Source organism: Callospermophilus lateralis, chromosome 3 (genome assembly GCF_048772815.1).
Source record: "Callospermophilus lateralis isolate mCalLat2 chromosome 3, mCalLat2.hap1, whole genome shotgun sequence".
Lineage (NCBI taxonomy): Eukaryota > Metazoa > Chordata > Mammalia > Rodentia > Sciuridae > Callospermophilus > Callospermophilus lateralis.
In genome coordinates this window covers 111,549,422-111,836,379 of record NC_135307.1, presented here as the reverse complement: position 1 = coordinate 111,836,379, position 286,958 = coordinate 111,549,422, and the positions used below count along the sequence as shown (strand labels likewise).

At 47.6% G+C, this 286,958-nt stretch overlaps 4 protein-coding genes, 1 long non-coding RNA gene, 1 other non-coding gene and 2 pseudogenes across 7 annotated transcripts; 6 read left to right on the top strand and 2 right to left on the bottom strand.

Annotated features, from left to right (window-relative positions):
- Window positions 1–33,659: 33,659 nt before the first annotated feature.
- Window positions 33,660–39,011, top strand: LOC143394779 (cytochrome c oxidase subunit NDUFA4 pseudogene; annotated as a pseudogene).
- A 49,656-nt stretch (window positions 39,012–88,667) lies between these two features.
- On the top strand, window positions 88,668–203,543 carry Itga11 (integrin subunit alpha 11). Its single transcript, XM_076851002.2, has 30 exons — window positions 88,668–88,794; window positions 114,630–114,741; window positions 140,996–141,096; window positions 145,734–145,825; window positions 148,460–148,574; window positions 151,130–151,257; window positions 152,514–152,662; window positions 160,916–161,060; window positions 161,494–161,659; window positions 163,186–163,256; window positions 170,777–170,921; window positions 171,402–171,550; window positions 177,678–177,818; window positions 178,091–178,294; window positions 178,937–179,067; window positions 181,670–181,836; window positions 183,100–183,242; window positions 184,301–184,411; window positions 187,071–187,156; window positions 188,142–188,349; window positions 191,172–191,270; window positions 191,839–191,915; window positions 193,543–193,632; window positions 194,615–194,705; window positions 196,122–196,235; window positions 196,467–196,553; window positions 197,549–197,659; window positions 197,800–197,895; window positions 200,763–200,876; window positions 201,546–203,543. The coding sequence occupies exons 1-30, from the start codon at window positions 88,743–88,745 to the stop codon at window positions 201,615–201,617; spliced, it is 3,567 nt and encodes a 1,188-aa protein (XP_076707117.2). The 5' UTR covers window positions 88,668–88,742; the 3' UTR covers window positions 201,618–203,543.
- Window positions 153,770–153,875, top strand: LOC143395979 (U6 spliceosomal RNA). The gene has a single exon (XR_013090883.2). It is a non-coding gene; the product is annotated as a U6 spliceosomal RNA (small nuclear RNA).
- On the top strand, window positions 174,037–176,864 carry LOC143393491 (nucleolin-like; annotated as a pseudogene).
- A 7,078-nt stretch (window positions 203,544–210,621) lies between the features above and the next one.
- On the bottom strand, window positions 210,622–229,012 carry Fem1b (fem-1 homolog B). Its single transcript, XM_076851001.2, has 2 exons — window positions 228,274–229,012; window positions 210,622–214,650 (listed from the first exon to the last, which is right to left on the bottom strand). Exons 1-2 carry the CDS (start codon window positions 228,519–228,521, stop codon window positions 213,015–213,017), a joined length of 1,884 nt encoding a protein of 627 aa, XP_076707116.1. The 5' UTR covers window positions 228,522–229,012; the 3' UTR covers window positions 210,622–213,014.
- A 21,669-nt stretch (window positions 229,013–250,681) lies between these two features.
- LOC143395510 (uncharacterized) lies at window positions 250,682–260,369 on the bottom strand. The gene is made up of 3 exons (XR_013090775.1): window positions 260,295–260,369; window positions 253,505–253,606; window positions 250,682–250,763 (listed from the first exon to the last, which is right to left on the bottom strand). It is a non-coding gene; the product is annotated as an uncharacterized LOC143395510 (long non-coding RNA).
- Window positions 260,370–260,527: 158 nt separating this feature from the next.
- On the top strand, window positions 260,528–275,928 carry Cln6 (CLN6 transmembrane ER protein). Its single transcript, XM_076851000.2, has 7 exons — window positions 260,528–260,725; window positions 266,306–266,420; window positions 267,317–267,415; window positions 269,048–269,236; window positions 269,573–269,628; window positions 271,049–271,171; window positions 272,700–275,928. Exons 1-7 carry the CDS (start codon window positions 260,634–260,636, stop codon window positions 272,968–272,970), a joined length of 945 nt encoding a protein of 314 aa, XP_076707115.1. The 5' UTR covers window positions 260,528–260,633; the 3' UTR covers window positions 272,971–275,928.
- A 1,620-nt stretch (window positions 275,929–277,548) lies between these two features.
- Calml4 (calmodulin like 4) lies at window positions 277,549–286,707 on the top strand. 2 transcript variants are annotated; one of them, XM_076848661.1, is made up of 5 exons: window positions 277,549–277,611; window positions 277,695–277,725; window positions 281,745–281,885; window positions 283,483–283,671; window positions 286,467–286,707. In XM_076848661.1, exons 1-5 carry the CDS (start codon window positions 277,609–277,611, stop codon window positions 286,562–286,564), a joined length of 462 nt encoding a protein of 153 aa, XP_076704776.1. In that variant the 5' UTR covers window positions 277,549–277,608; the 3' UTR covers window positions 286,565–286,707. The 2 variants fall into 2 exon arrangements, with proteins under 2 accessions (XP_076704776.1, XP_076704777.1); XM_076848662.1 differs by having other exon boundaries at window positions 277,570–277,611; window positions 281,780–281,885.
- Window positions 286,708–286,958: the final 251 nt, after the last annotated feature.

Sequence of the window (286,958 nt, the reverse complement as noted above, 5' to 3'; positions counted from 1 at the left end):
ATAACATAAAACCCAATTAAAAATATGTTGGTGTAGCTCAGTGGTAAAGCACTTGCTTAGCACAACAAAAACTAAAAATATTCAATGTTCGATAGATTCAGAGAGACACTTCACACAAAAAAGATGTAAACAGGCGAAAAGATGCTCAACATTGTTAGTTATTATGAAAAGAAAAATTTAATAGCACACTGTGTTATAACTGGATACCCATTAGAATGGTTAATATTTAAAAACCGACAACCAAGAATTGGAAGGATGTGGAACATTGCTGGTGATAGTGAAGCCAGATTTAAAGTTAGGTAGCCAGTGTAGTTAGATAAATCCGGTCTAATACCAAGTGAAATCTAAAATGGAGGCCATGCTGAGAATGATTCCAGGAAACGCAGGACAACTCATGGAATGTTAATGAAGTCCAGGAAAAAGCCCAAGGCCAGAGCCCATCCCAAAGAAGTGTTAATGAACAGCCCCCAGCAAACTTGAAGGTGCTGACTCAGAAGTCCTTCCTGCCCAGATTACTTGTTTGTCCCACCTGTGTCCCACCCCTCGGGCCTTCCAACCTACATTCCATCACCAAAACTATAAAAAGGGGAGGCAACCGCACTTCCACGGATTCCACCTCTTGGGTCCCCTTCTTCCTCCGGGAGAAGTCTGTTCTGCTGTCCTTTAATAAACTTCTAATTTCTACTCTGACCTTGCCTCAGTGTGCTTCTTTGGTGTTATTCTTCAACATCGGGGAAGCAAGGACTCGTCACCGGTCAACAGCGGTATCAATAGTATAAAATTATGTAACCTCTTTTGAAAATTTTAACAGGGCTGGGGTTGTGGCTCAGTGGCAGAGCACTTGCCTAACATGTGTGAGTCCCTGGGTTCGATCCTCAGCACCACATAAAAATAAATAAGCAAACTAAAGATATTGTGTCCAACTACAACTAAAAAATAAATGTTAAAAAAGAAAATTTTAACAGTTTCTTATGAAATTAATAAACATTTATCGTGTGAGCCTGTAATTTCTTCCTCTGTGAATTTACCCAAGAGATTTGAAAACATATGCCTACATGAAGACCCATACATACACATTCATAGCAGCTTACTAAAGACTATAAATTATCCAAATGTGCATAAACTAGCAAATTGTGATGCTCCATAAAAGAAGTTGGGTACATGGGGTTGGGGTTGTGGCTCAGTGGTAGAGCACTTGCTTAGCACACGCTAAAATAAATAAATAAATAATAACAAATAATAATAATAAATAAATAAATAATAATAAATAATAATAATTGCTGTTATTAATAATAATTTCGGTAATAATAAATGATAATAATTAATTAATAATAATTGTTATTATAATAATTATTTAATAATTATTATAATATAATATTATAATAATAATATAATAATAATTATTATTAATTATTATTAATAATAATTGCTGTTATTAATAATAATTGCTGTAATAATAATAATTAATAATTAATAAATAAATGAAGGTATTGTGTCCAACTACAACTAAAAAAAAAATCACAAAAAAGAAGTTGGGTACAAAAGAGAATATACTTGTGTTTCCATTCATTTCAAACTCTAGAAACTCTGGAAATAATATATCTATGCCGTAGTGACAAAAACACTGATGAGCACTTGTCTAGAGCTGTTCTAAGAGTGACTGGGATGGAGCACAAGCAAGTTTGGAGATGAAGACGGGTTCTGTGAGATTTGAGCCATTTTGTTGAAAGGGCTTCAATTCACATTTGTCAAAACTCGTTGCACTGTACACTTCAGATGGGGGCACTTTTACTTGCCCCCCCCCCACACACACACACACACTATATCTCAGCAAAGTTGATAGAGGTGATTAGAACACTTTTTAAAAGAATCCAGCAAATCAAGTTTGACTCTGCCCAGAAGCCCATTCTATAAACAAAGTTGGCAATTTTAACTATCTTGTAGGGGTCTTGGTTTCTGATCGAGAGACAGATATGAACTTGAGACAGGAGTTTAGATGTTTGTATTGAGTTAGAAAGTAACAGAAATTCTGTTTCTACTTTTTAACAAATGAAAAATATTTTCCCTGAACCTTGCAAAAATCTGTGTCAAGAACTGAGTTAGTCTTAGCTGGAAGCCCTGTTGAATCCTCCCATGACCCGGATGAGGGGAAGCTCTCTTTTTCCAAAATTTGACAAATTCTCCAATAATTTGCTTCAAAACATCTGTAGTCCATCCTGTTTCAGCAATGTTTCAAAAAGACAACTCTGTACAAAATGCTTCAGAATTTACTTTGAAAAGGAAGGTTGTATTCATCTTACCCCTGGAATTTTGAGAGACTTATTTCAGAAAAGGCTTCAATTTACATGCCTATCATTTTAGAACATAATGGGTCCCATTAACTGTTACATGATGTCAGTTTGCTTTTTTTTTTTTTTTTCTGTTTTCTGGGGTTTTGTGAGGGTGGGAGGAGCAAGGGTTAGTTAAGCTGCTTGTCTGACAGGGGCAGATGAGTCTGATTTAGTTAGACCCAGATGTACCTAAATATAAGACAGACGAGAATAAATACTGAATAAGAGTTTTAGTGAATTTATGGTGTATTTCTCATCAATTCCTGTGGGTTCCTTTTGGCCCCAGAATTTGATTTATAATTCTCCATTCCTTTTTAAATAACTTCTGATGCAACAGTTCAGAGCCAGTGCCAGGCTGGGAGCCTCAGCCTGCTGTCAGCTGCTGCAGTGCAGCATAATTAAGTTCAGCAAATGTTCCGAGAGCACCTACTGTATACCTAGACCTCTGGTGGGTCCTGTGGAGTAGTCAGGAGAAGGTTCTGGCTCAGGGAGACTAGGATCAAAAAGAAGCATGAATGGAAGCTTCTTCTGGTTTCTTGAGCCAGAAGATCTAAGTTTTAATTAGGATTCCTCTACTTAATTAGCAGCATTAGAAGAATTCATTTAATTTCTTTATTTAATACATTTTAATGAGCTTCACTATCTTCATGTGCAAAATGGAAAAAAATGATACCTATTTACACCCCTGGGCTTGGTTGAAATTCAAAGATAATGCTTAGGATGGCACTTTTAAAAATAAAAGTGCAATAACATGTTAAGTTGATCATTAGGATGTGATGGGGAGATAAGCCTAATCACCTCAGCAAAAAGTGCACAAAAAGTACTTATGATTTATTTGTTTATTCCTTCATAGAACAGCAGAAGGATTTAGGGGAAATAATAGGTTCTATTATCTTGAAAATCACTAAAGGAAGATTTTAAATGATAAAGAGTTATGCTTTCACTCTGGCTATGATAGCTTGTGTGAGATCAAAAAAATCCACTTAAAAAAACTAAATAAACTGTTTTTTAAAATATCTTTCAAGAGGCTTTAGTGCTCCCATGGCAACCACTATTCAACAGGGCCAAGATTTGGGGGGCGGAAAAAAGAGAGAGAAAGTTCTTGGAAAAATCCTAGTCCTTGGACGTCACTTTTCCCCATGGGACATTTTGTGTGGGGTGAGGGCTGAGACCCTAGCAGAGGTTACCTAGGAGGAGGCAGAAAAACTGCAGAGCTCTGGACTGTCACTCAGAGCAGGGACAGAGGAGCCAAGTCCAGGCTTCCAAGGCAGCCACGGCTGCCGGAGCCAAGATGCAGGGGACAACCAGCTCAGAAGTGAGCCTGGCCTTGGCATTCTCCTCCTCGGGGAATTTGCCCATTCTTAGCTGTAAGGTGAGAAGCTAAGAACTTTTTAAAAAGGCGACTGAAAAACATTCATGTTCCCTGTGTTGCCATCTAGGGGTGCTGGGTTCCTTGTCTCCATTCAGCAAAGAATTGAAGAACAGGACCCAGAGAAACCAAGCAATAGACAGACCTCTCTGAAGAGAAGGGCCCCAGAGCTAGGAATCCCGTGGGGGAGTCCTGGCCTGTTCTTTTCATAGTCTCTGGAGTTTCCTCCTCTCCTTTTCTCCTCCCCTGTCCACACACTCCTCACTATTATTTTTTGGTGCCCCCTCTGCCCACATGTCTGCTTTAGTTTTTCTATTGGGTCCCCTGCTTAGGAACATGAGTACGAAAATGTCTGTCTGATTGGGTCCCCTGCTTGTGTCCACAGCCCTTTCCTCAACCAGGGAGTTGGCCTCATCAGAAGACCCTCTTAGCTGGAAGCCCTTTGTTCAGGCCCTGCCCACAACCTCCTCACTCACCATCTTGCCTTAGCTGCCTAAGCCCCTCTATATCTCCCTCACCTGGGAGACAGAAATTTAAATTTAGCATTTTCTAAGGATGAAAGATCTGAAAAAAATCCCTGAATCTGGGACCACTAAAGTGCTGCACCCTCATAGGCAAGAACCATATGACAAATGTCAAGACTGAAACCAAATTCAAGTTGATTCAGCCTTGGATTGAATTGAGATGGACAGACAGCCTCCACTCTAGCTGCTTGCTAAAGATAAGGTCCTCTATAGGAGAAGACAACATCATCAAAACCTTCCACAAGTTTTCATTTAGTCAAAAATACTAACATATTGAGTTACAGGACCAAGAGAAAAAAATAGGAAAAACAAACACACAAGTAACCTAGGTATTAGGGTTATCAGACATTAACATAATCGTGACTAATGTGTTCATAAAAAAGATAAAATAAGATGCATACTTTTACTTGAGAACTCTATTTATAAAACAATCAAATTCTAAAATGGAAAAATAAAGTCATTCATGAAATTAAGAATTGAATATATGAGGGGGTGGGGTTGTATCTCAGTGGTAGAAAGCTTGCATAGCATGCATGAGGCACTGGTTGCATATAAATGAATAAATAAAAAATAAAGGTCCATCAACAACTTAAAAATTTTTTTAAAAAAGGAATTGAGGGCTGGGGATGTGGCTCAAGCGGTAGCGCCCTCGCCTGGCATGCATGCGGCCAGGGTTCGATCCTCAGCACCACATACAAACAAAGATGTGTCCGCTGAAAACTAAAAAATAAAAAAATATTTTAAAAATTCTCTCTCTCTCTCTCTCTCTCTTAAAAAAAAGGAATTGAATATATGGCTCAACAGCAGATTGGCATGGCTGGAGAAGATTACTTATATTGTATTTTTTAAAACATATTAAAAACATAAGAAAATGGTAGAAAGTCTAAATATATGTGCAATTGTAGACCCAGAAGAAGAAAAAAATGGAGAAGTAATATTTAAACAAATACAGAAACTATCACCAAGAATTTCCCACAGTGATAAGACATAAGGGCAGAGATGCCAGAAGTGCTATGAAGTCCAAGTAGGATAAAGAGAAAGAAAACCATACTCAGAGTATCATAACAAACTGAACACCAGAGATAAAGAGAGCATTCATAAAAGGAGTCCAGGGTAGAAAAACACATACTAAATAAATAAATAAATAAAAAGATGAAAAGCCAGAAGACAATGGGGTGATATATTCAAGTTTCTAAAACAAAAACAATTGGCAACCTAGAATTCTACACCCAGAAAAAAATATCTTTCAAAACCATGGGCAAAATAAAATTATTTCCAAGTTGGATGTGGTAGTGCACACCTATAATCCCAGCAGCTCAGGAGGCTGAGGCAGGAGGATCACAAGTTCAAAGCCAACCTCAGGGGCTGGGGATGTGGTTCAAGCGGTAGCGCGCTCGCCTGGCATGCATGCGGCCCAGGTTTGATCCTCAGCACCATTTACAAAGATGTTGTGTCCTCTGAAAACTAAAAAATAAATATTAAAATTCTCTCTCTCTCTCTTAAAAAAAAAAAAAAAGCCAACCTCAGCAATTTATCAAACTGGTGAGACCCTGTTTCAAAATAAAATAAAGAAGGGTCAGGATTTAGCTTAGTGACTGATCATATTTGGATTCAATCCCCGGTACAAAAAAAAAAAAAAAAAGAAGAAGAAGAAGAAAATTATTTCCAGACAGATAAGAATCAAGAGATTTCAACACCAGTAGACCTGCACTAACAGAAAAGGTAAGTATGTGGGCAATTAAGTGAATATCAGTATCATAAGACATTAATTAATGTTAACTTAAAATATATAAATAAAATTAAAATGCATGCAAATAATAACCCCCCCCAAAGATGACTAGATGGGAGTAAAAATGTTCTAGCATTGTCTAAGAATTTATAAACTTAATAACTTATAATAAGTTGAATAATCTAGGGCAAGCTCTAAAATAATAGTAAAAAAACATAAAACTGACAAGCTAATGGCGGAGATGGAATAATGAAAATTATTTTATTAATTCAAAAGAAAGCAAGAAAAAGGAACATGAAATAGGTAGGAAAAATAAAAAATAGTTAAGATGGTAGAGATAAAAGCAAACATGACAGCCAAAGAAATAAATTAAATATCAATGGACCAAATATTTCATCTAAAAGACAAAGATTTTCAAACTAGATGTAGAAAAGTATGCTGCCTACAAGAGACTGGCTTTAAATGAAGTTAAATATTATAAAAGAACCCTGAATCAATATTCCATCCCTGTTTACTTCCAAAAATAGTAGTTTCTGCCAGGCCTGGTGATGCACACCTGTATATAAGAGGCTGAGGCAGGAAGATTATGAGTTCAAAGCCAGCCTTAGGAAATTAGAAAGGCTCTAAACAACTTAGTGTGACCCTGTCACAAAAAAAAAAAGTACTGAGGATGTGGCTCAGTGATTAAGTGCCCTTGGGCTCAATCCCTAGTACCTACTACCACTACTACTACTACTAATGACGATAATAACAGCAGCTCCACATGGTTCAGTCTAAAATGAGGGCATAGTGAAGCTAAAAGTAAAGGGATGGAACAAATATCCTGTGTCAACAGTAAGCAAGAGAAAGTAGAGGTAAGGCAAGAAGCATTTTTAGAATCCAAGAGAGACATTTCATACTGACTACCGTGTTCATCTATCAGGAAGTTATAACTCTTCTAATTTTTTATGTATCTAATGCCATACCTTCAAATTATATAAAGCAAAAATTAACAGAATAGGAGAAGCAAACAAAAATTACAATTATAATTACAGGTTCTAATATGCCTCTTTCAATAACTGATGGAACAAGAAAAAAAAATTAAAAAAAAACTCAAATAGATCTGAACAGTGTAACAAACCCACTGAATTGCATATGCAGAACCTGTATCTAACATCAGTAGAGAGCACTTTCAAGTGCACATGAAGCCCATCAACACTAGCCACACACTACGCCATAAAGTACTTCTCAACAAATTTCAAATAGCAGAAATGATTTAAAGTATGTGCTTTGGCCACTTTGGAATGGACCAATAAATAACTAAAATCTAGGCACTAACAAAGACAAAATAACTAAAATATTCCAAAATATTTGAAAATTTAAAAATGATGCTTCATATAATACATGGATTTTTAAAAGCCACAATAGAAATTAGAAACCAGTTGAACTGATAGCCCTGATGTATAGAGAAACTTATGTAGCTAAATCTGTGCTTGGTGGGAAATTTAGAACATTATGTGCTTATGTTAGAAAAGAAAAAAAGGCTGAAATCAAAATTTCTATTACTCATCTCAAGTGTGTCAGCAAAAGCTATATTTAGAAACATATGTATGGCCTTAAATTCATGTATTAGAAAAAAACCTGAAAATCCATAAGTATCTATCTCAAGAAATTAGTGCAAAGAATAGTAACCACATCCCTCAAAAAATAATAAGAAAGAAGAGCAGATACTAATGAAATAGAATATAAATAAGAAAGAAAAATTAATAGAGTCAAAAGTTGGTTGTTTGAAAAACTCATAAAACTGGTAAACTTCTAGAAAGATTATCAATGTTAGTTATGAAAAGATAAATACTCAATAATGAATTTAGCATTTAATAAGCCATATAGCAGCACAGTAAGAGTGAAGTCTCTGAAATCAGACCACCTAGGGTGTTAGGATTTAAGAATTAATAATGTAGAATTAATCTGCCTGCCAGTTTGGGCAAATTCTTGGCCATTGTCTTTTCAAACATGACTTCTGCTTCATTTTCTCTTTTCTCTCTGGGACTCCACAAACACACGTGCGAACGTGTTCACTAGTGCACTTTCTGAAGAGTCATGTCTCCTTAGAGCCTGTCTGTCTGGGCCACATTCTCTGCAGGCTACTGACTGGGTTTCTCCTGAGGTTCCCTGCAGGATATTGCAGTCATGAGGTGTGGCTTGGCTACAGCAGGTCAGCTCTGCAGTGATGGGCCCTTTGCACACATGCACATACACACCTTCAGGTCAGAGAGTCCCTGCGAGGCGCTCCCCAGTGTCCTGCATGCTCTCCCTTTGCTCCTTGTATGAAGGCTTGGACCTAGAGCAGAGCAGCTGGGGCATGTTGCTAAAATCAGTGGCCCAGGCTCTCCTCAGCTGGAGGCCCAGCATTGGGAGGCTCAAGCACTGCACACATGCTTATTGTCTTGCTCAGTGATTATATAAAGAAGCTTTCCTCCAGCTACCTTTGCTTCACAGAAAGAAACAGAGAGGTCATCACAGGGTGACCAGGGAACCCCAGGGGAACCCTAGGGGGGAAATCAGCCTGAAGCACATGCCCAGATGGCCCCAGTTCTAGCAGCAAGACTGCAATGCCGTGGACTGGACCCACTTAGAAGAAAGAGAATAGCTGTTTCCTGGGGAGCAAGGAAAGCCCAAAGGGAGAGGAGGCTAAGGAGAAGAGAGAAAGGCTGAGGAGAAAATGAGAGGGAGCAGGCAAGACAGAGCAGGAGGGATGCGGACAGAGGAGGGGAGGAGAGAGTGGAGGGGAGTCAGAGGAGGGCAGAGAGGAGAGGGAAACAGAAAGAGAAAAGATGGTTCTCCGTCACTGCCACCCACATGTTCCAAGTACCAGCTAAAAATGATTTGCATTTCACCAGGAATGGTGCCTAGCATCTTAAAGCATGAAGTGCTAATGGCAGAAATTTTTAGGTTCAGGGCTCTCAAATGCAGGAGACTCCATTCACATCTTGGAAACTTTTAGTTTCTCTGCCTGAAGTCAGGATTCATTCCAGGAAGCCTGAGCCTGTACCCTGGCAGCTGAGATCTGGAAAGGAGAGAAACTTTTCTTGTGTGTGTGTGTGTGTGTGTGTGTGTGTGTGTGTGTGTGGTTTTATTTTATTTTTTTAAACTGATCTTTGAAAACAACTTCTTTTCAATGAGGAACTTTAAAACCAAAATCAACCCCTAAACTAAGACTGCCTCCCCCAAATTCTAGATCATAAAATCGTCTCTCTCACCCTGGAGTCTTAGGCTCACCCTTCCCATGTCCTTATGAGGACTTCTGCAGTTTGAGAAATGTTATTTCAAAGTCGAGACAGCCAGATTGATAATAAATCACCATCCAACATGTATGGTTTGGCCCCTTGGCCATGCTGGGAATGAGGATTCAGGGCAAAGGAATCCACCTTAATGGTTTTTCCAATGGTTCCAGTCCTGTCTTCGTGATGCTGGCCTTCAGAGGCCCCATTTCTCCCCCTCAATCTTGCCAGACCTGTAACCAGGACCCTCTTCTTCTCCTTGGGCCCTTAAACTCTGGCGTAGAAGACAGTCTGTGGCCTGAGAGGCCGGCCCTCAGCTGTCCGAGCCATGGATGGAGGAGGCAGTCCATCCTGTCAGGAGGAGGAGCAGTGAGCACTAGCCAGCTGCAGAGCAGAGGCCACCCGGCAGGCAACAAGAAGAGGCTGCCTTCCAAGTGGAAAGCAGCAAGAAATATGTTGGAATCCGCCTCAAGAGTCATGGAATTTTTTTCAATATCCTTTTCAAACACATACTTTGAAAAAAAAATATTTAAAGGCAGGGGAAATTAATTAGGGCCCTTTGTGCTGGAATTGCCTGCCACAGAGTTCCTCCAGCAAGAGAAGTAAAAATAGAACCTGTGAGGGCTTGAAAATGCACTGCAAACAAAGATCATATTTAGGAGCTCAATGAGGCATGACTATCCAAATAGGAAGAATGAAGCTAATCATTTCCATCGCTGCAGAGGGAAACAGTGGCAGTCTTCTCTGGGTCCTTGGAACAGCCTAAAAACTGGAAGAACCCCCAGGAGGCTGGGAGGAGAGGACTTTCCAGGGGACAGACCCCTGCTCGTGCCCCTTGGGATAATCATTACTTTTGTGTGAACTCTGTTACTGATGGGGAGCGAGGAAATTGGGAAGAGGGAGTGGAGAAAAGCAAAAAGTTTTAAGGATATTAAAAATCCCTTCCATTCATGCAACAATTTGATCTTTTTAAATATATTCTTCTAAACATTTTATCCTCAGCTACCCATGGGAAGCAGGCTTGGTAAGATGAGAATGCTAGACAAGTCCAAAGTGACATCAAGGTGTCATCGGCAGGCTGGGTAAGGCCCAGAGGTGAGGTGATTTGAGTCCTCCCAGCACAGACACAATGGTACAATGTGGTCTTTGAAGCAAGAAAAGTCTTAAAAGGATTAAGTCCTGGATGGGCCACACCAGCAAGTCACTCCCACTCCCAGCCTCGGTGCTATCATCTGTAACATTTTATCCTGGAATCTTTAGGCCTAAATAGATCCCACTTTGAAATAAAATGGTATCTAAAGAACAGCATAGTGGCATTGGCAGAAAGTCCTCAGTTGTTATTATCTTTATTGTTGCACTGTAATTTGGACAAGAGCAGGGTTTTTTGTTTATTTGTTTATTTGTTTGTTTGTTTGTTTTTGTTTTCCAGAGAAGGAAACGATGAAGAAACCATCACAAACCCTTCACACGAAGTCACCTGGTGTCATGGCCCAACTTCTAGAACAGGACTCAAAGAAACTCAGATTCATGCAGCTTTGGGTAAATCATATAATCTTTAAATCTCAATATTCTCATATATAAATGGGGATAATGGCATTTTCTTACATTGAGACAAGGCCATGTATTTATCATACCACTTCATCTTCCTGTATTCACAGTGGAACAGCATTTCCCAGCATGTTTCTAAGATTGAGAGCCCTGTTAATAATCACTCTTTGTCATTATTGTCACTATCATCACTGTTCCCTACTATGTTATAGAACTTTATAGTTCCCACAGTGAATTTCAACATTTTATCACATTTCACCCTCACAGAAATTCTGGTTCCATTTTGCTGACCAGAACACTGAAGTTTGGAGAGGGCAAATGACTCACCCGTGATTGTTCACTCCATGGTGAGAGAAACAGAACTTGAACCCATGACCTTTGCTGCCACATAGCAGTGCCAACCAGTTAGCACATCTGGGCAACCTTTGAGCTTGCCCTGCACAGAACATTTTCCTCCATGCCATGCCTCTCTTCCTAGGTGACTCTTTCACTCCTCTGGGGAGGTAGGTAGTGCTGACTCTCAGCACAGATACCTTGCTGTGTTGGGACAGAGAGGTAGGCTGCCCAGATCCCTGAGCAGAGCCCCTGTGAGGGCCAGTGCCAAAGTTTACCATGACCAAGGGTGCCAAAAAAGATCTGGCCAGAGTATGTGCTGTGTAGATGCCCAAGAAGGTAGGCTGTTTGGCAAAAAGCATCATACCTGGGGCTCCCTACCATGTATAGGAGTGATGTGCCTAAAAGCCAGGAGCCTCAAGAACTGGCAGCAATACCAGAAGCCAAGAGAAAGGCATGGAAAAGCTCTTTCCTAGAGCCATCTGAGAGACCAGGCCCTGTGGAGATCTTGGCCTCAGACTGCAGCCTCCATGGCTGTGGGGAGTAGGTTTCTAGTCTTTATCTCCCAACCCCGTGTGGCACAGCAGCCCTGGAAACTATCACAGGCCAAGGCCAGTGTTCTCTGGTTCATATCTCCAATCACACACTGACCCTAAACATGCACTGACTTCAAACGTAGCCATGCAAAGATCCTCGAAGCTCTGCACTAATCAGCTCCAAACCTCTGTCATGGGCTGACCAGGAACCCAGAGTTACCTCACCTAGGGAATGACTCCGAGCATGAAAGACACCTGAATGTTGACACCAGCCTTCAGTGGCTTCCCCAACTGCTATGAACTAACTACTCACTGATGGCAGACTGGCTTCTAAGCCCAGCCCCAGGCAGACTTGCACCAGGCCAGGCTGACCCTAGACCAGGCAGAATGTGAGCCTCTGTAACCGCTCACACAAGCAGGAGGCGCAGGTGGGTTAGTATGGTGCCCCCTCACCTCAGGGCACTCAGAGCCCCTTGAAGCTGGGGAGGGATTCAGGTCATCTCTGTAAACACATCTGTAACTTGGATTGCAGGATTTGCCACTTCAAGTAGAGGAGGAATGGGAAAGAAGAGGAACTGCCAAATGAAATTTACCAAATTGTGCTATAAGCATGCATGAATATATCACCGTGAATTCCACTTTTACGTATAACTACAATGCACCACGAAAACAAACAAATATGTAGAAAGAAGACCAGTAGAGTAGAAGGTGATCAAGGGGAGGGAGGGTAGGTGAGAGGGGTAGCACTGGGGACGGAAATGGAGCAAATTATGCTGTATGCATTTATGAATATGTCAAAATGACCCCCCCATTACGTGTGACTATGTGAAAAATGCCAAAATATGCCACTTCATTTCTGTTTGATCATAATTAGCACCTTCCTTACAGTTCCGTATTTCACCAATTCTAAGAAGCATATTTTAACATCTCTGAAGTCAAAGTGTGTCCATAATCAGTGGATCCTCAGGGGTGGAGAGGCATGGCAAGAGGGTGGCAGATGGCAATTTGATATTAATGGAAGAAGTTGGGAAAATGATCACAATTTTCCTATTTTCTTTCATAGTAACAACCAAATGTTTTATAAGACCCAAGAAGACATCCATGTGTCGTGAAGCTGGGTTGTGTTTCTTTACTGAGCTGGGTGGTGAATCATTGCCTATCTCATGCTAGGCAAAGCGAGCAAGGCAGGAGAAGTCACTACATACCCCAGAATAGATGAGATTGCATAACCAACGCGTATGTGTTGCAGGACTATCATTTGGGCATCATGCCAGCCCCTAAAGGCATTTGGTTCTCAAGAATAATCATCAGTTTGCAATAAAACACACTATTATTAGTTATTATTCATATTAGTCACTAACTCAATCCAGGAAAGCCTGGTTTTTATCGTGACTTGATTTTTAAAAAATTTCCTTTGATCTTTGTATCTTATGCTACCTTTTCCCAAGGAGCTGATCCCCTAATTAATGACAAACATAGCTAGAAAGGACCTCAAATCATCTCTAATCCATTTCATAGACTTTAGAGACACAAGCTCAGAGAGGGACGTGCTTTACCCAAGGTCACACAGGCCTTGAGTGGAGGAACTGAACTCGAAGCCTGATCCTGATGTCTGGCTCTGTGCTGGATTCCTTCTTGCTCAGTTCTGGATTCTGCTCCTCACAGAGGCCTCTCCTGGCCAGCACAGTTGCCTGTTTGGTGACTCACCTCTCCATCTGTCTAGACCCTCATTGGCACCCCTGGTTCCTGGTATTGCCTATGCCCACTCACTCTGACAAACGGAAGACAGGCTCGTACGTCCATGAAAACCCAAATCCCCGAGTAGGAAATTCCTCAAGTGAGGAAAACCCTTCACTTGAGGACATGGTGACATAGTGAGATTGTCAGCTGCCTCTTCCAGGCCAATCCTAATAGTGTGAGAGAAACCTGCCTGACTCTCCCGATGAGGCCATTATATCCTTGCTCTCAACACTTTGTAAGGACAACCATAGAAAAGAAAATTGCAGATGATTTCACTTATTACTCTAGTTGTTATTCTGCATAAAGTATTATTATTTTGAAAATAACATCAGGAATTTCAGAATAGTTCAGTATCATCTATAAAATCTATATGCATTTTCACCACATTTATAGGCTAAGGGATTAAAAAGTCACATGATATTTCAACAGATAAAAATTTGTTTTTGAAAAGTTCAACATCTCTTTGTGATAAAAAATTCTCAGATATCAAAAATAAGAGGACTTGAGAATGGCTACCTTCTAAGATTCTACAGTAAATACAATTCTAGATGCATTCTTCTTAGGTCTAAGACAGGGATGAGGACAGCTATGGTCTAGATGTGGTTGCAGTGTGTCCTTGGGTGAATGTGTTGGAGGCTCACTCTCCAGCGTGACGGTGTTAAGAAGTGGTGGAACTTTCTCGAGGTGGGGCCTAGTGGGAGTTAGACTGTTGGGGGTGCTGCCCTTGGAAGGGCTTAAGGTCATTCTCTTGGGATGCTGAGGTAGTTCCCCAGAGAGCTATTTGTTATGAAGAAGTGAACCTGACCTCTGGCTTCCCTTCTGGACATGTGATCTCTCCCTCTTGCACATACCTCCCACCAGGATGCCACCATCATGATGTGATGCAGCCAAAGTTTGTGCCATGATGTTTGGACTCTCAGCCTCTAGAACCGTGAGCTAAATAAATCTCTTCTCTTTATAAATGCCTGACCTCAGGTATTTTTAAATAACAATGGAAAATTGATTAATACAACTATTATTATTCCACATAGTACTGGAGCGTCTGACCAAAGCAGTAGGACAAGAAAAAGCAATGAGCATTGTGATTATTTCAATTGAAGAGATGAAACTATCAATTGTGGAAAATATGGTTATCTTCATATAAAAGCTATCAGTGCATAAACTAATAGAATTAAAATATATAGTGTTTCAAGGTAGCTGGAACAAGATCGACCAATAAAATTCTCTAAAATAGCAATAAATTAGGAAAAAGAGTAGGAAATAAATTTCTGTTCACAACAGCAACACATTTACAAATCATCTAGAAAAGTGTAAAAATAAGAAGAGATTTGTGGATCAAACTGTACAACTTTATTTTTAAAAAGGTAAATACCAGCTGGATGTAAAAGGTAACTATAAAAAACTTAGAAGAGAAATAATAAGAATAGTAAGACAGTCTAAGAATAACTGTGACTGGAGGACAGGGAATGATTTTGTATGTAAGGCTCCATGTGTACAACACTTAAAAGGGGAAAGTAAAGATTTGTCTGTCAGAATTAACAGATTTTGTTCAATAAATAACACAATGTGCAAAGCTAAATGATACCCTGGGAGAAAATAGTTCCAATGATTAAAACAGACTAGATATAGAAAGAGACATAAGGAACTTCTGCAAATCAACGCCTTAAGACACAACCCTCAACTCATTGGCAAAGGAGACAAATACTGAATTCACAGAAGAAAAATGCAAAATGGCTAAGATGTACGTGAAGAGATATGTGAGCTTATGGCCTTAGGGGAATGAAATTCAGACATATAGACATGCTACCTTATGCCCGTAATACTGGCAAAAATTCAAGTCAGACATCAGACAGTGGAGAAGGGAGGGAGCAGAGCCACCGTCCATTGGGGGAACAGTTGGCAGTGGGGAGCATCAGTTCTGAAGACTGACCTGCCAGTACTCAGTGAATGAATTTGGTGCAGTGCTCACAGGTAACTGCCCACCCGTGGGTATCCCAGCTGGGGAAAGTCTCTCATGCCTCCATGAACATGCTGTATGAGAACGTTCACCCCAGAAATGTTGGTGGCAGCAGAACTTTGGCAGAAACCTTAGTGTTCTAAGCCAATGGTAGTTGATGTGTACCAGGGAATTTTGTGTAATAGATGGGTGCAAGAGAAATAGATTTTTTTAAAGTTAGCTTTGAGAGAAAATGTGAGAAAGTGAAAGAGCTAAGGCACATTAATATTAATGCAATTAAAAAACTTACATAGGAAAGTGCAGCATATATTTCCCCAAGATACAGACATACCTAGATGTGTGTGTGTCATATATACGTATTATACACTAATTACGTATGATTGGGGTCAATGGTAGGGGGGCGTAACCAGAGTAATTTGGGTGAGGACAACATAACACAAAACATGAGATAGGGCTTATGTTAGTTTGCTATTGCTGTCATAACAAATTTCCACAAATTTAATGCCTTAAAACAATACAAATGTGTTATGTTTTGGTGCCAGAGGTGAGAAATCTAAAATCAGTCTCAATGAGGTAAAATTAAGGTGTCATCAGAGCCATGTCCTCCTGGAGCCATGAGGAAGAGCCTACCCCATCACCTCTCTTTCCTTGGAGAGGCCACCTGCATTCCTGGACAGGCAGCCTCTCCCTCCACCTTTGCAGCAGAGTGGGCACGTCTCCTCTGCCTCCTGCCTCCTCTTCCAAGGCCCATATGATGACATTGGCCCTTCAGGTAATCTAGTGTAATTTCCCCATCTTGGAATCCTTGTGTCAGTCACGTGGGCAAAGCCTATTTATCCAAGTAAAATAACACATTCTCGGGTTCCTGGGATGGAGACATGGAGATGCTTGTGGCAGCCATTCTTCTGCTCACCCCAGGGAGAGGTGATGATGAAATCCTGTCAATCAAAGAAAATCAGAGAAAAGGAGAAGGAGAGCGATCTAGGTTTCATGGAGAAGTGCTCCAGGGGGTGGTGAGGGGTACAGGGAGAATGCATATATGTCATGGGCCCGGGTGTCTCTTGTAAAGCTCAGAGTGGCTTTCCTGGGGATGTGTTGGAGTCCATGATCAGGACCCGGAGGCTTCTGGCATGGAGCCTACTTCAAGTCTTCTGTCCTCCCCCAGCCTTCTGTCCTACCCTGGGCTGCTTTGGTGGGATCATTTGCTTTGTGGGTCTGTCCCTACTGATGGGCTGTGGACTCTTCCCAGAAGAGCTGCCTCGCCCACCTCTCCTCTTTCCCTTCTTCTTCCAAGGGCATCCCCTCTCTGCAGGCTCGGCGCCCCAGCCTTCCTACCTTCTCAAGGGCCGTCACTTCTGTCTCTCCCTCTCTTCTGTGTTTTCAGCCTTGTCCTTCTCTTCTGTTCTGTGTGTTACAAGAGGTTCACAGCAGACCATCTCAAGGACAAGCAAGCCAGCTTTCCTCCATCTCTCCTTCTCCCCCATTTCTACACTCTTTTCTCTTCTTCCCTCTCTGGCATAGTTTCTGGGAAGAGTTAGTTGTCACACACACACACACACACACACACACACACACACACACACACACCACTGCAACCTGACACATGACTTTTGCTCTCACCTCTCATGATGAAAATGTTTTTTTTGTTTTTGTTTTAAACTATGATTATCAATGACCTCCATGTCAATAAATTCGAAGGATATGGTATTCCTTTTCTCACTTTGCTTGTCCTGGAGACAAAACTGGACAGCACTGGCCATGTCCACCTTGTCGAACGCTCTGCTTGGCTTCCTGCAGCCTCCTGTGGACTCCCTCCTACCTCTCTAGCCAGGGCCCTCCAGTCTCCCCTGCAAGCTTCTCTTCTCTCTCCAGCCCCGACATGGATGTTCCCCAGGGTTCTGCGAGGACCACTTTCTCATTTCCCCTTTGCTGAAGCCCCCTTGATGGTCTCCATGCCTCCTTCACTCTTTCTAGGTGCAGGACTCCAGGCAGCCCCCGCACTCCCCTCTGACCTCCAGGGCGTGTGTGCAGATGCTCACCAGCCTGTCCACCCCAGTTCCCTCAGCAGCCTGTCCAGGCAGGTGGTCCCTGCCACCCTGCTCACTTCCCCATTGATCTATCATCAACCCCGGGGTCCTTGCTCTGTCCTCTCCTTCTCCCCACACCTGATCAGGCACCGCCTCACCTCCGTTCTTCTCCCTAGGTGTCTCAGGAGCCACCTGCTTCTCTCCACCTCCCTGCGGTGGCATCACCCAGGCCACCACCCACCCTCGAGCAGACTCCTTGATGGCTTCTGGTGCTGCTCTCATGGCTCCCACCTGTGGGCATTCACTAGGTGCCAGGCCTCGCGTGAGGTCCTGCCCCACTCATTCTCCACCTGCAGCTCCTGGATCTTCAGAAAACACAACCTGGCCTAGGTCACCCCTCCCTAGTCTTAGTGCGGTATGATTCTAATTTTGTGAGAAAAGCAGATGAAAAACAAATTAACAAATAAGTCAACACAATGATTGTGGTTGGGCTGTTACACATAAACCAAACAGGACATAAGATGCAGTGATGAAAGACCACTTGGCTAGGGTGGCTACGCAGGCCTCCTGCAGGGTGACTGTGCACCGAGACCAGGGAGTAAGTAAGAAGCTACCTGGGAGCTGGAGAGGAAAAGGAGCACATGGCAGAGAGAAATGTAGAGGTAGAGAGAGAGAGAAGCGAGGCGAGGGAGACCATGCTGCCCCAACCAAGGAAGACCGCAGCCTTGGCCAGAATTCCTACCCCCAGGCTCCAAGGCCATGAGCTCCAGCCACTGTCTCCATTGGCCTCCATGAGCTGCCTAGGTCCGCTGAAGCCCACCTCATTATGGCCTTTCACTGACTTTTTTTAAGGAACTCTGCTCCTATAAATAAAGCAACCCTGACTGAACGCAGCCCCTGGGTCTCAGTTTGCAGGGCTCTTCTTCAGGAAGCGTTTGGACATCTGCTCCGGGTACAGGGCCTGTGATAGTTTCCCCGGGGCCACTGTGCCACACGGGGTTGGGGGATAAAGACCAGAAACCTGCTCCCCACAGCCATGGAGGCTGCAGACTGAGGCCAAGGTCTCCGCAGGGCCTGCTGTCTCAGACGGCTCTAGGAAAGAGCTTCCCCATGCCTTTCTCTTGGCTTCTGGTGTTGCTGCCAGTTCTTGGGGCTCTTGGCTTTTAGGCACATCATTCCTATCCCTGTGTCCCTCACCACACAGCGTTCTTGCCGAGTGTCCCTCTGTCTGTGTCTCTTCTCCTGGTTCTTTAAAGATACCAGTCATAGTGGATCAGGGCCCCTCCTGACAGCCTCATCCTAATGTGTAAATTTGTGAAGATTCTATTTCTAATAAAGTCACACTCGCTCACAGGGCCTGGGGGTTAGGGCTTCAACAAATCTTCTTCATATTCAGCTACAATGTTGCCCTGTCATAGGCTCCGCTCACACGGCCACACTTGTCATGGAAATTCCTCAGCAGCTTCAGAGGTGGGCGGGCAGAGAGGGTGGGAGAGAAGAGTGGGGGAAACAAATCCCCCCTACCTGGTTCATATTTAGAAGCCATGAGTTGTCCTCATGGAAGTCACCTCCAGGGAGTGAAAGAGACATTTATAACAAGAGGAAGCCAGCCTGGCCCCAGGACTTTGAACAGGTTTGCATGAGGACATCTGACTCTTTCATGATACTTCAGATGTGAATGCAAGTACCTACAGGTCACAGTTGTTATTCCTCCAGAAGTATCATTCCCTTTGAACTACTTGGTAGGAGGTGCTGAGGGGGTGGTCCGAACTGAATTTGGCACAAATACTCGTGTCATGTTGTGGGTAACCTTGCACCAATGACACACAAACCTCTACATAGAGTGGGCATATGATGGCTAATGTTCACTCAGCTACACAATCTCATCAACTCATTTTCTTGTGAGGTGAGGAAGGGCAGGGACTGTGCCCAGGGGTCCCCAAGGGCAGAGAGGTGACCCAACTTTCTAGAAGGGACCCACAAGTTGAATGTAGAGTCAAACTCTGATCTCAAGGATCCCGTTTATTTGTCTTCTAACAGCACTGGATTGGGGTTCTCTAGCAAAACGGAACCCATGGAATATGTATGTGGAATTGGCTTACATGATTATGGAAGCTGAAGAATCCCAAGATCTACTGTCTACAAGCCAGAGACCCAGGACAGCCATGGTGTCAATTCCAGTCCACATCAGAAGGAGAGAGAGAGAGAGAGAGAGAGAGAGAGAGAGAGAGAGAGAGAATTTAACTTTTCTCATATTTTTGTTTCTCAATGGACTTGATGATGCTCACCCACCCTGGGAAGGGCCACTACTTTATTTAGTTTATAATTCAAATGCCACGCTTTCCTGGAACCACTCTCACAAACATACCCCAGAAATAATTTTCAATCAGATACCTGGGCATCCCATAGCCCAGTCAAGTTAACACATAAAATCAAGCATCCCTGGTATCAAGGAGGAGAATTTGCTGAGTAGCTTGGCAGGAGAGGAGGCTGGGGTGCACCATCATAGGGACCAGAATGTGAAGGGGGGGTGCTGGCCATGCCTGGAGAGTCAGGCCTGGGGCTTGGCTGTGATGACTTAGAGCTCCAGCCTAGAGCCCTCTACTGCCTCCTGGCTATATTGCCTGGTTTATGGGAGTTGGGTTTTGTCCTATCCAGTCAGACTCCAGGTCCTGGAGGTTTCTAGAAGGGAGGAGAATGCCTCAGGGATATTGGCCTGGGGATTTGGGGACTTGGAGGTGGCAGCTTTGGGAGGCAGAGAGCTTCCATGCACAGGAGCTGGAAAGCAGGCATTAAGGCCTGCAAATGTCATTATCCCAAAGAGACATGTCTGGCTGTCCAGAACTTTCAAATCTTTTGATGAAAACCAACCTGTTCATGCTTCAGGAATTTGCTGGCTGGCTCTGCAGCAGCCCACTTGCTCTGCTCCCTTGGGGATGAAGTTTCCAGCAGAACCAGGCCAGATATGGGGCAGCTGGAGATGAATTTGGGGAGTGGGGCGAGCAGGAGTCTAAAGAAAAGGGGGGTTGGTTCAAAACCTCTGCGGTTTGCACAGGCTCCAGAGCCCAGGATAGACATTCACATCTACCTGAAAAAGATGAGCTGAAATCCCTGCTAGAAATGTGCAGAACCTAGATGTGGTGGTGCAAAATGAGAAGGAAGTGTGCCAGGAGATGGGACAGGAGGACTGTAGCAGGCACCCTGGGGATGGTGTCCCGAAAGCTGCCCACCTGCTGTTTCTCTCTCTCTAAGCACAGGCTTCCATGGTTCCTTCTACTCCAGTGTCCTGGAGGCCTCTGTCTGAACAAAGCCTTCCCTTCCTGCAGCCTCGCCTCCCTCTCCCCACAGCACACCTGCACAGGTCACCATGCTAGCAGACAGACAGGACCTGACAGATGCGTGGCCAGCCCCACTGGGGGTCTCCGGGGCATGACCCCTTCTTTCTCGGGTCTACAGTCTGTTCATCCCCAATGCCCCCACCTGCTCAGAGCAGAGCCATTCTCCTCATCCTACTCCTCTAGGGCTCTGGGCACTCTGTGTCTGATGGGTTATGTGTCCAAGTCTCTTGGGTAAGTGCCTGGTTGGATTGAAGCATGAGTGTCGCCATTCACATTTCTAACTTCTCTCAACTCCAGCTTTCCCTTCCCCATTTCCTGGCTCCAAACCTTCAGCTACCAGCCTCCAACATGGCCCTACCGGCCCCCACCTGCCCTCCTCATGTCCAGCACTGTCTCCTCCTGCTCAGTACCAGGGTTGTTCTGTGTTAATAACACAATAGGGCAGAAGTGAGGGGGTATCACTTCCAAGATTTAATTATCAAGGACATTAATGGTAACTTCCCTCTCTGAGGGAAGCTGCTGCCACATCACAGGGAACCCTACGGAGTGGAGGAGGAGAAACTGCAGATGCAGCCCTGGCAGACAGCCTGACCTCCTGAGAGGTCCCAGATTCCCACCTTGCAGAGCTTCTGAGACAATAACCGCTCGTTGTCTTCAGCTGCTAAGCTGGGGCAATTTGTTAGGCAGCAGTCGGTAGCCAATACAAAGGCTTCAGGTTCATTGTTCAGCTGCGGCTAGCAGCCATCCAGGGGACCAGGGAGGGAGGAGAATTTATGCTCAAGACTGATGTGACTGGAAAGAAAGTACCCCAGATCTGGGCTTGTTTTTGTCCCATGGCAGCAGCTGCTATAGCTGGAAGGCCCTGAATGGCTTGGGGGGCATTTTCCTGGCCAGGCCCCAGCCTCATGTGGTCAAGTAGCCCTGTCCCAGGTTCAGTAAATGGCATTGTAACTATAACTGTGATGTCCTTGGCCTGGGCCCTGCTGGGCATTTCCTTTGGTTGGAAGGTGTCAGGTTTTTGTAGGTTTCAGAGGGTCCAGCTATTTGCAGCAAGCTCAGCCTGCTGGGCAGAGGCCATTGTTGGGCTGCAGCTGCCACGGGATGAGCAGGACAGCTGTTAGCTGCCCAGAGCACCACAAGCCAGCCAGAAAAGGACTCATTGCTTATCTTTCAAGTGAAACTAATGGGTTAGGGAGAAAGAGACTGTGGCAGGGTCAGTGGGCACAAGTGTCCAGCCTCACTGGACTCTGAGTCCTCCAGGGCATCCAGTTCTAGTTCTTTCCTGGTGGGGTTAAGAGTGCCAGAAGGCACGCTGGTCAGAACTGGCCCATCTTATGTGTCTAAGGGGAGGTGACTGGGTAAAGAGGGGACTGGGAACCAGTCTGTGGCCCTGTGGGCAGTTCCATGCAGGCAGGGCCAGGTGCCAGCCTTCCTCCTTGCCAGCCTTGGAAGACATTCCCAGGCAGGACTCTTTCTGTTGCCAGTGAGAGAAACCCAGGTCAGTATGCCCAGGTCAGGAGCCATACTCAGCACTGAGGGTAGCTGACACCTAACGGCTGTGTTGGGGATGGCCTAGACGTAGGTATTCCTATCCACATTTTAAAGACAAGGAACACAAGGAGCAGGTGGACTCATACAACACCCCCAGCTGGCAAGTAAGTGGGAGAGCCACAATCTGACCTGGGCAGCCTGGCCCCAAAGCCCACATCCTTAACTCCCAACAGGAGGCAAATCCAGAATAGAGAGCCAGCTGCAGGTACACTTGCATCCAGAGGCCCAAATACCACACACACATACACCCACATGCACGCACACCCTTCTATGCCACCGACCTCACACAGCTCTATTCTTGCTTGCACCCCCAGGTCTCTTCCTCACACATACATCTTTTGAAGCAGTTTTATGTCAGTACAAGTCTCCTGCCTGTGGGGAAGCCCTGGGGACAGTGCGACAATGTCTTTCATGAAAGACACAGAGGATCTCGTCTCTCTGGGCCTCTGACTGCAACCCCGGGGTGTTTGGGATTTGTCTTCTAATGCTGGGATCCTGCCCTGGTGGCTCGATGACAGTGAGAGTGGCTTATTTCTGGGGTGTTGGGATGGGTGGAATTGGGAGGTGTCAGATGGCAGTACTGGCCCTGACCTCATCCGGCCCCAAGACATAGGCAGACCCTGCCGGAATCCTGGGCAGGGGTGGCTCTTGCATTTGGGAGTCACACAGTGTGACGCTGCCAAGAATTTCCCTGGGAGTGGCACTCAATGCCTGGTCCTCAAGCTGGGGGCTGGGAACATCCTGAGATGGGACGCCCCAGGAGGAGGACAGGCATTGCGCTTGCTTGAGTGCTCTTTATACATGCCAAGTTCTGTGCAAAGACATCTCTCACACATTTTTTTTACTGAATTCTCATTTTGAAGCTGTGACGTAGCTACTATTATTGCCTCTATTTCATACCTGAGGAAACTCGAGCACAAAGACACCAGGTGACACTGTCAAGCTCACACAGGTAGGGAAGGTAGGGCCCTGATTCAAGCCCCAACAGTCCGACCCTGTGTTCCCACCCACTCTGAGACAGGGAGCAGAGGCTAAAGGCAAAAGCTATCCACAGTTAAATCTAGGCTTTGCCACTTACTGTGTGGCTCTGAGCAGTTTGCCTAACATCTCTGTGCCTTAGTTTCCCCACATGAATCAGTGCCCACACTGTACTTTGACTCTGATCAGACACCTAGGAAGTTCTCAATAAACACTAGCTATTAGCTAACTAATATTAGTTTCACCCAGATGGAGTGCTTAAAAGAGAGTGAGTCTACATCAACAGGGCTGAGGACCCTGTTCCTGCAGGATGCTGACCTGGCACTGAGCTGGGGATGCAGGAAGGAGAGGCGGACCCAGAGTTACCCAGGTGGGATAACAAGTATACAGGGAACAGGGGAAACTGCTCAATTCTGACTGGACACCTGGAAGGACTTCAGGAAGAGGCAGTTTTTGGCGAGGAACCTGGCAGAACCGTGGATGTATTTCAGCAGCGGCAAGGGTGGGTAGGGATCCTGCCATGTACCAGATGGTGCTGGCTGTGGAGGGAGGAAGGGGAGGAGCTTGGCAGAGACCCCAGGCAGAGACCCCAGGCCCCGAGCAGTGCTTGCTCAGAGGGGTGGTCTGCCTGGTAGCAGAACCAGGGTGTTTATGATGAAGCCCTTCAGCTGGGGCCATGCTCCCCGCCCCGCCCTGGCTCAGTGCGTGGGGCCCACGGGAGTTCACAGCACCATCCGTTGCCACCCGAGTGGCTGTGCTGCTTGGCACAGGATCACTGGTTCCCCGGCCCAGGCAGAGCCCAGGAGGGAAAGCCGTCACCGTGCTCAGACCTGGTGGCTCTCCAGGCCCCTTCCCTGAACAAAGGCAGCATTTACGGCTCCTGGCTGGGTGGGTGAGGTTCCCAGGCCCTGGAGGACTGGGATAGAGGTTTTCCTGGAGAGCAGAAGCCCCTTTCTGTCCCGTTGGAAAGCCACACGGAGGTTTAGAAAGGGTCTGGGTGATGGCATTTTGCCCTCAAAAATATAGCAAGGACTAGAAGCTGGAAAGAATGTGGATGAAGTCACTCCTTCTCCCCCAGAGTCGCGACAGCCCTGACCGGCTCCCAGGCCTCAGCAATTTGGGGAACCTTCAGAGAGCAGCAAGTTCATGTTAGGGGCAGCTGCCTTCCAGGACAGGGGCATCCCGGTGCCAGGCCAGCCTGCTGGACTCAGGGTGGAGGCCACCAGTGCCTGCTGCCTGTGCCCGGGGCTGGCCTAGGGCCTCTGGGGCCAGGCGCTCCAACTGGGAAGATGAGGCACGTGCGCCAGCCCAGCTCCAAGACCCTCCTGGAACTCCTCGCTGCAGACCAGGGCAGGGGGCGCGGGCAGTTCCAGGTGCTTCCACCCTCCTTCATGCTGTTCCTTTGGCAAAGGCCAGAGCTCTCTTGTTATTTCCCAAACAGTTCGTTCCTCCAAGCCCTGCATGGGCCTACTCTGGGGGCCAGGGATTTCTATGGTCAGGCTCATAACTTGGGGTCCAGGGACTGTGTCTCCAGAAGGCTCCTCTTCCAAGTAGGTATCCCACGCCAGGAAAGGGCAGGGGCGAATTCTAGGCAGCCCGGGAAGACTTGGCAAACTCGGGAAAGAGAAGGGGTTTGAAGAAACTTTTTGACCAGAGTCTAAAGTCTGGCAGAAAGGTGATAAGTGAGGAAGAGAGGGGCAGGACTAGGAAGGCAGCCGGAAGGAGGGACTGGAGAGGTGGAGGGAAGGAGGGAAGAAAGGCAGAGGGGCAGAACCAGGAGAGAGGTGAGAAGGGCAGGGCTCAGTGGGAGGGCTCAGGAGGAGCCAGTGAAGCGGGAGAGGAGGGACAGGACTCCTCCAGGCTGCAGGCTGCCTGCTCTCCTGGGCTCACTATGGTGGGTCCTTGGGCGGCAGCCTCAGTGGGGGCTTCTGACCATAGCCTATGTTTGTCTGTCTGTCTGTTCCGGTGTCCTCCCCTGTATGGAACCCAGGGTAGACGCTGACAAAGCTCAAGTCAGTCTCGGTTCCAAGGCTGGCCCATGACATGGCTATGGCCAGAGAGACGTGAAGGGGCTTCTGTGGGCAGAGGGGCGGGGGCTCCTGGGAAAGCTCTCTCACTTGTTAGTCAGCAGCCACATGGAGCAGGAAAGGCCCCCTTCTCTGAACTCATCCACCTGTGTGAGTCCCCCGAATTGCCACATCCACCCTGTCACTCAGGGACAGCCACACTGAGCCCGAACTCACAAGTCTGAGTCACCGGATAGCTTCTCGTGAGATGTCACGTATTTCCCTCATGGTTCAGTCATGGATTGTTACTTGCAGCCACAAGCATTTTAAGACGTTTAAGTTCTGATTTTTTTATATTTATTTATTGTGGTGGTGAGGATGGAACCCAGGGCCTCTGCTTGCTACGCAAGTGTGGTGCCACTGAGTCACATCCCTAGCCTGATGCTTATGTTTCCAGGAAAGAATTTACCAGCCACTTTCTGAAGGCCAAGAGACAGGGACTGGCCTGGGCACTGAAGGGTAGGTACATTACAGGCAGATGTTGATGTCCCCCACATGGGCCAACTTGGGACTGGGAACAGGCCGAGTTATGACCTAGGCCTGAACTTCCCACCAACCCTCTGTGTGGCTTTGGACAAGTCAGCTATTGTTCCTGAGTGTCGATATTCTCACCTGTGAAGTGGGGTGGATGGTGGGTGTGGCTGAGGCCAGTGGACTCTGGTGGATATTAGTGGTCCCTTTCTCTTGTAGAATGGGCGAGTCATTCTGGTTATCTGATCTATCAAGACCCCACTACGTGGAATGATTGCCCTCACTTCAAACCGGACGTGGAAACCCAGACCCCTTCAGGTTTTGCCCAAGGCCACAGCCATCGAGTTGCAGAGCAAGGATTTAGACATCAAGTCTGTGGCCCGGTCAACATTGGCCTGGGAAGGACTGAGGGGTACTTAGTCACGCTTCAGAGTGGACTAACTTCAGACTCTGCCAATGGATGCTTACAGCCCAAACTCAAGTCCTGAGACGGAGGGTAGGGTTGAGGAAGGGCAGGAGCCGGAGAGGCCAGGAGGCCAAGTGCCACGTAAGAAAAGCAGGCGGGTGAGGTGTGCCTGGGCCACTGCCTCAGAGTCAGGGGCTGGCACTTTCAAAAATGTCTTGTGTTGACACTAGCCAAGACCTTGGAAACCTGGGTTCCATTTCCAACTCCACACCTTCTAGCTGTGTGATCATGGGTAGGTCCCTTAACCTCTCTGAACCTCATTTTCCCCATCTATAAAGTGGAAGCACTACTCCTTGCCCTTCCCATGTTGACATTCCACAGGTGGCATGGTGAGGTGCTCTGTCAACTGTAAAGCATCAGAGAAATCGATACCATTGCTCCAGAGGGGGAAAGAATGTAGAGAAAGATGAGCCACCTATGTTAACAAGATCTTTTGTATGATGGGGCTTGGGTCCTGCTTTGGGGTCACTGGGAACTTACCCCAGTTCTAGGATAAACAGCGATTTGCCTGCAAGATGTTACAAAGAGCCAGAGCACACCAAGGGCAGCTTGTTGAAAACCAAGCTGGCGGGGCGCAGCAGGCCGTTAACGAGGTGTGAGCCTGAAAGTGCAAGACCTGGTGGATTCCGCAGAGAGCCTGCGGGCTTTGATCCCCCTTTTCCTATAAAATGTTATTTCTGCTCTTGGCCCCTCAAATTCCTAGACGGACGACTCAGTCTGGGCTGCCCATGGAATTTGCAGAGAATAAGTTTTTGAAAAACCACACTCGGGAACAATGGTTACCAGAAGTGCCTGAGTCTCAGAGGAAAAACAACCCCCCTCTCTGGCTTGCGGGGGCTTCCCAAGCACCCCGCCACCCAACACCGGGCAGGCTGGAGCGGGGAGCTGTCTCCCTGGGCTTCTGGCCATGAGATAGGCCACCACCAGACCCCCCAGCTGTGGTGGAGCAGATGCCTCAGAGACCCTTCTGCGGAGAAGAAACGTCCCCGGCACCGAGGGCTGGCTCTCCTTGGTCCCTGCCACTCTTCCCCAGGAGGAGCAGGGTAGGGTACAGCAGAGCTTGGCAGGGACAGCCCTTGACACGTCCTTGCCTTATCTTTAAGTTCTTTAAATTTTAATTCTAATCATGGCAATATTGTGCTTAGTCTTAAAAAGTTAAATAACACTGTAAAATTTGTTTTGGTACCAGGGACGGAGCCCAGGGACACTCAACCACAGAGCCACAACCCCAGCCCCTTTTTTATATTTTATTGAGACAGAGTCTCACTGAGTTGCTTAGCACCTCGACTTTTTTGCTGAGGTTGGCTTTGAACTTGCGATCCTCCTGCCTCAGCCTCCTGAGCTGCCAGGATTACAGGTGTGCACTACCATGCCCAGCCACAATACTGTAAAATATACAACAAAAACAAAGTCTCTGAAACAACCTCCCATGAACCAGAAGCATCAATTTTTAGAGTGTATTTACCTGCACGTTTCTACTTAACCAACTTTTCTGGTTTTTTTTTTTAAACTTTCTTTTAATTTATTTTCTGATAAGTAAAAATTGTATATATTGGTGATGCACAACATGACATTTTAGTATAGGAACACATTGTGGACTGGCTAAACCAAGCTGTCGAAAATAGCATTTTCTCACTTAAATTTTTGTGTGTGTGTGTGGTGAGAACACTTTAAGTCTACTCCCTTAGCAATGCTCAAGTATACAGTATGTTGTTATTGATTATGGTGACTATGATGTGCACTAGGTCTCTTGAACTTATTCTTCCTGTCTAACTGAAGTGGTGTGTGTCCTTTGACCAACACCAGTCTCCCAGACCCGGCCTCTTGAGACCACTGTTTTAATCTCTGTTCCTATGAGTTTGACTTTTGTGATTTCGTGCATAAATGAGAGCATGTGACATCTGTCTTTCTGCACCCAGCCGACTTCACTTAGCAGTATGCCATCCAGCTTCCTCCATGTCATCACAGATGATAAGTTTTCTTCTTTTTAGAGAATGAATAATATTCCATTGTTTAAAACCACATTTTCTTCATCTATTCATCAGCTGGTGGGCACTTAGGTTGATTCCATTGCTTGGTCATGGTGAATAGGGTGGCAGTGAACATGGGAGGGCAGATGTGTCTTTTACTTGATTTTTTTTTTTTTTTTTTTTTTGGTACCGGGAACTGAACCCAGGGGTACTGAACCACTGAGCCACATCCCTGATTCTTTTTGTTTTTATGAGACAGGGTCTCACAAAGTTGCTTAGGGCCTTGCTAAATTGTTGAGTCTGGCTTTTGACATTGATTCCTGATTTTTAAAATTTTAGACATTTGCCACTAACTGTCACAGATGACCACATAGCTGTTTTGTACTTCTCCCCCAGTACACACACACACACACACACACACACACACACACACACACACCACACTTCCACCTTTCCATATGATCGAACCACAATATTTGCTCAAGTCTCTAATTCAGCATTACTATGATTATGATTATGTAAATATGAGTCAGGACTGAGCCACCTAGAGCACTAGATGACATTATTTTCTTTGGAATGACTTTTTTTTTTTTTCATGAGCTAATGATTGCCTTTTCTCTTTCATTTGTTTTCTTTCTATGAAGCTATGATCAATCTAGCTCCAAACTTTGGACCAGAACTACCAACATCTCTTTACTAAGTTAAGTACCTGGCATAAACTTAAGTCCCTCTTTTCTGGAGCCATTCCTTGGAAGCCTTGTGTCCCCTGCTACAATCTGCACTGGATGCAGGCTATGCCTACGTAGTCTGTGATCCTGTGCAACAAAAAGAACAGCCCAGGGCTGGGGTTGTGGCTCAGTGGTGGATCGCTCACCTAGCAGGGCCCTGGGTTCAATCCTCAGCACCACATAAAAATAAATAAAATGAAAGTATTGTGTCCAACTACAACTAAAATGTTTTTAAATATTTAAAAAAAAAAAGAATTTAAAGAGAAGATCCCAGGTAAACAGTTTCAAGAGCTGCCTACGGTAGTTAAATTTCTTGTCACTGGACTGGCCAACGGTGCCCAGAAGCCATGTGCTTTGAAGTTGTGCCTGTGAGATGAGCATTTGAATCAGTGGCCTCTGTGGTAGACAGTAGACTGTCTTTCTTAGCCTGGGGTGACATTGTGCCACCTGTTGAGGACCTGGGGAGAACAGAAAGACAAAAGAGGAAGAACACTTCATCTCACCCCCTTTGCCCTTGACCTGGGATGCACCCCATTGGCTCCCAGTTCTCAGGCCATGAGACACTGAATTACAACACTGGCTTTCCTGGGCTTCCAGCTTGCAGGTGACAGATGGTGGGACTTCTCAGCCTCCACAGTGGAGTGGGCCAATCCCACAATGCCCCTGGCTCCGATTCCCAGGAGAACCCTAATTCACGGCCTCCATAAGCAGATTCTACAGCGATGGGAACAGAGGTGCAGCCTCCTCGCAGTGTGTTCTGGAAATGGGAGGTGTCGGCCAGAAGTGAGGCGTCTTCCCCACACGGGGAGCATGTGTACCTCTGACTGCGGAAATCAGACTTCCTGGTGCAGCGGACCTGTGAGCTGGCGGTGGGCAATTAAGATCTCCACATGCAGAGAAATGAAAACCCCTGAATCATGGGGGCAGAGGAGACAGTGGGAGGAAAGGCACAGAGAGCAGAAAGCAAGATCTGATGGGTGGCTGTGTGTGGCCAGAGCACAACGCACGCGGGAACGGTGTGCTGGGATGAGGCCAGGAGGCAGGAGCGGAGGCTGGCGGTAGAGACTGAAGACTGTGAGCCCCCATGGGTGCCACGGAGTGTGTCCAAGTGGTAGCGGGCCTCAGGTGCTCCCACAAGGTGTAATACAGTAGGTGTATGTACTGTATCTCTGCTGTAATGGAGCATATTCCAAACTGAGCTTCAAGGTCTGGACAAGACAGTCCTGCTGTGAAACAGGACAAGCAAGCGGAGGCTGGACCGGGAGGATTCCAGGAAAGGAGGTCTGTGCCGCCAGGAGCTAAGGAATGGCTGTGCTCTCTGAAATGGAGTGGGAAGTGTGTGCTGTGTCACTGTGTCCCCAGAGCCACCACAGTTGTCTGTATCCAGTGGGGCTTTGTGATCATTTGATGAATAGATGAAAGAGCCCTGGAAGAGACCAGGAGCCTCCCAAGACACCAGCGCAGCCTCTGTGTCACCCCGGGGGAGGGTCCCCACAGCTCAGAGACCCACAGAGCCATAGATGTCCAGCCCCTTCACTGAGGGTTGCGGAGTGCTGTGCTGCCTGTGGCCGTCTCACCTGCCCCTTCCTCTGGCACCACCAAGCTTAGGCTTTCTCAGAAACCTGGAAAGGAGCCGAAGATTGCCACCAGCCCCGCCCCTTGGAGCCTTGCGCTCAGGCCTGAGGAGTAGCAGCGCCAGAGCCCACTCTGTCTCAGAGGGAGAGAACTCCGATTCTCCCACGGCACAAGTCACCAATTCATCACCAATTAATATCTCTGCACTCTGTTTTTTATGCTGATATTTTTGCATGTTTCTTTGTTCATTGCAGCACTGGGGATTGAATCTAGGGGCACTCTACCAATGAGTCCGCTTTTTGTTTTTTTGGTACTGGAGATTGAACCTAGGGTGCTTAACTTCTGAGCCACATCCCTCCCTTTTTATTTTTTATTTTGAGATAGGGTATCACTAAGTTTCTTAGGGCACTGCTAAGTTGTTGAGGCTGGCCTCCAACTTGCAATCCTCATGCTTCAGCCTCCCTAGTTGCTAGGATGACAGGTGTGTGCAACCACACCGGGCTATCCCCAGTACTTTTAATTTTTATTTTGAGACAGGCTCTCCCTCAATCGCCCAGGCTGGCTTCAAACTCGTGATCCTCCTGCCTCAGCCTCCCAAGTAGCTGCATTATAGGTGTGTGCCACCATGCTGGGCTCCACTGTCATTTTTAATAGCCACTAAAAATGCTGCCTGGGTTCACTAAAGGGGAGATCCTTAGACAGGACACTGTGTAACCCTCCCTCCCCTCCCAGTCCGTCAGAGGTGGAGACCTGGGAGCAACACCAGTGTCAGGGTCAGTAGTGTTGGCCACTCTCTTGAGGTCGCCTCTGCCCTGATCTCTCTGCCAGCTTTGGCCATGGGGTCCCAGTGAGACAGGCTGTGAGGTCACCCTGTGAGGGCTTTTCCAGGCACGCCCCTCCACATTCTTCTTTTCTTGAACCAGTGCTACCCATAACCTAGCTCCAGTGGGGAGGGCTGGAGAGGAGCTTCCAAACTAACATGAAGGACACAAGGGCAAGAGGTCAGGTGACAGGTTGCCTGTGTGTTGACGGACAGGGTACTGCTTCCAGACAGACTGACCACAGAGGAAATCCCGGCTCTCTGCAACCCTCCAGGTTCATGTGACCTCAGACTACTTATGAACCTCTTTTTTGTTGTTTTTTAAAGAGAGAGAAAGAGAAAGAATTTTTTAATATTTATTTTTCAGTTTTCGGTGGATACAACATCTTTATTTTATTTGGATGTGGTGCTGAGGATCGAACGCAGTGCCCCATGCATGCCAGGCGAGCGCGTTACCGCTTGAGCCACATCCCCAGCCCACTTATGAACCTCTTTGAGTCATGAATTCCTCATCTATAAATTGAGGCCCTCAGCCTCTAATTCTGGGGTAGAAGCAGGGCCAAAGCAGAGCAGTGCTGCACCGTGAACTGTACGGTTACTGGTCGGCAGCGAGATGAAAACAGGAATGGAAGGCAAAGGTTCAGAAACTTTTAGAACATCTTGAAAATGTCTAAAGTCAGCTGGGTGCAGTGGCACACTCCTCTAATCCCAGCAGTTTGCTTGGGAAGCTGAGGCAGGAGGAATGCAATTCCAAGGCCAGCCTCAGCAACTTAGCAAGGTCCTAAGCAACTCAGTGAGACCCTGTCTCTAAATTTAAAAAAAATAATAATAAGGGTTGGGGACATGGCTCAGTGATTAAGCACTCCTGGTTTTCAAGCACACGCTCAGTGCACTTGTCTCATCCAACAGGGTGTAGACCAAATACTGATCTTCGTTGAAGTGGAAATACACTCAAAAATTAAAAACAGGCCTTTTCCACCAATAATTTGGAAAGCACCCTTGGGAAGAATCTAGCTCCTCAATAAATAAGGTCAGGAGCAGAACGTGGTAATGCCCAGAGGTCACTGGGACTGGTGTGTATCCCCTCCCCGCAAACCGCCCAGGCTGGTTGATGGCAACCCAACCCCTTCTTTTGGGAGGTCTCCTCCTCACCTGGCACTGGGCTAGGGACAGAACCTCACCCTGGACTCAAGCGTCCATCTCAGCCCTCACATCCAGTTGCCAAATTCTGTTTGACCGACTCCTGGTCGTTTCTGCCCCCTTCCCTCCGGCTCCTCTGCCACCGGCAGAGCCCTGCTCTCACCGTCACTAGGATGGTGGCAGCTCGTACACCCTCTCACCACATCCTGACCCTCCTAGCTCAGCTCCATCTCCACGCTGCCTGCAGGAGGAGTAACATTTTTAAATTAAATGAGACTTGCATTCGGGAAGCTTTAGATTTACCGGAAAGTTGCAAACATATTCCAGAGTTCCCATACATGGTTCACTCGGCTTCCCTGTTGCTGACAAGCGTCAATCCAACTGTCCCAGTGAAGGAGCCGACATGGGTGTGTTACTATTAACTAAGCTGCAGGCCTATTTGGATGTCACTAGTCTTTTCCTAATGTCCTTTTCCTTTCCAGAATCCCATCTAGGATGCCTCGCTACATCCTGCCTCCTTAGCCCTCTCTGGTCTGTGACAGTTTTTCAGCAGGAGAGTATTTTAAAACAGACCTCGTGGATTTTTCTCTCTCCAATACTTTCAATGGCTCCCCGTCGCCAAATCCTGTGGGTGCCGTCGCCGGGCCCGCGGTCCTCATGATTGCTCCTCTATTCTCCGTGTTCTCCACCCAGCCCCCTCCAAGTGGCTTGACTTCTATAACTTTCTAAACCTGTGGTGCCCTCCTCCCTCCTCAAGATATGAAAATTCTCCTTATCCTTCCAGAATCAAGTGGAACACGCTCTTCCAGGCCTTCCTGATCACCCCCGCATGGCTCCCCACACGGCCCGCGGCTGATGCCTGCCCTCAGCATCTGTCCTGTTCACTGCCCTGACTTTCTCCCCACCGGAGGTGGCTGTAGTGCGGTGGTCATGTGGGCGGGAGACATCAGCTATATCACATTGGGTGAGTGTCTCAGCCTCTCTGACTTAATTTCCCCACCTGTAAAATGAGGCCAAACTTGCATATCCCCCAGGGTTGGGGTAAGGGCCGAAGCAAGGGATGGTGTGCGGTCCGTGTCACATGGCACCTGCTGGACACCCAGTCGTGGTGTCACCGTCAGCCACCACCGCCTCTCCATCTACCCCAGCCCCTCGGTGCCGAGGCTGGTACTCAAGAGATTTCAGGAACTGAATTTTATCCAGATGTTCCATTACTCGGCCAAGATCGGCAGCATTTATCAAGCAGACCCACAAAAGAAAAGGGTAATGCTGACCCCAGTGGAATAAATCACGAACGGTGGAATCCCAGGGACACGCAGAAGAGGAAACTGGGGAAAGGCATTTCTGTCAGTGCTCCTACGGTCACGCCCGTCTGCCTCTGACGCGGACTCTGGCCCCAGAGTCTCAGAACACGGCTTCCCACCAACCCCACAACGAGGCTGCTGGAGCCCAGAGCCATGCTGGCGGAGGGAGCAATCGTCTCTGGGCTGAAACCACCCAGACAATCCAGAAGCCAACTCTGGGGACTGACACATGGTCCTTTGGGGATGACATGGCAAACAGGCTTTCCAACCCCTCAGGCATGCTGCTGTCACATTAGTCATCGCATGTTGAGGGAAGGGGTCCCTAGACATCGGCTCAGTGGACAGATGAGGAAACTGAGGTCCAGAGAGCAGAGGGGCACTGCCCACCACCAGTCTTCATCCATGTGTTCATTTACTCATTAACTCATTCATCTCATAAAACATTGCTGGAACATTCTGAACCAGATCCCATGCTTTTGGAGACTAAATGATGAATGTGTGGAGTTACATTCAAAATTTTTAAAAAATGCAGCCTGGGCTCAGTGGTGCCATGACGTCTCCAAAACCCCTTTTAGAGAGCCCAGCCCTGCTAGGAGGCAGGTGGCTTGGTCTGATGTGGCTCAGGAGTTGTTCTGGCTAATTCACTGTGGAGCCTGGATCCCCACCAGGCACCAGGCCTCCTGGTTAAAACCTTGTCCTTCCCAGTCACTGGTTCCATGATTCTCATCTCGCAGCTCCCAATCTGTTCTCTTTCTTTCCCTGTACCCTGTGCCCAAGCATCAGAACCATTCCCAGCACATGGAGAGTGCTCAGCAAATATTTGCCAAATGAATGGAAATGCTATGTAAACTCAAAATGACTAGAACTAGTAGCAATGTTGGAAAGATTACATGTGATTGGGTTCAATCCTCCAGCCATTGGGGTGGGCTTGGGTTGAAATCTCAGTCCAGCTTCTGACTGGACAACTAGCCAGGGGACTTAGTACAGTGGATTCCCCTCTGGGAGCCTCAGTTTCCTCTCTGCCTCACAAGAGCACATAAGAGCACTTCATAAAACACGTGGATCTTAGTGTGCTACCACACACAGGATAATCAAATCAAGAAATTTGGTGTATTTGTCTATTGTTGTTTAGTTTGTTCTTTCATATTTGGGCAGTAGGGAAGAGGAACAGGGACAAAAACTAGACTCCAATCAATGGTTCTCTGAATATTCATTATTGGTCTCACCCACTGAGAATGGGGGATTGCTTGTTATCACAGCATCACCTGGTCCATCCTGACTAAATCAAGACCCCATCAGGACTCTGATGAAAGCTCAGACCACAAGAAAATGGTAGAATTCATGCAAAAGTCAGAGTTTCTCAACTTTATTGACCTGGAATTCATATGTGTTCCTAAGATCCTTGATGCCCAATGGTGGCCTCCTCTGAGTTCTGGAATCTGAGGGTTCCTGGATTGAATGGTGCTGTGTCAGGGTTCACAGAGGTTCCCAAGGCTGCAATGTGGCAGAAGGGGGCAGACCTGACACCACAAAGCAAGGCCTAGGTTTGTACCAATGAGTCATCACCGGGAAGGAGCTTGAGCCTGACATTTTTTGTTGTTGTTCATTTAAAATTTTTTAAATATTTTCTTGAGACTGAGTTTGTTTTGCAGAGTTTCGATGAACCTAAGATTGTGTTTTGGGTGTTTTGCTGCCAGCTACTTTGCGGCCCCTCCTAGTTGACAGCATCTTGCCTTCAGAGGCTGCAGAAGAGGGGTGCTTGTTGCTATTGTGAACAAAACACTGCAAAAACAATCGGTTCACATGTGTGCCCCGAGAAGATGACCCAGGGCCCGGAGGGGATCAGGCTAAGGGTGGAGAGGGGGTCACTCTGAGGTCAGCTGTAGCCTTGCTCAGAGGCACCTCCATAGGTGGGAACAGGGCCACATGACCCAGGACAGAAGGTCATGACCAAACACAATGAGAACAGCAGAAATCTCACCCAAAGGAGTCCACACGCACAGCTGGGGTCCTACTTGGCCCCACTCTGGGTCACATTTTCCCTTGACTGAAAGACCCAGCTGCTTCAAGGCCAACTGGTGAGGTCAGCTGTCCAGGGATGTCGCCAGTCACTCAAGGGTGGACACTTCATAGTAGACAGTGGTGGGTGAAGAAAGATGCTGGCCTGGGGAGTCAGGATGCTTGGTTCCAACCAAAGGGGAGGAAGGAAATTTGGGTGTGTGGAGTAAGGGAGCAAAAGTGTGTAATAATACTGTCATAGCTACCTGTGCACACCTGGGCCAGGCGCTCATCCAGGCACTGGTTAGACTGAGATGATAGGGAGAGGACAGATAGATAGCTAATGGATCTAATCAACTAATTCTCACGGTAGCCTATGCTGTGGGTGGTGTTACTGTCACTTTTTTAACATGGGGAACGAGGCACAGGAGGTCTTTACCCTCCAGGGACACCTCTCTCCTTCCTGCCCTGAGCTCTGGGGGCTGATCTCTATTCTCAGCCTACTCTGTTCCCCCTCCTGGATTCTGCTTGGATTTGGCCATGGCACCCTGGCAGGAGAACTGAAAGGCCAAAGGGGTGACCCCACTTCCTCCCTACCAGCCCTGGCTTATTGTATTTATTTATTTATTTATCTACCTATCTATCTATTTATTTATTTATTTTTGGTGCCAGGAATTAAACCTAGGTATGCTTAACCAATGAGCCACATCCCCAGCTCTTTTTACATTTTATTTAGAGACAGGACCTCGCTAATTTGTTGAGGCTGGCCTTGAACTTGCAATACTCCTGCCTCAGCCTCCTGAGTTGCTGGGAGTCCTGGTTTAGTAGAGCTTTTCTTTTTCTCCCAGCCACAGCCCTCATCCCTCATCCTCATCCCCTCTCCCAGGCTCAGTTGTCACCCCTTCCCATCACAGGCTTCCACCCCTAAGCCCTTCAGTGTCAAGGGTGGAAGAGCTTTCTCTGTAGGACTCCCTGGGGTTTCCCATTGCTGTGAGTTCCTTGGTCCTCTGTACATTACTGAGAAACAGCCCCTTCTACAAACTCTCAGGTGTTTCCTGCAAGACATTGCTTACTGCTCATTGGATAAGAGGGAGGTGCCCCTGGTGACCACCATGCCACATGCCTCTCCTCAGCAAAGGCCAGCCCCACCAGGGCCTTCCACACCTCTGGGTCTCTGTGCATTGCACTGTAGAACAGAATCAGTGGGGCCTGGGCCCTGAGGTCAGTGTCACTGTGACATTACACACCAGGTGTACTGAGCTCAGTCAGATGGCCTCTCTAGACAAGGTTCATAGGCAGAGGCTGACTGAGGGTGCAGAAGATTCCTGCCACTCCTCCGGCTCTCAGTGCTGACTGAGTGTTCTTTGAGGGACATGAATATGGCTGCCATACTCCTACTGTCCATTGTTGGAGGACGTGTACTTCAATTCTTGGAGCCATGAAGCTTGTCCTTCATAGAGAAAGGGCATGTAGCAAGGTGGTGGGGACACAGCCGTTGGGGGAAGTTGCTACCAAACTTATACCAAAGTCATGGCTGGGACTGGGAACTTGCTGCAGGGTGGCTGCCTTCTAGTCCATCCCCCTGCATCTGGACTCCGTCCCCTGCACCAGCCCAAGCAGCCAACAGAATCAGTATACAGGCTTGGAGGGACCTCCTCAAGAAGCCTCCAGCCTTGTCCTGCCCTTAGAGTCTCTCCTTCCCATTGGCATAGCTAAAACTCCAGCCATCTCTGGATGTGCATGGCTGCCGGGGCTCAGCGTCTCTCTCTAGGCTGCAGACAGAAGAACACACCCCTGCAACACAGCCAACGGTCAGGCACCAGGGGATGGCCATAGCAACCTCTGACGCTTTCCCCACACTGAAGCACAACAAATGATGTCAGCACCCTCAGGGACCTTGAGACCTCACAGGCCAGCACCTCACTTTCCAGAGAGGGGAACTGAGGGCCCAGGAGGGTGTGGCTTGGGCCAGTCTCCTGGCTCCGTGTGCCGGTGGGGACACAGAGCTCTGGGCAGCCAGAGTAACTCTTTCCCTGGAAGGAGCCAAACATAGAGTTGGGAGGAAGGTGAGCTGGGCATCCTCACCACCACTGACATCCCCAGGCTCCTCTGTTTGGAGCCTGAAAACTGGTAACTGGAAGAAGTCAGTGTGACTCACGAACCAAACACTGTTTTTGGTTTTTCCTCTTTCCTAAAAAACTCAGCTATTGGATTTTTTTTTTCTTTTTATTTCAGGGTCAGATTCAATTGAATGGTTTTCTTTCTCCCTTCCTCAGATTCTTTTTTTTCCCTGTTGCCATGGGAACACCCAAGTCCCTTCTCCAGCCGTCATAAAGCTACCTGAATGACAGAGAGAAGATGGAGAGGCTTGCTTGGCCACTGTAGCAGATGCAGCCAGCGTGGGACCGAGTGGCCACACCCCACATCTGACTCACAGCCAGCCTAGGACACCTGCCTCGCTGGCCATGTGGTATTGCTGTCCTTAGATGACCCCACTGGTCCCCAACTTTTGAACCCTCTGAGGATTCAGACCTGCAGTTCCTTACTTAGGAACCTAGTTCCTGTCTCCTCTCTACAAAGAGCTTCCTCCAGAGGCTCTGGCCTGCTGACCCTCCTGCAAGACCACTCCATCCTTCCCTGGTCTCCCTTGGCCTCCCTGCTTCTCATCACCCAGGCTCTTCCTTCCTGTGTTCATCTTTTATTGTTTCATTTTTATGTAATCAAAGTATATGTGCATATTATTTTCAAAAATCTATGAATGCAAAGTAGAAGTAGAAGGAAATTTGCTTAATCAGATAAAAGAATACATACCTACAAAACATCCTACAGCTTAGCCTTGGGCCTGGCAGATTGTTCTTCTCTTCTTTTGAACCAGAGACCTCTGCTAGATCCTCCGTCAGGCCAAGAAGCATCCAAGCCTGATTCCCCTCTTCCCACTTATTGGAGCTGGAGGTGGGGAGCGGCACTGGATTCTTGTATCTGGCACCGTTTAATCCAGGTATCAGTGGGGATAGGAAGAATAACCCAGAACTCTGGGACACTTTAGGTCCCAACGATCAGCACAAGTCCTACTCGGTGACTGTGTATTACAGCAAAACTGAAGCAAGAAGGTCCCGGCTTCCAAATGACCTGCTTCAATATAAAACTGCCTAGAATGAAGTCTTCCAGAAGCCGACCACGAGATTCCCACTCAGCCAGGACACGCTTCTCCTCTGAGTGCTTGAAAGCATGGTGGCTGGTTGGAGTTTATTAAGTTGATTAATAATATCTGACACGAAAAAAATCCATAGCAGACATGATATGGAAAGTGCAATGTTGAACCCTCTCTAAAATCAAGAATGAGACCAGAACGTTTACACCACTAGTTTTCCTTACCAGGACTTGGGAAGTCTTTTATTATTATTATTGTTTTTATTTGACAGCAGAATGCATTTCAATTCATTGTACACAAATGGAGCACAACTTCTCATCTCTCTGGCCGTACACGGGGCAGAGTCACACCATTGGTGCAATCATACATGTACACAGGGTGATAATATCCATCCCATTCCACCATCGTTCCCACCCCCACACCCCCTCCCTTCACTGTCCTTTGCCCAATCCAAAGTTTCCCTCTCCCTTACTGTGGATCAACATCAGAGAAAAGAAAGTCAGAGAAAACATTTGGCCTTTGGTTTTTTGGAATTGGCTTATTTCACTTAGCATGATATCCTCCTACTCCATCCATTTACCTGTAATTTCATTCTATTACCATAATTTCATTCATCTTTATCAGTGACAAACAGAAACAGTCAAAAAATGTAGGTAGGGGGTATGACTGAGGATGTAGCTCAGTGGAAAAGTGTGTGCTTAGCATGATCGAGGCCCTGGGTTCCATCCCCACACCAAGAAAAATGTTCAAAATAGTGCAGGCCAGATCATATTTCCTAAGGTCCTGATTTTAAAGAAACACCTTTAAATATTTTTATCATTTAAAAACAAGTATAAGCTCCTCAAATTTTAAAGAGGAACAAGATAGGTTCAGGAAATTAAAGAAGGACTCCAACTCTTAGCTGCTTCCCCGAGTCTAATTCCTGTCTGCTGGATTCTGGAATACCTGTAGTGACTTGCTTGACTGGAGCAATGCAAATCCCTCAGAAAACTTGGATGGAACCACCATTTGGCCCAGTCATCCCACTCCTAGGTTTATACCCAAAAGACTTATTAAAATCAGCATACTACAGTGATGCAAATTTCACAAGAAATCTGAAGAACGTCTCCATGACCTCTTGGAATGCTGTGTCCGGGACCCTGAATCGCAATGTAAGAAATCCTTGCACCAGAAGTCCCTGAGACCTTCGGTACAGGGAGGTCTTCAGTCAGCCATTCCCGATGAGCCCAGTCTTCACCTCTCCCTGTCAAGGTGCCAGGCACACGTGTGAGTGTGTTTCCATCACCTCCCAATAGTGCCACTACCTTGGGACCAAGCCTTCAACATGTGAGGTTTTAGGGAACATTCCAATCCAGACTAACACTCATCTTTTGGGGAAGCACAGTATGTCAGAGCTCTCTGTTAGGTATTTGGGGCTACAGCAGTGAGCCTGATACCTATTTGGGGGTCAGTAAAGGAGATAAGGCATGCACCCCGAGGGAAGTGCCAGTCGAGTTTCATAGGAGCTCAGAGGTAGGAGAAATCTCTACCAGCTAAAGCAATCAGGGTGGGCTCCTTAGGGGAGAGGACTCGCAGGCTCAGCCTTGAAGGCTGGTGGGCCCTAAATATGGGGAGTTGGAGGGAGCCCGTTTCAGATCAAGGGCTCCTTTCAGTCGACCATAGGAGAGATGGCAGGAGGGGGTGAAATACCTCGCACCGCCCCCCACAAAGCTGCTGTGAGCCCAGCCCAACTGGACAAAAGAAGCTCATACGTGTGTCTGTGTCATTTGGGACCATTAGTGACATTTTCCATGTGTACATTTTCTTCTTTTTTTTCTTTAATAAAGAAAATTTATCGTTCATCCTGAAAACTTCAGAGATACATGGTGATTGGTACATGGAGAGTTGATTGAGAATCCCATGTAATGTGACTTGGACATGGTCTCTTTCTTTCAATTTCTTATAGTTGCTTCATTGATGTTGACTCTGTTTTGGACAAATCTCACCCAATTCATAATCCCTAAATTTCCAAGAGGTCTGAGAGTTATATACATCCTCATTCAAGAAACAGAAAATTCAAACTCAGGAAAAAGGTCTTTAAGAGTTACTGATTGAATCAGTTTAAATAGTTACCATTTCCCAAACTGGTCATTATTATCAACAGAGATGGTGCATTCAGATTGGGTCACCTCTAAGGCAGGTGAGGTTGAGTCCACCTAAATCATAAAGCTGAGAATGGAGGGAGGAGGTAGGTTTTGAAAAGAAATTCAAGCTACTTCTCCAAGCAGGAAGAGAAATGAACGTAGGGCAGTCAATAGCAGGAATTCATTACAGGTGTTTCCGGAGTCCGTTTCCTATTTACTCTCTTAGAAAGAAGTTCAAGACTTTAACCCAAGACTCAGGTGCACATCTTCTATCAACTCAAAAGCAAGCACTTCAAGGGCCAGGACTATTTCTTCGGTGGGATAAATCACTACACAGTAAGTGCTTGCTTGCTTGACTTGTCATCCAATAGATGTTTTTTGTACACCTACTGTGTGTCAGGTAGGCCCTGTTCTGGTCAATGGTATTGACCAATGAACAGACGAGATGGTGTCCATCCCTGGGGACCTGACACTTCAGTGGAAGCTGCAGGCCTGGGCTCCTTTGTGGCTGGCTGGAAAGTCATTCCCTGATTCACCCTGAAGATTGAGAAAACCCACTAGGGTACTAGCTGGGCACCCCCGGGCCTGGTTCTAACCTCAGTTCCTTCCTGAGTGTTTGACTTAGAGAAGAAGCTCTGTTACCTCCAAGAGCTCGTATCCTGTTTATAAAATGGCATCATCAACCCACCCCACAGTGCCATGGAGGGGCTAAAATGGAACCATCTGGAAAAAGTGCCCGGCATGGCGCCTGAGATTGGTTGTGCCTCTGCTTCACAATATTCTTCCCTTTCCCCTCCCCACCTGGAGGCCTCAGGTCCTCATCTTTTTACAATGACCAGTGCAGTCCAGCTGATCTGCTGCTGACGGCCCTTCTCCCAGCTATGACATTTTGTGATTCCAAAACTCCAAAATGGCAGGGGCAGTGGGAGGGCTCGGGAGTCGTTCCTCACCGTGTGAAGTCACCTTGCCTCGCTGGCATCCATCAGGTTTCCCCCTTGTGTGCCAGGAGGTCTGGGGCCTGCCAACTCCCCTAAGCCACACTGGCTGCTCTGCTAAGTGTAAATGGATTTACCATCCGTGAGTGCAGCTTCCCCGTCCCCCAGCAAACCCTGTTATGCAACCCTGTCTGGGGAGACAGACAGCAAATGAGCACAGCTAAAAATACCTCATTTTTGTGTGTGTGGCGGGGGAGGGGTTGTGGGAAGGTGGGTGACATTCCAGAGTGTTCTGGATGTTTGTCTGTGCTTTGCTAGGAATACAGGAAATAAGAACACAGGAGCTGCAGCTCTGGCCACGGTGCCCCTACCCCCACCCCCAAGGCCCTTTCCATCCAGGACTCTGAAATGCCCTTCTGCTCCTTCCTAGGTAATGCACCAACCTCACCGTGCAAACCACGCTTCTGTAGTGGACACTCTGGTCCCCTCCCGGACTCTCAGATCCCATCCTCCAGCTTCTTGGAGTTTTGCTGCTAAAATGGCCAGCACCTGTGACCCTCAGAGCACTGTCATCTGATGCTGCAGGTGGGAGACAGAAAGCCCCACTCACCCTACCCCCTAGCCAATGCCTGCTGGGTGTTGGGTACTAGGAAGCGTTGCTTGCCCTTCAGAGCTGCCAGGAAGAGCTGAGTGGTGGACTTCATGCACCACAGTGCCCTTGGTTGGCTCCTTCTCCTGCACCCTGCCTCTCTCATTTCTGTGGCAGTGTTCAGAAGGTGCTCCATCAACCCGGCACACATGAACTTGCCTTGACTCCAGGTCTGCTTCCAGGAGAACTCCACCTGGGAAGCTGCTGACCAGGAGCCCGTGGTGACCCCACAATAACTTCCTTCCCACACACTCCTGGTGACTGCCTGCGGCCTCTTCTCTGATGGTCAGCAGCGAGCATCACAGTGCCCCCTTTCCACATCTTCTTGCCCTCTCTGTAGTCACTGATTCCCAGAGTGTGGCACTGGAGTGACCTGGGTGTTTATAAAAAGGAAGACATCTGCAATGTAAGTAGTCTGCCCTATTCCTCCTCATATTTTTACTTTTTCTTGTTTTTGAATCAGAGTCCGTCTGTGTTGACCAGGCTGGACTTGAACTCCTAGACTCAAGCAGCCCCCATCTCAGCCTCCTGAGCAGCTGGAGCCAAAGACGTGCACCCCTGCACCAGCTTCCCAAGTGCACTGTATTTTAAGAATATTTGCCTGGAGGATTTAGGACTATTCCTTTCCCTGTCACCAGACCTCAAGCTATTTGTAAAAGAGCTGTTTTCTTACATTTTGTGCAAAATGCTTTGATATGCATCAAGCCATTTGGTTCTCCCAACCACATCATGTATTTTTTTAAGTTGCTATTATATCCACCATAAATAAAAAGACCCAAGAAAGTATTGGATAGGTGGCCTAGGTGACTTTTAAGTCCTCCTCCTTTGCATCTATTCTGTTTTAATCTTCTCCATGACTCTACCCAAGTTAATCACGTGGTTAAGCAGAAGGGAAGGATCAGGTTTACTTGCATGAACTATTTAAGTACAATAATCTGGTGAAATTGGTATTATTATTATTATTACACCTATTTTAGAGGTCATAAAACAGACTAAATGTGGTTAAAGGAAATAATAATCACTACTTTTTCAAGTGCCAGCGACAGATGCCTTATTCCAATCAACAAGTAAAAAAGGATATTTATCACAGTAGCTGACTTCAGGCGGCTGGTCCTTCTTCTTCCAGGTGGTTGGGGAAGAAGATTCCAAGGAGCTCCCAGGCATTCTTAAGATCTGTAGTCCCAGAAGAAGGGGGTGACAATTCTGCTAGCTCTTGGGGAAGATGGAAGAGGAGGAGGAAGAGGAGGAAGGAGGCTGAAGGAAGACCCCCAGGAACCCTGCTTTGATGGCAGCCTGACATCTGAACCAATCATTTTAGCTAGGTTGATGAGCTCCTGAACGGCCAGACGTGGGCCTGTGTGCGCACTGGTTAGCAGGGACAGATCAGCCCCATCGGAGCAGCCGGAGTATAAAGGAACAGGGAGCACCAAGAGACTGCGCCACAAGTGGCTTGCCAAAGGTCAAGGGCTTCATAAGTGGCAAAGCTGAGATCTGAGCCAAGGTCTTCAGCCTGGATGCCAAGGATTGGTTCCATGACAACACAGCTGTGATCCACAGCACCTTGCCCATACCAGAGGTACGTCAAGGTCAACATCGGCAGCCATGCAGCCATATTTAGATTGCTTTAACTGACTCTTCTTCCTCATCCCTAGAAAACTGTAAGACATGTAGAGTAATTGTTGATTCATGTGCAGTTATGGGAAAACATGCTAAGACAACGTATGTACCTTTACCCAGATGGTAACACCTTGTAAAATCAAACACAGAATCACAACCAGGATATCATCGGCATTGATGTAGCTAAGACCCAGGACACCTCCAACCACAAGGAGCTCACGTGATGCTCTTTAATAACCATACCCATTTTTTTTCCTGTTCCTACTTCCTCCTTAACTCCTGGCAGCCATTTAAATAGTTACATGTTCTCTATAATTTTGTTGTTCCAAGGGTGTACTATTAGCAGAACTGTACAGCATGTCACCTTTGAGGACTGGCTTTTTTCACTCAGCATGGTTCTCTGGGGATCCAGCCAGTTGTTTTATATCTCACTAGCCCATTCCTTTTCACTGCTGAGTAGTATTCCAGGATGTGGCTGTACCACAGTTTAACCATTCATCTATTAGAGGATTTGGGGCTGTTACAAATAAAATTACTACAAACATTCACATTTGGTTCTTAAGTGACTAGAAGTTTTCATTTCTCTGGGATAAATACCCAGGAGTGCAATCAAATGCTAGGTCATGTGGTTGTTGCATAGTTAGTTTTTAAAGAAACTATATGTTGTGTTCCAGAACAGCCACACCCTTTTTTATTCTCATCAACTAGGTGAGCCCTGAGAGCCTGTTGGCACTGCCACGGTGTTCTGATTTTAACTGTTCTGATGGTTGTGTAGCACTGAACTTTTAACCTTGCATTGCCTTAATGGCTAATGCTGGTCAACATTTCTTCATGCTAACTTGCCGTCTGTGTGTCCCCCTGGGTGAAATGTCTGTGCCCTTTTTCTAATTGGATGTTTTTGTTATTGCATTTTTTAGCTCTAGATGGTCTAGATTCCAGTCCTTTGCGGGGTATGTGGTATGCTCATAATTTTTCCCAGTCTCAATTTGTTTTGCATCCACTTAAACAGGGAATTTTTCAGAGCAAAAGTTTTCAATTGTGATGAGGTCAAATTCACATCTCCTCCCCGGACCCTTTTTTTTCAGTACTGGGTTGAACCCAGGGGTGCTCTACCACTGATCTATATCCCTAGTCCTTTTTATTTTGTATTTTGAGACAAGATCTTGCTACATGCCCAGGCTGGCCTTGAACTTGCGATCCTCCTGCCTCAGTCTCCCAGGTTGCTGGTATCACGGGAGTGCAGTACCACATTGGGCCACTCCTGTCTTTTTTATGGGTCATGCTTTTGATTTTTTTTTTTTTTTCTTTAAGAGGGCACGTGGTTCAGTGGTAGGACCCTTGCCTGGCATATTCTAGAAAACTCTGCCTGGCACAGCCAAAAAAAAAAAACAGAAAGAAAATAAAAAAAGAAAAAAACTGATTTTGTGTTGACACCCTCCTTGCCTAGCTATAGCTAGTGTGATATTAGCTGTGGGTTTTGTTTTGTTTTGTTTTGTTTTGTTTTGTTTTGTTTTGTTTTGTTTTTGTAGAGGCTCTTTATCAAGTTCAGGGAATTCCTCTCTATTCTGAGATTTGTTTTTTTAATGATGAATGAGGATTGAATTTTTTCTTCATCAAATGATATAATTATGTGTATTTCTTCTGTATCTGTTAATATGGGGATCATATTGATTGATCTTCAAGTATTGAACAAGGCTTACATCCTTGGGGAATAAATCCCATTTGGTATATCATTCTTTTGGTATGCTACTTCATCTTATCTATACTTTGAGGATATTTTTGTCTATATTCATGAGGAATATTGATTTAATTTTTCCTTTTTGTTCTGTCTTTGTCTGGTTTTGGCATCAGGAAAAATTCCTTTCATAAAATGAATTGAGAAGACTTGGTGTTAATTCTTTAAATTTTTTTTTTTTTTTTTTAGAATTCTCCAGTAAAACCATCTGGCCCTGGAGATCACTTCCTGGAAAGTTTTAAAATTATAAATTTAATATTTATACATGATGTCTGAATTATATAGTAATTCATTTAAAAAAAAAAAGAGTGATTTCTAAGTATAGCATTTTAAAATTTCTATTGGGGAATTTATTTGTGAACCCATGAAGCTGAAAACTAATGAGCAGAGTGTCCAACTTTATAACTGAAATAACAACAAAAGAATAAACCCAGAGAAATTAAAAGCAAGGAGATACCAGTAAGAGTGAAAATTCATGACCAGACACAGTGTCCCACGCCTGTGTTCCCAGCAGCTCAGGAGAGTGAGGCAGAGAGTTGCAAGTTCAAAGCTAGCCTTAGAGAGGCCCTGTCTCAAAATAAAACATAAAAAGGACTGGGGATGTGGTTCAGAGATTAAGCTCCCCTAGATGTTCTGGAATCCAAGAAGGCCAAAGTCAATGTTTTAAAATAACTAATAAAATGAAAAATTCTCTAGTCAAAGACAGACAGAGACAGAGACAGAAAGAGGGTAGAGAAGGAGGAGAAAGAGGAGAGGACAAATGAGTGAGGGAAAGGGGGTGTCCGATGCCTCTTCCCCATTAGATCCAAGTTATGCATTTCTGGCTGGAATATCACGTAAGTGATATTGGGTCCCTCTCAGAACCACATCTGGAGATACATGGAGAAAATGATGTCACCTGCCCCTTACTGATGATGCTAATTTTTGATCCTGTTCAAGACACTGTAAAATTCCTGCACTGGAAATTATTAATTTTTCTTGCAACTAATAATAAACCTATGGAGAAATACTGTTGGATGATGAAATATCTTACTGCCATTGATGAAGCTTTTGTGATCCAACCTTTACCCCAGCACTCCCTCCACACAGAATTCAACATGGTGGCAATTGCCCTCCCTTCTTTCCCATGAACATCTGGGTGCATTTACTTGGTTGCCTATTTGTCATAGTTATGGGCTCTAACATTCCTACTTTTTCTTTCTTTCTTTCCTTTTTTTTTTTTTTTTTTTTTTGTACCTGGTGTAAGTTTATGATGCATGAATAATGGAGGTAGAGGCAAGAATCGAACCTCAGATCAGCAAGCTTTCCTTTATTCTGCATGGAAGTCAATCCATCAGGCATGGGAGGGCTCATTTTCTGGGTATGGAAATAGCCCCCTGGGTTACAGAAGGAGGAGTCTGGGTTTATAGTTTACATTGGAGGTGAATTAATCTTTGGCGACTGATGCTGTGCTATTCAGACAGTCAGGGGTCTAGTCGTGCAGGTTAAAATTTAACTCAGGAAGGCAGTTGTAAAAAGTTTTTAAACTCATTGTCCCTGAGAAAAGCTCACAACTTGGTGTTCACTGCTTATCTCCTTTCCTCTGGGATCCATTGTTACCTACAGCTCACTATTTGCTTTTCTCCTTCCAGGACTCATCTGCAATGGGAAAAGGTAAAAGTCCAGGGCCCAGGGTTTCAGTATTTGCCTCCTTCCTTCAGGACCCACTGGGTCCTTTGCTTTTGGTAGAGATGCTGGGGATGAATTCGGGAAGGGATGAAAGTTTGCTTTTTCCCTCAGGGGCCACTGTTACTGGGTAAGGATGTACTGGGAGAGGTTTAATATTTGACTAATTTTCTTTCCCTCCTCCTGAGCCACATTGCCCCTCTGCTTTTCTTGGGGGGCTGTCTTGTAGGAATATTATTTTCCATAGCACTTCTTCCCTGGGGTTGAACTCAGGCGCTGGACCACTGAACCCCGCCCCAGCCCTATGTTGTTTTATTTAGAGACAGGGTCTCTGAATTGCTTAGCGCCTCACTTCTGCTGAGGCTGGCTTTGAACTCGCGATTCTCCTGCATCAGCCTCCGAGCTGCTGGGATTACAGGCGTGCCCCACAGAGCCTGGTTCATTCCTTCTTTTTCCATAGTTTATGGTTGATTGGTATTCCAAAGTACTTCTGTTCAAATATCCTAGGTTTGCCTGTCGGGGGTTCCTGGAGTTGATTTTGTCCTGGCGCCGTGCCCCCACATTTTTCTAGCACTGCTCTCCTTCGTGACACAGCAAGGTGATTCGGGTTTATCTTGTGCCGACCCTGAGCCAGCCCTGGAATGCGTGGTGTCTGTGGTCCTGGTATCGCTGGAGAAAGGTGGCGATGGAGACCTCGCTGGGCTCCCTGCTGCTGCTGGTGTCTTTACTTGGGTGCGTCCAGCAGTCAGGGAGGGAGGTGCGTGCGCATCACCACCCGCAGCGCTGGCACGCAGGTAGGCTCGGAGCCAGGGGCATGTAAATATTTCAGAAATCGTGAGTTCACACTGCCACGTCACCATTCCTGAAACCCTTCCTTCATTCCATGCTTATCTCTCCCTCCCTCCACAGTGGAACCAGCGTTCCCCATAACAGACCACTCCCTCATCGATCAAACCAACAACCCATCCAAAACGGTGTCAGAGTGGCTTCCCCCACCACTGCTAACCTGCCCTTCTCCCCTGCCACATCCTACCCAAGTGTGAGGTCACATAGTCAAATACTGTATTCATAAGCTACTTGCATTTATTATTTTTTTCATTTTCCCCTTCCATGTGGTTATGATACTGATTTGAAATCCAGCTGGGCTTGTTTACTTTAGTAGGTTAAAAAGGATGGGGAAGGGAGATTTTATTTATTTATGTTTTTTGAATATGCAGAAAATGTACATGCCTCCAGAAGTCAAATCTAAAGGAAAATGTGTGCCCATCAATCTGGGCATTCACCTAGCCTTCAGAACCCAGTGACAAGATTCAGGAGAGAGGAGACCCTCTAAGAAAAAAAAATATATATATACAAAATTACAAACACAAAATCAGGTGGAGCAGTGATTATTTATTTAGGATGAAAAGTAACAAATTGTGAATTCTGAGGCCGAGATGTCTGTAATCCCAGCGGCTCAGGATTTGCAAGTTCAAAGCCATCCTCAGAAATTTAGTGAGATCTTAAGCAATTTAGTGAGACCCTCTCTCTAAACAAAATAAGAAAAAAAAAAAAAGAGAGAATGCTGGGGATGGGGCTCGGTGATGAAGTACCCCCCAGTTCAATCGCCAGTACCAAAAAAATTTTGTAAATTCTGAAAGTATCACAAATAACACAAACATCACAAAATCCAGAAGAAATCGTATAATACTTTCTTCTGCAAACAGCATCCTGTGTTATCACCTCTCCACATCGTAATCATTTTATAGAATCATCTTTCCAAAGAGTGGGGAAGGAAGGTGATGCAGCCCTCCCTCTGATGTGAGTTCTCAAAAGTATTTGTGCATATCTCCTGGAAAAGGTGGCCACAGGCCTTGTTACTCATATGTCACCCTGGACCTTCCCTGCAGTTTCCAGCTCAGCCTGTGTCGAATGCACATTTCCCCATCACCCCCACCTGCTGTACCTCAGGAACCAGGTGACCAGGAAGCCTAGATCAAAGAGGTATTGCCCATACTCACCTCCATGGGCTTCAAAATCAGGGCTCATGTTCTCGATGTGTCCCCAAGGGTGGGTGCTAGGGAGCCCCGTGGAGGTGGGTTTGCATCAGTACCACCAGGGCAGGGCTTCCAGCCACCCTGCATGACTGGACTGTGGCTTCCTTACTGCACACACAGCAGAGGCACCTCAGCCTTGGCAGGGTCTGTGCAGGAGGTGGGCTGTGCATGAGCTTTCCTGTTCTCGCCTCTGAAATCAAGACTTGTAATGACCTACAGCCCCTCTGAGGTCACTAATAGTGACATCTTCGTGGATTGCATGGGCGGTGGTTGCTCTGTCTCCCTGGAGCACCCTTGGAAGGGGAAACTACAGCTTGGTCATGTCCCCAAGAGCATGAGAGAAGGGCAGGTCCAGTGAATCCCACCTTGCTTTATTTAGTCACTTATTGAACAGTCGGCCTTGTCTGGCTATTGGGAGCAGATAGCATTAGATTTAGATCTCTGCTAATGACTCACCACCCCAGGGACCTCCCTGGACCCAGCATGGTTACCATGGGGTTCTCCATAAGTGACGATAATGCCAGGCTCTTCAGTGTCTCCTGCAGCGTTACCTGCTCAGGATGCAGCCCCAGCTCTATGGGGCATGCAAAGCCCCTCTGCTCCCCAGGCTTGAACTTACATGCAGGGTCAGACCATGACAGCCGGGCTCTTCTACAGTCCCACTGGGTCCTCAGCATGAAGAACAGTGCCTGGTAGGGAGCCAGTGTGACATAAATATTTCCCTGAGTATGGAAAGGTCACACTGCAGAAATACAACGCACATGCAGTGTCATCATCAAAAATGACACATTGCTGGGCTCATTGCTTGGGTTAAATGACTTCCTGGCTATAGAAAAATCTAGCCTCAAAAATGTGTTTTCTTCCCTTCAGGAGGCCAAATGCCAGTTCAGTGCCATTTGAAGCTCTCTCTCCTTGGCCGGCATGGTTATGACTAGTTCCCAGGGGCAAACTCAACGGCAGGGCAGAGGCAGAGAACTGGGCTGCACAGACTGTCAGATCAGCTCAGATGTCAGCGAGCAGCAGATCTCCTCCCTCCTCCCCTCCCAGCTCCAGAGGTCCCAGCCCACCTTGGCCTTTGTCACCCTGCCCTGACCCTCACACCACACTGAGCAGTCTCAGCGCACAGAAGGAAAGAGCTCAGCTGCGCGTGTGCGTGTAGGTGTGCACCTGTAGGTGTGCACGTGTTGGACTGTGAGTGAAGGTGTGTGTATGTGTGTGTGACATTTCTTCCCAGGAAAGCATGCAGAACCCAGGCTTCTCCTGTGCTACCAGGGAGCCCCAGAGCCAGGTGCTGCACTCTGTCGTGTGCCATTTGTCAGGAAAGGGGCCAGTGTGCATCTTCAGGAACACAGAACTACATAAGGATGAGCCGGACTAACAAATTATCTTCACCCCTGTCCAGGTGGCCTGGACCCACACTGAAACCTCATCTCCCTATACACCCACATTCATAGCTCACTTTTCTATGTATCAGGGTCCTCCTCCTCCTTCTGACTTTCTCTTCTCCTCTAGATTTCCACCTATCTTCCCCAGTGATAGCTACTACCAGTCGATAGCCTGCCAGTCTACTGAACAGGTCCTTGATCCAGCCTCTCCTCAGCACAGTTTTAATCACCTTTAGGGTCTTTTGTATCCCTCACCCCTCCTCCAACCTTGAGTCCTTTATATATATAAATTAGTTGCTGATGGACTTTTATTTCATTTATTTATTTATATGCAGTGCTGAGAATCGAACCCAGTGCCTCACACATGTGAGGCAAGAGCTCTACCACTGAGCCACGACCCCAGCCCTTGAGCCTTCTATTATGACTTTCTCATGAGCCGTCTCTCTCTGTCCTGCCTCAACCCCATAACTCATTGCATTTTACCCCTCTCCAATACCCCCCAGCAAAGAGGGCTAACATCTCTTACCGGCTGGTGTCACCTTTCTTCTTCTTTGTTCCTTTCCTACTAGAAAGTAAGCTCCATGAGGGCAAGATGTTTGTTTTGTTTACTGAAATGTCCCCAGTATCTGGCAAGAGGCAGGCCTTCAATAAAGACTACTTAACAGATGAATGCTTAGTACGGTTGAGCAACTGGCCAGTGGGTTTGGAATTAACCCAGTTCACCAGCATCTGGAGCATTTTTGGAAACCCCGGTAGCGCCAGAAATGATGATACTAAAGCCCTACAAAAGGAACATTCTATTACGTGCTAAACAACTTCCTCTCATCAAAGGGGAAAAATATGAAAATACACTCTTCTACCCACCACCGACCCCAAAAGCATGTCACCCCTGTTTACCCAATTCATCTGGAGAGTAAGAGCAAAGAATGTGCAAGGAGTCCTGACTTTACTAGGTGCAGCTCTGGTTTGAAATTTTAATTGCTTTCTAATTCCTAAGGAGTTTGTTGATTCCTGGCCCTGTCCCCTAGAGGCTTGGTTAGAGGCCAGGGATGAAGCCCAGAATCTACATTTTTAATACTCTCCCAAGGCAAATAAGAAGTAAGAGCCTCTTGCATCTCATTCTGAGAGAGTGGATCTTAAAATCCATAATAACAAATGAAGGACCAGCGGAGTGTGGCCAGATGCCACCTGACCTGGAGGAGATGAAGGGGAGGGGGCTGGTGAAGTCGGTGTGGCATCAGGCCACCACATGAGCCTCAACTGGAAAAATGCAGAGAGGAAAGAGAAAGGACAGAAGGACAGCCAGCCAAGGACAAAGGCAAAGGCATGGATTCTCGAGAAGGCTGAAGCCCAGAATAAACTGAGGGCTGTTTTTAAAAGAAATTGATGTATTTCAGGAGAATATGGCCTCCCTGGGTGTTTCTCTGGGAGGAAGGAGTGACAGTGAGACCGATTTCAGCTCCGTCTCAGAAGAACTTTACCACAGACTCCCCCACCATGGAGCGGGCTTCAGGGTTTGCTGAGCAAGTGGAGGACATCGTATTTGCCATCTTTTCTTCTCCAAGGTAGCCTCCATAGGACCGGAAAGAGTAGTGCTCGACTGCTGGGCCAAGTGGGGAAGGAAGCCCCCACAGGAAATCTTCCAGAACAAAATGGGGCCATCACTGTGAAGTCACTGCGGAGAGAGGGAAGCGTGGAATTGGTGAGCTTTGTTTCCCGGTGGAGAATGGGAACTGGGGCTGGAGCTGAACTGGGGGACGGAGTAGCTCCCAGCTGTGTGGGGAGAGGGGGAGGAAGAATACCACTGGGGCCCCCGATGGAGTGGAGGAGTTGGGAGAGCCCCTGAGGGGGAAGACCCGGGGCTTTTAGGGTTGTGCTGAGGGACGTGAAGAACCCCCCCTTCATCCCACCTCGAAATCCTCGTGAAGCTTTGTGGTCTCACTAATGCTTTGAGGAGTGAATTTGCTTTTCAAGGACTTGATGAAGTTCTGGTTTCTGATCAAGTTGGACCTGACACAAAAATGAAAGGCTGCTCATGGTAGACGAGCCAAGTATGAATTGTAGCAATGTTCATCGCTACTAGCCATTGAACTCTGTGTGCCACACATGGGGACGAAGACATCAGGTGCAATCTTGCATTTAATTTTGCCATAATCCTATGAGGAGGGAAAACTGAGGCTCCAAAGTCGAGCTGTTGATGAAGTTGGGGTTCCAACCCAGATCCATGTAACCTCGGGGTCTGTGTTTTCTAGCCTCCCCAGGAGGTAGCTCCCTGGGCATTCGAATGTCCAGTCTGAGCTGTGACCCGCTGTCTGGTATGTGTCCCAGGGACTTGAGCACTGAGAGGGGTGTGGGGCACAGATGATGCATATGGATAAATGCAGCAGACGTGTTTTGTTTTGGTTTGGTTTTGGTAACAGGAATTGAACACAGGGGTACTTAGCCACTGAGCCACATCCCCACCCTATTTTGTATTTTAATCAGAGACAGAGTCTCACTGAGTTGCTCAGGGCCTTGCCAAGTTGCTGAAGCTGGCTTTAAACTCACGATCCTCTGGCCTCAGCCTACCAGGCCACTGGGATTACAGGTGTACACCACCATGTGTGGCAGTACAGTGGATGTGAACACACAACTGCCCACACACACACACACACACACACACACACACTTCCTCAGGATGTGCACAAAGGCCTTTTACATTCTTCAAAGGGACTGACCATCTACTCCATTAGCCACGGGGTTTGGCCACAGGGAATCTTGGCATTTGCTTCCCCAGGTCTACAGATGTTGGCCGGACACCTGCCCCGTGCCGTGCAGAGTGCTTGGGGGTAGAGGAGCAACCAAAAGCAGACAAGCTCGCTGCCTTCATGGAGGAGACAGACATCAAAGAACCACCCAGAAAAACATGTAATTTCACTGTGACATTGTTGAGATGGGGAGGTTCATGGCGTCATGAGAAAGAACAAAAGACTGGGACTAGGTGGGACCTGGGGACACAGGGGCTAAGGTGTTAGAATGAGCAGGTGTTGGTCAGATAACAGGCGGGGAAGAGCACTCCAGGCAGAGGGACTGCACGCACGGGGTCCTCAGGTGTGTGAGAGGGCAGCCTGGGCACCCATGGGTGCCATGAGCCTGAGAGAAGCTGGAAAGCGTGGGCCGAGCAGGCAGGGCCCTGGAGTGTCATGGTGACCGTGCCAGGTGGGTTGTAACAGGGCACCGAGGAGCTGTGACAAATAGACATTTCAGAAGGGAAGCTCCGGCTTCTGTGTGGGAGAGATGGAGGAGGACTGGGAGGAGGGGGCGAGTCCTGCAGGGAGGCAAAGGTATTTTCCAGAACCATCACCACTGAGTAGACGATGGCAGAGGCCCAGGTCCTCTGAGAGTGGACACCAGGCTTCCCTTCCCATCCTATATAAGTCCTCAGCTTCTTCTACAGGGTCCTGGGGTCTAGAAAGGGATGTTCAACTTATTGGTAAGATAGACCCCTGGAGGTAGGAAGAAGTCCCTGCCTTGTCCCCCTGAAAACCGTCTCCCTTTAGCTTTGTCATTTGGGAAATGATGAGGGATTAGGGGGAGGGGGAGGAAAGAGGCAAGTTCTCTAATTTCTGGGCCATTTTCCCATTTTTTTTTTTTTTGTGGGAAAGTGCCCTGCAGTTATCTGTATAGATTGTCAGATTGTCTGGCAGAAACCCCAGCCAGAGCCCTTTGGGGAGAAGAAATGCATGATTCAGCCAGTGGGATGGAGCCAGCAGGGTTAGCAGTTGATGGGGAGGCCAAGGAGGCTGGAGGGGAAAGGATGGGGAGCCAGGGGACAGATCCCTCCAGGCAGGAGAGCTCTAGGGAGCATGGCAGAGGGAAGAGGCCCCAGGCATGTGGAGCAAAAGGCAGGCTCCTGAGCTCTGTGTCCTGGAGGAGAAGTTGCCAGCCAGGGAACCAAGAAATAATAAGATAGGACCAACCGAGCGACTGATTCAGCAATGGGGTTGCTCTTGATCCAGGCCCAGCCTGGAAATTACAGGCCTGGGTTGCAGCTTCCGGGACAGCTACTGGAATCAGGGGCCTGCTGGTGACTGTGGTCAACAGCCACATGGCCCTGCCTCGCCTTCCTGGGCCACGGTCATCTCTGGTTGGGGGAAGGGCTCACACTCAGGACTGGGATGGGCAAGCTGCTCCGTGGAGGCCCCAGCAGAACAGATGCTAGAATATTCCATCCACTCCCCTCTGCAAAAATCCGCCTGGCCTCACCTGGCCTACAAAACAAGGAGGGTGAGTTCAGAGCCTCTGTTGCCAGCACTGTGAAAACACAAGTTTGTGTGGGTGCTGTCGGGGTGCAGAGGAGAGCCCAGGGCCTTGCGTTTGCAAGCGCTCTACCTCTGAGTCCCAGCCCCAGCCCCAGCCTCAGGAAGTGGCTTTCTAATCCTAGTTCTGCCAATGCTGTGTGGCTTTGGAAAATTGGTTTCCCCTTTCTTAGTGTCATTTTCCCATCCTGGAAATGGAGGCATTAATATCTGCTCTGGCTACAGGATTCATAATGGCCAAAGTTCAACAGGGAACAAGAACAAGGACCGAATGACTAACTTCCACAGGCACGTGCCCACATGGCACTTCTACCTTATAAGGAAAGGACCTTCTGCCTATGTTAGAGACCAGAAAGCTGAGGCTCCCCAAGGTTAAGTCTCTTGATTAAGATCCAGCGGCGACTAGCTGAGCCAGGGGTCTGTCCCCATCGCCGGACCCCAGGGCCAAAGTTTCCCCCATAGCCCCACAGCTGCCTGTGGGTCAGTCTGGAGTCAAATTACATTTAAAGAGGATTTTTAAAAATATCAGTGCTGAAATCCAGAACCAGAAACAACAGTGGCCTTGTTAATTTTTAGACCTTAAAGTAAGCAAGACTGAGGGTCAGGTCGCAGCAACCTCTCCGTGAACCCCAACCAAAGAAGATACCTGGAGTGTTGCCCACCAGCATCTTTGAAATAGGAGTGGGAAGTTTAGAGCTGGGTGGGTTTCACGGTTCACAGCTCACAGAGAAGCAGGAACTTTAGAGATCAGGTACTCCTTCCTCCCATTTTACAGATAAGAAAACTGGGGTTCCTAGAAGGGAGTAAGCAGCAGAGGGTCACACGTCCAGTTAGAGGGCAGCGTGGGAGGAGACCTAGGGTCTTCCTTATTCTCCGCATGCTGCTCTTTCCAAGATGGCAGTGGCCTCACATACCCACCGCACATGGCTGGGTGATCTCAGGAGGCAAGAGCGGGACACCTTTCAGAAGTCCTTGAGCAGGCAGCAGGCGTTCTCTTAGATTGCCCTTTTAGGTGGATGTTTCAACCCCACCCTCTTGCCTTTCTGGTTCCCCATCCCTCAATCTCCCCAGCTTGAATTTTGTGCTTCATCCCAGAGAGCTCCTCACCAGTCAGCCACCACCTCCACCCTTCTCCCTGTCCCTTGCCTCCGTCTCCTCCCTGCTACCATCTTTCTATAGAACCTGTTCTCACCCTGCTTTTAAGGGCACCTCTCTCCTGCTCCCTGTTTCTCCAGCCCTCTCTTCCTTCTCTGAAGCAGAGTGCCGTTATTTCTAATCCCCATTTGCAGTTGATGAGGATACAAACCTCTAAAGAAGTGAAGTAACTTGCCCAAGGTCACATAGCCTGTCAGTGCTGAGCTGGGACTTAAGCCCCAGACTGACTGTGTGAGACAGAGCCTGAATCCAAGCATCAGGCACCTGGGGTCTGCAGTCCGTCCAGTCACTGTGGCCCATCCTGGCCTGGCCTGTCTCGTTAGTGCCATTTCTCCTGGTTAGTCTCTTCGGAGAAGAAGTTCTGTGACTTCTCAAGGTAAGAACAGGTAAACACCTCCTCCCTTCCACTCTCCTGGACAATTGGGCAAAGCTGGTTCTCAAAAAGGTCATTCTTACCTCATTTTTCAGAGAGGGGCTGTGGGCCACTGAGAAACATTAACAGACTTAGTGTCCCTAGCACAAACTGCATGGCTTTCAGCCAGGCCCCTCCACTAGACAGTGTCCAGCATTCCCCCAAAATAAGGGTCTCGGCTGGGTGCACGGCGACTGCTTGTAATCCCAGTGGCTTGAGAGGCTGAGGCAGGAAGATCTCAAGTTCAAGGCCAGCCTCAGCAACTTACCGAGGCCCTAAGCAACTTAGGGAGAACCTGTCTCAAAATAAAAAATAAAAATAGGACTGTGGGTATAACTTAGTGTTTAAGTGCCCCTGGGTTCAATCCCTGGTCCAGGGTGCGGGGGGGGGGGAGGAACAGAAAGAAAGAAAACAAGGTCTCTTCATAGTAGCAGCAGAAGAAGGCTCCTTTCACCTGGCGCTGTACAAGCAAGTTTCTGTGGTCAGCTGCAGCGGCCTGCTTACTCTGATCATCTCTGAGTATTTCCACCTCTGAGTATTTCATTCCTGCCATCTTCTTTGCAGAGTGAAGCTCCTCACTCTTCTTTGGCCCAGAACTTCATTCCTGCCTGCCACATCCAGACAGACTCGGGCCCCGCGACGTAAAGGAATCAACATCTCCCAGCTCCCTGGGCATTTTTATTTCCAGGCCAGAATATTTGCCCCTGATGGGGTGTGACCTCATCTCACCATGAAGCTCCTCTAATGACACCCTGAGCTGCACTGTGATGGTCACATAAGTTGTCGGCACTGGCAGCTTCAGGGATGTGGTCCCCTGAGAACTTAGAGAAGGACCGTAATAAGCAGAGTTGCTTCCAGAGACAGACTGGCCCCCGTGGCAGCAAGATTGAATCATATCCTGATGGAAAGATCCAAATAGAGAAAGTGTAGGTTAGACGGGGAAGGCTGGCCAATGGCAGAAGAGCGGAGAAGGGCCATGTGCCCAGAACAACACCGTCAGTGCCCTGAGCACAGGGGAGAGGCCGCCCCTGCCCGTGGATGGGCATTTTACTTTTCAGAACAAATCCATTTCATTCGATCGCTTGTCGTTCATTTATTCCTGGAACACACCTGTGCCAGCCACCACATGCATAACTGTTTTTCGCTCTGTGGGTTACAAGTTGTATCTGGCCTCCTTCATGTAAAGCAGACTTTCATCCCTGTATTTCTCGATGCTGTATCCCAGCATGGGACCTTGCTCACGGTTACACTGGACAGGTGAGCACTACTTCATATATCTGAGAGAGAGATTCAGGAAATCACTAGACAGACAATGAAGACACCAGCCCCCTGCACGGCCACCCACATATGAGAAGGGAGGTCCCCTGTTCTTACTCTGAGCTCACTGGGCCACTTGGTGATAAAGATTCCCATTCAGTCCCCCTTCAGGTAGAGAATGTGGACACCCCAACATGGCTACTCATTTTCCTTGCAAGTTAATAATATAGTAAACCCCCTCAATATCCAAAGGGGATTTGTTCCAGGGGCCCCCTCTGGATGCTGAAATCCACAGATGCTCAATCCCTCATATAAAAAGGTGTGGTATTTACATTTAAGCAATGCACATCCTGCAGTATACTTTAAATCATCCCAAATCACTAATTTTTTTTAACCTTTATTGTATTTATTTAGTTTTATGTGGTGCTGAGGATCAAACCCAGGGCCTCACATGTACCATGCAAGCGCTCTACCGCTGAGCCACAGCTCCAGGCCCCCCAAATTACTTATGTTACTTAATATAATCTAAGTGCAGTGGAAATACTGTTGATACTGTATTGCTTGGGGAATGATGACTACTAACACAATTTGGCTTTTAAAATATTTTGCATCCAATATTTTGCATTTTGTTGGTTGAATCCATGGATGTGTAACCTGCAGATATAAAGGGCCAACTGTATCAAGGTATATCCACCAGATACCTAGGCTAGATTCATAAGAATGGAAACACACACACACACACACACACACACACACACACACACACACACACTCAGTGGAGTCTCTGGGTGAGCTGGGGATAGGGCTGGCAGTGGCAGGTGCCTGAGTGTGCCTGGGTGAGAGTCAATGTGATGAGCCTTCTGGGAGTCAGCTACCAGCCAGGAAGCCCCAGAGGCCACCTTCAGGGTCAGCTGGGCAAGACTCCTTTACTGGAGTGTTGGCACCAAGGACAGGCACATCATGGCTCAATCCTGGAGCCCCGTTGCCTCTGTGTTCCAGAAGTGCTTCTCGTCCTTGACTAATTCCAGAGTTGGAGACCATCCAGGCAAAGACGACTCTGGGGGATCATTGTACCAAATCCCTACTTCATGATTATTATTTTTTCCTTTTTAAAAAATTTAAAAATGTATTCTAATTAGTTATACAGGACAGTAGAATGCCTTTTGACACATTGTACACAAATGGAGCACAACTTCCCATTCCTCTGTCTGTCCATGGTGCAGAGGCCCTCCAGCAGTGTAATCATACATGTACATAGAGTGACAGTGTCTGTCTCACTCCACCGTCCTTCTCACCCTCACCCCTCCCCTCCCCTCACTCCCCTCTGTCCAATCTAAAGTTCCTCCATTCTTCCCTACACCCCCCCATTATGGATCAGCATCTGCTTATCAGAAAAAACATTTGGCCTTTGGTTTTCTGGGTTGGGCTTATTTTATTTAGCATGATATTCTCCAGTTCCACCCATTTACCTATATATATATATCACATTTTCTTTATCCATTCATCTGTTAAAGGGCATCTATGTTGGTTCCCTAGTTTAACTATTGTGAATTCAGCTATCTTGGGCAAAGAAAGGGTTCCACAGCTCCATGTCCTCACCAGCAGTCGGTATAGCCACACTTTTAAACTTTTTTTTAGGGTGTAATTGTGTCTCATTGTAATTTTAATTTGTATTTCCTGGATTACTAACAAAATGAGTCTCTTTCCTGCACTTTAAATCCTTAACATTTCTTCTTCTATAGAATTCCCTTTTTACCTCTTCTATGAAATCCCTGTTTACATCTTTTTCCTGTTTTTCAATTGTCATTTTCTTATCATTCATATTTATGCATTCTGGCTGCTAATCAACCCTTTGTTAGGTTTATGGGTGTGATTATCATCTTCCAGTTTGTGACTTTTCTTTTTGTTCTCTTTATGGTCTTTTAAATAAAAATTCTTAATGTCAGCATACTGAAGTTTACCAGTCTTTAAGATTTGTACTTTTTGTGCTTTATGTAAGAAACCTTTCTCTATGCCAGGGTCATAAATCAATTCTCTTATATTCCAATAGTTTTATAGTTTTTCCTTTAATATTTAAGCCTTTATCCCATCTGTAGTTGTTTTTTGTGCATCATGTAAGGTCAGGATTTAATTTCGCTTTTTTCCATGTGGATAATGGATTGGGCCAGCATTACTCATCTGCAATATCTGGTCTGTCCTAAATCAAGTTTCCACATATATGTGGTTTTATTTCTGGGCTTTCTCTTTTGTTTCATCACTGCCATAATTACCATATTGTTATGATAAATCCTGACATCTGGCATGGTAAATTCACCACCTGGTTTGTTGGTGGTTTTAAATTTTTTTTAAATATCAGCATCTTGGCTATTCTTGATCATTTTGCTATTTTATACCAATTTAAGAATTAGTTTGTTACATGAAAAAAATTACTGTTGGAACCTTAATTGGAATTGTGTTTAATTTACATACCAACTTAGGGAGTACTGATATCATGATGATATTTAGTCTATTCAAGAACATAGTCTGTCTCTCCATTTATTTAGGTCTTCTTTAATATCTTGTATATATTTTGATAAGGTTTCATAATTTTATCCATAAAGGGATAGTACATGTCTGCTAAATTTACTCATAGATTATATATATAACTTTATATTTGACATTTTGTCATTGATGTACATTAGAAAAGTACATATATCCTAAGTTAAACACCCACTGAGTTATCACAAACTGGGCACACACAATTATATGACACCCAGATCAAGAAGTGAAACATGAATCACATCCCCAAAGCCCTCATGCACCCTGCCTGTCACTACCCTCCTGGGCCAAGAACCCAACTTCTTCTTGTGTAAGTACGATTTAATTCCATCTGCTTTTGAACTTCATTTAAATGAAATCATGTCACGTAAGCTCTTCACTCAGCGTTGCTGATGGAATTTATCCATATTGCCTCGTGTGACTGTAGGTCACTCATTCTCCTTGCAACATAATGTTTTTTGTGTGAAGATACCACTTTGATTTCCAATCTCCTGTCCATGAGCATTTGGTAGTCTCTAGTTTGGGGTTATGATGGGTAATGTAGTTAAAAACGTTCTAGTAGATGTCTTTGGGGATGTAGCGTGGAGTGGAATTGCTATGTCATAGGGTGTCAACATGTGCAGCTTTAGAAGATATTGCTCAACAAGTTCCCAAAGCCTATGTATCAATTTGCATTCCTATCAGCAATATGAGAAAGTTCTAGATGCTCCCTATCTTTGCCACCAAGAGGTACTTTCTGAGTTTTTTAATAATAATATTCTAGCAGGAATCGAGCTATATTTCATTGTGTTTTAAAGAGCTTTATTGAGATATGATCTGCTTTCAATAAAGTTCACTCTTTTAAACTATATGATTCAATGGATTTTAGTATATTTGCAGTTTTGCAACCATCCCCATAATCTAATTTCAGAACATTTAATCATCACCAAAAGAAATCTGAACCTTTTAGCAATCTCTCCCCATTTTTACCTTACTTGGAGTAGAACTGCCGGATGATGTGGTAATTCCATGAGGAATTGCCCAAGTCTTTCACACAGAGCCTGGACCGTTTCATTTTATGTTCCCGCTGGTGATGTATAAAAATCCCAATTTCTCCAAATTCTTGTCAATATTTATTATTATTATCTTTCTTATTATTCTGGTGAGCATGAAAAAGTATTCAATTGTGACCTTGGATTTGCATTTTCCTAATGACTAGCAGTGTTGAGCAGCTTTTCTTGTGCTTGTTATTTGTAAATCTTCTTTGGAGGGATGCTATTCAAATCCTTTGCCTATTTTTTTAGATTGGGCCATTTGTCTTGTTATTGTTGTTAAGATAATTTTTATCAATTCTGGAACAGGCCCTGTATAAGTTTGTAATCAGCAAAATTTTATCCCATTCTGTGAATTGTCTTTTGCTCTGTTGATGGTCCCTTTGAAGTTTAAACCTTTAAATCTTTATGAAGTCAAACTTATCAGTTTTCTGTTTCATCCTCTGTGCTCTCAATATCATTTCTAAGAAGTACTTGCCTGACCCAAGGTCCTAAAGATTCATGCCCAAGTTTTCTTCTGAGAAAGAGCTTCAACTAGTTTTAGTTCTGGCATTTAGGGTATGTTAAGTTTTGAGTTAATTTATGTGTGAGATAGGGATCCAAATTTATTCTCTTTGTGATTTCAGTTTGTATTTCAGTGATGACTAATGAAGTAGAACCCCCTTTATTAATTGTGATTTGTGATTTGGATATATACATTTTTTGTACTGGGAATTGAACCTGGGATGTTTAACCACTGAGCCCCATCCCCCATCTCACTAAGATGCTTATTCCTCTCTAAAATGCTAAGGCTGATCTCAAATTTATGATCCTCCTGCTCAACCTCCTGAGTTGCTGGATTACAAGCATATGCCATGACACCTGGTTCGGACATCCTTTTTTTTTTTTTTTAAGTATCTGTTCATTAAGTATTTTACCCATTTAGTAATTAAGATTTTTGGGTTCTCCTAGTGATTTTTAGGCATTTTTATAAGGATATGAGTTCTTCAAGGAAAAATCATTTTGTGCATTTCATTTTTACTCTCCTAATAGTACATTTGGATGAACATAAGTTCTAATTTTAACATGGTTTGACTTACCATTTTTTTCTCTATTGTGAGTGCCCTGTTTGAGAAGTCATGACCTACTCCAAGCTCATGAAAGCATTCTCTAATATTTTACTCTAATTAAAAAATTGTTTTGCCACCCACCTTTAGATGAGCAATCCCTCTGGACTTGTTTATTACGTGCATTTGAAGTAGTGAAACAAATGCATTTTTTAAACATGTGGGCAGTCAACCTAGTACCAATTATTGAAGTGACAATCCATCCTCAGATTATGCTATAGTCTCACCTTATCATAAATCAGGTGACAGAATATGTATGAATCTCTTAAGGGACTCTCATCTATTCCATTAGTCTGTGTATCTACCACACTCTTAACTACTATTGCTTTACCATACTTCTTGTCACTTGGTAGTTGAAAGTCCTCCAGCTTAGTTGTTCTTAAAGATTATTCTAAATATTTTAGATATTTTGTACTTTTATATGAATTTCAGAAGCAACTTACCTATGTTCACACCACACACACACACACCAATTTTGATTATGATTACATTAAATTTACAAGTCAATTTTGGGGAATTGACATTTTTATTGTAATGAATCTTTCAATCCTTGAACATGGTATATATTTCATCCTTTATTTAAGACTTAAAGTTTTATAAATATATCCATCACAGTCACAGTCGTCAGTTGTTTGGAGTGTGTTGGCAGGGAGGTGTTAAGGACACTTAAGATCAGCTCTTGGCAAATATCAAGTACAAATTCTCCTCAACTTACAATGGGATTACATTCTATTAAACCCATCACAAGCTGCATATGCCCTAACCTACCAAGCCCCCTAGCTTAGCAACACAGTACTGTGGAGTATTAGCTGGGGACCCTCACGAACACCTGGGTGACTCAAGCTGTGCTGTGCGTCTGCTGCCAGAATCAGGAGATAGTGTCAAGGTGAATATCACTAGCCCAGGAAAAGGCCACTTGCATCCTCTATGATATCTTTTATAATAAATGGGTAATTGCAAATGGGAACTCAAATGGGGAAAACAAGTGAATAATGTAAAATTAAAATTTGAGAATCATTTAGTTTTAAATAAAGGATCAAGAAATATTTCAATCAAAATTTTAAAATGGGTAATCGTTAATAGTGTTTTCCTGGGTTCCATGAGCCACTTTAGCAAATTAATCAGAGCTAAGGAATGGAATTGTGGTAACCCCTGATTTACAGTTCGTCAGTCAGAAGTATAAAGGACAACCTACAATTGCAACTGCATCTGAAGTACAGGCCAGACTCCTAGGATGGAGTTCTCAATCTGTAGAACTGTTGCTCTCTCCAGGTAGTTAGTGTCAGAACTGAGTTAAGTTGTAGGATGCCTTCCAATATCCTCTGGAGAATTTCTTGGTGTGTGGGGAATCCACAGATATTCTCATAACCAGAAGTGAAGAAGCATGAGAAGAGTGTCACTTGTGCCTTGGAGGAGAAAACATTTTCATCAGAAATTTTATTTTCTATTTTATTACTTCTTGCTTTCTACCTTTATTCCTTCTTTCTATTTTTCTGGGGTTGTTTGGCTAGGTTTTAAAAATATCTATATTAGACACTTAGTCTGTTAAATTTGAGTCCTTCTTCTTTTCCAGGGGTATAATTTAAAGCTTTCAATTTTAAATACTTTAACTTCTTAGGAAAATTTTTCTAAAAGTTTTTATACATAACAGTTTCATCATCATTCTAAGTCCTTTAATTAATTTTGATTTCCTTTTTGACCAATAAATTGTTTAATGGCATCAGATTCCCCCATTTATTAAGATATAATTAAGAAATACAAATTATAAATACTTAGAGCATACGACATGATATTTTGATACATGTATACATTTTAAGATTAAATCAAGACAATTAACAAGAAATCTTGGATATTTAAAAATGTTTTTGAGATGTCTGTCTTTTTTTGATCTTTTTGCTATTTATTTATGACACTGCATTGTGTATACAGAACATAATCGGTACAATACCAATTCTTTGAAACAAGGGGTTGAGTTTTGTGAGCTGGCTGACAGAATTCATAAATGTTCGCCACATAAGCTTGAAAGTTTATTTTCTAATATTGATGCACTCTTGTATATATGTCCATCAGATCATAACTTGTATATTTGTGTTTTACTATTTTTTTTTAAAGCAAAGTTTTCTTGCTCTACGGATGCTAAAAGAGGTATGGTTTTAAAACTTCACGGTGAGGTTGATTTGTTTATTCCATCCTCACCAAGCCGGTCTTCACGTTCTGGTTCACAGGAGGATGTCATGTGACCCAATGGGAGGACAAGGTCGGTTGCATTCGGAGGGTATCACGCGCTTCTCCCCAGTTCCCATCCACAGCAGAAAATGCTCTTGGCCCTTTACACACCATCCGTTAGCACTTCTGGGTTTTGACTGGCATGTCTCAGCCCCTGACCTCAAACTCAGCAGCAGCCACCATTTGTCTGACCCTTACCCCTTAATGGCCAGTCAGTGGACCGGGCGTGTAGAGAGAAATACCAGGCTTGGGGAAGGAGGAGCAACCCCTGGGTCCTGCATTTATTTTCTGATCTCTGGCTCAGGGAGAGCAGATCGAACTCGCTCATTATGTCCATCATTTTGAGAGCTCATCACTTACTTTAGGCCTGGTGACAGGCAGCAACTCATCTACTTCTCAGGCCACCCTTGAAGGTAAGAGAGGTTGACTCACTTACTCCAGGTCCCACTCCTGGTAAGTGGTGCTGGGATTCGAACGAGGTCTGCCTCCCTCCAGACACCACGATCCTGGCCCACTCACAGTACTCCATTAGCCAAAGCCACCTTTTGGATAATCTGAGACAAAACAACCAGCCCAAGTAGTTGGTGGCAGTGCCAGACTTGCGTGATTTTCCTCCTGATGCCCTGAAGCAATGGGTAAGTGAGGAAGCTGTCCCCACACCTTCCAAGGGCCTGGCCCTTGATGTCCTGGAGAGTTGGTTTTCCCCTCTCTAGAATTCAGTGCAGTCACTGATGAAAAGAGCCTGAATTTTCCCCCAGAGAAAAGGGAGCTGAGGCCAGAGGAAAACCCCACATCAGATCCCCGTGACACTCTGACCCCAGCCAGACTCCAGACACAGAGGAGCAAGGGAGGCCAGGTCAAGTTCTCCTTGGCTCTTTCCACACACCCAGTTGGAAGAGGGAGCAAATACCCTGTGTCCTTCTCTATGCCGCCCCCCAGCTGCCAGCCCTGCTGTCTGCCTGCTGCCACCCATGGGAAGCGCTGTGTGCTGCTGGATTTCCATCTACTCCTGTGTGGGAGACGCCCTCCCAGATCCTAGGGCAACATGTGGACTTGGAGAAAACTGCAGAGTTGACTCTTCTTTCTGAAAAGCCATAGCGCTGCCAGCCTGGCATTGAGAAAACTGGAACTCCAGGCCGTGGCACGGTCTCAGTGAAAGATGAATCCCATTCAGGAAGAAGTCAGGCTGTCCTGATGTGCCAACGTTTGGGCACATGGGGACAGGCACTGGCCTTTTCTTTCTACTGGGTTTTGTGTTTTTGTGGCTGTTGTCTCAGTTCACTTTCCTCCTGGAAGCAATTATCTGAGAAAGCTGGTCCCTGCCCGGGAGAGTGTAGGACAGGAGGAGGTGTGGGGAAGTTGATGGGGAGGGAGGGGGAGACAGGGGGCCCCTTCGAGGAACAGCAGGGGCTCCATGGAGTAAGGATCTCACAGACACAGCATTTAAGAGTGCATCCTCAGGTAGACCCGGCAAGAGCCTCTCAGACCCAAGCCCCTCCTTCAACCTACAAGAGAAGAAGCTGAGACCCCGTGAGGGGAAGGGGCCTGCTTGGAGCGACCAGCCAGGGGCAGCTGCAGTTCAAGACCCAGAGTCTCCTCGTGCTCAGGGAAAGTCTCGTTTTATTCAAAGTCTATTGATTGTCAGGAATCTCAATGAGAAATTCCCTTTTAGTGACAGAGGGGTCATTAGATCAAACTGCCTGGGGGAGGGAATTGAAGATTCTCTGATGGGCTTCTTTGCAGCACATCCTCAGGGTCTCTACAGTCTGTTTCTTACCCCCAGGGGCTCCTCCTTTGGCCCATCTTCACTCTGGACTCTTAAGGTACAGCACCCACCACACTGCCCTGCTCTTATATCCTGTCTCCGCCAGACTCCACCAGACTGCAAACTTGAAAAAGCCATCTTTACACTGCCATCAAAGCACACAGTAGGCACTCAATAAATGCTGAACAAATAAGGAGATAGATGCATTCGTGTTTAGAGGGATATACAGATAAACAAACCAGTACTTTCTCAATGAGAAAGATCTCAATCTGATGTAGTAAAAAGTTCCCAGCATCTGGAAACAAAAGATGAATATCTAAATCTGAGTGCAATATAACCCTTATGCGAGTCACTGAGCCCATGTTGGCACTTGGCCACAGCTACACTCCCCATGTGCCAGTCCCTGTAATAGATGCTTCACCCACAGTGCCTCATTTAAAACTCACAACCACTAGATGAGGCAACATTGTTCCCATTTTTCAGATGAAGAAACAAAGGTGAAACAAAGTTGCAAAACAAAGTTAAGAAACAGTGGTGTAGACCTGAAATCGAAGTTCAGTATTTTGTGCAGCCTTGACATTCAGTGAAATCAGGAAGGTGCCTAATGGTCTGACTCTAAGTTCCCCTCCCCACTCCACCTCATAATGGAGCATTTCCCAGTTAAGTAGCTCTCCTTATCAGGAAGGCCAGGTGAAGTTTCTGCTTATCCTTTCTGCCAGCCTGTGTGGAATTATTCAAACAAGCCAATCACACCCTTCTTGGGAGCCAGGGGACCCCTCACTCCTGATACTGCAAAGCCCCCTCCCATGGCCTGGCTTGTTCACCTTTCTGAGTGCAGCCCGCACAGACAGGGGTTGGGAATTGCCCTCCTCCAGTCTTTGAACCTGTGACTTATCAACTGCTGGGACTCTCCTCTGTCCAGCATAGTGTCCCATGTTCAGCTATCCCTATAATCCCACTAGTGGGGCCAAGAGGAAGTGCTCGGAACAGAACTTGCCCAAGTCACTCAGCTAGTGAGCCATGAGGCTGAGACTTGAACCCAAGCATCTGATGCCTGCGCCCACCAGCTACTCTTGTGCCAAATTGCTCAAAGTAGTCATTCTGTAATTCTACTAGTCTCTGGCCCCACGAGGCCAGTGGCAGTATCTTGTTAACAAATCTCTCCTAGAGTCAAGCACGCATCTGGAGTGCTAAAGGGAAGATTTCCTGAATGAATAAGCAGGTGAGTGAACTTTACAATTCTGAGCTTCAGTTTCCTCATCTGAAAAATCAGGCTAATAGTCTCCATTGACCTTGCCAGAGACAGTTTATCAAAGAGGATAAAAATCATTAACTTTGGAGCCAGACAACCTGGGCTTAAATCCAGGCTCCATCCACCATATAACCTTGGACAAGCCCCTTAACACTCCATGACTCAGTTTTGTCATTATAAAACGAGGGCAGTAATAGGATCTGCTTCGCTGGGCTCTCATAAGGTCTGAATGCGTTATCCTGTATAAACACTCAATAACCCTAGCTTATTTTGGTTTATGGGGTTATTGAGAAAAACATGCTAGAATGCATGCATAAAAGACTAGGGGAATTGTAGAACAGGTGGCTGGTCCTTGGTGGCATCTCATCTCTGTCATCAACTCCCTGAGATGGGCACTGCTGGCTGCCTGCCTGACAATCATTGTGCTCCTTCCTTCTTCCTTCCTAACAGAATCCCAACTCTCCCCCACAGATGACTCAAAGAAATACAGCCATCCCCAGCCAGGAGCAGACTGCAACCAGTCTAAGCCCATCGTGTTCTATTTACCAGCGATTGCCACAAGAGTGGGCATGGCCAGGGAGAAGTGAGGAGATTGTGCTTGGGATTCTGGGGAGCCTTCCTCTTTTCCCTCTGGGTGTTGCTGTGGCTGGGCTGAAGGGCATAATGGATTTCAGTTGCCATTCAGAACCAGCCTGATGACAGTGACAGAAGAGGAGCTAGAGTCGTGATGACCTCTGTTGGAGGTTCCTCCAGCTCTGGACTTCTCATTCTGTGAAGGATAATGCACTCACTCATTATTTAAGACCATTTGATTCTGTTTTCTGGTGCTTGCAGACGCAGCATCACAGTGGATGTAGTCCTTGGCACCTGCAAGTACTTCCTATTGCAATCGATTGTCCTCAGTCTCCCTCTCCATTCTCATCACATTGAATGTTGCCTTTTTGTTGTTGTTGTTGGGGGCAGGGATCTCCTCTCTTTCTAAACTTGAAACATTCTGAGAGAAAGGAGGGTTCCCTGGTTCACCAAAACCAGTGCCTGGGACACAGCACACAGCCAATAAATATTTGTTGGAGAAATGAATGAATCAATATCCTAGTCCTCAAGTTATTATTCACATACAACTGCATGAAATCACTGTCCCAGCAGTAGGTGATTTTTTAAGTGGAAATTCTAGAAGGTTCCTGCTCAGTTTTATAAGATATTATTAAAAGCCATAGCAAGAAAATGACATTGTCATATTTTGGATTACATTTCCATTTTTGGCAGCTTTGGTAATCTAGACAAATTCTTCCTCTAAGAAGATTGGAAAAACTGGACAAAATATTTTCCAAAAGTCAGATTGAAAGTATGGGAAAGCTATCAAGGTAGTTAAAAAAAAAATTACTGGGCTGAGATCTGAAAGAGAAAGTAAGCCCAAAGAGGTGAGCCTGGCATTTGAGGCTGCTTTTACTCTGAAGGCATTTGCAAATTCAGAAGATGCAGCACAGAGACCAGGAAACACTTTTTACAATATTTGTGGATAGAGCAAAAGTTGTAATTCAAGGTCTAACAAATTGGGAATCACATAATTCCCTAACACTTCAGATCCTGAAGGGCTATGACCTAAGACTGAACATGACCTATCAATAAATCGGCCCTCACAAGGACACTAGCCCACCTTCCAGTCATCTGGGTACCCAAGAGAGTCTTAACTCCAGAACATTATTAAGCATTAAGGCAATTTTAAGGATTAATATTATGGTTAAGGTGAGTAACCTCAGGAATCTAGTAAAAACAAATAATCCTCTGTGGAACAAAATTCAGATTCTCTATTTGTTTTCACAATTCTCAAATACAATGACCTATGCACAAAGATAACTAGTCATAGGAGGAGACAATATATTCAAGCATCACAAGAAACAGAATACAATAAAAACAGAATGGAATGATTCTAAGTTTATTGATACAGACTTGAATATAAAGGAACTATAAAGAACCAAATATAAATTCTCAAACTAAAAAATTAAGTAGCCAAAATTAAGAACTTAAAAACTGGGATTTGGCTTAGCTGACTTAATAAACTGAAAGAAAGCATAAAATATCCAAAATAAAACATAAGAAGGAAAATCTGAGAAATGCTAACAGAGGGTAAGAAACATGGCGGGTTCAGTTAGAAATTCTAACAAATGCTTAAATGGATTCCCACTGCTACACAGATGAGAGAGAATGGATGGAGGTAGTGTTTGAAGAGGCAGTGACTGGAGAATTTCCAAACTGACAAAAGACTTGAATCCAAAAGTGAATGAAGTCCAACAAATTATAGAAGAACAAGTAAGAAGAAGTCTACAACATAGTAAAGTCAAAATCAAAAAGAAAAACCTTAAAGGCAGGTATAGAAAGAAAAGGCATTTTATGTCCAAAAGAGCAATGATTAAATGGACAACTAAATTCTCCAAACAAGAATCAGAAGACAATGGAATGAATATTTCAAGGTGCTAAGAGAAAAAAAAAAAATAACGCCAATCAGAATCTCTATACCCAGAGAAAACATCCTTGAGGAATAAAAGAGAAATAATGACATTTCATACACATAAGAATTGAGAGAATTTGACACCATTAAATGCAGTCCTAAAGGAAATAACTAAATGGCATTCTTTGGGCAGAAGGAAAATGATCCCATACAGAAAGTCAACGCTGCAGGAAAAAACAATAAAAATGGCAAATTTGTGAATAAATGTAAATATTGATGGGCTGCAAAAGAAAAACTTTCTTGATGTTTAAAATAGAGAGAAAATAGATAAAAACGATTGTGTATGAACTATAACACAAGTATTTTGAAGCCCCTGTATTGTCTAAGAGGAGGATAAAAAACACATAATATTAGAGCTTCACAAATCAAAGATGAATGCTGGAATGTCTAGGATATTGTTCAAGAACAGCAAATGCATTCATCACTTCCAACCTAACAGAGGAGAAAAAGGATATTATAATCTATCCAAAAGAAATAAGGAAAAAGAGAAAAAAGGCACATAAATCAGGCAGGACAAATAGAAAACATTTATAAGACAGTAAAACTAAACTCAAGTATAGAGGCAATTAAATAAAATGTAAATTATCTAAGTACTCCAATGGAAAAAAATTTTTCAACAGATCAGATTTTAAAATAGCTATATACTAGTTACATGAGTAAGTCACAAGAATAGAAAAAGGTTGAATTAAAAAAAAAAAAAAGGAAGATGAGAGCCCAGGTAAACACTAACCAAAAGAAAGCCAAACTATGTTAATATACAATAAAGCAGATTTTAAGGCATAAAGCATTACTAAAGAAAATAAAAGGTTCCAGTCACTAAGAAGATATGACAATCCTAAATTTATATGTACCTAAAAATTTAGCCTCAAAATCTATAAAGCAAAAATATATAGAACTCTAAGGAGAGAAACAATTCTACAATCTTTGTGAGAGATCATTTTAATTTCCCATAAGCAAACAGCATGTAGTAACTATGTACAGGCACTTTTCCAAAAACTTGATGTTGGCTCATTTAATCTTCACAATAGTCACATGAGGAAGATACTCTCACTTACTAGGTAAGAACCCTGAAACACCAAAAACAAGTGTCTTGGCCAAAGTCACAGAATTACTAAGTATCAAAGCTAAGATTCAAAACCAAGCATTCCTTCCAGAAATAATGCTATCTGGCCATTCCTCATTTCAGTCAAGTTGATATCTAAAATTAACCACCACAGATATATGAGGCAGAGTCTAGGAGAGGTCCAAAACGTGGAGTTAAAAAAAAAAAAAAACAAGGAAACCAACATTCTAAATCCTTCTAGATCCACAGTTGAAACATACTGGGAGTTATTAACATTACTCTCTTAGCAACTGAAAAAAGCATTCAGGTAAAACTCAACAGGGGAAGGAGTTTGGGCAGAGTCATATTATTACAAATATGACTCTGCTCAAACTCCTAAACTCAAACTTTATATCACAATTGTGTCCAATAGAGGACTGTCGTGAGGTTAAAAAGAGATCACACTTGTTTGTACACTGGAAATTGTTATTCAAATATCAGGTTCTATTATTTAATGCTTGTTCTTCTATTTTTATTTTTTATTTTTAGATATTGTATGAATTTGTGGATCTGCTTCCATTGCAATCCCTTCAGATTGCTGTTACAAAAAGATCAAGTACGAACAATTAGTAAGTTGTATCGTAGTTTATACAGTTGAGTATTAAAATGCTTGTGTAAATAGGGTCTGTGTTAAACATACTAATAGGTCACCTATTGGTGGTCCTTCGGCACTTTTTCCAGCCCCTGTGGTGTGTAATTCTGGGTCTGGGGTGTCAACGCAGACTTGCTGAGGAATGGAATGATCAGAGGGCCAGTGTGGGACCTTATGCGAGTCACCGACCTTCTCGTGCCATTTGAAGCTGCCCCACTGCCTTCATGGGGCTTCGGGGAAAGAGGAGACATGAATTGGGAAAGCCCTTTGACTTATATACACAGCTAACAAATGTCAGGGATCGTTAAGAATCTCAAATGATGTGGGCAGCTTGACTAGACTGTTTAGCGCTGTTGTGTATGTTGTTAATAATAAAAGCTAACATTTATTGAGCGCTTGCCATGTGGCAGGCACTCCGCCAAGCCCTTGACAGGCTGCGGTTCATCTACTGCTCACAGCAACCGTGAAGACAGGGCGGTGGAGGGTGCTGCAGCCAGATTCCAGGCTCCACAATGCATAGTTGAGAGTCGTTGAGCAAGTGTTGGGCCCTTTTAAACCTTGGTTTCCTCATCTGTAAAATGGGAGTAGTGACAGCACGAACTTCATAGAGTTGTGATCATTCAAAGAGCTAATAAATGTCAGATGCTGAGAGCAGAGTCTGGGTAAGTGCTCCATAAGAGCTTGCTGCCTAATCATTCTCATTTTACAGGTGATGGCAAAATACTTGTAAGAGGCAGGTTATCCAGCTGTTGAGGGGTCAGGCTAGGAATTTAGCCCAGGCATCTCTGACCCCAGAGCTTAAGTTTAACCACTACACTCCCTACCCCCACAGTCCCAGAGCAACTTGAGGGGCCACCAGACATTTGCAGTCTGTTTGGAGACAAAGACAATGCTATCTCCATTTCCCTTGTAAAATCTTCCTAATGATGCTTGATTTGGGGTCATCACAAAGGAGGAAGTTCTCAAGAGGCCTTAGGCCCAACACTTAAACCCATCTTTTTCTCACTAACACTCAGCATAGAAAAAATGCTCACAGAAGCATTTGTTACCCAAACATCAACTAAAACACCCCCACTTACCATGGCTTCTTCCCCCACCACCACTTGGCTGCTGCTCCCAGCTGCAGATCGCTTAGGAGATGTTTATTTCAGGCCAGGCTGAGCTTCAGCAGCTGGAGCAGCCTGGGCTAACCCCCCCCACCCACCCCAGGAGAGCCAGAAACAGTCCTCTTTGCAGAAATCAGTGTGGACAAGCCATCTCCAAGCAGGTGCCCACTGGTGGCTGCCCCAGCCTGGCAGGCATTTGTTCACAGGGACAATGCCAGGTCCTAGACCCTACGGTAGAAGGGGAGATAGACTCTTTTTCCATTCTGCCACTAGGATTGGCAAGGTTGGCCAGTGAGCCTGGCTGGAGGCAGAGATTAGATAGGAGGTTTTGTTACTGGTCCTGCTGTCACGAACTTTTTTTATGGTTTTTCTTGGGCCGTGCTCTCCTCTCTTCTCCTCCTCCACTTCCAAGATCAGTTATGCAACTTGGGATGTTCAGAAATCTCTGCACACCCTTCCAGGCTGACGACAGTGACCCAGAGGGTAGGATCAGCTCTCAGCTAAGTGAAGAAACAAGGCCCATGAATTTTCATACCCCTCTCAGCTGGTTCTTTGAGGGGCTGCTTTCTCCTTCTGGGCCCTCCAAATGCACAAGGCCTGGTGCTCCTGCCCCACATTCCCTGCAAACTCATGTCCCTTCTTCTTCCCTATGTAAGTTCCTACTCCATTCAGAGACCTTGGGGAAGAAAAAGATACGATCAGTAAGTTCACACTATCAGAGAATGGCCGATATCGGTTGCATTGGTAAATCTGCTTCTAAAGGGGAATTTTCTTTTTCAAAGAGTGAATCCAATGTCAAATGGCCACATTTCCAGCATCCCAAGACATTCTAGGTCTGGCCCAGGAGTGAGCAAGGGTGGAGACAGTGGCATTAGAGTGGCATGGAAGCTGTTTTGTGCTGCACCCATATCACTGGGGACAAGTCCTGACTGCCACTTTCTAGCTGTGAAACTTGGAACAAGTTGCTTCATGTCTCTGAACCACTTGCCTTGCTTGGGCTGAGTTTCCCTGGAAGTAGACACAAGGATTTAAGTTTTGTGGGGGGACGTGATCCCAGGAGGCACTTTCAAGGGAACAAGGGATTAAGGTGAAGAAGAAGGCAGACAAGGCAGAGTGCAGGACACAGCTGGGGGTTACTGGGGCATCCCAGGAGACCATGCAGGACACACTGCAGTCATTCAGAGCTGGTGGGTTCTCACCTACCAGCTCCCTCATTCATGGACCATAGTCAGTGCTGTTTCCGTGACGGGTTGTTGGTCCTGCTCTTCATGTTCTGGGGATGCCAAGTATGAGCGGGGGGGGGGGGGGGGGGGGGGCGGGGGGGGCGGGGAGTATGTGGTTTAGTTCAGAGTGAGGTAGGAAATAAATTAAGGAAGGCAAGAGAAATCCCCATTGTTCAGGACCTTGAAGGACAGACAAGGCACAGACTTGGCTAAGCCAGCAGCAGGGCTGGGAGTGCAGGGCCTCTTGGGCACAGAGGGAACAGCATCTGCCGAGCTCAGGTGGGAGGAGGATGGCATCTTCAGAGAAGCTCCAGCAATGTCCATAGAAGCACACAATGTCCTGGGGCAGTGAGGAGAGGGTGTCCGGAGATGAGCCATGAGGTGGTGGCATGTCCTCCACAGAGCCTTCCTGAATGGAAGCCACAGTTCTGTCCTCCTGACTCATCGGGGGTTGGACTGCCCCTCTCCTCCCATCACTCAGACCTTCAGTTTCTCCTTGCCTGTCAAGTGAAGGCCATCTCCTTACTACAGCATTAAAAGTCCCCTATAACTCAACCCAGAGCTATCTCCCATGCTTCATCACCTCTCCTCCTCCCCAAAACTTAGGGCTTGCCTCCCTGGAATTTGATCTGCCTCAAAGTGAAGAAAAGGATGAAAATGTAAAAAGCTTTATCTGGGAGTCTGTGTACAGCTAAAGGGTGTCCTTTAAGGGCCCTGTTCCTGTCATTTCAGACGCTGCCACAATGGCTTAAAACCCTGAAGCGTGGTCATCTGAAAGCGGGAGAGAGAACTGCAAGGAGCCTGTGATCCTCCGAGAAATCACAGAGGACACTATCATCAGGACGCCAAGGGTGGTCTGCACATTGGAGGCCTACCTAGGGAACCGCTCCTCTTCTCTATCACACTTTGGATTGTGCTGGATCTAAGGAGTGAATGCCTGCACAGATGGGTGTGGGTGTGTCCATCACGGCTGCTGAACGGCCACAGATGCGGGGAGATCTGCACTGTCGTCTTCTACCACTGGAGAAGATAATCAGGCTCAATCTAAAGAACTAGCTCACAAAGGGCTAACTCAGGAGTCGGCAACACTCTCCCCAAATATAGCAGAGGGGGTGCATCTTCACAGGGATAGGGCCCTGAAACTCCGGTTTGCTCTGTTCCTGTGGGTTGCTCACCTCTGAGGGCTCTCCATTCCTTGGCACACCTTGAACTTTTGCTCCTTTGCAGACTCTGGTCCATCTGCAGTTTCCTCTTCTTGGAACACCCCCTTCCCCTCTGAAAAACTACAACTTGTAAGGCCTGTCAGATGGACCTCTTTCTTTCTTTCTTTTTTTTTTTTTTCAGAGTAGAAATTATAAGTTTATTAAAGGACAGCAGAAAAGACTTCTCCAGGAGGAAAAAGGGGACCCAAGAGGTGGAATCCGTGGAAGTGCAGTTGTTTCCCCTTTTTACAGTTCTTTCAGTGATGGAATGTAGGTTGGAAGGCCCGAGAGGTGGAACACAGGTGGACCAAAGAAGTAATCTGGGCAGGAAGGACCTTCATTAACATTTCTTTGAGATGGACCTCTTTCTCTGGCTCTCCTTGGTGCTCCCCTAGGATTTTGGTCCCTCTTCCATGAAGGCCCTCAGCACAGCCCCATGTACCCTCCAAAAATGTCCTCCAGTGGAGGAGCTCAGAATCTGGAGTTAGGCAACACCAAGTTCAAGTCCTGGGTCTGCCTTTATAAGTTCTGAGCCCTTATCTGTGTGAGCTTCAAGTTCTTCGTCGGCAAAAGGAGGCAGAGGTCATACTGCTTTGTATGATTGCTATGAGCATGAAAGGAAATGACATCAGGAAAGCATCCAGCTCAGTAAGTGGCCAGTCTAGGGGAGCTGTTGTTTTGATTTAGATTTAGATTTTACATTTCTGCATCCTCTCCTAAATGTGGAGCTTTGAGAGGAGCCAAGAGCCACATCTGGTTTGTCACTGCCTCACAGCACGGTGCTCAGTAAACACATTTATAGAGTGGCTGGGCTCCTCATCCCTTGGCCCTGAACCCTATAGACCATGGGAATTCCTTACTCCACCCCATGTCTTGTTAATGTCATGGCTCCGCTTCCTGAAAATCCTCAGTAAGCCTCTCTTTACCCCTGAGCACTGCAGCCAGACTCTAATTTTCATGGCTTCTCCCTGATACCTCAGCCCTGCCTTTGGCCGGGATGGAAGTCCCAAAGAACCCCCAGGAGGCCCAGGGCTGAAGGAGATGAAGCAGAGTCACACTTAGCCCATGATAAGGGCACAGCTAAGGCAGCTCTTCTCCGCAGTGCTGTCACTGCTGTGATGTTTGCCTCTGGTCTGGTCTGACGTCAAGAGTTTAGCCCACCTAAGCCCCCTCAGAAATGGCCTCTCTAGGGTCCTGACACCTTTAGACTTTTCACTTTGTATTCTCCCATATCCTTTGCCATAGTTCTTCTTCAAAGAGGTCTTTGCCTCTCTATCCTGCGTGTCTGTCTGTGCTGAGGTCTTAACTTCTTTCCTTTGATATCTTTACTGCAAATGCTGGTCATACTTGTGGCTTCAGAAATGGAGATCACAAAATAACTTCCCGGATTCAGTTTAGGTTATACACAGGGTTGGTCCCAGTAGAAATACCAGTCACAGGCCCTCAGCAATGGAAATAAGATTGGGGCTCAGGCCCAGGATGAGGGGGAATGGCAGCACCCACGTGCCTGCAAGAGGGAAGGGGAAACCCACTGCTGGGATAAACACATTTCTTCAGAGTTAAGCTCTTTCACTTTGTTGGTAGGATGAGACCTGGTGTGACAAACAGAGAACAAGGGACATCCTCTCAGCCTGCTGTTGCATGGTAAAATGCAGTCACCTTCCATCTGGATTGGTCCAGAACAGCAGCACACATCATTCAAACTGCAGATAGCGAAAGCAATCTGGGTGGTTTTCTTTCCTTTTTTTTTTTTTCTTTTTGGCTTTGGAATTTGTTGTATCATTTTTTTTTTGGCATAAAATGTGCCTTCCCAGAAACTGTAAGTTGTTTAAGTTTATCTTTAAGAAAGAGTTAGCATTTCCTAAGCACAGATCCCTGATGGTGCAGGGAGAAGGCCAGATCCATGCAGTGGGTCTGCGGTTGCAAAGGGGCCTGGAAACCAGGGAGAGCTTTGAGGTGACGTGCCCCCATATTGGTATGGAAAGTGGCTGCATTTGGAGGCACCCAGGGGCAGAGGAAAGGGGGTAGAAAGAAAATAACCAGATGGTGGGAGAGAGAAAGACACATGTGGAGTAAAGAAAGAGCAAGTGTTAAGAGAAAGTAAGGCAGAGGGTTCAAGATAGACAGAGAAGACCAATCCATCCCAGTTTATCGGAAAGTGGTTCCAGTTTTGACACTATTAAGTCCAGCAACCTGGGAAATCTTTCAGACCCAGGCCATCCAAGCATAGAGTTCTGAAAAATGCAGAGAAAGAGTAGAAAGCAAGAGTCATCTCTCCAAAATGAATGCAGACCAGGCCACTCAAGTATTCTGCTGTTAGAAGATGCACAGGTCCTAGAAGAGCCCAGGCCTCAGTTAGCAGCTTCCCACCCACTGCTAGGTTCTTCAGAGGACATGGCATCTCTCCTATCTCCTTTCCCAGAGGAGCCAGGGTTCCATCAGAGGAGGTGCCAGATTGCAAGCTGTGAGCCACAGGAGCACACGCAGGACCTCCCTCTGGGCTGACCATGCCCACGTAGTCCTGGTCTGGCTTAGCTCTCCCTCCATCCAGCTGGGGTGTGTATTCTGCTGTTCAAAATACATGGATTCTCATCACAGTTCTGTCATTGTAGGTTCTATGGACTCCTGAGTAAAGCTATTGCTGTTTTGAGCTTGGATCTTTGAAGTGGACTTAGCAATTATGGGTCTGTCTCTCTAGTATACTTGGCCATCCCCCTTTTCCTGGCATCTTTAGGAACATCCTCTCCTATAATATGTGGTCTTGGTGGGGCTGTCAATCATGATGCCCTTCTCCTCCCAACCCCTCAGGGATGGGTGTGTGTCCCAGACTGGCCCAATTATAATTCCATAACCTCCAGACACTGTGATTTGTCCAGGGAGGGCATGAGCCGAAGCCCTGAACTTCTCTGCTGGATTGAGGAAGGCAGGCCATTTCTTTCCTTTTGGTATCTAGAAAGTATAAACTTGTGATTGCTGTCTGTTATTTTTCTAGACAGACAGACAAACACTGTCTGATGCAGGAAAGAATAGGGTAACACAAAACTAAGAAATTACAGAGAGGGTAGTAACATTCATCTGAGACCCTTGATCTAGCCATGCCTGCAGTTAGATCACCTTTGCACTTCCTAGTCACGGAAGCTGTTAGACTCCCTTTTCTGCTTCAGTCGATTTGTGTTGAGTTTCTGTCACTTGCAACTTAAAGAATCCTCATCTGTACAATCCCTTTACCTGTAAGAAATGAATATAATTATTTGCAGGGTTATTATGAGGATTAAAAGAAGTCATGGGTATGAAAGGAACTTTTAAAAAAGTCAAGTACTACACACAGCAGTCAGAAATTGCTAGTAGGGATGTAAAACAGCACATCAACTGTGGAAACAGTGGGAGTTCCTCAGACGATTCAGCATAAAATTACTATGTGACTCAGCAATGCCACCACTAGATAGAGTCCTGCGTCACCTAAAGACAGGGCTACATCCTGAGAAGTGCATTACTGGGCGATTTCCTTGTAATGTGAACATCGTATCATAGAGTGCATTTACACAGACCTGGATGACATGGTCTACTACATACCTGGCTATACAGGTCCATCATTTTATGTGCAGTCCTGGTCACATGATGAATTCTCTTGGGTGTACCCAAGGGAACATCTGGAAACAGATGTTAACACAGAAACTTGTACATAAATGTTCCTGACAGCATTGCCCATAATAGTTCTGAGTGGAAACACCCAAATAAGCATTACCTGATGAACAAAATGTGATACATTCATACAGTGGAATGATATGTGGTAAGAAAAAGAAACATAATGCTGATCCCACTGTTCGAACTTGGAAACACTGTGCTAAGTGAAAGAAGCCAGACACAAAAGGCCATGTGCTGTGTCACTCCATTTACATTCCATTTAAATGTCCAGAATGGGCAGATGGATAGAGACAAAAAGCAGATTAGTGGTTGCCAGGGGCTGGGCTGAAGGAACAGGGAGTGGCCAGTCATAGGTACAGGGTTTCTCTCAGGATGACAAAAATGTTGTGAGATTAGTGATAATGGTTATGCAGCCTTGTGAATATGCTAAGAACTATAGAGTGATGTGGTGAATTTTATAGCATGTGAATTGTATCTCAATCAAAATTGTCAACTCAAGGGATTCCACCTCTTGGGTCCCCTTCTTCCTCCGGGAGAAGTCTTTTCTGCTGTCCTTTAATGAACTTCTCATTTCTACTCTGACCTTGCCTCGGCGTGCTTCTCTGGTGTTATTCTTTAACACTGGGGAAGCAAGGACTCGACACCTGTCAACAGCGGTAACATATTGGAGGTTCCCAACCAAGATTCTACACGGAGGTAAGCGCCTCTCCACACACCCCACGTCTGAGGTGCATCTTTCTCTCTCTTTCTTTCTGGAGGGTAAGGTGGGCACCCGACGGCTACTTAAACGCAATTAGTGCAGCTGCCACTCTTCAAGACTCCGGTGAGAGGTTTCCCGGCCTAGGCAGCTCTCAATCACCTGTTCAATACAGAGCAGGCATGTTGGGTTTTGCCAAAGCCGCTTCCAACTTTTCTGTCTGGGCCCAGAGAGCAATTGGTGTGAGTACACGGTGTCCCAAAATCCCGATCTGCCTTGGATGCATGGAGGTGGAGGAAGGAGTTTGGAACAACTGCGGAATTCCGGTCTGGGCTACTCTCAGATATATTCCTAAGGTTCCTTTCTCTTGAGCCCCCTCCCGACAGCCTTAGGGGTATCTAGGTGATCAGTAGATGAATGGCACTGAGGGAAAGCCCCAGTTACATTTGCTTCCGAATGGGCTACGCAACACTCCCAACCCCGCATCCATTCCCTCCTGGATGCTCCCCTTCCTTCGCAGGTCAGAAATGTTAGCAATTCAGGTTGTAGGACTGAGAGAAAGGCATGAGAGAATTAGTAAAATCTGCCCAGGTTCCCTAAGGTGCATAGGTAACTTTCACTAGTCTGTTTTATCGCCCCAAAGTTTAAAATGTGCTGTGTTCTTTAAGCTGCTAGAGAGGCATTTTTAGAATCAACTCCTCTGGTAATCTCTCTGATAGAAAGCGCTACCTTACAACCAGTAGATTTCCCTTACCCTTAGGTGGTTCCTTTAGTCTACAGAGCAAAGGCAACAAAAGAGTGCATGATTCTCTTTTGCAATGGGTTTTTAGTGGCCAGGAGGATAAGCAGTAATGCCCTTAAGTCTGAATCCTCCCAGGGTCTCTGGCATAGGGCAAACTGAGACCCTAGCACTTTGCCAAAGGGGACCAGAAACACCCTTGGCAAAGCAAGGTGAGAGACGGGTTTTCTGAACCGTTTAGGAAGCTCAAGCTTAGGGAGCCATCCCTAATGAGAACAGTTTTCTCCGGCGCAGGCGCCTGAGTCCTGTTTTCTTCTCACTCAGATGGGAGCTTCTCTCTCCAATACACCAGGTGCACCACTAACCTGCGTATTGAAAAATTGGGATAGATTTGACCCTCAGACGCTCAAGAAAATGTGCCTCATTTTCTTGGCCTGGCTTCAATACAAACTCTCTGATGGAGAAACCTGGCCACCAAAGGGAAATATCAATTTTAATACAACTTAGCTATGATACCTGCCATGAAGAAAGGAAAATCTTAGGAGACCCACTGAGGAAAAAGAATCAGAAGGACCCACAAAATCTCCATCTGCTGGCCTCTCTGCATTTGCCGCAACAGGCAAACCAAATATATTACCTCTCCAGGAGATGCCAGAATTTGGGCCGATCAAAGTACATACCCCCTTCTCCCTTTAAGACCTAAGGCAGATAAAAACTAACTACTGGAAAGTTAGGAGATATGCCAGCGTACCTGGGATTAGACCTAACCAAAGGAGCTAATCCTATAAGTAAAAGGAGAGACTGAGGGACTCTCAGCAGCTGCCAAAGCCTCTTGTGCTTCGGGGAACCTCCCTCATTTCTTCCCTGCACTGTAAGGATTGCTCCATCTCTGTCTACTTAAAAAGAAGGGGACACTGAGTGCAGTAAAGTTGCCACACCGAGACCCTTGATTTTACACCTATAGTTGCCCCCATGTGAGAACATCTGGTCCACTCGTGGGGAAATCTATGGTGCCACTGATGTAGAAGTCATAATTAAATGGGAGTTAGAAACCTGGGGAGATTTTTCCTTTATCTGGTCTGTTTTAAAGGTTATTATAAATTGTTTCTTGGGGATAATCTAGGCTAAATGTGTGTCTAAAAGACGATTTTTTATTGTAACAATCTGGTATCTAAATGAGTTTTTGAAGCATTGCATAATCTTGCAGTTAAAAGTTGGGTTTAGATAATTGTTTAGCTTATTATTTCAGATAGTTCATGCTAGAGAACTTAAATACTTAGGATGGAAAATTAAAAAACTCTACTTCCAAGTTGGCAAGTAACTCCCAATCATTTAGTTTTATTTTTTTCATCAATTTTTAAACTGGGTAGCCTGGGAAGATTTCACTAGGTGTACCAGTGCATTAATTTGGGCAAGGATAATAAATTATGATTTGGTATCTGTTCCCCTCTGTGTGTAGGATTTAGGAAAGAAAAGTGTTGGATTGGGACCTTGATCTGGCTTATTGAAATGACATTGAATAGCAACAGTCTTGGAAATTTTTAAAGCTTAATTTTGGATGTACATGGTAGTATGTGGTTCTCTTTTGAAATTTTTTTTCAGGTGATTTAATGTAACTTAATTCTACTTTAGGAACTTCAAAACAAAGGAAGTGGCTTAATGATCCTGAAGAAATTTCTTCTGATGGTAGCTTTTATATTATCAAGTGAGATCCTATTTTCAGTTTTGTGTGAGCAAGTTTTTCTAGTGTAGGAAGATTTAGAGGTATAAAATTTTATGAATTGAATCTTAAACTTGTATCATAATTTTCAACATCCAAACCTGAAAATTGTGACTTATGGTTAAAATGCCTTAGGCATGAGGTTTCTGCTCAAAATTCCAGTTTTCCCAGTTCCTTCTAGACCTCAGCCAGGACTTAAGTTGAAATGCAAATAGAATAAGCCTAAGAGCTCAACAGGAGACTGATCTGAGGCCCAAAGAAAAAAAAAAGAGTAAAAGTGTCTTTTTACCAGAACTCAAACTAGACCAAACCAAAAAGTAAATTGTATGGTATTTACTAATTACTGGCCAGTCATTTTTTCTAGGACTCTTGCTTTTTCTTAGATTCTGTATTTTTTTTTTTTTTTTTTGAGCTCATGATTTTGATCCTACAGACCTAAGTTAATGTTTTTCTGATCAGTTCTATTTTTGACCAACTGTGGAGTTCTTTGAACATTGCAATGGAGATTTCACCTGAGAAAAGCTACAAGGCCTTTACTATTGTGTTATGTGTTACACTTGTGTTATGTGTTGTATGTCTGTATGTGTGTATGTCCATATATCATGCAGTGATATATGAGGAGCGCTCATGAAAATTTTTTTAAAAATGGATCTAAATATCTTTGATTCACGTGATTCAAATGGTTCAATTTAAATTGGATAAACAGATAAAAGTAAAGATGTCTTTAAAATTAAGCTTATAACTTTTTCCTAGGTGATAAAAAAAACTAATAAATGTTGATGTCTATGAAATAATCTTCCTAAATTCAAAAATTTACAAGGATTGTTTCAAAATGTAAACAGAAAAAGAGGTTAACAGATGGAAAAGAGAAATTAAAAGGTTCTAGATATGTATTTAATAGAAGGAAAATGTGTTTCTGGATAAGAGAGTCTATGTGATTAAGTAAATAAAAAGGTTTTAGTAAGCGATAGAGAAGGTCTGTGTAAGTTGGTTATATGTGTAAGTTTTTTGAGCAAGTAATCTTAAAAAAATTAAACAGCTGGTTAAACAAGTACTGTTGTTTTTAGAGAATAGTGCTATGTTATTTCTTTAAAAGCTAAACTTGGTTAATATAAAAACATCAATATAATTGTGGTGCTATTAATGTGTTTGTATCTTCCAGGTATACAAGTCTGTAAGGTAGAAGCTTTAAAAGAGCATTATATCAAGCTGGTGTTCTAAAGTTGTATGGTAATTTTAGGCTTAAAAGAAAAACATATTGGAGGTGTATTTATGTCATTTGTGTTCTATAATTGGACTTGTTATCAATAAGATATGTAAAGTTCTATGTTACTTTTTACACTAAGATACAATTTAAATGTATTTTTAAGTTAATGAGAGCCTAATCTATGTAAAGGTTTTATTGCAAAACACAAAAGTACTTTGCTACTTTTCTACAAAAGGTTAAAATCTTTCAGTCTTTCTTTAATTCATGTTTTAGATGTGATATTATATTGTGTTAGTTAATATTTTTTGTAAACTTGAGCAACAATTTATGTAGGTGTTATAAAATAATGTCTAAAAAGCAAAGATCAGCTTCAGAACTATAGTACTTAAGATTTATGAAGAGCTCCGCCTTTCCCGAGAAAAGGTTCTGTGTCCCATCTCACTACATGTGAAAATGACTATGAAAGAAGTAGGCCAGATTTCAGTACATTTAAAGTTGTGTCCGAAAGTTGGTTTTTGTCAAGATTACTTGGATCTCAAATAGGGGATATAATGTATAACGCTGCCAAAATTCAAGGTAGCTATTACATGAACTAAATATGTTTTTACTCTTGATAATTTTATTTTGTAGTTTTCTTATAAATGGTCTAAAGATTGCCTGTTAATGTTTTGCAGAGATTTAAGAACACTGATTTAAGAACACACAACCTGGGTTGATTTAAGATAATGAGTTATCACCTACAGGATAGAGAGATAGACATTAAAGCCAAGTACTCTTAATATAAGGCTGTTGAAATTTATTTACTGGATGTTTAAGATTTACTCTTAATATAAGGCTGTTGAAATTTATTTACTGGATGTTTAAGATTAAGTTTTAAAATTAAAGTTAAATTAAAAGGGTCAAGAAAACCAATATTTGGCTCTTGCCCTCTGAGTCAGTCTAAATCCAGGGAGCAGGGGACTTCTCCAAAGAGCTTTGCAACTCTGGGCCACATAACCTCCGATCGGGGAGATTAATGAGACCACTGGAGAACAGAAAGCCAATCTGTGCTTTTGCTATGAAGAGGAGGGTCATCAGAGAAAGGAGACATCCCTGATGCTTCCCAGGGAAGCCACATGGTCAAGCAAGACCTGGACCCATCCTAGCGCAAATGGCACTAGTAGAACTGAGAAGCCGCTCTCAAATTTCCCCAGGAATGACTCCCATAAAAACTCAGCTGTTGACAATAGATAGAAACAAAAGTCAGTTTGACTGTTTCATCTTAAACACTTAGCAAAGACAGTTAAAACCAAAACACAGCCATTCCTGGACATTTTAAATAACCTTAAAATATTATTATTATTATTATTATTATTATTATTATTATTACTATTTTAAGGTATACACTTTATGTTAGCCTCCCAAAATAAGTAAGACTGGAGGCTACAAAGAAGGATTCTCAACAGAAATGCCTGATAACTATCAAAAGGAACTGCCAGAGTAGTTTTTAGTTTAAGGCCTACAGCTATTTCTAACCTACACAGGTAGGCTTGGTGTTTGCTAGTATGATTATCCAGCCCTGAGTAACAAGATTAAAGGTTTTTCTATTAGACACAGAGGTCATACTAGAAAAAAGATTTTGCAAAATCAGATGACATTCAATTATTAAACTGTATCTTAAGGGGAAGGACATCTATAACCCTAAAAGTTAAATGTTGTGTTTACATCCCTGACAATTCTGGCAATGTGACACATATCCTTAAAGATTTACATGCTCAGATAGAAGCCATGTCCTCACCAACTTTGTCATGGGAACAACATCTTAGCTCCTGGTTCTCTGTTACTTCCTGGTGGAAAATATTGTTAATCTCTGTCATTGTCACCATACTCATTGGCATATTCCTGTGCTGTGGCATTTATTGCTGCATCAATCTGGTTCCAGTACTAATAAATTCTTGTTTCTCTTATAGACCACCCATCACTCAAATGGCCCTCCAGCCTATTACTTCTCAATCGGACTTTTATCATGGGCCACTCCATAGACTCGATTTTTAAAGGGGACTCCAAACTGCTTGCCCAACATCATCCCCTTTCAGCCTGAAGAAGCCAGAACGATCTTCGCTCCCTTTCCTTACAACAGTAAGGAGTTCCCAAAATTAGAGGGGGGAATGAAGCCAGATTTAAAATTAGGCAGTCAGTGTAGTTAGGTAAATCAGGTCTAATATCCAGTGAAATCTAAAATGGAGGCCATGTTGAGAATGAATTTCCGGAAAAGTTGAGCAACTCTTGAAATGTTAATGAAGTCCCAAGAAAAGCCCTAGGCCCAAAGTCCATCCCAAAGAAAAGTTAATGAAGAGCCCCATCAGATTTAAAGTTAGCCCATCCCAAAGAAGTGTTAATGAAGTCCTTCCTGCCCAGATTACTTCCTTGTCCCACCTGTTTCCCAATTCTTCGGGCCTTCCCACCTATATTCCATCACCAAAAACTATAAAACGGAGAGACAACCGTACTTCCACAGATTCCACCTCTTGGATCCCCTTCTTCCTCCGGGAGAAGTCTTTTCTGCTGTCCTTTAATAAACTTCTAATTTCTACTCTGAAAAAAAAAAAATTGTCAACTCAAATCCCAGCTTCAAATCCCACATGGTGCTTATATTTATTTAGCTTCAATTTTCTGTCAACTCAAATCCCAGCTTCTAGAATGCCCTTCGTACATTTCTCTGAGCTTCCCCAGCCTTAGAATCAGAATCATAGGCATTTGTCACCCATATCATGCTGCCTTGTGTGATTTAAATAATGTCTAACAATGATTAAATAAGAAATGACTTCAAGTAAATTAAGAATAAATTATAATTAAATAAATAAATACAAGCTCACTCTCACCTTCTGGGCTCCCTCAGTAGCTCCTCTTACACAAGCTTCTCCTGCTATATCTTGCAGAGCAGTGGGGGGACAGCTGGCACCCAAATATTTGCTGAAAGAACAAATGAGGGCACACCTCTCTCCCAACAGTCCTGTGTTATGCAGAAGCACACACACTGTATTCAGGACTCCCACACCATGATGAAAGTTAATGAAGGGTAGAATTGTTACCAGCAAGACTCGTGGTGCCACCCAGAGCACCCCTTCAACAGGCAGTGTGCAGATTCTCCCCCTTCTGAAGGGCCTGGGGTACCCTCCCCAACTCCCCGATCCTCAGATAATTTGCAGCTTTCACAAGTGCTCTGGGTAATTCCAAGGCACCATAGTTGGAGCACCACTAGGCGGAGCATGAACTTGGGCAAGGCTGGGAAGGGGTCACAGCCTATTGGATGGCAGGTACTGGTAAGAGTGCTCTAGGCTCCAAGCATCCTGACTCAATCCTTAAGCCATGGTCACTGTCACATAACTAGGAAGTCTTGAGAGGAGTGGGCTCACAGGGTAGCTTGAGTAAGGGGTTCTGCAAGGTCCTCTTGCACTTGGTTTCTTCTCCATTGTGTCATCAAATGTCTGCCTCATCCCAAGGCCACAACCCCCTTCCCCACCCTGACCTCTGTTAATTTCTCAGCACTTCCTCTGTCCTTTACCCAGCCTGAAAGAGGAGGCCAGGGTAGGAAAGCACAGGAGAGAGTTAAGTAGCAGAGGTGAATATATTAAGTAAATGCCACCATACTACCAAGAAAAGAGCGATGTTGAAGAGGCCAACACAAGCCCACCATTCCATTCATGGGAACACAGGCCTGCTCAAAACCCAGCTCATCCTCAGGAACCCTGCCATCTCTTCCAGGAAGCCCTTCCAATCTCTCCTAGCCTGAAAACCCCACCTCCTGTACTCATCCATTCATCCACCCTCCTCCTGTGTTTCTGGTGTCTAGGGACTGAGTGCTCATAGAGATTTCAGGGAGAGAGAACTTAATCAAATTATTCTGTTAATCAGAGTCTAGTTTCTCTTTTAAGTACAATAAAGATGAGAGAGAGAGAGAGAGAGAGAAGATGAGCATGTGTCTGAGGACCTGAATAGTGGGGACAGGGGACAGGAAGGGCACAGGAAGACCCTCCTAAGAAAGTGACAGGTCCTCTGCTCCATCTTCCCCACCCATTGCCCTCTGCCTCTGCTCCTCCCCTGCTGGGAAGGCCAGCCACCGCACTCACAGTTGTGGCCCATGGCTTGATTAAAAGCTTTTTCAACAAATAAGCTTTGAAGTTGATTGTCTGTTATTACAAGGGCTGGGGAGGAAGGTGTCTGGGTGCCAAAGAAAAGCATCTTGATTTGTTACCGTGGTTCAGGTCCTCCTAGGTGCCTCAACATGGCTCAGGTGTGGAGGGTGAGGAGGAGGTCAGGAGAGTGGAGGAGGGCGGATCTGCATTGATTCCAGGGTCACAGGATCTCTGGCCTTTACATTTCATGACCCAGGATGCAGAAAGACAAAGGATGTCTTGGAATGGACGATGAAGGGACGTCCACTATGCTGGTCTAAGGGAGACCTGAGTCACACAGGGTATCGCTGGATCACCTCCAGTATCCGTCTGGGCTTTGTGGAGCTCTTTTCTCTGGGAGATGGGACTATTGAACCACTTTCCTGAGCAGACCCTGATTTGGTGGTGGTCACAGAGAGGCAGGTGGCACACCGCCTAAGTAGCTGGCTCCTAGGAGTGGTTGTGGGGCGGGGGGGAGAAGACCAGATGTGGAGAGGACGTCGTGGCCGCTGCACGCCTCCTGCCCAGGTGGCAGAGGGGCCGAGACTGGCCTGAAGCCAGAGCCCATGTGGTGGCCTTGCGCCCCTCCCCGCCGCTCGAGCCCTCCCACTTCCTCCGAAAGGGCCGCGGCTGTCAGGGAACCGGCGCTGAGCGCAGTGCTGGCTCCAGGCGCCGAGAAGAGGAGGCTGCTACTCTGGCTCGCCGCCCCAGCTGCCGCTCTGCGCCCGCAACCCGCCGCAGCACTGCGGGCCATGGACCTGCCCAGGGGCCTCGTGGTGGCCTGGGCGCTCAGCCTGTGGCCAGGTACGTGTCCCTCCTTGCCTTCCTTAGTCTCTGGAAGTCCCTCCCTGGCCCGCTGGGACCACGGATCCAGATGTTAGGAGAGGGAGCCCCATACGCTTCCTAGGGTCGGAACTTGGCTGCTCTTGGGGTCGTGGGTCCCCTGGGACTGACTGCAATTTAAAGGTTCCAAGTTCAGCAAAAGATCGAGGTGCGCGGAAGCATCTTAAGAGTCCGCAGTTTGGTGTGTTGGGAAAAGTTGAGGAGGTTTAAGTTGAAAAAGCGCTGAGGGCTGGTGGCACCGCTGGGTGCCTTGGGTCCCCGAGGGCCGTGCTGCGGTTCCCACACAGAGGCCGGGGTAGTCAGGCATCCCAGGAGTGTGAAAGGCGAGTGGCCCCGACTGGGAAAGGGGATGGACACATGGAGCGAGCGTGCCTCGGTGCCTGTGCTTGGATCTGGGGGCGCACCCCGGAGTTTGGAGAGTCAGGCGCCGCAGCCCCAGAGGCTGGAGAGGGAGACGCCGGAGCGAAAAGCTGCCCAGAGTTCATCTCACCGGGTACTAAAGGAAGCCCTAAGGCGTTTGGCCCCTAGGCTGTGGCAAATCCTCATCTGCCCGGTCACAGGCGGCTGCACACTGTCCCGCAGTCCAGGACCTCTGGAAAAGTTACCTGATACCCGGAGTCGGAATAGGACAGCGCCCCCACAACCCGCGCTTGGAATTATGCAATTATTCAATAATCCGGGGGGAAGCCGCGGTCGCCAAGACGCACGTAGCTGCCTAATGTACTCCAGGTGTGGGGGCGCAGCTGGCAACCCGAGTCCCGCAGAAGTCAGACCTGGGCTGTCTGCACCGGGAACCTAGTCACAGGTCTTGGCACAGCTCTAGCCACACGGGGCGGCCGCCAGCAGTGCTGTTTTATGGCGGGAGGAAATTTTGGGGGTTCCTATTCTGCGTGCGGAATGTCCAGCAAGGTCCAATCCGGAGCACGGGCTGGGTGTGGGCGCCAGGATTCTCCTCCCCTTCTGCGTGCCTCCTGGCCTGAGCTGGAGCCAGTAGTTGGGATCTGATGGTGTGGCAGCCGGAGAGGGGCCTTCCGGGAGCGCAGGTGGAGACCCTCCAGCCCTCTCTCCAGTCTGCAGACACCACAGGAAACATGTGAGCCCTCCTGTCTTTGTATACCAAACTTCTGGGAGGTCCCAGCTCGGGGGTTCAGTTTAGGTCCTAGAGTGACAGTTTAAAACAAACAGTGGTGTGTGAAGTTTGGATTTGGGAGAAAAGGAAGAGCTGCCACCAGGCCCCACAAACGTCTAGAAATTAGCTACAGGGGGCAGAGCCCACTCCAGCTTCATTTAGATGGGAGAAGGGTGACTTCAGGAACTGTCCTTAAATCACTGAAATCCAGTCACAGTAAAAAGAATCTTCTCTTGTGTGCCAGATATGTTGCCCCATAATCTAAGGTGGAATGATTGCCTTCCAAGCTGGGGGACAGTCGCAACCTCAGCAAGCTAAGAGCAAAAAGGCTTTGGAATCAGACCTGGCTTTCAGTTCCGGCTCCAGAACCCATGTCTGTCCAGCCCTGCACTGGTTCTGTGACCTCTCCAACAGGAGCACAGTCAGTGGTTGTTAATGGTGTTGTCATTCAAGAAAGAGAGGTGGTAAAGGACAGTGACATTAAAGGACCTCTAAAGACGCAGGATTTGTGACTCAGAGCTCCCTGTATATGGAGAAAACCACTTCTGCGTTATGTCTGGCCAGTTTGGGTTCTTGAAATATGGGATTTATTAAACATATCAATCAATGTTGAAAAAAGGACATCTGCTTGCAGGGAGCTGGGGGAAGGGCCTAAGCATGTGTGCAGTCTGAGCCTTGCCCATAGCAGAGGACAAAGCGAGACCAGGGAGAGCTAAACAGAGGTGCCAGGGAGTCAATGGAGCAGAGAAACTAGGAGCTGTTCAGATGAGAGAAGTTCAATGTCATTTGAATAAGCAAGGGTGACTTCCTGAAGGAGGAGATAAATTTGAACAGGACTCTGGAAGAGTATGTAGAGTCAGTGTGACTTAAGTGAGACTCTTCAGATTTTAGGATGCTAAAGAAAAAAAAAAGGTGTATTTTTTAAATCCACAAAGGTGATGTTGGTCAGCCTAGACTTTACAGACTGGAAGGATCTCAGGGGTCATTGGGTCCATTCCCAAGGACCTAGGGCAGAATTGATGTTGATCTGTCACCCGTGTGTCACATGGATGCAATGTAAAGAATTCCCAAGAAGCTTGCCTACTGGTGGTGGCACAGTTTGGTTCAACCAGAGATTTACTAGAGGCCAGGTTGGGAGTGAGTGGTCCCTAAGATAATTTGAGTTCAGAGCTTCTACGTTTTCAGAGCCCTGGCTGCAGAATGGCTAAGCTGATGGGGTAGACAAAGCTATCAGGAAAGCCTTAAAAAAAAAGAAAAAAGAAATAACAAATCTGAAGACATTTATGGCTGACGTTCAGACAGAGTAGGTCCATTGACCAGAACTTCCCATCACAATCCATCCATAGTAAGAGCGATGATTCTTTTAAAAATGCACCTGAGCCCCTGTTACCTGCCAAGCCCCGTAAAGACACAAAGCACAACCAGACACAGAGTGGGGCAAAGGCTAAAGAGTCTCACTGCTGCAAAAGGTCTGGCTCTGCCAGTTAGTGCTCTGTGCCCTCAGCAAGGCACTACATGGTTCTTCTGTGCCTTAATTTCCTGCAAAGTGGGGATAATAATAGAATGTATAAAGTTGTCATGAAGATCAAATAAGCACATTTACATACTGTACTGGGAAAGTGCCAGACATATATTAAGCACTCGCTGAGGCTATCTTTCTTCTCCATCATCGTCTTCCTGTCTGTAAGGATCTAAAGATGGACAGATATATACCTTTCAAACTCAAGCCCATAAGAGAAATCTAAGGGAAATCTGTTGGAGACTCAGAGGAGTCATATAGGCCAGTGCCCTAAATAAACCAAGCCTCTTTAGCTTGGAAGATGCAGTTTGTCATTGTCACTTTCCCTCCCCTTTGTCCACTTTGCTGGGAGCTTATGGGCCAAGACCCTCAGCCACTGTGAGCTGAGAAGCCTCTGAACCCCTCCACACCACATGCAGGCTCTGGGGTCCTAAGGAGATGAGGTGGAGCCTCACCCTCTTTCTCTTTTTTTGCCAGGAGTCTAAATAAACCAAGACTTCCCCAGCCCCTCCCTCCAAAGACCTGGCCTATGGTTTTAATCACAGTGAGAACTCACTCCACCATGGACCCCCAAAGATGGGATGCAAATCTTGTCCTTCCCATGATTCCCAGGCCACCCACACAGGTCTGTGGGCCCTGGAGGGACTCAGTGTCTCACCTCACCCTTGCTCTCTCTGCATCTCCCTCTCTCCCCTCCGGGAGTGGAAGCTTCCTCACTCTTCTCTCCACATCAGGGAACTTCCTTTCATCCCCAGCCCCCACACCCTGCCTCAACCCCTAAGCTTAGGAGAAAACTGTGTTCTGAGCTGACTTGGCTCTTATATGTAGAAGGGAGTTCATCTGAAGAATTTAAGAAATTCATTTTCCTCTCCACAAGGCCCGATTTGGGATACTATCATCTCACCACAGACTTCAATCTTCCTTTTGGAATTAAATCCGGTCACTGTTGGAGTGCGCCTGCCTGGCAATTGTCATGATCCTCCCCAGACAGTGGCCTTTGGCCGACTCCAGGAGGGTCTGCTACAAAACAAGCTTTAAAAATGCTCCAGTGCACTTCAAAAAACTGACATCTCTGCCACTCACTGCATGCCCCGTGCCCCTCCTACCCCCAAATCTAGGGCTCTCACCAAGGATCCATAGTCATTGGAAACTCTTTTCCCCGAAGCAATTGTGAGCTCAAGACACCCACACTCCTTAGCATGGAGAGCTTCCCATAGTGAGCCATGGTGCAGGTGGGACTGTCCCCAGCTTCACTGTGTCTATCCTGTCAATCCTAATGCCACTGAAATCCTAGGAGTTTGTCCCCAGTGAGGGGAGGAGGGGATGGGGGGAGACTAGAATAGGTCATCTTGTAAACCCAAAAGAAATGAGCTTCAAAAAACTTCAGTGGAGAGTTTTCACACTGAGTACTTAAGACCAAGATGAGTAGAATCTCACTCGGAAGGAAAAATCAGAGTGGCCCAGTCCCCTCCCCGTGCTCTCAATTCTTCCTTCACCTGAACACTGACCTGGCAGCAGTGGTAATAATCAGCACAAGCAGGGGTCAGGAGCTAGGTCACCTGCATTCCACTCCCTTCTAGTTGGGCGGCCCTAGATAAGCCCCTTCGAGGCTTAGTATTCTCAACTGTAAAATGGGTAGAATAACTTCATAAGCTGATGCTCGGGTTAACCATCCATATGTGATTCATTCATGTCACGTGATCAGAGCGCATCTGGCTCCCAGCAAGCCCTCAGATCACAGAGCAGTTTTTATCCTTTCTGTCACTTAGTATTTGCTGTGCACACACTTCCGTGCATCTCCGCTAGACCTTGCAACCGCATCATGAAATCACTACTGTGATCCCCAGGCTACACGAGGGAAGAGAAATGAACAGTGCAAGATCATGTCCATAAAGTAAGAGGCAGCATCAGGATTTGCCTGACCCAAAGCCACGGCTCTAAATCCATGCGTGATTTTCTTTGGAAAATGGGACTGGAAAGCATAGAAAGACAATAGGGGGCCCTGGCAAAGGAGCTGACTTCAGGGAAAATGAAATTAGGGTGCAAACAATCACTCTCCCTGACCAGGAGTGGGGCACCTGCCCCTTCAGACTCAGCTAGACTCCAACTCCTCCATGCAAGATGCTGGCTTGGTGAAATGGGGTCCTCACGGGTGCCTCGCAGGCTGAAATCCTCTTTTCCTCACTATCCCAGATCAGACTCCACAAGCGCTCAACCACCTGTCCCCAAAGGCCTTGATATCCTGGGACACTGACTGCCCGAGGGTTCCCGCTCAGCCCATTCTCCTCCCCAGCCTGCCCATTCCATTCCCCTAATCAAAACCTGCTCGGAGCTTCAGGCCTATTAAGTTCATTCATGCTCATCAGCGCTAAAGAGTGAGGACAACTCAGTGTGTCCCACCCAAAGGGATTTGCACTGTAATTGGGCTGTGCCTTAAACCAAAGGAATAAAGAGCAAACCGGGGCATTTTAGGCACCAGGACTGGCCAGCAGAGGAAACAGGGGAGGCTGGGGGCCTGCTTGGCTTGGTCCAGCCAATCAGAGCCCTACCCTAACCCTGCCCCTGACAGCCAGCCTCTTCCTATAAGGTAGAAGAACCCAGCCTGTGGCTTGGATGGTGAAGCTCTAAAGCGGGCAGAGGTTTTTCTACGTGGCATGTGGGTGAGTTAGGGAAGTTACTATAGCAACATGCTCCAGGATTCCAAACAGGATGACACAGAGAAGGGGTTCATGCCTCTGAAGCTGGGGCTGACAGCTTTCTTCCCCAAGCAGCTTCACCAGCTGAGCCAGACTACCAAAAATCCTGACCCTGCAGATTTCCAGGGCCCATTTCTTCTCTATAGATCAGAGAGCTGGGCTCAGGAAAGCCATGGAAAAACCATGAAATGGGCTAGTAGGTGCAGCTCCCACCCACAGTCTGCAAAGAGTGTGCCTTCCTCTGTCAGGAAAGGATGTCCCCTTTAGATGGATGGGGAGGCTGAGGCTCTTAAGGGTTAAATGATTTCCGTGATTTTCCCCAAGATCACATGGGGACTCAGGGCCAGGTCTTCTGACCAAGGGTGAGGTTTAGATCCTAATTTGCTACACCCAGAGGGGAACTTAAGGAGTAAATAATACTTCCATCGGGGAAATGATGTTCTAATGGTAGATTTTTCTATACTAGTGGCAGTCAAGTCATGAAAGATCATTGGAATCATTCTGGAATATCCCTAATCTCCACCATCCTCCTTGTCAGCCTAGCCCATTCCCAGGCTCTCACCCTCTCTTCCTTCAAGGAAGAAGGCCAAAAAACAGTTTTCATTTCCTCTCCTTGTGCTGGGGGTGCTCTTTTCCTGGAGCTCATGGCCCTTAGAGTTAATGATCGGTGGTGATCGTCAGTCCCTTAGCAGACGTAGTTCCTCTCCAAGTTCCTTCATACGACTTGTAGGATGAGCTACATAATCTGCAGGACCCACTGCAAAATAGCCCTACTCACATGGTCCTGCCTACAGGTCTGTCATTTGGCAAGAAAGACACACAATCCCACTTTACGGATGAGGACCTGAGTGACTTGTCCAGTTCATCAGCATGTACTGAGCCCCCATGAAGCCCAAGCGACTAGGGTGTGGAGACTCCAAATTATAGACAAGGCACCGACTCGGCCTTGGGGAATGTGGGAGTGGGGAGCATTCTGCAGACCCCTCAGGTACAGGCTCATGCAAAGTGCTGGTATGCATGGAAGGCGGGGTATCCATGGAGCAACTCTAAAGGCCCACAGATGGTTTTTAAGTTCTGAAGTCCCACAAACATTTCTGTCTCCGGTGACTTTGAGAATCTTTTGGGGAGGACCTCTGAGAATTTGACGCTGGGCTCTGGAGCAGCTACCTTGGTGTGTTGCAAAGCTAAGTCTTGCAGAACTGGCCTTCCCACAGCCCCAGGGATGTGCAGTGGCATGGGTTCAGTCTTGATCTTTAACAAACACAGCCCGCCAAATCCTGACCAGCGGGCCCTCGTCTCCATCAGGACTCACCTGTCAGCAAGACCACATACACGGAGGCCTGCTTGGCCCTACAGCACCCCATCCAACTGAGCTTCTCTGACTTGTCCAAATACAAGAGCTGCTTCCAGCCTGCACTCACACTGTCCCCTGTATCCCCCTTGATCCTGTCCCTCTTTTCTCCTGGCTACCACCCACTGATCCTTCAGGTCTCCATTTGGCCTCCTAAAAGCCTGCCTGGTCCTTTAGTCAGAGCCTGGGCCCCCTCACATGATCTCAAGGTATCCTGTTCCTGCCCACCCAGTGGTACTTCCACTGCCTAGACACCTTCCCCGTTGTGCTGGGAGACCACGAGAACAGATGCCAGGACTCGGATCCACCACTGCAGACACAGGTCTTGCGTAGTGCTAGATGCAGTAGGTGCTTCATAGCGAATGAGTGGAAGAGCCATCTGTCCAGAGACGCAGAGAGATATTTAAGGGCAGGACAGATGTCTGAAATCTCTTTGTACTCATACTTGATAAATGATGATAGTACAAGGGAAGAAGTAATACCGGTTATAATATAGCAACAGATGGAGGAATCTGAGGTTTGAGGGGTAGGAGACAGATTTTTTTTTTTTTTTGAAAGAAGGATTTACTTGGCAGCAAAAGAGGTGAGTAGAGTATATTGATGCAAACCACCTGATGTTGGGTGAGCAAGATGCTGGAGTATGGACTGTGAGGAACTGCAAGAACCGAACAGTGGGCTAGAGCCACTGAGAAAGAAGCCAAATGCCAATGAGAGCATTTGGATTGGCAGATGGGAGCCATTGAAGAGTTTTGAGGGAGGGTAGGGACATTTGCATTAGGACATTCTAATCTACATTTGCAGAAGCTTCCTGAGGAGGTAGGGAAGAGGTTACATGTGACAGAATGACAGTGGCGAGCAGGTGGAATGACAGGAAACATCCAGCACTCCACCACTGGACTGAATCCCCAGCCCAAATGACAGGCAAGCGGTGCCCCTGGCTGAGGAAATGCGAGGTTCAAGGTGGGGAAATTTAGTCAGTTCTGTACATGTGCCCTGATGGGGTTTGTGGGGCAGGCGGGGGCCGTCGGTATGCTGCCTGGGAGCTTGGAAGCCAGTCTGACGCTGAGCCTTTCGAATGACTGGTAGCTGTCACACAGACAGGCCTGAGTGAGAGCAAGCGTTCATAGCATGGAGACTCTGTCCCTCCATCCCCTTTTCAGGCCCAGAAGCAGTGATTCATGCCCCAAACTTAAGACGAGCTCAGATTCTGCTTTTGAAAGCCATTTAGAGCAGAAGAAACCATCGAGAGAGCCAGGCCAGACCACAAGCCAAACATCAGCTGTGGAATGTGCTTGCTGCTGACGGCGAGGCCAGCCAGGGGCAGCAGCCCTGGCAGGCTGCACGAGAGGCCCCGCCGGCAGGCCTGACTGTGGTCAATTGTCCCCAAGATGGTCTCTGCTCTTTCCTCTCTTCTCAGTGTGGATCTGCCTGCATCCCATCGGGCACATCGTAAACCCACCCCCAACACACACCCCTGCCCCCCAGCCCGGCCCCCCACCACCCTTGGTTTGACACAGTAGAAACCTAGGCAAGAAGTGAGGGTGGAGCAGAAGTTTCAAAAGCCTCGTTTCCCACACAACGTAGTGATTCAGACATCAACCATACTCTGCAGAACGTAGCCATGTTATTTGGTGCCCAAGAAGGAGCTGGGAGTGCCTGGAGAAGATGGCAGGGGCTGAACATAGACCGAGAGCCATCCATGGTGCATTAGGCTATGACATGAACCCCCACTGCACAGACGGAAACACAGGGTCTGAGCCCCAACCCGTCATATTGACACAGGCTTTCAACATGGGCCTTGATGCTTATTACGTGTGGGACTTTGGACAAGTGACTTTTCTCTTTGGATCGTGTCATGAAAATCACAGTGCTATCTTGTAACCCTGCCTTGTAGGGTTAGTATGAAAAACTGGAAATACCACCCAATAACAGAATGTCTGGCGGCAATGGAATGCTCAACCAATGTTAATAGCAACATTGGCTGACCCAGAAGTGCAGTCGCTGAGCGAGATCTCCCAGGTGGTAGAGTCACAGCTTTGGATGCAAACCAGGCCGTCGGACTCCAGAGACTGTGGTTCTGAGAGGTCAGATGACGGCTGCTAATCAAGACAGCCAGAATCCAGAACTCAGAGCTTATTATCTCAAAGGCCATCTTCTTTCATGATATTTTGTTGTTGCTTATTTGGGTTTTGTTTGTTGTTGTTGTTTTGTTCTGTTTCATATTTTTTAGTTGTCAATGGACTTTTATTATTTTTATTTCTTTACATGTGGTGCTGAGAATCGAACCCAGTGCCTCACATGTGCCAGGCAAGTGCTCTAGCACTCTCCAGCCCAAAGCCGACTTCTGCCTGCACACAACTCTGGCTCTACCTGTGGAGCCCGTGGTGCTTTCATTTAATGGTTTTCTTTAAGTGAACCTTAAATCAACTCAAGATCTTCACAGAACCTCATCCTAAGCAATAATTGCTGGAAAAACCCAGGATTTGATTTGCTTATAATTTTAAAACTCCTGTGTAATCAAGTTTTCATGTTCACACTTAATCAACCTCTCTCCATGGGGACACGTGGTTCCTTGTGCCTCCCAGGAAGGACAAATTCCCTGCGGCTCCTAGCGCCCAGAAGGGAAGTACTATGGAGATCAGATGTGACTGGGGGACTCCTTAGGAGACAGACCTGGTTCGGTCGGTCGAGGTCTCCTCAAGGGCCAGCTGCTCCCTGGGAACCCACTGAGGAGCCCTCAGGGAAGCTGGCAGGTGTCCAGGCAGAGGAGGGTCCCTCTTCTCCTGCGCTGGGCCCAGGTGAGGGTAAGGCCCAGGAGCATTTCCCCACCACCAAGCAGCCAGGTCCCTGGCTGTTTCTGGCAGCTGCCTGGGTGGGCAGTGGCCCCACTAGACTGGTCTCCACTGCTGGGCGTAGGCAGGGAAGGGGAGCCTTCCCAGGGTGCCCACTCGTGAAGGCAAAGGGGGATTTTACATGGAACCTGAGGGGCGTCCAAATCTGTTGCTCTTACAAAAGACAAAGAAACCCCCAACCCCCTCCCTAACGAATATTTTGAAGTGAGTGGAAGTGGGGAGGAACTTGCTGCCTTTCTTCTCTCTGGCAACTATAGAAAGGAAAGCCCTCCTGGACCGCTGCCAGAAGCTCTGTCATGTGTCATGTGTCATGTGACTTCTCTCTCTCCCCTCATCAGCAGCACCCCTACTCTTCACAAGGCTGCCTGCCTGGATCCCTTGGATAGGGGGAACCGTTCCCTTCCTTCTCTCCTATTTTCTCTTCCCCTGGGAACCATCGAACCTCCGTGCCCTACACACCCCTCGTAAGCACTTAGTTCATGCCAGTTTGTGCCCCCTCTTCAGGCTGGGCTCGGCTCAGCCTGCTGGGCATGAAAACCACTGCAAACTAACTCATACAGAGGAGTTCCCCACTTGCCCTCTATCCCCGCCCCACAGCCTAGTGATTATCACTAGAGGCTGCTTGAAAGCAGCCGTAACTCAGCCCAGGTGACCAATCCAGGCCAACCCTGAATATTACCAGTGTAGAGACCAAAGCCTGGGGCTGGCCTCCACCTCTCAAGCCTAAGGCAGTGGCAGAGCCCTGGAGTCAAGATGAGGACCCCGGGTCAAGCTTGGAGACTGAACTAGAGTGAGCTTCATTCAGTCACTTCTCAAAGAAATGTTTGGCCTTTGTGTTTCCAAAGGCCCTTTGGGGGCTATGCGTCCATGCTTCCATGAACATTCCCTGAGCCAGAACTTTGCCTTTCGTAGGTGAACAAGAAGTTAACCATGGGGACTCTGTTTTAAAACAGTTTGCTCTGGTGCACGGGTGGACACAGTGCATGCTTGACCCCTGCTCGTCCACCCATCTGAGAGGAGTCTTGGGCCTCGGGGGTCCCTGAGAGATCCAGCACCAAGCATCTGAACATCCCAGACAGTGACCATCCATGGCTTGCAACCCTCCAATGACAGGAAACTCACCACCTCACAATGCAGTCCATTTTCTAGCAAAGGCAGATGAACTCATGGTCCTTGACATATTTAAGGACCTAACGAGGCAGTAGGCAATTGAGTCGGCTTTGCAACCATGAAAGGCTGACCTATACTGAAGACTGGAAGGACCTGTATATCCATCAGGGAACAGAACCCTGCACTCCCTCATGCCCCATCCACACCAAGCCGGGCAATGGCACCTGGTGCATCTGTGTTGAGCCCTGAGCAACTAGAAAACTCTTCCGGTGGGTGGGGTGTACCACTGTAGGGCGAGCCCCACAGACTTGGAAGGGAAGGGCCCCCGCGATTCCTTTTTTTAGTTTACATTCAAAGAGCAGGGTCAGACTGGCCTGGCACTTCTCTGGGTCCTCATTATCCTACTTCCTCTCCTCCAAGGGAAAGCCCTGCCACAAATTGCATATCTTGAGCTTTGTCTTGCTCTTATTTTGTCCAAACACTTGCTGGCTTAGAACTAATCTTAGATGCCCAGGGCTCTTGATCCATACACCCATGACAAGTGGGACACATGCTTAGGAACTGGAAAACCAAAACCAAACTGTCAGAGCTCTTTGAGCTGGTTAGTATATCAGATAGCCAATTCAGTTCTCCTTGAAATGCCTGTAGCCAGGATCAGAGTAGGCAGGGCTGCCACGTACCGCTATACAGGTTGTGCACTGCATACCTTACATCACTACAACATAAACAGCACCCTCTGCAGTTGGTGTAATACAGAGACCCCAGCAGTGAGAGAGTAAAGTTTTAAAGATGATAAAAGTGTACATATATGGACTTCTTGGAAACGTACAACAGGACTTAGGGATAGGGCAACTAGTTTAATGTATGCCTTTTCAGATAAGGAAACTGAGGGCCAGGAAGAGGAAGAAACTTGCTGAAAGTTGCAAAGCAAGTTAGAAGCCATGCTGGAATTAGAACTAGGGCTTCTGAAGCCAAATTCAGTCCCTCTCTGAGACTCTAAGTATCACACTCCCCTTCAACCCTTAGTTGTCAGGTTAAGAGTCTTAAAGGTCTGAACACTCATATTCATTTTTTGCTGTCTCTTTTACAAATGTATATTGATCACTTACGGTGTGTTAAGCACGGTTCCACGTGCTGAGGATAAAGTGGGAACCCAGAAACAGTCCCTTCCAGGGGAGCACTGGTAAATGCTTAACAACAGATTCTGGCTCTTGGGATAGAGTGGAAAGAGTTCTTATTTATAGCATTTGCCAGTTTCCCTGGTGTATCCTCTCCTCAGGGTCAATTTCAAGCTACCAGTGTGACCCCATGAGCTCCCGTGAGCAGGCCTTAGCACATGCTGGTCCTCTCCCTCCTGTGACTTAAACCCCACTGAGAGAGGAGACAGAGTTCAAGTGAGCAAACAGGTCTCACAACCACCTGTGGCTATTTTAAATTGTAAAAATAAAAAAGAAGATGCTGTGAGGAGGAAAAGTGGGTTCTCCATCCTGGCTAGGACATCAACACTGGAGGGTGAGGGGAAACCAGCTGAGCCAAGACCTTGGGGAAGACTGTCCCGGGCAAAGGGAGCAGCAGTGCAGAGGTCTGAGGTGGGAAGAGAGCTTGGTGTGCCTGAGCTGCGGAGAGGAGGGTAGCAATGTGACACTCGTGGGGTAGAGGAGAAGGCAGGTCTTGCAGCACTGGGCGAGCCTGGGGAAGGATCCAGGATCTACTCAAAATGCCATGAGGACACCAGAGGTGATAAGCAAGAAAATGTCACCATCTGAGGGGCCTTTTTAAAAAATCATTCTGGCTGCTGCAAAGCGCAGAGCGAAATTAGAATTGAGCACCCGTGTAGAAGATTTGCCAAAATCTAGGTCCAAAATGACAAGATTGACTGGGTCTAAGGGATGACAAAGGAGATAGAGGAGAGTGGCCACGCTGGAGAGGACCTGAGGGGTGAAACCTGCAGGATTTGCTGGTGGGAAGTTGAGTCACAGGAAGACTCTGAGCCTCTGACTTGCCAGTGGGGAGGTGGGAACCCCACTTCCCAGCATGGGGAGGCTGGCAGAGAGACAAGTTTGGAAAAGAAAACCCAGGGCTCCTTCCTGGACAAGTGAAAATGCCCCCACAGGCAGCTGGACAATGGCTACTGGGGCTCCCAAAGCAAGCCTGAGTTAGCCTGGGGCAGAAAGGGGGGTCTCAAGAATCTGGGCCACTTTGACGTTGGAGGGGGCTGAGGGGAGGTGGGAGGCACCAGCCCAAGGTCCAGCACGTTGGCCAGAGCCTGCTGCAGGGGTATATCTGTGGTCACAACTCTTGAGACCAGTTTTCCATCCAACCTGGGGTGCGTGTGTGTGTGTGTACATAGGTGTGTTTTAGTTGATCAAGACGTGATTGTACTTTGAATGAGTATAATGCAGAGATTCCTAAGGTTGATTTGGGTACTTTGATATCCTTCGTAGCAGTTCTTGAAAGCTTGAGGAAGAAGTCCCATCCCTACGGAGAGAAAAGGATGAATGATATAAGACAGAAAAGTACACTAGCCTTCATAAAACTGTGACTTTAGTCCTGAAGGAGGTGATTCATGTGTCCTCTGAAGGCATGAGATGGCTCTCCAGGACTGGGAGGAAAACTATGTTAATTATAGCCAATTTCAGTTTGCTGTTTTCAATTTTCAGGCCTGTTTTCCATGGTCTTGACATCTGCTTAACCAGCACTTTGGCCAACTACCGATTTCTCAAAAAAAATGAGAAGGGCCTCCATGGCTCTCACCAGCACTTGCTATTTCTCTCTGGATGCTTCCATGAGTGCCTCCCTTTCAGCCTGCATACCACTGGCCCTCAAAGGGGTTTGGTCTCCTCCGCGGCCCAGTGAAGGTGTCCCCACTGTCACATAGGTTGATTGTTTCTGACTTAGAGAATTCTTCCTTATCTAGAGCTTCCAGTGCTTTGGAGATTGGAGGAAGGCCATCGTGATAATAGTAGCAAACATAGTTTCTTTAGCACAGCGGATGACATGGAGGGAATGGTACAGGGAACGGAGGTTTCTGTTGAGATGACTGTCTTAGAGGAGAGAGGTAGGCAGGCAAGGCAGGGTCCTCCAAGGTCACACCAGGGCCTGGCAGGAGAGGAAGGGGGCTGCACTGATGGAAGGCAGTGGGTGAAGGGCAGGCCGCCCTGTGTCTCTCCACTCAAGTCCTTCCTGGATGAAGAAGAGGTGAACTTGGTGAGCTCGTGCCAGGCAGCACACCCTTTACCAATTTCAAAATGCCATTAAGGCCACTGGAGTCTTCAGAACTCTTGGCTAAAGTGGACCTAGCAATCATCCAGTGAGGATGCTCAGCCCCCTCATCACCCCCAGGAGAGAGCTTTCTGATTCCTGATGGGTTCTTTTTTCACACACTTAACATTCAAGAGGCCGTGCCAATGCATCTAGACCCAGGGCCCTTCCTCCTGGGGAAGGCAGACACTGTGGCCACAGCCTCCCATGAAGCAGACCTTGCTTCTAACCGCTGGCGCACGCAGAGCCACTTGCTGCCAGAAGCAGCAGTGGGTGTGGACTGGGGACCTGCTGTTTCCCCAATGAGCTAATCTCCCTGAGAATCAAGGGTGTGCGAGGTGACGCCTCTCCGTGGGGCGTCCTTACTGCCTCCCCCTTCTCCCTTCCTTCCCTGGCCAGGCCTAGTGAGTCTCCCATGGAAGCCACCCTCTGCCCCTTGACGGGGACTGTCAGGAGAAATCAGTGCTGCTGCTCTCCTCTCTGCGGGTCTCCTCCACACTGCGCAATCCCTGGGCTCTGTGCCTGTGTGCGCACTCGGCCCAGTGTCTCCTGGGGCAGAGTTCCGACCTGCCCTGCATGAAGGCCAGAAAGCCAGGGGCCTGAGACAAGGCTCTAGCTGCTTCTTCACCAGCTGCCACAGCGGGAAGAGGAGGAAGGACGGTGGTTGGCTGGTGACGTCAGTGGTGGGGGAATGGGAAGCGGGATGGACTCCATGGTTTTCCTTCAGAAGACGCAGCAGGATGAAGCCCATGAGCAGAGAAGCAGGAGGTCCCACCCGGAGGGCAGTCACTGGGTCAAGAAGTCAGACACTTCTGTGTGAGTGACAGAAGTGAGAACACAGAGGGGCTTTTACGAGAGTGAAGGGGGCGCATCCCCTTCCTTGGAAGACCCAAGAGTGGGCAAATTTGCTCTCCAGTAAAAGAGGGCATCTGGGCCAGATGTGAGAAGTGGCTGGTGTCACCAGGCCGGCTCCCCTAAACACAGCCTCTGATTCTAACAGAAGGGCCGGGCAGGCTGGTGCTAAATCACTGTGGGACTGGGGGACAGCCTACCTTCAGAAGTGGCTTGAAGCTGAGGACACATGTGTTGGACCAACTGCTGGCGGGAGCCGGGGGATGTTCTCAGTCCTGGAGGCAATCGGATGGAGTCTCGCTGGGGAAGCACCACCTGCTCACCCACGGTCTACAAGCCCCTCCCCTCAGAAGGAGATGGATTTGGAAATGAATCCAGAGGAAAAAGAGAACACAGACTTAGGACATCTGAACTGTGAACATTTTTAGGCCACCAGGGAGACTGGTGACCAGAAAGGGGAAGTATCTTGTTCAAGGTCACACAGCCAGTAAGCGGCAGAACCCAGGAGAAAAACCCAGTTTCCTGATGCCCAGCCTAGTTCTTACCACAGCAGTCTTAGCATCTAAGAGGTGGGTACCATATATCCATGTCCCCGTTTCTGAGTCCTAGAACCAGCTGTCTTAAAGTCGGGAGTCCACCCTTTGGCCTTTGACAGCCATATTTCCCCATCTCCCCTAGGTTCTCCCATTCCTAGAAGACCCCAGGGAGACAGATCCTTGGTCATTCCAATGCCACATAGTCCTGCCATCAAGGAGTCAGAGTATACAGCCTGGGGTCCACAAATTTTTTTAACTAAGAGGGTCTAAGGGAAGCCAGGAGGACCTGCTGTCCATTGCCCTAAATCTCATTGAGATTTTAGCAGCACAGTCCAGCCCCAGGGCTGGGCAGGGCTTTCTGTGGAAAGGTGATCACATTCCTGGACACTCACCAAGGTCTCTCTCTTCCTGACATCTGATGTGTCCAGAAGCCCCAACCAGAGACAGAAGGCCCCACAGCCAAGTCCCCAGGGTGCAAATGAGGGGCGGGGAGCTGAGGCCTGGAGGGGGCCGAGCATTAGAAGATGATTTTCTCTAATTCTTTCCTTTGGCTCCGGAATGCAAAATATTATCATTTTTGCCTGGAGATTTCCCTTCCCAAATATACTTGGCTCTGGCCAGCATCGAGATGAGTTTGCATTCTTCCCCGCTGCCTGGGCTCCAATTCTAAATTGTTTGCGGAGACTCAAGACAGATGCTCTTGTGCTGACAACTGGAAGTCAGCTGTGTGTTTGTCCAGAAGAACCTACTGATGTGTGCCAGGGCTGCACCTTGGGTGTCAGAGGCCGAATCTCTCATTTTCCAGATGGGAATATGGGGCCCCCGAGAGGCCCAGGGACTCCCCAGACGCACAAGTCAAGCTGATGGCACGGCCGACGTTAGAACTGAGATCACCCCGTCCCAACTTCTCTTGGCTTTGCTTCAGACTCCGCTGACTTCACCACCTGTCTGTTGGCCCCAGCACGGCTGCAGACTCTGAAGACCACAAGTCATATCGTACCCCGTGGGGTGGCCCCACCACCCAGCATGCAACCTGGAGCACCCAGACCCAAAAGACGATGACGGGAGTGAGGTCCTGCCACAGGACTGATGGGGAAGACGGAGGGTCATGAGGAACCACTGGCGACCTTGGACAACTCCCACCTTTCTCTGGGCCCTAGTTTTCCCCCTTAGGGTACCGAGGTCTTCGACTCAATAGAGCGGTTCTCAAACTGTATTCCAGGGACCCCTAAATTTCCAAGGAAAGTGTCCTAGATTTGCTCCTGGGGCTGGGAACCTGCTACTCGTTCCTGCTTCCCCTCTCAGCATCAACCTTTTGTGTCTACTTGGGATTCGCTGAGAAAAACAAAGTTTAGGGACAAATAAATGATTTGATCTCTAAGACCTTTGCTTACTCATAAAAGTAAAATCTAATAAGTTCCCTGATAATATCTGCTGTGTGCTGCCTTCGACCCAGTGGTAACGTGTCCTGCTCCTGTCCCATGGTGACTAGAAAGGAAGAAAATGAGGTGGAGGAAGCCCTGGTGCTGTGCTCCAGAGCCCAGTGTCCACAGAGGGCGGTTAGGTCTGGCGGTTTGGGTCGGCATCTTCCTGGATGGAGAAGGACAGCTCAGTTATTGGGCGTGGTGCAGAGCTGAGGTAGGGACAAGCTATGAGTGGTGCTGGGCCACACTGCTCCCTGACAGGTTGGGGGCAGGCCCAGTGGGGCCTAAAGTCAAGTCTCCTCAAGGAGATCCTGAAAAAGGAATGTCTGGGCTACTCCCCAGAAATTGTGAGTCCCCAGATTCCCCAGCATTCCTTCTCCCCGTATCTTTGTCCAGATACTGTGAAACCGCTCCTCCTCCTCCCTTCTAGTCCAGCATTGAAGAGCTAGGCTGCATCGGTTAACAATTGCTGTGGTCATGCCCAGCCCTTTGGGTTTTTTTTATCTTGCGTCAGCGTCTCTCTGCGTTGCAGAGGCTGGCCTTGGACTTGCCATCCTCCTGCCTCAGCCTTCCAAGTGGCTGGGATTACTAGCATGCACCACCGAGCACAGTCCTTACCCTGCCTCTTCAGTGGCAAAAACTGTAGTGACGTGGCAAAGGGTGCAGAGAGAAAAGTGAGGAATTGGAACTCATGGTGCAACCTGGGGCAGACCACGTGGCTCTGACACCTACTAGATGTGTGACTTGGGGCAAGTGATGGAATCTCTGTGCCTCACTTTGAAAACAGGGGTCATGATAATATCTGCCTCTTAGGACTGTTGTAAAGACAAATGAGTTAATACTTCTATCTCCCTTGTAGGGGTGTGCAGAGGGTTTATTGGTGGTGGTTGTTTAGCAGAGCTGCATTTTCTACTCTAATTCAGCACATTTTACTGAGGACCTTCTGTGCCTGGGCCCTGGGGTGGAAATAAAGAGAGAAATAAAATCCAGTCGCTGTTCTCACTCTGCTCAGAGTCCTGGGATAGATGGATAAGTTTAGTGTGGTCACTTACCAGGATCCACTAAACACGCTCAGGTGGACATAGAGGCAGAGCTGCTGCCCCTGAGAGGCCCACAGTCCACTGCCATTTCCCCATCAGCCAAGGAGCTAGCTGTGGGGAAGAACTATATATTCCTCACCCACCTGGGGCTTCCAAGATCAGGGTCAGATGCCCACCAGCCTGCAGGCCTCCCGGAGCCAGTGCCAGATCCCAGGGTCTCCTCGGAGGAGAAGTCTGCTTCTCCCCAGAGTTGGAGAGCTCCCTGAGCTACTGTACCTCCTCTCTGGGGGAGTCCTCTTCTCTCAACTGGCTAGAAGCTTCCCAGCTTAGAGGACCTGGTTCCCCCGTCCTTTCTGCAAAATCTCACTAGTGCTGATTAAAGGAGCCCAGACTAGGGCCTCGGCCTCCAGCCATGCCCCCCACCCCCACCCCAAGGCTTGGCTTTGCTTCCTCAGGCGCCCATCTTTGAGACAGTGCCTCCTGGGTAAAGAGAAGCCTGGCTGGCAACAGGGCAAGGACCATCAGGTTTTCGTTATTTGCTTGGGCAAAAGGGCAGCAGTGCAGATGGTGCAGATCAGCCGGGCATCTAAAGCTCATCTCTTTCTTGCTTTGGAATGCACTGTGTGTTTCCAGAGCTGCAGGAAGTCCACTGCGCCCATCTTTTTGCTTAGGGTGTGTCTGAATCCTTTCTCCCTACCCCCCTTCTGTCTGTGATTCACATTCAGATGTGGAGATTCTTGAGGCCCAAGTAAAATTGGGAAGAGGGAGATAGTACCAGGGAATTTTGGTGAAATTTCCAGCCTCCTCCACCTACCCCTGCTCCTAGCATACCAGAAAATGGAAGCTCAGGGTGACCCAGACTGTACAGGGGAGGGCCCAGAGATCCAGGTGAGGTCTTGGCTGTGGAGACTGAGATGCCCACAGCTAGGGGTCACCCAGTGACTTCCTCTTGCTGTCAACTCAAAGCCTGTGCTTCATCCTGACATCCAGGGCCCAGGGGACTCTGGCTCCATCCTGCTTCACCTGGTCTTCCTGTTCCACCTCTTGTAATCAGGGATTCGCCTGATTCTACCAAGCAGGGGCTGAGGAACCCAAGTAAATTGGGAAGAGGGAGATAGTACCAGAGACCTAGGGTGGGTGGGTTCTCAAGGATGCTCAGCTTGGAGGAGGACCGTCCTGTGTGAGGCCGCTGAGGTGAAGATTCAGGAACTGGGGTGGGGTGAGTGGCTCCCCGGGAAAGGGAGGCTCATCAGTGGGGTACTTCATGGCTCAGGACAGACGAGGACTTGGGGTGCACACTGACACTTCCTAGCCACGCAGCCCTGGGAGGGGGTCCCACCCTGGCAGAGGTGTCATCAGCCTTGAAGTGTGAGGAGGAAAGGAAGACCTGCGGGCATGGTGAACAGCCGGGCAAAGACACTGAGGTGGCCGAGGACAGGGCTCAGGTGTGATCACATCAGCACACAGGCTGCAGACCCTTACCAGCTGTGATAGAGAGAGGACACCAGTTACCTGCTGGTGATGAGACCGTCATACAAGATCCCATGCCACCAAGGTGTCAGGAAGGCCTCCCAGAGCAGGCGGGAGGATGCGACATTTGTGCTTAGGTTTGGCGACAAAAGTTCTTCAGAGGTTCACACAGGAGGGCATGTGCAAAGGCCCCAAGGCAGAAGAGGCAGGGTGCATCTGGGACACAGACCTGTGACCTTGCGACTGGGCTGCAGAAGTCAGAAGGAAATGCAAGGCCTCGGGACCTTGTGGAAGATTCTGGACTTTCTCCCAAGATCCCTAGAGAGTTATTTAGGAGGAAGAGGAGGGGAGGAGTGTGGATGGACTGTCACAGGGCAGGCATTTGGCAGACACTTCTGCAGCTAGGCCTGGAGCCACCAGGTAACGGGGCTGTGGTCCCATGCTGGCGCTCCCTCACTCTTGGGCCCGTGACCGCCCGGATGCTGGGAGCTGGTGACCCCACCTTCACCTGCCACCAGTGCTTTTCAGAATTCTGAGCCCCCAGTGATGTTCAAGCCCAAGGCTATGGCTCCAGGCCCCTCTTGGGATGAACTGATGCTTTATTTAAAAACCCAGATAAGATTCTGAGAAAGGGAGCAGCAGCTGATGTAACTTTGGCCACCGTCCGCCCGAGAGCAGCCCAGGAATTGTGGTTTTTCCCCTCTGTCATCAATCTCGGGGGCAGAGAAGTGGCAAGCAGCCCAGCCAGGCTCCTAGCGCCTCTGCAATTGGCCTGTTGATTCCCATCAAAAACAACTTTGTTTTGTTTTGTTGGCATTCGGGGGGCCATAAATCTCTGAGAAGAGTACATTCCCCAAGTATGAAAACCACGGCCATCAGAGAAGGCCAGAGATCTTGTCGGGAGCCGGGGTCAGAGACGGACTTGACGTCATTTTGAGGAAATCCGTCCTCTGGTTGGTTTGGTTTGGTGAGAGGCACATGCTCACTGGAGTCTGGGGAGGAAGCCAGCACTTTGTGACTTCATGCTCTTCCTGTGGCCAGATTTCACTAATCCTGTCCCCAGGGAGGTAGAGGTAGGGACACAGGGGTGTGGCGGGACCAGTCCTAGACAGAGCCCCTAGTGAAGGTACCCAGCTCCCACCAAGGGATGTATCACAAGAAACCCCGCTGGGCGCTGAGGCAGGAAGGGGGGGCCTCATCACTGAAAAGAATCTTCTCTCCCCCGCCCCCCAGGGTCTTTCCTACAAATAGCTGAGCTCCCAAGAGGGCGGCCCAGCACCCTGACACCCCATGCTATTTAATGGTGTTCCCAGCTGACCTGTTCCCTACTGAGCGATTGATGAGATTTAATTGATTTAAAATTAGTGGTTAGGCACCTAGAAGAAGATGTGGGTGACGTCAGTGCTCATATCCATTCTTTCCCTGTCCCTTTTCCTTGATGGCAGGAGACAGTGTTCCAGCCAATGAAGATCCTGGTCTCTAATTATTCAATGAACCCAAGAATGGGAGCTGAGATACCTCAGTGAGAATGCAGCAGTCTGGTGGCCCTTAGAGGACAGAAAATGTTATAAAATATCAGCCTTGTGGCTGGGCGCAGTGTCACACACCTGTAATCTCAGCAGCTCAGGAGGCTGAGGCAGGAGGATCTCGAGTTCAAAGCCAGCCTCAGCAATGGTGAGGTGCTAAGCAACTCAGTGAGACCCTGTCTCTAAATAAAACACAAAATAAGGGCTGGGATGTGGCTCAGTGGTCGAGTGCCCAGAGTTCAATTTCTGTACTCCCCCCCAAAAAAAATCAGCTGTGTGACAATAAACAAATAAACGATTTGTTAAAAAATAAACATGCAGCATGTCTGAGGACAAGTACAGCAGAGCCAGGGGACAGAGGGTAGGGTGGCCTGGTGACGGATAGGCTGGCATGGAAACAGAGACCCTAATAACTGGATGGAGGGCGTGTGGATCATGGGAGGAAGAGTGTTGCAGACAGGGGAACAGAACAAAGGCTGGACAGAGAATGGGTCTGACACAGTCGAGGGACAGCAAGAGCGGCTATGTGGCTGGAGCTAAGGGATAGAGGGGACAGGGTAGGAAAAGAGTGGGAGGGGGAGTGAGGAGGGCCTTGCAGAAAGAAGTTTGGCTTTAGCTGTGAGGGGGGTGGGATATGGATGGATGAAGGGGGTGGAGCTGGGGAGTGACAGTTTCTGACAGGTCTTGGAAGGGTCCCTCTGGCCTTGGTTGCACAAGAAGCACTAATAGAGGACACAGGATGGAGAAGTCCCCAAAGATGCAATGCATGACTTCACCTTCACCGGCCCCCACTCTGCAGTCCTAAAGGGACAGGTGGTCTGGCTTTCCTGATGGCCACATCTGCCTCCCTCTTTTTCTGCTCCACCTCTGCCTCCTGGGCTCAGAAGCAGGAAGGGAAAGGCCTAGTCTCCAGGGGGCTCCAGAGAGCCAGATGAAGTGTTGCCCCACAACCAGGCCTGTGTACATGTGGGCATGGGTTGTGTGTGTGTGTGTGTGTGTGTGTGTGTGTGTGGTGTCATGCGTGTGTGTATCTGTTCATCCCTGGAACGAAATTTGAGAGAGGGTGAGTTTCTCTCTGGAACCTCAATTCAACTTCCTTGACCCCTACATGCCCATCAGTCTCCCAGGTTGGCATAGGTGACCCTGGTGTCTCTCTCCTCTGTGCCGTGCTCTCACAGGTTAGAGACCTGTGCTCCTTCACCTCTGACCCTACCCCCACTCCATGCTCACCTGCCCCCAGTCCCCTTTCCCAAGACTGCCGCTGGCCAGACCGAGAAGTCCATGCATGGCACGGCTTCCTAAAGAAGGCACCAATGGACCAGCATGATCCTCTTCCCTCCCACTTTGAGGTGAGGATCCTCTCCCACTCCAGGGCCATAACACTAAATCCATGCGTCGTGTCAGATTAGGAATCGTGAAGTCAAGGTTGACAGATACATGATGGCACTGTCATCTCCTGTATCTGCAGGAGGTACTACCTATGAATCACACCACTCTTGCCCCTGAGCCCAGACTTAACCTCAGAATCTTTCCCTTTTTTTATGTTTTTATTGGTGCACTACAGTTGTGCATAGCAGCAGGATTCATTTACTCATGCCCCTGATACAACAGTATAATTTGGTCAATTTCATTCCCTAATATTTCCCTTTACCCTCCGCTGCTCCCTTCCCCTGGTCTCTTTCCTCTACTCTACTGATCTCCCTTCAATTCTCATGAGAGCCCCACCTAACTTTTTTCCTTTTTCCTCTCTAAAGAAAACATATGACCCTTAACTTTCTGAGTCTGGCTTATTTTGCTTAACATAGCGCTCTCTAAGTGCCATCCGTTTTCCTCCAAATGACAAAACTTCCTTCTTCTTTATGTCTGAATAAAACTCCAGTGTGTATGTACACCACATTTTCTTTATCTGCTCATCCACTGATAGAAACCTGGGCTGGTTCCATAGTTTGACTATTGTGAATTGTGCTGCTCCAAACACGGGTGTGCAGATATGGTTAGAGTATGCTGACTTGAATTCTTTAGAATGGTCATATGGTAGTTCAGGGCCTAGGCTTTCGAGGAAACTCCACAGTGATTGCACTAATTTACAATCCCACCAACACTGTGAAAGTGCTCCTATTCCCATGTCCTCCTCTCCCTCATCGATTATCACTTGTACTCTTGATGTTTGCCATTCTAATTGGAGATGAAATCTCAGTATAGTTTTGACTTGCATTTTTCTAATTGCTAAGTACGTTGAACATTTTTTCACACATTGGTTGGCCTTCTGTATTTCTTCTGGAAAGTGTCTGTTTAGTTCATTTGCCCATTTATTAATTGGGCTACTTGTTTTCTGGTGCTAAGCTTTTTTAATTCTGTATATATTATGGATGTTAATCCTCTGTCAGAGAATAGCTAGCAAAGATTTTCTCCCCTTCTGTTGGCTCTCTCTTCATTCTTAGTCGTTTCCTTTGCTGTGTAGAAACTCTGTGATTGGGTGCCATTCCATTTATTAATTCTTGGTATTATTTCCTGAGCTTTAGGAGTCCTGATGAAGAAGTCACCTGAGCCTATATCCTGGGGCGCTGACCCCAAGTTTTCTTCAGCAGTTGTGGAGTTTCTGGTCTAATTCCTAGATCTTTGCTCCATTATGAGTTGACTTTTTGCAGGGTGAGAGACAGGGATCTAGTCTCATTCTTCTTCATACAGATAACAAGTTTTCCCAGCACCATTTGTTTAAGCCTGTCAAGAATCAGATGACTGCAGATGTGTGGGTTTTCTGGAATCTTTCTTAACTCCCTGCTCCCAACAGTACTAACGATTGGCCCGGGTAAGTGGGATAACCCGTATCTGACATCCCTACACCAAGGTCTTCCCGTTTCCCCGCTGGGGGACTTTAATTCCATGACTTCAGTGATAGAACTCGGGGCACCTCTATCAGCTTGCTGGGAAGTAAAAGGAAGAGTGGGAGACACCACTTGTTTCCACAGAACAGGCCCTGTTCAAGTGGGCGTCCTAGGCCTTGACCCCGGAGCACCCAGACCAGGGGCCAGTGCCCAGGGAAGGATGCAGGGGGGTGCTCAGCAGGGACCAGCCTCAGCTTCAGAGTCTCCCCGCCCCCATCCTGGCAGGCTGTGGGACTTAGGGCAGGTCAGTTAACCTCCCTCACCCTGGTCTTTCCCTGTGCCGCCCACCCTACTGGGAGATGAATGGGTAATACCTGTGAGTGTTCTTTGAAATTTATAGAGTATTCTACATGTGAAAGGGGTGGAAATGAGAAAAGTCTTATTCTCCAGACTCACTTCACTAATCTAAAAGTCTTGGATGATGGCAAGTTCCCACCCCTTAAGTCCCATGGATCCCCAGTTTGGTGATCCTGGGAATACTACAGCCAGGCAGAGGTGTGGCCTGGATGAGTGGCAGGCCAGCCACATCCTGAAAATGCCTTGTTCAGAAAGGAGTTCCTGAGCAGGCAACCAAGGTCCTAGTTCCACTGTGTTCCTGGATCCACTGTGCCCCTGGCAAACCTTTTGGCCTTTCTGGGGCTATGCCAAGTGCTTCTGCCTGGGTAGATCCCCCTCATTCTCCCAAGGTCCTATGAGGATAAATGATGGCAGATAGGAGGACACTCAGAAAACCAAAGTGCCATCCCAGTTGGTTTTCTGTTTCAAAAGACAAAGTACCTTAGACTAGGTGACTCATAAAGAAAAGAGGTTTATTAGCTCAGAGTTCTAGAGGTCTGAGAGCTTGGTGCCAACACCAGCTTGGCTTCTGCTTAGGGCTCAAGGTGGATGGCAACACAGGGAGCAACACAGGGTGGAAGCTTTGCTAGCCTGGCCAGTGGGCATGTGCAGAAGAGGCAAAACATCAGGCGTAAAGTTGCTTCAGGGCGACTTGCTCTAGAGACAACTAATCCAGTCCTGTGAGACCCAACCCAGTCTTGTGAGACCTATTCCAAAGTCTCAAGAAGGACATGAATCAATTCTGGAGGGCGGGGGCCCCCCCATGACCTAACTCTGTCCTAAAGGTCCCATCACCTCTCAACACTGTTACATTGAGAATCAGTTCTCAGCTTGAGTTTGGTGCAGACAGATGACCTCCCAACCACAGCACAGTCATATTCAGGCTCCACACAGTCTTCCCCCAAGAAAGAATCAATTAAGTCAGCATTGACTGGCCAGGATTGTGGCTCAGTGGTAGAGCGCTTGCCTAGCACATGTAAGGCACTGGGTTCAATACTCAGCACCACATAAAAATAAATAAAATAAAAGTATTGTGTCCATATATATATATAACTAAATATATGAAAAAAGGACTATATCCCTACTCCTTTTGAAATATGATATGACAAGAGCTATGTAATGTTTTGAACAACTAATAATAAAAATTAAAAAAAAAGAAAGAAAAAAAAAGTCAGCATTGACTTAACAATCAAGGAGGACCCTGGAGGCCAAGGCAAAAGGACTGTGGGACTTTCTGTCCACTTTCCCTCCGCTCCCCCAGCCAGGCAGTGGCTCTGCTAAAGCCAGACAGAGCCTTGCACATTGATTCAGAAGGAGGTGGTCAGCCAGCAGAGCTGGACCCAGGCTGGAGCAGGTGGTGGGAAGTCCCTGACTCATTAGCAGGCAGACATGAGAGAAAGGAGAAAGAGAGAGGAGGGAAAGTAGAAGGGGAAGAAGCAAATTTGGAGGATGGAAGGGGTGATGGAGGAGGAAGGGAGCTATCCATGCCCCCATCAGACCAGACGGTCTCTTGAGAGAGAAACTTGGTCTCCCATTCAGTCTTTGTCCCCCCAGAGTAAGACTTAGGCCTCCTCTATCAGTTACAGGCTCCTCCAGTGCAGGTGCTGGGCCTCACCCATCAGATTGGGGGCTCTCTCAGGCGGGGACATTGTCACTACCTCATACAAGGGCTCCTCAAAGACAGGGAGCCCACTGGCTTCACAGCCAAGACCCTCTAAAATAGATGACTCACCGGTGGATCTTGAAACAGCCCTGGGGCCCTGTGTTCACCTGCCTGATGCCCCTGTTCTCTCCCCTTCCCCCACCCAGGGTTCACAGACACCTTCAACATGGACACCAGGAAGCCCCGGGTCATCGCTGGCTCCAGGACTGCTTTCTTTGGCTACACGGTGCAGCAGCATGACATCAGTGGCAAGAAGTGGTGAGTGAGAGCTGCTGCCCGCGCCCAGCCCTGTACCATTCCCCGCCCAGCACCCTCTATCTACTCCAGACCTCAGCGGCTGCCCAGCCTGACCCTCACACGTAGACTCTCTGGGGTCAGTGACTTGACTTCTTGTCCCACCAGGTCAGAGGCTGATCAGCTCTGCCCTGACCATGAGACCTGCAGCAATTCAGTTTCTCAGGTCTCTGTCTTCTAGTCTACGAAATGGGAATGAACAGCTCCTCACATTCTAGGTCATGTGACAAACGGTGGCAGGCACCTGGGGACCAAGAACTAACCCTCTCACATCCTGTCTCAGGGACTCACTCTCATCAGTGGGGGCAGCACCTCTGCTCCTCTCTCCTTGGAGAGCCGTTGGGGGTCTCTGGAGAGATCTCTGTGTGTTCACAACCCAAACAGGGCAACAGTGAAACAGAGAGAAGTAACATGAGACCAAGAGACGGCCGGACAAGAAAGGCCCCAGGATCCCTCAGGCCAGGGGCAATCGGGGGAGGGAAGGATCCACTTCCCAATTTCAGATCACTTTATTGCAGCATATTTTACCATATAATTCACTCATTTTGAGTCTGCAAGTCAATGATTTTTTTTTTTTAGTAAATTTACCAACTTGTACCATAATGACACAAATCAGAATATTTTCATGACCCTAAGAAGATCCTTCATGCACACTTACTGTTAATTGCCCTTCTCCTCCCAGGTTGGTCTGTAGTTGACAGAAGGCAAAGCTTTCCTTCCTTCCTGGGATGGAAAGGGCCAGGCCTTGGTGTTACCCTTTTCGAAGCCTGTATTAGTCCATTTTCTGCTACAATGCTAAAGTACCCGAGGTTGGGGACCTTGTAAAGAAAAGACGCCTGTTGAGCTCATGGCTTTGGAAGCTGAATCCAAGGTCAGGTTGGTCTCCTTGGTTCGGCCTCTGGTGAGGACCTCCTGACTGTTGGCGTCCCAGTGGTGGGAGCATTGCAGAAGGGATCACACAGCATGACAGGAAGCCAGGCTCACTCTTATATTGAACACTCATTCTCTCCAGAACTCACTCACTCTGCAAAGCTACTATTAATCCCTTCCAAGGGGGATGCCCCAGTGACCTAATTACCTTGCACTAGGCTCCCTTCCTTGGAAGTTCCACGTTGCCAACACTGCCACACTGGGACCAAGCTTCCAGCCTGCGAACCTCTGGGGGGTGAACCGCATCCAAACCATATCAAAGCCCCTTCGGGGGGACCACACAAACACTCATGATGAATGTTCTAGATCTGGAACATTTCCTGCACCCCACCCCTAGGCAGTGTCCCTCTGGGTGACCACTCTTCTGACTCCTGTCACCGTAGATTTGCTTTGCTGTCTTGAACTTCACATAGATGATATCGTACCATAGATACCCATTTATATTCGGCCTCTTTTACTCAATATTGCGTCTGTGAGGTTTAACATGTTGCGGAATATATGATATATACTTCACATTCTTTGTTCTTATGTATTCCATTGTTCTGTACCATAATTTATTTATTTACTCTGCTACTGATGGGTATTTGGGTTGTTTCCATTTGGGGTTATTTCTATTGGAGTTGCTATAGCCTTCTCATTAGTGGACATGTGTCCTCATTTTTACTGGATATAGACTCAGGGCTGGATTTGCATAGATAAAGGGTAGGTATATGATCAACTTTAGGAGGATATGCCAGGTACTTTTTTTTTTTTCCAAAGTAGCTTGCCAATTTAAACTCTATCTAGGAAAACAAGAGAGTTCTAGTTGTTCTGCAGCCTCACTAACCCATGGCATTGGCAGTCATTTTAATTTTAGCTAGGCCAATGGTGTGAAATGGTATCTCACCTGGGTTTTGTTTGCATGTCTCTGTTTACTGATGTTGTTGAACAACTTCTTATAGATCTGTTGGCCATTTTGATATTTGCTTTTGTGAAGAGTCTGATGAGGTGTTTTGACCCTCTTTAAAGTTGTGTTATATACATTTTTCTTATTGATTTATAGAAGTTTATATACTCTCTGTACAAATGCTTTGTCAAAGAAAAGCATTGAAAATATCTCTTCCCACTATGAAGCTTGCTTTTCATTTTCTTAATGGTATCTTCAGATGAACAGAAGTTCTTAACTTTACTAAAGTTAAGTCTATCAATCTTTTTATGCTTAGTGTTTTTCATAGATCCCATTTAAAAAAATTTTTTTTGCCTCTCCCCAAAGATATACTGCTCTATTTTCTTCTAGAAGTTTGATTTCACACTTAGGTCAATGATTCATCTCAAATGAATTTTTTGTGGAAGGTGCAAGATAATTTAAGTCAATTGTTTTTGTTCTCCCCATATTGATGTCCAATAGGTCTGGCACCATTTGCTAAAAGATCATTTCCCCCCCTAGATTCTAATGTAGTGTTTGTTTAAAATGAATGACCATGTATATGTGGGTCTATTTTTTTTTATTCCCCTCCATTCTATTTGTCTATTTATCTAAATAGTGCACCAGTGAAAGACCACCTTGTTACTGTAGCTTTAAAATAAGTCTTAAAGCCAGGTATTATGAATTCTCTACACTTGTTTTTCTTTGATAAGATTATTTTATCCATACCAGGTCCAGTATACTCCATAGAATTTTAGAATCAGCATGTCATTTTTTCCCAGTAAAATTTGCTAAGATTTTTATTAGAGTTGCACTGGATTTATAGATAAATAAAATCTTCACAGTACTGAATCTTCTGATCCACAAACCTATATCTCTTCATGTATTCATTTTTTAGAAATTTCTCTCAATAGTGCTTTGAAATTTTCAGCGTGAAAGTCTTGAATATCTTTTGCTTCATTAATTCCTACACATTTTATGCTACTAAAAATGAAACATTCTTATTTTCTAGTACATAAAAATAAAACCACATTTTTATATAATGACATTTTAGCTTATGACTTTACCGAGCCATCTGTCATTTCTGTTAGCTTGCTTGTGAGTTTTTTGGATTTTCTGTGTACACAATCATATCCTATGAAATAATTACAGTTTCATTTTTTCTTTTCTATATACCTTCACTTCCTGCCTAATTGCAATGTCCAGAACCTTCAGAGCAAGGTTGAATAGAAGTGGTGATACTGAACGTTCTTCTCCAGTATTTCATGATTAAATGAAATCTGAACTACAAAGTAATCACTTATTTATTGTAGAAACCTTCAGATTGAAGATGTTTTCTTCTATTCCTGGCTTTCTGAGGTTGGATTTTCAAAAATTGTGAACAGTGTTGACGTGTATCAGATGCTTTTTCTATAACAATTGATATCATCTGGTTCTTTATTCTGTTTATGGTTCATCACATTGGTTGGTTGAGTAGGGGATATTTTGGTTTGGGGGTAAATGTGTGCACGTGTGTATTTTGCTTTGTTTTCGGTGTTAAATCAAATTTGCATTCCTGGGGTAAACTTTGCTTGTTCACCATGTATTTTTCTTATTATTCTTGGGAATTTGTTTCTATGAGACATTTGTTTCTATTTTGTTTCATGAGATATAATGGCCTGTAAAACTTCTTTTCTGTAATGTGTTTATCATGTTTTGGCATTGCAATTATTCAGACTTCATAAAATGTGTTGAAAAGTGTTCTCACTTTCACTATTCCCGGGTAGAACATAAGATTTGTATTATTGCTTCTTTAAAGATTTGGGAAAATCCACCAGTACAGCATCTGGAGTTTTCTTTTGTGAGGAGAGTCGTAATTACAAATTCAACTTCTTAAAGACAATGGACAACTTGGATTTCCTATTGCATTTTATGTTAACTTTAGTAGCTTGTACTTTTTTGTGATTTTTAAAAATTTGTTCTTTTTAAGTATACATGGCAGTGAAGTGTATTTTGACATATTTATACAAACATGGAGTACTTCTTATTCTAATTAGGATCCCAGTCTCGTGGTTGTACATGATGTAGAGATTCACTGTGGTGTATTTACATATGTACGTAGGAAAGTTATGTCAGAATCATCGCACTCTTTTTTATTCCTGTGTCCTCTCTCTTCCCTTCATTCTCCTTTGTCTAATCTACTGAACTTCTATTCTTCCCTGCCCCCACCTTGTTGTGCGTTAGCATCCACATATCAGAGAGAATGTTCGACCTTTGTCTTTTGGGGATTGCCTTAGTTCTTTTAGCATAAGTCTCCAGATCCATCCATCTACTGGCAAATTATCATAAAGTCATTCTTCTTTATGGCTGAGGAGTATTCCATTGTATTTATCTACCACATTTTCTTTATCCATTCATCTGTGGAAGGGCACCTAGGTTGTTTCCATAGCTTAGCTCTTGTGAATTGAGCTGCTGTGAACATTGACATAAACATTACTGTAAATTACATTGGCTGTGTCATGGTAGTATGCTTTGGCTTTATACTGAGGAGTGGGATAACTGGGTCAAATGGTGGTTCCATTCCAAGTTTTTCAAGTAATTTGTCCATTTCACTCAAATTTTATTGTCAAAATATTATTTACGAGCTGGGGTTGTAGCTCAGTGGTAGAGCACTCACCAAGCAAGTGTGAGACCCTGGGTTAGATCCTCAGCACCACATAAAAATAAATAAATAAAATAAAGGTATTTTTCCAACTACAACTAAAAAATAAATATTTTTTTAAAAAATATATTATTTATTAGCTCCTATTATCTTTCAATATCTAAGATCTATAGCAACATCTACTCTACCCACATAATTTATTCTTATTGGTAATTTGTGTTGTCTCTCTCATTCTTAATATACCCATCAGTCTTGCTATGGGTATGTTAATTTTATTAAAGCCTTCTAAGGATCAGTTTGGTTTTTATGATTTTTCTCTATTAGATCTTTATTGTCTCAATGGTTCTTACTCTTTTTAACATATTTCTTTCCATCTTCTGAATCTGTTTTAATTTGACTTTTTCTTGCTTCTTATTTAAATTGTTGATTTTGCAACCCTTTTTTTCTAACATATGAATATAAGGCTATAAATCTCCTCTAAACATTGCTTTAGTTGCATCCCATAAATTTTGATGTTTTCACTATTATTCAGGTTAATATAATTTCTAATTTTCTTCTTTGACCCCTGAGTTATTTCAAAATGTGTTACATAATTTCCAAATATTTGGAGACTTAGGTATTTTACTATTAGAGTTCAAATTTAATTCCAAGTGGTCAGAGAGACACTCGATATTTTAAATCCTTTAGTATTTGTTTTGTGACTGAAAAAACGTCTATTTTAGTAAATTCTCAGTGCACTTGAAAAGACATCTATCCTTAGTTTCTTAAGTACATATATATATATATATATATATATATATATATATATATATATATATCAGTTAGGTCAATATAGTTGGGTTTTTTGTTTTTGTTTTTGTTTTATTTTGATTTGTTTTGGTACTGGGGATTGAACTCAGAGGCACTTAACCACTGAACCACATCCCAAGTCTTTTTGTATTTTATTTAGAGACAGGGTCTCACTGAGTTGCCTAGGGCCTCGCTAAGTTGCTGAAGCTGGCTTTGAACTTGTGATCCTTTTACCTCCCAAGTCACTGGAATTACAGGTGTACACCACCATGCCTGGCTCAAATCATCTGCATCCTTACTGACTTTTTTTTTTTTTTTGGTCTGCTTATTCATTCTATCACTTTCTGATAGAGATACATTAATATTCACATCTACTGTACCCACATAATTACCCTTTTTGGTGCTCTTAGTTTTTTTCATACACTTCTGTTCCCCTTTTATTACAATTTTATTTAGCCAAAAAAAAAAATCCATTTAGTATTTCCTACTGTAGTGCATGTCTGCTGAAAATGTTTCTTTCAACTTTGAAAGTTGGGGTTTTGTTTGCCTACCTTTATCTGCCTGCCTGAAAACATCTCTACCTCACTTTAACTTTCTTGCAGTACTGGGGATGAACCCAGCCCCTCCCTACCCCACACACACTAGGAAAGTGCTCTACCAGTGAGCCATATCTCCAGCCCTTTTTAAGTTTTTATTTAGAGACAGGGTCTCCCTAAGCTGCCAAGGCTGTCCTCCAACTTGCCATCCTCCTGCCTCAGCCTTCCAAATAGCTGGGATTATAGGTCACCTCCACACCCAGTTTCTCTTTAATTTTTTAAGTGTCTCGTATCAAGTTATAGAATTCTAGGTTGGCAGATTTCCTTTTAACATTTAAAAATGTCATTTCATTGTCTTCTGACTTAATAATTTCTGTCAAGATGTCAGCCTTCTGTTTTTATCATTCTTCTTTTGAATGAATATGTTATTTTCCTGTGGTTGCTTTTCTATTTGTCTTAAGTTCAGCAGTGTGAATATGCTATATCCAAGTGTAGTTTTGTTCTGTTTTGAATTTGTCTGCTGAGTGTTTTCTTGAATCTGAGGTTGATACATTTCATCAGATTTGGAAAATTTTCTATCTTCATTTCAAATACAACCTCTTTTTTTCTTCTTAGAGTCTAATTGCTGTCTGATAAGCCTTCCTGCCACGGCTCCCTTTCCTTCCAGTTTATTCCATTTCTCTCTTACTTTTTATTTGTTTATTTTTTATTTCAAGACAGAGTCTTGCTAATTTCTTAGGACCTCACTAAGTTGCTGAGGCTGGCTTTGATCTTGCCATCCTCCTGCTTCAGCCTCCCAAGCCATTGGGATTGTAAGTGTATGCCACTGCACCCAGCCCATTTGATTATTTTTAAGAGATTCTTATTTTGTTAAAATGATCTCTCTTTATGCCATTTGTCCATTTTTTATTCTATTTGTTTTAACATATTAATCTTAACTATTTAGAAGTTCTTATTGATTAAAAATAGTATCAGGTCTGCTTCCAGTGGCTATTTTATCTGATGACCATCAGTCACTTTTTCCTGATTCTACACTTACTTGGTAATTTTTTATCCTATGCTGAACATTGTGGATGACACATTATAGAGAATGTGGGTTCTGTTACCTTCCTTTAAGAATGCCATATTTTGTTCTGATAGGCAGTTAGAGTACTGGTGAAGTCATAAGTCTTGCCACGGCACCGTTTGGGCCTCAGTAAGAGCAGGCCTGGTCTAGCTTTGTTCTACTCCTGGGATATGGTACTTACTCTTAAAGCATGAACATCCCGGGGTTTCGGATGAAAGCCCAGGGTGTTCACCAAGATCTTTTCCTTCTGGCTGGGCACAAACCCCAGCCTCTCCCCAGCACTTAGTGGGTGACTTCTAAAATCTCTCTCTATTTCTAAAATCCCTCCTCCTCCTGGCTGCTTTCTGGTTGACTTTCCATTCTCACACCTCGCAGACCCCGCTTGGGATACACCCCAGGCTCTGAGGGAGACATTTAACTGTTTGGGGGCTGTGGCTTTCTCTTTTCGGATACCTGCCCCTCCCAGATTCTAGTTGCCTTTGCAGCCCCAACTTCAGTGGGTTTCCTTTGTCCAGCAAGATGGCTGCTCTCTGTACTCTGTTTTTCTGGAATCAATAAGGAATTTGCCCTTGGAGAAAGAGCTGGGGCAAATGTGGGCTCAGGCCCTGTTCCTTCCTTCTCTCACATATCAAACTCTGCTTTTTTTTTTTTTAATGATTCTTTGTTGTTGTTGTTGTTGTTGTAATTAGTTATACGTAGCAGCAGAATGGGCTTTGACACATCATATGTGAATAGAGTATAATTTCTTATTCTTCTGGTTGTACATGATATAGAATCACACTGGTCATGAGGTCATCTCTGTACATAGGATAATAATGTCAGATTCATTCTACTTTCCTTCCTATCCCCATACCCTTCTCCTCCTTTCACTCCCCTCTACCTAATCCAAAGTAACTCTATTCTTCCCAAACCCCCCACTACCACTTGTTGTGAATTAGCATCACATATCAGAGAAAACATTGGGCCTTTGATTTTAGGGGATTGGCTTATTTCACTTAGTGTAATATTCTCCAGCTTCATCCATTTACAAGTAAACACCATAATTCCATTCTTCTTTAAGGCTGAGTAATATTCCGTTTTACATATATATATATCACATTTTCTTTATTCATTCATCTGTTGAATAACAAATAGGTGGGTTTCATAGTTAGTTTAGTTATTGTGAGTTGAGCTGCTATAAACATTGATGTGGCTAGTATGCTGATTTTAAGTCCTTTGGATATAAACCAAGAAGTGGAATAACTGCGTAATTGGTGGTTCCATTCCAAGTTTTCTGCGGAATCTCCATACTGCTTTCCATAGTGGCTGCATCAATTTGCCATTCCTCCAGCAGTGTATGAGTGTGCCTTTTTCCCCACATCCTTGCCAACATTTATTGTTGCTTGTATTTCTGATGATTGCCATTCTGGCTGGAGTGAGATGGAATCTTAGAGCTCTGCTTTGTTTCCTATCCAGCGCCTGAAAATACCTGCTCCATGTATTTGGTCCAGATTTTGTGGCTATTTATGACTGGAACTGAAAATCCTTCTTCATATTATTTTACAAATTTAACTAGCACTTTTCTGAGAAACCTTCATGGCCCCTCCTTTCTCATGGCTAGATTAGCTGCCCCTGCAGAATTCCATATTTCCCTTTTCATAGCATTTTTCAAACAAACAGGATAACAATTGTATTCAATTGTCTTTCTTCCTGAAGTCGGGGCATAATCCCTGGCCTTTACTAGGTGCTCAAAAACATACCTGAAAAGGCTGAATTCATGGCGTAATCCTCCTCATCTAACCCAAACATAAATCCCACCCATATTTTTATGTGGTTTGATGGTTTGAACAGTAAGTTGAACAACCTTTTCTAAGATTGAATTTATTTTGATCAATATTTGTTTATTAAACATCTACTAATAAATTTCACTAGAATCTGCAAAATATGGGAATGAGCAAGGCATGGTTTCACTCTCAACTAAGGCACAGACCGGTTGAGCAGGTAATGCTAATATCCTTGAAATAATTTAAAAGCAATACGAGACAAAAATATGACCTGGTATTAATTATATTCATCTTTGTGAGGTCACTTTCTCCATGAAGGCTTTCTGGGTTCTTCTCCTAGCCTAAAATGACCTTTCCCTCCCTAGCCTTCTCTCTAACAGCACATATCATTTGCAGTGCTGAACTGGCGTCACTTAGGCTCACAGTTATGTCCCTTATTAGCCCCCAACTTCATTTCCCTGCAGCCTGAGAGCCTCCAGCCAAACTCTAGCCAGAGTTTGACAAGAGAAATTCTTGGCCTGAGTCTCTGGGAGTGCTTCATAGAAGAGGGGCATTTGAACAGGGTCTTTGAGGTTGGGCTTAAATGAGCAGAAAAAAATATGGTAGAATCCACTCCTGGTTGCTTTCATTGATCTACATGCAACCAAGAGCACTGTGGGAAAGATGCAGGGCCACACCCGCCACAGAGAGTGACCTGAGCATGTGTCCTGCCACAAGTGACTGAGAGACACGGAAAGCAGCCGTGGTGCAGAACTGACAGGAGCACCCCGGGCCTTTCAGGAATCCCTGTTGCATGGACCTCGTGCACATCCAGCCTGGCTGCTCCCCTCCCTGCTCCCTCTATGGCCCCCACTCCCCCTGGTCTGCAGGCAGATTTCTGAAAGTTGTATCAGACAGAGGACCCGGCGGGTGTTGGTCATTAGGAGGAGAGGTCGATGGCAGTGTCATTCGGGGGAGAGCGGCTGACCATTATGCATGGCTCCTGCGGGGATGTTGGCTCAGCTCCTTGCTGGGGTGCCTCAAAAGATGGACAAGAGCAAGGGCTTGGAGCACGCGGCTCAGCCACGTAGGCAAAGGCTCAGGGCAAGCTCTCGACCCTCCTGAACCTCAAGTATCAAGTGGGACTGACCCCTCTGTCTCAGGGAACGGGGCAAGATCAAAAATCCCAAAGTGTAATCAGCAAATCAGGGAATGACGGCTGAGCTCTCTGCAGCTGGAAGCAGCAGAACCCGAAGCCAGGCGCTGGCCGTGGTTGAGGGCTCCCCAACCCAAGCTCTCCCTGCTCCTGGTGCAGACCCGGCTGCCAGCCCCTTGCTCACACCTGGGCCGCATCCCTGGAGGCTAACACACCCCCTGGCAGGCTCCAGCAGGGAGATGGCACCTCTGAAGGCCCACCACCTCCTCCAAGGGGTCAGACAGGGACTTGCCGGTGGGGAAGAACCTAACTCTACAGCTCCTGCCCCCACATCCAGGCCCTAGCATTGCCCAGAGAGGAGCCCACCACCTGTCACCCACCACGGGAAATAGGCCCCGTTTTCCAGGTGTGAGCCTCATTTTGTGTCAAGAGCACAGGACTGTGAGCAAGAAGCTGGAGGATGAGGGGATGGGCCTGGGGAGGCGGCCACGTTCTGTTCTCCCCCCTTCCCCTCCTACCCACGACACCCCCAACTCACAGCTCAAACTAGGCAAAGCGGGCTGGGCCCCAGGGCTCCCGACGTCTTGAACAGCTTCCCACACGCTTTGGTTTTAGCAACAATGACCACGCTCACAGACATACCAAAAGGAAAGAGAAAACAAATTCCTCAGGGGCTGAGTGTTCTCTGCGCCTTTGTAAACCCTTGTGTATGTTCAGAGAAATTTGATCCACATGACTCTACTGCATTTACACTGGAGTTATCAAGCCAGCGCCTTTTAAGACCATCTGATGCCCCAGAAGCTCTGGTGCCGGGTTGGCAGAGGCTTCTCTGAGCCTTTGGCCCTCAGGAGCAGGAAGCTTCCTGGTGCTGAGAAGAAACAGAGTTGGGTCCCCAAGTCCTCAGTTTCTCCTTGAAGCTTTCACCCCTGGAGGCAGATGAAACCTCAGCTCTCTGAAAGGCAGATCATTCTGACTCCTTCCCTCTGGGGTGTTGGGGACAGGGACCGGATGGTCCAGTGACATCCCAGGGAGACACCATTAGTACTTGATGGGCTTTAAAAACAAGAGTCCACAGCAAACGCCCTGAGTATAGATTCAGAGACTCGGCAACTCCTAAGGAAAGCAGGGGTGCTCCCGTTTTACAGATGAGGCAACTGAGACACCAAAGGAGGACACAGTGAGTGTCAGAGCCAAGTCTGAAGCCCAGCTCTTCTGAGCACAGGGACCTGGTTAGGCCCCAGGGGCACAGAGCAGAAGCAGTCCCCACCCAGGATGGTGTCCTCAGGGCCCAAAGCTAAGCAGTGTGTGGGAAGGACAGGCGCTGAGCCCCCCCAGGAAGAGAGGCCTGTTTTCAAAGAACCCTAAGCCCAGCTGACAGACACCCAGAGAGGGATACACAAAAGGATCTCGGGTTCACTGAGCGGGAGGCCATTTTCAACATGGCAGGAGAGAGTGGCAGAGGGGGTCGAGAGAGGATTGAGAGGGTGGGCTTCCTCCTGTGCAGAGCAGAAGGGAGTGGAGCAGTGTGGGGCGTGGATAGGGGGTGAAGAGGAAGGAACCACCTTTAGAGAAAGAACCCTTCCTTGAGGGTGGAGGAGAAGGTGCAGAACACAGCCCTGAGGCCCAGAGCTGGGCTGTGTGGGCAGGTGCTGGAGGGGCCGAGGGGCGGATGCCCTGTGGATGCACATGAGGTAGAGGAGAGGGAGACTCAGAAACCCAAGACTCAGAGCAAGTCATCCACCAAGGCCAAGTGCAGGCGCCGCCACCACCTCTTCCAAAGGCCTCTCAACCTGGTCCACCTACCCTCCTGCGTTCTGGGTCTCAAAATTCACTAGTTGGTGTCCACCTAGACCAAACTCTAATTTGGCTAACGCGTTGATCTTTTATAATGGCTTTATGCACTGGCCTTCCTAGAAAGCAGGTTGACATTTCACTAAGGTCTTCCAGAGGGCCACCAATAGTGGACTTTCAGGTTCATCATAAAGAGAACCCATGAGGAATCAACCCACAAAATCTGCTGTCAAGCCTAGGCCCAGGGGTGATGCCCCGTCCTCCACTCCCAGCCCCAAGGCAAGCCGACTCTCCTCTGTGGTTCTTATCCATGAGCCTAGAGCGGGGTCGGAGGGTGAGCACCGGCCGTCCACCTCCGCAGATAAACGAAAGCACATCTGAGAGGCTCCTCGCTCCAGGAAATGTCTAGATTTAAAAATCACACAAATTGGGTTTCCTTCCCACTCAGCCACTTTCCAAACCATGGGAGCTTGAGCACATCACATCCAGGTCCTGGATCAGGGTTTCCTCATTTGTAAAATGGGCATCGTGATGCAAACCCCAAAAGGGTTCTCACAAGGAGAAATAGGAGATGATGTGTAGAGTGTATTCTGGGAGGAAGCCGCAAGAGCTGTGTCCCTCCCTCCCTCCAGAAGGGAGGTGGTGTCCAGAGAGACGTTTCAAGGAAAGAGCCCCAGTTTCTGTTGTTAGAGCAGAAAGCTCCATCATGTCCAAGCCTGTCCCCTCTCCACAGTGACGGTCAGGCCTGGGGCAGCCTTAGCCTTGACTGCTGCAGAAATCTCACCGAAATCTCCTGACTCTGGCCCCAGAGCAGGCTCCTGACACCACAGCATATAAATGTCCTCCGCTATTTTCCTTTGGAACAGATAAAATGCACACCATGACTCACTCTGGTTAAAGTCTAAATCACTACAGAAGCAAAGCCCAGGATCGGATGTCACCACCCCCCACGAAAGCCAGAGAGAGAAGGCTACCTCCTGGGGAACGCTGGCCCAGGGCCCCGGCCGCACCACCCAGCAGACCCCGGCAGGCACACAGGAGAGAAGAGGGGGAGCTCAGAGGGCTGGGATTGTCCTCGCTGGGACCTCCAGGCCCTCAGAAGCACGAAGAAGCCCAGAGAGGAGCCAGGGAGGGCCCTGGGTCCCAGAAGCCAGCACCAACTCTGGGGTCTGTGGAACATTCCAGATGCAGCCTGCAGATGGTGTCCAGGGCTCCTTGAGTCTCTGGATTTCTTTGTTCTCCTTTTTCTTTTCATTTCTTCACTCTTTTCTTTTTTTTCTTTCTTTCTTTTCTTTAATGCCAAACCTACACCGGCAGTCCCAGGACTTGAGGCATGTTGGTGAAGCCCAGGTTACCTCTGGCACCCACCCACTGCACGAGCAGAGGAGGGGACAAGGCCAGTCCTCGCGGCTGCCCACCCTCCTTGGAGCTCAACTCCAAGGCAGGAGCCAACCGCTGCGTGCTTTATGGGTAGGAAGATACACAATCTCAGGAGTGGAAACATTGAAAAGAAAATCTCCTGGTTACTAACCTCCGAGAAAGAAAATAAATTTAATGTGGGCAGTTCAGGGGAGCCAGAAAGACCTGCCAACTCAGCATCTTCTCCACCGGCCTCTTCCCACCCCCACCCGCAGCCTGCGGGCCCTCGGGGCTCCCATCCTTTTCTGAAAGCCATCATTCATTCTGTGACCCCAACATCCTTCCTAAGTCCAGTGCAGGAGAGAGAGGAGGAGCCCCTCACATGAGGGGGAGAGTACGCTAATGCTGAAATGCACTCCGTCGTGAGAGTGGAGGTACCTCATTTCCCAGATTTGCCTTTGGAAGCCTGACGTATCTGACCCTCCATGTCCTGTGAGTTCTGCACACACGGATTCTACCAACTGCAGATTTTTTTTAAATTCTGGAGAAAAAAAAAATGTGTGTACTGAACATGCACAGACTCTCCCTTGTCATTATTCTCTAAGCAAGACATTATATCGCCCATTTACATAGAGTTTACATTATATTAGAAATTATAAGTAATATAAAAATGGTTTAAAGCATATGGAATGATGTTTGTAAGTTATGTGCAAACACCGTGCCATTTTACACAGGGACTTGGGCATCTGTGGCTGTTAGTCCCTGCAGAGGTCTTGGAACCCATGCCCTGCAGGTACCAATGGATGACTTCATTCATGGCTCCTTAGCCATTAAGGTGCCATTATCTGCAATTATCTTAAGTGTCACTAGAGGGCACAAGAGGGCCCAGGAATGAGCACCAATCATGTAGGCTTCCCACAGATGTCACCCACAGGGCGGCCTGCACTTCCACTCAGTTAGGCCATACAACGAAAAGCCACACAGGGCAATATGTGTGTTTAAGTTTACACACAATTAAAAAACAAATCTCTGGGCTATAAAGGCCTTTCTCACTAGTCTTAACTGTACTCAATCCCAGTTAACCTAGCCCTGGTTTTCCCCAGGCTTGGATAGAATGCCTCCCTCTAACTTTCCTGACTCCTTCTGAAGAATTGTGGGTGTTTGGGATCTCGAATGCTTTCAGGGAGCCTTCCTCCCCTATCTGAGCTCTCTCTTCCTGGGACACTCAGAGCCAAAGGCAAGATGCTTGTCACTAACTTGAGACCGTCTGGACACGGTCTCTGTGGTTTTCTGTTGAATTCCCAAACCCTCCCCACTTTCGTTCTTGGTTATTCCTGTTTTAGCTGTGATGAGTCACCCTGAGCCAGTGATGCAGAGACACATGGAGGGGGGATGTGGGATAAGCCAACTAGGAGAAATGGAAAACGAGATGGGGAAAGGAAAGACAGAAAGAGAAGACAAGACGGAAAATAGGGAGCTACGAGGGAAGTACAGAGAAGGGAGGCCGGGAGCCCCCCAAGGTGGTCTTGGCCTCTATTCAGTTTTGCATCTTTGGTGTGTGGCTCGGGCCCACAGGAGAAGAGGAAGAAAGGAAGAGGATGATTCTAGAAGTCTAGATGGGACTTACGCTGGTCTCAGGGAAGTCCAAATCTGGACACCCTTACATAGGGTCTGAGGTCCATGGAGAGGCTGAGCCAAGATGAGGCCAGACAGGCAGGGAGGGGGGTGGCGGGTAGTGGCCTGTCCCCAGACAGCTCGCTCTGTGTCCACTGCACCTCCCCACTGCTGAGCCAATGGCTCTAACCCAGGAGAAGGACATTTCCCAAAATGCCAGATCACACTCTCCAGTGGCTGAAGCCCTTCTGTTTCCATATGGCTTCTCAAAATAAGAGCAATCCTGGGAGAATAACGATTGTCATAATCCAGGGGGAGAAGGAGAAAGGAAATCTGAGCTTTAAACCAGATGGAGAGGGCTTTGAAGGTGTCTGCATGACCGGGATTCCCTGGTGCAGTATGGAGCTGGCTTCCGTGTTCTCTGCCCTCCTGCAGCCCGGCTGTCCCCCAGGGGGAGGAGCAGGGAGGAAGGGAAGGCCCAGAAGCTGCCCCTCGGCCAGCCAGGGAGTCAGCCTTGAAATGGGAATGCCATCTCCCTGTGGTGGGGATGTTTGAGGAGTAAGTACTTTAACATCAGGGGAAGCCCCTAACACCTGGAATGAAATCAACTTCCTCTAAATATTCATTTATGCATCCATTTATTTGCTTACTCCTATAAAGTGTTTTGAAACTATGAATGCATGTCCCCGTGATCATTAGCTTTTCTCTTTTTTGGTGCTGAGGATCAAACCCAGGGCCTCACACATGTTAGGCTCTACCCCTGGGCTAACCCATCCCTATTTCTTGAGGGAGCATCCTGACCCCATCCCCAGACAGCCAGGTTCTCCATTATTCCAAAGTCTAGTCATCACCTAACACAATCCAGGGGATCCCAAAGCTGGCTGCAGGACAGAGTGACCTGTGCAAACTGGTACAGAAGAAAGGTATCTCCATCCAGCCTAAGAATGACCACGGCAGCTAGGTGTGGTGATGCACACCTGGAACCCGTGTGACTTGGGAGGCTGAGGCAGGAAGATCAAGTTCAAGGCCAGCAACTGAGTGGGATCCTGAGGTCTCGAAATAAAAATAAAACGGGCTGGGGATGTGGCTCCAGGGTAAAGTGCCCCGGGTTTAAACCCCAGTACTGAAGAAAAGGAATCAAAGCAGAATATCCAGAGGTGTTCCCCGGGATCTGTTTTTAAACATTCCCTGCTAAGTCTAACGCCCAGCCCAGTCTGGAACCACTGGCCTCATCCTTTGTGAGAGGTCTGTAAGCACTCACGGATTTGCAGCTCAGCTCCTCCTGTCCTTGAAAGGGACCTTCAAGTGCCTAAGTCTAAAGGAGTGACCAGTGGCAGGAGGCCCTAGCAAGCAGGTCAGGGTGATGCAGGGGAGCGGCATGATACTTGTCAACACATGTAGGTCCCTTACCTTCAGACTCATCTCTGGACAAGTGAGGGGCCAGGGAAAGGATGTGGGCTGGGGAGAGGGCCTGGGAGGAGTGGCACAGGATGCGCTGCCACACTCTGTGGAGGCAGGGACTTGTCCAACCCTCTGGGCCCGCCCAGGAACAGCCTTCACCTTCAAAATGACACACACACAGGCCCTGGCACCCTCTGGACTCAGAGCCGCCTCCCTCCCTGGGCCCAGCCCTTCTTCCCCGGCATCGTGCAGACCTCCCTGGTGGCTGAGCCAGGGCCTCTCCTCCTGGACCCCTCTGCACTGTCACAGCACCAGGCACACAGGAAGCCCTGGTGGCCATTGCTTGGCAGTGATTCTGTCCAAGTCCTTCATTTTAGAGAAGCAGAAATTGAGGTCCAGAGAGGGCAGGTGACTCAGCCCAGGTCATTCACCTCATCTGGAATAGATCAGAGTCAACCACAAACACCTCAAAAGGCCGGGAACCAAGGAGTGTCCCTTTTGGTCTCCGGGCCTTCTCCTCCTTCTGCACAACCCAGGTGCATGCGGTTGGTGGGAAGAGCCCCGACACAGTGGGGACAAGGAGGATCCTGGGTGTGCCTCAGCTGAGGGTGCAGTCTGGGGAAATCCTGGCATTCCCGGGCCCCGCTGTCTCCCTCCGTCCAGTGGGGATGGCCCTCGCTGCCCAGCCACCCTGGTGGTGGGATGATGGAGGGAGCATGGTGTGCACCCCAGTCACACGCTCTCCAGGAACCCAAGGCAACACCTGCCTGGGGCGGAGGGCAGGGGAGCTGAGGCCCTTTCCCCACTACCAGGCAACAGCTAGGGAGCCATAGACCCCCACCCTCCAAGAAGTTAAACTGCACATTCCACTGAGGAACATCTGTGCCAACTGCTGCGTTTCCCTTCCATTTTCAGAGGGGAGGGCTGTTATAACACTGAAAGAAAAAACCCTCTGAGCGTGACTTGGAAAGTCCAGGCAGCATTTATTGGGCATATCAAAAAGAGAAGGGGGGAGGTTACCCTGCTCGCTCAGCCCCTTTGGGAGAAGGGACCAAGGACACCTCCCTGGGAGAGTGGTCCCAGAGTACACCAAGGACAGGGGCCATCTGCGAAGGCGACCCAGAGTGCTCACCCGAGCTCTGCTCCTGGCTGCGCCCCAAGAAGCAAAGCGAAGACATGCTTGTCACTGCAGAGGGAACAGCGTGGCCATCCATGCGCTCACTTATTCACTCAACAAACAACCATTGAGCCTTGACTGTGTCCAAAGTGCCTTGACCAACACTGAGGCAGAGTCAATGTGGGTCAAGGTCTTGCTGCTCCCTGGAAGCAAATTATCAACAGGAGAGAAGAAAAGACACGAGAGAGAAAAGACACGAGAGGCTCAAACAAAGCATCATCGGGGGAACTGAGGGAGCTTTTGGAGGAGATATCAAGGAAAGCTTCCTGGAGGAAGAGGCTCCGAGGGGCAGGTTCCGTCAGAAAGCTTGGGATGAGGGGACTCATGCCCAGAGGCCAGCGGGGGCCTGTTGAGAATGGATACAAGCCTGGCATGGGGAGAGGCACAGAGTGGGTGACGCCCTTTGACGAGATGGCACAAGATGGCGCCTTCCGTTCCCCACAGCAGAGGGTCAGGTGCTTCTCTCCACCTGGGCGAGGACGGGCTGTGCGGTGACCCCCTCACTCTTCCCTCTTCTGTCCTAAGTACTTCTGCAGTTTAGGGGAAATGGCTGTAAGCTGAGGGGGACCCCAAAGCTGCCAGGAGCAAACCAGAGAGCCAGGCTTGTGAAATCAATGTCAGTGACATCGACGACGCTGTCCACAGGGGTGTACCCGAGACACAAGGCCCAGCCCTCAGAGTACCCACTGTGCGTGGGCTCTGTACCCGCGAGTCTTGGGCTGCACACAGCTAATGGTGCCGGGGAGCGTTTCCACTGACCTGCGTTGATGAAAGACTTGTGTTACAGAAGGATGTCTTGAGGTCCCTTAGACAGCTGTCAATAGGAAAAGACCAAAGCCATCAGAGTTGGGCACCTCTCTGAAGCAGGCGGGGCTGTGTGATGTCTCAGACCGGCCCCTCCTGATACCTGGGGCTGCAAAGGCAGTTCCAGCCCACAAGTCCGATCTGTCCTTCCCTCCCTCTCTCTGACTAAGGGACCTCGCACTGTGGACACTCCAGCCTGCACACCTCGCTCTGTCCTCACCCCTGGCAAATAGCCACCCCTTGGCTGGCACCATCCGTGGTGTGATCTGCCAATAGAAAGACCCCGTGAGGAGGCCTGAGCAGAGCTGGGAAGCAGGCCTGGGCTATTGGGGGTCCTCAATTGTTAGGATCCCTCACCCCCTCAGAAGAGACGCAGCCCCAGAAGGATTGGAGCGGGGTCCACAGCAGGGGCCTTGCCAAAGGGCGTCATTGACATAAACTGATGCGGAAAGGTGTCCTTGTGAAAAATAACCAAGTGGGCCGGGCACGCTGGCACACGCCTGTCATCCCAGCAGCTTGGGAGGCTGAGGCAGGAGGATAGCATGTTCAAAGCCAGCCTCAGCAAAAGTGAGGCTCTGAGCAACTCAGTGAGACCCTGTCTCTAAATAAAATACAAAATAGGGCTGGGGATGTGGCTCAGTGGTCGAGTGCCCCTGAGTTCAATCCCCAGTATCCCCCACCAAAAAAATAGCCAAGTGGGGAAAGTGTGTTTTGGAGCTATGGCTGTAGGGTGACTCCAGATTTCCTGTCCTCCACGACCTCAGGATGATCGTCCCCACGCCGTGCTGCTCGTGGCGGTTTCTGGTGGGCTGGCGGGGAAGGCCAGGGGGAGCCTTTCTGGTTTGACTCCGCACAGATCTGCAGCGTGAATGCTGAACCGCAAACACTGATCACCTTTATAATCGGGAAAAAAATAATTGAATCCTGCTTTTAAAATGTTGGAACCAGTTAATGGATGTAGGTATTTCTCACACGTTTCCTTCTGACCAAGAGAAATGTTGAAAAATGAGTAAATGAAAGCAACGGAGGACCACTTCAGGACCACAGAGGAGGGAGCTGGAGTCAGAGCCCAGAGGGAGTTCAGGAGTGCTCCACCCCCCACCAGAGGGGCTCCTGTCTCCCTCGGTAGCTTCTTCAAACAAGAGCCCCCTTCCTGCCCCTGAAGATTCCTGGGCCCCGTCTCCGACTGGCTGAATCAGAACCCTCTGGAGGCAGGCACGGGAACTTGCATTTGTCACTCTCCGGGGGATCAATTCTGATGACCAGCCAGGCTAGGAACCACTACCCTTCGGAACCCCAGAGGGTAAGCAGCCCCATTTGTCAGAAGAGGACGCTGAGGCCCAGGGCAGTCCCCAGCTTTGTTTCCGGCCTCAGTGTGGCCTCCCTGGTTCCTCCACTAGAGCCTGCTGCACTCTCCCAGCTGGGTCCCCAGGGGTTGGGACCAAAGTGCCCCCTGGTCCCAAACTTCAGACCATGCGGTTACAGTCATCTCTAAGCCAGATGACTGGCTCGTCACACGACAGCTCTACTGAAGGCCCTACTGTGTGCCCGGTGCTGCTGTGGAGTGGGGTGCCTGCAGGAGCAAGCCTGACGGGCAGAGTCCTGGCTCCTTGCAGCCCAGATGAAGAGCATGTGGAGAACCCAGCAGCTGGGCACAGTGCTGAGGTGAGGCGGACAGTGACGTGGGAGTGACAGGAGGTAGGAAAGTCCTCTTTGGGGAGGTGTCCTTGGACCTAAGGGGTGACCGAGAAGGCCCCGTCTGGGCGCAGGGTGAAAGTGGGACGGAGAAGCGCTCAGCAGTGCGGTGCTAAGGGCCTCAGAAGCATGGAGAGAGGTGGGAATTCAGGGCCTTGGGCCCAGCATGGGCCACCGTGGCCGCGTCCCCGAGTGCACCCGCCCACGCTGCTCAGGCTCAAGTATGCCTCAGCGTCTCTGGAGGGCAGCAGGAACAGAGACGCTGGGCCCGCCTCCAGGTCCGGGTTCCATGGTGGTCTGGGCTGGAGCCCAGGCTGGGGCCTGTCCACAGCCTCCCAGGGGCTGATGCCTCTGGTCTGGGAGCCTCTGTGACCTCCACTGCTCGTTGTAATTACCGGCTGCCCGTCTGTCCCTATATCAACCCGGAGGCCCCCTGAAGCCAGGGAGGGTGTCCTGGTCACCATCCTGCCAGTGCTGGGTGCATTACTGGGGACTCATTATATGTTCAGGAATCAACAAATGAAGGAGGGTGGGAATTGTGAGCCACACAAAATGATTCATAGAAAACCCTTGGAATATAAGACTACAATGTGTATTTCCTAAGAGCAATCCAGAGAAACTGTGTAAGTGTCTGGGAAGAGATTTACTATAAGGAATCGGTTCATGTGAATACAGAGGCTGGCAAGACCATCATCTGTGGATGGTGGAGTCCACTCCAAAGACTGACAGCCTTGAGATCCAGGAAAGCTGTTTCGATTCAAGTGCGAAGGCAGGGAAAGTCTGACCTCCCGGTTCAGCTGCAGTCAGGTGGACAGAATCCCTTTCAGTCTAGCGCGACTTCAACTGACTGGGCAAGGCGCACCCACCTTGGAGCAGGCCATCTGCCTGACTCAGTCTACAGATTTAAATGTTAGTACCAAAGACTTTCATGGAAATTCCCGATGATGTTTGACCCGGGTACCCTATGGCCTAGTCAAGTTGACATACAATTAACCATCACGTATGTTTGTTTAAAACACTCACACAGGATTTCCATCGCGATGAGGGTTTTACAGAAGCAGGGAGAGTAGTGCTGACAGACGGAGGGTCCCCTTTTCTCTGACACCGGCACTCCAGGCCTTGCCAGGTGTCTGAGCCAAGGCCTGCAGAAGCCCTGCTTCCAGCCCAGCAAGGCCCTCGGTCCCCGGCAGGCTCCCCCTGCACACGGGAGCCCCAGCCAGTGCCCGCAAGCCCCCGTGCGCAGGCCCCGGCTTGCTGTGCTCAGCGCTGCCCGGCCCCATCTTGAACGCATTAGCCACCGGCTCCCACTGGCTGGAGGAGATTACATTTTCCATGGAGAGAGTGGGAGAGAGCAAGGAATAGTCTCTCCTTTGTTCCCTGGAGCTCCTGCCTGAGCAAAACCCCCTCCCCAATGCCCCTATCTGATTTCAGAAAAGGAGAAATGAAGCCAGGAGAGACACGGGACAAAAGGCCTGGTGTGGGTTTGAGAGGCTGGGGAGGGGCTGGGCGAGGCACAGGTGATGGGAGAGGAGAAGAGCCAGGCCCCGAGGACGCCCAGCTGGCTTGGCAGAGGGCAGTGTCCCCAGGCTGGGCCCCTGAGCCTCCAGGTTGTTCCCTAGGGTGAAAGAGCAGGAGCCCAGCTCTGGATGGGTCCTCCGCAGGCTGGTTACAGCCCCGTCCTGAGCCTCAGGCACAATCCCCCTGCCAGCCTCACAGCTGTTCTGGTCATTAAAACCCATGGCTTCTGAGCTGCGCAGAACGTGAGTCATTAAAGTGAAATGGATCATCAGTGATCCCTGAATTTCCCGGAATGTGAGAGCCAGGCCTTTTAGGGACGGACCACGAGACTATCCAGGCAGGGGGCTAAGCCCACGTCCTTGCCCTTCCTAGGCAGCCCCCTGCCAACCCCCCAGCTCAGGACCAACTGCAGAGGCAGGTGGTCTTTCCCCAACACCCCGTGCCCTTCAGTGCTTACGGCCTCAGGTGTCTGCGGTCTGCTGGGGAAAGACCGGGCTCACACCTGCCTCACCAGACACGACCAATGAAGGGCCCGGCGGGGCCTGGAGCTCCAGCCCCACCTCGGCTCTCCACCCTATGTGGCTGGAGGAAGCACCCCTTGAGAGTTAGGACACCATGCAGCAGCACAGCTGTGCCAGCCCGGAGGTCTGGGACCCAGCACTTCCTCGCTCTGGGCCCTCGTTCAAGGTTGGCCCAAGGAAATTTCCCCAGCTCTCAGTCTCCCGGCCAGTTACGGGGTAACTAGAAACATCTGGAGCGCAGGGTACCCTGTCCAAGTGGCTGTTGTAAGTGGGATGCTCACAGAACAAAGGGGCTTCTGTTCCCCTGAGGCTGGGCGGTGGGCGGGGGACAGTTTTACACATTCAGTTCAACAAAGAGAAATCCCGTACTTGGTGTCAATGATCCCATCACCCGCTGGGTGAACCTAGGGTGGGGTGGGGTGGGGGATGAGCAGCATGGTAATACCTGGGATTTCTAAAGATACTTCTAGCTACGTAGGTTTTCTTTTCCCTTGTCCACTCAAAAGTTAGGAATTTTTAGTTATAATACATGCAAACCCAATCCAAACCCTTACGCAGTTAATGGTAGTTGCTGCCCTTATATCTTTGACATTGAGCAGCAGTGTGAACTTCCAGTGTACTCTGATCCAAGGGGTTACAATCTCAGCAGGTCTCCAGTTCCTTCTCCTCCCACACTCAGTGTCAGCTCACACCCCTCATCCTCACAGGGTGGCTGCCATCAGTCCAGGCCTTGCATCTACCCACCACAGCACCCAGAGAAAAAGACCAACGTGGCCTCTGTGTCCTAAGCACAAGTCCTAAGCTTCACTCTGACCGGGATTACTGGAGTCACATGCCCTCAATGCTACCATCACTCTAGCTGGCAGATAAAACTGGTCCAACCTGAGCTAGGTGCACATTGACATTGTCATATACATTTACACATAGCATGGGAGTGCATGTCACCTCTTTTTTATGACAGAAGATTGTAATTTTAAAAGTTGACGGTCAAACACGCCTGGAAGGATGGCGCTCAGGATAGGAAGAATTCACCTGAGCCGCACAGGCTCAGGGCTCCTTCTCTCAGCCTGTGTCCTGCTGGGAGCCACAGAGCCCAGCTCCTGGCGGGGCCATGTGCAGCCTCCTCAGGTGGCCCCCTCCTCGGTGAGCCTCCTCTCTCGGTCAGGTCCTGCTGCAGAGCCGAAGCTGAAATGCCACTGCCAGTTCCCCATCAGCCAACACCGCCTCCCTGCGCCTTCACAGGAAGCACACAGAGCCCGCAGGCGTGACTCACGCACAGAGTCCGTGGACAGGCCCCCATGCCCACCGCGACCTGCAGGGTTCGCTGCGTTGACTGGTGCCCATGCCAGAAGAGATTGGGTGTGCAGCCGCCAAGAGGCACCACAGGCCCTGGGGCTGCGGTGGCTGCATGAGGCTGAGCCACAGGGGGTAGCAGGGGCTGCCAGACCCCAGGAACCATTTGGCTGGTCTTGGTGGTGACGTGGACATTTTCCCTGCGCTGCAGCAGTTATCCCCTCAAAGTGAGACTGAATCATACCCTCCAAACCTCAAACCCGACAGACACACGTAATGCCCACACCCCTGAATGGGGAGGAGGGCTGACCCCGGCCTCCCTTCACAACAAAGGAACATTTGGGGCAATGCAGGGGAAGCTGCCCCACAGGAGCTCCCGTCTCAGCCTGGCCACAAGTGAACCGAGGGACCTCGGCCGGCTCCCTCTTGGGGCTTCAGTTTCTGCATCCATATGGTGGGTAGAGTAAGCCCTGCCCTGCTCCCCCAGAAAGTGCCAAGGAGCCCCAGAGAAACGAGCCTGGGAGAATGGAGATGGGACTTGGGAGCAGTCTTTGTTCTTTGAGAAGGACAAAGCCCTGTCTTGTTGCAAACTTGGGGTCACAGTGACTTGGTGGATATGCTGCCAGATCGTCCCATCTTGGCCACTGCCGGGTCACGTTTCCTCCAGGAAGCCACCAGTCTTATGTGTAACTTTCCCAGACGTGGCCCTGCTAGCCCCATGCCTCCTAACACCGTGGCTTTCCACAGTCTTCCTGGGAGGATGGCGGGACCGGAATCGCTCACCCAACTTCAGAGCCAGAAAACCAAGGTCAAAAAATTCAGGGATTTCTCAAGACCACTCAGCGAACTAGGAACAGGCTGGGAGGAAGACCCGGCTCCTGGACTCCTAGCCCAAGGACCTCACCCTCTACGGGGTCCCTCCAAGCAGGCCACAGGGGCCTCAGAGGTCCACTTTACAGAGAAGAGCTGTGGGGATCCCTCCCTCGTCAGGCTGGGCCAGAAGGCAGCAGTGGCTTTTCTGATTTAGAACATGAAACGCCAAGGCTCCCAGAGACACCCTGAGGTGCTCCTTGAAGTCACTCTGTTTAGAAAGCACCACCAGCCCGCAGTGTCTTCAAGAGAAGACACCCCTCAGGGGGACTCAGCCACCTGTCAGGGGGACCTTAAAGATGGAAGCAGCTGGAAAAGCTAGCGAGGAGCCCTTGCTTGACTGCTTTTGTGTAAAGTGGAACTGGGGGTTGAACCCAGGGTGCTCTATCACTGAGCCACAACACCATCCATTTTATTTTTTGAAACAGGGGCTGGCTAAGTTGCCCAGGCTGCCCTGGAACTTGCAATCCCCCTGCCTTAGTCTACTGGGAGTATAGCGTGGGCCAACACGTTGCCTCAAGCTTCTTTACTGGCGGATCTCTCTCTCTCTCTCTCTCTCTCTCTCTCCCCCCCCCTTCCCTCCCTCCCCTCCTCTCCCCCCTCCTCTTTCTCTCTCTCTCTCTCCCTACCCCCACACCTCTCTGGAAAGAATGAAGCAGCCTTGACCACACAATCACTCCCAGAAATAAGTAGCCAAAAATCATGTCGTCTAGACAAACAGATTTTATAGGTCCAATTAATTCCTGCCAGTCGAAAATAGGCATGTTTAATAAGGGGCTATATTTAGACTCTGTCATTATCTGGCTGCCCAGGGGAGAAACCTCAGTTCTTATTTCACAGACACTTAATTTCAAACAGAGTTCTGTGGATCTCCCCTTGGGACCAGGCTTCCTTTCCTTGCACCCTGAGCTGAGCTGGGGTCGGGGCACGAGAAGCTACTTACGTCCTGTGCTCCTGAGCCTGTGGGCATCTCCTCTCAACCATCCTAAGCCAGAAAACAGCTGAGGGACTTTTCTTTGGGCCACGTGATGGGTAGCAGGCAACTACCAAGAGAACACTGTTTACAGGGCTCCGGAATGTCTCCCTGGTCCCTCTGTCCCCAACTCCACCTATCTATTCTTCACCCCCTGGAACTAGGAGCCTCCTAGGGCCATCGTGAGTGTGGCAGCCATCCCATCACAGCACTGCTGTCCCCGGGAAAGAGTACCCTCTCCAGTCACTATTGACCATTAAGGCCTGAACAGAGAGCGGGCTGGCACCCGTGTCCTGGAGGGCCCTGGGTGTGCCAGAAGACCCTCATGAGCTGAAGGTTCCCCTTCAGGTCAGACTAGGACTCCTGTGGCCTTCCTGATGGTGCTGCCTTCTGGGGCCTGGAGATGATAGTGGAGGGGGCTGTCCAAGGTGGACATCTCCCTGACCTCAAAGGTGAGCCCACAGCCCAGGATCACAGGCTTCTCCTCCCAGGCCCTGCCTATAGGGCTCAGCCAGGCCAGGAGAAAGTGACTAATCACTATTCCCTAGAAATACGTACAAAGATCATTTGTTTCCTGTGGCTGCTGCAATAAATGTGCACAAATGAAATGGTTTAGAACAACTGAAACGTCTTCTCTCACAGACCTGGAGGTCAAAAACCGGAGCAGTGGCCCTCTGCCCGCCTCCTGAGGCCCCCGGGGAGAATCCTTCCTCAGTTTTTCAGCTTCTAGGGGCTCCAGGCACCCCTTGGCATGTGGCAGCAATCCAGCTATGTCCCTCCACTTCACTTGGCCTTCTCATGTACTTCTATTCTGTGTCCCTCTTAAAGACACCTGTCATTGGATTTAGGGGCCACCTGGATAATCCAGGGTGACCTCAACTCTAGGTCCTTAATTTTGTTCCATCTGCAAACCCCTTTCCTCCCCACAAGTTCACAAAGGTGCAGGCCCAAGCAGAAGCCCCAATTAGCACGCCACCCTGGCCACCCCTTCACCTTCCGGCTGCCCTGTCCACCTGAGCAAAGATACAGTGACCACTGAGCAACGTGCCTGATCTCTCACAGCCCAGCTGACAGATTCCCTGGTGAGATGAATAAGGGCCCTGCTGACAGTGACAGATAGTGACAGATGGGCAGACTCTGGCTCCAAAAGCATCATTCCTCGGCAGCACGACACCCCGACCCACCTCTCCACTTGACAAACTCCTAGTCACCTGTGAACACCGGCCCCACCAGCACCCACTCCTTGGGCAGGGACTTGCCCCTCTTGTTTGTCGCAGGGCCTGTGTGGCCTTCCTCTCTGCATCTCCAGACCTCAGCACCAGACCCCAGGGAAGCTGGACTGCGGTCCAGGCCTGAGGGTTGGCCCATGGCTGCTGCTCCAGGCCTCCTCCCCGCCTTGCCTCCCCAGCACCTCTGCTTGTCTCCCCTTCCTCTGCAGGCTGGTGGTGGGCGCCCCTTTGGAAACCAATGGCCAGCAGAAGACAGGAGATGTGTACAAGTGTCCAGTGATCCAGGGGAACTGCACCAAGCTCAACCTGGGTAAGTGTGGCCGCCGCTCTCTTCTCAAAGAGGCCGCCTCGTCCAGTGTGGAGCAAGCTCTGAGGCATGTCCATGCTCACGGTCCCCCGGCTCCTCTCAGCTGTCCCGTGAGTGGCCCTGGCTGTTCTCACTGCCCCGATATCACAGAGAAAGAAGCCAAAGCCTGGGAGGACGCAAGTCCCCTCAGTCACGTGGCTTATCAGGGCCAGATGGGCTTCGAAGCCAGGCCTCTGGTGTCCGGGGCTGCAGCTCTTTGAGTTTTCTCTCCCAGCAGGAGAAAACCATTTCCTGTCTTCTTTCTGATTTTGAAATACTAACAGCAGTAGCTGACACTCAGGGATCTTAGATAATGTCCACCATGTGCGGGCACTTTTAAGGTATTTTGGTTCACTTAACCCCCTCAACACCCATCTGAGATGGCACTATTGGACAGAAGACAGAACGATAGCACTTGAAGTGAGGGCACCTGTCCCACGTTACCCAGTGAGCACGCAGCAGGGCCTGGACTCCAGTCCACCATCTTTGGCTGTGCTGACCACTGAACCGCACTGCCTTTCTGAACAAAGGCTTTTCCTACTAAAGCGCTCTCAGGCCTATTCTGGAGCAGGAGGACGGGAGATGCCGGGAGCAGCCACAGTCTCCAGAGCCCTCAAAATCCACTGGGGTGCACCATGTGTATCCACTAAAGCACTTCCGTTTTGTCCTAAAGGTCAGACCAGGCAGGCCATGGCTCTGCCCTCAGAAGGGACCCGTCTCCTGTGGGCTGAGAAGCCGCAGCTCTTGGCACCCCCCCGGAGGACTGGCCTTCCCCAGGGCCAGAATGCTGGACCTCCCCATCCTCCTCTTCCAGGAGGTGCCTCTGCCCTAGAGCATCCCATGTCCCTGGGGTGGAGGACAGGAGGGCAGCAGGGCCTGCAGGAGGACCTGCCGGAGACTAGAGAGTTAGCAGATGAACAAGAGGAAAAGCCCAAGAGTCAATCAGATCCCCTGGTGGCCAGCTGCCTGTCACATGGTGCTGGAGGCCCCTGCTGTCCACATCTGGGTCAGCACCATGGGTGGGAAGATCAGAACCCAGCTCTGCAGTGAGTCAGCAGAGGAGGGGAGGGAGCCTGGCTGGTGGCCTCCGGTCTGGTCATCTGAAGGGACCCAGGTGGGCTTTCCCCTGCCAGCTGTCCAAGCTGTTTGCTGTGAGGCCCGGGGAGCTCACAGCCTCTCTCTGAGCCTCGATTTGCTCGTATGTAAAGTGGGCAGGGTGAGTTCAACAACCCTACCGTCTGTTCCAGGTCTACTCTGCCCCTCAACATTTTTTTTTTTTTTTTAGAGCTGGGGATTAAACTCAGGCCCTCAATTACACTAGTCAAGCGCTCCACCCCTGAGCCCCAGCCCCAGCCCCTCTGCCCCTCTACCTTTAATGAGTATTAATAGGTACGAAGCACTGTGCTTGTTAGTTATTGGGATGCAGCAGGGAATGAGGAGCCAAGGGCCCTACTGTGAGGGGACAATGCATAAATAGACAAAGTACAAAGCAGGATAATTTTAGGTGGAATAAGTGCTGTACAATAAGCCAAGAAGTGGTCAGGCAGGGAAGGCCTTTCTCAACAGGTAATATTTAAGCAAAGGCCTGACAGTGAGAAGGAGTAAAATGGCGGTAAAGTATTCCAGACAGAGGGAGAGCAAGTACAAAGACCCTGAGGTAGGAATGAGTTTGCTCCATTGGAGAATGTAAAGAAAGGCCATGTATGTAGATGGCACCGAGGGAACAAAGGAGGCGGTGGGAGAGGTGGACGCTATACTCAGGACTCAGGCCGCTGAGAGAAGCTGCTGGGACGGGCGGGGTATGGGCACAGAACTAATCATTTGTTCTGCCTATTGCTCTGTCTTCCAATGTGAACCCCATTTCCCTCCAGAAGGAGAAAGAGACATAAAACCCTGGAAAACATTTCTGAGCTGGGGCACAAGCCCAGGAGGTAGTGAGGAGCAAAGTGAGTCAGGACGGAGGAAAACTGTCTTCATTTGAAGGATGGTTCTCTCTCTCCCGCTGAGGAAAAAAAAAAAAAAAAATACAGGGCAGGAAGACCATCTGCCAGTTTATCCCACAGTGGAAAACCAAGGCTGGGGCGCCTGAGTCCTGGGTTTCCCCGGCCTCTCCAGGCACTGGGCTGTCCTGTGCCAGGAGTTCTTCTGTCTCCAGGGCAAGCTCAGTGGCTGTCAGTCACTCACACGTCTCCCTTGGCAGCCCTCCCTCCACACCTGGATGAAGTCAGGGTCTTCAGTGAGGGACAGGGTGGAGGAGGTGACGTGATGCTGGAAGGCAGACCCCATGAAGGCAGGGGCTTCTGCCGAGGGACCTTCCCCAGACCTGCAGAAGAGGGCACCCGTCTCTCCATTTGTAGACGCAGGAGGAAGCAGCGCTGGGACCTGAGTCCCCTTCCTCCAGCACAGGGGTCTTTCCCCCGAGCCCTCTGCCCCTGGAAGTGCCACCTCAGCGTGGACTTCAGTCCCAGGGCAGAGGAAGGAGAGAAGGCAGCAGGGAGGGGACGATGCCCCTCCAGAAACCGAGGGCAGACTCCTCCTCCCTGGCTGGGCCGGAGTTTCCCAGGTTAGATCTTGGAGCCTCCTCTGCGGTCCCCACTGCCACTGTGAGGCCGTTAGGTGGGGAATAAACTGAGGGCATGACATCCTGTGGCTGGGCTCAAGTCCCCAATCTATTTACCAGGGAGTGGCCCTGCAGAAGCCCTCGACACTTTCTGTACTTTGACTTCCTTACCTGTAAGATGGCCAGGGTGCCACCGGGACCCCCCAGGACAAGAGGAGGTCCCAGGCAGCAGGTGTGTGCAGAGCTCAGGGGGGACCAGGCCCCTCAGACCCCCAGGGCTGCTCCCCTCACTTCCTCTCTGGCCTGTTTGCACAGACAAAAAAAGAAAACAATCCCAGTCGCTCAGCACAGCCAAGGGGGCTGGATTTGATTTCCTAAGAGCCTCGCTAAAAACCCAGGGAAACCCAAGGAAAGAAATAACAAACTTGCTGCCCCCACCCTCTAGCCACAGGGCAGTCACGTGTCTGCTCCACCCCCAGGGCCTGCCCTGCCAGTCCTTGCTGACCTGTGCCCCTGGGCGCCAGGCCACCTCTTTATACCTCCAGTCACCCACAAAGCAGAACACAAACTGTTCTGAGTGGAGGGTCCCAAAGCCCCCGTGCAGAGAAGACACGAGGTCTCTCCTGGCAGCAGGTCAGGACTGACACACTCCAGCCCCTCCCTCTCTCTTCCTGTCAGTACACACACACACACACACACACACCACTTCTGGGGGATTCAAGCTCATGTTTCTTCCCTTCAGTGGCTTGGTAGAATGATCCAGAAAACCTTAACTGATGTAATTGTTTGTGGTTCTAATCTACAACAGCCAACCCTCTGCCTACACCTGGCAGGATGATAGCCCTGCCCCTGAGTATCCCACTTAGCGGTCAAATACAGACTGCAAGACCTAGAAAGTATAATGCCAGATTCGTGGGACCCCAATAGACCTCCAGGAGCCAAATCCGATGCAATCACACAAGAGTCTTTATTGCAAGCTCAAGCCTGGACTCACAACTGTTCCCAACACAGCAGTCCCAGGGAGTGAGTCCCAGTCCTTTGTTCAGTGAGATTTTATAGGTTTTGGGGAGATACTCTATGCGTCACAACATCACACAGCAAATCATTCCATACCGCGAGAAAATCAAACAACGACTCTTAACATTGATTAGAACATTCACTGGTGGGAACAAGTTGGATAAGGGTGATTGGCTAGTATAAGAGGGGGATTCCTTTGAACTGATTGGTTTAAGCCATGAGGGGAGTACTGCTGAACTACATGGTTTCCCAACTTGTTATCAACCACCATAAACTACTGGAGGGTCATCTGACATCCCAGATATTTCCCTGTCTCATGCTGATTGGTGGTTGCTAGGGGGTTGCTATGGGTCCCCACCTAGCCTGACTCAGGGACACCTGGCTCCACAGATCTCTCCTGTTATTTGTAGATAAACAACTCAGCAGGGTGGGAATGTGCCTAGGAGTGCTCTGTGGGTCTTTCCAAGGACAAGAGTCACACCCCCTTCCTTAGGACAGGCCTTGAGGTAGAAGCTGCTGTTATTTATTTTCAAAAATGGAGTCACATCAGTTTCTCAAAAGCTCCAGAAGTCTCCTGTCCAGTTGTCCTTGTGAGAGGGACTCTCTCCATCACCCTCTGTCACTTTGGCAGATGAGCAGAGAAGGGAGCCTGAAAGAGCAGGACCAGGGTTGGCAAGTGTCGGTGGAAGGGATGCTGCCCAGAGGACGCGGCCTCAGTGGACACCATGGTGTGTTTGGAATGGGCACAGGGGAACGTTGGAGCCCAGTCAGGTGACTGGTAGAGGAGAAGGCCTGGACTGGAGGAAGGCTCTGCCGTGGGTTTACTGTGTGATCTTCAACTATTGCTTGGCCTCTCTGAGACTCAGTTTGCACATCTCCCAGGGACCTGAGAGGAAGGAATGAGATCGTGTCTGGGGAGCAAGGGGACCCAGGCACCTCAGGGACCAGCAGCAGCAGAAGCAGCAGCTCTGGGCGGAGGGTGGGCAGGAGGGGGCTGCAGGCTAAGCATCTCCCTCCTCCCCAGGAAGGGTCACCCTGTCCAACGTGTCTGAGCGGAAGGACAACATGCGCCTCGGCCTGAGCCTCGCCACCAACCCCAGGGACAACAGCTTCCTGGTAAGAGCCACCTGCCCCACTGTGCTGCCCAGCCCTTCCTGCCCACCCAGACCTGCTGCATGGAGTGGGAGAGGTCGGGGACTGAAAGTCCTCATACCCCATCGGCACCTCAGACTCGCTCACCCCACCCAACTCCACCCTCAGTCGCACCACCCCAGGCCCAGCAGGAAGAAGCCCCTCCACAGGCTTCGGCCTTTCCTGGTGTCTGAAGGGTCACCCAAACACCCAGGGAGGTGTCAGTTTGGAGGGGACAGTTCAGGCAGAAAAAAGGATTGAGTCCTTTGTGTGCATACCCAGGGTAGAGGAGCAGCCAGAAAAGGGACAAGGATAAATACAGCCAACGCTGACAGGGACCATCCATTCCTTGGGAAGCCAGTTTCCTGGGGCAGAGGCCAAATCCCACATGCAATAAAAGAAACAAGACATGTCACTCCACCTAAGACTGTAGGGAAACCAGAAATGAAGAGACACAGATGCACTGCCACCCAGGGAAGGGATATGGAATGGCAGGCCATCTGGACATCTGGGATTGAATGTGGCAGGCTGGGAGAAGTTCCTGTTTTGTTTTTACAAACAGGTCCTAGCAAAGAAGAAAGAAAAGAAGGTGTCTGGGCTGCAGTGGCAAAAACGCTCATTTGTTTAAACAACTTTTTGAGCACCCAGAGTGTACTGAGCCCAGGGCAGGCCCCTGGGGACTCCAGCAGTGCCCAGAGCTCCTGCTCCTGGTTCTGGTTGGAAGAGAAGCAAATAAGTAACACATATGATGCTGGGGTTCAGAAAGACATCAGTGGGCCATCTTGGGGGTCTGTCCCCTACCCCAGGAGCACACGCCAGCACTGACTACAGTCTGGGAGCTCAGTGGCATAACTGATGGGCAGCACCGGCTCCCTGCCACAATGGGTGATGCTTGGTGCTCCAAACAGGATCCTTCTGGACCTGACAGTTCCTACATGAGGAGATTTCAGGAAAAAATTACCCCAGAAAGTTCAACACAAGGTACCACCCACTTTTAAATTGGGGGGGGCTTGTGTCACTCTCTGTTTTTGTCCATCAGTCCATTTCTGCTGTCAGATGAGACCTCTGGGGTGCGCAGCACCAGGCATCAGGATGCTTCAATATACGTGCATGGCAGGTCCTCCATTATCCCCAACCACAGGCAAAGCAGGGCCCCAGCCCCGTCCACACACACATCCCTTAGGGCCTTTGTCTCCACTCCCTTTTCTGCCTGAAGCTCCTTGTCACATTCTCACTAACTTGATTTCACTTACTTCACAAGGTGGGATGAGGTCTAAGAGGACTCCTCTTGGAGCTTGGAGCTCCCTGGGAGCAGCTTTTAGCCTAACATGGTAGCCCAATCCTGTAACCCCGGCTACTCAGGAGACTGAGGCAGGAGAATTGCAAGCTCCAGGCCAGCCTGGGTAATGAGACCCCGTCTCAAAATAAAAAGGACTGGGGATGTAGTTCAGTGGAAGAGCATCTTTGGGTTTAATCCCCAGTACCATAAAGAGAAATTAAAATAAATAAATGCCTGATTCTTTGTTAACTCATTCACTCATCCATTCCTCGATTCACTCATCAGTCCCACCCCTGCCAATCGTCCACCTCTCTATTCATGTATCCATCCAATCATTCATCTACACATCTGTCTATACCTCAGTCCAGTTACTCACCCTTCCATTCAGTCATCCATTCTTCCATCCATCATCCACCCATCCACCATCTATATACCCATTCACTCGCCGTCCATCGGTCATCTACCCAGCTATTCATCCATCGTCTTTCTATCTACCCATCCATCCTCCCATTCTTTATTCCCTCCTTTATTCCAAAATAATTGACAGCAATTTCAACAAAAGACACAGATAAATCATAACCTTTAAATGTAGGTTAAAATGAAAGCTAATTAAAGAAATGGTTTGGGAGAACAATTCCTCCCCTAAACCGAAGGAAATTACTGCACAAAACTTAGCCTGGGGTGTCCTGAGAGCAGGACAAAAATGGAGGCATGGAGTGAGTTTCCATTTTTAAGAGCCCTACCTCTGAGAGAGACTCATCACTTCAGTCCCCCAATGAGGGTGTGACATCAATGCTTTCGGTTGCAAATTTTACAGAAATAGCAAAGACCTTTTTTTTTTTTTTTTTTTTCCATCTTTGCCTAGTAAGAGCATGGCATGTTGTTGGGACCCAGTCCTGGAAAATTGCCCAGTAAGGACCATCAGGTGGCCTCTGCAGATAAAGGATCTTGCCTAGTGACCCTTGAAGGGTCCACTCCCATGACTGTAAAGTGTCCCTAGATTTTCCCTAGATCTTATGTGGTGGGTGGGGTGGGCAAGTTGGAGGAAGAAGAGTCATACCCTAAATAACAAAATGGAGAACGAGATCTTGAAATCACAACAAAGGAGGACTCCAAGACTGATAGCTCCCCATTACCCCTGACACAAAGGGAGCAGGTGCACACTGCAGCAAGAGAAAGCGTGGTGAGACTTAACAAAGACCCTCTCATCCCTGGGGACAACGACACTCTGAGAAAGGATGTCTGTCCAGGGTCACGGAGGTTGGGGCTAGACCATGGGTCGTTGGGCCGGGCCCTCTCCGCCTCACCCACTGACCAGGGGCCTGCACTGTACTTCTCAGGCCTGCAGCCCCCTCTGGTCTCATGAGTGTGGAAGCTCCTACTACACCACAGGGATGTGCTCGCGAGTCAACTCCAATTTCCGGTTCTCCAAGACCGTGGCCCCAGCTCTTCAAAGTAAGTGGCTTCAGATCTACAGATGGGCTGAGCTGGGGACAGTCTTGGAAGGCTTGGGGCTCTGGTCACTGTTATCCTGGCTACAGAGCAGCATTTGGTTGGATTGTAGTTCCGCCCTGCCCCAGCCTTTGGGATGACCTAGGATCAAGTCACTTGGTTGGGCCTCTGTGGGATCATGATCCTGGTGCACCCCCCCTACAGTGTGATGGTGGGAGCGAAAGAACTAAGGTTGTGAAGACCAAGGGCGCCTCACTGCGAAGACCCTTTGCATGAGAGGGGTTGCCAGGCCACCACGTGCCACAGACCGTCCCCAGGTGCCATTCACTTAGACTGCAATGCATATAGCGCTCCTGGTGTTGAGTAATACCCAGCAGGAGGAGAGCCATGGGGTAGAGAAAGGTCCTTGGTAAAATTATGCTGGATCCGTTCTCCTGCGCTTCAGGGAGTTCAGCTCAGCTTGCCCAGGGCTTCGTGGAAAACAAACCGTCCCTCATTCCCCTGCCACCAAGAAATCTCGGGGAATTGGTGCTCAGACCTCACCCCAGAAAGCCCAGATGCCTTGGCTCTGAGCCCTACTGTTTCTTCTGTGCTAAACACCCTCACCCAAGCAGCTGTTGCCCGTTTTATGGAGGGTGAGGGGATTAGCACCTCAGGCTTGCAGGCAGCCTCCCTCCAAACAATGGGGCCACTCAGGGGTAGAAAGATGGGGCCTGGGGGAGGGAGGAGGGGGAGGGTCAGTCTAACAGGGGCTGGTGAGTAGTCCTCTTAGGGCCATGAGGAGGACACTAAAGGGCAGGAAAGGCAGTGCCAGAGCACAGGAAGAGGCCCACATCAGGCACAGGGTTTCCACTGGGAACATCATGTCCCTAGAGCCACTGTTCTCTGCAAATGGAAATTTGACCATTCCAGCCTCCCTAAACCTCCTCTAGCAGAGGCCTCATGGCCCAGCCAGCTAGCAGTGTCCAGACAGCTGATCAAATACAGACGGCAGGCCACCCTGTGTAGACTGCAATCCAGTAGGTGTGGGATAGGCCCTGGTGTGCGTGGAGAGAGGAGGGCGGGGGAACTCCCCAAGAGAGTGTTCAGCCAAGTCGTTCAGGAACCGCAGACCAAAAGCCGCATTCTTCCCAAGGTGTCTTTTTTAAAAAATTGAAATTGTAAGAAAGAAATCAGTGATAAAAATGCATTCTAATAATAAAAATAGTTTAAAAAACAAAAGAAACCTAATCCTTCCCAGGAGATCATAAACTCCTCCGAATCAAGTCATTTGGTCTAGTCTCCCTCCGTGGCTGCCAACGCCGGGCAGAGTTCTGGCATATCAGGTGCTCAGTCCAAATGTGTTGAGCTAAACCAAACTGGAAAAAGACAACTCTATGTGGCTCAGTCAGGCCAGAAGTGTCAGGTCACTGCCAGCCGAACACAGCAAGCCAGTGGCAAGGTGTTGAGCCTCCCAGTCACCCAACATTTCCCAAGTGCTCCATCAAACACAAAGCCCCAACAAGCACCTGGGCTGAAAGCCACCAACCTTCCTCTACCTGGGAACACGGAGTTCCACAGGACACTTTCACTATGCAAGGATGCGTGGAATGGCTGACACAGGACAGGCTCCCAGCATGGTTAAGGAAGACCTTCTAACGGTGTGAAAGGTCCACCGTGAAATAAGCAGATGCCCAGATACATCATGTATGCTATCTTCCAAAGTAACCCTGACCATCAGCAAATGTTGCTTAGATTTTAAGTCTTTTTTTTTTAATATTTGTTAAAGTGCCCACGTCTGATTTATTTTCTTTGTTAATTTCTATTATCCCCTTTAACTTGGTATTAATATGAAAAAATATAAAGCAAGCTTTATGTTCAGAGATAGAGTAAAGGCCGAGAGCTTGACCAGATGAGGTCCACTGCCACATTAACTCAGTGATTTACTTTTTAAAAAATAAATAAAAATAGAATCAACTAAGATTTCTTGAGCTTTGTGCCCAACCCTTTAGAAGAATCTTGCTAGTTCCTCGTGGCAACTGCTATTTATTTTTATGCCTCTCTCAGTGCAGAGGAAACTGATGCTGAGAGGTTACATGACTATCCACAGGTCACACAGCTAGTGAGTGGTGAGGCCAGGAGTCAAAATCACCTGGTGTCAGAATCCAGATTCTTAGCTCCTCCCTAAACGTGAAATCCTCTCATTCAGGCTGCCAGTGGTAAAAGCCAGAGGCCTGTTACAGTGAAGCAAATGACAAGAGGCCCGCATGTGGCAGGGCCACCTGCCTTGGAAGCTTTGACCAATTTGCACTGGTCAGTTCCTAATCAAGAGCAGAGGTGGTCAGGCTTCTTTTTTGTTTTGATCAAACAGCCCACAGAGTGGTAGAACAGAGCCAGGAAACCCCAGACTCGTCATTCACGTTCCCCAAACGTGCTGAGCCCAAGGTGCTCCTCAGTCCAGGGAATGACACACAGGTAGCAGTCAATTCTTCTGTCCTCCTCTGAACAATCATCTGGAAAATCAGAGATGTGCAGACACTGGCTCCTTGGCTCGCCATGACCCTGTCCTCACTTCCCAGGGTGCCAGACCTACATGGACATTGTCATTGTCCTGGATGGCTCCAACAGCATCTACCCCTGGGTGGAGGTCCAGCACTTTCTCATTAATATCCTGAAGAAGTTTTACATTGGTCCAGGGCAGATCCAGGTGAGTCTCTGGGGCCCTTTCCTCCTCTCAACAGGATCTCCCCGCTGAGCCCACTGACCCATGCTGCCTGGGGGTGTCAAGGAGCACCTTCACATGCCCTCAGGAAGTGCACAGGAAACCTTGGCCAGCCAGCACTGGGTCCCTGCAGCCTAGGATGCCAATCCCTAGTGAGCACATCAAGGGACAGTTTGGGGAGGCCACACTCATAGGCAAAATACTGACTTCTGGGTAGTCCCCACCTACGAAGACGTTCTGAGCAGGAGGGTTGGAGGGCTGAGCAGGCCCCAGAACCCTGCGGAGCAAGGGCAGGAACATTGGGATTGGTTTTGGAGAGAAGACCAGAAGGAGGTAATAGCCATCACGTCTGGCTCAAGACAGGGTATTCATTCTATTATTTTGACTAAATGAGGATCAATGGATTAAAGTTTCAAGATGGTAGATGGCAAGTCACTCTAAAAAAATTATGTTTTACAAGTAGAGCTGTTGAAGAGGGAGTGGAATTTCTCATGGAGCCAGGGTTCCCTGCCACTGAGAATACAGCTCTTAGGGCATCCGAGAGAACGTCCAGCATTTGAAGGGGACTTATGCCAAGTAAACTCAGTGGGCCATCCAATGGCAACGTTTATCATTTAATCCCTACTATAGGTCATTAAGGGTTTTTTTTTTATTTCTGAGCTCCTAAAGTTGCCTATATTTTATTACCCTTGGGGATGCAAGAGCCTCTTCCCTTCCATTTTTTTTAAATATTTATTTTTTAGTTGTAGTTGGACACAATACCTTTATTTATTTATTTTTATGTGGTGCTGAGGATTGGATCCAGGGCCTTGCACATGCTAGGTGAGCGCTCTACCACTGAGCCACAATCCCAGCCCTTCCTTCCAGTTTTAAAGAATCTTGATTTTAGAGTTTGGAAACAACACCAAGGCCCTCCACCCACACTGCTCCTGCTAACTTAGACATCCATGCTGTGCCGACTGTTTTCTTCCGAAGAAGACGTGTGATCAGTCAGTCAGGCCTCTCCTTAGATCACAAGATGCCCTTACTCTGTTTGTGGCCCCAACTCGTCCCACTGAACCATCTCTTCATTCCTGGAATAATGCAGAAGCTGCTCCCCCTGGGCTGCGGTGACATCTTGGGAAGGGTGATCTCTCACTCCCTAATCATGACAAGGGAAGATCATTCCTGGGGACTCTTGCCACCAGAGGTCTAAGTGTCAGGGGCCAAGACATTCCTTCACGCTCTCCTCTGCCATGCAGGTTGGAGTCGTGCAGTATGGAGAAGATGTGGTCCATGAGTTTCACCTCAATGACTACAGGTCTGTGAAGGATGTAGTGGAAGCTGCCAGCCACATTGAGCAGAGAGGAGGAACAGAGACGCGGACGGCCTTTGGCATTGAATTTGCTCGGTAAGAAAAATCTGTTTTTTTAGATCTCAGATACTGTCCCAGGTATCTATTGCTGTGTAACAAACCACCGCAACGTTTGCTCCCTTGAAGCAATGATTTATTAATTTCCCCAAAGTTCTGGGGAACTTTGACCCAGCTGGTCAGTTCTCCCTGGGTTCCCTCACATGGTTGAGTGTCGTCTAGTGTCCACTGAGATTGTTATCCTCTGAGGTTTGACTGGGCTGGATGTATAGGATGCAGTGCACAGGGAGAGGGCAGTTGTTGCTGGCCTCTGGCTGGGAGGTCAGCGGGAACTGGTGATCTAAACACCCACACATGGCCACGTGGCTTGATTTTCTCGTGTCACGGCATCTGGATTCTGAGAGAAGTGTCCCGAGAGCAAGCTTCCTCAGAAACCCAGACTGCTGACGACCTCGCCTTGAAGTTCCAAAAATGACTTCTGCCACATGCTGTGGGTGGAGCAAGTTCCCAAGGCCAGCCCAGATTCAAGGGGAAGAAATTTGATTCTACCTCTTGATGGAGGAATGGCAAGGTCATGTTGAGGAAGGGCGTTTGGGATGGGGGTATCATTGCCACCAACTTTGCAGAACATGTTCTACCAAAGACACTCTGTAAAAGGATACGGGTTCCATGAAGGCAAAATCTAGTTCCTTAAAATCCCACCATAACTCATTCATCCACATGAATGCTGCCTGTAGACATGTCCACACAGAGGACCACAGGCTTATGCCAGGAAGACATTGCACAAAACATGTGCTTACCCAGTGAAATTAGCCAGTTTTAAAAGCAATCCCACAAGCTCTCTCGAGCCGTGGCTTAGACACTTAAGATGACTACATCTAAGCCACTTAGATTTGAAATGTCTAAATTTTACACCTACGAATGTGAGTTCTGCTACATTTGTTAAGACCACAGTCCCGACTTATAGTCCCACCTCATTTAGGCTTAGTTGATGTGTTTCATAGAATTTCACAACACAAGAGCTACCTAGGCATCTCATGATTTTATGTGGTCAAAAGATTAAGATTTTTCCAACTTCATAACTTCTTACGATTAAGTCACTGCTCAACCATTGCATTTCTGTGTGCTGATAAAACTCGTTCTCAAGTGCTCACTTTGGCAGCACATATCCTAAAATTGGAATGATACAGAGAAGATTAGCATGGCCCCTGTGCAAGATGACATGCTAATTTGTGAAGCGTTCCATATTTCTGTTTATGCCAGAGATGAAACCGAGTTCTACTTGGGCAAAAGATGTTCTTATGTGTACAAAGTAAAAAAACAACACAGTGACTCCTGGTGACCAAACCAAACAAAACCCGGGTGATCTGGGGAAAGGTAACTCGTGCCCATGTCAACAGTGGCATGGTTCAGGCCAAATTCCCAAGCAACCTTCCTGCTAAGGCCATTGGACACAGAATCCATATGATGCTGTGCCCCTCAAGGATTTAAACTAATGGAAAATAAATAAAGATGGGTTTGTGCTCTTGTAAAAAAGAAGAGGAGGAGGAGGAGGAGGAGGAGGAGGAGAAGAAGAAAAGAAAACTCGTTCTAAAGCTTACTTTTTCTTCTTCATGGGAAGATGATGGTTCTTACCCATCTTTACAAGGAATGGGCCATTTTGCTGTTTTGCCGTCACTGGGGTGGGACCAGAGATGCCCAACAGGCCCTGGTGAAAGGGCTGGGCAGCAAAGGGAACCAGTGACCACCGGCTAGTGTGGTGCTTACTGACTCACACGAGAATGAAGCCACTGTTTGGTCATTCCCCTTCTGCAGCCCACCAACCTTGGGTCAATGACATGCATGTGACTCGCCAGGTAGTTTGAAGCATTGGTAACTCGGGATTTGCAACTCCTGGATTGTAATTTCACCTCCACTGAATTTTGAAATTCTGATCTTCCAGTCTGCCAAGTTCAGGTCCCAAATTATAGCTGGTGCCTTTTAAGATGAAAGGTTTTCTCCCCTCACTTGGTTATTCATAATGAGGGTTTTTTTTTTTTCTTTTCTCCCCCATGTACCTACTAAAGGACAAAGACTCCAGCCATGAACTTGAGGGGCTACAAAGATGGTAACCTGTGGCCCTTAGCTTGGCAGCTCCCAGCCCAACATAGGAGCTCTAACCAGTGTCAACCCTGATCCTATCTCGGAATGCAGAGAGACTGTCTCTCAGGGAGGCCCATGAGGGTAGACAGGAAAGGTTTACTGAGAGGTGGCCTTGGGGTGCACATCCACTGAGGGAGCTGGCCAAGAGATAGCCAGGAGGGGGCATTCCAGGCTGAGGGAGCAGCCCACAGACTCAGCATTGCACCTGGCACCCCCCAGATCAGAGAGCAGCTCACAGAGGTCATGGTCCAGGTCACACAGGTCTGGTGGGACTTCATCAGGACCTGGTCTTTTCCTGAGAGAGACAGGAACCAGAGCAGATTCTAAGCAGACCAGAGACATGATATAAGCTAAATTCTGTGGGTCATTCTGGTTTTTAGTTGGGTGGGTCCTGTTGTGACTATAAAGTTCTTACTGCTCTCAAGGAATTTGTAATCTCATTTACAAAGGAACAGATCCAAGTCCCTTTACCCAACACAAAATCACAACTTAAAAATCTGATGATTCATGCTGATATTCATACTATTACAGATTCACAAAGATATTCACACTATTCTGCTATATGGAAATATGATCCTGAAGTTTTTCTTGGCTCTCAATGTAATAAAAACTGCTATTCTCCTGCCATAATTTTCTGCATGAAGTTTTTATTCCCTGGGCCTGGCCCTTCGTGGAGGTCACAGAACCATCTAGAATTTCCTTTGAGGGAAGAGCAGAGTTCTCCCTTCACTAGGTTGGGTTTCAGCCCAAAATCTGCTCTTGTCATGTGGAGTGGGCCTCTGTGCCCTTTGGGTCCACAACTTATACTAAAATTAAACGGGATTTTTTAAGGCAACATGTCCAGAATATCAGAGAGCTACAAAGAGAACAGCAGATGGTTTTCCCTCTTCACTGGCTGCCGCAGTCTGGCTGGGCACAATTCACAAGCCACTTGTCAAGCAGAAACGAACTTTATTTTTAGAACACACACGCCGCACCACACGAGCTCTTCAGGAATTCCCTCAGAGCCCAACTGCCACCACCGGCTTCAGGCGAACCTCTCAATCCCCCCACTCCTCCCGCTCTTGAGGCCGATTGGCTGGGTCACGTGGGCAGAGCCAAAAGAGTCCCCCAATGAGCAGCTCCATGGTCTGAAAGGGCGGGGAAACAGCCCAATGAGCATCACCGCAGAGGAGCCAATCAGCTGGAAGTTTGTGGGGCCGCTTAGGCTGTGGCTCTCAACATTTCCCCCTCTCTGTTTAAACAACAAGCATGTGGCTTAGGGACCATGCCTGTCTTAGGTTGTCCAATACTACATAAGGTCCTTACCTGCCATCAGATGAGCTGACCTCAAGGCGTCAGCCTCCTGTCTTAGGTTGGTACCATTGCAATTGGATCTTACCCATCATTGACTACCGGTCCAGCATACAGCTACACCTGTGGATAGGCCTTTGTACCAGTGGGGGGGTGAGGTTCTTTGCCTCACCTCTGTTGGCCCCCAAATTTTAGCTGAATGACCATCACAAGCAGAAGGGAGGAGGATACAAAATGCCATGACACCAAGCCAATTGATGGCTCCTTTTGGAAAAATTGTACCACCGATGGCACCATCAGCAAAAATACCCTGGCACTACCACAAGTCACTGCACCAAGAGATAGTTCACAATGCATACAAGTGATACATAGTTGAGGCAAGTTCTGCAAGCAGTTCAGTGATAGCTATTGCAGAAGCTATAGTTTGGTTTTGTCTTTGTCTTCACCAGCACTGGGATGAAGATAGGAATTCTGGCAATGATGGCTAAAGAAAAAATTATGTAACATTCCAGCAGGCACTAAAAGAAAACAATTTTCTGAACAATTTACATTATCCTGAACAGAATTATTAAATATAATGAAAAGGAAAGGTGAAAGTAAACAGATCTGTTAACCTCCTTTTTTGTTCACATATTAAAACAATCCTCAACAGCTGTACCCAATTTAAACTAAACCATTTAAATCACGTGAATAAGAAAAAAGAATTTGGATCTATTTTTTCATGAGCGCTAATCATATATGATATATGGACATACGCACATACAAACATACAACACAAAACACAAGTGTGCACACATAATATAATACATACAACACATAACATAATAGTAAAGGCCTTGTAACTTTTTACAGGTGAAATCTCCATTGCAATGTTTAAAAACTCCATAGTCAAAAAAATAGAACTAATCAGCAAAACATTAACCTAGGTCTGTATGAGCTCAAAAAACAAAATAGAACTTCATGATGTGGGAAAGGGCAATAATAAAATAGATATTGAAAAAAAAATCCTGGTTTCATTAGCCTCCAGGTGTGGGAGAACCACTGTCGCAGATGTAAGGATAGCCAAACTGGAGTTCTGGATATCAGCTGTTATGGATTTGAGCCAAATCATCTTCTTTTTGGTCTGTAGAAATCGCTTTAGTTAATCTCTCTGGAATCCAAATTGGCTGCTGTTTTCCCTATGGAAACACACAAACAGACCCCCCGACTCCAGACAATCACTGGGTCAGGACCTTTCCATTGTCCTGTTAGAATATCCTTCCAAAGTACCTTGGGCTTATGTACATTTTTTGGACACATATGCCTTTCCGCAGCACTAAGCCCTGATAAATCCAAATTTTAAAAGTTTCGAGTAAAAAGAGTTATTTTAAGTTTATCTTTGGGGGATATATACCCCTTCCCAATTCCCTCTTTTTGCTTTAATAAGTACATTTTAATAGTTTGATGAGCTCTTTCAACTATGCCTTGTCCCTGTGGATTGTATGGGATTCCTCTTATATGAGTAATGCCAAATGATGAGCAAAATTGTTTAAAAGAGGTAGAAGTATAGCCAGGATCATTATCTGTTTTTAACTGTTTTGGAACACCTACAGTGGCAAAATTTTGTAAGCAATCAGCTATAATATCTTCAATGTTTTCTCCGGTATGAAGGGAGCCCATCAAAAATCCGGAAGAAGTATCAACTGTAACATGCAAATATTTTAATTTTCCAAATTCTGGCAAGTGTGTGACATCCATCTGCCAAATATGGTTAGGTATCAGTCCTCTAGGATTGACTCCAAGATTAACTTGTGGTAAAAAGGTCACACAATTTTGACATTATTTTATTATTTGTCTAGCTTGTTCCTTAGTTATTTTAAAATGCTTTTGTAAAGTATTAGCATTGACATGGAACTTTTTATGCAAATTTGTAGCTTCTTCTAGTGTAGAGAAAATATGTATGCTTCATTGTTTTGAAATCTAAAACATGATGAATTTGCTGCCCTCCTGCCTGTTCAAATACAGGGCATGCTAATCTTTGAGGTCCTGTCTCAGGATCCCATCTATCAACTACGGGGTTGGGGGCCTCCCAGCATATGGAGGTGGAGCTGTTGGTTGGACACTTACGCCCTCTGGTGATAGAAAGGTGTTAGTAACAGCCTCCTGTTGTAACTTCTCCCCTGATGGCTTTTCCTCCTTTAAATTTTCTTCCTCTGACTGACTAGCTCGAGAGACCTTCTCTTTTACTTGATTGATCTAACATGTCTTCTACCATAGTCTGAACTGAAGGCTTTGGACTAGGCAAACAAAATTGTATCATCATCCACAATGGCAATGTGCCAACTGGCAGAGTTCCTGGGTTTTTCTTTTCCCTCTCCCTTAAATCTTCACCATGATGGTTCCATTGTGATATATTTAACATCTCCTCCTTAAAAAGCCATGGGCTACATTTTTGTATTGTATCAACGTATGCCCTGCCTGCTCTTGGTTTTACTGGGGTGCCTCCTTCCTCTAACAATTTACTTAACATTCTTTCAGTTTGTTTTTTACTAATTTCTGATCCCATATTTCTACTATAATACAACCCAACCAGATAACGCCTAACAAAACTGAAACAGAATGAAACAAAAATGGAACAAAAATTCATTATATCAGCCTTTCTATCCTCCTGAAATGTCCATCTGTCCTTTCTCCCTATCTGTTCCTCAGACACAAATAGTTTTTCCTCAGATGTGAGCAGTTTTTCTTCCATCTTACACATCTCCAGGGACAGGCAACTTAAAACAAAAGTGAAACAAACCAAAAGAAGAATCTTAAAATGGCTACCCATCCTCTCGCCCTGCCCTCAGGGGCGAGCAGTTTACCTTATCACTTACCCTCAGTCATTCCCCGTGGGAGCCACCAAATGCCGCAGTCTGGCTGGGCACAATTCACGAGCCACTTGTCAAGCAGAAATGAACTTTATTTTTAGAACACACATGCCGCACCACACGAGCTCTTCAGGAATTCCCTCAGAGCCCAACTGCCACCACTGGCTTCAGGCGAGCCTCTCAACCCCCACTCCTCCCACTCTTGAGGCCGATTGGCTGGGTCACGTGGGCGGAGCCAAACGAGTCCCCCAAAGAGCAGCTCTGTGGTCTGAAAGGGCGGGGAAACAGCCCAATGAGCATCACCGCAGAGGAGCCAATCAGCTGGAAGTTTGCTGGGGCCGCTTCGGCTGTGGCTCTCAACATCTGGCAGCTTGAAGAAGTTCTGAGGCAACTTAGTCCAAGTTTTGTGAATTCCTCAACATCAAAATCACATGCAAAAGCTCATCAGGTAACAAGCTTGTCATGTAACAAGTTACCTCTGCTAACCCAAAGGCCACTGGTCTTCAGTCTGTCCTTACAGAGCTTAAACCTGAGGGCTGTCCTTCCTGCCTGGCAGTGGGTAAGACTCATGGGAATCACTGCCAAGTCCACAAGTGACATTAATTTTTATAGTGGAAAATTCTACCTGCTGGGCCAGTCTTGGCAAGACCATAGGTGTGCTCAGCACACTGTGGTCTAAAGGAGGGTTGATCACAGAGGCACCAAGAGCCAGTTTTTCATGTTTAGTAGACCAATTGCCAACTGTCAGAGCCCCTTTGCCATATTGGGCGTGACTGGGCTAGCCCTGCTGTCCCGGGGCTGGAGGGCCCAACAGGTAAGCCAAGCTCATGCTCCAAGCACTGAAAATCAAAAAGTAAGAGAACTATTTTCCATTTCATTTTTTTAATTTTTTTGTTTTAATTAGTTATACATAACAGTAGAATGCACTTTGATACATCTATCAATGGAGTATAACTTCCCATTCCTGATTGTACGTGATGTAGAATCCCACTAGTCTTATATGTGTACATAGGGTAATAATGAATGTCTGATTCATTCTACTATCCTTCCTGCCCCCAGAGCCCCTCCCTTCCCTTCACTCCCCTCTACCTAATCTAAAGTAATTCTATTCTTCCCTAGCATTGTGAATTAGCTTCTGTATAACAGAGAAAACATTTGGCCTTTGTTTTTTGGGGATTGGCTTATTTCACTTAGCTTGATATTCTCCAGCTCCCTCCATTTTCTGGAAAATGCCATATTTCATTCTTCTTTAAGGCTGAATAATATTCCACCATATATATATATATATATATATATATATATATATATAATGCAATATTATTGGAGTGCAATATATATAAAATTCAATATCATATATATATACACATATATATCACATTAACTTTTTTATTCATGTAATATTTAATATTTCCAAAAATACAATCAAAGTAGTCCTCATGGGAGAAGTCAGAACTCTGGGGCTTCCTCACACATGTTCTCCGGGTCAGTTGTTTAGGTGGTGAACTCCCTGGCACCTCAGCTCTTCAGTCCTTAGGAAAATGGGACACAATGCTGGGTGTTCAGTAGAACTTTTAAAAATTATTGATGGCGGGTGGGGATGTGGCTCAAGCCGGTAGCGCGCTCTCCTGGCATGCGTGCGGCCTGGGTTCGATCCTCAGCACCACATACAGACAGAGATGTTGTGTCCACCGAAAACTAAGAAATAAATATTAAAATTCTCTCTCAAAAAAAAAATCACTGATGGCCAGGCAAGGCCCCAGGAGAGTCTGACCTGATGGGTGTGAGGGGAGCCTGGGCATCGGTATGTTCTTAAACCTCAGCCCCAGAGACTCTTGGGTTCGCTCACCATTACCTCAGCTGTGGTCACCTGGGGGTCACGACCCACCCTCTTCTTTGGTACAAGGTCCAATGGGGTGGGCGTGTTGGGTGGCCCCCGGGGGCCAGCTGTGGCTTCATCTTCCCCATTCCCCACGTCCCTCAGTGACCCGCCCCTGTGCTCGGGTTGCAGATCAGAGGCTTTCCAGAAGGGCGGAAGGAAAGGGGCCAAGAAGGTGATGATCGTCATCACAGACGGGGAGTCCCATGACAGCCCGGACCTGGAGAAGGTCATCCAGCAAAGCGAGAGGGACAACGTGACCAGATACGCCGTGGCCGTGAGTCCCTCCCTGCCCAGGGCTGCTGGCTGCCTCTCAGAGGAACTCCCAGGGGCTATTTTCTGAGAAGCAGCCTGTCGTGTCCAGGCTTTTAAAAGAGCAAGCCCGGAAGCTTCTTGAGCACTGCTCAGGCCTGTCCACAAAGGTCATGGGCTTGGTTTTTCCTTCCTTTGCCAGGAAGCTTCAGAAACCTCAAAAACTAGGAAATGGCTCAAGCCTTTCAGCTCCCAGAATCCTAGCTGAGCACAGGGCCCTTATCTTGCCTCTAAAAGAGGATCAGTCCCCAAACGCAAATGGTCCCTGGAGGAAAACTCAGGGCCACCAAAAGTCCTGGCTCAGCCCACCCTGGAGCCCTGGGGTCAGGGGCCCTGAGGCGTGTGGGAGAGCGTGTGCTATGACCTGGTTTGTCGTCCCTGCCCCTGTTCCCTGGCAGGTCCTGGGCTACTACAACCGCAGGGGGATCAACCCAGAAACTTTTCTAAATGAAATCAAATACATCGCCAGCGACCCCGATGACAAGCACTTCTTCAACGTCACTGACGAGGCAGCGCTGAAGGACATTGTTGACGCCCTGGGGGACAGGATCTTCAGCCTGGAAGGTGAGCCCTGCCACCCAGAGGGGCTACACACACCTGGGTTTAAGTCAGACAAATGCCCCAGAGGGAAATTCAACTGCACAAACGGAATGGAATGGCGTAGCAAGTGACCCTGCTTAATGAAAAAAAAGGAGCAATCGAGTGTCCTTTGTTCTGGATGCAAAGCAATGTGCTTTATGAACAACCTGAAAGGTGGCTTCTCTGGTATTCTCCATACTTGACGGCTGAAGAGACTGAAACTCAGAGCAGTTAAGTAACATGCCAAAGTTCCCGCACTGGGGACAGTGGTGATATGTAGACCAGTGTTGCCAGGTTCAGCAATATGAAATGCAAAACTTGTGACAGACTTACACTAAAATATTATGCATTGTTTATCTGAAGTTCAAATTTAGCTGGGCACCCTATATTTTCTCTGGCACCCCTAGCTGGGACCCTGCCGAGCCTGACTCCTCAGCCTAGAACATTCAGTCTCTCTGTGCCACGGTGTCTTGCTCCATCAAAAGCAGTCTTTGCCGGGTTTCTTCAGATCGCCCCCTCCCAGTGACTTAAACTGCATCTTTTATTTGCACAGACCCCGTTTGCACAGTAAATTGCTCTACTGGGTCCTTCCAACACTGGGCCTTGGGCATGGGGGAGGGTCATAAAAAGAAATAGAAGACAGCGTTCCAGAGCCTGAGACATCTGCAGTGCATTGGAAATGAAGAGCTGCCCAAAGAGAACGAAATGGCCCCAGAACAAAGATGAATGGATAAAAGCACAGACATGGGCTTTTTTTTTTAATATTTATTTTTTAGTTGTAGTTGTAGTTGGACACAACACTTTTATTTTACTTATTTTATGTGGTGCTGAGGATCGAACCCAGGGCCTTGCACATGCTAGGCGAGCGCTCTACCACAACCCCAGCCCCCAGACATGGGCTTTATCACATCCACAGCAGAATTGAAATATCCAAATCAATGTTTTTCTCCTCAAAGCGGTCACCCTGAGTGACAAGCACGGAGTTCCAATGATGTGTTCGGGAAACCCGCTGTGGAGTGGGGTCCTGGGCACCCTGGGCTTTCTTGTGTACCTCTGCAGTGGTGACATGTCTCCCTCCTGGGGGTGGAGATGAGGTGTAAGAACTATCCCAGGGCTTCCAGAAACAAATCCAGTGAATAATAGGAACAAACAAAGCGAGAAATTCCATTTCTTGCCAACCATGTCCACTGTTTCCACAAACTATTTAGTGATCTCCCCCTGTTTTCACAGTCATTTACAGTATGTGGACGCAATACTTGTCCCCAGTCCTTTGCAGAAGTAATGGCTACTCTCCCATGGCCATCTGGAAGGTGCTCAGCGCACCTCAGGGCACAGGGTATTGATGAGGGCTGATGATGCAGACGGCACCGTAGGCCTCAGCCTCGAGCCTTTCTCAAAAGTGAACCCCCAGTTCCTAAGGTGCCCCCTGGGAGGTAGGAACTGTGAACCGAGTGCCATCTGGGGCTAAGCAAAGAGTCATGGCCCTGGCAACCTTCTGTCCTCTGTTTTAGGCACCAACAAGAACGAGACCTCCTTTGGCCTGGAGATGTCACAGACGGGCTTCTCCTCGCATGTGGTGGAGGTATGGGTCACCTCTGGCTCCCCCCATCTCTCCATATCCTTCCCTGCTCTCGAGGTGTGTCTTCCCACCTTTCATGAGCTGCTCAGCCTCTCTTTCCCGGGTTCTGTCTGCCTCCCAGAGTCTTCTGTGGGTGGAAGAGGGAAGTCAAGGTCTTCAACCTACCTCTACTGTCTCAAGCCCTCTTCAGAAGCAAGTGGACTATGACTAATAGTCTACTCACCCACCCGGAAGGTTCTGCAGAGGGTGCTGATGGAGACATCGCCTCCTGCAACAAATGACCCCATTCAATCCTCAGAGCCCTGTGCAAAATCTAGGCCAGGTAGCCAACTGCATATGGGCCCCACTCCATGCAGACTCTGCAGGGATTGCAGAGCTCCCAGGTGGACCTGGCCCCCAAAGAGGGGGGCACAAGATGCCACAAGCAGCATATGGTGCCTGGGGCTGTCTCGGGCCCCCACTCACCCTCTGTATGCTTCACCTGGTTCTGGTTCATAAGATGGGGCTGAAACCACCCTGAATTGCCAGAGAGACAGAGTGTCCATATCTCTGAGATGCTTCATAAACTGTAAAGTCCTGCTTAGGAGCAGCACATGGGGAAACAGACGCCCCGTGTGTTGCTCCATGGGCATGCTTCGAACACGCATGTCCCAGGTGGGGCTGTGCACTCGTGTGCTGTTGGGCAGGCACTGCCTCCCAGTTTGCCAGAAAAGCCTGCTAGTCCCTGTAGTTGTGCACTCATCATCCATCAAATTTTCTTAACTCTTCTATGGGGTAGATGGGGCAGGTTCCTAGAGCCAAGTTTACAGATAAAGACCTTGAGTCTTGGAGAGGTTAAGTGACCCTCTGAAGTGAAAAAAAAAAAAACAGTGAGAATTAGTCACATGGCACCATCTACACCCAGAAGCTGCTCCATGAGCAAACAGGGAATCTCAAGAGTCTGAGTCAGAAATCCCAGATTGGAGGGGAGCGGGCACATACAACACACAGCGGGCAGATGAGCAGAAACACAACTTGAACCTGGATTGTCCTGAGCTGCATCATTCCCACTGCCCTGAATACAGCAAGGTGCATAATAACATATGCACCTCATAATAACAGCCCTGTTACAGGTGACCGCTCTGTAAACTTTTCCAGGGAAGTCCTGCACCTCATTTCATGCTCAGAAGATCCCTATGGGGTCTGCAGGCATTAACAATTCTCCTGTTTAAAGTGGTCGGATCCACCAATCTTCTCAGTGCCTTCTTGCCCTGGGCCCTTTGCTGGATACGGCAGAGGCAGAGGTGGAGCCCTGCTCTTCAGCTTGCAATCCGAGGGTAAATTGCTGGGCACAGTGAGGCAAGAGCATCCATGGGCGCAAGGTCAGGCAGCAAGTCTCATGCTCTGGCAGCACGAGTCCTGGGCTCCTGAGTCTGGGGTCAAGGCTGATCGAAAATACATCAAGGAAATGCAATTCAATTCAATGCAACCAGCATTTGTCAAAAACAATTAAAGAAGAAAAAAATTGGAAGTGATTCTTGCCACCAAAAGTTAACTTCAAATAGTCCAAAACAGCAGTCCTCAGTTTTGAGAACAGGATGAAAGAAACTGCAGATATCTCCTTGGTAAAAGCATAAAACTCCAGGACTTCTGGGCCTCTGTAAAGACCCCTACTCAGTGAGGCAGCCAGACGTGACAGCTAATGCCAACCAGGGCAATGGTCAGGCTCTTACAGAAGGAAAGGCCTGGGCTGGGGCAGGGATGGCCAGGGAAGGATCAGCAAGGGGTCAGCACTTGAATGGGCCTCTGAAAGGACAAGGATCTTAGCAGCCATGGGTGGGGCAGGGGAGCAGAGGATTGTGTGCACAGGACTGGGAGGAACCTGGGCACAGGCTAGGGAATCAAAGACCCAGCGTCTCCTGTATCCCTCTATGGCCATTTCCTGGGGTGGGGCAGGGGGCACTGGGGATAGAGAATAGGGTACCACTTCATTTGGGGACAAAGACTCAAGTTTCACTTAAGGTTCATTCTCAGGCAGGTCACTGTCCAGGTCTCAGGGGCCAGGGAGGCTCAGCTGGGCTTAGGGATTCAGGGAGCTACTCTGAGCCCTGGAAAATGGCCCCAGCAGCTCAGTGTGTCCAACACTTGCAGGACCAGTGGGTTCCCCAACTATTTGGAGGAGGTGGGGCAGGCAGGGAGACTCAGGAGCTTAGAGTCCCAGCTTGTTACTCAGGTTTGCCAAGGTCATGACTGCCCTGTGCAGCTTCTAGATAGCTGCCCAGTTTTCCTATTCCCCCAATCGGAGGGACTCGGTTGCCTCTCCCCACACATCCTAGTTCTTTTACCATCCCTAATACCTGGGTCGTGTTCCTATGTCCCAATCATCTGGAAGGTTTTCTCTGCTAAGACTTTTAAAGAGAATGATTATATTTGGATCTGAGACTTTTCTGATTGAAGGCGGAGTAAGAAAACCTCCAAATCCCAAGGGAATGAGTCCACTGTAACTGGACATTAAGTTGTTCTGTCAGAGCACAGAGGTCTGTGAATGCCAAGCCATTGATGCTGTCATGAATGGCTGTGACCATCCTATCCCTGGGAGCCCAGCGACTCAGTTCTCAGTCAGTTAGCTGCTTTGGGAACTTGGAACAACAGGTCCAGTCTTGACCCTGAGTGGGTCCATGTTCTGGACCAGCCCTAAATTCCCTCTCTCCAGAAGTGGGCCACAGGCTGCTGCCTGAAAACATACTGAGGTGCCTGAGCTTCTCTGAGCCTGTTTAGTTCAGTTAGAAGGAAAGGAAGGGCCCAGCCCTGTGGGAGGAGCCCAGTATCCATCCTCAGTGGGCAGAAGAAAGGCACAGCTCTTCATTGCCTGGCTTGCTGCCTGCTGTCTTATCCAGCAAGGAAACCAGCCTGCAAAGCTAAAGCAACAACAGAAAGCAGGGCCAGAGCCCAGGGTAGAGAGGAGACCTCCAGATATCAGCCAGACACTCACGAGGTCCATGGTCCCAGACCATACGACATTACATCCTAGACTGATGGCAGAAAGCCGGAGCCACAGGAACCCAGGAGCCACAGGAACCCAGGAGCCACAGGAACCCGGGAGCCAGAAACTCTAGTCTTGAATTATAAAAAGGGAAATAATATTCCTAAAATGGACCCTCAGGAAGGCTAGCTATGGATGCCTGGTCAAACTTTAGAATAGATTTTTAAGCCAGTGGTTCATTAACATTGGGAAATGACTGCAAAGGCCACTAAGAGCTGGAGTGGTTCTTGCGTGCTGGCTGCCTCTGGGTGGTGACCTCCTCGGCAAAAGCTGCACCATTCTTCCAGAAAGCTTGTAAAAGGGACTCCTGCCTCCAGCCTGCAGCCTGTACCTTTCCCAGGGCCTTCTGGGGCTATGGTCACTGCTGTTACCAAAGGCTCTTAATGGTTGAAGCCTTAAACAGTGTAATCTTAGATTTAGAGTTTGCATTTGAACTAGCTTTATGGTTTAATTCAATCAAAAATGAGAGAAGCTGGGGCTGGGGTTGTGGCTCAGTGGTAGAGCGCTTGCTGAGCATATGTGAGGCCCTGGGTTCGATTCTCAGCACCACATATAAGTAATGATCCATAATGGTAAACTGACATCTGGAGGTTGGAGACCCTCCATGGCCCTACAAAGTGGACTCCCCCTGCCAGTTTGGGTAGGCGATTAGGACTGTTCCCTTATCTTGGTGTCGGGGAGGAAGACCCAGTGCCCTCTGAGGGTCTCCCATCTGGCCTCCACACAGCCCTCCAGCAGCTACCTCCGCCTGGCTCCACAGCCTCCCCAAAGCCAAGAAAAGCTGGAAGGAAGAGCCGCTGGCATCCGCATCTGGACGCCATCACTGCCTGGCTGTGTGTGCTCAGACAGCACTTCACCTGTCCGAACTTCAGGTTCGAGACGTCTGAGGAGTATCCCTGGAAATGAATCTTGAGGCTTCGAACGGATGTTGAGATTTACAGACAAATGGGTTGGGGTTTTCTTAAAATCCTTTTCTAACTCCTCTCTGGGTCCACCCCCTCTCTTGGTTGGTCACCCTCTCCTGGGATCCCTAAAATTGCCCATCCTTGCCTCCCTGGGGCACTTCTCACCCACCCCACAGTGGCCAACTTGACTATGAGATCAGATTCTTTTCTGGCGTCCGCCTCCCCGGGAGATGCAGTGTGCACCATTAATGAATGAGAAGAGCTTCCAGGTCCCAGTACTTATGGCTGCCAAGCACTGTGCTGAGGGAGACAGAGGCAGACTTGCCCAAGGTCACACAGCTGAAGAGGGGACGCAGGAAGGTCTGACCCCAGAGTTCATCCTCTAACCACTAGGCAGGGAGTCTCAATCTCCACCCAGGAGACTTTCTATGTTGGATAATAAGCAGACACCCCCACCTCAAGCTGTGATAACCAGAAACACCTCCAGACATGGCCAAATGTCACCTGGGGAGGCAATGTCACCTGCCCTAGACCATGCTGGCTCCAGTGCTGGGGTTGTAGTCCAACCACCTTGATTGGAAGGCAAGACTGAGGCAGAGGCCAGGGAGAGGAGCTAAGAGCTGACTGGCAGGATGTGACAGGAATGCCACAGATGCTCCAGTAGGTCCGGCTACAATGGCCTAGGGGCCTCAGGTCTTCCGACAGCCGTCCAACCTGCAACCTGCCCCACAGAGCACCAGCTGTGGGCAAGGTCCACTCAGCTAAGGCCACTAGAGACACCTGGTGTTGTCTCATGGGAGCTCAGGCCATCCCATAAATCTGGGAAGACTGGGAGGCCATAAATCAGAGAATCCGTGCCAGGCCTGCAGAGGATGGGAGGCTGCCCGTCCCTAGAATGCTCTGCCATTTGGTGAGGGCACATGACTGGCTTCCCCCACCAAGGCTCTGGCCCTTTTAATCTTCTTCTTTTTTTTTTTTTTCTTTTGCACTACCTGTCCAGTCTCAAAATGTCTGGGCTTCCCACACTAGGAGAGGAGCTGAGCTTTGACTTCACACTATGTGGAGTAGTCCACACAGTGCCCCTGTCCTCAGTGGGGCTTTCCCTGTCCCCAGTAAACCCACTCTCAGAAAAGAGCTTCCCACTGAGACTTCAAGACCCAGCTACCGCCAGGGTTACAAGGGCACAAGGCAAGAGGCTAAGCGTGACCCACTGGCCAGGGCCGCCAAATCCAGAAGCACTGGTGGAATTCCCAGACTCGACTCTGCGTCGTGTCAAAATGGCCCTGCCAGTACATCTCAGGGGCTCCTTGCCGTCTGTAAAGTCAAAAATTCATCTGCATGTCAGGCGCAGTGGCGCGTCTATAATCCCAGATGCTTGGGAAGCCGAGGCAGGAGGATCGTGAGTTCAAAGCCAGCCTCAGCAATTTCAGCGAGGCCCTAAGCAACTCAGTGAGACCCTGTCTCTAAATAAAATGCAAAATAGGGCTGGGGATGTGGCTCAGTGGTCAAGTGCCCCCGGATTCAATCCCCAATATAAAAAAAAAAAAAAATCATCTTTAAAGCCCTCTCCATACAACAAGAAAGCCTGGTCTGCAGTTAAGATCTTGAGCAGTGGCAGAGAGAGGGGGGAAGAAGGATGGAAGGCAGAGCCCCAACAGTGCTCCAGATGGGGGGTCGGGAGGACAACTGGAAGCAGGACTCCCCCAGGGCTTGGGGGAACACGTGGCTGTTTTTCTCCTCAGCCCAAGCCACCTGTCTGGCCCCAGCCCTGCCTTTCTGACTTGCCATATGACCTTGGGCAAGTTCCTTCCCCCCTTTGAACCTCAGCCTCTGGTTTGTCAAGTGCAGATAATGAATAGTCTGTCCCCTCCCAGAGTCTCTGTGGGCTCAAATTGGTGGTTGGATGAGAAAGCCCTACACAAAGAAGGGAGCACACCCCAGCGTGAAGAATGTTGGCAGTGACTGTGGACAGCGAGTATCTGAGTCCCCAGCCCCGTCCTGGTCCCAGCAGACTGTCACAGCCTCCCAGGCCGAGGCTTGAGCAGAGTGGGAAGAAGAAGGCTAATTAGAAAGTCGAACACCACCAAGCGCCCGACTCACCCGAGACCAGCTTATTTATAGTTGTAAAAACATTCCGTCTGCACAGTCAGTTCCACCTCTAGGAGCTGGCATTTTTTAACCCTTTGATAAGACCCATTTTTCCCTTTAAAGCTAAGGGGGAGCCTTGAGCCCAGCCAACCTGCAGGCTTCCAAGAGGGCTCAGTGGGACAGAAAGGTACATTAGTGCTGTGCTTTAAAAGCCCAAAGCTGGGATACAGGCAAGCTGCTCCCACCCCCGAGTCACCAAGGAAACCCAGGAAAGTGGCCCTCCAACTGCTTTGCCACCCTCCTGGCTCTGCTCAAGTGTCTGGTAACTTTCACCCTCTTTTCAAGTGCACGAGTCTTGTGGATTGTTTATGCTGGGGAGCAGGTAGGGTGCAGGGGCAGCCCAGAGAGTGAGTGGACTCAGTACTCAAGAAATAACCCTGGAGTCAGAAATGTGGAAACTTCCCTTCCAGGAGCCAAATCTTCCTGTCCTCCTGACCAGGCCTTGCAGATTTCAATTGTCCTGCACTGGGTGGGCAGACCAAGACCCTCCAAGCCCTGAAAAATAAGCTTCAGTCTTCAAATCATGGTGTGGTCCTAGCTTATCTGTCCAGCCTCAACCTCTGCCCCCTCACTCAATGCTTCTGCCCCTCACTCAAACAGCTTTCAGTTCTTTGAACTCTCCAGCCTCAGGGCCTTTGTACAAGCTTCTCCTGGCCCTTTCCTTCAGGCTCTTGTACCCTCTTTTCTGACCCTTCTCCTCTTTCAGGTGTTTGGGTAAACATTCCTTCCTCTAAAAGGCTTCCCAACCCCCATCAATCTAAATTAAACTTCACTGTGATTTTCCCTGATTGTACTGGTCTTTAGTATCTTTAGTATCTCTGCCCTCTGCAAGGTCAGGGATGGTGTTCCCAGTACCAAAAAAAAGTGGTTGGCATAAAGTAGATGCTCAGTGAACTTTTACTGAAGAAATGAAGAGAGGGTAGGATTTTTTAAAAATAATTTTTCGTTTTTAATTAGTCATAGAGTAACTGTTCATATTCATGGGTGCAATGTGACATATCAGGTCATGCATACAGTGTGGTGACTGGGCAAGAGAGTTCACAGGAAAGCAATTGCACATTGCAAAGGAACTCTGAAGGAAGTCAGGTGAGGGGAGACACAGCTCCAAGGAGGTCACGAGGAAGAGATTTCCTAGAGGGGTCTTTGAAGCCTGAGGAAGGATGGAAATTTGTCCAGAAATTGGAATTTATTTCTAGAACACTCTCTTTTCTTGACATTCCTTGGGATCAGTTTGACCCACTTTGTTCTAAGGATGGGCTAGGGCAAGACAGTCTCCATGGCTTTTTCAAAAGCTGAGAGTCCAGCTCAATGTTAGATTGCTACATATAAACCCTCAACAAGGTGCCCTGGGAGGCTGCAGGAGGCTGCGCTGGTCACAGGTCCTGGGGGCTTTCAGCAAGAGGTCCCCAGGGAACAGGATCTGACTTGTGTACCCTCCCGGATGCCAGGACGGGATTCTGCTGGGAGCCGTTGGCGCCTATGACTGGAACGGGGCGGTGCTGAAGGAGACGAGCAGCGGCAAGGTCATTCCGCTCCGCGAGTCCTACCTGAAGGAGTTCCCCGACGAGCTCAAGAACCATGGCGCGTACCTGGGTAAGCGCCCTGCAGGGGACGCGGGAGGGCACGCGGCTGCACGGTCCCCCGCACGCCCAGGCCAGGGGCCTCCCCGTGCTGGGTCACGCAGCCACGCTGAGCTGCAGTTCCAGGCCCGAACACCCGGCCCAGGGACCGGCTCTTCTCCATCCGCCACGCCCAGCACCGTGCTGCACCTAAACCGCTGACCACAGCGAGGTAGAACAAATGACAAGCAGCTTCCGCACCTTGAGTGTGTTTCAGTTGGTGCTTTTGGACTCTAGGTCCGAGGGCGGTGGCATTAAGGCTTCCTGGTGCAGCGCGCTGGGTCGGCCTCCCCAGACCAGATGCAAGACCAGCTGAAACTAGCACCTCTTCCATTGTTTCATGTGCCCGAGGGCCGCAGGGGGCGCTGTCCCGCCTGGGGCACTGCTAAACAGGGTCCTAGCAAGGCCTGCCAAAGACAAGGCGCACAGACCAGCCTGTTTCCTCCTGTGGCAGGGTACACAGTGACGTCGGTCGTGTCCTCCAGGCAGGGGCGAGTGTATGTGGCCGGAGCTCCGCGGTTCAACCACACGGGCAAAGTCATCCTGTTCACCATGCACAACAACAGGAGCCTCACCATCCACCAGGCCCTCCGGGGCGAGCAGGTAATAGAGCAGGAGGCTGCAGCAGGGGCTGTCTGCCGGAAGACACGGCAAGCACATCAGATTGGGGGTGGAGGGGCTTCTGGGGCTCACCTCATCCCTGGCAACAAGAAGGCCCCCAGACCCACAGGCATCTTCTTGGAATGGGCACATACCTCATCCATCAGGGTTAAAGTGTCAACCTAAGCTGTCACTTACTGCCCTGAAACGTCCTTGGAGCAGTCCAACCTCTCACCAAGCCAGGCCTAGGCCCTGCTACTAGCTTGGAAAGAACAAGAGACTTCTCCCTGCCGTGTCACTGACCTCTTGTCTGGTGCATCTGGGTGATGGCTTCCCAGCCAGAGTTGTCAAGGCCCCCCAGGAAGAGACAGTCACACTCCTCAAGCCACCTTCATGTTGCCAAAAGTTGTAAGTCCACCCCCAGCAAAGCCCTAGGGGCCCTCAAGATGCAAGCTTCTCCCCTTTTCCTGGAATAGTGACAATGCAGAGTGGAAGGTCAATGCCACTGCCCCAGACTGTGTGGCAGAGTCTCATGTTGGAGGCTCCTGAGGGCAAACAGGAAGGCTATGGTAAGAGTGGCTGGGAACCAGAGTCACTTCAACAGCCGAGGAAATCTGTCCTAGGAGGCAACACGGCTTTGTCAAGATCACATGGCAGATTCCCAGAGGGGTCAAGTTAAGAATCCAGGCTTCTGGGCTGGGGATGTGGCTCAAGCGGTAGCGCGCTCGCCTGGCATGCGTGCGGCCCAGGTTCGATCCTCAGCACCACATACAAAGATGTTGTGTCCGCCAAATACTAAAAAATAAATATTGAAATTCTCTCTCTCTCCCTCTTTCTCACTCTTTCTTTAAAAAAAAAAAAAAAAAGAATCCAGGCTTCTGGAGGGGACCTCTGGCACCTCCTGACCCCCAAAAGCAGGCCTCACTGCTCCCGTCTGGCAGTGTCCAGGCACCCTGGTTCAAGCTGAGCCCTGTCCAGGCTCTTATCTATTATTCTGGGCGATCCCTCAGCACTCCTGGGCCTGGGAACAGCCCTGTCCTGCCTCTTCTGCTGCCCCCATCCCGTCACCATGAGGACACGCTCCTCACTGGGTGGAACCCAAATCCCTCTGGCCGTAGAGCGCTGCCCACCATTCTGCCACTCCTTCAGGTCGCCACCTCTGCCCACCCTGCCTACCTCGTTCGGCCGAGGGCAGGCTCTTTTGGAAGTCAAGGGCTAGACCTTGAGAGCTGGAGGGAGTTCTCTGATGAATTATGACATACTCCTACCCAGTTCCTCCTCCAACATCCGAGTAAGAGACCGCAGTGCCGAAAGCAGCTGAATTAAGTGGATTCCAAATCACTGTGACCCACATAGCTAAGGCCACAGATTTAGACACACTCCTCCTCCCTCCTCCCTTGCTCTGTCTGCCTCTTAATTGCTTTAAGTAGACACATCTCTCCTGCTCCCCAACCCAGGCTTATTATTTCCTCTTTCTCTTGCCTGTATTTTTATCTTTCTCCTCAGTTAAAAGCTTTTAATGCTTGAGAATAGATTTCTTCTGAAAACACCCTGCACCATGATATGGCAGGGGAAGGAGCCAGGGGCTCATGTGTCACACAGCCCCAGCTTAGCAGGGACCAGCCTTCTGACCTTGGGCAAGCAACTGGAACACTCTGAGTTTAGATTCCTTCCCTGTAAGATGAGACGACTGAGCTGGGGATGTGGTTGGGTGGTAGAGCACTTGCCTAACGTTTGTGAGGCCCTGAGTTTGATCCCCAGCACTGCCCAAAACTATAAATAAATAAAATGAGCCGGGCTCGGTGACATATGCCTGTAATCCCAGTGGCTCTGGAGGCTGAGGCAGGAGAATCAAAGCCAGCCTCAGCAACAGCGAGGCGCTAAGCAACTCAGTGAGACCCTGTCTCTAAATAAAATACAAAATAGGGCTGGGGATGTGGCTCAGTGGTTGAGTATCCCTGAGTTCAATCCCTGGTACCTCCCCCGAAAAAATAAAATGAAATGAAATAAGATGACTATGTCTCCCAAGCAGCTCACACAAGCTAACCCAAGGCTATAAATCGATCACACAGGACCTACCTGTGGGCAGGGTGCCTTCCCTTCCCTAAGGAAACCCAATAAGCAGTTATTAGGTCCCTCTTGTGTTCCAGGCATGGACTAGGCCCAGAGGGGCACATCCTTGGAGGGAGCAGGCTGGTAGGAGGAGTGTGGAGTCTGGGGCACATGGAAAAGAGGCTCCCACCGCAAGGAGGGAGGGCCAGGGACAGCTTCTAAAAGGAATAGCTTTTAGATCCGAGGGGTGGCAGGTGTTATCTGGGGAAGTCAGGGGACAGAGAGGTTTAGGTAAGGGAAGAGGGAAACCCAGAACTAGCCAGGGCCTGGGTCGTTAAGAGAAGCAATAACTGGGTATAGAAGGAGTCCAAGGCTCAGCATTGGGAGCAGAGGGTCGCGGGACAGAGGTTGGGCAGGAGGCAGGTCCAGCCGGACACATGGAGGAGGTTAGGCTTTACCTCAAATGCAAGCATGTAGCTTGGTTAACTGTTAAAGGCCATTCTGGTGGCATGGGGGTGGGACGGAGGGCCAGCACAAAGACTGAGAGGTCCATTGGAAGGAACCACACCCAGGGGAAGAGCAGTGGGAAGCAGGTGGAACTTCCTGGTAGAGCTGCAGATGGGAGAAGTGGAGGGTGGAGGCAGGGACCCTTAGGCTTCTGATGAGGGAGTAGGTGGCACTTCCCCCGACCCAGTTGGAGAGCACTGCAGCCAGGGCAGGAGAGGTGCACCGTAGGGACTCAGATGCCGAGGAAAATTCAGCACTCCCCATCCAAGATGTGAACTCCAGAGTGACCCAGGACATTGAAACTTGAAAACAAGCTAACTGTCCAGCGACAGGGCCTTGATTGAATACACCAGGGTGCTACAGAATCACCAGTGATCATGTCATAGAAAAAATATGTTGCCTTCCCCTCAGTCTCTAGCTATAGCTGGCAGCCAGGTACGTGCTCAGCTTTTTCAGTACCCAAGGGCCACTGTCCATGTCACTTCAGCTCCTCTAGGTTCATCTGCACCTTCACCCGCCACACACTCACCTGTCATAACCCCCCATTGTCGGGAAGCTCACAAAGGCCAGTAAAAATCAAGGCAACCCCAAGAAAGTGGCTCCTCCCCCGTAAGGAGGTAGAAGAAGGTAGTGAAGATGAGGAAATGTCAGAAGATGAAGACGGTGACAGCAGTGGAGAAGAGGGTGTCACCCCTCAGGAAAAAGGGCAAGGAGGCCACCTCAACCCCAGCAAAGGAGGTGGTGCTCCCCCAACAGGAAGGATTGTGATTGCCACACCTGCCAAGACAGCAGCTGTCACCCCAAGCAAGAAGGCAGCAGCCACAGCAGCCAAGGAGACAGTTACCCCAGCCAGCAGCTGCACACCTGGCAAGAGGGAGCCACTTCGGGCAAAGCACTGGCACAGCAGACCCTGGTAAGAAGGGAGCTGTTGCCAGGCAGGATGGCACACGCCTGTAATCCCAGCAGCTCAGGAAGCTGAGGCAGGAGGATGGAGAGTTCACAGCCAGCCTCAGCAAAAGTGAGGCTCTAAGCAACTCAGTGAGACCCTGTCTCTAAATAAAACACAAAATAGGGCTGGGGATGTGGCTCAGGAGTTGAGAGTTCAACCCCTGAGTTCAATCCCTGGTACCCCAAAAAAATGGAACTATTACCCCAGCCAAGGGGCAAGAAATGGGAAGAAGGCCAAGAAGGAAGACGATGAGGAAGAGGAGGAGGAGGAGGAATTTGAACCAGCAGTGATGAAAGTAGCAGCTGCTACTCCTGCCTCAGAGGAGGAGGAGGAGGATGAAGATGAGGAGGAAGAAGATGACTCTGAAGAAGCCATGGAGGTCACACCAGCCAAAGGAAAGAAAGCTGCTGCAAAAGCCCTACCAAGAGCATGGCTGAGGAGGAGGAAGGGCAGGAGGGGGACAATGGGGATGAAGAGGACGAGGGGGACGGAGGAGGAAGAGCCTGTCAAAGAAGCACCTAGAAAATGAAAGAAGGAAACGGCCAAACAGAAGGCAGCTCCTGAAGCCAAGAGACAGAAAGTGGGAGGCTCAGAACCAGCTACGTCTTTTAATCTCTTGGGTGGAAATCTGAATTCTAACAAACCTGCTCCTGCACTAAAAACTGGTATCAGTGAACTTTTTGCGAAAAAAAAATGATCTGGCTGCTGTGTTCAGAATTGGAACGACTAGGAAGTTTGGCTATGTGGATTTTGAATCTGCTAAAGGTCTGAAAAAAGCCTTGGAACTCACTGGTTTAAAACTTTTTGACAACGAAATTAAACTAGAGAAACCAAAAGGAAAGGACAGTAAGAAAAAAGGAGGTGCAAGAACACTGTGGGCCCAAAATCTCCCTTGCAAAGTCACTCAGGATAAATTAAAAGAAGTGTGTGAAGATACCTGGAGATCAGATTGTCAGCAAGGATGGGAAGAGTAAAGGGGTTGCTCATATCGAATTTCAGACTGAAGCTGGTGCAGAGAGAACCTTTGAAGAAAAGCAGGGAACAGAGATGGATGGGCGAGGTGGTTCCCTCTACTACACTGGAGAGAAAGGTCAGAATCAATACTAGAGAGGTGGAAAGAATAGACCTGGAGTGGTGAGTCAAAACCTCTGGTTTTAAGCAACCTCTCTTACAATGCAAATGAAGAAACTCTTGAGGAAGTATTTGAGAAGACAACTTTTATCAAAGAACCACAGAACCAAAATGGACACCCAAAGGGTATGCATTGTTAGAGTTTGCTTCATTTGAAAATGCAAAAGAAGCTTTAAATTCTTGCAATAAAAGGGAAATCGGGGGCAGAGCAATCATTCTGGAGGACCCAGGGGATCGCCTAACGCAAGTAGCCAGCTACCAAAAACTCTGTTTGTCAAAAGTCTGTCTGAGGATACCACTGAAGAAACCTTAAAAGCATCATCTGAAGGCTCTGTTCGTGCAAGGATAGTCGCTGACCGGGAAACCGGATCCTCCAAAGGTTTGGTTTTGTGAACTTCAACAATAAGGAGGACGCCAAAGCTGCCAAAGAGGCCAGGAAGGTGGTGAAATCGGTGGAAACGAAGTTACCTTGGACTGGGCCACACCTAAAGGGGAACGGGGCTCTGGGGGTCATGGTGGAGGCAGAGGAGGCTTTGGAGGCTGAGGTGGTGGCAGAGGAGGCCAAGGTGGATTCGGCAGCAGAGGCCAGGGAGGGTTTAGAGGGGGAGGATTTTCCAAGGAGGCAGAGGGGGAGAAGGAGCCCACCAGCCATAAGGAAGGAAGACGGAATTTGAATAGTTTCTTCTGTCCCTGTCTTTCCTTCTTCCATTTGATAGAAAGGACTCCGGGGTTTTTAACTCTGTTACCTGTTCAATGACAGAGCCCTCTGAGGACTTTCCAAGTCAGTGTACAGTCCTGTGGTCTCCTTGGAAACCTGTATAGATGACCTTTCAAAGGAGACACCCTGTGGGTTTTGACTGGATATTCACATAAACTGTTTAAAGACATGAGGGATAGAACTAACCCTTATCTGTAAGTTTTGAACTTATATTGTTTCATCCCATGTACAAAACTGGAAAAAGGAAAAAAAAAAATATGTCACAGGCTTGGGTTCTACTCCCAGCATAGGAAAAAAAATTATTTTTAAACAAATGTGCCATGAGGAAAAGGCTTGTGATCCATTGTTATGTTTAAAAATTAGTATGTAGCCGGGTACAGAGGTACACACCTGTGATCCCAGCAACTTGGGAGACTGAGGCAGGAGGATGGCAAGTTCAAAGCCAGCCTCAGCAACTTCTCAAGGTTGTAAACAACTTGGTAAGAACCTGTCTCAAAATAAAAAATAAAAAAGGGCTAGGGATGTTGTTCACATCCCAAGATGTTAAGCCCACCTGGGTTCAATCCCCAGTACCAAAAAAGAAGAAAAGTATATAAACTATATATGGAGTGTGGTCCCAATTTATAAAAATAAAAACATTTACACATACATAAGAATTAGCAACACATCTCAGGTGAAAAAAAAGCTAGAATAAAGTACATAAGAATATTCATCATAGTTATATTTGCACATTGGGATCATGGGTAACTTCTGTTTGCTTCTGTGTGCCGCAGATAGGCTCTTACTTCGGGAGTGAGATCACCTCAGTGGACATCGATGACGACGGAGTGACCGATGTGCTACTGGTGGGGGCACCCATGTACTTCAGTGAGGGCCGCGAGCGGGGCAAAGTGTACGTCTACATCCTGAGACAGGTACTGCGGGTGGGGCGGCAGCTTCTCAAGGGCGCCTGCTTGGACTTGGGTCACCACCAGGGAACTGGGGTTCCAGGGATAGCCGGTACCCGCCTGCAGGACTCAGAATGGGGGAAACAGGAACCTCCTCTGTCGTGGGGCTCATGTCACCAGAGAGAGGATTCTGGGAGAACAGAATGGAGAGAGGCCGCTGTGGCAGCAGGCAGAGGGAATCACGACCCCAGGGTCCCTTACCAAGACCCCTGAGCCCGTTCCTGGCCTTGGCTTTGTAGAACCGGTTTGTTTATAATGGAACGCTGAAGGATTCCCACAGTTACCAGAATGCCCGGTTTGGGTCGTCCATTGCCTCTGTTCGCGACCTCAATCAAGATTCCTACAATGACGTGGTGGTGGGAGCCCCTCTAGAAGACAACCATGGAGGCGCCATCTACATCTTCCATGGCTTCCAAGGCGGCATCCTGAAGAAGCCCAAGCAGGTGAGCGTCCCCTGGGAGTGGGTGGAGCAGGAGGACCCAGGAGTGTAGCTGCTTCTGTGTGGTCCCGGGGTTCTGCGTTTTCCTCTGGCTCTTCTGCAGGAGGGGACCCTGTCTGTCCGGACTCCCTTGCCTCTAGTTTTGACACGAGTGCACTGTGTCTTCAGTTCCATCCCGACACCACTTCTGGCACCCTCTCCTGGCCTGCCTTTATCCTCCCAAGGTCAACAAGGACAAACCCAGGCACCTACCTCACCCCCACAGGCATCTGTGCCGTTGACCGCAGGTGGAGGACTCCCCGCTGGCTCCACGGCTGGGTGCCCTTCACACACCTCAGAACTAACCTGTCTCGGCCCCTCGTCCTCATTTGGCCCACAAATTTTGTTAATAAGATCATCTAGAAATGCTGAGGGATGACCTGCCAATCAGCATCTATTTTCACTGAATGGGGAACACTTTCAAGACATAATATTTTAATCCAAAAGCGTGGCTTTAATGGTAGGGATGTCATGCCGTGACAGACTGAGAAAGAGACGACTTTGGTCTGGTGTCCAACATCTGTCCCCAGGACCCCCGCGTTGTGCCTGCAGTCCCTGCCTGAGCTCACAGTGCTTATGCCCAGCCCACGCTTTCCTCTCCCTGCAGAGAGTGGCGGCGTCGGAGCTGGCTCCCGGCCTCCGGTACTTTGGCTGCAGCATCCACGGGCAGTTGGATCTCAACGACGACGGGCTGGTGGACCTGGCCGTGGGCGCGCTGGGCAATGCTGTGATTCTGTGGTTGGTTCCCCCACTTTTCCTGCCTCTTGGGCTCTCCTGGGGGTCATGATAGATAGAGGGTTTAAAGGACAGGCTGCAGGGTCTTTGTCCCTTTAACCACTGTCAGTCGAACAAACCTGGATGACACCTTTCCCTTTTGTGGAATCAGTAAATATTATCTTCAAGTGCAAATCCCTCTTCTTAATAGATTAGTGGGACTTCAGACCAAAGTAGTGTGTGAAACCCCTCTTAGAATTTGTCCTGAGTTGCACCGGAGGCTGAAGCGAGTTCAAAGCCAGCCTCAGCAATTTAGCCAGGTGCTAAGCAACTCAGGGAGACGCTGTCTCTAAATAAAATACAAAATAGGGCTGGGGATGTGGCTCAGTGATGGAGGGCTCCTGAGTTCAATCCCCAGTCCAAAAAAGAAAAAAAAAAAAAAACCCAGAATTTGTCCTGAAAGCTCTGCTTCCCAGAATTCCTCCCACTTCAGCTTTTCAAGCTACTTCCAGGAGCACGTTGAGCACATTCGGCTCAGCTGGGAGGATCTCTCCTCCTCCTCTAGAGTGGGAGAGGTGATACAGGGCCTTCTTTCCCCCAAACCCCTGTGGCTTCTGTTTTCTTTTGTTCAGGGCTCCATCTCAATGCTCTCTAGAAGCTCCTATATTTTACCATAGGTTGGCTTATCTTAGATGCTCCCCCCAAAAAAAATTAACTTAGGCTTTCTTCATGTACCTTGATGAGTTACAGTTTATCATTTATTCATAATAACTTAGAGAGAAATTGTAAAATAAAGGAAAAGATTGCTCTGTGTCCCCTCCAGCTTCACACTACCACCTTGAGTGTCTTGGCATCTTTCCTCCCGATCTTTTTCTGCCTGCATACAATTTTATATAAATTCAAAATTTTCACACAATTTTTAGAATGCATGAAACAGATATCCTATGACTTTACAGGGAGAATAAAGACGGGGAGGATGTGTCCCATCCTCAAGAATACTGCCACCCAGAGGGGGAATGTCTCCACCCAGGTGTCGTAGAAAATAGCTCAAGACACAAGCTTCTGAGCAGCGCTTTGGGAGCAGGTTCCATCTCAGAAACAATGGCGGGAAAGGAGAGCAGATCTGAGCATGTGCTACTGAGTGGTCGGCTTTGCCACAAGGGCAGCTCCTGCTCAGCACCTGTTTCTTGACACAGCACGTTGTAGGGGGCACAGGAGCAGCCCACCTGCTGGGCCCCCATATCTGTCGTCCATAACCAAAGTATCCCCACCCTTTCAGTGGTGTCCTGTGGCCCTCTGGGCAGTGCTAGGAAAGCCACAGTCTCCAAGATCCCAGCCCAGTCAGAGTTTTTCCCCACACGTGGGGCTTGTAGGTTGGGGCAGTGGTGGCATGGTAACAGCAGCCTGGGCTTGAAAGCTGATGAAGGTATTCACCAGCCAGGAAGCGAGGCAGGCGTCCAGGGCCAGGGTAGGGGATAGACATGGCCAGCAGGTCCTTAAGGTGGCACATAAACTGTATAGGAAACAAGATACACACCTGCACCCACCCCCAGGAACTCAAGTCTCACCGAAGAGGTTTGATCCAGCTCCAACTTTCGGGGTCTGGACTGCATGCTGCCTGTAGTGATGGAATTGCAGGCCAGAGCCTTCTGGGAAGACTTCATGGTCAAAACCCACAGGTCCCAAATGTGACTGTCCATTAGGGTCACCCAGGAAGCTTTTAAAACTCATTATCCTAGCTGAACTCTGACCAATTGAAGCAGAATTTCACCAGAGGGACCCAAAGGACAGTGATTTTTTTTTTTTAACTCCCCAGAAGATTCCAGAAGGCTGCCAAGTGGGCGTCCTCGCTCACCCCCAGGACTCTTGCAGGCCTCATCAGTGATATCATGGGACCTGTCCCAGGTCCAGCAAGAAACCAGCCTTACCTCCGAAACCACTGAGCCAAGCTACACCTATGTCCTTTATAAAGTCGTGGTTTGCAGAGGCAGTAGGCTTCTGTTCCTAATTATGTTTGACATAGATCAGTCCAAGAGTACTTTTGTATCCTTGGCTACCTGACTAGGCCAGGTAGTTCTCTTCATTAGCCACACCCAGAATCACCCAAAGATCTTTACACCTCTGGCTCTTCAAAGTGAAGAGCCACCCACAGCACCTCCAGCTTGTTGGAAGCACAGAGTCGATGCCAAACTATTGCATCAGAATCTGCATTTTAACAAGATGCTCTGGGGATGTGCAACCAGGTTAAAAATTGAGAAGCATCACTTTAAAACATGTTAATGCCTGATTCTAATTCAATTTGGCCCAGGTTTTTTAAAGCTTTCCAGATAATTCTAATGTACATATGGGGTTGGGAACCCCAGATAATGAGGGGGCAAAGGGAAGTCAGTGTGTACAACAAGCACAACGCCTGGGAGAAGGGCACAGGGCTGCTGTAGGCCCCGTGAGGCTGTGGAGCCCCCGTCCATCTGCACGCTTCTGCCCAGTCCGAAGCCCCGCTCTGCCTCACCCCACAGCGCCCTCCAACCGTGGTTTGCAGATTCTGCTCCCATCTGAATCTCCACTTTTCCCATTTGTCACAGCTGAGAGCCTGCCCCACCCTGGCTCACTGGCCCTTCTCCTCCAGGTCCCGGCCCGTGGTTCAGATCAACACCAGCCTCCACTTTGAGCCATCCAAGATCAACATCTTCCACAAGGACTGCAAGCGCAACGGCAGGGATGCCACCTGCCTGGCCGCCTTCCTCTGCTTCACGCCCGTCTTCCTGGCGCCCTATTTCCAAACAGCAACTGTTGGTAATCCAGCCCCTCTGGCCCCACCCCACCCCAGCCTCCCTCTGAACTTTGCGATTGCTCTGTCCACAGCCTGGGCTTTTCCTGAAGTTGCTTCTAAGCGCCAGGTCACACCTAGAGCCACCTCTGCTGGACGCCCCTCTAGTGTCCTGGGGACAAAGGGACTCTTGGCAGGGCTGGGGTGACAGTGGGCAAAACCGACCAGTGAAGAATACAGGGGAAGAAGGAAATAGTCTGGCTCCAGTTTGAACATGGCACTGGAGGTAGGGGAGCAGACAGGGTGGACACCCAGAAGTCAGCCTGGGTACAGAGGGAAAGGCAGAGCCAGGAGCCAGCCGGCGGGAAGCTGGACCCTGGGGCCAGGCACATGACCACAGTAGTCATGGGTGCCACTGGGCAGTGGGTGTGGGTCTGGGCAGGACAGTTCCTTCTACAGCCCATCCTTCCACAGAAGGTCCAAGTCAGGGCCCTGTTCACAGCAGCCCGGGAGTGGTGGCTGCAGGTTCTAGGACCAGGCAGGGCCTGCACCTGAAATGGGACAACTGTACCACCTCAGTCGAGGAGCAGGAGCAGACAGGGAGGAGCAGGGTGTCCAAGACCTGAGAACAAAGGCAGGCCTGGGCGGCTATGCCTCCTCCAAGTTCCATCTATGACAGGAGAAAATACAAGGGCCCAGGACACCCAAAGTCTGGCGGAGGGGACAGGGGAAGGGACTGAGACCTTCCTGGAACTGGCAAAAGGTTTTCCGAGGTGAAGGGGAGGAGGCTGCCAGCCTTAAACCCCAGAAGGGAGGCTTGAGGACAGGTGGGGAGGCCGGGCACCCTCCTAGTGTGCCCAGGGCCAGTGGCAGAGGCTCTGACCTGCACGTCTAGGGACCCAGAGCAGTGGGAGATGGAAGGTGAAGGGCGTGGAGAGTGTGACTCCAGCAGGGGCTGAAGGGGACACTGGACCTCGTCCTGCCTCCTCTGCTCCTCCTCCCTCCTTTCTCCTCCCCTTTCCTTCTGGCTTGGCCCCATTCATTTCTCCTCCTCTCCTCTCTCTTCTCCTCCATTCCTCCCCTTTCCTCATCTCCTGCATCACTTGCTCCCTGAATGAAGCTTCCTGCCCCGGGGACCTATCAGGCAAGAGGAAGGGCTCTTCCCTGGCCGGCCTGGGGGGCTTCCTGGAAGACGCAGACTTCCCAGAGGCCATTTTAAGAGAGAGGCAAACAGCCTTCCATGGGAATCCGGCTCCAACTTCATGGTCTGGCCCTGTCCCCTCCTCCAGGCATCAGGTACAACGCCACCATGGATGAGAGGCGGTATATGCCGCGGGCCCACCTGGATGAGGGTGGGGACCAGTTCACCAACAGGGCTGTTCTGCTGTCCTCGGGCCAGGAGCACTGTCAGCGCATCAACTTCCACGTCCTGGTGAGCGCAGTCGCCCCTTCGGCAGGGGACCCAAAACTGGAAGGGAAGCCAGCCGTGGAGGGGTGAGAGCCTGGCGGGTGTCAGGCCCATTCTGAGCCTGCAGCGGTCCACAGGAGACCAGCTAGGGGTTGTGCCTCTGGACCTTGGCCACCCACGCCCCAACTCATGTCCCAGAGAGAAGCCCAGCGGGGTGTATGGCCACCTACTACCCCTTCCAAGCCCCTGCTTCCAGCTCTCAGATACCCATGGCTTCCTTAACAGGGGACGAAACTCAGGAGGGAGGGGGGCTCAGAGAGGTCAAGAGAGAGAGCTGAGGCCACCAGCAGCCAAAGGGAGGATAAGCAGCACCGACTGGAAACCAAGACCAGGAGGTGGGGGAGACAGTGATAGCTGGAAGAAGGAGCAGGGGCCCAGCCTGGCAGAAAAGGGAACCAGAGGGTCGTAAGCAGGGTGGTGGCCTGGGGCCCCCTTTATGGATGGGGAAGAGGGTGAGAAGTCTGCCTCCATCCAGAATCACCGAGCACCCAGGCCACAGCTCCAGCCTCAGAGGCGCGAGCAAGGGCGCCGGGACCCACCTGGCCTGGGTGCTCACAGCCTGTGGCCAGAAAGCAAAGGGGTGTGAGAAGTCCTCGTGCTTATGTTGGAGTGTCCCTGACTGTGGTCCTTGGGGTGCAGCCCCACCTACCACGGCCGTGTCACGGCAGCCTGTTGGGATGTGTGATTTCAAGTCCCGTCCCAGAGGCGGCCCAGCACCGCAGGCAAATCAAAGGCAGTAACAGGATCGAAGGAGGAGGAGGCTCTTTGTGGGCTCCCTGCAGCCCAGGTATCCAGGTGACCAGTCAGCCCTGAGGAGGAGCAGGAGCTTAGTGAAGCCCAGGCAGGAGGTTGGCATGCGCTGAGCCAGGAGCCTCTCCACGGGACAGCCCTTTCCCTGGCAGATGGCACTAGGTCTCCCCGCCCCCCACCCTTGGGGACCTATCTGAGGGCCCTCCTGCGGCTTCACTGGTCAGTGGTCCTGCCCCAATGTCCACGCCCCTGCCTTCCCCTCCACCCCTCAGGACACCGCTGACTACGTGAAGCCAGTGACCTTCTCAGTGGAGTATTCCCTGGAGGACCCCGACCACGGCCCCATGCTGGACGACGGCTGGCCCACCACACTCAGAGTCTCCGTAAGTCTCTCCCGCCACGCCTTCCCGCCTCCGCCCCAGCAGATCCACAACATGCCCCATTACGAGGTCGCGTGGAGCTCTGACAGCACAATCCCTAGAGAGTCAGGACCAGGCCTTCTCCTGCTGGAGGCTCCTCGGTATCCCCGGCACAGGGACCACTGAGTAGGTATTGGAGAAACAGAGTCCCAGGGCCAGAAAGGATCTGGGACCTCCATCACCCACCTCCCACGTTTACAGATGAAGACATGGAGGTCAGAGTGGCTCAGTCACTGAGCCTGGTCTTCTGCTGGTTGAATAACTGACTGATGAACAGACACTCTCCCAAGCCTGCCCCTAAGTATTCCAAGAAGAAATGTTCAGCCAAGACATTGGCTCCAGCCTCACCCTCAAACACATTTGCTAATCCCTAGCTCTGGGGCATCCAGGTCGTGTGACGTCCAGTACTCAGACACACCCTGAGTCTGCAGCCACATATGGACCCCACTCAAAGACACTGTCAGTGTCCGAACTGGGCTGGGGGAGCAGGCAAGGTTTGTAAAATGCAATATCTAATGCCTGAGCCCTGAGGACTGAGAACGCACCCTTAGAGCACACCTAAGCCATGACCTTGAGCTCCGGTCACTGAGCCTGTCTCTGAACACTGCTGAGTCCAGCTGGCAGCCAATTTCAGTTCTTACTTGGAATTCTCCAACACCACGAAGGGACTGTAGGGGAACAGCCAGCTTCTTACCGTCCCCTCCTCTCTTACCACGTTCGTCACCCTCCCAGTCCCTCTGCAGTCCTCCCCAACAAGGTCCCACCCCTGAGCTGATGGAGCTGCTTCCTCTCGATGAGCCAGGAGTGATGAGTGAGGGCAGTCACTCCCCCTCCATGTGTGCCGAAGCCCCCGAGGCAGACTGGCTTGCAGGCCGAGCCCTGCTTGGGCCGTGATGAGCTAGATGCACGGTGTTGGCGAGGGTCCCAGGATGCACAGTGGTGGCGAGGGTCCTGGGCCAGGAGGCAGCATGAGCTCTGAGGAAGTCAATGGAGCAACCAGGTGACAGCCCGGGGGACCTCCTGGTGGAGGTGGCTTTGGGCTGGACTTTAAAGAATAGACAAAATTCAAACCTGCAGTTCTGGGGAGGGTGGGCTTTTATTCCCTGGAGCTCACTGTAATGGGAAGGGAAAAAGCAGAGGAAAGGAAAATGTAAAGAAAAGGTTAAAAAGGAAAAAAAAAAGCCAATAAAGAGAGTCCAGGCGTATTATGTTACGGAGGCCTCTGAAGAGCTGCTAAGCTTCTCAAAAATCTGATTAATCTAGATTTCTAGCCCCCAGCAATCAAGAAACACGCTTCCCATCACTCACACGAAGTCTCACTCGGCATCTATTAAGTGCGTGGTGCTGTGTCCCCTCGGCCATCTCTGGCCTCCTGGGCAAATGGGCCGTTCCGTATCGTTGAGCGCGACAGCTGCTTATCATGTCAGATTGTTCCTTTAATGACTGTCTAGGCTGCTTCTGAAGGTCCTCGTATAGTTTTCCAACTTCTCCGACAGCAGGCAGGGTGGGGGGCACAGGAGTGTGATCGGAGACTTGAGACCACCAGGATGAACGAGGCGCTAGAGTACGCGAAGCCCCCAAGGGCCGGCCGAGCCTGGGAACCCGTCTCAGGGTTACATGACTTCCCTCTCCCCAGCTGTCGCTGTAGTGCGTCTGCTTCCAAGTGCAAGTTCACCACGCAGTGGCGAAGCCCCACAGATAGTTTCCACCTGGAGAGCCACAGGGCCCTCCTTTGAGAAAAGTTCCTGGCCTTAAGACACGTGTGCCTCTGCAACCTCAGCTCCTCCCGGGTTTGGGCCGGGCTCTTGGTGGCGACAGGACTGCTCCAGGCTTGAATCTCCCACTGCCCGTTGAGCCTCTCGCTGGGGACAGGCCACAGCACTCCAGCTCAGCACCCCCTGGCTGACTTCCTCTCCACCCCTATACACAGATGAAGGGCATGACCAGCCCCCCAGACACTTGGAAAAACTCAACAACAGCCAGGACCCCTCCTGCCTCAACCCGAATACCTGAAGCACTCAGTGACTCCTGTCAGTAGTTTGGCATGGCCCAAGTCCCTGTAATAACTATCCCCTGCTCATCTCTTCCTTTCCTCCATCCAAGTGTCTCTTATTATAGCAACACTAACTAACCACCTATCATTTCCCAGACTCACTCCTGCCTCAGGACCTTTGAACAGACTCATCCTCTCTCTTGACTTCTTGTTCCCCTTGTCCTTTCAGTGAACTCAGTCATCATTTATAACACTGACCCATTGTCACTTCTGAAGTCTTCTCTGAACACCTACAGGCCAAAGTAACTAATTCTTCCTTCTGCTGTTTCTATTGTTGTATTTGGTTGGTTTTCTGCACATTTGCTCTATAGTTGTTCATGCACTTGTCTTCCCCAGGAGCTGAGGGCGGAAGCTCTTTCTTCCTCATCCTGTGTCCTCAGTACCAAATGCCTTTCCCCACACACAGCACAGGATTGGTAACTACTGACCAGGCCTGCAGTGTGGGGCCTGGGGAAAGGGCACAGCAGACCCAGCCATGTCCAGTGCACAGACCACTGCTGTGCCGTGAGTTTGAGGGCTGGACGCTGGGGGTCCCTCTCCAGCCCCCACAACTGGCTTTTTCTGGCCCAGGTGCCCTTCTGGAATGGCTGCAATGAAGACGAACACTGTGTCCCTGACCTCGTGCTGGATGCTCGGAGTGACCTGCCCACAGCCATGTGAGTTGCCCCACACACACACCCCCTGCCCCGGCCCCGCTGCTGACCCCAGGCTCAAGGGGCCCTGGACTGTTCCCTGCACACCTTCGTCACAGGCCATGATTGTCTTTCCAGACACTAAACTTGGGGCCTGGTTCTCACCAGGCTCTGCTTCCAACCCCTGTGTGAGCTCAGTCAAGCCCCCCCTCTGCGGGCCTCAGTCACCTGTTCTGTTAAAATGAGTGCTGCTGTCTACCCTAATCTCTTTAAACGCCCAAACTGCAAAACAGATGGAGCATAGAATCAGGGGATTCACTTCTGGGTACTTGTTCTCCAGCCCCCAGACTGGGCAACCCCGGGTCCACTGGCTAAATGCCTGGACTTTCCAATCCTGCTGATGGCAAGATGCTAAGGAGACTCGTAGAAACTGAGCAGGGTGCCCACAATCCCCTGGGGAAATGCAAACTAGCATACAAGGAAAAACACGAACAATTTCATGGCTACAATTTACATGTGTTTTGCAATAATATGTGTTCAACTTTTATCCAGTTGTGAGATAATTCAGATAGGAAATGTATATGCTAGACATAATAAATAGAAATAGCACATCCAGACTTTACTGAAAGATGAAGAAGCAATATTTTAACCATCTAGGCTGTAATCAAGATCATCTTTCCATCTATCTCTGAGTTTCCTGGCACCCAAGGCTAAAAGGGAAACATGACTAGTTAGAGATGCTACATGACAGTGAGGTCAAACGAGGCTCTGAGCTCAGAGGAGCATGCAGCCCATCAGGGGGGATCCAGGGGCCTTTGGAGCAGGAGGTGGTCTTGAAGAGTGAGCTCTTTCCAGCCCTGCCATCCGCTTTCCTTCCTCTCCCAGTGGCTATTCCAATAGGCAGAAGCCAAGCAAGTGCCCCAGGCCCCTCCCCTGCACCAACCCTGAGCTGGGCTCCACCCTTTGGTTCCCTGCTCCACCTGCCCGTCGCCTGGTGTCTTTCCCACAGGGAGTACTGCCAGAAGGTGCTGAGGAAGCCTGTGCAGGACTGCTCCAAATACACCCTGTCCTTCGACACCACGGTTTTCATCATTGAGAGCACACGCCGCCGGGTGGCAGTGGAGGCCGCGCTGGAAAACCGAGGCGAGAACGCCTACAGCACGGTGCTCAACATCTCCCAGTCCGCCAACCTGCAGTTTGCCAGCTTGATCCAGAAGGTAGGACCTCAGCCACCGCCAGCCGGGCCGAGGCAAAGACGGGAAGCAGGAAGGGAGGTCGGCGGGTCCTGGCTGCACAGGAGACTCACCTGTGGAGCCCAATTGGCCTGTCTGGTCTTCTCTGGAGTCTCATTGATTTGGTCCTGGGTGAAGCCTGGCCTCAGGGCGCTTTAAAACTCTCCCGCTAATTTCAGTGCACAGCCGGGTCTGGGGGCCTCTGGCACCGGGGCGTGCAAACCCTGGGGCACACGGGGAGGAACAGCTTCAGCCTGCATCCCTGGCCCTGATCTGGAGGATGCCCACCCCCCATACAGCCCACCCACCGTTCTCCTCCAGGCTTCCCAAGGATCCATCTCACCACCTGACAAACCAGAGCCTTTCACTCCCCCCTTTAAAGCTCCGGATCTCTTCAGTGTAGCCCGTCCCAGCCACACCTGCGCTTCTCCCTGCCAACACCCCCAACTCCCCACCCACCCCGCACACCTGGTCCCACCAGCACCGCCCCTTCCCTGCGTGGCCTGCCCGTGTACACTGAGCCTCCCGCACCAGGCCCTGCCAGGGACGCCCTCTCCCCCAGGACCAGCCCCTGCTGCTGCTTGCATCCTGCCACTTGCTGCCTGCCCGTGACATCCGGGCACTGGGCAAACACAGCACACCCTGGGCACTCTCAGAAGAAGGTGGAAACACAGTGGGCAGGGAGATTGTGTCCCCATTTTACAGAGGAGGAAACCGAGGCATGGAGAGGGCCTCTGTAGGACCGCAGAACTGGTGAGCAGTGGGGTGGACTCCTGCTCCTGAGCTGCACGCCATGGCGGGCCCAGCCTCCTGACACGCTCTCCAGCCTGTGTCTCCTGGAGGGCCTCATGCCGCATAGCCCTCTGGCAAAGCTCTGCGTGCGCAGTGAGAAAGTCACCAGTCTCTCGTGCTGCCCTGTTGAAACCCCAATGCCCCCGAGGGCAAGCACCCTGTCCTGGCCACATCTGTCCCTGGAGCAGGACCAGGACTGAGTGTGTGGAAGTCCCTCAGGACCTGTGTGTCAAGGGAACCTCTGTGTTGCGCGGCTGCTGGGAACCCCAGGTTCCCTCAGACTCAGTCTGTGACCTTGCTGGTCTGAGAGCACCGGGCAGGACAGACACCAGGCCTCTGTCCTCACCTCCATCCCAGAACCACTGCTCAGAGCCTCCCACTCCCCCAGTGTCCACATGCTGGTCGGGGGCCTGGTCTGGGGCCAACAGTACCCCCCACCCACTGCCCAGAGGGGTGACAGGGAGCCGTCTGATGGTCTCTCAGTGCCCTCCCTGCCCTAGGATTTAGTGTCTGTCTGGAATTAGGATCCACAGGGGAATCAAGCCCCATCCCTGCACCCCCTGGCCCACCCTCCACAAGGCCAGTAACTGCCTGTCCCGACCCTGGGGAGGGAGGCATGAGTTTTGTTTCTGTGGCCCAGAAGGGCTTCTGGAAGTACACGGAGGCAAAGAGAAGTGGAAGCCATGTTCTGTGAAGGGCTTGCCCACCGTGGCAGTGGGTGTGGAAGTTCAACTCTCCTGTCCAGTCTCCCCACATCCAGCCGAGGAGCTCTGGTGGAGGAAGCAGCCCTCTCAGCAGGACAGAAATGAATGTGTTAGTCTGACCACATGCCCGCGAACACACACCAACCTATGTATACGTTCACGTGCATATAGCCAGGCACACGCACTGACGTGTAGACCCACGCAGTCTGCACAGACGCGTGGTGACGGCACGCACGTGCCCTGGCCATACCCACCATGACAGCAGCGGCCAGGGAACGAGTGACTACAGCATTCTGGAACCAGACTCTGCTTTCCCATGCATTTATCACTTAATCCTGTGACAACTGCATGGGTGGGTGCCGTCATCCTCATTAGCAGGTGAGCAGGAAGAGACGTAGCGAAGAGTGCGTGGCCAAGCCCGAGCACCTGTGAGCCCCTCCCTCTGCTCCCACGCACAGGGGACACAGTGCTGACCCAGTGGGGCCCAGCTCACACCGGCCAGATGGTCTGGGGGTGCTTCCCCCTTGGCCTCGGCCACCCTTTGCTCACTGACCAACAGCCAGGAAGTGACCCACTATTCAGAGTCCCAGAGGAGACAGTGCTGGGGGGACTTTGTCGAAGGTGGAACCGCTGGCTCTCCCCAGTGCCTGCCCGTCTGCTGGCCCCAGGGTTGCTCCCTGACCTGTGGACCAAGTCCTGAGGCGGCACAGAGCCTCGACAAAAGCCTCACGCCCCACCCCACCCCAGGTGTCAATCCGCAGCCCGCTCCCTGTCTTTCTGAGTTGTAAAGGTGTGAGGCCACAAAACCTCATTTCATGACTCCAAGAGACCCTTTCTGGTCCTGATAGAAAGCTCGCAGTCACTCCAAGGGCCGCGGAGCTGGAAGGCAGCAGGATCAGCAGAGCGCACAGAGCGGCCTCCCTTAAAGGTGGCCAAAGCAGAGTCTTCAAGTTGGCTGCAAACCCCACCCACACAGTGGTCCAGCAGGCTGGCCTAGGTGCTTCCTGTCTCTGGGCCTCCGTGTCCTGCCTGCAGTGGGACATCCAATTGAATCAGAGGGAGGGCAAAAGTGCCCCTGAGCACCTGCCCATCTCGGCACCTGGCACCAAGCACAGCTGGCTCTTGCATCATGCCCTGGGCCATGCACCAGGCTGCACCCTGGCCTTGGAGACCTGGATGCAGTGGTCAGAAAGCCTGTGCCCCGGGCTTCGGGGTGGGCGGTGGTCTCTCGGGTGGTCAGGAGGCAGCGCAGGTGGCTGCACACCTTGGGCCCTGCGTAACTGCTGCCTTGATGCCTCGCCCCCCACTCAGGATGACTCCGAGAGCAGCATCGAGTGTGTGAACGAGGAGAGGAGACTGCACAAGAAAGTCTGCAATGTCAGCTACCCCTTCTTCAAGGCCAAGGCCAAGGTTGAGGCTGGGGCAGGCTGGAGGAGTCTGGGGGAGGCACAGAGAGCCAGGGAGGGGACCAGAGTGGGACTGGCAGGTGGGAGGTCTACAGGGGCTCCCAAGTATTTTAGTGGATTAAGGTCAGATATGGCAAGGTCACAGTCTGGACCCCACCCCCAGGGAAGGGCAAGGAGAGTTCCAGGACCCCGTCTGCAGTGTGGCCTTGGGCTGCTGGACCGAGAGCAGGTGCCCTGCCAGCCTCTGTCGCCATTCTGTGTGGTCATGGCTGCTCCCCTCCCCCACCTCCAGGGACCTCCTCCCCATGAAAATCCTGCTGAGGGTCTGAGGCAGGACAGGCCGCCTTTTAATTGGCTTTCATTAAAAACAAAGAGGAAGAGGAGGGAGGACCATGCCCCAGCCAGCCAAAAACCCAGTTCAGGAGGATCCCAGGCCCCAGGCTCAGCAGTCCTCCTTCCCCAGCCCACTCCCAGCCAGCCTGGCCCACAGCTGGGCGAGACACAGGCAGGGGCTGTGGGGTGGGCCAGGCCTGGTCCCGCTATGCCCAGGCTCAGGCCCTGCTCCCGTGCAGGTGGCTTTCCGTCTGGATTTCGAGTTCAGCAAGTCCATCTTCCTGCACCACCTGGAGATCCAGCTCAGCTCAGGCAGGTCAGGGCCCAGCCTGCTCCCTCTCCTCCCAGCTTGCCCCTCCCAGGCCGGCTCCCTGTTTGGCTCCTAGCTCTCCACACTAAATCCCACCAAGCCCTGCCCCAACCTGGGGAAGCCATGGGTGGGGCGAGGGTGGGCCGGCTGCCCACTGTGCACAGCCGCTCCTCATTCTTGGGAGGTTTGGATGAGGGTGGGAATGCTGGTCCCCAGCCTTTAGATAGAGGTGTTTAAAGACCCTGCAGTTCTGGCCAAGAGCAGTGGCCCACACCTGGAATCCCAGCACTCAAGAAGCAAGGCGAGAGGATTGCAAATTCAAGGCCAACCTCCACAACTTAGCAAGACCCCACAGAGTCTCAAAATCAAATAAAAAGGCTGGGGATGTAGATCAGTTGTAGAGTGCCCCTGAGTTCAAATCCCAGTACAAAAAAAAAAAAAAAGAACTATAGTTCTAAAGCACTCTACATTATGTCATTCCTCACAGAAGTCCCTTAATCTCAACAAAGCAGGAGCTATTCCCCACCACACCCTCCAAATTATAACTAAGAAAAGAGAGGCTCAGAGAGGTTGAGTGGATTTCCCAACAACACATAGCATGTAGCTGCCTCTTTCCCTTTGAAATTTGTTTCATTTTTAAGAGAACTCTTCTTACTCTGTATGGGTCTGTCTGCCGCCCAGGCCTCCCTGAGGTGGCCTGCTATAGGTTGACACCATGAATCACCCTATGACAGTAGTAAACTGTGTCAGGAGGGAGGGAGGAATTCTGTGCACTCTGGAGCCTCAGAAATAGCCAAGATCCTTAGCTGAGAAATAAGTACTCGAGGCCACCCAAGCCCCGGTGCTCCAGCAGGCGTGTACACACTTGCACACACACAGGCCAGGGCATGGGGACTGGGTGGCCCACACCAGCCCACCAGCATGTTCTCTTCTCCTGCTGGCTTTGCCCGCCCCGTGTGGCAGTTTGCAAGACCTTGGTACTCCCAGGCCTCCTCGGCCTCTTCCCTCTCTCCTCCTGAGGGAGTGGAGGGAGGCAGGACAGAGTGTCTGCTTGTCAGGGGCTTAACTAGACCCCCAGCCCGGGGCCGGACTTGCACAGGAGAAAAGCAGCGCTCAGGACAAGCGGGGCCAGATCTGATGCCCTGCATCTGCCCTGGTAGCAGATGATGCTAGGCTGTTAGGGACATGGTGGCCACCTCCCTCCACGTGACTCTGAGCAGCACCTGCACCCTGCACCAGGCATTGGGGATCAGAGACCAACTCCACGTGAACCCCACTGTCCTTCCTGCCCGCAGCCCTGAGCAGTAGTGGGCAGTTCCACTAAGAGGAGGCCCTGCAGGCAGGGGCCAGCCCCACACAGCCCCCACCCCGACTCCGGCCCAGGTTCCTCCTCCACCTCATACCTGTGCATCCCCTGGGAGTGTCGGGGAAGGCTGGCCTCCACATTCTGGTTTCCCTGGCCTTTCTCCCCTGGGAAGGAGCCAGCTCCCTCCTGAGCCTGGCCAGTGCACATCCCCTGGGTAAGCCGTCCGTGTCCCCCTGGGTCTGCCTCAGATCCCTCCTGCTGTGGGGATGCAGGGACTGGCAGAGCAGGATGGAGGGCGGGCTCCTGCTGACCTGAGTGTCCCCATAGTGACAGTGATGAGCAGGACAGCACCAAGGAAGACAACGCGGCCCTGATGCGCCTCCACCTCAAGTACGAGGCCGACGTCCTCTTCACCAGGTGGGCCATGTCCCCACCCCAGAGGGCACCTCTGGGCCCCAGTACCAAGGGACACGGGCAACAAAGAGCCAAGTGTGGCCCTGGTGGGTCGGGAAGTACAGCCCCTCGTCCATGGTGGGAGGGGTGTCCAGTGAGAGGAAGGAGGGGCGGCAGGCCTGGCTCCCTCCCCAGAGCTCCCAGCAGGCGCAGGGTGGCGGGCAGAGAGGCTCCCCAGCACAGGCCCTGTCGGGTGGGTGCCCTGTCGGGTGGGTGCCCTGTCTGTAGAGAAGCTAAAAACATAATTTTAAAGCCCGACTAAAAGTCAGTCTGCTTTTATCACTACCAAAGTAATTTTAAGCAATGCCACTGAGGAAAGACCCCCCCACAGGCCACACTGTCCCCACCCACCTTGCTACCCACTAGCCCATCTGGCAGACAGAGAAGACAGGACACAGCACCCTCAGGGCGGAAGGGGGACTTCCAGCCCCAGAGAGGGCACACAGTGGGCAGGGTGGTGCTCACCAGAGGCCACAGCCCCAGGTGGAGAAGTGGGGCAGGGATGGCAAGTACCAGCTCTCTGAGTGGTGCCCACCGAGGCCACAGCTAGCTGATCGCAGCACTTACTCTTGCTGAACCTCAGGACCCTTCTCAAGGCAGCATTCCAGGGGACAGAAGCGGAAATGTGGATGAGTGCAGTGGTGCACACCTGTAATCCAGCAGCTCAGGAGGCTGAGGCAGGAGGATGGCAAGTTCAAAGCCAGCCTCAGCAACTTAGCGAGGCCCTAAGCAACTCAGTGAGACCCTGTCTCTAAAGAAATTACAAAAAAGGGCTGGGGATGTGGCTCAGAGGTTAAGCACCCCTAGGTTCAATCTCTAGTATCAATAAAAAAGAGGAAATGCAGCATTTGTGGTCTGGGGGAGGCAGCACAGGCCCTCCCCTCTCCATTCCTTTGTCCATCAAGCAGACACAGGCTGCTCATGGTGGCCCTTCCTGTCTCTGCAGGAGCAGCAGCCTGAGCCACTACGAGGTCAAGGCCAACAGCTCACTGGACAGCTATGATGGTACCGGGCCTCCCTTCCACTGTGTTTTCAAGGTAAGGCTGGGGACGCCCCGTGGAGAGTGAAGGGCAGGCGCTCAGGACACCCAACCCCCCCATGCATGGGGGAGGGGGAGGAATCTGGAATCATCACTAATGGCTGGAGCCCAGCCTGAGCCCTGCCACCTACTCATTGCACGACTTTTGGCAAATTACTTCCCCTCTCTGGGCTTCTCAGTCTTCATCTAAAAAACATTCAGGCTGGTGGGGGCAGGGCAGGGGGCATTAGTGAGATAAACTGTGTCTGCCCGAGATTTTTTAAATTTTTTTTAAAAAAGCAGTGGTCTAAGCACATCAGGACTGATGCTCTCCCGTAAATGAAGTCCAGAGTCATGACTTCACAAAGTCATCAGGATTGGGTTTTTTGTCTCGCCACCCTCAGCATGGGATACCAGCCTCAAATTCACCTTGTGGTACAAAATGACTGCAATTGCAATCATTCCATTCTCGTTCCAGGCAGCAGGAAGAAAGAAAGGGAAAGAGCACGGCCCCTCCCTATTAAAAAACTTCCCTTTTTTTTTTTTTTTTTTTTTTTTTTTGCGCATATCCCACTTGAATCAAAGTGTGAAATATGATATATCAAGAACTATGTAATGTTTTGAACAACCTACAATAAAAATTAATTTAAAAAAAATAAATAAAGTGAAAGGCAGAGAAGTATTAAAATTCAAAAGGACATCAAAAATAAAAAAAAAAAAAAAAAAAAAAAAACTTCCCTGTCGGTTCCCCACACTCCAGTGTGTCTCCTTGTGCAGAATATTATGATCTAGCTGAGAGGGAGCTGGGTAGAAGCAGCTTAGCGGCCTCTGCTACAGTGTCTCCAATCTTCCTTGCCCTGAAATGAGTCTGTCAACTTCTTCAACGGTGCAGGAGCTGGGAGCAGCTGACAGGGGGAAATGGGGCTGCAGACACCCTGAACTCTACCTGGCTTGCCCAGGAGAGGATCAGTGACTTGCCCAGGGCCACACAGCTCCTCCTTGGGGTTGCACTCCCCATCTCTCTGATTCCGAAGCCCTGCCCGTAACCACTGCTGCTGGGGCCCTGGATGTGTTGAGGCCAGGATGCCAACTATCACATGCTCTTGTTTATATCCTGCCTTGATCAGCAGTTATCTCTCGTAATACAGTAATGGCTGTCACCGTCTCCATTCCTGCCTTAACAAAATCCCCTGAGCCACGAGAACTTGAGACTGGAAGGGGTCCCTGCTCTCAGCCCCGGGGCCCGGCCCCGTCAGCCCTCCTGCCTCCTGCACTGTGGTCCTCGCAGCCCTGCCACCCTCTGGCCAAGCTCTGCAGCTTCCACAGTGAAAATGCCCGGGCAGTGGTCCCGCCCCAGATGGGCTGGGGGCAGCCCAGGCTGCTGGCCCTGTGGGCCTCTCCTCCCCTCCCTCAACTGCGGCTGCTTCTGCCACAGATTCAGAACCTGGGCTTTTTCCCCATCCATGGAGTGATGATGAAGATCACTGTTCCCGTCGCCACCAGGGGTGGCAACCGCCTGCTGATGCTGAGGGACTTTCTCACTGACCAGGTACCACAGGCTCTGGGAGCTGGCTCAGGGGGAGGGGGTCAGAAGGAGGTAGACATAGTCCCTAGGCATGTCCCCATGTCCCCAGACCTCAGCTCCTTCTCCCAGGACCAGGGCAGCTGGGCCTTCCCTGGGCAGAAGAGAAATGAAGCATCCTGGGAGACTGGGTCTGCCAGAGTGGCCGCGAGGCTCGGGGGGTGCGTGTGTGCATGTGTACCCATGTCCCCCACACAGGTGAACACTTCCTGTAACGTCTGGGGGAACAGCACTGAGTATCGGCCAGTCCCTATGGAGGAAGACTTGAGTCATACCCCACAACTGGTGAGTGGCCCCAAACCAAGAGCCAGGGGCTAGGCTAGAGGAGTGCCACCCTGCTCCAGGGGCGTTTTGTTCCTGAGCACCTGACTCACATGTTGAAGACCCCAGGTTCAATTGTCAGCACTAAAAAAAAAAAATATATATATATATATATATATATATTTGATAGAGACCAGAGGGGTTGGGAGAACAAGGTGCAAGTACGGAGCATGTCGTCTGGCAGTTGGAGAAACTGTCTGAACACTAGCCACAGCCTGTGGAGCCTTTTAGGGCTGCTTCTCACGCTCTTCCATGCATGCCTGATAGAAAGAGACTCTGCAGGATGCACACCAAATCCATGGCAGTAATCATTCTTGGCAGATGGGGAGGGGTGAACTTGAGGGTAGTCGTCAATGGAGAAACCTGTCTCATGTGTAAAGTATTCAGCATACAAATGTAAATAAAATGCAATACATTTAAAAAGAGTTCATTGAAGGCTGGGGCTATAGCTCAGTTGGTAGAATGCTTGCCTCACATGCACAAGGCCCTGGGTTCAATCCCCAGCATCACAAACTCTCTCTCTCACACACACACACACACAAACACGATCCCTGGGAGTTTTTATCATGAAGAGAACTTGGATTTCCTAAAATACTATTTTTGTACCTGTTGCATTGATCAGATTGTTTTTCTTTGAATCTGTTTATATGGCAAAGGTATTTACAGATTCCTTAATGTTCAATGTTCTGTTCCCGGAACACACCCAGTCTGGTCACCGTGCATGACTTCAGAGGAGCATCAGATATGCCAACCCCAGTGTGTCTTCCAGGGAGCCTGGACCCCAGCCTATGTGCCCCACACCCACCCCTCTGCCACGCCTTCACCCAGAAGCAAAGCCCCTGTTGGTGGAACCGCATGGTGGCCCAAGCCCCTGGTGGCATGCCAGGTCACAGCCAGCCAGCTGCCTCCCCTGCTCCCTGTAGCCTTGCTGCTCCCACCAGACCCATCTTCTCTTTCAGAATCACAGCAACTCCGACGTGGTCTCTATCAACTGCAACGTGAGGCTGGCCCCCAACCAGGAAATCAACTTCCATCTGCTGGGGAACCTATGGTTGAGGTCCCTCAAAGCAGTGAGTGGGCCTCTGGGCGAGGCTGCAAGGAAGGGAGGGAAGGGGCGGCGGTTGGCAGGTCTCCCACCCAGGGCTGCCCAGGAGGGGCAGGACAGAAGCTTCTGAACCAGCCCTGACTAGGCCTCTGCCTATGACTACAGCTCAAGTACAGGTCGGTGAAGATCATAATCAACGCAGCCTTGCAAAGGCAGTTCCACAGTCCCTTCATCTTCCGTGAGGAGGACCCCAGCCGCCAGGTGAGCCCCTGGGAACCCAGCAGACCTGGGCTTGGGCCCCCCAGGCTTGGAAAGGGCTGCCGTGCCCTAGGTTCTCCTAAGAGAAAAATGGGCAGGCTAAGCAGAGAAAAAAAGCAATAGAATAATCCTTCAGGCAGGGTGGGGAGGGACAGAAGTGGGCAGGTGCCCAGTGCCTCTCCTCTCCAGCTGCCGGCACCTCAGTTCAATGATCTGCGAGCAGCCTGGGTGTCTGGGTGTCAGGATCCTGGTGTGAACTGCAGTTGTAAAGACCAAGAGATGCAAGACGTCTCAGTTCTTGGTCTCTTAAAAAAAAAAAAAAAAGATACAATCAGATTGTTACAGATCACAGTGGCTTCAGTCAGGGTCCAGGAAAGGATAAGGTCACTGAGATAGATCCTCTCTGGGACTGGGAAAGTTGGGACTACCCAGTTCTGCAGAAACAGATGGGGCAGCCAGGTGTGGGACTCTGCTGCCCTCCACTGGCCACATCCCAGAATCACCAGCCTGGACTCTGGGCAAGAGTCCCCAGACACAGGAGGAGTAAACTCCTCCCTGCCCCAGGAGCCAGGGACCTGCAGGACAGGCAAGGTCTGGAGGCCAGTCCTTAACAGAGGAGGCCAACGGACATCAGCCCCAATCAGAGTGGGCACAGCAGGCCGAGGGGCAGCAGGGCCAAGCCCAGAAGCCGTGAGGAGTGGGGACCCACCCAAAGGCACAGTGGGGAGCTGTGGAAGGCCAGGCCCCCCAGGGCAGGGACACAGCAGCACTTCAGCTCTGGCCTCAGGCCTGCGGTCACTGCCAGGCTTTCCTCCCCAGGGAGCCAGCACCCACCCAGCCTCCCCCTGTTCTTCATCCATCTGGCCTGTGTTGGGTGCCCCTTCTACAGCTCCCGCCAGGCAGAGGATAGAGGTGAATTAGGCAGACAAGAGCACAGTGACCACCAAGTGTGGGACAATGTGGGGAAGCTCGGGCGTTGGAGGAAGTGTCAGGGCCAGGAATGTCCTGGGGATGCTCCCTTTGAAGTGAATCCTGAAAGACGTTAGAATTTTCCAGGCATCCGAGAGAGAGGAGGTGTGGCAAGCCCCCTTCCCACAGACACACCCCCCCTCTCACATCATGGTTCTGTTAGCCTTCCAAAAAAATCCCTCTTAGACTCTCTAGACAAGACACCTCACTACTTCTCTTGTAAAATCCAGCAACCCCCAAATGGAGCACCAACACTAGACCCACGGCGGGTGGGGAGGTAGAGCAAGGTCCCAGCCTGCAGGGACAGAAAAAGATCACACAAGGGACCCACCATATGCAGAGCCCAAGCATGGGCCCAGCACCATGGCAGACAGCACAGCATCTGACTCACTCCTCACCACCCCGTGAGGCCCGCCCCACAACCCAACTTTCCAGACACAGAAACTGAAGCTGTGAGTTCAGGGAGGAGAGCAGGGATGCCTCGGGCTGACTAGGGAGTCGGTGGCCACCGAGGGCTCTCCTGGGCTGTTGCAAGTGGACCCCCCACGGGTTTACTGAGCTCCTACCATGTACCAGCCACTGTCCCAAGCATTGAGTGGGGACGCCTCGCAGGCAGAGGGCACAGCAGTGGTGTGGCCCCACAGGGACACATGGGCAGTCAGAAGCCAAATGGCAGGTGGGGGGCTGGCGTGGCACTGCAGACAAGGCCTGCGAGATGGCAGGGCCAGGGAGTGGGAGCCTAAGGGCCAGCACAAGGCCTTCCTCCCTCCGTCTGAGTGGCAGGGGACTCTGAGCAGAAGCTAAGTCTCCTTTCTGACCGAAAGCATCCCCCTGGCCGTTGTGCTAAGCATGGGCAGAGCAGGGGGGCAGTGAGGTCACCATCGCAGACTCCAGGGAGAGACCGGCTCAGACCCAGGGGCAGCCTGGGAGGTGGGGAGGAGCGGCCGCGTTCTGGGTGTTTCTAAGGAAATCCTGCTGAGGGAGTCATGTGGGTGTGAAAGTGAGCTCCACCAGGAGAGTCTCTGACCTGAGGGTGGCAAAAGATGGACAATGCTGCCATTGGCTTTGGTGAGACAGATGCCAAAGGAGCAGGTCTGGGGTGAGCAGCAGGGTCAGGAGTAGGGTCAGGAGCTGGGTTGGGGGCCTGTGGAAGCTGCCAGGTGTGCCAAGGAGACTGATGGACACGTCAGGGACTCAGTGGAGGGGCCAGGCAGAAGATGGAAACGTGAACGTGGTCACCAGTTACAGAGAAAGCCAGGATCTGAGTGGGTCCCCAGAGTTGCTCTGTGATTTCCACGGCCCTGGCCACTTTTGCCTTGGGGGCCCTTCCTCCACTAAAACATTAATAAACAAATAAATTATTACTTTTCAACTTGTTGGTATAAAAAGGAATGAATATAATCCAGGTTAAATTGTCTTAATGTTCCTAATTCTAATCTTCAAGGCAAATAAAAATTTCCCAGGCCCCTAAAAGTGTTGTGGGCCCCAACCCTGCCTATGATGCCCCAGAAGGCAGCCCTGGGTCCCCTGGGGAGTGACCACAGGAAAGCAGGAGATATGGCATGGGGCAACCCTGGGATGTTTGGCAGACAGTGAGGAGGCGGCAGAGAGGATGGAAAAGGAGCAGCCCATGTGACAGAATCCAGGGAGAGTGGGTGGCCAAAGCGGGAGAAGCAGAAAGCGACCCCCGGAGGCAGCCTGCCATGGACCACCTAACGCTGCTGCCCCTGGGTAGGGGCTGGTGGCTGCAGGCACTGCCAGCCATGCCTGCCATCCCTCCAGCACCTCCCTGAGGAAGGGATACAGTCGCCTCCAGGTGTCTGCCGACGCCTGCCCTGCCCAGGGCTGCCACCCAGTCCCAGAGCGGTGACACTGTGGACCTGGCTCCCCGTCCCTCGCAGGTCACGTTTGAGATCTCCAAGCAAGAGGACTCCCAGGTCCCCATCTGGATTATCGTGGGCAGCACGCTGGGGGGCCTCCTGCTGTTGGCCCTGCTCGTCCTGGCACTCTGGAAGGTGAGACCTGCAGGGCAGGGACACAGGAGCATCCTGGCCCAGGGGCCCAGGCCTGGGGCTCTCGGTCTGGGCCCTGTGGTCACTGCCATAGGCTCCTCTCCATGAGAGCTGACAGCCATGGGCCTCCCCCTACAGCTTGCCTGTGGCCATAGCGTCCAGACCCTCCCCACAGCAGCCACACTGTTTAAGGCCAGCAGAGGGCACCCAGAGTGTGGCTGTAACCCTTGCTTGTATAGGACCCTTTGAGAAGCTGATGAAAACTGGGGTTCCTCTTATCAGGAAAAAAGATTAAAAAGCAAGTTCACAACTGCACAGGATTCCAACAGTGTAGGCTGTTAACAAACTCACCAAACCCTTCTCCACTTCTGAACTTCTGGTTAAGAACCCCAGTCTCAGCCTCCTCTTGTTACCACTGATAAAGTGAGGAGGCCCAGAGAGGGATATTAACCAGGGCAGAGTCACCCAGGAAGATGGTGGGAGCCAGCATGACTTCTTGCATCCTGCTCATCCACGTTGCTCTAGTCCACACAGCCATTCTGGTGGTGAGGGTGCTGAGTGAGCTGGGGTATTTAGGGAAGCCCTGAGAGGAGACCCCACAAGGGTTGGGGGGAGGGGCAGCAGGAGACAGGCCTTATCCACCCTGAGACTTCTCCCTTTGCCTCACCACAGCTTGGCTTCTTTAAAAGTGCCAAGCGCAAGAGAGAGCCTGGCCTGGACCCCAGCCCCAAAGTGATGGAGTGAGGCTCCAGTGGAGGCTTCAAATTGCTGGGGGCCAGATTCCAGTGCAGGGCTGTGCAAGCCCAGGACTGTGGCCCACCGAGCGGAGCGGAGAGGACGCCAGCTGGCTTTGTACTTGACCTCGTCTCCCAAGCGAAGGCGCCCACTCCTGGGATGGAACTCAAGTGGTGCTAAGAGGAATCGCCCCGTGGGAGGCTGAGACATCTCCAGTTCAGATCCCTGGGATTTGAAGGGAACCTCTGAGGCCCACCCGAGGCCTCCCCCAGGCTCCACGGAGGATTTGCCGCCCCAGCCATCATGGTGCTAGGAACTTGCAATCATGCCCACTGAGAGACCCACGGAGGAAGACTGTAAATACAGCCACTCTGTCCCCGACCCAGGCCTCTACTTCCCAAAGGACCCCATAGCACGGCAGACCTGAATGCCAGGAGGCCCTGCCACCCCTCACCCAAGCCCTGGCTCTGAAGTCACACCACCCTCTGCCCCACAGACAGGCCCCCAAACTCTCCATGAATGAACCTGAACCCCAAAGCATGAAGATGACAGCAGCAGGCCAGGGATAAAGAAAGATGCTCGGGTGAGGAAACTGAACCAGACAAGCAGGAGGGACTCAGTATGCTGGGCGACATCAGCCACCTGTGTGCATCGCTGTGCCACCCAGCTGCCGGTCCCGGTGGCTCTCGGCCTCCTGCCCTCCTGGCTGCCTCTGCCCAGCTGCTTTTGTTCCTAGGTACCTCACAGGAAGTGTGCGGATGGCGCAATCCCTTGGGCTCCTCGTTCCCACTTGTCTTCCAGCTGCAGCTGCAGCCCAGTAGAGGGGGAAGGGTAGGGCACCCCTCCCTGCATCACCCCTACACACACACACACACACACACACACACACACACACACGCTCGCTCACAACTTCTCACCCCTCCTGTCTCCCACCACTGCCCGGGAGAAGGGTTCAGCTGGGCTGTGGAGGGGTCCTCTCTGGAATGCACTGAATAAAGCTCATGCAAGGACCCTCAGGGCCTGTGCAGCTTTGGTGGCAAACATCTTGCCCACCGACCCACTGAACCAGTGTCAGACCAACGATGGCACCCCAAGGACAAGGGGCATGCCGGGTGCCCAGCAGAGTAATTTATGCCTTAACCTTTTTCAAGGTAGAAATAAAATGGGGATACATCAAAGGCACCTGCTCCCTTGTGCATAGTGTGACCTTGACTGTCAATATTTTTAAGAAATTAAATGTTTAGAAACAACTGAGGCACTGACATTGCGTTCTGTGGCAGTGTGTCCAGGTGAGCCACAGCTGCTTTAACAAGGAGGGAGATGGCTCCCTGCTGCCTTCACATGGTGCTAAGTGTGGGGATGGTCTTGCCCACTGCAGACTTCCTGCAGCATGCCTTCCATGGGGCCACCTGGCCCCTCTCTGCATGACAGCTCCACAGTGGGGCACTGCCAGGGATCCTTCCTCCCTCCCAAGATCACCCATTCCATCTTTGGCCAGGGTGGATGATTAGAACCCACAAGTTTCACTGTAGTGCCAACCCCTTAGTCCCAGCTCTCCTCCTGGGGCTCCGAGGACTCCCGGCCCTCTCCAGCCTGGGGTTCCATCAGTGACCCTCCCACAGCCCAACCCTGTTTTCTCACACACAGGCTGCTCTTAAACCAAGGTGTCTCCATTCTATTCTTGCATCATTCACTCCTTGGAATCCCAACAAACAGAACCTTAGAAATTACTTCCTCATTACTGAGGACACTCAGAACCAGAGAAGAGACACCCTAGGTTCCAGAGCAGAAGCAAGATGGAATCTGGGAGGGCTATCTGGCTGGCCACTCACCCTAGCCCAGCCACTCACCCTAGTCAAGCCTCAGGAGGGCCAGATGAGCAACAAGTGGTGAAAATAAAACCTGAATAGCAAACCCCATTTTCCCTTCCAGAATAAAAGAAACATTAAATCATACTCCCTGTCACTCATCACTCTTATGGGGTAACCTGACAAAGAGGAACTGATGAACCCACACTCAAAAGAGCCCCATTTGATTTAGCAGCGGGTCTTCTTTCAGACATCATGTGCGACCACACTGCAGGCCAAACTAAACGTACTCTGCAAGTCAGTTGCGGCCCAAAGGCCATCAGAGAGGGAGGCCAGGTCTCTCCCTCCATACTTCCCAGGCCTCACAACAGCCAGATGGCCAAAGGCTGCAGGGCCTGGGAGGCTTGCACCTTGAAGGCCTTTAGCCCCTGCACTGCGACTCCTTTTTCTCCTTTCTCTTATCAGTTCTCCCTCTCTACACCTATTCACTCTGGCATAGAAATGTCCAAGGCTGTACCTGGGAGTGCCTGGCAGGGCAGGCAAAGATGTGTAAGAAGGGGCAAGGCCTTGTGCTCTTCCATGGCTGCACACTGCAATTCCCTGGGGGGGCTCTCCAGCCCCTCAGGATTCAGATTTAACTGGCTGGGTGCGGGGGGCGGGGGAGGGGGGGGGAGCATCACGCCTATTTGTTTCAAACTTCAAGTAACTTTGTGCAGAGAGTTGGGCCCAAAGGCAAGTGAACATACAGGCTAACAAATGAAGAAGTGAGAGGTGAAAGCCGGGCGCGGTGGCGCACATCTGTAATTCCAGCAGTTTAGGAGGCTGGGACAGGAATTCAAAGCCAGCCTCAGCAACGATGAGGTGCTAAGCAACTCTGTGAGAACCTGTCTCTAAATAAAACAAAGAACAGGGCTGGGGATATGACTCAGTGATTGAGTGCCCCCCCCCCCCCCCCCGGTTCAATCTCTGATACACCCTCCACCACCACTCCCAAAAAAACTGAGAGATTGATGTGCACAAGTGACTTTCTATGTGCAACAAATACTGGGAACCACAATGTCATTGTCAAGGTCCTTCAGGTTAACCTGGCTCTAGTCTGGAATCAGAAAGACCCTCCAGTTACATCAAGTCTCCAGGGTGGGATTTGTTGCAGATTTTACCATTTCCCAATGTCCTTGTAGCCCCAGGGGCTCTGGCAGGATTTGGACACATTTGCTATTGACAAAAGGAGTTGAACAGCAGTCCCTGAAGACAATTTTGGCATTTAGAGGCGAGAAGCCCCAAGTACAACCTCAGAATACCACTAAAATTCATATTTCAGCTCACAGATGGGTGTTTTCTACCATGTTCTTTGTGCTAGTTATAATTATTTAGAAGGAGCTGCGGGTTAACCCTTGTGTTACCATGAAATATAGCCAAAAGTAGTTCAGTCATGGAAGGGCATTATGGGCCCAATCTGGACACCACTTTGAACAAGCTGCTTTGTGCTCCTGTGGCTATAGGACAAGCTAGTTGTAGCAAACTGAAGTGCAAAGGAGGGGAAAAAAAAAAAAAAGTGTGCTTGGGACAAGTTCTGATTCCTGGAGTAAACCAAATTACCGAGGGGTGGTTTTGGAATTTGGCCCATAGATCATCAGGATTTCCAAGTTCTAGGCTGGTTGTCTGGTAGAAACAGACCTCCAAGTTGGGAAATGAGGTGGGAAAGATGTCCCTGATGATGACCTGGAGCACCTGTAGGACCCTGCCCAGAGACAGCCGCATGGACAGGGCCAGTTCTCTCAGAAGACACAGAAACTGAAGGGCAGGCCTTGGTAGATCCAAGAGGCCTCTCCACAGGCTCCAAGGGAAGTGCGTGTCTATTAGGGAATCCCTCAGTTCTGGCCCACTGAGCTGGCGAGAAAAAATTCAGCCAAGTGTTTCTTCTCTGTGGCATTAGGTGGGATGGGCATGCAGGCTGAGGGCTGTCTCAGAAAGCAGATTAGTCAGAGCTGAGCTTCTCCAAGGGTAGCCCCAGGGCCACCTCAATCAGGACCACAGACTAGCATTTCCCCCCAGACCTCACAGTTCCCATTTCTGAGGCAAAACTAAGCATGTTAAACTTAAGAGCCAATGATGTAGAGCCATAATATTGTTATTCTTCAATGTCGTTTCTTACATAGCCTATCTCAGCTGATGTTCAGCTGTGCTTGGACCTATCTTGGTGGCATCATAACAGCAAAAATCCAACCAGTGCAAACAGTAGACTCTTGTGTTTTACTGCTGTTAAGGAAGGTGGCATTTCCTCACAAGGCTGGTACAAGGTAGAAGGGGCAAAATGCTAATAGCATAAGGTGCAAGGTATCTCACCCTGGGACATGAGAGCTGCTGGGAGATAGTGTGGATCTCTCCTTCCCTAGACCTTTATGGGATAAATGGCTTCCTCCTTTGACATTCAAGAGCCATTAGCCCCCACACTCTCCCAGAATAAAACACAAGACTAGGGTCAATCCCCTGGCTTCATGCCCCAGGATGCCAATCTGTAACAGAAACAGGGGGCTTAATCACACTCCTTTCTGGCATGATGACTCACTGCACCCTGACTGGAGGTACTCAGGTCTCCCTGCAGGCAGATGTGCCTGGGGTGAATTAGTACAGCCATTAGCAGTGAAGGATCCTGTTTCATTCCACACACACTTGCCTTGGTCTTTGCTTCAGTTAATGTGGTGCCAGTTCTTTATTTTGCACTGCTTCTTACCATTAAAAAACATCCCCAGGGGCTGGGGCTGTAGCTCAGAGGTGGAACACTTGCCACACATGTACCAGGCACTGGGTTCGATCCTCAGCACCACATAAAAATAAATAAATAAAATAAAGGTATTGTGTCCATCTATATCTAAAAATGTATTTTTAAAAAAATTCCCAAATTACATCAGCATCTTGTCACGGGGTGGTCAACTCTAGCCAACCACAATATAATCTGCACAGTGCTTCTGTGTCAAGTTATTCTATTAGGTTTGACATCATGCTAAAGTAGGACAGCATGTTCCAAAACAGAAACTGAAACAGGAGCGGAGGAGCTTTACTGGTGTAGTGAAGGTCAGGAGCCATGCACCTGGGCACTGAAACTTCTCAGTAAGATATGGGATAAACTGTACCTAGCAAACTCATCAGGATCAAAGTAGGGTAGGAGCAGAAAATTATTAGAAAAGGAGGGCACCATTCCTTGACGGACTCATCCATCCTAATCAGTCTCATGTGTTCCTTGCTTTTATCACCCTGGAACGACATCAAAAAACATGTGGCAACTCAATGTGTTCTAAAGGTGGCCCATGCCAGAATAAAATACACTGTAAATTTTTATTTATAAAAATTGAGGAAAAATTGAAATTCAAATTTCAAAAAGGGTCACCTAACTGACAACAAACCTACATTACATATGTAATTTAAGTGTAAATAAAGCCACTTTAAAGTGGCTTTGTAAACACATTAAAATTTCTAAGTATATGTAATAATATAAAAAAACAAACCCAATGGTAATAAATGGAAGGCATTTGTAAGACTTTCATTATAAATAAATCTTTAAAATTTCTGGACAGAGTTACACATTAAAAAATACTTAACCAAATGGACATATCTTTATTTTTAATGAAAAGACTCAGAACTAGGGCTGGGGATGTGGCTCAAGTGGTAGTACACTTGCCTAGCATGCGTGAGGCACTGGGTTCGATTCTCAGCACCACATAAAAATAAAATAAAGATATTGTGTCCATCTAAAACTAAAAAATGAATATTTTAAAAAAAAGAAAAGACACAGAACTATGGAGATGTCCAGTCTCCCTAATCTACTGAGTTCAATCTATTGATTCAATGCTAAACAAAATCATCTCATAACATGATCAAATGACACCAACGTTTATCTGGAGAAATAAACATAACCTAGTGGAAAAAAATTATCCCCACTCAAAAAAAAAAAAAAAAAACAAATGAATACTAGTCCATCTAAGAATACTTAACATTTACTAGACACCTGAATATGGCAAGCATCATATTTTTACTAGACATCTGAATATGGCAAGCACCATATTAAGTATTTTAATTACATCCATTTGCTCATCAAAGACCAAGCTAGATAATATTATCCCAATTGACAAGTAGGATACAAAACTCAGAATCCATGAAACAAATGATAAATTTGACTACATAAAAATATAAATTTCTAATACAAAAACTATTATGTTAAAAAACAAAACTAAAAACTGTTCAATGACAAAAACTTTTCCTTAAACCTCCAGAGAATTTCTAAAAAATAGTAAGAAAAAGATCACAACCCAAATATAAGCAAAGGAAATGTAAATGGTCAGTAATTTAAAAAGTGTCCAGCCTCATTAATAATAAAAGAACACAAATCAAAATCACAAAATACTATTTTTGGTAAGTTTCCCTGGCAAAAAGAGATAAGCTAATATCTTATGTCAATAAAGGGACACAAAGATGGAAGGCAATTTGATAATCTCTTGTCAAGACTTTAAATATTCAGTCATTAAACCAGAAGTTCCAGGGCTAAGAATGAATTTGTTGGATGAATAATATATACAAGGATGTCCACTACAGCATTATTTAAAATACCCAAAACTGAAAACCTAAAAAGTCCATCAGTAAAGATCTGGTTAAATAAATGTTAAGTCCATCCACAGAATTAAATGCAATGAACTTGTTTTTGCAAAAAAACCATTTAAGTTTAGAAATGGAAAAATGCTGGATACATGAAACCAAAAAGAAGTTCATCTGCATTTTCAAATGTAAAGAAGTATTACATATATGCACAGAGAAATTCTGGGAAGCTACTCAAAAAATATGATTGCCTCGGTAGAGTCCAAACGGGAACAGGGAAGAGTTGAGAAGGGAACTTTAATATCTGAATTTTTTTCCATACACATGTATACCTTCAACAACTTTTTTTTAATGAACTGCACGAAAAGATCACCTCACATTGAACAATAAAGACACAAACTTCAAGGTAGTTTTTTCAAACATTTACTGAACACAAATACCATTTTTCCTTTTACACAGCAAGATTGTTAGTTTCAAATTAGCTGAGCTATTAGGACTGCCAATTGCCATGAAATTAAAAATGATTCTACATGTCACAAACTCAAATAGAAAATGTCATGCAATATATAAATTACTAATAGACTTCTGGTGCAGTCAGCAAGTTTACTATGTTTATTAAAGTCACGTAAGTGTTTTGACAAAAGTGCACAATAGAATGACATCACTGGGTTGTTATAAATCACAGTGAATTACTAGAGTACAACAATGTAGTTCCTCTAGATGGAGGATTGCAGGAAGGGGTGAATATTATGAAGGACAGGTCTTTTCAATAGGTTCAGCCAGTCAAATTTTTACACCAAACTATGCACCTCTGAAAAGACTGGATAGGAAAGCTGAGTTGTTTTTCCCCCCCTCATCTTTTCTCCTCTACTAAGCAACAACAAAAAAGCCATGCACAAATTTTACAACACCTGATAAAAAATAGATACGAAACCTGTGCACTTCATCACTTGACAAAGCTTGCATCTTCGTTCCTTCGTTGTTTTGATTAGGCCATCCATCACATGACTCACCCCTAAATGAAAAGCTGTTAATAATTTAGCAATATTCACCCCTGCACACACATCAAGACACGCTCTCCATAACCATCAAATCACTGTCCCTTCCCTGCACATGGACACACAGGTACACACCACAAATCTAGGACTAGAGACCACATTTACTTTACAGCTTTAAAAATTAATATATCACCATTATCAGTGTGGTATTTGTTTCAGAACCCATATCTGGGGAGGGGATACTGTACAAATCAGCCCATCTGAAGGAAGGTTTGGGCAAATCTGCCAGAAATGTCTAAGAAAGCCCTGAAATGTGATACACATATCAAAGAGCTTTCTATTTTCAAAAGATGATACCCAGAACAACGCTGCACATTTTCAGAGTAGGAATGAACACAGCTTAAAATCTTGTGGACTAAAATATTTTCATAGAGCAAAAAGGCAGAGTTTTGTTTTCTTTACCCACCTCTTAATGTTACAGGTCAGTGAGAAAATCAAAACACTCATTTGTACATTGATACATATGGTTAACCTGAAAACGAACATTTCAGGTTTTTCTAGAAATCTACCATAAAAACAAGGACTCTATACTTTCATCCAACTACTCACTAGTTCACACTGGCTGCTTCTAAACCAGCAAATCATAATCCCAGATCCAGCAACTCACTCCTCACAATGTCCCATTCCAGAACAAGGAAATTATTCTGCTTGAATCATCCCAAGTAGTCTTATTCAGAGAGTAGCTGCCTCAACTATGGTGAAAACTATTAACAGGGTATCATTCCCTAAAATTTTAATTTTCAAAAACACTTGTCAAATATAGTTGGCAATTAGGGAGCTGCTGACCCCAAATCATATTTTTACTTCAAACAATGTTATCATAACTAAGTCTTCACAAATATCAATTATTAACCAACTATTAAAATAATGAAATAAAACCCTTCTCAGAAACAAACAAGACCAAAGCTTACATATGGCCCATTTTTTGATTTGTTTGTTTGCTTACAGTTCCCACAGCAAAGAACCTTAAAGTAGCTAGGCTGTGGCCTCCCAGAACAATCCAGGGTGTCAACTGAAAAAAGCCATATTGTCAGATTCAGTTCTTACAAAAAAATGTGACCCCTTCTTTATCAACTGAGGGGAGAGATCTGCTGCACATTCCTTGAGTTAAATAGTTAACTTAAATTCAAGAGTTCAATTTCATCAACACAGTTAAAAGCCGAAGACCCACCAAAATTTCACATGATTTGCAAACAAAAGCATCCTCCTGGGCTTCTAGTTCACCCAGATTTATATGAAAATTCACAAGCAGGACAGAGAAATTTTGAGAAAGTCTGTAAAGCTATCAAACAAGAGTTACAATTCAAAGCATAATTCTACAATAAAAACCATCAAATGACAAAGGTGGCTGCAAAATGAAGACAGCCTAGAGTTCTCAGTGAGCTGATACAGAACTATTACCTTTCTTACCCATTTATTTTCTTTAAAAAAAAAATTAAGTTCACAAAGGATTTGGCTAAACATATATTAAAATAATCCTACCAAAAGCAAATGTAAGAAACAGGCATGTAGATCACTTGTTTCAAGAAAAGTTTTATACAGGTGGTTCACAGATCCTCAGCAAGATAACACACAATGTACTACTACACTATAGTTTTAAAAAAAAGTCTAGTTACCACTAGTACAGTTCATAGTTTATTCCGCTATCTTCAAATTCTTTCTCCAAGTTTGTCAGCATTTCAATGAGCATGATTTACATTATCCAGCATTCAGTCTCCCTTCTTAAAAACTCATTAAATTTTGATGTCTGTCTGAATATGTACATATAATCATTATTCTCATTTTATAAATAAGTAATGTCTAAAATAGTGCTGGTCCTGGGTAGCCAATGGGATGAAATGTTTTTAAAACATGCAATATTATTTGATATTTTAAGTTTTGGTATTAATAATCATATACATTTAAAATGGAACCAACTAAATACTAAGTATCACAGCCATTCCTCAGACTGTCCAATATGCAGGCCTTGTAGACTGAAAAACAAAAGGTCTGATCTGAGCAATGTAAAAGGCATGATTCACTCACCTTGAGGAAGTACATTTTCTCTTTCAGGCCACTGAGAATTGCCAAAAGCAAGGTACAGTATTCCCTCGATTCACACCAGAGGATCAAGGACAGTAATTTCCAAATTAGGGCTTATTTCAATTCCTCCCTTTAAGCCATCCTAAAAACCTTCCTTGCAAAATGTCAGGTTAGGAAAATAGAAATCTATTACTATTACAGGATTTACCATCAAAAGATTCCTAACTGAAGCAAGAAGACACACAAAGTAGAAATATAGCAACAGTATCTTACAACTTTGGGGGGGAAAAGCTTTTAAAGTCTCCCCTCCCACCATTCAAAGTATTTCATTTTGTGGGGTATCTCTATTTAAGGCCCTAGGTGCTGATTTTGGCTTGGCCACTGTTTCATACTGATCCAACCGCAATCTCTTTAATAGTTTACAAAACAATATCCACACTTAAAATGTTAACTTAAATCTCATAGTTTTTTAAGTTTATATCTGATGTTGTGACATCATTATAATGCTTTTCATTAAGGAAAAAAAAAAAAAGCTGTAGGTCTTCATTTACAGTACCATGCACTATGAGTAGCTAAGGCATTCATTTGGCACTAGAGAGAAAATTACAGATACAGCTAATTTTAATCTCATATCATTTTTAGCATCAATAGAAATAGGTATGTACCTTTTGCTTAATTTCTGTGATGCATAAAAGATAATCACAGAATACTCTTTAGTTTGAGAGTTAAAATGCTGCTGATAAATGAAATAAAAAAACAAAAGACCTCTGTATAGCCTGTTGGAATAAGTGACATTTTGTGGTGGAAAATTCTGTAGCTCTGACAGAAATACCTTTAAAGTGGTATTGAGAATGATTTCAGCATCAAAAACACTTAATTTCCTACACCACATTAATGACTTTTCTATTTCTTTAAACAGACTAAGAAAGTGAGATAAATCAAAAATATCCTGGTTCCTTTTCATTTGTCATAAACACCTTACCAGGGAAGCACAAATAAATGTCCTCAGGAAAAGTAGCTTCCAAATTTTAAGATACAAGAGGAAAGAAAGAGGGGACAAAAATAGAATGTATAACTACATTGTGACAATTTGTTTCATAAGAAAACAGCATTCATAATTTTTACATGTCTGAGAACTGAATCAAATGCAGATGGCTGCAATTTAGATAAATTACATTAAAACAAAGACTTCAAATAATTCAAGCCTAAAGGCAAAGAGTCCATCAGTATTCTCTGAAAAGTTGGTTTAAGATTATCACTTTGAATATACACTACCCAGCATAATTCAACAATTTCAATGGATTTAATTTTATAAATCTGTAGCTATTATTAGCACTTTTGTTTTCAGATTAATCTGAAGCTATACTTTTTTTAAGTCCTTCTGATGTTAAAATGTGTTGTATCACTTCACATACATTATGGAAGAGTGAAAACTATCTACAGCAGTTTGGCATATGCAGAACACCTGGATCTCCCATTACTTTTAATGTTCCTTTGTAGTTGTTTTTCCTCCATGAAATCCTCGAAACCGCTGCATGGATAACACACTGACATAGGCTAAACAGAAATACTTTTTGTAGGCAGCTGTTTAAAACATTATCAACTTGAAATCATAAATGTCCCTCATTTGTTACACAAACAGAATATTTTATATTCATTCCTTAAAAAAAAAAAAAAAGACAAATAGTTAAGTGACCAATATCCAAACACCTTAATTATAGTTACACCTAAACAATGTGGCTTTGCTTAAAGTGTTTGAAATCAATTACTATATGAGGCTAGAAGACCAAAGACAGAACTAAGGAAGGATGGGTTGAAAGGAAAGGTGGTGGAAAGAAAAGTAAAATTTATGAACACGTAATTCTATTGTCTGTGATTAAAGTCCTTTACTTTAGCACCACATTAAACGATTTTACATATCCAGTCACTTAATGAAATCCAACAAATTCTTCAAGAGTTCTGGGGATCTGGTCTTGATAGTTAATGTCATTAGCCCGAACTGCTCGGGCAGCCAGGCACTTGAGACTCATCTTCATTTGAGTTTTGAGTAGTATTTCAGATACCCCAGTTGTACTTTTGTCTAGTGGAGTCTTATTCTGCTTATTTGTCATGTCGGTGTGAGCGCCAGCTTCAACCAGGCTAATGATGATAGAGTGTAAGGTCAAAAAATCACTGATGGGCCTGTTGTACTGAACAATAATATGAAGGGCACTGTTTCCCTCATTGTCCACAGCATTCACCTCAGCACCACAGTCCAGCAGGAGCTTTGTGACAAGTGCATTTGGAAAACTGCAGACATCATTGGTGTGGAAATCATCGACTGGGGTATTCGAGTTGACAGCTAGATGCAGCAGGGTGAAACCTTCACGAGTTCTGGGGTCAAGGTGAATCAGGTTGTAGATCTGCTTGTTAATTTTGCGCTGATCTTCTTCACTGCAATGTGTTTTGGTGGAGATGCACACTAAATACAGAAAGGTATAGAGATTACATTCGTAATTGTCCATAGCATTGTGGACATCAGCATCCGGGATATTTTTTACTCTGTTCATACTTTGTTCTATTTCCAAAACACTACATCTCAAAACACATTCTATGTCCGGGGCCTTCACGGTTTCATTCAAATGTATCATCTGTGAGAAAACTTGGGCAAATCGAAGAAGATCTTTGTGGGTATTCCTGTTTCCTTTCTGTCTGAGGTGGAGCGCATGAAGCCACAGCTTGATACACTGTTCAAATTCCATATTATCTGCATAAACAGCCCCCCTGTAAATGATGGGATGGGAAACATCAATGTTGTCAGCACCTAAAATCCGTTCCCGAACTATAAGGCCTTCCATGTGAAGAGCATCTCTGTCTTGTCGAATGGATTCCAGTTCCTGAGGGTTTCTACATTCAGTTCTATTCCCATAAGCATGGATTGGTGGCAGAACCTCTTTTTCAAGAATGTTATCACCATCTTGAAACCTCTCCAACATAGCTAAATATAAATAGTGGTATGTCTTCATGATGTCATAGTTCTCGCGGTCATTGGCAAAGGAGGCACCCAAGAGTTCCAAAGCTTCGATCCGACTTCTTCGGTCACAATCAGCATGAGACAGCAACAGTTCAACAACATCAGCTTTACAGCTTTCAGCAGCTACTTTCAATGGTGTCATCCCATGGCCATTCACTACTATAGCAGCTCGCCATTTTATCAGCTCTTTCACAATATCTATGTGCCCGGCTTCAGCTGCAAAGTGCAATGCTGTGGCTCCACAATGTGCTTTAGCGTTGGGGTCAGCACGTTGCTCTAACAGATATCTGACCACATCAGTGTGTCCCTTATATGCTGCGATCATTAGGCAGGTGTTGTCATACTTGTTGGCAATGCTGATGTTGGCATTATTTTCAACCAAATATTTCACAATGTCCAGTCTGCCATCAAAGCATGCTGCCCGCAACGGGGTTGAGTTGGTTACTGTGGTATGGTTCACGTTGGCTCCATGGCTGACTAGAAGTTTAACGACTTCAAAATGTCCTGCTCCTGCAGCACACCAAAGAGCAGTGGCACCATCAATGACATACCTGCATATAAAAAGAATAAACAATTAGGTAATAGAAATCAGATGCCCTAACATAAGTTTAAAAGATGTGTTCGTCTGCACTGATAAGGCATCCCTCTCCAGAACAGTAATAAAATACTATTCCTAGTGAACATAAAAACAGGCAATTTTATGGGGTAGGGAGAGAAGACAGGAAGGGAGGGGATGGGAGGGGAGGGAAGGAGAGGGGAGGGGGGATAGTAGAGGTTAGGAAAGGCAGCAGAATACAACATACACTAGCATGGCAGTAGGTAAAAAAGTGGATGTGTAACCGATGTGAATCTGCATTATGTATATAGGGTAAAAATGGGAGTTCATAATCCGCTTGAATCAAATGTATGAAATATGATATGTCAAGAACTTTGTAGTTTTTGAACAATAAAAAAAAAAAAAAAAAAACAGGCAATTTTGGGCTGGGGTTGTGATTCAGCAGTAGAGTGCTTACCCAGTATATGCAGGGACCTGGGTTCAATCCTTAGCACCACATAAAAATGAATGAATGGAAAAAAGGTATTGTGTTCAACTTCAACTGAACATATTAAAAAAAAAAAAAAGGAAATTTCAATAAATGTATTACTATCACTGTTATTTCTAAAGCTCATGTGTGTGTGTTGCTGAGAACTGAACCCAGGTCCTAATGCATACAAAGCAAGCACTCTACCACTGAGTTACATCCCCAGCCACCTAAAGCATATTTTTAAAAAAATATTTATTTAGAAGTAGTTGGACACAATACCTTTATTTTGTTTATTTATTTTTATGTGGTGCTGAGGATTGAACCCAGGGCCTCGCCCACGCTAGATGAGAGCTCTACCACTGAGCCACAATCCCAGCCTAGCTAAAGCATATTTTTAAAATAAACTGAAGAATTGCCCACTTGCTACTAGCAATAAGCAAATAAATTCCAGGAAAGAAAAAAAATTGTATGAAGGTTTGTAACATCTTTACCACCAAGCTGATTTTGTAGCTCTTAAAAACACAGCAGTCTCCCTTCATTAGGAAAACCCTACTCCCTACAATAACGATGTATTAGATACTGCTTTCAGGTGTGTGGGGGAAAAGCAGATAATATGCTCACTTTGTGAAATTATTATGTACTTATAATTAATGGGGTTTTTTTGTGAATAATATGCCCCAATTTGAAACATTTTATGTTTCTACTTGTGTTCCTCAAACAAACTATTATTGGGGATTTGAAAGGGAGAATACTAACAGCAAAAATCAACTAGTACTTCCAGAGAACCAAACAGGTTACCTTATATGATGGGACTTTGTGACTCTGTATTCACCACCTAATTACTGAACCTCATATGTGCTAAGGTTGCTACCTAACATATAAAATTAGACTCTTGCCAGAAGTACAATCTTTCCCACTTTTCCACTTTAAATTTTTTCCCAATTTTTGTTTTGTTTTGTTGTTATTGTTTGTTTGGGGATTAAACCTAACAGCACTTGACCACTGAGCTACATCCCAGTTTCTTTTCATTTATTTTGAGACTGGCCTGGAACTTAAGATTCTCCTGCCTGAACCTCCCAAATCACTGGGATTACAGATGTTTACCATTACACCCAGCTCATTTTCTCAATTTTTAATCCTACTACTGACCATAAATCCTAAAAAGTAGATATTTTCCAGAGCAATTCAGATCTACTATGCTATAAAACTAATAAGTACACATGCAAGTGTTAAGGGAAAAAGTCAAAGAATTATTCACAAAGGAATTAAGTCTACATAACAAAAATCTCACTAATGAGCTTCTCACTGCACAATCTTATGTTTTAAGGTTTTACGTCAAATTTATTCGCCATGAAGTGAAGAAAGAATAAGCTCCCCTTGGTGCTATGCTTTGAATGTGTCAGTTCACAAATCCAGGTGTTGCCAATGTGAGGTAGAGTCTTAAGAGATAAGTAGATGATTGAGGGCTCCTCCCTTCCCAAATGAATTAAGACAAGTAGAAAAGAGACTTCATGCAGTGGTTGGTTGGTTGGCAACTGGCCTTCTGCCTTCTACCTTGTGGAGACAATATTCCATTCCTCCTCTCTGAAGAATTCAGCCCTCACTCACAACCAAACCTACCAGTACCTCAATCTTCGACTTTCCAGCTTCCGGAGAAATGAATTTCCATTCTTAATAAATTACCTGTTTTGGGTTCTTGTTACAGCAGCATAAAATTGACTAAGATGTATAAAACAGTTTAACCTCGGTTAACACCACCATAAAAAAACATCACCCAATACCACTTTTGCTAGAAACAAAACACCCAATTCATAATTCAAGCAATTATTTTTTTCAGTTTCAAATCATTACACAAAATGGAGGGGGAATGGTGGTGCACACCTATGATCTCATTGGCTTAGAAGGCTGAGTCAGGAGGATTGCAAGTTCACAGCCAGCCTCAACACTGTTAAGACCCTAAGCAACTCAGTGAGACACTGTCTCTAAATAAAATTTAAAACAGGGCTAAGGATGTGTCTCAGTGGTCGGGTGCCTGCCCCTGAGTTCAATCCCCAGTACCCCCCTCCAAAAAAAAAAAAATTATTACACAAAATGTCTATAAGTACAAGTCTTCTCAGCTGGCAATGCTTATCTATAAGGAGGAGAGTAGCACTAACTAGAAAGTCTTGAAGGTGTAAAAATGTCCTTGTATGTTGATCTGGGTGGTAGCTACCTGGATGAATATTTACAGAAAAAAATTCAGCAAACTGGACACTTAAGATATGTGCATTTTACTATATGATAATACTAAAAAATTAGAAGAATTCTGAAATTTCTTTTTAAATTTTTATTTTTAAAAATGTTATTTGGGGGCTGGGGATGTGGCTCAGCAGTAGAGCGTTCACCTCGCACGCACAAGACACCCTGGTTCGATCTTCAGCACCACATAAAAATAAATAAGAGAAATAAAGGTACTGTGTCCAACTACAACTAAAAAATAAATATTTTTTAAAAAATGTTATTTGGTCTGCACTTGCCTAGCACTTGCAAAGCCCTGGGTTTAAACCCAATCTCTGTTGAAACAAAGAGAGAAAGTCCATCTAATTATTAACTGATTTTTAAGAAATAAAGAATCAGTAAATTAAGATATACCAGTGGTGTGTTTTATTAATAGTTGCCAACTGTACCTATGGCCAAGAGTTCAGTTCAATAAAAACTCATGTACTATAATTATAAATACAAAGTTCAATAAAACGCTTTCACCGTCAACAAAAAATGCCATTTGCAACATCAAAAATATCAATACCTAGTTATAAACCAAATGAAAAACGTGCAAAACATCTACACTTAAAACTATAAAACACTCCAAAGGCTAACAGAAGAAAACCCAAAATAAATGGAGAAATGATTCATGTTCATGGTATTGAAGACACCATAGTGTTCAGATGTGAATTTTCCATCAAAAAAATCTACACATCTGATAAGATCAAAATCTTAGCAGATGGGCTGGGGATGCCGCTCAAGCCGTGCTCACTTGGCGCGCAAGGGGCGCTGGATTCGATCCTCAGCACCACATAAAAATAAAGACATGTCCACCAAAAAACTGAAAAATAAATTTTAAAATATTCTCTCTTCGCTCTCTCTCTTTAAAAAAAAAAAAATCTCAGCAGATTGTGTGTGTGTGTGTGTGTGTGTGTGTGTGCATGCATGAGCACATTCACATGTATAGAGAAATAAACAGACCAATTCTAAAAAGTATACGGAAATGCAACCAAGACAATCATGAAGAAAAATAAGGTTGGAGGACTAACTACAGTAATTAAGAAAAGCATGTCACTGGCACAAAGACAGAGAAACATATCAATAGAACAAAAAATTCTAGAAATGGACTCACACATGTAAGAATCACTTGGTTTATGACAAAGGCTCCAGGGAAATTCAAATAGAAAGTATGACCTTTTTAATAAATAGTGCTGGTGCAACTAAATAACCTCTGTGGCAAAAAAAAAAAAAAAAAAAAAAATTAGCCTTGACTTCTACCTCATACTATATACAAAATAACAGTAATATAAGCCTTTAGACAAAAGACAGTACCCCTTTCATGTTCAAAACACTAGAAAAACCAGGGACAGTAGGAACATACCTCAACATCATAAAAGCTATATGTGCTAAACCCAAAGCAAACATCATTCTAAAATGGAGAAAAATTGAAAGCATTCCCTCTAAAAACTAGAACAAGATAAGGATGCCCTCTTTCACCACTTCTATTCAACATCATCTTTGAAACTGTAGCCACAGCAATTAGATAGGAAAAATAAATTAAAGGAAAACGAATAGAAAAAGAAAAACTCAAAGTATCACTATTTGCCAATGACATAATTCTACATTTAGAAGAGCCAAAAAATTCCACCAGAAAACTTCTAAAACTCATAAATTAATACAGCAAAGTACAGGATATAAAATCAACACCCATAAATCAAACATGTTCCTATACATGTTACAAATCTACTTAGAGAAATTAGGAAAACTACCCACTCACAATAGCTTCAAAAAAAATAAAATACTTGGGAATCAATGTAACAAAAGGGGTAAAAGACCTCTACAATGAAAACTACAGAACACTAAAGAAAGAAATTAAAGAAGATCTTAAAAGATGGAAAGACGCCCCCCCCATGCTCCTGGATAGGCAAAAATTAATATTGTCAAAATGGCCATATTAACAAAAGTGTTATACAGATTTAATGCAATTCCTATTAAAATCCCAATGATATTCTTCATAGAACTAGAAAAAGCAATTCTGAAATTCATTTGAAAAAAACAAAAAACCCAGAATAGCCAAAGCAATCTTCAGCAAGAAGTGTAAAGCAGGAAGCATCACACTACCAGACCTTAAACTATATACTACAGAATCATAGCAAAAACAGCATATTAACACCAAAACAGATATATAGACCAATGATACAAAACAGAAGACACAGAGACAAACCCACAAGAAAAAAAAAAAAATACAATTATCTCATACTAGACAAAGGCACCAAAAACATTCACTGGAGAAAAGACAACCTATTCAATAAATGGTGCTGGGAAAACTGGAAATCCACATGTAACAAAATGAAATTAAACCCCTATTTCTTACCCTGCACAAAACTCAAAGTAGATCCAAGACTTAGGCACTAGATCAGAGACTCTGCCCCTAAGAAAAGAAAAAGTAGGCCCAAATCTTCATCATGTCAGCTTAGGACCTGACTGACTAACTGCCTTACCAAGACTCCTAAAGCATAAGAAGTAAAATCAAGAATCAATAAATTGGACAGATTCAAACTAAAAAGCTTCTTCTCAGCAAGCAAATCAATAACATGAAGAGAGAGCCTACAGAATGGGAGAAAAATGTTTGTCACATGCACCTGAGACAGAGCATTAATCTCCAGGATATTTAAAGAACTCAGAAAATTTAACACCAAAAAAACAAATAACCTAATCAATAAATGGACTAAGGAACTGAACAGACACTTCACAGAAGAAACAATCGATCAACAAATATATGAAAAATTGTTTACATCTTTAGCAATTAGAGAAATATGAATCAAACTACTCTAAGATTTCATCTCACCTCAATCAGAATGGCAATAATAAAGAATACAAACAATAAATGTGGGGGAAAAGGTACATTCATACGCTGCTGGTGGGAATACAAACTGGTGCAACCATTAGGGAAGGTGGTTTGTAGATTCCTCAGAAAACATGAAACAGAACCACCATTTGACCCAGCTATTCCATTTCTCAGTTTATACCCAAAGGACTTAAAATCTGCACATTACACTGATGCATCTCAATTCACAACAGCTAAACTATGAAACCAACCTAGATGCCCTTCAACAGATGAATGGATTAAAAAAATTATACACACACACAATGGATTATTACTCAGCTGTAAATTAGAATGAAATTATGGCATCTGCAGGTAAATGGATGGATGGAAGGAGCTGGAGAATATGATGATAAGCAAAATAAGCCAATCCCAAAAAAACAAAAGCCAAATGTTTTCTGATTAGTGGATGCTAATTCACAATGGGGTTGCAAGGAAGGGTGCTAGGGAAGAATAAAATTACTTTAGGTAGAGGGGAGTAAAGGGAAGGGAGGGGGTATGGGATAGCAAAGATAATAGAATAAATCAGATATTATTACCTTATGTATATATGTAACTATACAACTGGTGGTATTCTACATCATGAATAACCAGAAGAATGAAAAATTATCCATTACATATAATGTATCAAAGTGTATTCTACTGTCATGTATAACTAATTAAAACAAATTGTAAAAAAATTTAAAATATTAAAAAAATATAAACCTTTAATGTGAAAAGCAAACAGTAAGGGCTTTTTTAAAAGAATAGACGCTTTGATAGGGACAGCATCACACGCCTATAATTCCAGCTACTTGGGGAGTTGAGGCAGGAGAATAGTAAATTCATGGCTAACCTCAGCAACTTAGCAAGAATGCGTCTCAAAATAAAAAATAAAAAGAAGTGCAGATGTAGGGTAGAGTACCACTAAATTCAATCTCTAGTATCCCCAACCGCATCCCTCTTCACATAAAGAATAGACTTAGTGACCTTGGGAATTGATCATTAATTTCTTAAACAATTCATAAAATTATTATTAATCATAAACGACAAAGTGATTTACTGCACTTCATTAAAAAAAAGAAATTTCTTTTTTTTTTAAATATTTGTTTTTTAGTTGTAGCTGGACACAATACCTTTATTTTTATTTGTTTTTTTTTTATTTGGCGCTGAGGATAGAACCCAGGGCCTAGCACGTGCTAGGCAAGCGCTCTACCACTGAGCCACAATCCCAGCCCAAAAAAAAGGAATTTCCATTGATCAAAAGACTTTACTTAAAAAGTGAATAAGCAATCCACTCATTGTAAGAAGATATCTGCAACAGATATATTTGCCAAATCAATAAGAAAAAGGCAAACAACCTATTTTTTTAAAACAACGAGATATAGGACTGAACAAGTAGGCTTCACAGAAGATTTCCAAATGACCACTATGAAAAGATGCTCAAGATAATTCCTCACCAGAGAAATGCAAACTAAGACTAGTATTGTCCAACACATACCCACCAGAAATGCTAGAATTAACAAGACTGATAGGACAATACTAAGTGTAGACCAGGATGTGGAGCAACTGAAACTCTTGATACTGGCAGAAACTGCTGGTACAAATGTAATTTGGTTCAATCTCTCTGGAAAAACTGGCACTATCCATTAGTTAAACATGTACCTACTTATGCCAGCATTTCTTCTTACTTCTCCTTAATATATACCAAAGAAAAATGAATGCAAATGTCTACCAAAAGACAAATATAAAAATATCCGTAAACGCTTTATTCTTAATAGTGAAATACTGAAAATAACCAAAATATCCATTAAGTGGAAAATGGATAAACTGAAGTATTTTCATGTAGCATTAAAGAAATTAAGTCACATGCTACTGTTACATGGATGCATCTCATAAATACTGTATTAGCACAAAAAGCTAAACACATAAGAGCATACTAAATGATTTCATTTACAGAAGCTCAAGTACAAACAAAACTAACCTACAATAATAGATGCTGGGAGCCATCAGCCAAGTAGGTATGACAATTTCCTTGCCAGCGTACCCCCATGTTTCTTTAGTGGAAGGACTCGTGGAAATAGGACATTTTGCAGCGACATTGCATGTAAGGTGACCTTGCTCAAGGACCAGGGAGGATCCGTGTTTAGGGTGTTCCCAGTTTAGCATAATCCGCCCCGTTTAGAATAGGGCATATCCTGCTGCCTGAGTTCCTCTTGAGTTCTTAGGGTCAGACAGTATATTTGGGAGACAGAAGCCCAGTGGGTGTGGATTTGGGCAGAGAACGTGGATTTCCCCAGAGCGTGTTTGTAGAAGGCCGGTGTGAGATCGGGAATAAAGAATTGCTGTTTGAATCTACAAGCTGTGAGTGGCTCGTGATTTGTGCCCAGCCAGACTGCGGCAAATAGAAGTCAGAATAATCATTACTTCTGGGAGGGGAAAAGAGAGAAATTGAGAAGGGGCATAAAGAAAATTGTTAGGGTGATTAAAATATTAATTAACATTAATATTAGCATTAATCAAGAAAGTGATTAAATGTATTTAAGGTTCATGTACTTCGCTAGATGTTATGCTTTAATTCGTATGTGTATGTGTGTGTGTGTAAACAGGAGGCACAAATGGCTTTAAATAGTTTCAATGACTACAAATGTTTTATATCAAAGATTTTCAATATACCAAGCACCGTATTAACCACTTAATAATGCAATAGATCTCATTTAATCTTTACAGTTACAATGGCCCAATGAGGTAGATACTAACATTATGTACATTTTACAAATATAACTGACAGGTTTACTTGAGATTGAATATACAAAAGTACTTTGAGTATCATAAAATGCACCCAATGGAAAGAAACATAGTACATGTTACTGTTCAAACATTTGTTTCAAATTAAAAAGCAAATTTTCCAAACTGATTATTAATATAATCTGCCAAAAAACAAATACATAGTTATGTATGATTATATTTAGATGGTTAGTTACAATATTTCCTTGCTCTGTTTTTTAAAATATAAAATTACTCACATTATATAATATGAATCCAAACTACTTAAAACTCAAAAAAATGTTACATTAAAATAAGCACTCAGGGGCTGGGATTGTGGCTCAGAGGTAGAGTGCTTGCCTAGCATGCATGAGCCACTGAGTTCGATTCTCAGCACCACATAAATATAAAATAAAGATATTGTATCCACCTATAACTAAAAACAAATACTAAAAACAAAAGGCACTCACATTGTCTTTAACTCTAGTAATTAAAGTATTACCCTTTTAAAGAGAAAGAGAAAAAGTGATTAGAATATTTTTTACCTCAAACTTCCCAGAATCTATGATAAAGTAAAAATACTAAACTGTAAGTATGTACTTCCCTTGGTTTTCATAATGGAAACTATTTGGTCAGTTTAATATTTTTGCTGGAATAGTCTCATCAGTTCCATTTTTTTCCTTATAATTCTATACAGTAATGTCACAGAAACCTCAAAAAAGTTCCAATTAACTTTTTAGCAACATTCAATAAGTTACTATGAGAGAAACCATAGAAAACAATCTTTCCAGTCGAAGTCCAAAACTATAGTGCAAATTCTCTATTATGCTTTATCTTATAATAAAAAAACTATAATCTTATATTCACCTTTTCAAACAAAAATTATGTATCAGACCACAGAAAGTTTTCACAGTAAGAGATAACTTTTTTAAAATATTTTTTAGTTGTCAATGGACCTTTTATTTATTTATATGCAGTGCTGAGAATCGAACCCAGTACCTCACACATGCTAGGTAAGTGCTCTATCCCAGCCTAAGAGATAACATTTCTTTTTTTTTTTTTTTTTTGAGAATTTTTAATATTTATTTTTTAGTTTTCGGCGGACACAACATCTTTGTTTGTATGTGGTGTTGAGGATCGAACCCGGGCCGCACGCATGCCAGGCGAGCGCGCTACCGCTTAAGCCACATCCCCAGCCCCAAGATAACATTTCTAATCACAAAGCTAAGCACACCGATCTCCAGATTCAATGTGAACTACAAATGCCTAGTTCAAGCATTTGAAATGCAAATAAAAATTCATTAAATGTATATGGTCAGCACTTTATTTTAGCTAGAGTCCTTAATATCACTTATTTCATCAAACATAGTTCCTTCAAACATATATTGGCAAGGACTTTCTAAATGCAGTCAGATGATGGTGTGCCACAAGCCTATCCTACACCTGGACATTTATGAATAGTATTAGTACTAACACTGACTTTAAATGTAAGGGCACTCAATAAAAAGCTTCAGCATTCTCACAGGTCCTGTTCTCCCCCATCCATGTCAGCAAACCTCCTCAAGGACAGGTGGTCCCCACAAATACTGGCAGAGAGCAGTCAGACCTCAGTCCAGCACAATATTCCATGGTCACATGACACTATTCCTTTATTCTGTTCCACACCTACAACATTCTTAGCAGCTTCCCATTCTCCAACTACAGGTTCTTCTTTCATTCTCATGACTTTTCTTCTTGTCCACTCACTTATGTCAACTTTGGTACTCATGTGTTAAGTCATAAGTAAAATAATATCAAATATTGCTCCTAAGAAAAAGCAAACAAGAACTGAAATTATCAATATGGGGCTTAATATAAGTGGTGTTCCCCTCCCCCTTAAGTCTTAATTGAATCCAGTTTGGTTTCCTAAGGTATTACAAAATAAGGTATTATTAAAAAAAGTTTTAGGCAGAATACATACTTGAAAAAAAAAATATATATATATATATATCTACTTTTATACAATAGTTATTTATTTTTGTCCCTCCCTTTCACACACATACCTACAAAACACAGCAAACAAACTCATAACTAAAGATACTGTTGCAGGGACTGGGGTTGTGGCTCAGGGGTACAGCACTCAACTAGCACATGCAAGGCCCTGTGTTTGATCCTCAGCACCACATAAAAAATAAAGGTATTATGTCCAACTACAACTAAAATAAAATAAAAGGTACTATCGCATGGGCTGAAGCTAAGAAATGAGTCATTCTAAAGACAAATACCAAGTGAATAACAGAAATCATAAAAAAAATATTAAGTGAAGAGCAGGAGAGATGGTGAATAATTTGGCCAAAACTCGTGCAGATGGTATGCAAATAACTAAAAATTAGAAAGTTATCTATTTCATACATAAAGAGAATATGTTTGTTAGTGTCCATTGGCTATGGGTCTCAACTGCCAAGAGAAGATAAAGTAGAGGAATTGGCAAAGTACTTTCAAGAAGCCAACACTAGGACAGGGGGTACAGCTCAGAAGTAAAGCCCTTGCCTGGCTTGCACAAGGCTCTGAGTTCCATCTGCAACACCTCAAAACAGAAAACAAAAGCCAAACCCAAAGGATTGAGTGAGCTTCATATTGTTAACACCACTCAGGCTAACATTTTCACAGTATCTGAGTAAGTGCAAAGACCAATTATCACATTTACAAATAATCTTTTCTGGTTCTGAAATGCAAAAATCATTTTGGGATAAACTCCAAAATAATCCCACAAACTGGCATGAGGGCCAGAAAGGTGGCCATAAACTTCGATTCTTCTCTTTTATCAATTAATTGGTAAGTTCCTCAAAAGTGGAAACCTTATAATTTCCTCTTTATACTCAACAGAAAGTGATTCAGGGTTAGGCCTACCACGGCATTTAGTAAATAAAATAAATACTAGACTACTTCAACACAGCAGCTAATAAATTCACAGTTGTAATAATCTATAAGCTAGATTATAGTTTACAGATTCAAGAAAGCTCCAAGAAAATGGCAAATGGTGGAAATGTTTGAAACTGCAGTTTTGCCAGTTTTATTCTTTATATTTTACACAAGGATCATTAAAAGAGAGCTGGTCCCCACCTCTTTCCAGTCTCCCACAATCTCTTTTGTAATTACCCCATCTTAAATTTTTTCTTGCAATAGCAATGAAACATTTGTCATTGCGCCAAGCAGCTGTCCCTCTTCTACATATCTACTCTCTTTAAAGCCCAACTCATAATCACCTCTTTAGTGAGGTCTTCCATGATCCCCACCCCCACTGCAAAGCTGAGCACTCTCCCTGTTTTCCCTCAGTAATCCAAAGATTTCTAAGCCTAAATGGCAAAGCATCTGTAATTACTCATTCATATATCTATTTCTCCCCCTATACACACTGTCATCCTCCACAGTGGGAACACTATGTCATTTGTCTCTACATACCAATACCTAGCTACTACAGAGTCTGGCACACAGTAGGTGTTCAATATATGTTTGCTTGCTACACCCCTTAATTTCACTGGCCAGTGCAGAATACTGGACAAGGTAAGCCACTAAACACACTCAATGCTATATTTCTAGTCATTTCAGGTTATTTTAATTGCCTCCTCAAAATAGCTTTGATGATCCAAGAAGATACCAATAAGCAAAGCCTTTCTAACTTCTTTAGAAAACTATTTTCTCTCCTGACTGTTGTCTCTTATCCACATTAGCAAGTTCATTAGCAGTAGTGTTCCCTGTAGCTGTTATTGCAGAGAATCATAGCTTAATGGACACATGTGCTTATATAGCTGGAATGATGCTGGAAGTTCATGGGTCATTCTGTTTTACTCCTGCTCTAGGAGTAGGTAAAGCTATGAGAACGCAGGAAGTTAAAAAAAAAAAAAAAAAAAAAAAACAGAGAAACTAGTAAGGGGAAGCACGCATGAAACAGGCTGCCATCTTTAGTCAACACCATCTTCTTAATGGTCCAGAGATAAGCCACCACCCATGGGCTATCATGGGTTAAGATGTTAACACTCTAAAACATTTCCTCTCATCTAAAACAGAATAAAAAGCTTTTATTAATTAAACCTAAAACAGAATCAACCGAGGGCTGGGGTTATAGTTCAGTGATGGTAGGCTTGCCTGGCACATGTGAGGCACTGGGTTGGATCCTCAGCACCACATAAAGATAAATAAATAAAATGAAAGTATTGTGTCCATCTACAATTAAAAAATATTTTTTTTTAAAAGTCAACCAAAATTAACATGTCCTGGTCATCTTGAAAAAGCAATGTTTTTTCAATGGGGTTTTAAGCAGGTAATTTTTGATCACCAAAACTAAGCATACATCCTTTTTATGCTTGGACGTCATCTACTTCAAAAGAAGAAAATGCTAAAAAAGCCTACCCACTGGTATGAGTCAATAAAAACCAATGCAATCAATGATGCAAAACCTTTATGCAGTTGTAATCTGTAAAAAAAAAAATGTTTAAATCCTCCAGCACAGAAAAGAGGATAACATAAAACCTGACAATTCTGTTATTATCATATCCCAAAGTATGTTCAATTAAACTCAAAGAACAAATTTTTAACAGTGACAATATAAATTTCTGAACTCCCCACCTCAAATTTCAACAGTAACTAATCAAGCTTCCCCACATCATCACATGTACTTTAACAATGGCACCATCTTCTACATCAGGTCCAGTGTCACTTTTTAGCCAACATATCAATCCCAGCAATGTGGAAGACTCGGAATCATGTCTTGAGATGTCTGGCTGTGTGTCAATCCCTCAAGAGACTGCAGCTGCTTCTGGTTCTAGAGACTCATTTTGACATAAAAGCCTCAGCAAACTGCTGGGGGCTTTATCGGCCCACTCACATGAAGGGGAGAAACTGGGTGGCCAAATAATCCATCAGAGGTCTTCAGTTTTAATTGCTGACCTCGTTAATTTCTGATCTCCATTACAACGCCAGTACTGATAAAGGTAAAACCTGGAATGCAGCTACCCCTCCACACCGCTTGTTCACGGACTACCTAGTAGAGAAGACCATTAGATCAAGACTGAGGGTGTGGCTCTCCATCTACAGAGGGAATAGGGTAGAGACAGATGAAGATAGGCAGCAAAATATGGGATGCAGTGTTAACCCTAGGAGATGAATTGGGCACTTAGTAGGACTGGAGGAGGTACAAGAAAGGAAAAGTGAGTACCCACATGAAGGAGGGTAAGGGAGGGCAGGGTCCATGAACTGGGTCCGCGGGCATCGGAGGGGAGGTTGTAGTTTGGTATACCTACCCGTCGAAGCGGACGGTGCCAGTCTGCTGGGTCTGCACACGGTAATGTTCTAACAGCAAGCGCACCACCTTGGCATGCCCATTGCGGGCTGCGATGATGAGGGGCGTGGATCGCTGCCCTCCCTGCTGGCTGACATAGCCGAGCAGATAGCGGATATCGCTTTCAGACCGGTTGAGAAGCAAGGCGGCCAGAGTCAACACCTTGCCCTCGCTGGCCGCCTTGTATACATAGCCAGCCAGGCCCTCCATGGCCGCCGCCAACTCCAACACCCGTTTGGTCGCCACCGCTGCTGCTGCCTTGCGCCCCCGGAGGCCGCGTTCGCCAGCACTTCAGACCTGGGCCCTCACAGCCCATTCAACAGGGCGCCGTCGCCGCCGCCGCGCCCAGGCAGCAGCGCGGCCCGGGGAGGGCGGAGACGCAGGGGTGGCCGAGCGCCGCAGGGGCACGTCTGCGACCCGGCCCCGGCAGGGAGGAGGGCGGTCAGGGCCGCCCCCAAGGCCCCAGGCGCCGGCCCTGGGCCGAGGAGATCTCCATGGCGGCCGCCGCCCCGGGCCTCAGGCCGGACCCCTCCTTCCTGCGGGATGCGACAGGCGCGTGCCCGAGCTACGGGTCGCCAGCGGAGCCCCGAGAGGGCCGCGCGCGCCCTGGATGGCGAACGATGGGCGCGCCTCACCCGACCCGGCCCACCCGGCCTAAGGCCGAAAACTGCCTCCGCCTCTGCTCTCCGCTGTCCTTGGCTGGAAGAAACCCGCAAGCGCTCGCCCACCGGAGCTCAGAAGTGCTGGGCACCTTGCAGGGCTTTGCTGACCCACGCGTGGGTGGCCCCGGAGCGACGCGGAACGCTCCCGCAGGATCAGAGCCGGAACTTGGGGCGGGAGGCAGGCGAGCCTCCGCAGACAGGGCCGGGAGGGGGGAGGGAGGAACGGTTAAGTGGGGTGTCTCTTCCAAAGCCGACCGGCCGGCAAACGAGGCCTTGATGAAGAAAGGTTCTGCTACGCGGAGTTGGCGCATCCCGGATTCCGGCCTGTGTGTCCTCATTGCCCTTGACGCATGGGGTTTCCTCCTCGCCCCCTCACGAGACTGGGACTTCCTGGCTAGGGAGGGGGTCGGAGTGAAGGCACTGAACCAGTGGGTTAGGGAGTCTACCCCCATTTTATTATAGACATTGCTGGACCCCTCTCTGTCCCTGATCCAGGAGTCTGGGGAGGAGGTAGCAAGCTCCCAGAGGATCCATTTTAGGAAAAGGGCAGCTACCCGAGACCCCAACATGTAGGAGGGCCTGAGAACCGCAACTGCACCAGACTCTGAGAAGGGACAGGAAGTCCACATGCCCTCCAAGGAGAGGCAGATTAAGTGGGTGAGGAAGATGGGGAGAGAAGGGAAACTGCTCCCTGATGAAGAGGGGCAGGTATCCTGAGACGAAAGGCGAGTTCAATGGTCAGATAGAGGAGGTCTCTAATTCTGAGCCTTCAGAAACTCTGCTTTCTACAGTCTTCAAGATTGTTGTTAGGAGTTTAAAAGATCGTTTATCGAACACTAGAAATCTATATGTGCTAAACTTTGCTTAACATTAGGTATTCAGTGGTAGGCCAGCCCTCTCTCTCTCCAGGGTGTTGTTGAGGGTGGGGGACAGACAAGTAACCAAATGATAACAAGACTACTTGAATTAGTGTCAATACCATTTGCTACGAAGCAAATAAGAGTAGTGTGGAGGTTGAGCAGGTGACTAGTTTGGGTGGTCAGACAAGACCTTAGTGACAGGTGACAAGAACAGAGGCTAGGCAGAGGAGTAACTAATACAAAAGCCCTGAGTAGGGAACTGACTTAGTGAAGTCAGGAAGAAAGGTCAGTGTGGCTACAGCAGAGTGGACCAAAGAAAGAATGTTAAGACAGCAAGATGCAAGTCACATTAGGGCCCAGCAACCCATGGCAGAGGGTTTAAGTTCTACTCTGTGATGGGGCATTTGAAGAGTTTTGAACAGAGAAATGACAAGATACTGTTGCTTTTTAAAAAAAGAAAGAAAGAAAATCCCCCTGGCTTCTGTACTGAAAGTAAACTCAGAAGACAAGAGTAGAAGCAGCAAATCCAGTTAGGAGGAAAAACTCGGATTTGGATGGTAGGAGTGGACGTCATGAAGCACTTGGGGCAGTCATGGAAAGTACTGGCTCAATATGGAGGTGGCTTCTTCCCAGGCTCCCTCAAAAGACAGTATCTCCCTATTGAAAGAACACCCACATTTATTTTTCCAAGGGACAGGGACAGGCTCAAAAAGTTCATATAAATTGTTTTATTTCAACCCCACCATTAAAATCCTAGGAGATAAAGACCTCATCTCAGTTGCAGAGCTCCTGATGAGGTGTTAGGTCACTTCTCAAATTCTCTTCCATTTTATAGCACAACTTTACCTGTTTGCAGATCCCTATGCAAACATTGGGGATCCCCCCCAAGCCTTACCATATTAAACAAAAACAATGTTGCAAATAAAGATTAAAGATGATATTTAGTGATAACTTCTGAAATAACTGGTGGAAAACAGGAGAAGCTGGCTGGTTTCATCCTGGGGCTTCAGCATTGTAAGAAAATCCAGGTTTGGACAGGCTAACACAGCTTTTTGACCTCTAGGGACTTATCAGTGACACCTTCAACTGTGTGAGCCAAGGCTGTCTTCCAACTTCCTTCTGTGGCTCTATAAAGCAGCCAGGCTTCTGGTCTTCCACCTCTCTCTCCTTTCTGCATCTCTGCCTCACTCCATCCCACCCTCCCACCCCAAAACACACACACACACACACACACACACACACACACACACGTTTTGATTACCTCAGCACAAGCTCCCATTCATGGAAGAGTGCTTCCTCTCTATAACCTAGAAAAGAACTCCTCACAGCCTTTTGCTGTGTTTTATCCCCAGATCATTCTTTTCCCACCTGACTTTTTTTTTTGAAGAAAAGGACTTAAAAGCCCAGACACAGGCCCCTTGTTCCAGCTTTGTTTTCCAAAGATGGCATAACTCATCCAGACATTCACTCCTCTTGCCCTCCTTGCCCTATTTGTAGTATAACTGCTGGTTAACCAAGACAAGAGTCTGGACCAAGGGTCATATTTGAGAGGGGCTCAGAACTTGCATTGCATGGCTTTCTTCCCCAGGCGAAAATATGTCTCTGCTCCAGCAGCCCAAGGGTACTGACCTTGGGCTGCTGTTTTCTTCTATATTTATCACAGTTGCTTAGTATAGGGGTCTGGATGCTCTTGATTGCTCAATAACTATTGGCTGACTAGAGCCTATTAGGTTGGCTCTATTTACCTGAGCTTGGTGGGTGACATTTCTGTGGTCAGACTGTGCAAATCTGAGGGAGGATGTGTAAACAGGACAAGACTGCTTTTCCAAAGGCCAGAGCCCAGAAATAGTTCCTTGGACTTCTGACCTATTACCTGGACTGAAAGCTCCTGAGCAAATGACAAATTGTGAAATATAATGACAAGTAGTTCTATCCCGATAAGTTTGCTGATGACAATAAACTGCCGACTTCCACCTGGACAAAATACAGGAGGGGGCTGGGGTTGTGGCTCAGAGGTAGAGCGCTCACCTATCATGCATGAGGCACTGGGTTTGATCCTCAGCACCATATAAGTAAAATAAACATTGTGTCCACCTATAACTAAAAAACAAATGTTAAAAAAAAAAAAAAAACAGAATGGCCATCCTTTTCTAACACTTTGCTTCCTGGATATTATAGTGGTTCTTCAACAGAATTGACTGTACCTTCCAAGGATCATTTCTTCTTCCAGTTTGAGCCAGGCTTACAGTTCTGAGGCAATGGAGATTCTCAGATTTTACAGAGAAGATATGCAAGGGCTGGGGTTGTAGCTCAGTGGTAGAGCACTTGCCTCACATGCATGAGTCCCAGGGTTTAATCCTCAGCACCACATAAAAATAAATAAATAAATTAAAATAAAGATATTGTATCCATCGACAACTCAAAAGAGAGAGAGAAGACATCCAAAATGTCATTTTTCAAGCACCAATAAAAACACCTTGTTTTAGTCCTAGAGTGCCCCCACATATTAAAAAGTAAGAGAGAGACTAGCATTGAATAGATCCGGGTTAGATCCCCATATCTATAGGCTAGCTGTGCGGCTTTGGGCAAGTTCCTTCATCTGTGTTATGGAGTTAACTATTTTGCTTGCAGGGCTGTATGATGGTGATTTAGAAGCTGCTTGGCCAAACCTGGGTCCTATGAAAGAGTCTCCATCAGTGCATACTAGTTTCCCTCTCCCTCACTCCACCAGACAGTTCCCCATCTGTTGTGCCATTAATCTGCTCAACAGAGAACTTCCCACCCCCTCTGCTTTTTTCCTGCAGAAATGTGCCTGCCTCTGAGAATGGAGAGTAATTTCACAATACACAAGAGCTGGGGAGGCTAATGAAGAAGAGTTCAGAAATTTCAGCAAAGCTACAGGGAAGGAAAAGGTCAAAAATCAGGGTGATAACCAAGTAACCACTGATGACTGGTTTCAGAGAATGGGTATCCTGTTGGCTTTATCCTCTGCCTCCCACTCTCCCACCATTCCCTGAAAAGCAGAACTTGTGACTGGTAAAAACAAAACCAAGAAGGGTGGCAAGGGACAACTGGTTAGGCCCTGCCAGGGTTAGCTTGGTCAGGAAAGCAGATTGAAGCAGCACATCTATTGCGTTCTAACTCATTCTTCCTTGTGATACCACCGGAACGGTGAAGAGTTTGGCTTTCCTGCAGATTGAAGTTTGAACATTAGAGAAGCACACCGAGGCAAGCATATAAAGCAGGGTTTATTTAAAAAGAGGTAACGTAGACTTCTCCCACAAGGGAGAAGGGGACCACAGCTGGTATCATGGTATCCCAAGAAGCGAGGTGTTCTGCCCTTTTTATATGGCCCAGGCTTCCTTTGTTCTCCTGCTTTACCCCCTTATCTTTCTCCTTCCTGACTAGGCTCAGGAATGCTCAGTGGAAAGGCCCAAGGTGGGAAACAGGTAGGCTAAAGGGGGAAGGGCTGGATGGAGAAGAGTAGACAGGACACATTAACAACCTATAAGGTTGTTATAAGGTTGTTATAAGGTTGTTTCCCTGTGAGGAGGGAAAATTCCTGTGACAGGTTACCTTGGCCACAGGTTGAAGCAGGGGCAGGTTCTTGATAAGATCCCTTAGGGGACAGTCTCCAACTTCCCAGACTCACTCAAATTGGCCTCCAAGATCCAACCTGACTCGATTTACCTATCTACACCGACTGCCTGTCTAATTCTGGCTTCACTTGGACAGTGGTACCAATAGGGAATCCTGGCATGGGGGAGGATTTTTTTTTCAGTACTGGGGAGTGCTCTTAGGTGTGCTCTACCACTAAACCACATACCCAACCCTTTTTATTTTTTATTTTAAGACAGGATCTCGCTAAATTGCCAGGCCTTGAACTTGCCATCCTCCTGCCTCAGCCTCCAGAATCCTTAGGATTACGGGAATATACCACTGCATCCGGCTATCCCAAGATTATAATGAGGGAAAGAACAATAGCTAGCTCTTATCGAGTGTTTGTGTCAGGCATTAAAATAGACACTTTACACTGTTTAGCATGTTGAATTTACACCAGCCATTATCATTGCCATCTTTCAGAAGAGGCACAAAGAGTGGCTGAACAGCCTGTCCATGGCTTTATTACCAGAGTGAAAATAATAAGCCAGGCATGGCACACACCTCTAATCCCAAAAGCTCAGGAGGCTAAGGCAGAAGGAGTGCAAGTTCCAGACCAACTTCAGCAACTTAGTGAGCCCCTGTCTCAGAAAATTTTAAAAGAGCTGAGAAGGCTGGGAATATAGTGACATAGTGACATAGTGCTTAGCTAGCATGCATGAGGCCCTGGGCTCATCCCCAGCACTGCAAAAATGATAAATACATTTATAATAATAATAAGAGTGATGGAAATTCAGGATTTGAACTCAAGTTGTCTGACTCCTCCCTGGCTCTGCTATGTCCTCTTTTTATCATCTCAGTTGCCTGCCCAGCCTGCTCTCTGCAGTTAGGATGCCAGCCTCATGCATCCAAGGCTTCCTGTGATCCTGATCACTTCACCTGGGCCAAGATGCCCATTAACTAATTAGCCATCCTGTGCTACCAGGGAAGGGCTGAGGAAATCTCCACCTCCACCCTACCTTCCAACACACACACACTGCACATTCTTCATCCCCACTCCAGGAACACGGGTCCAAATCCAAGCAAATGCCATCTCCTCCTGAAGATCTTCCTTGCTTTTTCCCTGAGTTCTATACCACTTTATGCCTTTCTTGGGGTCTGTACCTCTTCCTAATAAACACTCTTGTCTGTATAATACCTTATAGTCTTCAAAACACTTGCCAGGCACAGTGGTGCATGCCTGTAATTCCAGCAGCTCAGGAGGCTGAGGCAAGAAGATCACAAGTTCAAATCCAGCTTCAGCAACTTAGCAAGGCCCTAAGCAACTCAGCAAGACCCTTTATCTAAATAAAATATTTTTTAAAAGGGCTGGGGATGTGGCTCAGTGGTTAAGCACCCCTGGGTTCAATCCCTGATACAAAAAAAAAAAAAAAAACCCACACTTGCCCATCCACCTAATGCAACCCTTTTTTCTGTGGCTGGGTGGCACAGGGCATGACGGTTCAGCAATAGAACTGAGCTCCAGAATCCACTCGGTCATCACCCTAGCTCCACCACTTGGCTCACTGTTTTATCACTGAGAAAGTTACTTATTGGCCACCTCAGTTTTACTGTCTGCCCCATGTTGCTGGAGGGTTGAGCGAGGTAAAGAGAAAGTGCTTGTGCTCCCAAACTCAATTAGTGATGGTTAATGTTATCATCATCACACTGAATCTTCCCTCCAGACCCTGTGGGAATAAACAAAGTCAGTCAGTTCTTGACATCAGGAAGGATGAGTTCAGACCAGACGACCTCTAAGCTCTCTTCCAGCTCCATCAAGCTGTGATTCTATCATGAGTCACTGTTGTTTACGCACACACCTTAGCTTTTCCTGCTATAGCCCTTAACATAGGGCCTTGTAAACTATTGGCTGTGCTTCCAGATCAATATTAGCACATAACAATAGTCCCTGCCTCATCCAGCAAATTTCTGTACAGCATTTAACACAGTTCCTGGCATTTTGTAAGAACCTAATAAATCATGATTACTATTATTATCCCATCTTATAACAATAAGACTCCCAAATATGATCATTAAAAGGATTGACAAGCCAAGCAAGTTGGCCCACACCTGCAATCCCAGCAACTCAGGAGGCTGAGGCAGGAGAATAGAAGGTTTGAAGCCAATCTGGGCAATTTTAGCAAGACCCTGGCTCAAAATAAAAATAAATAAATAAATAAAAAGTGCTAGGGATGTAGCTCAGTGGTAGAGTGGCTTTTGGTTCAATCCCCAGTATGGCAGGTGGAGTGGTAAGAGTGGGAGGTGTTCTGCTGGTAGCACCCTACCTGAGTTCATTCTGGTAGCCACCCTGTGACACCTGGAGCAAATTGATTAACCATCCTATGCCTCTGTCTTCTCATCTGTAAAGTGGACATGATGATCACAGTAACCACCAAATAAGGTGGCTGTGTAGATCAAGTGAATTAATATAAAAAAAAAAAGGCACGTACAGCTGCGCCCGGCACAAGCTTGATGTATGTGCAGGCTTTGCCGAGGAGGAGACACATCAAGTAAGTGTCCAAGCTGTAGTGGAGTTGGGATCCAAAGCTAGGACTGACTGATTCTGGAGTCTCATATTAGGACATGTTTCTGCTCCAAACCATCCATGTCCATTTTCTCAGGAGTTTTCTGCGTCCACTCCTTTCCTCCCTTTTCCCTCACAAAAAAGTCTCTCTGATAGTGGTGATTTGGGAAGGGGAGGAAAGCAATCAACGCAGAGGCTTCTGGTGAGGGCGAGACAGGATGCCCTCGGGTCACAGTGAAGGAGAAGGGGTCTCTTGCTCACATTGTCTGGCCACATCTCTTAAGCACCCACGCCTTCCTGCCAGCCTGGAACCTGTAGTGAAATGCTCCTCAGCACATTACTGTCGCCCGCCCTAGAAGCTGGGCCCCAGCTCTTCAACAGACACAGTCCCTGACCTGGGGGCTTGTTCCATTTCTGAAGCATGATTCACCCAGCAGACAAGACCAGACAGGCCGGTACCAGAGGAAGGAGGGCTGGGCGCTCCAGGGAAAGAAGAAAACAAACCCGGGTTAGAGGTGGGCGGGACCGCAGCTGCGGGGCTGCAGGGGCGGGGAGCAGCCGGCTGCGGGAGCCCGCAGATCGCGCGCCCCCGACGGAGCCGTCTCCGCAGCCGCTTGTGGATTCAAGGTGAAGCCCACCGCGCTTCCAACGCCCCGGGAAAATGCTGACGGCATTGCACGCTGGTGTCGCACATTGTGATTTTCAAAGCCCTTTCACACAAATAATTTTAATTCGGAGGGTTTTTTAAAGATAATTTGCTTCTCTTATTACAAAGCAACACATGGTCATTGAGGACGACTGGGAAATGTTTTCAAATGTAAATTTCGAAATTTACATTTCGAAAGTGTATATAGATTTATACCATGAGCAATAAGGTTTTCAGTCAATTCCCAACTAGTCTTTTTCTAAGCCTCTATACAGTAAACAAAATGGGAGCCATACAACATAAAGGTTTTTCTTTTTCTTCTTCTTCTTCTTCTTTTTTTTTTTTTTTTTTTTTTTTTTTTTTTTTTGATGGGGGAGGTACCAGAGATTGAACTCAGGGGCACCCGATCACTGAGCCACGTCCCCAGACATATTTTGTGTTTTATTTAGACACAGGGTCTCACTAAGTTGCTTAGTGCCTCGCTTTTGCTAAGGCTGGCTTTGAACTGATGATCCTCCTGCCTCAGCCTCCACAGCCATTGGGATTACAGAAGTGTGCCACCACACCCGTCTGGTTTGTTGTTGTTGTTGTTGTTTTCTGTTTTTACTTAACATAAAGTCTTAAGCATTTTCCAATGTTACCAAACATTTTGCTACAACAATTCATAATGGCTGCATTTATCACCATAGATTTTCTGTAGCCATGCCTGATTGTTAAATATTTAATATGTTTACAAGAATTTTACTATTATAAATAATACTGCCATGAACATCTTTGTACTTAACTTTTTTGTCTGTAGACCTTTTTATATCCCAATAATAAATTTCTAGTGTAGCAATCCCTAGCGTGAAGGATTGAACTTTTTTAAGAGACAGGGTCTTAACCATGTTACCCAGGTTGTTCCCAAACTCCTGGATTCAAGAGCTCCGCCTGCCTCAGCCTCCTGAGTTGTTGGGATTACAGGTGCCTGATACCATGCCAGCTCCAATATTTTTTAATATAGCCCCCCTTGCTTATCTGTGGTTTGCTTTCCATGAGTTCATTTACCCATGGTCAATTGTGGTCTGAGAATATTAATTTGTCTTGACTCTTTTAAGAGAGACTACATTCACATAACTTTTATCATGGTATATCACTATAATTATTCTATTTTTATTAATAGTTATTTTTTGTCTCCTCTTGTCCCTGATTTACAAATTAAACTTTATGGTAGGTATGTAAGTATATGAAAAGCTGATTATTTAGGATTCAGTACTCTCTGCAGTTTGGGGCGCGCGCTGACTAGGGTCTTGAAACACATCCTCTCTGGGAAGGGAGGATTTCCACATTTATAGCTGAATTATCATCCAGACAATATGTTCACACCTGCCAGTACTGTGTGAGAGTGTGCCCCTCACTCTGTTGTGAGCTCAGGAGCAGTGGTTTGTGGCAAGTGTCTCATGCTATATGAGAACTGGGCACAGAGCTAAGCAATCAGCTCAGGCTCACACACACAAGTGAGACCAAACTCTGGCCTCCTGCAGTTGGTGTCAGGACCTTTCCCATTCTGCTTTCCAGAAAGAACTCTGAGGAAGTTTTCCTGAGTAACATGATTTTATTAAATTTCTTTTCATGCCAGGCACAGTGGCACACGCCTGTAATCCCAGTGGCTTGGAAGGCTGAGGCGGGAGGATTGAGAATTCAAAGCCAGCCTCAGCAGCTTAACGAGGTGCTTGACAATTCAGCAAGACTCTGTCTCTGAATAAAATATAAAAAAGGGCTGGAAATGTGGCTCAGTGGTTAAGCACCCCTGGATTCAATCCCCAGTAATCCTCCTCCAAAAAATTATCTTTATGTCAATATCTATAGGTGAAAAAAATACTCTTAATCTTCCATTTCTTGACCTTGTTTTTGCCATGGACACTTGTGGCAGTCTGAGTAAGCCAATCGACCTCTTCTCAGAATAATACTTGTGATTGTATTAATATTTGAGATCAGCCTGGGCAACTCATTTTACCCTATGGTTAGCCAGTGGTATTTTGAGATAGTCATGTGTCATGGATTTGTTCTGAGAAGTGTATCAATAGGCAATTTTGTCACTGTGCAAACATAGAGTACGCTTACCTGCACACAAGCTGTCTGAGGCTTCTGCCTCAGGAACATGATATATTACAGCAAACTTTTTGTTTAAGGAGTACACTCTAACAATAAAAAGATAGCATAATAAATAGATGACTAGTAACAAGTCATTTGTTGTCATTATCAAGTGATAGGTGCTGCACATAATTGTGTGTGCTATTTTTTTAATATGAAGGCAGCACAATGTTTGTTTACACTGTCATCACCATAAACATGTGAGCAATGCACTGATGTCACTAGATGAGGTGAAATTTTCAGCTCCGTTTTAATCTTGTGGGACCACTGTCATCCGTACATCCTGTCGTTGCCCTCATATGCAATGACTGTGATTTTTACAGGTGACAGTCATTGTGGTTTGTTGCTTACATTCACAATGAAGTGAAATGGTGAATTTAATTTATGAAATAATGACTTTTTTTCTCAATGGGGTCTATAGAATTTGTAAGAACTCTGTATGGCCAGTTCTCCAAAGAATACCAGAAAAAACCTGTTGATCAACCTGTTATTTTAGTGCTTACTTTTTTCCACCATTTTTTTTTTTTTGGTGCAATTAGTGCTAGGTGCTTACTATTAAAATAAGTGGGTGAGGTATAAATCTAGACTAGCCAAGTGAGGTGGTGCATACCTATATGAAACCTGTGTAACTCAGGAAGCTGAAACAGAAGGATCACAACTTCAAGACCAGCCTGGGCAACTTGGCATGACCCTGTAAGGTCTCAAAATAAAATAAAAAGGGCTGGAAATATAGCTCAGTGGTAGAGTGCCTCTGGGTTCTATTGCCAGTACTGAAATAAATCAATTTACTAGACCAGCTGCAGTGAGAGAGATCACCACCTGGGGGGAAAATTGGTAAGGAGAACTTTTATTTCTATGTACTTGCAACAAAATACACAGACAATTGGCTAGCACATGTGAGGCCCTGGGTTCAATCCTCAGAATCACACATTCATATATATATATAATGATATATGGTTATATATTTTTTTATGCTGCTAATATTCTCTCTATATATATGTGTATATGTATGTGTGTATATATAGAGAGAGAATATTAGCAGCATAAAAAAACAAGATTTCTTTTTTTAATTGAACAATACCTTTTTAATTTTTTTTTATAAATAACAAGATTTTTACGCAGAAAAGTAAATGAGCATTTTGACATTAAATTTATAAGACCTAAGTAAATGCAGGGATACACCACTAGTGTAAAGATGTCACTTCTCCCCTAGTAGTCTTTACGTTCAACTTAATCCTACTCAATGTTCCAGTTTTCCCTTTTTGTAGAAATGGAAAGGCTCAGTGGAAATTATGTGAAAATATGGAGGATTTAGGGTAGCAAATATAATCTTGAGGAGGAAGAATAGAGTTAGAGGACATATACTATTGTGTATCAAAATGTATTACAAAGCTACAATAATTAAAGCAGTGTGTATTTGTGCATGGACCGAAATGTAAGCTGATGGAAAAGACCAGAAAGTCCAGAAACAGACCACATATATGGTCCACTGACTGATGACAAAAGGCCCATTGAAATGCAGTGGGGAAAGGATGGAGAGTGGTGAATCAATTGAATAAAATGAACATTGATCCTCTACCTCACATGATACAGAAAAATAAGTTTCACACAGAGCACAGATCAAAAGATGAAATGTAAAAGCATAAAGCTTCCATAACAGAAAATACCTTTATTATCTTGAGGCGGGCAAAGATTTTTTGAAAAGGACACATTTTTTAACATACTAAATCTCATTTAAATTTAAAATGTCTATTCATTAAAAAAAAAAAAAAAAAAACACTCCATTAAAACAGCCAAGAGATGAATGTTTCTCAGCTTACCTAAATTGTGGAACCAACTTAGATGCCCTTCAGTAGATGAATGGATAAAGAAATGGTAGTATATACCCAAAGGAATATCACTCAGCATTAAAAGATAATAAAATCATGGCATTTGCAGGTAAATGGATGGAGTTAGAGAATATGATGCTAAGTGAAGTTAGCCAATCCTAAAAAAACAAATGCCGAATATTTTCTCTGATATAAGGAGGCTGATTCACAATGGGGATGAGGGGAGGAACAAGGGAGGAATGGAAGAACTTTAGATAGGACAAAGGGGACGGGGGAAGGAGGGAGCATGGGGGTAGGAAAGAGGATGGAATGAGATGGACATCATTACCCTAAGTACACGTATGAAGAAGAAATGAATGGTGTGACTCTACTTTGTGTACAACCAGAGACATGAAAAATTGTGCTCTATATGTGTACTATGAATTGAATCTCGTTCTGCTGTCATATATAACAAATTAGAATGAATAAAATTTTTTAAAAAAATTGTTGCACCTTGCTTTGTGGTCTGATATGTGGTCAGTCAGCTCATGGGTCAATACCTACTTTATAGTCATAGATGTCCATTGACTTAAGCATGTCAACTGTGCCCTTCAAACCTATATCCTGATTCTTTTTTTGCTATGCTAAAATGATCAGTTACTGAATGAGATATGTTCACATCTACCACCTTGATGTTTGGTAGATTTATTTATTTTATTGTTTGCATTTCTATTAATTTGAATTCTAATTTTAAGATATATTTACACAAATACAATAGATGGATACATGTTTAAAATTGCTCTAGCTTCCTAGTGAGCTGAGTCTTTTATCATTATGTATAAAATGATATTATATGTTAATGCTATTTGCCTTAAATCTTTTTTATCTAATATTAATGTAGCTACAACAAATTTTTTTAGGGCTTGTGTAGAAAATCTACCCAATAGAAACACCTGTCAACCTCTTAAAAAAAAAAAAAACAGCCAAGAGAAAGCCCAAATAAGGGAAAAAATATTTATATTACATATATCCAATAAAGGACTTAGATCTAAAATCTGCAAAGAACCAGTAAGAAAATGACTCCCGAGGAAGAAATGAACAAAAGACTTGTGAAAGACTTTTCAAAAAGGTATTTTCACTTAGGCGCACTGGTACATGCATATAATTCCAGTGACTTGGGAGGTTAAGGCAGGCAGATCACAAGTTCAAGTCCAGCCTGAGCAACTTAGTAAGACCCTGTCTCAAAATAAGATAAAAAGAACTGGGGGTGTGGCTCAGTGGTAGAACATTTCTGGTTCAATCCCCAGTATTGGCGGGGGGGGGGGGAGCAATATTCAATTGATACTATATTCAATGAACATATATTTTTTAAAAGTTCAGTATCATCAGGGAAATACACATTAAAATGATTGTGAAGCTGGGCATGGTGGTGCACGCCTTAATCCCAACTGCTTGGGAGGCTGAGACAGAAGGATGGTAAGTTCAACGCTAGCCTCAACATGAGTGAGGTGCTAAGCAACTCAGTGAGACCCTTTCTCTAAATAAAATACAAAATAGGGCTGGAAATGTGGCTCAGTGGTCCAGTGCCCCTGAGTTCAAACTCCAGTATCCAACCCCCCCCTAAAAAAAGGGTTGAGGATATGGCTCAGTGGTAAAGCATTTCTGAGTTCAATTCCCAGGAGTGAGCCACCATGTTTGGCTAATAGATGATACCTGTACTCATTGTTTCCAATTACTCTCCTCTTATTCACTTCTTTTTTTAAAATGAAATTTTTTAATTTCAAAAATTTCACTGGGTGTGGTGGAGCATGCCTATAACCCCAGCAATTTGGGAGGCTGATGCAGGAAGATCACAGGCGGAAGCAGGAGGATCGCAAGTTCAAGGCTAGCCTCAGTAATTTAGCAAGAATATTTTTTATTTGTCTCAAAATTAAAAAAAAAAAAAGTGTTGGGAATGTAGCTCAATGGTAGAGCAGATCTAGGTTCAATACCAGTTCAAAAAAAATCAAACATATACAAAAGTAAAGCAAATTATATAATATATACTACCCAAATCCAAAACTCATAAACTCATGGTCAATTGTGATTGATCCATACCCCATCCCACACTCTTATTACATTATTTTGAAGCAAATACCAAACATTGCATCATTTCATCAATAATTATTTCAGTTTATAGCTTTCAAAGATATATAAGCAAGGGGCTGGGGATATAGCTCAGTTGGTAGAGTGATTGCCTCCTATGCACAAAGCCCTGGGATCAATCCCCAGCATCACACACACACACACAAAAAAAAAAAAAAATATATATATATATATATATATATATATATATATATATATATATATGTGCAAAACACCATCATTGTATCTAAGCAAAATGTCTTCTTAAGGACTGTGGAATGAGACAGACATTATTACCCTATGTACATGTATGAATACACTACTGGAGTGACTCTGTACCATGTACAGCCAAAAGAATGAGAAGATGTGCTCCATTTGTATACAATATGTCAAATTGCATTCCACTGTAAAATAAATACATTTTTTAATTTAAAAATGCCTTCCTAATGGCCTAGCCAAAATAACATCATTATATCTTTAAAATTAACAATAACTTATTAATATCATTAAATATCTAATCAGGGCTGGGCATGGTGGCTCATGCCTGTAATCCCAGCAGTTTGGGAGGCTGAGGTAGGGGGAATCCCTAGTTCAAAGACAACTTAGTAGTGAGGTCCTAAGCAACTCATCCAGACCCTGATGAGTTTTATATTTTATTTATAAAACATTTTTAAAAGATCTGGGGATGTGGCTTGGTAGTTAATCACCCCTGGATTCAATCCCCAGTACCCATCCTCCAAAATCCAAATCCAATCAGGGTTTAAATTTCCCACTTCTCACACATTATAGTTCATGTGTTTTATTTGAATCCCAATCTAAGTATCATCTATGTATTGCATTTGACTGCTGTGGACCCTAAATTTGTTTTAATTTAGAGATTCCTCTTCCTTTTCTTCTTCATTTTTTTTTTCTTTTAACTTGTTTATTAAGGACACTAGGTCACTTTTCCAGTAGTTTCCTACAGTCTGGATTTGCTGATGGTGTCCCTGTGGTATGTCGTTTAACCTGTTGTCGGCATCCCTGTGTTTTCTGTATGCTGGTAATTGGTGGCTGGTGATGTGATCAGGTTCGAGTGTTTAGGCAGCTAGAGCAAAAGGTAGCACAGTGTTCTGTTAGCAAGCATAGAGTTGTGGCTTTCTCTTTCTTCCCACCTCTCTTGTAACCATTGATGTCTGTGGTCTACACGGGTGTTAACATAAATAGTTATTAAAAGAATGCTGTATTGGTGGTGATATGGAGCCATCTGTATACTGGCAAAGAGCAAAAAAATAAAAACACAAAACAAGAGGTATATTATGCTACAATGTTTTACAATTATGTAAAAATGCTATTACACATATAAATATATGTCCTAGTAGAGGCATAGAATTTGTTGATACACTTATAGAAGAAATGAGTAACAGTGATGCCTTCTGGGGAAATAAATGGGGTGTTGGGAGGCAGGGATGTAAAGAAGACTTGGTTTTCACTCTGTATTCTTGTGTGCCCTTGGGGACTTTTTAAATGATGAAAACATAATATGAAATTTGCCATTGTAATCAGTTTAGATCATATAATTCGGAGGCATTAAGTTCATTCATAATGTGCAACTATCACTACTATATAGTTCCAAAACTTTTCATCAACCCAAACAGAAACCCTATGCCCATAAAGCAGCCACTCCCCTATTCCCACCTGTTGCCTGTCACTGATCTGTTTTATTCTCTAAGGATTTGTCTCTTCTGGATATTGCATATAAAAGGAATCATACTATATGTGGTCCTTTGTGTCTGGCTTCTTAGCTTGACAAACAGAAAGAATGGTCAGAGCCTGGAACGTCTGAAATGTAGAAGCTTGAAGTAGGACTGGCTGTGTAATTCATGAGCCCAGTTAAAATGAAGATGCAGGGCCCCTTGCCCAAAAGGCAAGAAAAAGCATTTTCCTTCCTCCAGCCATCTCTCTCTTGATTTGTCATTGTGCATTTTGTTACTTGATGCCTAAGAAAAAAATTAAAATTCTAGATTACTAGAATGAATTCACCATTCATCACATTGCACCATGCCAGTTTTACATGCAAACATAATATTTAATTCACTTGTGGAATCGCCAGAATGACAGTCTGTTGCGGCTTGTCCCCAGAGGGTGTCTTAAACTGACCAGAAAGAAACAAATGGGAGAAAGACTAAGGAAAGTTGGAAGGAGGAAGGCAGGATCCCCAGCCTTGGCGCCCAAGCCTGGGGCCAGCGGCAGGCGCGCTCGCTTGGCTCATGCCTGTAATCCCAGCAGTTCGAGAGGCTGAGGTAGGGGGATCCCTAGATCAAAGATAGCCTTAGTAGTGAGGTCCAAAGCAACTCATCGAGACCCTGATGAGTTGTATTTTATTTATAAAATAGACCCTCCACCGCCCCGCCCCAGCCCTCAACGCCGGGTGCGTGCATTCGTGTTCTCGTGTTCTCGAGCGCACTCTGGCGGCGCAGGGTCTGAAGAAGTCAAGCCAAGTGTAGGCCCACGGGTCTGCCGCCCAAACCCAGGACGACAGACAACCCCCAGCGGTATTGCGACCTCCGTGCCCGTGGTGCTCCGTGCCTGGATGGGGTGGGCGAAAGATCCCGCGCTGCCAGCAGAGGAAAGGGATGGCCACCACCACACCCCGGGCTCTTCTAGTGGCCACACCCGGGATTCTATTGGAGTTGGAAAATAGCAGCAGTTACCTGGCAGCAGTTGCAGGGTCAGGGACACAAAAGTGCAGAGAAGCCATCCTCCGGAGGCAGCCTGAGGAGGCCGATAGTACAAGAGCCTGGACTGCAAGCCCTGGCGCATGCTCCATTGTCCTTTGAGAATTCACTATAAAACTCAAATTCAAAGATAAAGAATTTCAAGACAATGACAGCAGAATTAAACCAAGTAGGAGAACCTTCTGGACATTGGACCCTGTGTAACCTTGTGCTCTGGTGACAACCTATGAAGCAGACATCACAAGAAAAAATAATGTCTGTCTGCAAAAATGAAAAGTGAGTCAGATATTCGAGCTGCCTATGTGATTTTAAATTGTCTAGTACCCACATTTTTTAAAAAAATGTCTTTATGGATACAATACCTTTATTTTATTTATTTTTATGTGATGCTGAGGATCGAATCCAGTGCCTCACATATGCTAAGCAAGTGCTCTACCACTGAGCTGCAATCGCAGCCCCTAGCACATACATTTTTTAAAAGGGATGTAGGGGGCTGGGAATATTGCTCAGTGGTAGAGCACTTGCCTAGAATGCTTAAGGCCCTGGGTTCCATCGACAGCGCCGAAAATAAATTTTAAAAACTAAAAAAGAATATTCAAATAAACAGGTGATATTAATTTTCATAAAATATTTTTAACCCAATATATAAAAATGTCATTTCAACATGTGATCAATATTAAAAATTATTAAGAGACATTTGACTTTTTTCTTCCCACACCAAGTCTTAAAAATCTAGTGTGTATTTTACACTCATTTCAAGTGTTCAGTGGCCACAAAGTGGTTAGAGCTCTGGTGGTGGACAGGTCAGATTTGTAGAATAAAAAATGAAAATGGGTAGCCCCGGTACTCTTTGTATAAATTCTACTTGGTGATCTAATACTGGCTGATAAAACAGAAATATCTACAAATATTTGTCAATATCATATTTATCACATCAATCATATCATGTGAACAAGCTATATGGCACTCCGGAATTTCTGTGAGCGATTTTGATGACTATTGCATTAACTTTCTCTCCCTTTCTTTCCCCCTCAGAACTGGGGATTGAACCCAGGGGGCTGTCTACCACTGAGCTACATCTCCAGCCATTTTTATTTATTTATTTATTTATTTTTTAATTTTTCTGGTTCCAGGGAATGAACCCAGAGGTACTTAACCACTGAGCCACATCCCATGCCTTTTTTGTATTCTATTTAGAGACAGGGTCTTAGGATCTCGTTAAGGCTAAGGCTGGCTTTAAACTCACTATCCTAGTGCCTCAGCCTCTCTAGCCACTGGGATTAAGGTGTTCACCACCAGGCCTCACTATTTATTTTTAATTTTGAGACAGGATCTTGCTAAGCTGCAAAGGCTATCCTCAAAATTGTGATCCTCCTGCTTCAGCCTCCTAAGTAGCTGGGATTACAGCCATGTACCACTACACCTGGCTGCATTTATATATTAATATCATTATTAAATTTAAAATATTTCTCCAAATACTATAATAGTGTCATATAGACAGTCATGAAACAGTGATTCTAATGCTAGTGCTGAAAAACATAACCCCAAATCTATAAACATAAAAAGGGGAAGTTAGATGTTTCAGTTACCATGAGGGAAGCCAAGTAACCACCCTCATGCTCCATGTCATTAATTTAATACTGAACAGCCTGAGAAACATTGGAAAATTCTGAGAAATAAAAGTCAACATTTAAGCAGATAGATAACACTTCTAAGTTTAAAAAAAAAATTGCATAACCAACAAAAAGAAGGAAGCAAAAAACAAACCCAGCCACATAACCAGATACAAAACTCAAATGCAGTTATGTACACCTGAGATGCCTTGGTTGTGAATTTTAGTACTCTAAGAATATAAACATATATGTATATTCATATATATTCATATATACATATATATATGGAAATAGGAAAAACTATTGGACTACTACTCTCAGGGTCGTTTTCCCCAGCCTTTTCAGGACTTATTTTACTGATGTACTGGCCTGCCACATAGTGGTAAGAAAAAGAAACTACAAGCCCCTTAAAAAATGTTCAATACATAGTATTTGATATATCCAAAGGAAAAAATGCAACACAAAATGAACACTTGGAAACCCATCATCCAACTTAAGGACTAGAACATTACCTAATGGTGCATCCACCTGTTTGTCCTTTTCCTGTCTCACCCTATCACCAAAAGTACAATGCCGGATCCAGCAGGTAAAGCCCCTATTGCCCCCTACTGAAAAGACATAAATCATACTCATTGTAAATTTGCCCATTATCACAGTACAGGTGTTGAAAAGTGAATTTGCAGCTAAGAGGCACGAATTTGGTTATTGGCACATCAAGTACCTAAGTATTGGATACAGGAAAGTCAAGGTTTATGTAACCCATTGGAAGGAACAGAGTTAGTGCTTCAACTGCATCTTCAGTCAAGTGGATCCCAAGTGGGTGGATCCCAAGTGCTTCTCCTGTGGCCACGCTAATCTCAAGAGCTCCTGGGAAGCTCCCACGCAGAAGCTCAGGTTGCAGGTGATTGATTATTTAGAAGCACACCGGGAAGCTGCAGAGAATGTTCATCTGCCTCCATGTCTGCCTGCTATACTTCTGGAAAAGCATGCCTTCTACCTGCACTCCAGAGGGTTCACAAGGGCCTCTTGCTTGCAGTCTCTGCAGGTGTTCCACATAACAGAGGATTCTGGGAGATAGAGTTCCTGGCTTCTCTGCTACAGATGGGACCTCTGAAGGGGTCAGCAATAACAGGACACAATGCTGAGAGAGAGAGACAGACTAATGTAGAGTCTTGGTCACTGTGGTCACTTGTGGTCATGGCACGGAGGAAAGCGTCCCATCAGCAGCTGACAGGGGCATTTGACTTCAGGACAGGTCAAACTTTTCTTTGCTCCCAATTTCAGTCTCAGCTTCATGATCTCTTTCTTTTTTCCTTTTTGTTTGTGTGATTTTAGCGGTGGGAAGTCTAGGTGATTTCCCTTACTTCCTGCATACCCAACACTGCATTAAAAATATTCTCCCCCCCCCCCCAAATTCAGTTGTTTTATAAAGAAGATCTAGGGCTGGGGATATAGCTCAGTTGGTAGAGTGCTTGCCTTGCAGGCACAAGGCCCTGGATTCAATCCCCAGCACCACAAAGAAAAAAAAAAAAGATCTAGGCTTTTCTCCTCCTCCTCCTCCTCCTGCTGCTGCTACTGCTGCAGCAGCACAAGCTCTGAAAGTACTCTACCACCAAGCCGCACTCCCAATCCCTAGGATAGTTTTTAAAAGAATGATTCAAACTTGAACACTCCTCTAAAGCCAGAGGAATAATTTTGATCCCATAGCTTGTAACAAGAAAAAAAAACCTGAAGAAATAAATGATTCAAGCTTATCAAGAGGTCCTTCAGGATCTGATGAAAGCTAGGGATTTCAGAAAAAAATTATACAAGGTGAGCGTCCCTAATCCAAAAATCCCAAACCCCAAATGCTCTAAAATCTGACATGATAGCACTAATGGGAAATTCTACATTTGACTTCCATAAGGGATTGCAGTCAAAACATAGGTGCAATGAAAAATTTTTGTAAAATAATCTTCAGGCTATAAAGGCATATGAAACGTAAATAAATTTTGTGTTCAGTCTTGGATCCCATCCTCAAAATATCTCATTATATATTTGTAAATGTTCCAAAATCCACCCCCCTCAAAAAAAAAAAAAAAAAACAAAAAACTGAAATCCAAAACATTTCTGGTCCCAGGCATTTTAGACAAGGGATATTTGATCTGTATGTCCTGAAAACATACATGCATGCAATTTGGGTGGCTCAAAAGTCCCTGATGTCCACCATAGACCCAGTCTATGGAAAATAAAAACCTGACCAAAAAGAAATAAGGAGTCACATGCCAAATCCCAGTCCAACCTTTTTTTGTTGTTGTTGTTCTAATTAGTTATACTTGACAGTAGAATGCATTTGGATATACATATATATAAATGGAGTCCAGTCCAGCTTTTATAAACAGGCCAAAATCATCAGAATTTTTCTTCCCATGCTTTTCTAAACATACTTAAAAGCATTGCTAGTTAAATGTTCACTATTCACCACTGTTAGTTTTAAATTATATTATAGATATAGCAAATTTTGTTGTGTTGCATAAAAACTTTACAGTAGAATGGACCCCTTGTGTAATTAACATCTATAGAGCTTTCATGTCTGTCTCATAAAGACTGATCATAGTTGTACTAACATATTATTACAAGGGTTTCTACTTACAATAACTGTGCTTCTGGGATATTTCATCACTTATATCAAGACTTTAATGAGGAACAAATTCCCAACTTTCACAATGTTCTTATGAAGAAAGCAGTTTTATGCAGTGGTCAGTTTTTTCAACTGTTTTCCAGGAATGCTCTGGGCAAAAAATTAGATTGCCCTTTTACTTATGTTTTTTCTGTTCTCCTAGGAAGGAACAGCTTTGCAAAAGATGAGGAACCTGGGAGCCTTCTGCTAGGCAGTCTTGGACAGGCTAGTTCACATTTCCAAATTCCCATTTAATCATCTGTTAAGGAATCATGACAATATCCCTGAGCCTCAGGGGAGCACAGTGAGACATATTAGTTCAGTGTGTGCCTAATCTGGTACAGATCAACAAATGCCTGTTGACTGACAGGTAACTGAGAACTGCCTCTGGTTAATTGTCTAGCTGGTGAAAGCGATCCAGCTTTGTCTGCTGGGTCCATTAAGAATTGTGACTTGCTCATTGTTCATTGGGGGATCCTGTAGCCAAACAAATGAATAGTTAATTTAAAGACAGACAACTGTCTTTTTTTTTTTTTGCTTTGGTTGGAAATTTAATTCCCAGACAATTCATACATTATGTATAGATTGCCTTGACCTGATTCTGCTTTTGGTACTCAAGATAGGGCCCAGCTCAGAAAGACCAGGAAGGACAAAAAAAAGCATGAGAGATAGAAAGCGGGAGTGAATGGCCCAGTTTAGAACTTCCCTCTGGAATTGCAAGGATGAGGAACCTCTAGGTCAAAGAAGTTGAACTCTCATCTTGATTCACCATCAGGACAGTATTGCTATGGTTATCCACTTCTGTAAGCCCAGAACATAACTTTTTTTGATTCCCACTATGAGGCAAAGCATATGAAGTTTTTAAGATGACAGACCACTATCAGGCCTGAAGGCACACAGCTATAATCCCAACTAATCCAGAGACTGAAGTAGGAGAATCACAAGTTCAAGGCCAGGCTAGGCAATTTAGCAATACCTTACCTCTAAAAGGGGGAGAGGGTGGCTGGGATGTAGCTAAATGGTAGAGCACTTACCTAGCTTGTGTGAGGCCATTGGTTCAATCCCTAGTACTGAGAAAAAAAAAAATCAGTTAAAATGATACAACCATTTATTTATTTAGTACTGGAGATTGAACCCAGGGGCATTTTCCACTGAACCATATCCACAACTAAGTTGCTGAGGCTGGCTTTGAATTTGCAATTCTCCTGCCTCAGCCTCCTGAGTTGCTGAGATTACAGGCAAGTGCCATCACACCTGGCTTAGTACAGCTGTTTTGGAAAACAGTTTGCAGTTTCTTATAAAGTTAAACATACACTTACCATATAACCCCAGCAACCCCATTTCTAGGTGTTTACCCAAGAGACATGAAACATCTATCCACACAAAGACTTGAGTGTGGTATGTTCCTAGAAACTTTATCATAACAGCCTTGAACTGGAAGCAACCCAAATGTGCTTCCCTGGAGCATGGATTAACAAACTGAGATATCCAAACCACAGACTTCTACAGTAATATAAACAACCAAGCTCTTGGTATAAAACTATATGAATGAATCTCAAAACCATAATGCTAAGGGGGAAAAAAAACCCAGACTGAAAAAGCGGTGTGATTCCATGTATATGAAATTTATGAAAAGACAAAACTGTAAAGACAGAAAGATTGATTAGTGGTGGTGAGAAGCTGGGGGTGGTTGAAGGGAGTGATTGCAGAGAGGCATGAGGGGATATGTTGAGGTGATGGAATTATTCTGCATCATGACTGCAATGGTGATTTTGTGAGATTGTTTTTGTCAAAACTCAAATGGAAGCCAGGCACATTGGTGCATGCCTGTAATCCCAGCAGCTCAGGAGGCTGAGGAAGGAGGATCAAGAGTTCAAAGCCAACTCAGCAACTTAGCAAAGCCCTAAGCAACTCAGCAAGACCCTGTCTCTAAATAAAACATACAAAAAAGGTTGGGGATGTGGTTCAGTGGTTAAGCGCCCCTGGGTTCAACCCCCAATAACCCTCCCCGCAAAAAGAAGTCAAATTGGGGCACACCGATGCACATCTGTAAATCCAGTGACTCAGGAGGTTGAGGTAGGAGGATCACATTTGAGGCCAGTCTCAGCAACTTAGCAAGACCGTGTCTCAAAACAAAGAAAGGAAGGAAGGAAGGAAGGAAGGAAGGAAGGGCTGGGATATAGCTCAGGAGTATAGCGTCCCTGGGTTCAGACCTTAGTCCCCCAAAAACAAACAAAATAAAAAACTCTTATTGAGATGGATTTAAAATTAAAGAATTTTTGAAGCCAAACATGGTGGCACACACCTATAATTCCAGCTTCTCAGTAGGCTGAGGCTGGGGGATCCCAAGTTCAAGGCCAGCCTCAGCAATTTAGCAAGAACTTGTCTCAAAATAAAAAGGGCTGGTAGAACTTCCATTGGTTCAATCCCCAATACCACAAAAATCAAATTAAATTCAAGAAGTTTATTCTATGCAAATTATACCTCAATAAAGCATTTTGTTTTGTTTTAATGATGCAACTTGAAGCTCTCCTGTTTATCTCTATCTGAGATCAGCTAAATTCTTGAGTTTGATCTGAGATTCCTGTTCAGGCTGGTCAGTGGTCCTCAAAAGAATTCTCAAGGACCCACTACTGAGCCCGTGGTAGACAGGGCTGATGTGAGGCTTCTGAGGCCAGAACTTTATGTGCTTTTTGGTTCAGGGGCCCACAGACTTAAAGCCCAGAGGGTTATGCAGGGCCGCTCCTGTGATGTGGAGAGGAATGCTGAGCACATCAGCATGGGGGACAGAGGGGACCCAGGGAGTCTCCTACAGATGCCCCACATTGGTGCTGACTTGGAAGCTTAATGTGGCTTCCAGGATAAGCAGTGATTCCCTAGGGCCTCCCACATTTCTTGCCACCAGAATGAGTCAACAGGTTTCTACCACCCTCTTGGAGCTGTCTGATTATCTTGAAGAGAGCTGTTCTGATCATCCCCATTTTCTAGGCAAAGAAACTAAGACTCAGAGAGTTTGGGTGGCTTTTCCAGGATCACACAGCCTTTAGTTGACTTCCATGGGACCAGAGTCTAAGGCTTCTGTCTTCAAAGCCTGGGCTTTCTCCACTAGGCTGGGCCAGTCACTAAGTTGGCACTCCAGGCAGTGTGGCTGTGTACCAAAGAATGGCTCTCCAATTTTTAAAGGCCTGGGGCTATGAAGAGGCCTCCTGGAAAAGCCAAGGTTGTCTATAGACCAACAGCTCTGGGGCTTCTGTAATACTGCAACGGATGATTAAATCCCCAAATCTGATCACACAGTGAAGCAGTTTTCAAAGTGGATAGCCCTCATTGCTTCCCATGGCCATGGCAAACTCTCCCTGTAACCTTCATGCCCTGGCTTTTCAGGCAAGTGGTGGGGTGGTTTTTGGAGAATGCAGAACCCAGAGGCAGGTGGCCCAGATTCACCAAAGCTGTACCAAGACAGCTTCTCTTTGCCTGAGTTTCCTCATCTGTAAGCAAGGACCAAAGTTATTCCTATGAAGATTGAGATAACACACAAAAGCACTGAGACCAGGGCTGAGTACACAGGAAATATGCCATAAATGTTAGTTGCTAAGAAAAGAAAAATAAAAAGGAAAACATTAGCACAGTGTAGACCCTGGGACTCTCTCAACATCTCCCAGCAGCAAATGGGAGTAGGCGGGGCTACTTGAGAGAACTCAGGGCTGTCATGGGAAGGCAGGCTTCTGGAAAGGGTCTGAATTTATATCCACATGTAAAAGGCAACAAGGTCTTCCATTACAGGGCCAGGAAAGACAACAGAATCTCTTACCTTAGGACTTGTTCAAGTATGCAAGCCCCGGGTGGTGAGCTATCCTCTTCTTCTCCCTTTGGCTGTCTGGCTAGAAAGGGAGCAGCCATGTTTGTACACCACCTAGTGCAGGGTGAACACAGAATTCAAGCCAGGCCAGTCAGGATCGCTGATGGCTCCCAGCACCCATCATGGGATTCAGAATGGTGGTGCAGACCTGAAGGCCCAGCTACCTAGGAGGCTGGGGCAGGAGGATCACTTGATCTCCTGAGTTCAAGGTAAGCCTGGTGGACAGAGTGAAACCCCATCTCAAAAAAAAAAAAAAAGGAAAGAGAAGGAGTAAGAGGAGGAGGAGGAAGTGAAAAATAATCCTTTCTTAGGAATTTAGAATTGAGCCCAGAAGAGTCTGGGTTTATTCTGCTTATCTCAGTTCTACGGTTTGGATATGGTTTGCGTGTGTCCCCCGAAAGGGAAGCTTGGTCCTCGATGTGGTGATGTTGGGAGATGGTGGAGCCTAGTGGGAAGTCCTTAGCTCATGGGGGAGCTGCCCTCAGAAGGGATTAAGGTAGCTCTTGAGAGACCCCTGTTCTCTCACAAGAGCCTCTTGTTACAAGAATGAGTCTGGCGTTGAATTGCTCTCTGGCTTCCTGTTTGCTCTCCTAGCCACTCCATCTTTAGGTTCTCCCCAGATGCAAAAACCAACCAGGGCCACCTGATATTGAACGTGCAGCCTCTGAAACTGTGAGCTAAATAAATACAATCATCCTGTCTTGAGAAACTGATGTGACTCCGTTTTTTGAGAAAACAGCTTCTACCTTAAGGCCTGTCCTAAGGAAGGGGGCATGACCCTTGTCCTGGGAAAAACCCACAGAGCACTCCTAAGCACATACCCACCCTGCTGAGTTGTTTGTCTGTAAATAACAGGAGAGATCTGCCATGTCAGGTGTCCCTCAGTCAGGCTAGGTGAAGACCCATAGTAACCCCCTAGCAACCACCAATCAGCATGAGACAGAGAAAATACCTGGGATGCCAGATGGCCCCCAAGTAGTTTATGGTGGTTGATAACATGTTGGGAAACCATGTAGTTCAGCATGTACACCCCTCGTGGCCTAAACCAATCAGTTCAAAGGAATCCCCCTCTTGTACTAACCAATCACCCTTATCCAATTTGTTCCTGCCAGTGAATGTGCTAATCAATGTTAAGAGTCATTGTTTGATTTTCCCGTGGTATGGAATGATTTGCTGTGTGATGTTGTGACGCATAGAGTATCCCCCAAAAAACCTATGAAATCTCACTGAACAAAGGACCGGGACTCACTCCCTGGGACGGCTGCATCGGGAACAGTTGTGAGTCCAGGCTCGAGCTTGCAATAGACTCTTGTATGATTGCATCGGATTCAGCTCCTGGAGGTCTATTGGGGGTCCCACGGATCTGGCATTACAGTCTCAGGTATTACAGTCACAAAAAAAACAAAACCAATATACTCAGAGATGGGAGAGAAATTAACCTGGGAGCTGCAGGCTGATGCCAATTGTTGCCACATTTCTTAGGAAGCAAGGAAAGTCAGTCTTCAGGGAGATAGGACAAAACAGAAACTGAGTAGGGCAAGGTGCCTTTCTGGGACCCTGCTGGGAGCCATTAGCCAAGTAGGTATGACAATTTCCTTGCCAGCATACCCCCATGTTGCTTAGTGGAAGGTGACCTTGCTCAAGGACCAGGGCGGATCCGTGTTTAGGGTGTTCCCGGTTTAAGGTTATTCCTGCTGGGAATTATTTAAGGTTATTCCTGCTGCCTGAGTTCCCCTTGAGTTCTCACGGGATTCAGAATATATTTGGGAGACAGAAGCCCAGTGGAGTGTGGATTTGGGCAGAGAACGTGGATTTCCCCAGAACGTGTTTGTAGAGGGCCGGTGTGAGATCGGGAATAAAGAATTGCTGTTTGAATCTACAAAGCTGTGAGTGGCTCGTGATTTGTGCCCAGCCAGACTGCGGCAGGACCCCATAGATAATGGGCCCTCATTATCTATGCCCAGCTGCACCCTCATGCTCAGATCCCTTAAGACTCTTCCATCTCCTTATTCTATAGAATCCTCTTTTGTCATCAACCTATCCTCAGTTTCTGGCAGTCACAACCACAAGAATCTCAAAGGCGAACATCTCCTTCTCCTTTTTTTTTTCCTTTCAGTTGTACATGGACACAACACCTTTATTTTACTTATTTTTGTGGTGCTGAGGATCGAACTCAGTGATCCATGCATGGGAGGCAAACATTCTACCACTGAGCCACAACCCCAGGCTGTGTGAAAACTTTGTAAGCACAGGCCAGTCTGTTCAGAAAGTGGAAGGGAGGAGAATTCACCTACCAGCCCCCACCTCTTAATGATCAAAGGCTTACCCCATGGGCTGTCAAACACTCCTGCACTTCTGCAACTAAAGGTGTGGAGTCACAGCGGGAGGTGATGGAGGGAGCTGCTGACTCCTCCTTGTGAAGTCAGCTGAAGTAGGAGCTGGAAGCAAACAAGGACCAGGGGGCTGGGAATATGGCTCAGTTGGTTCAGTGCTTGCCTGGGATGCACAAGGCCCTGCGTTCAATCCCCAGCACCACAAAACAAAACAAAAAACAAATGGCAAGGATTTAGACAAAAGGCATAGCTGGGAGTATCTTCGATGGTGTATTAAAAAGTTATATATATCTAGAATTGATTGAAAAGTGAGCTGGGTATGGTGTGGTGCACACCTATAATCCCAGTAGTTTGGGAGGCTGAGTTTGAGGCCAGTCTTAGCATGTTAGCAAGATACTTAGTGACACCCCGTCTCAAAATAAAATTTAAAAAAGAGCCAGGGGCAGTAACGCATGCCTGTAATCCCAGTGGCGAGGGACTCTGAGACAGAGAATTGCAAGTTCAAAGTCAGCCTCAGCAACAGCAAGGCGCTAAGCAACTCAGTGAGACCTTGTCTAAATAAAGTACAAAATAGGGCTGGGGATGTGGCTCAGTAGTTGAGTATCCCTGAGTTCAATCCGCTGTACTCTGTCCCCCACCAAAAAAAAGGGCTAGGGAGGGAGCTAAGTGGTAAAGTGTCTCAGTTCAATCCCCAGTAGAAAGAAAGAGAAGAAAAGAAGGAAAGGGAAAGGAAAGAAGAAGAAAGAAGGAAGAGGAGTAGAGTAAAGGGCTGGGGTGTAGCACCCCAGGTGAGCACCCCTGGGCTCAATCTGCAGTACAATAAATAAATAAGAAAAAGAACTTCTGCTAAACCAAAAGTCAAAACCACTGGGCTGGATAAGCCCAAAGGACTTCTCAGGAAAAAGATTACTTATTCATGTTACTGAAATTGCCTTTTTTTTTTGTTTGTTTGGAGAGAGAGAGAAAATTTTTAATATTTATTTTTTAGTTTTCAGTGGACACAACATCTTTGTTTGTATGTGGTGCTGAGGATCGAACCCAGGCCGCCCGCATGCCAGGCAAGCACGCTACCACTTGAGCCACATCCCCAGCCCTGAAATTGCCTTTTTGGTGTACAGGAACCATGTCTCCACAGAGTCACAAGCAAGATCCTGAAAATGTGTACACCCCAGTGCCCAAGAATTAGTATCAACTTTACCCTAGGCACTCAAATTTCCATGAAATTTAAGAGATAATAGAGATGGTGCTTTTAAAGGAGTCCTGACTGCTAATCCTATCAGGATGGAGTTCTTTTGTTCTGGAAGGCCTGGGGCCCTTCTTTTTAGCTTGGACTCCCTTCTACTCAGAGCAGCTGCCAGTACCAGGCAGAGTCAGATTTGTCAGTATTTAAGGGATTGGAGGAGTAAATGGGTCAGAGAGGCTCCCTCCATACAGCCTGGTCCTCCAATGGCTGGAAGCCCACCCCTAAGGATTATTAAATCCATGATCACATCATGGGTACTTCAAGCCCCTCCTTCTGCAGCCAGCAAAACCCACAGAGAATGAGAGATTGGGGTCAGAACAGGAAGCCTCAATCCTCTGATTTATGCTGCAATCAATCTGTATATTAGACTCACCAGAATTAAACCTGGGACCCAGTTTGAGAGTTGTCATTGGCTGACTTCAGCTCAGAACACTGGCTTTCTCTGCTGCAAAACTGGTTCATCACTTGTTTTTCTTACAACATAGTAAAAAACCAAATAAGAGAAAGTAAGCTATGGAGCAAATGTGACACCCAGTAGCACATGAGTGGGGACTGAAGTGTGACCTCTGGGATCCTGGAATCCAGAATAGAAAATGACCTTGAGGCAGACAGTTTCAGCCTCCCATGGCCAAGTAGGACATGCAGACCAGACCAAAGTGGAAAGGAAGAAGCTCAATAAAAATATCCCAAGGAAAAAGACAGAAAAGAGAAAAGAATGGAAGTAGGCAGAGCTGAAACCCCTTACTGCATGGCGGGAAATGACAGGTGCAGAGAGACTACTGTAAATGCCCAGTTCACCAGTGCCAGGCTGCCTGCCAGGTGCCTCACAAGCATTGCAGCATTTAATCATCACAATGCCAATGTGGCAGACAGAGGAGTAAACTGAGGCTGAGAGAAGACAGGTTATTTGTGACACAGCTAGTTTACAGTGGCACCAGGACTGAAGTCCAGGCAGCCTGCCCTCAGGTCTGGCTCTGTTCTCCTTTCTCATAGGGACAGGTAGCAGATAGACAGGAGCATAGGAACATGAAGTTCAGGGGCTAACTCCACAGACTGGGCCTACATACTAGCACTCCACATGTTTGCTCTTAAAAAGCAATTTACCCAAAAAGCAATTTACCTAAGGCCATTCTGGCCCTGTTCTGGCTTAAGTCAATAAGATACATTACATTACTCAGCAAACGGACCTGTCATCTGTAAAGCTATTCAAAGCTCACTGATCATAAAATCTGAAAAACAAATTTGAATTAGAACCGGTATAATAGTAAAATCCACTCCTCATAGTTTTTGTTTGGCTACCCATGGGTAAGGACTTAAAAACTGGATGCTATTCTGTTCTGTCAGTCAAGGTGAGAGGTCGTACCTGGGCAGGACTCTAAAAACTTCCCTACAACTCCCAACAAAACTAGGGAATAAAGGGGTGCCACTTGGCTCTCCTCTGAGGAGAAGTTTCTCTTCTTCTCTAATAAACTTTGCTATATTTCTATGACGTTTTCTCCTGTGAGGACACAAAAGCTGAGAGAAACAATGGGACCCTCTGGACCACCTGGTTACAACAGGGATGCTGTCTCCTAGGTTTTGGGTGTCATCTATATTCCTATGACTCACCATCTGTCTGTCAGGCTCCCAGATATTGCCTGAGGTTCAGATCCACAAGTCCAGCAGCCTCCTGACCCACCTTAAGCTTAGTGTGTCCAAAGATGAATCATATTTATTGCTCCAACCCACTTCTGGGAGGTGACTCCACCACCCACACAGATGAAGAACCTGACCACCACTAAGCTCCTCCCCTCAGCCCCAGCCATGCACCAGGTCATAGCTATGGTACCACCCACACAACCCTACTTCACCACCTCTCTTCCCACTGTCACTGTTTGCAGTCCAGGACTCTCACTAGTGAACAGGGCCCCCCTTCAAGCTTTAATATAATCTTGCTACTACCAGCTTATTTTAAAACTGACATTTGTTCCCCTTCCTCTTCTTCCTCTTTCCCTCCCTAACCATGAGGGAAGCAAGATTATTAACCTTCTTCCTGTTCTAGGCAAAATTATTTGTTCTTCAGCTCACTGATTATGGGAATGGAGGAATCCAGACTTTGGGGCTGGCACCTGTGGATCTAAGAAACCAATGTCTCTCAACTCTACCAATCAATTATGACTGCTGATAGGGCACACCTGCAGTTCAGCTTTTGCATCCCCTTTTTAAATGCCCACGATTCCCCCTGGCAGTCAAAACCGAAGCCTCTGAGACAGAAGTCTCTTGTGGGTTCTCCTTTGCTAGCAAAATTTTTTTCTTTTTTCTCAATACATTGTCCTTGTTCTTGGATGGTGTCAAAGACAAAGACCAAAGTTTCAGCATCATTAGAACATGGTATGGGTTATCCCTGTACTTCCCTGTCTCCAGTTCTGCCTATCATTCACCTGGACACTAGGAAAGCAATGTGCCTAAAATGCAAATACATGCCACTCCCCTGCCCAGTGTCCTTGAGCTGCTTCCCACTGTTCTGAGGATAGACTTCTGGTCCACTCCTGTAGCTCTTCCACATTGCACCCTGCAGCTCTCGCTGAACTTTCCATTCTTCCAAACCCCAGCCACTCTCTGGACACTGGACCCCTGCCTGACTAGTCCCTCTACCTGAAACGCTCTCCCCAACTCCGTGGCTTTGGCCAGTCCCGTTCACATTTCACTGTCACCTTGGAAGTCCAAAGCCACAGCTAATATGCCCTCCTCCAAAGCCTCCTCCCACCTCCTCTGTTATCTCTGACCTCAGTACTTTCTTCCTCACATCCCTTACCAATAACCCCAAAAGCAAGCTCCACTAGAGCAAGGCTTATCTGTCCTTCCCTGCACAATGCACAATCACAGTAAGACTTTAACACCTGTCTGAATGAGGTGGAGGGAAGGGGACTGAATTTTCCAAAGCCACAAAGCCCAAGAGTGACAAAGCCATGAATGGACTCTGGAACACTCCCACCCCACCCCAATTTGGAAAGAGTTCCCTGCTCCTAATCCACCGATTATTTAGTTCCTGTCTTCAGGGGCTACAGTGTTTATATTTTAATAAGAAACACCTTTCATTCAAGGAATGAAGGCGTCCAGTATAACTTGGAAGGACACGAAACCCCCAGGCCGTTCCGTCCCCCAAACAAGAGAAATCAGGCCTTGCCTCCTCCCCAGGGGCGCAGTGAGTCGGCCTGGTCTTTTCCCGAGGTCCTCCCTCCGTTCCAGCCCAACACTCGGGCCTCAGTCAGCCTCCCGGGAAAACGGAGGCTACCCCAGCAAATCCCAGCCCTCACGTGGTCCCCCGCCCGGCGCGCGCGCGACACCACCCCAGCACCGCCACAGCCGCGTGCCCTCCTCCGCGGGCGGAAGCTCGCCCCGCCCACCCCCGCCCTCCCCCTCCAGCCTCCCTGGCCGCGCTCTCCCTCCCGACCCCGCGCTCGCTGCAGTCCTAGCACCGGTTGCGGAGCCGGTTTCTAGCTCCGCAGGCTGGGCCGAGGGGCGCATGGTTATGGAGGCAGCGGCGCGGAAGCGACAGCACCCGGGAGCGGCGGGCGGCCCGGGCTCGCAGCCCGGCGCCTCCTTCCTGCAGGCCAGGTGGGCGCGCGCTGGCGGTGGAATGGGCGGGCGGGCGGTCTCAGCCCCGGGCCGACCCGGCAACCCGGCCCGAGACCGGGAGCGCGGCGGGCCAGGGCGGAGCGGAGCCCGGCGTGGGCGGAGGCTGCCCTGTCACTGCCCCTTCGCCCCCTGACCCGCGGGCGAGGCTGGGCGGCCTCACCCCGCGGTGGCTCGAGTAGGGGCAGCCCCCTCCCAAAGTTTGGGATCTTCCTTCTCTTCACCCTTTCCCTCGTGACTGGGCCGGCACTAGGACAACAGACGGGATGGGATGGCGAGACTCTTAAAGGGCCAAGAAAACTCCAGCGAGATCGGGGGACCCACAGGACGCCGCCGCACGCACACAGGCGCTCCCAGCTCTTTTGCAAGTTCCGGGTGCTGCCTCCGAGTTCTCAGCGTCTCTCCGCCCTGAATAAGACTTGGATTCTGCTGTTAATCGGGAGACTCACTTTTTGACCTGGGGAGCCCAAGAAAGTGAGAAGGGACAGCCGAGAAGCGAGGAAGCTCCCAGCGAGAGTATGCAGAGCCCTTCTCCAACCAAGGGGAGACCCGTTTGGGTGTATCTAATTGGGCGGGGCAGAACTGCAGCACCACCTTTTAATCTTTCCCTCCGTTCTGCCTTCATCCTGTGTTACTGTCAGATACATGCATTGTGCTCAGCAGGTATATATTAAGCACCTCTGTTATGCCCAGCGCTGCCAGGCACCTAGGGGGTGGACAGGATGAAGCTGGGAGGGTTTTACTGTCCTGTAGGAGCTCGGAAGGTCAGAGCCCAAGCAACCGTGGTAGGTATTACGTTGGAAGCTCATGGAGTCCCAGAGAACTCCTCAGGGCACCCAAGGAAGAAGGGCTGTTCCAGCCAGGGAATGAGTATGGAGAAAGGGGTGCAGTGGGGCTGGAACTTTCCCTATGTAAAAGGAAGCGAAAGGAGGACTGATATTTGAAGTGCCTTTAATATCAGGGCTGGGACTGGAGTGCAGAATTTGAGGCCCTCCTTGCTCTGGGACAGGGTACAGCCCTGAACCTAGCTAGACTCACAGGTTAAGAATGCAGCCCTTATTCCCCAGGCTCTGAGGAGCCATGGAAGGTTTTTGAGCATCATTGTATTTAGTTAATTTTGGGAAGCTTGTGATTTGGGTTGATGGGAGATGTTTGGCATACTGGGCCAAGGCCAGGTCTTTCTTTTGCAACTGAGGAATATGTGGACTGAGGAACTATAGACTGCTTTTTTCACTTGGAAATAATTTCCTGAAGATATGTTGTCATGTGGCACATACATTTTGGTCAACAACTACATCTATGTTGGCCACCCCGTAAGAGAATATCACTTAGTTGGGCTGGTAGCACTCGTCTGTAATCCCAGCAACTCAGGAGACTGAGGCAGGAGGATTAGAGTTCAAAGCAAGCCTCAGCAACAAAGCAAGGCCCTAGGCAACTCAGAAAGACCCTGTCTCAAAGTAAAATATAAAAATGGGCTGGGGATGTGGCTCCGGGGTTAAATGCCCCTGGGTTCAATCCCAGAACAACAACAACAAAAAGGATCACATCATTTAGTGGTATTGTAGCCATCATTGTGTAAATAACACTCACTCTGTGATGTTTACATAAGGGCAGAATCACTGAGGATACATTTCTCAAAACTTAGTCCCATCTTTAAGTGACACCTGCCTCCACTTTATGACCCATTTGGCCATCTAAGTCTCATCTCAGCCTATGAGCTTCTCATTTTATTGATGAGAAAATAGGCTCCGATGACCAGACTGAGGCTCATACCATTTCAGTGACCAGAAACATTGATTGGGTTCTGTCGACATTCATTAAGCACCTCTGGTGTGCCCAGCATTTGCCAGGCACTAGGGGGTCATAATTATCCTCTATATTTTGTCTGTGGATTGATTGTAAACACTGAAAATCAATGTACAGTGTTGACATTATTTAAGCTGTTTAAGCTATTGTTCCCATTGGACCCAAGTGATGGTTAACAATTACATTTGCTTTCTTATATTTTTCCTGAAATTTCTAATTGCTTCCCCCCATTTTTTGCATTTGTTTCTTCAATTATTTTTGCACAAACTGTTCATATCTGCTGTCTTACCATTTTTTATATAGAATCAAAATCAGCCTTTCTGTGTCTCCATTCATAGGTCCCTACTTGTCCAGGACAAGCCCCTTTCTTTTCTGCCATCCAGCCTTGCAGTTGCTGCTGATGGCCTTGAGTATTCCCACTGTACCTTTCGCACTCCCCAGCTGTCATGGTGTCAGTTTCTCCATAAGGTAGATCTGGAGAGCTGTGGAGGAAAGCAGAGGTCAAGTTTGTCTCAGGTTACCTGCCACGGTGCTCCCACCATTGTTCTAAGCAGTAGGTACTGGTGATTGAGACCTAGGGCTAGCATGGGCCTGGGCTTGGCATGTGGGGTCTGTGGAGTCAGGAGCTTGGGGCAGCCTTGAGGTTGCCCATCCTCAGGATAGGGCCAGCAGAAGGGATGCCATTGGCCTCCATGAATCTGCCTTCTGTGGTTAGATGTTTAGAGTCCCAACAGAAGAAAACCAGTAAGAGGCTTATCAATCTTTATATATAGAGAAAGAGAGAGAGAGAGAGAGAGAGAGAGAGAGAGCGCGCGCACGCGCGCGCTCATGGACCTTTATTTTATTTACTTATTTATATGCAGTGCTGAGATTCAAACCCAGTGCCTTGCACATGCTAGACAAGTGCTCTACCACTGAGCCACAACCCCAGCCCAGGCCGGTCAATCTTGATGTCCGGGCTGAGAGTCCCTGTGACTACTTTCTCTTTCTTCCCTTCCCTGCTAACTAGGTTGAACAAATGACAGAAGCTCCGACTCCCTGAGGTGCTTTCCAAGAGAGAGGAGGAAATAGTTCCTGAGCTCCTAGTACGTACAAGGTGGGGATGGGTGCCTTAGTCCAGACAGAAGGCACCCACAACCTCCACAGGCTTTCAAAATTTCTGTCCCCAATGTCCCACTTTTTGCCCAGTTTGGACATTTCAAAGCAAAACACTGAGGGTTCTTACTCTCCTTCATCCTGACCCTTTTAGCTTGGAGGCCATCACTGGCTGTATTTTGAGGCCCTGCCCTGATGGGCACTAAGAAGAAGGAGCAAGGTGGTACCTCTATGCTGGCACTGTCTCAGAGCCCTGAACTGTCCTCCCAATTACTCTGTACCCACTCTGAAGGTTCACTGCCCCTCCTTTCTCTCAGGGCCATTTCCAGGCCTTTCCGCCTGCTCCCTGCTTTTCTGTCTGGACCAAGGCACCCATCCCCACCCCAAGTCTCCCTTCCTTCCCAAAGGCTTTGCATACCACCCCAGGCCACACTGATCCCTTTCTAATTTGATCTCCTAATATGCCATCTGACTTTTATACAACCAAAGAGAGAATAGTAACCTGTTAAGAGTACAAGTCTTGAATTCATAGAAATCCAGGTGTGAATTCTGTGATATTCAGGACTCCTGAGTTGCAAGTAACAGAAAGCCAGGTAAACTACAGCCAGAGGGAATGCATTCTCTCAGATGGCCAACCCACTGGCCCAGGGATGCCAAGCCACTGCACATTCTTGTGCTCCCCTCCCCATCTTTTCTGTGGGGCTGCTTCATTCACACCTGGCAGCACCTGGAGGGTGGAACCTTGGTTACAAGCAACCTTGAGCTTGCTCATCCTCAGGATAGGGCCAGCAGAGGGGATGCCATTGGCCTCTTGCATCCTTAGGGCCCCAGAACCAGAAAGGGGCATTAAGGGGTCTCTTTTCTGCCCTCCAGTTAGAAATATCCCACTGGGCCAGCCTGGTCGATGGTCCAGGAAACATCATTCATCCCAGAGAAAGAAGAGGGTGGGAAAAGATGGCAAAAGGAATGGTTGCATCAGCTCCTTACTTCATGGGTGACAATGGTTAAGCACATAACCCTTCTAAGCCCCAGCATCTGCACCTGTGAAATAGCAGGGCAACTGCTCCTACCTCCAACTGCTGCTTTGAGGATTAGATTAGGTGGCACAGCTAAAGCTCCTAGCAGAGCACACAGGTGGTGTTCATCAGGAGGGGTGGGCACTGACTAGAAGAGACTGGAAAATTATGGAAGAAATAGCATTGACAGAGGAAAGTCTTCAAGATGCTTCTAAGCCAACATTTGCAATTAGGGAATGAGTAACTGGTAATTGTGATTGTTTTAAATCAGCCATTGGTTACTGGGCCTGACCCAGGTACTGAGCTGAGAACTCTGGAGAACATGGATTCATGTCACACAGAACCCATTCTGGACACAAACAGGACAGTGAAACTTGGATCAGTCGTCTTAGGAGGTAGTGGGCTGCTTGTCTCTAGGGGCATGCAAGTAATGGTAGAGATGCCTGAAGGAGGATTTGGACTGATGGGGAGGTGGATGAGCTGAGAACCTCAGAGTTCAGCTCTGTGCTCGAGGGCCCAGGTGGGGAGCACAATTCCAGCCCCATGATGTCAGAGCTGTTCTGAATGCGCAAAAGGTGCTTCCTGTAGAGGCTGGTGGGGTTTTGGGAAAAGCTTCATCAGAGAAACCTCCCCAGAGTCCTTGGAGCTGGCCCTTGAACCTCAGTGCATCTATGAACCATCTGGGACCAACTTCTTTGCTAGAAGGATAGGCATCCAAAGATGTGTTGTCAGGTGGTATTCTACTTCTTGCTACGTCTCTCACATCAGCTTGACCCTGCCAGCTTCCTTCTAGGTTTCGCTGTGGATTGGTGAGAAGAGGAATTCCAGCAGCCCCAGGCTTACCTCCTCCTAGTCCCACAGTCAAGGGGGAGGAGGCCCTTTCCCTCCCGGCACCTGTAAGGCAAATCTCATTGGAGAGCTCTGTTTGGCCCAGCTCAGGTCCTATGTCCATTCCATGAACCAATCACTATGGATACAACTTTGGGCCAGAGACTGAAAGTGTAAACCCTGCAGCATAATCATTTAGTTTTTAGGGCGCAGTTGTGTGATGATGGTCAAGTTACTTCAACTCTTGGGCCTGTTTTTCACTTGTAAGATGGGGTAACATGCTAACCTCAAAGGGTTTCTATGAGAATTAAAGGAATGAAATGAGGGGCTGGGTTTGTAGCTCAGTGGTAGAGAGAATGCTTAATGTGTGTGACGCCCTGGGTTCAATCCCCAGCACCAAAAAAAGAGATAAGATCACACATGTAAGCAGCTCATGATAACAATGCCTGGGGTGAATTAACTGCCCAATACAGGTTCCTGCTGGTATCCATCATGGTGTTCCGTGTTCTACAGCCATGTGTGCTTCCTCTACCTCATTTTATTTCCCCACCATTTTACAGGGCAGAGTCAACAGTGGTTACACCGGTTTGACAGCTCCCTTCCTGAATCCTAGGGAGTCTATATTCAGGGCAACTGAAATCCACCTTCCCCTTGAGTATACGACTGGACCCCAGTATTTCCATCAAAAGCCTTTCCCTAGACCTGGGTCATGTGTGTCTTCCCACCTTTAAATCCCCACACCTCTTTGTGGCTCATCTTGGGGGAATATTCTCACAGGAGGACAAGAGCTGACCTGTCTCGTCTCGTTCCTACCCAGGCACAGCTCCATCAAGGCTGAGGAGGCTGACCACACGGCTCCCTTCCACCTTGACCTCTGGTTCTACTTTACACTGCAAAACTGGATTCTAGACTTTGGCCGCCCCATTGCCATGGTGAGTGTGAAGCTGGGGATGGAGCTCTGCCTAGCATTGAGGACACTTGAATTTGTTGAATGGCCTGAGATGAGTCGCCTCCCCTACCAGGAAACAGAGGAGCACTTTAGCTCTATGCCTATGGACCACCAGACAGCTGCAGCAAGTGAGGGGCTCTGGGGAGTCATTACATGTATTTTCAATTTATTGATCCTATGCATATAGTCAGGGCATTGTGAAATGTTTTGACCATGCTTATGGGTTTTCCTCCTGACCCTAACAAGGCCGGGACTTGGGATAGACAAGAGGAGGACAGGGCATTCCAGATGGAGTAGCTGCCCCCTGCCCACCTTCCTCCTTCAGGAATGAAGAAGCATAGTTCCTTTGTAGAGCACATCTATTTTCTGCTTTGTTGCCTGATGTCTGCTGTGATTTGATTTGGAAGCCATCCGTTCACTAAGTGGATAGAGCAGTTTTCACATGTGGGCCAGTGAGGTCTTTGTCGTTGTCACAAGACCTGGACTGCCAGAGCTCTGTGTGTCAAAGTAGACTACTTGGGCCACCTCTCCTGTGTTACAGATGGGGAAGCTGAGGCACAGAAAGGGGAAGAACTTGCCAGGGTCATTCAGCAAAATGGTGGCATGGCCAAGTCCCAAAGGAGATTCCTGGAATTCAGGGACATTTATTTTGTACTCACTGGGAGAAAGGTCAGATTCAGGCCCTAGGTTTATATCTACTATATGACTAGGAACATGGCCTTTTACCTTCTGTGGGACTCAGTTTCCCTGTCTAGAAGTCCTTCCATCTTGAGGTTGCTAAGAGGGCAGTTTGCACAGCAAAGAGACAGCAGAGAATTAAGGGAGGCAGGGAGGCCTTGCAGGCCAGCCTGTGGGTACATTCCTCCCCTCGTTCCCCAGCTGGTGTTCCCTCTCCAGTGGTTTCCTCTCAACAAGCCCAGCGTGGGGGACTACTTCCACATGGCCTACAATGTGATCACGCCCTTCCTCTTGCTCAAGGTAAGTCCTTTGTTCTGCCCTCCCCTCATGCCCAGCAGGGAGCTGGTGCCAGGCCCTGGATGCCGAATCCAGTTTCCCCAGCCTGCATCAAGGGATGAAGACTGTGACAAAGGAAGAGTCTAGGGCCTGGGCCATCAGAAGTGGGGCTGCTGTTGGCTGCAGGGATGGAGATAGGCCCCTCCCTGGGCTCAGTGTTCCAGCAGATGAAGAGGGAGAAGTGATTGGGCAAAAGGACCTGCAGATAGGCAGAAGAGGTGATTGGGCGTGTTGGGAAAGACTGGGGTCTGTTGCAGAGGCAGGTGTGAACCACGCGGCAGAAGAGGCAGCAACAGAAGCTGAACCCTGCCCCTGCTCTGGAGAGCCCTGGCTTTGAGATGGCAGTGGGAGCACTCGGCAGAGGCTGTGATTTTGCCCTCTGGGAGACAAGGGCTCTTGAACTACTTGTCCCTTAGCCTCCACAGGGAATTGGTTTCAGGAATCCTCTGGATACTAAAATCTGCAGATGGCTTAAATTCCTTACATAAAATGACATAGTGTTTACTTGGTGTTTTTTTTTTTTTTTCAGTACTAAGGATTGAATCTAGAGTAAGGCACTACTGAGCTATGCCCCCAGCTATTTATTTATTTATCTATTTTAAAAATATTTTTTTTAGTTGTAGATGGACACAAAACCTTTATTTTATTTATTTATTTTTATGTGGTGCCAGTGATCAAACCCAGTGTCTCCCACATGCCAGGCAAGCGCTCTACTGAGCCACAACTCTGGCCTTTATTTTTTATTTTGAAACATGGAATTACTGAGTTGTCCAGGCTGGGCTCAAACTTGTCCTGCCTCAGACCCCCAAATTGTTAGGATTATAGGTGTGTACCACTGTGCCCAGCCTCCAGTCCACTTTAAATCACCTCTAGATTGCTGATTATGAGTAAATAGGGTTGGGAATATAGCTCAGTGGTGGAGTGCTAAAAAAGAAAAAAAAAAAAACGAAAGGCTGTGTCAGTTATCAGTTATTATTATTATAGTATTATTTAGGCAATAGTGACAAGAAAAGTGCATGTTCAATACAAACACAGTTTTTTTTTTCAAGTGTTTTGGTCCTGGGTTTGGTTGGATCTATGGACTGTGGCGCCTCTGAGGGTGGTGAATATGGAGGGCCAGCCATAGTACCATCACCTACTATGCCTGTCATTTTGTTTAAAACGTTGTTTTTCAAATCTCCAGAAGAAGAGGGGCATTATCTGAAAGTGTAGTTTTTTAGTTTTGGAAGACCCAGTCCTGTACCCAACTCCTAATGTTTTCTTCCTGTTTGCTGTGAACCAACCACTTAGAAATCAGGTCCCTTCAGCAGATCAGCCAGCCACCCAGGCACAGCTGGGCATCAAAGGCCTAGTGTCATCTGTGGCATGCGGCTTGTGTGTGACCGTGAGCAGTAAGCTTGTCCCCGAGTGAGTCTTCCCTGAAGAAGACGGTGATATTCCACAGCCCCTGCTGGGTTCCTGGGGTCATGTGACAGCCTGGAGCCAGACTGGCCCCCTGAGGGACTCGTCCCACCCCTGTTTGAGGGAGAGAGGCAGAGGGTGTCACATGTTGTGACAGAAACGGGGACATGCCGTGGACCTCACTCTGATCCTTAGCTCATCGAGCGATCTCCTCGCACCCTGCCCCGCTCCATGGTCTACGTCAGCATCATCATCTTCATCATGGGTGCCAGCATCCACCTGGTGGGCGACTCTGTCAATCACCGCCTGCTTTTCAGTGGCTACCAGCACCACCTGTCGGTCCGGGAGAACCCCATCATCAAGAATCTCAAGCCTGAGACGCTGGTGAGGCCGCCTGGCTCCGTGTGGAAGCCCCCGGGGCAGGCCCTCTTGGGAGGCTCCAGGCCTCGGCCTGGCCTGACCTGTGGTAAATGCATTCAGCTCCGTGAGGGCACTGTGACTCTTGCCAAGCCAGGATGCTGGTGGACTATTAGAAGTGTCCCATCAATTGGCTCCCAACTGGGCCACCTCTGATAGAGGCCACCTTTGATAGAGGGCTGGAGCCTGTGCAGGGAATGGGGGCAGGAAGGGGAAATCCATGGTGGGAAGCAGGGCCTGGAAGTGCTGCCCACCCTCTGAAGCACTTCCCCCTCTAACTCTGCCATGCCTGCGCCTCCTCAGATCGACTCCTTTGAGCTGCTCTACTACTATGACGAGTACCTGGGCCATTGCATGTGGTAAGTGAAGGGCCATTCTGTCCATTCCAGGGTCCAGGACGCAGGACTTGGGCCCTGGATCTCCATGTGTTGGGTGGAGCGGCTGGATGGTATTCTCCTCCCCTGTGAGGGTGCTGCGAGTGGGACGCAGAGTGAGCCTACCAGAGACCCCACCTGCTGCCCTGTGGCCATGGTGCTGCTTCCTTCTTCCTGCCTGCAGTGCCCATGGAGGCCACAAGAGGGCAGCGAGAGGATGTTGTCCAGCTGTGACCCAGTCTGGCTCCCGCGGGTGGGGAGGAAGGAGGTGGCAGCCTTGATAAACAACATCCGCATCCTCAAACATAATGGGGTGGGCTGGAGAAGGGACCCCTACCTGGGTCAGGCAGTGCACTTTGAGAATGGGAAGCTGAGAAGCAGCAGGACTAGGTTGTGGGGACGGAGTGGAGGTGGGGGGTACCGTTTGTGCCCCAACTCCCAGGGGAACTCCTTTTCCCCATCCCCCCTCACTGCAGTCAAGGGGGAAACCTCAAAAATGTGGCTCAGCCTCAGGAGATTCAGGGCTCAAGCTGGGCAGTGCCATCTGCCACCCTGTGCCCTGCAGAAGATAAAAAGGCCAGAGAGAGGAGACCAGCCCTAGGCCTGGGGACTCATGCTTGAGCCTTGTGGGCTCACCCAGGCCACGTGTGTTATGGGTCTGTTTTCAGGGCATGAAGTGAACCCTTCTGGCTCAGGGGGCCTTGGGGGTCCCTGGACGGCCTCTTTCCTGCTTTCCCTGGCCTTGCCTGAAGATCCTTCTCATGGAAGGTTTGGAAAGGGTAGAGGGGCAAAGAAAGAGGCCTGGGGAACCAGCTAGAAATGGGCCATGTAGGGAAGGGGAGAGAAGAGATGGAACAGAAAAAATATTGTGTGTGTGTGTGTGTGTGTGTATGTGTGTGTGTGTACAGGTGGGAGAAAGGGGAGGAGAGAAGGTGAACATTAGGATGAGATTGCGAGCTGGGAGTGAGTGGGTGAAGAGCTTCACAGAGGACCTTGGAGGCCCCAGCAGTGTGTTCTTCATCCTCAGCCTTCCTGGGTACCAGCATTTCCAGGCCAGTGCAGAACTGAGGCTGCTGGTGTCTGGGCATGTGCCTAAGACAGACCCACAGGCCCATCCCCTCTCCGCCATGGAGTGGATGAGGTGGCCAGGGCAGTGTGGAGCCTGTGGGCCTCTGACTGGCATGAGCCTCGCCATCTTGTTTCTGGTCCTGCCCCACCCGTGACCCTTGACTCCCAGTGCTGGGAAGGCCGGGTGCAGAGCCGCATCCCTCACCCGAGCCAGGAGTTTTGGAAACCTGGGACAATGCAAGGAACCAGTGAAAGGATGGTGGGGAAGGAGACCTGGATGGAAGCTGGTGGCCAGGGCCACTGGGCAGGCCTCTAAGACACAGCCTCTCTGTCGCAGGTACATCCCCTTCTTCCTCATCCTCTTCATGTACTTCAGTGGCTGTTTCACTGCCTCCAAAGCTGGGAACTCCATGCCAGGGCCTGCCCTGCTCCTGGTGGCACCCAGTGGCCTGTACTACTGGTGAGTGCTCATTAGGATCTGGGGGCAGAGGCAGGGCAGGGCCAAGTGAGCCACCACAGTAAAAATCCACACCTGACCACAGATCTGTGGTGGCCCCAGCTGAGAATGGCCCTTTCTGGGTCCCTGCTCCCTTCCAGGTCTAGTAGGGGCTATGGAAGTGCCTTGGTGGCGCCCGCTCCCAGGAAGCCCAGGCCTGAGTATGACAGGTCGGGAGAATGAGTTGCACAGTCTCTCTATCCTCTGCCCCTCTCCTCCCCACCTCCCAGAACCCCAATGCCAACTTTGAGGCCAGTAGCCACCTCAAACCCCAAGCCCTGCAGAGCCCACTGGGCCCCAGTGTCCACCTCTGTGAAATGGAGGTGATACCTGCCTGTCTCCCTCAGAAGATCAGGAGGATGTGGGGAGGGGAGGGAAAGGGGCTTTGCAAACTATGAAGCGCCACAGACATGACAAGGACAGACTAGGAGAAAGACCAGGACCTCAGGATACTTTGCCTGGTTTCCTGTTTCCCTTAAAGAGGACCCAGATCTCAACCAGGCTCTTACCCTCTTGCCCTGGAGACTGGTACCTCTTGCTGCCTGGGCTGTGGTATTGCAAAGGACCCAGGGGCCCCCTCTGATTGGAAGCCCATCTAAACATGAAGAGGGTCCCTACCTCTCTGGGCCAGCTCCAGCCACCTCCAGGGCCTGCCCTCCCTACTCAGGCCCCACCAGGGCTGATCTGTATGCTCCCTGAGGCCAGGATTGAAAGAAACAGTGGCATTTACAGCAAGAGGGAAGGAGGCTAGACCCCTGCCTGCTCCTTACCTCTGGTGAGTTGGTGCAGTGGTGGCTGTGGAGGGAGCAACAGCTGTTTGTTGAACAGTGTGCTCTTCTTGTAAGAGATGCCTGGCACTTGAAAACAGAGATGCCAGGGTGTCACATAAATTCCCCAAAGTCAGCAGTGTGACTCTCGCTAGAGAGAATAAGCGGGTAACCTTGCAGAAGCCCTCAACAAGTGCCACTGAGCTGGCCATGGGCTCCATACTGCCATGGGTGCCGCAGCATCTCTGGGAGATCTGAGACCGTGCCCCAGCCTTCAGGGAGACAGTAATGACAGCTGCCACAAATTGCAACTGCATTCCCAAACCCAAATCCCCAAGAAACTACGCAGGTGATGACAGGCAGCCAAGAGGCTGCAGGTGGGGCTGTAGAGACTGGCAGGGACTGTGACAGAGCGTACGGTGCTCTCTAAAAGGGACAGCTGATTTCTGCTCTAGTCAGTTATTGTCACGTGGAAATATTCTGATATGACCAGAGAAGCCATTTGTAGATATTCTCTCATTTAAACATAAGCAGTGAACTCAAAGCTTTTATAAGTGGTGAGTACAGGCCAAACCAGCACACCACGGCGGGCTGCAGCCTCTCACCTCATGAGCTGTTCCGACTTCCTGGGAGGGCAGCCTGGCAGCCAGGTCCAGGGAGGGAGGCCGGGCAGGGTGGGGTTGCCGCAGCACCCGTCTAACTTAACCCCTGGTCCGTCTCTCCAGGTACCTGGTCACTGAAGGCCAGATCTTCATCCTCTTCATCTTCACCTTCTTTGCCATGCTGGCCCTCGTCCTGCACCAGAAGCGCAGGTGCCTCTTCCTGGACAGCAACGGCCTCTTCCTCTTCTACTCATTCACCCTCACCCTCTCACTGGTGGCGCTCTGGGTCGCTTGGCTGTGGAATGACCCCGTTCTCAGGAAGAAGTACCCAGGCGTCATCTATGTCCCTGAGCCCTGGGCCTTCTACACCCTCCACGTCAGCAGTCAGCACTGAATCCGGAGCAAAAGCCATGGCTGTGTCACTGGGAGACATGGGCCGTGGAGGGTAATGCAGCAAGGACGCACCGCTTGCCACCTGCTCGTCCTCAGGCCTGCGCTGACCCTGGACACTAGGTCATGCCGACTTGCTCTATATTGTTGAGCAAAGCACCTCTCCCCGCAGGGCCTCATTTGTGCTAGACAGGCCCATGGTCCCAAAGTGACTCAGTGCTCTGGGCTTGCTGACCCCTTTAGGGCAACCTTGTCATGGGTGGGTGCTTCCGTCCTGTCACCACCCTCTTCCAGCCTGGGAGGGGTGTTTGTACCCCAAATCCTTATCTGACCTCAGTCCCCACATGGTACAGAGCCGCCCTCATCCCAGGGAGCCAGAGGCTCAGCCTGAACTTTGGGCCTGGCAATGCAGGCCCACCTGCAGGTCCAGCCCCCACCCCAGGACAGTCAGGGCACCCGTGGAGTACCGCTGGCTATGGGTTTTTGAGCTGCCGTGGAGATCTGAAACCCTGGCTCTGTTCCTGAGTCGCATTGTAGGGTCAGGGCTGCTCATGGCTTTCCACACTCAGCCCTGTCTCAGCCTGAGTCACTGGCCTTCTGCCAGTGGCCCTGCTCCCAGAAAAAGGAGGCCTCCTTCCCAGCATGGTGAGCCCTGCCTCAGCCCCCTTCCCCCAGGTCCAGGTACCCTCGCAGCACAGAGCATCGCAGCCTCATTTCCCAGCTCCACTGGCCCAAGCGGACTGTGGTCTCAGGGGTCTGCCCTGCCTCACCCCAGGCCTGAGATTCCCTTCTCACATTGGGGCCCACACCCCCAACCAAGGGTCCCCCAGACCCTGGGCCAGTCCCTGCCTGCTGGCAGCCCTGGGTGAGAAGAGGATGAATAGAGGCTGGTGTGGTACCCAGCCTGGCTGGCGGCTATTTCTGAGGTGTGAAGTCGGGGAGAGGGGGTTCTAGAGTGGGGAAGAGGTTGACTGGCCCGGGGCCCAGGCTAGTGCCCACGGTTCCCTCTAGCAGCAGTCCTGGGCTACTCAGCCTGGTTTGGTCACTGCCCACCGTTTCTGTACACCACTTGGTAGGCTCCTGGGGTGAGGGGCAAGAAGAGCCTCTTCATCCTAACTAGTGCAGCTCTTTTAGGAGGAATGGGATGGGGCATTTCCTGACCTGCCTCTCTGGGATGGCCCGTTGGGCCTCCCAGCTATGCTGCCTTTTGGGAGATGAAGGGAGGCTGTCTTGCTGGAGGTGTCCCTTAGCCTTGGGTAAGTCATTTGACCTCTACAGGCCTCAGCCCTTAATATTCATAGGTCTCAGCCTCCCACACAGCCACCGTGGGCTGATGTCAGACAGCACTGAAAAGGCCCACCAGGCAGGAGATGGCTCCATCCATGTGTCCTGTGTCCCCACCTGTCCAGCACACTCCTTTGCTTCCTTCCCTACCTCGAGGACGCTGGACTTCATGGACCTCTCATAAGCAGAGGCGGGCCTCGTGGTGGAGGCCCGTGTAATCTTATTCAAATTGGGAAGCCACTGCTAAGGAAAAAGAAAAGCATGAAAGTGGATGTTTAGAAAGGGAAAGCAATAAATCACCCACCGGAGCCTTGAAGATTTCTGTCCCTCTGGAGATCTCTTGGGCACTTTGCTGGGGATGTTTTCCTGGAAAGATGTCTTGATTCGTTGCCTAGAAAAGCCACAGGCCAGTGATTCTCAGAGTACATTAGGACGCACAGGAGAATGCACAGCTTTGCCCACACTGCTGAATCAGAACCAGGAGGCAAGGCTGCAGGTGATTCTGATGTGGGCTCCCGTTGGGGAACTGCCAATCCAGGTCCTGGCTACTCAAAGTGTGGTCCCCAGACCTGCAGCCTCCACTTCACCAGAGAACTGGGGAGGAGCAAGGCAGCCGACCCCATGGGGACTTTCTGAGTCCGTGTCTTGTGGCATCTAGGTGATCCAACCACAGGGTGGAGGGGGCAGGGGCCAGCGTGCCCAGGTGTGAATATGTGGCCTTTGTGAATTTTTTTGTGTGTGGTGGTGGTGCTGGGAATTGAAACCAGGACCTTGTGCATGCAAGACAAGCACTCTACCAACTGAGCTACGTACAGCCCAGCCCACCCCACCCCACAAGCTTAATAGCCTCTAAAGAGTTTATCCTCAGTTCTGGAGACTAGAGGTCCAGAATCCAGGTGTTGGCAAGGCTGTGTTCAGCAGGAGGATCCTTCTCCACCTCTTCTGGCTTCTGGTGGGACACAGACAATCCTTGTGTTCTTTGGCTTGTGAGACCACCCAGCTCTGCTTCTGTGGTTCTATAGCCCTTCCCTGCATGTCTCTGAGATCCCTCCCTTGGGTTATGATCCACCTTACTCCAGGATGACCTCATCTAAATTCTATTTGCAAAGACTTCCAAGTAAGTTCTGTCACAGGTTCCAGGTGGATATGAATTCTGGGACACTGTTCAATCAAGTAGAGGGCTGAAGTTTAGACTTCATGAGCCCTCCACTCTGGGGCACACAGGATAGGGGAAAGCCAGTAGGTCTCTGAGGGCCATCTCTGTGTCCTTTTCCCAGCAGGTGTGCACAAAACCTGCCAACACTTGCGTTTCCCGGGTCCCTGGGGCTAGCTACTCTGTTGGCCCCTGGGTGTGGAGTGGGAAGCCCTCATGGGGAGAGCTTGGCTCAGGAATAGTGCAAGATGGAGAGGAGGAGACTCCTGCATTCCTGGGAAGGATAGGAGTCGGGGCTGTGGGCAGGAGCCTAGAGCTTTTTCCAACGACACCTGTGTTAGACGTTGGGACCCAGGGGTCCTGCTTGGGAACCTCTTGGACAAAGTATCCTGGGCCAGGGGGTGTAGGGAGGAAGAGCTTCCCCTGGCCTGGAACCCTTCCTGTGAGGGTCCAGAGAATGAAGGGCAGGGAGAAGGGACCCAGAGGAAGCCATGGTATGCAGGGGAGGTGCCAGGCTCCCAAGAGGGGCCAAAGTTCAACAATAAAGTGAACAAACTCAGGCCTCAGGTGGTACCAAAGGTGTGTGCTGTTGATTGGACTTACTGCGTCTTGCACCCGGTGCTCTGGGCAGCTTGAGTTTGTGTGTGGTGAACCCTCTTGAGACCACGGCCCCAAAGCAGGTTCTTCATCATCTGTGAGACCCCTTGGAGACCTACAAGGGTAAGGGGAGTTAGTAAGAATGGCAGGGAGCCCTGGGGCACATAGCTCACCAGAACACATGCCAACCTAAACCCCAGGGAATGGCTCCCTGCTCCCAGCCCCTCCCAAAGGCAGGTGATCTGGGGAGAACATTTCAGCCTGGCTGGCCCAGGCCCCACAGCCCAGGTCTAGCCTGCCTTTCCAAGCCCTGCTGACTTCCCCTCTTGTCCTCCTCCTGAAGCTCCTCTGAGCAGGCCTCTCACCTTCTGTACTCCACCCACTGTGGGCCCATCCTAGGCTACAGGAAGGAACCAGAACCTTCTGGGTCCCACAGAGGTTTCAAGAGGTGACTCAGGAGGCAATTTGAGAGAAAGGAGAACTTTTCACGTGGAGGTGGTCAGAACAGGAAGGAGGGAGAAGAATGGACCAAAGCCAGGCTCTTGTACAAATTAACAAGAGGCTCTTCTTTGGCCCCAGCAGCCCCTCACCCCCCACTGGTCCCCTTGTGTAGGGTACAACCTGATGGCTCTGACAGCATGGGCAAAGCTTGGATTTAGAACCCGCAGCTAAGCCAGGGAAAGGGGACAAGACAAGGCTGAGAACCCAGTTCTGCCCAGCACCCAGTGGCTCTAGGGCGCCCGCTTGCCCCTGTCCTTTGTGGGTGATGGGAGCACTTGGGAGTCAGCAGGCTGTGGCGGGTGGCTAGGAAGAGAAAGGGAAGGAAGAGTGGGGGAGCCTTCCCAGCCAGGGGAGGGTCACCTGAGAGGAAGCACTGAGTAGGTAGATACAGGGCTGGACAGCAGCCTGGCCACCCACAGACACTCCCAGGGGCCTGGAAGGCGGGACAGCTGGCAAAGGATGGGAGTCAGCTGGGCACTGGCTAGTTGATTCTCCCAGCAACCCGTAATGCGGCCTGGCAAGGGGCGGGGGGGACTAGGCACAGAGAGGCAGTGACTGGGAACTGCAGGCCGGAGGATTGGATCCCAGCCCCAGTGTACTGAGGCCTGTGTTCCTGCAATCCATCCCCCAAGGCTGAGACCTAGACTCTGAGCTGACACATCGGGGACAGGCTCCATTCCCCTGCAGGGTTGTGGGTGACAAGTCTTCAGGGAGAGTGTGTGCAGTGCCCAATTCCAAGAGGGAGACAAGTTCCCTGAGGCAGGCGCAGACTCTGCCCTGCCCCGGGGCCGCCTTTCTGTTCTCTAATGTCCTCTCTCAAGAGTCTGGGGATGGTTCACTTGCTGCAGAGCATCAACCTCCAGAGACAGGGGCCCTGAGTCTCACAACAGCCCTTCTGCAGCCGTTTCCTCAAAATCAACCTGCCTGGGTTGGCCAGACCTCTCCATGCACGGGAAGCTGGAATCTGACCCTGGTGGCGTAGGGCCCGGTCTCCATGGCAGCAGAGGATTTATTACTGTGGCCTCCACCCAGCTTGGCGGACTTTCAACTCAAAGCCAGAGGAAAAGGAACTGAGAAGCTGGTTCTGAGAACAGCGGGAGCCCCAGGATGGTAAAGTGGGGACCCGTGGCCAGCCGGGTGGGGGGGGCCTCTCACAGAACCCTGCCCTGACTGTCTCCCTCTCTCCGCTGCAGGCCAAGTTTCTTTCCCAGGACCAAATTCATGGTAGGTTGGTTTGCTCTTTAATCAGCAGCTCCCAGAACCATCTAGACCTCTTTATTTTCTCTACTCCTTTTCTGCTCAAGGGAAGGAGGGCCCCAACCACACCCAAGGCAGGGGTCCAGCCGCTGCAGGGATACCCTTGGTGGTGGTGGTGGCGGGGGGGGGGGGGACCTCAAGTGGTGGTGGTGGGACTGCTGGCTTTATGTTTGTCTGGGTGGTTTACAAGCCAGGTCCTGGAGTTCCCGCCAGAGCCAGAGGGTCAGATTTGGGGAGGAAAAGGTCAGGGAGGAAGAGGGAGACCATTAACAGACTGAAAGGCAGGAAAAGAAAGGGGCTTTGTGATTGGCAGAGAGAGAGAGCCCAGGTCTGCGCCCTTGGGCAGGATGGTCTCCTGGGCTTGAGTTTCCCCATCATAAAACAGGGTCAGCCGGGGCCCTTGTGCCTACTCTGAGCATGAACACTCTCCTCTCTGGGTCCTTCAGTTTCGTGTGGCTGGGCTGTTTCCACAAGGCCAAGAGGAGAGGGTTGAGTTACACAGAACTGGGGCCAGACTCGGGCTGCGGGGGCTGGTCCGGAGCACTGGGCAGAAGATGTCTCCCCACGGCGAATGTAGCAGCTGCTCCTGAGGCCGTGCCCCCGAATCTGCCCCAACAGTGACAGCCCCTGTGCATCCCCTCCCCCAAGTCTCTGCTGAACTGTCCCATTGTCAGCTAGACCTTCCTGACCACCAGAGATAAAACGGCAGGCACCCTGGGCCCATGATGCCCTTGGTTCTGCAGACACTGGACGCTGCTCTATGTTAACTGGGATTCTAGAGTTCTGGGTACCCGGAGCTTGGTCTAGAAGGGACGGCTGGGGTTGTGGGCTCCAGGTGGGTACCTAACCACAGACCCCTGGCTTGACTCCTTACCCCTAAACTAGGCCAAGACCAGAAAGAGCACGCCAGGGGGCTTTTAAAGTGCCAGGCCCAGGGCAGGGCCCCTCCTCCCCAGCTCTATAGGTGACACTGAATGGCAGGTCGGGGCTGGAGTCAGCTCTCAGCCTGTGTCCTCCACCCACGCCTGGACATGAGGCTCGCTGGCTCCCCCTCCTGGGGCCTCTGGAACTCCCCGAGGGAAAGAAGATGATTTCTCTTGGTATCTGAGTCTCTGGCACCAAGAAAGCGACCACTAATGTTTAATGAATGAAAGACTAAACAGGGATAGTGGGAAGAACAGGAGCTTTGGAGGCAGCTGACCTAGAATCCAACCATCTGAGCTTCAGTTTTCTCACCTGTGAGGTAGAAAGAGGGATGCCGCCTCATCTGGCCTCTGTGTGCTAGGGACAAAGTTAGAAGCTTGCCAGCATATGAGAGCTACATATTTAGGAATTTCACAAGCCAGTTGTCAGAGACAGAGAATGTTAAATAACATAGGCTCAAACAATGTGCCAAGCCCTACAGAGAGCTAAGAAGACAGCCCTGCTGCCCCCAGATTTGAAAGAAGTTTCAGCTTAATGAATATAATTTGTTCTAGGGCGAGAATTAGTTTAACAGTAGATCGCTTATCAGATTGAATGACAACACAATTTCAATTCATTGGAAAAAGAATTGCCTTCTTTTGTCATGATTTGACAAGTGAAGCTGGCAGGTAACCTCCCTTGTCAAATCATGTTTGAACCCAAACTGTAGGTTAGCAGTGAACCTGAGTATTGGTGAAACTCACTTGTGATAATCAGTCAACTAGACTGACTTTTTTAGAGTCGTCTTTTTTGCTGTGTGTAAGTCATGTGTTTCCCATCCTCTGTCGAGTGCATAGGAAACACGTACATACATGTCAGAGCTGTTGCTAAACGTTCTCCAGCACGTCACTGGCGTTCTCCTAGGCCTTTTCTGGAACTTTTGCATTTTCCAAGAGAAAATCTAAAGGGGACTTTTAATCCAATTCATCTAACCCTGTTCATTCTTTCATTCAACAAATTTTTGAGTCCTTTCCTGGTGCCAGCCCAGCTCCCTGCATTAGAGATAGAGCAATGAACCATAGAAGACCTCTCCCCTCTCAGGGGCCCCAGGGGAGGACAGAAGGAGAGCGAAGGATGGAGTGTGGGGATGGCTGGACAACCCCAGGGAGAGGGGAGAGGTGCGGAGGGAGTGCCGGGGCCAGCCCGGCCAGGGCTGCTCTCCAGGTGGCCCTGTTAACCAAGTTCAGATCTGGCCTTGCAGTTTTTAAAAGGTGTATTTGTTGCAGTAGGAAGACAGAACGCACTTGAGCTATCTGTTTGTTAGGAGGTGGGTCTCCATTTGAGCCCTGCTTGCTGATCACATGGGGGATTCAGTGTGCCCATCTGAAGAGCCAGACGATTGTCCCTGCCTTCCCGCTCTGACCAGTTAGGGACAACAGCCAGGAGAGCCAGGGCACATGAGAAACCCAGACAGAAAAGGAATGCAGGGTACAGTGGTGCATGCTTGTAATTCCAGTGACTTGTGAGGCTGAGGCAGGAGGATAACAAATTCAAGCCTCAGCAACTTAGCTATACCCTGTCTCAAAAAATAAAAGGGAGTGTGGGTGGCTCACTAGTAGCACACCCCTGGGTTCAATCCTCAGTACCACACACACACACACACAAAAAAAACAAACAAACAAAAAAAAAAAAACAGGGTGGCCATGAGGACACCAGGAATCACACCAGGAAGAGGACTGAGTGTCTTTATTAAGGAACACAAAGCCACCCTAGGCCTGGGCTACGGCGTTGGGGGATACACTCTGCCTAGTCTCCACCCCACCCCGCTGTCCCGGGATGGAGGCAGTGTTGCCTGGTGGATAGAGCTCCACTTCAGGGGAGACGCTGCTTAGGTGAGGTTTGAGGTCGCTCTAGGATGGCCTCACACCTGCCCAGCAGGAATAGAGGGTGAGGAGTAAACCAGGGCTGGGGTGATGTGCTCAGCAATGGGAACTGCCCTTGTTATTTCTGTTACTAGTTAGCAAGCCCCTAGTCCAGGCCTCTGAGGACCCACCCAGGTGTGAAGGCAGTAGAGGAGCAGATCGTGGAGCCCAGGCTGGAAGGCCAGGGCCAGGGTCCCAGAGCACTTCCAGAGGGCAGCCCACCCTCACCAGAGTCAGGACCCCAGTCTGCCAGCCTGGGACCTTTCCCAAGCTCCTGACTGGCTTTCTTCAGCTTTCAGGGCTTGGGAACCGCAGGATACTCCTGTTGGATTGTGGAATACTGTAACTAGCGCAGCCTGAGCTCTGGCAGCTACTTCATCTTGCTAAGTATCAAGAAAGAAAGGGCCGAGGGGCAGAGTCACCAGCCACCTAGGTTCAGAGCCTGGGGCGCCTCCCGGCAGTTCCCCTTGAAGGCTTTGAAACCAGGCCCAGGCTGTGTCAGAGGGCAAACAGCTTCAGGGGCCAGCAGCCTGCAGGCCCAGGGCTGGGCCAGGCACTCAGAAATGCCCTCAGCTGCAGAGGTGGTAGTAGTAGTAATAATAATAATGATAGTAAATTGTTAAACATGAGAGCCACTTGTCGCCAGGCTCCCTGGAGGGATTTCCTCTGAGTCTGGCTGCCCTGCTGTGGGCGCTAGCCCTCCCTGGGAAGCCCGGGAGGTATTTCAGTTAGCTGTGGGAAGGGAGAGAAAGGGACTGAGGAAGGAAAAGGAGGAGTGAGGCAGGGTTGCCACATAAAATGCTGGATACCCTCTTAAATTTGAACTTCAAATAAACACAAATATTTTCTTAGTATGAGTATATCCCATGCAAAACTTGGGACATACTTACACTAAAAATTTACCATTTCTCTGAATTCAAATTGAACTTAGAAGTTTTGTGTTTTCCCTTGCTGTATCTGGAAACATTGGTTGGGGATAAGTGTGGGGAGGGGGCCAAAGGGAGGGGAAAAGAAGTGTGAAGGAGGGCTGGGGTGCAGCTAGGACCTGGGTTCCATCCCCAGTACTGCAAAAAAAGGGGGCCCTGGGTCCCAGGGAAGAGGGCAGAGGAGGGGTGGGTGGAGAGTGAGTGAGCACAGCTGGTCCTCCCTCCTGCTGTGCAGAATACAAGGAATGCTTCTCCCTCTACGACAAGCAGCAGAGGGGCAAGATAAAAGCCACTGATCTCCTGGTGGCCATGAGGTGCCTGGGAGCCAGCCCGACGCCTGGGGAGGTGCAGCGGCACCTGCAGACCCACGGGATAGGTGAGTGGGCTGAGTGGGCTCCGGGAGGGGCCAGCGGGTGGCGCAGAGGATGGGGTGTGTAGGGCTCGCAGGTTAGAGAGGCAGGGGGCAGTGAACCTCCCAGGAGGCAGCTGGCCAAGTGCACTCTGCCTCATCCTCAAAGCAATGGTGACACCCCACCTTGCAGGGGCCCTGGGTCTGGCCATTCCACCAGGTTTATCACAGACCTATAGGGCAACAGTGCTGCCAGTGATCCCAATGTAGTTTTTATAGAAAATGTCCCTTTGGTGAACATCTACCAAACGCTTAGCTCAAATCACCCCAAGAAGGTGGCTGCCCTGATCCTACTCTGCAGGCAAAGATCAAGACTCACAGCCATAGGTAACTTGCCCAAGTACTTAAGCCAATGGTAGAATCAGGATTGGAACTCAGTTCTTTTGATTTCAAAGACTTTCCTGAAAACCATGCATGACTGCTAGGAAACTGGAAGAAAACCCTCTTGAAAGGTGGTTCTCTCTGGTGATAGGATTAAGGCTGGTTTTCATTCCCTTTATTGTTCCCTGTATTTTCAACAATGGGAACAGATAGGTCTCTTATCAGAAACAAGTTTTGTGGTTTTTTTTAAGTTTTAATTATCAATGAACCTTTATTTTATTTATTTCTATGCAGTGCTGAGAATCTAACTCACATGTGCTAGGCAAGCACTCTACCACTGAGCTACAACCCCAGCCCCTTTGTGATTTCTTTGGGAGATTTGTTTTTAATTTTATTTTTAAAGTCTGGGGTGTCTATTTACATTGGGAGCTGGATGCCCAGGAAGGAGGGACTGGCCTAGAGGAAGAAGTGGCCAGCTTCCAGCATTTAACTGGGAGCCCCCAGATCACCTCTCAGTCTCTGGTTCTCAGCATCTGTCTCGGGGCACTAGAGGTCACAGTAGCACACCTGCAGCAACGAGCCCTAGGAGCCATCCTGGGGCAGGTCTTTGAGGGCCAGAGCCTGGTGATAGGGCACTCAGAGGTCTCATTTTCAGCTCTGAAGGAGTGGTGGTTTTTGTCTCCTCTAAACAGGAAGTTGTGGTCAGGGGAAGTTCTGACTTCCTGCTGTCGTGGCCAGGCCAGCGTGTGGGCAGAGGCTTCCGGACACGCCTGGAGGGGGCTGCAGGGAGGGAAAGGCAGGTGGGGAAGGACCTGAGGCTTGAGCTGGGGGCGGGGCACTTATCCCTCCTCAGAGACCTGCTCTGGTGGCAGAAGTGTGTGTGTCGGGGACACATGGGCCCAGTTCCTTCCAGTTTAGGGGAGGAGGGAAGCACCAGAGGGAAGCTGAGCAGTTGGTGATGATTGTGACTACATACTACAAGCTTCTGTCCCCTGAGGAGACAAAACGAGGGGATGATAACCATGGTCACCAAGGGTCACTGGGTGGATGAAATGAAGAATATCCAGTCCAGGAGCTGGTCCATGGTGGGAGCTCAGTAGCGGGGGCTGTGTCTTCTTCACCATGACCACTGTCACCATTGTGAACCAGGTGGAGCTGGCAGTGACGAGGGTGCAAGGAGGTAGGTTGGCTTCCCCAAGAGCCTTTCCCTCCCTGCTCACTCTGCTATTTGGGGGTTTCTTAGACAGAAATGGAGAGCTGGATTTCTCCACTTTCCTAACTATTATGCACACGCAAATAAAACAAGAGGATCCAAAGAAAGAAATTCTTCTGGCCATGTTAATGGCAGACAAGGAGAAAAAAGGGTACATCATGGCATCCGAGCTACGGGCGAAACTCACGAGACTCGGGGAGAAGCTCACCCAGAAGGAAGGTAATTAATTGCCTGACCAGGCTCCCAATGTCTGCAGAGGGTTAGGGAGTTGGGGGGAGTTCACCAAAGTACCATCAATGTCACCATGGTTGTGTAGGCTTCTGTAGTTGATATACAGCTGCAAAGCCCAGGAGCAGTCACACTAGCTGGGGACTGGTCTGGGCCCAGTGGTCAGGGTGGAGGGTCAGCCTAGGTAAAGCCCAGCTTGGATCTACTTGGGCAGCAGAGTAGTGGGATATCTGCCCTGCCTCATGCTGTGCCTAAGCTCACTGGATCTTCATTTAGTGCACAGACACCTGGGGAACATGAGTGTCCCTTTACCTGAGGCTGGACGTGACCACACACGCCTCTAATCCCAGCAGTTCAGGAGGCTGAGGCAGGAGGATCCAGAGTTCAAAGCCAGCCTGAGCAAAAGCAAGTTGCCAAGCAACTCAGTGAGACTCTGTGGCTCAGTGGTCAAATGGCCCTGAGTTCAGTCCCCAGTATACCACTCCACCCCCCAAAAAAGGAGCTGACAGGGGCTGGGATTGTGGCTCATCGGTAGAGGGCTCGCCTAGCACGTGGGAGGCCCTGGGTTCCATCCTAAGCACCACATAAAAATAAATAAATAAATAAAACAAAGATATTGTGTCCAGTTACAACAACGACAAAAAATAAATATTAAAAAAAAAAAAAAGAAGGTGACAAGTGAGTGGTTGTGGGTCAGCCGAGCTGGGATCTGGATGGAGGTCAAGTGCTGTCCCCATCACAACCAGCTGAACAGGACTGCAGCGTGCTTTCCAAATGGAAATGCTACTTTGCTGCTGACTCTGGAAGATTTAGAGTTCAAGAAGGGGGCTCTGAGGGCCTTTGCAGGGTCAGGTGGAGAATAGACCTTGCCTCACACCTCCCAGCGGCCCATGTGCCTTCCTGCCTTGGAGCAGGACCAGGGGCCTGGGCCTTGGGCCTTCTGGGAAAGCCCTTTGTACATCATAATGAAAAACCCCATACTGATCCATCTGTGGGTATTCTTCCTGCCTCTCAGCACTAGTCCCTTGGGTCCTGCCTCAGCTGGCATCCCTGGGAGGCCAGGGTTTCTACTTAGGCAGCTCAATTGTCAGTGACCATCTGGATAGGAAGGCTAGGCTTGGCCACAGTGGGTGTAGGAAAAGGGCTTCAGTAACAACTGACCATCAGCCTTTGGCCAAATCCCAACAAACACTGAAGGGGGTTCGAGGTTGCAGTTTGAATTAGGTTTGAATCCCGGTTCCCACTCCTCTGGGGGGACCTCCCACAGGTTTCTTACTCCCTGGAAATGAGGTAGTAACCATCCCTCAGGGCCCTCCAAGAGCTCACATTCTATAAACCCTTCTGCTCAGATTTTATCTGCCTTCACAAAGGCACAGAGCAAAGCATTTAAAAATAGCGCTCGGGCAGGCAGATTCCTCTTCCCCGCTTTCTCAGGCTGGCAGCTATCACAGTCTCATCTTTCATTGTGGCTGTTTTCAAGGGAACAGGGGGAATCGTGGGCTGTCCTCAACCTCCCAGGCTCTGAGGACACTGCTGGCCCTCCATGTGGCAGGTGGAGTCAGCAGAGAGAGCAACACCAAGGCCCCCAAACACACATCTCTTATTTGTTTAACCTGCAAAGAATATTTCAAAGAAAGTGGTGGAGACCAATTTCCTTCCCACTTGCTGTGGGAGAAAGGATGATAACAAAAGTAGGAATCCTTTTTTTTTTTTAGTTGTAGTTGGATACAATACCTTTATTTTATTTATTTATTTTTATGTGGTGCTGAGCATTAAACCCAGCGCCTCGCACGTGCATAGGTGAGCGCTCTACCGCTGAGTCACAACCCAGCCCCAAAGAAGTAGGAATCCCTTATCCTTGGTGATTGAAAAAAAAATATTGTTTTATTGAAGAGAGGCCACAGTGGAAAAGGATAAACTGAATGGCTCTTCTTGCCAGTGCCTGGGACAAGCTACTATTTTATCTCAGAAGTCTAAAGCCAGAGGGGGGAAATGCAAATGAAGTTTTATTTTTTAAGCAAGGCAGAATTAACAGTAGTTTTGCAAGCTTTGAGCCTTACACACTGTTAGATTTATTTTCCCAGGCCCAAAATACATATCTTTTCTTTATTGGTGTAAGGCACGTGCTCTACCCATGAGCTGCACCCCTGCCCTCTTTAGAGGTGGTGGTAGCAGAAGCACTTATCACTAGGCCCTCGTGGCATGGAGGTATCTTGGGGGGAACGTTGACATGGAGGAGTGGGGAGGTGAGGGGCAGCTGAAGCCTGGGTGGCTCTGTCCAGAAAGGAGCTGCAGAAAATACCTACAGTGGTGGGCAGAGGGGTGGGTGATAGCAGACAAAATGTTTGGGCCAACTATCTCTCTAAACCAAGGCTCAGGGGTCTGAGATCTTCTTCACAAGAAAACAAGAGGTGGGGGCTGGGGCTGGGGCTCAGGAGCAGTGCACTTGCCTGGCATGTGTGAGGCATTGGGTTCGATTCTTAGCACCACATATAAATAAATGAATAAAAATAAAGGTCCATCAACAACTAACGAAAGAATAAAAAAATGAGGTGGCTTCAGTGACTGGATTTTCGCCAGGATTCCTGCCCAGCTCCTGGCAAAGCCTGAAAACCAAACCAGTGGTTTCCAGATGGGAGTGGGCAGGTTGTCGTCTGTTCTGGCTTACTCCCTGGTGTACAAGAAGTTCCCTGGACGCTCAGGGAAGACCTTTGGGGAGCCCCAACCTCCAAAGAAGTGTCTTATAACCCCAAATCCAAACAAAAATTTCATGTGATTTATTGCAGTGGAGGATCTTTTCAAGGAAGCAAATATTGAACCAAATGGCAAAGTGAAGTATGACGAGTTTATCCAGAAGATCACCCTTCCTGTGCAGGACTACTGAATGAGCAGAGTACAAGAGAGGATCCCTGGGTCTGAAAACCTGGACTGGTTGATTTTTTAAAAGGAAAATGTTCCTTTCATTCTAGGGTGATGGCAAACACGGTGCAAAGACAACATTAGCAGGGCATAAGTAGCAATAAGTAATTCCAGCCATGGTATCAGCATGTCTTTAATAAAAAGATTTGTATTATCAGGTGCGGTGGCACACGCCTGTAATCTCAGTGGCTCAGGAGGCTGAGGCAGGAGGATCAAAAGTTCAAAGCCAGCCTCAGCAAAAGCGAGGTGCTAAGCAACTGAGACCCTGTGTCTAAATACAATGTGAAATAGGGATGGGATGGGGCTCAGTGGTCCAGTGGCCCTGAGTTCAATCCCTAGAGCCTCCTTTCCCACGAAGA

Excerpts from the sequence above, each read along its gene's own strand:
- Itga11 (XM_076851002.2), top strand. The coding sequence starts at position 88,743 with ATGGACCTGCCCAGGGGCCTCGTGGTGGCCTGGGCGCTCAGCCTGTGG. Across the intron at positions 148,575-151,129 it reads CGTGGCCCCAGCTCTTCAAA|GGTGCCAGACCTACATGGAC; the intron begins GTAAGTGGCTTC and ends CTCACTTCCCAG. Across the intron at positions 171,551-177,677 it reads AGGCCCTCCGGGGCGAGCAG|ATAGGCTCTTACTTCGGGAG; the intron begins GTAATAGAGCAG and ends TGTGTGCCGCAG.
- Fem1b (XM_076851001.2), bottom strand. The coding sequence starts at position 228,521 with ATGGAGGGCCTGGCTGGCTATGTATACAAGGCGGCCAGCGAGGGCAAG. Across the intron at positions 214,651-228,273 it reads GGCACCGTCCGCTTCGACGG|GTATGTCATTGATGGTGCCA; the intron begins GTAGGTATACCA and ends TTTTATATGCAG.
- Cln6 (XM_076851000.2), top strand. The coding sequence starts at position 260,634 with ATGGTTATGGAGGCAGCGGCGCGGAAGCGACAGCACCCGGGAGCGGCG. Across the intron at positions 266,421-267,316 it reads TTGGCCGCCCCATTGCCATG|CTGGTGTTCCCTCTCCAGTG; the intron begins GTGAGTGTGAAG and ends CTCGTTCCCCAG. Across the intron at positions 269,237-269,572 it reads ATCTCAAGCCTGAGACGCTG|ATCGACTCCTTTGAGCTGCT; the intron begins GTGAGGCCGCCT and ends GCGCCTCCTCAG.
- Calml4 (XM_076848661.1), top strand. Across the intron at positions 277,726-281,744 it reads TTCCCAGGACCAAATTCATG|AATACAAGGAATGCTTCTCC; the intron begins GTAGGTTGGTTT and ends CCTGCTGTGCAG. Across the intron at positions 283,672-286,466 it reads GAAGCTCACCCAGAAGGAAG|TGGAGGATCTTTTCAAGGAA; the intron begins GTAATTAATTGC and ends GATTTATTGCAG.